Source organism: Lynx canadensis, chromosome X (assembly GCF_007474595.2).
Source record: "Lynx canadensis isolate LIC74 chromosome X, mLynCan4.pri.v2, whole genome shotgun sequence".
In the NCBI taxonomy this organism is placed as follows: domain Eukaryota; kingdom Metazoa; phylum Chordata; class Mammalia; order Carnivora; family Felidae; genus Lynx; species Lynx canadensis.
Window position 1 is genome coordinate 68,638,672 of NC_044321.2, and position 288,358 is coordinate 68,927,029.

General features: G+C 36.9%; 2 protein-coding genes and 2 pseudogenes across 4 annotated transcripts; 2 read left to right on the plus strand and 2 right to left on the minus strand.

Moving 5' to 3' along the window:
• The first annotated feature begins 56,479 nt into the window (after positions 1-56,479).
• APOOL (apolipoprotein O like) lies at positions 56,480-159,458 on the plus strand. Of its 3 annotated transcripts, none has more exons than XM_032592103.1 (9): positions 56,483-56,577; positions 98,863-98,967; positions 126,225-126,344; positions 127,905-127,959; positions 129,456-129,554; positions 140,975-141,066; positions 144,195-144,308; positions 144,518-144,635; positions 150,512-150,549. In XM_032592103.1, the coding sequence occupies exons 1-9, from the start codon at positions 56,563-56,565 to the stop codon at positions 150,520-150,522; spliced, it is 729 nt and encodes a 242-aa protein (XP_032447994.1). In that variant the 5' UTR covers positions 56,483-56,562; the 3' UTR covers positions 150,523-150,549. The 3 variants fall into 3 exon arrangements, with proteins under 3 accessions (XP_032447995.1, XP_032447994.1, XP_030161230.1); XM_030305370.2 differs by lacking the exon at positions 150,512-150,549 and adding an exon at positions 158,902-159,458 and having other exon boundaries at positions 56,490-56,577; XM_032592104.1 differs by lacking the exons at positions 98,863-98,967; positions 150,512-150,549 and adding an exon at positions 158,902-159,458 and having other exon boundaries at positions 56,480-56,577.
• LOC115507164 lies at positions 106,550-107,568 on the minus strand (annotated as a pseudogene).
• LOC115507924 lies at positions 129,737-129,852 on the plus strand (annotated as a pseudogene).
• Positions 159,459-162,486: 3,028 nt separating the features above from the next.
• Positions 162,487-186,820, minus strand: SATL1 (spermidine/spermine N1-acetyl transferase like 1). The gene is made up of 6 exons (XM_030304821.1): positions 186,191-186,820; positions 183,668-183,719; positions 177,740-177,820; positions 177,235-177,336; positions 176,622-176,662; positions 162,487-162,767 (listed from the first exon to the last, which is right to left on the minus strand). The coding sequence occupies exons 1-6, from the start codon at positions 186,818-186,820 to the stop codon at positions 162,597-162,599; spliced, it is 1,077 nt and encodes a 358-aa protein (XP_030160681.1). The 3' UTR covers positions 162,487-162,596.
• Positions 186,821-288,358: the final 101,538 nt, after the last annotated feature.

Here is a 288,358-nt window from a genome sequence, read left to right on the forward strand (position 1 = left end):
ATACTATCTCTTCTTTATCTATTCATCTATCCATGGACACTTTCCTTCCATAACTTGTCTCTTGTAAATAATGTTCCTATAAACATAGGAGTGCATTTGTCCCTGAGAGTTAACATTTTTGTATTTTGGGGATAAATAGACAGTAGTGAAAGTACTGAATCATAGGATGGTTTTATTTTAAAATTTTTGAGAAACCTGCAGTCTTCCAAATGGTTGAACCAGTTTGCATTCCCACCAACAGTGAACAAGTGTTTCTTTTTCTCCACATTTTCACCAACACTTGTTGTTTGATGTGTTTCTTTTTTTTTAATTTAGCCATTCTGACAGGTGTGAGGTAATATCTCATTGTAGTTTTCATTTGAATTTCCCTGATAATGAGTGATGTTGAACATCTTTCCACGTGTCTGTTGCCATCTGTATGTCTTCTTTGGAGAAACGTCTGGTCATGTCTTCTGCTTATTTTTTAATTGGATTATTTGGTTTTTGGTGTTCAGTTGAATAAATTCTTTACATATTTTGGACACTAATGCTTTATAAGATACGTCCTTTGCAAATAACCTCTCCACTTGACTCTTAGTTTGTTGATTATTTCATTTGGTATATAGAAGGTTTTTATTTTGATGTAGTCCCAATAGTTTATTTTTGCTTTTATTTCCCTTGTCTCGGGAGACATGTCTTCTTCATTATTAAGGTATAGAAATGTAACAGATTAATTCACACTGATTTTGTATTCTGAAACTTTACTTAATTCTGGCATTTTTTCGTGGAGTCTTTTGAGTTTTCTACATATAGTATCATGTTGTCTGCAAATAATGAATGTTTTACTTCTTTCTTACCAAACTGGGTGCTTTTATTTCTGTTTGTTGTGTGATTGCTGTGGCTAGGACTTACAGTAGTACGTTGAATAAAAGTGAGAGTGGACATCTTTGTCTTTTTTGTGATCTTAGGGGAAAGTTCTTAGTTTTTTCCTCATTGGGGATGATTTTCACAGTGAGTTTTTCATATATGACCTTTATTATGTTGAGGTATGTTCCCCCAAACCTACTTTATTGAATACTTTTATCATGAGTGAATGTTGTACTTTGTCAAATGCTTTTTCAGGATCTATTGAGATGATCATGTACTTTTTATCCTTTCTCTTATTGATTTGATATTTATATTAATTGATTTGTGAATATTGAACCACACTTGCATCCTGGGAATAAATACCCCTTGATCATAGTGAATGTTTTTTTTAATATATTATCAGATTTTGTTTGACAGTACATACATAGTTAAGGATTTTTATATTTGTTTCCTACAAATATATTGGCCTATAGTTCTTTTTTGTGCTGTCTTTATCTGGTATTAGTATCAGACTAATACTGGACTCATAGAATACATTTGGAATTTTTCCTTCCTCTTCTATTTTTTGTAATAGTTTGAGAATAATAGGTACTAACTTTTTAAATGTTTGGTAGAATTGGCCTGTGAAGCCATCAGGTCCTGGACTTTTGTTCATTGGCAGATTTTCTTCCTTTCTCTCTCTCTCCCTCTCTCTCTCTCTCTCTCTCTCTCTCTCTCTTTACTGACATAGTATCCTTTATGGCAATTGGTCTATTCAAATATTCTGTTTCTTCCTGCTTCAGTTTTGGTAGGTTATATGCTCCTAGGAATTTATCAATTTCTTCCAGGCTGTCCAGTATGATGGCATAGAGTTTTTTTTATAATATTCTCTCTCAATTGTTTGATTTCTGTGTTGTTAGTTATTATTTCTCCTCTATCATTTGTAATATATTTTTAACCCTTTATTTTTATTTTTTGATGAGTCAGACTGTAGCTTTTTGAATTTTGTTTATCTTTTCAAAGAACTAGCTCTTGGTTTCATTGATGTGCTCTAGTGTATTTTTTTTTAATTTCTACATCATGTATTTCTGCACTAATCTTTATTTTCTTCCTTCTGCTGGTTTTGGATTTTGTTTGTTCTTCTTTTTCTTGCACTTTAGGTGTATGTTTAGGTTGTACATTTGAGATTTTTCTTTCTTCTTGAGGAAGGGCTGTGTTGGTATAAACATAGCTCTTAAAACTGCTTTTGCTGCATCATGAAAGTTTGGACCCTTATGTTTTCATTCATTTATTTCCATGTACTTTTGGATTTCTTTTTTTTTTTTTTTTTGATTTCTTGGTTAACCCACTCATTGTTTAGTAACATGTTATTTAACTTCCATGTATTTGTGCATTTTCCAGATTTTTTCTTGTGGTTGATTTCTACTTTCATAGCATTGTGTTAAGAGAAGATACATGGGGAGCGCCTGGGTGGCTCAATCAATTAAACATCCGACTTCAGCTCAGCTCATGATCTCACAGTCCATGAGTTTGAGCCCCACGTCAGGCTCTGCACTGACAGATCATAGCCTGGAGTCTGCTTTGGGTTGTGTCTCCTTCTCTCTCTGGCCTTCTCCTGTTTGCATTCTTTCTGTCTCTCAAAACTAAAATAAAAACATAAAAAAATTAAAAAAAGAGAGAAGATACATGGTATGACTTTGTACTTTTTAAATTTGTTGAGACTTGTTTTGTGGCTGAATATGTAATCTCTTCTGGAAAAGGATCCAGGTGCACCTGAAAAGAATGTGTATTCTGCTGTCTTAGGATGCAATGTTCTGTATATATCTCTTCAGTCCACCTGGTCCAAAGTGCCTCTAAAAGTCATTGTTTCCTTGTTGATTTTGTGATTGGATGATCTGTCCATTGATGTAAGTGGGGTGTTAACATCCCTTACTATTATTGTATCAGTATTGATTAGTTCCTTTATGTTTGTTGTTTAATGTTTCATATATTTGCCTTCATGTTGGGTGTATAAATATTTACAATGGTTAAATTTTCTTCTTGATTGTCCCCTTTATTTTTATATAATGTTCTTCTTTGTCTCTTGTTACAACCTTTGTTTTAAAGTCTATTTCGTCTGATATTAATATTTCTACTCCAGGCTTCTTGTGACATTCATTTGCATGATAGATGTTTCTCCATTTCCTCACTTTCAGTCTGCAGGTGTCTTTTGGTATAAAATAAATCTCCTGTAGACAGCATATACATGAGTGTTTTTTTTAATCCATTCTGTCAACCTATGTCTTTTGATTCATGTATTTAGTCCATTTACATTCAAAGTAATTGATAGATACATATTTATTGTCATTTTATTACTTATTTTGTGGTTGCTTCTGAAGTTTTACTCTGATATTTTTTTTCTTTCTTTCATGGTTTTCTGGTTTTCTTCCCTGATGTATTTGGATTTCTTTCTCTTTATTCTCTGCATATCTATTATTAGTTTTTAATTTTTATTTCTAATTAGGTTTGTATATAACATCTTCTGCATATAGTAGTTTATATTAAGTTGATTGTCATTTAAGTTTGAACCCATTCTCCCCATAAGAACTCATTTTTTCCCCACATTTTAGGTATATTATGTCATTATTTATAACCTTTTATTTTGTGAGCTCCTCAACTCATCTTTTACAGAAATATTCATTTGTGTTTCCTATTTTGGTACTGTCACCTTTGATCTCTCCTCTCCACTCAAACATTCCCTTTAATATTTTTTGCAGGGCTGGTTTAGTGCTCACAAACACCTTTAGTTTCTGTTTGGGTAACTCTTTATCTCTCCTATTCTAAATTATAGACTCGATGGATAGACTATTCTTGGTTGCAGATTTTTCCTGTTTAGAACTTTGAATATATCATTCCACTACCTATTTACTTAGAAAGTTTCTGCTGAAAAATCAGCTGATAGCCTTATGAGGTTTCCCTTGTATATAACTGTCTTCTTTGGCTTGCTGCTTTAAAAATGCTTAGTTTATCACTATATTTTGCCATTTTAATTAATACATGTCTTGGTATTGATCTACTTTTGTTGATTTTTAGGGTTCTCTGTGCTTCTTGGATCTACATGTATGTTTCCTTCCCAAGGTTAAGGAAGTTTTCAGCTATTATTTATTTTTTGTTATTTGCTTTTTAGTTTTTTTAATTTAAATTTTAGTTACTGTAACATACAGTGCAATATTTGTTTCAGGGGTATAATTCAGTGATTCATCACTTGCATACAACACCCAGTGCTCATCACAAGAGCTCTCCTTAGTACCCATCACTTATCTAGCTCATCCCCTACCTACCTCCCATCCAGCAACCCTCAGTTTGCTCTCTACGATTAAGAGCCTCTTGTGGTTTGTTTCCCTCCTCCCTCTCCCCCCTTCCCATGTGTTCATCTATTTTGATTCTCAACTTCCACATAGGAGTGAACTCATATGGTATTTGCCTTTCTCTGCCTGAGTTATTTCACTTTTAGCTATTATTTCTTAAAATAAATTATCTGCTTTTGTTTCTCTGTCTTCTTCTAGAGCCCCTGTACTACTACTATTGTTACAGCTGATGGACTCACTGAGTTTGCTAAATGTATTTGCATTTCACATTATTCTTTTTTCTTTCTTTTGTTCAGCTTGATTGTTTTCCATTACTCAGTGTTTTGGGTCATTTATTGATTCCTCTATTTCTTCCAGACTGTTTTTCATTCCACAAAGCATGTTTTTCATTTCATTTGCTGAATGCTTTATTTACCTCTATGTTATTCCTTATCTCTGTGTTAAGGGTCTCACTGAGGGCTTGCACTCTTTTCTCAACTCGAGTATCTTTATGACCATTATATATGTTTTTTAAAGTTTTTATTTAATTCCAGTCAGTTAACACACAGTATTATATTAGTTTCATGTGTACAACATAGTAATTTAGTATTTCCATACATCACCCCATGTTCATCACAAGTGCAGCCCTTAGTCCCTATCACCTATTTAACCCATTTCCCTACAAACCTCCCCTCTAGTAACCATTTTTTGTTTTCTGTAGTTAAGTGTCTGTTTCTTGGTTTGGTTCTCTCTCTCTTTTTTTCCCTTTCCTCATTTGTTATATTTCTTAAATTCTACATATGAATGAAATCATATGATATTATTTTTCTCTGGCTTATTTCACTTAACATAATACTCTCTAGTACTATCTATGACATTGCAAGAGGCAAGATTCCATTTTTTATGGCAGAGTAATATTCCATTGTGTGTGTGCACGTGCGTGCGCGCGCGCGTGTGTGTGTGTGTATACCACACTTTCTTTATCTATTCAACAATCAGCAGACACTTGGGAAGTTTCCATAGTTTTGCTCTTGTAGGTTATGCTGCTATAAAAATCAGGTGCATATATCCATTTGAATCTGTTTTTTTTATATATTCTTTGGGAAAATCTCTAGGAGTTTAAATGTTGGTTCATAGGGTGGTTCTATTTTTAACTTTTTGAGGAACCTCCATACTATTTTCCAGTGTGGCTGCATCTGCATTTTCATGAACAGTGCAAGAGGGCTCCGCTTTCTACACATTCTCACCAACATATGTTGTTTCTTGAGTTGTTGATTTTCTGACAGGTTGATATTTCATTGTGGTTTTGATTTGTTCTTCTGAAGATAATTGATGTTGAGTATCTTTTCCTGTGTCTGTTTGCCATCTGGATTTCTTCTTTGGAAAAATGTCTATACAAGTCTTCTGCTCATTTTTTAATTGGATTATTTGTTTTTTGGGTGTTGAGTTTTATAAGTTCTTTACATACTTTAGATATTAACCCTTTATCTAATATATCATTTACTAGTATTCTCTCCCATTCTTTAGGTTGCCTTTTAGTTTTGTTGATTGTTTCCTTCACTATGTAGAGAATTTTTATTTTGGTAACTTCCCAGTAGTTTATTTTGGGAAGGAAAACCTATCCAGAAAAAGTTGTTATGGCCAAATTCAAAGAGGTTACTGCCTGTGTTCTCCTCTAGTATTTTGATTGTCTACTGTTTCGTGTTTAGGTCTTTTATCTATTTTGAATTTATGTTTGTGTATGGTGTAAGAAAGTGGTCCAGTTTCATTCTTTTGCCTGTTTCTGTCCACTTTTCCCAACACCATTTTTTGAAGAGATTGTCTTTTTCCCATTGGATATTCTTTCCTGCCTTGTCAAAGAGTAATTGACCATATAGTTGAGGTTTCATTTCTGTGTTTGCTATTCTATTCTATTGATTTATGTGTCTATTTTTATACCAGTACTATACAGTTTTGATGACTACATCTTTGGAGTATATCTTCAAGTCTGGAATTGTGATATTTTAAACTTTGTTTTTCTTTCTCAAGATTTCAGTGACTCTTTCAGGTCTTTTGTTATTCCATACAAATTTTAGAATTATTTGGTATAGTTCTGTGAAATATGGTATTGGTGTTTTGAAAAAGGCATTAAATCTGTAAATTACTTCTAGTGGTATGGATATTTTAACAATATTAATTTTTCCAATTCATAAGTAGGGAATACCTTTCCATTTCTTTGTGCTATCTTCAGTTTCTTTCATCAGTGTTTCACACTTTTTGGAGTAGAGGTCTTTAATAACCTAGGTTAAATTTATTCCTTGAAATTTTATTCTTTTTAGTGCAAGTTTAAATGAGACTTTTACTAATTTCTCTTTCTCTGACTTTATTATTAGTGTACAGAAATACTACCAATTTCTGGGTATTAATTTTGTATCCTGCAACTTTACTGAATTCTTGTATTACTACTAGTAATTTATTGGTGAAATCTTTAGGATTTTCTATGTATACTATCATGTTATCTGCAAAGACTGACAGTTTAGCTTGTTGTATACCAATACGGACATTTATTTTTTTTATTTATTTTCTGATTGCTGCCACTAAGAATTTCAGTAATATGTTGAATAAAAGTGACAAAAGTGGACATACTTTCTTTTTTCCTGATCTTAGTGGGAAAGTTCTCATTTTTCTCCATTGGGTATGCTGTTATATGTGGGGTTTTTATATATGATCTTTATTATGTTATTGTATGCTCCCTCTCACCTTGTTTTCTTAAGAGTTTTTGTAATGAACAAATTTTAGATTTTGTCAAATGCTTTGTCAGCATCTATTGAGATGATCATATAGTTTCTATCCTTCATTTTTTGATGTACAAATCACATTGATTGATATGTGAATATTGAGCCATCTTTGCATTCCCAGAGTAAATCCCACTTGATTGTTGTATATGATTCTCTCAACTTATTGCTGAATGTGGTTTGTTAATATTTTGTTGAACATTTCTGCATCTATGTTTATCAAGGATATTGGCCTGTAGTTTTATTTTTTGTAGTGTTTTTGGTTTTTATTTTAATGTATTTTTAAATTTTATTTATGTATTTATTTGTTGAGAGAGAAAGAGATAAAGAGAGAGAGAGAACAAGTGAGGGAGGATCAGAGAGAGAGGGAGAGGGAGAATCCCAAGCAGGCTCTGCGCTGTCAACACAGAGCCCAATGCAGGGCTTGATCTCATGACTGTGAGATCTTGACCTGAGACAAAATCAAGAGTCACATGTTTAAATGATTGAGCCACCCAGGTGTCCTTGTAGTGTCTTTGGTTTTCATATCAGCATAATGTTGGTCTTATAGAATGTATTTAGGAGCTTTTCTTCCTTTTCAATTTTTTTGGAATATTTTGGAAGGGTAGGCATTAACTGTTCTTTAAACATTGGGTAGAGGGGCGCCTGGGTGGCGCAGTCGGTTAAGCGTCCGACTTCAGCCAGGTCACGATCTCGCGGTCCGGGAGTTCGAGCCCCGCGTCGGGCTCTGGGCTGATGGCTCAGAGCCTGGAGCCTGTTTCCGATTCTGTGTCTCCCTCTCTCTCTGCCCCTCCCCCGTTCATGCTCTGTCTCTCTCTGTCCCAAAAATAAATAAATGTTGAAAAAAAAAATTTAAAAAAATAAAAAATAAAATAAATAAATAAATAAACATTGGGTAGAATTCACCTGTAAATCCCACTGGTCCTGGGCTTTTATTTTTTGGTAGTTTTAGGGTTACTCATTTTAATTTGTTATTAGTAATTGGCCTGTTCAGATTTTCTATTTTTTTTCCAGACTCAGTTATGGAAGTTTGTATTTGTCTAGGAATCCATCCATTTCTTCTATGTTGTACAATTTGTTACATATAATTTTTGGTAGTAATCTCTTTTAATTTATTATATTTCTATAGGGTGAGTTGTTACTTCTCCTTTCTCATTTCTGATTTTATTGATTTTAATTCTTTCTCTTCGTTCCTTGATGAGTCCAGCTAAAGGTTTATCAATTTTGTTTACCTTTACAAATAACGAGCTCTTGATTTCCTTGATTTTTTTTCTATTGTGTTTTTAGTCCCTGATCTCTATTATTTCCTTCCTTCTACTAACTTTGGGCTTTGTGTGTTCTTTTTTTCTTCTGGTTCCTTTAGGTGTAAAGTTAGTTTGAGTTTTTTGTTTGTTTCTTGGGGTAGGCCTATATCACTGTCGTAGACTCTAAGTCTGAAGTTCTCTTTTGGCCAGCAAAAGAGTGGGATGCAGGATGAAAAGCGAGAGATGGCTAATGTCCAGGAAAAGACAAGAGCCCCAAATAAGCATCCTTGCCCCATTTTTATTAGTATCATAAGGCTTACAAACATGGTTATGGACATGCACAAAGAGACAATGAATCTTTGAACATTAACTTATGGACATGAGGGAAAGGGGGTATTGCAGATATTTCATGTTAGGGGTCTGGGTTAATACAAAGCAAAATCCTAACCCGAGTCAGTTGGGAGGAAAATTGTTTAAAGGGGACATGAGGCACCACTTCTGTTTATCTTAGCCTAGGGGATGAGACAGGTAGGGGAAATAACTTCAGAGATAACAAGGCATGTTTCTTTTGTTAATCATTTCTGCTCTGGGCTGCTTCACCTGCAATGTAGTGGTCTATAGCCCAAATACCTGTTTACCTAACTTGGTCCTTTCCTCCTGTGAAAGCAGTTTTCTGCTATAATACTAAATTGGGGGGTGCTTCCACCCTGAATATCTAATCTTGTTTATTTCATATATCTTTGTTTTGGGTGCCTTTGTACCTCCCTATTTTGCGTTGTCTTGTCTTGTTTACCCAAACTGGGATGTGAGCATCCTATGGCTTTGTACTTCTTTATGCCTTGTTAACACATTGGTGTAATTTCAGGGGATTCCTAAGCTTATTCTCCACATATCGCTACATATTTTTCTCTTAGAACTGCTTTTGTTACATCCCAAAGATGTTGGACTATTGTGTTTTTATTTTCATTTGTTTTCACATATTTTTTTTTGTTTATTCGTGGATGGTTTCATTGACTCATTCCTTGGTTCATATCACGTTGTTTAGCCTTCACATGTTTATGTATTTCCCAATTTTTTCTTCTGATTTATTTCTAGTTTTATATTTTTATGTATGGAAAATATGCACAGTATGATTTCAAACTTTTTAAATTTATTGAGACTTGTTTTGTGGCCTAACATGTCATCATCTATTCTGGAGAATGTTTCTTGTGCACTTGTAAATAACGTGTATTCTGTTGTTTTGGAATGAAATGTTATGTATATATCTGTTATGTCCATGTGGCCTAATGTGTCATTCACAGAGACTTTCTCTAGTGATTTTCTCAGATGATATGTCAATTGATTTAAGTGGGATGTTACAGCCCCTACAATTATTTATGTTTATTTTCTTTTTTTAATTTTATTTAAATTCTAGTCAGTTAACATATAGTGAAATACTGGTTTCAGGAGTAAAATTTAGTGATTTATCACTTACATAAAATACTCAGTGCTCAACACAATTGCCCTCCTTAACACCCATCATCCAATTAGCCCATCCCCCACCCACATCCCCTCCATCAACGCTCAGTTTGTTCTCTACGGTTTTTACCTTTCCATCTCTTTTTTTACCCTTCCCCTGTGTTCATATGTTTTATTTCTTAAAACTCACGTGAGTAAACCCATATAGTATTTGTTTTTCTCTGGCTGATTTATTTCACTTCATGTAATACACTCTAGCTCCATCCATGTTGGTGCAAATAACATGGCAGAGTAATATTCCATAGTATACATATACCATTTCATTTTTTATGGCAGAGTAATATTCCATAGTATACATATACCATTTCCTTTTTTATGGAGAGTAATATTCCATAGTATATATATACCATTACTTCTTTATGCATTCTTCAGTTGATGGACATTTGAGCTCTTTCCATAATTTGGCTATTCTTGATAATGCAGCTGTAAACATCAAGGTGAATGTTCCCCTTTGAATCAGTATTTTTTTATCCTTTGCATAAGTAGCTAGTAGTGTGATTATTGGGTCACAAGGTAGTTCTATTTTCAACTTTTTTAGAAACGTCCATAGTGTTTTCCAGAGTGACTCCACCAACAGTGTAAGAGAGTTCCCCTTTCTCTACATCCTTGCTAACATCTGTTGTTTCCTGTGTTGTTAATTTTAACCATTCTTACAGGTGTGAGGTGGTATCCTATTGCAGTTTTGATTTGTATTTCCCTGATGATGAGTGATGTTGAGCATTTTTTCATGTGTCTATTAACCATCTGTATGTTCTTTGGAAAATGCCCATTTCTTAACTGGATTTGTTTTTTGGTTTTGAATTTGATAAGTTCTTTTGTATACTAACCCTTTATCAGATATATCACTAGCAAATATCTTCCCCTATTCCCCCTATTCCCCTATTCAATAACTGAAAGGTTGCCTTTAAGTTATGTTGATTGTTTCATTTGCTGTGTAAAAGCTTTGTATCTTGATGAAGTCCCAATAGTTTATTTTTGCTTTTTTTTCCCTTGTCTTTGGAGACCTGTCTAGTAAGAAATTGTCACAGCCAAGGTAAAAGAAGTTGCTTCCTGTGTTCTCCTATAGCATTTTGATGGTTTCATGTCTCATATTTAGGCCTCTATTGTCAGGACCAAGACAGAAATGTTCACTCTCACATTTTTATTTAACATGGTACTGGAAGCCCTAGCCTCAGCAATCACACAACAACAAAAATATAAAAGTCATCCAAATCATCAAGGAAGAAGTCAACTTTTATTATTCACAGATGACATGATAATCTATGTAGAAAACCTGAAAGACCCAACCAAAAAATTCCTAAAATTGATACATGAATTTAGCAAAGTCACAGGATATAAAATCAATGTGCAGAAATCTGTTGCATTTCTATATACCAATAATGAAGCAGTAGAAAGAAAAATCAAGGAATTTATCCCATTTACATTTTCACTAAAAGCCCTAAGATACCTTTGAATAAACCTAACCAAAGAGGTAAAAGATCTGTACTCTGACAACTATAGAACACTTATGAAAGAAATTGAAGATGACACAAAGAAATGGAAAAACAGTCCATACTCATGGTTTGGAAGAACAAATATTGTTAAAATGTCTATACTACCTAATGCAACCCCTATCAAAATACCAACAACGTTTTTCATAGAACAATAACAAACAGTTCTAAAATGTGTATGGATCCACAAAAGACCCTGAATAGCCAAAACAATCTTGAAAAAGAAAAACAAAGCTGGAAGCATCACAATTCCAGACTTCAAGCTGTAGTACAAAGCTATAGTCATCAAGACAGTATGGTACTGGCACAAAAACAGACACCAGATCAATGGAACAGAATAGAATACTCAGAAATGGAAACACAAATCTATGGTCAACTAATTTTTGAAAAAGCAGGAAAGAATATCCAATGGACACAAGATAGTCCCTTCACCAAATTTTTTTGGGAAAACTGGACAGCAACATCTGCAAAATACAACTGGACCACTTTCTTACACACTTTCTTATTTATTTTGAAATAAATTCAAAATTGATGAAACTCCCTTACTATTATTGTATTACCATCAATTTCTCTCTTTGTCTGTTAGTATTTGCTTCATGTACTTAATTTCTCCAGTGTTGAGTGTATAGATATTTACCAAGATTAATCTCTTTATCATTATATAATTCTCTTCTTTGCCTCCTGTTGCATGCAGTCTTTGTTTTAATGTATGTTTTGTCTGATGTAAGTATTGCTACCCCAACTTCTTTTTTTGTTGTTGTTGTTTCTTTTGCATGGCATTTTTTTTATCATCCCTTCACTCTCCTTCTGTATGTGTCTTTATGTCTCATGTGGGTCTCCTGTAGGCAGTGAATAGATAGGTCTTGGTTTTTTAATCCATTCTGCCACCCTGTCTTTTGATAGGAGCACTTAGGTCATGTCTATTTAATGTAATTACTAATAAGCATGTACTTATTGCCATGTTTTGTGTGTTTTGCATATTTTTGTTGTTCTTATCTCTTCCTTTCTTCTTCTCTTGATCCCTTTCTTTGTGACTGGTTAGTTTCTGTATAATTATGTATGATTTTCTCACTCTTCATGTTTTTTGTGTATTATAGATTTTGAACTTGTGGTTACCATGAGTTTTATATATAACATCCTAAGTATATATCAATCTATATTAAGTTAATGTTCACATAAGCTCAGACATATTCTTTTTTTTTTTTTTTTTTTTTCAACGTTTATTTATTTTTGGGACAGAGAGAGACAGAGCATGAACGGGGGGAGGATCAGAGAGAGAGGGAGACACAGAATCGGAAACAAGCTCCAGGCTCTGAGCCATCAGCCCAGAGCCCGACGCGGGGCTCGAACTCCCGGACCGCGAGATCGTGACCTGGCTGAAGTCGGACGCTTAACCGACTGCGCCACCCAGGCGCCCCTCAGACATATTCTAAAAACATTTTTTACTTACTCCTCCACATTTTGTGTATATGCTGTCATATTTTACATCATTTTATTTGTAACTTTCTTATGTATAATTATGGCCATCTCTTTTTCACCTGAAGAAGTCCCTTTGAAATTTATTATATGATTGGTTTACTGATTATAAGCTCCTTTAACTTTTGTTTGTCTAGGAAATGCTATATCTTTCCTTCAAATCTGAATGATTATCTTGTTCTATGGAGTATTCTTGGTTGTATATTTTTCCTTTCAACACTTTGAATATATCATGCCATTCCTTTCATGCCTACAAAATTTCGTCTGAAAAATTGGTTGATAGTGTCATTAGTTTTCAGTTTTGTTGGTTGCAAGACCTGGCCAAGGTGCAGTGTTGTTTGGGTCGCTTGGTGCATTGTGCCCCTTTGTGTTAGCAGTCTAGAGGGAGGATTCCAAAATGGGTGGGATATGTATGGCAGAACAAGATAGCAAAAATGATTGTTGCCAGTGTCTCTATTCCTGGAGAGAGGCTTAGATGTCTCTTGCTTCTCTGGCAGATGCTCTTAGGTTAGTAAGTGGGTCTTCTTCATACACTGTCTATGTGAATTTTGATCTGGTGTTTTTGCATTGGTTTCTAAGTTGTGTGAGTCTGCATTTGAGACCTTTAAAAGTGGGTTTTCCTTTCCCTACTTTTTCATAGATTTTCTAGATATATTTCCTGTTGGTTTTCAAAGTCAGGTGTTTTAGAGGGTCTCATATTTCCTGTGAAGAATCTACAAGTTTAGGTGTCTTATGTGGAGCTCAAATTTCTCATTCCTCAAGGAAAAGTTCCATTCATTGGATATCCATTCTAACTGTGGAACATCATGCCTGGGTTGTGGTATTTATATTAGTGTAATCATATATCTACCTCTACTACCTATATCTGTGCTGTGTGTGTGTGTGTGTGTGTGTGTAAGCCATGTTCATCATATTCTAGGTCCTTCAGAGGGAATTATTTCATATGTAGTTGTATATTTGTTGTGTCTATGGAAGGTGAGCTCAGGTTCTTATGCTGCCATATTAAAACCTTTCTCAATTTATGTCTTTTGATTGGTAAATTTAATCCATTCACATGTAATGTAATTACTGATATAGAAGTATTTGCTTTTGTTATTTTGGTGTTTGTGTGTGTGTGTGTGTTACAGCTTTTTTGTCTTTCATTTATTTCATTGCTGCCTCTTGTTGTGTTCAGTTACATTTTTTAAGTTTATTCATTTATTTTGAGAGATACAGAGACAGGGTGAGTGAGGGAGGGGTAGAGAGAGAGGGAGAGAGAGAACCCCAAGCTTGTTCCATGCTGCCAGTTCAGAGCCTGACACAGGGCTCAAATTCATGAAACCATGAGATCATGATCTGAGCTGAAACCAAAAGTCAGATGCTTTAGTAATTTTTTTTGTAGTGACACATTTTATTCCTTTTTCATTTCCTTTCATGTATATTCTATAGATCATTTCCTTGAGATTACCATGGAGATTATATATAACATTTGGAAGTTATAACAATATATTTTAAGTTAATAGTAATTTAACTTCAAATGTATATAAAAATCTCTACTCCTTTACTGCTCCAGTCTTCACTTTATGTTATTGATATATACCTATTAACATAGATTCAGCATCATCACTTATGCATATGCTTTTAAATTCTATAAAAATGTAAAATGGAGTTATAAGTTGAAATTACAAAATATTGGTTTTATATTTGTCCATATGTTTACCTTCATGAGAGCTTTTTATTTTATCATGTAGCTTTTTCCCTTTCTTTTCTAATTTGGTCTCTAGAAGTTGACCATGTGAAAGGCAGCCACAGGTTTGGTTCTAAGGTCTGTAAATTCACAGATAGAAAATTTGTTATTGCTATTACTGGGAATTTTATGGGAAATAAAAAGTTAGGTGTGTACATCTATGAAAGCTTGAAAATATTCACTTTTAGACTTATAATTATTTTTTTAGTTTGTTCATATAGTAGTTTCTAGAATTCTTTCCTAAATTTAAAAATCTGTCTTTATCTTTCCACTAGATACACTGATAATAGAAATAAAAGATATGCCCAATCATGATGGCAAAATCTAAACAAATATTATCTGTACTGTCCTTCAGGTCACTTTTTTTAGTACCATGATGACTTTGAGGTCATCCTTCTACGTCTATCTATCTTCCATAGATTCAATTTATTGTATCTAGCGGCTGAAAAGTATTTACCTAAAAATTATAAAATAAAGAAATTGCAAATATACATTGAAAGAGGTTTAAAAGGTTACACAGTAAATTAGTTATTATGGGAAAGGAAAATATATTATTTACTGCTTCTATATTGTTTGAGTACTTTTGTTTAAACATGATACCATGAACCTGTGTTAGTACAGCCACTCTGGAAAACAGTATGAAAGTTCCTCAAAAAGTTAAAAATAGGGGCGCCTGGGTGGCGCAGTCGGTTAAGCGTCCGACTTCAGCCGGGTCACGATCTCGTGGTCCGGGAGTTCGAGCCCCGCGTCAGGCTGATGGCTCAGAGCCTGGAACCTGTTTCCGATTCTGTGTCTCCCTCTCTCTCTGCCCCTCCCCCATTCATGCTCTGTCTCTCTCAGCCCCAAAAATAAATAAACGTTGGAAAAAAAATTAAAAAAAAAAAGTTAAAAATAGACTACTCATCGACTGATGAATGCATAAAGAAGATGTGGTGTATATATAATGGAATATTACTCAGCCATCAGAAAGAATAAAAACTTGTAATTTGCGGTAAGGTGGATGGAGCTAGTGTGTATTATGCTAAGCAAAATAAGTCAGTCAAAAGAAAGACAAATATCACATAATTTCATTCATGTGTGGAATTTAAGAAACAAAACAGATGAACATAGAAGAAAGAACAAATGAGAGAGAAACAAACTATAAAATAGACTCTTAACTATAGAGAACAAACTGAAGGTTGCTGAATGGGAGGTGGGGGAGCAACAAGCTAAATTGATAATGGGTATTAAGGAGGACACTTATTTGATAAGCACTGGTTGTTTATATTTAAGTTATGAATCACTAAATTTTACTCCTGAAACTAATATTACACTATATGTTAACTAATAAGATTTTAAATAAAACTTGAAACAAAAAATCTGCACTTGTAGTGATGAACACTGGGTTTTATATTTAAGCTTTGGATCACTAAATTCTACTCCTGAGGCTAATATTACCCTATATATTAATTCACTGGGATTTAAATAAAAACTTGAAACCAAATGAAAAAAAAATACATTGAGTGTTTTAGCTCCTTTAGCTACCTTAGCATGTGTTTCATAAAGTCTAATAATTAGATCAATCAATTATATGTGTCTCTTATTTTTCTAAGAAGGATATTAATGTTTCATATAAATTCCCCTATGGACAAAACATGACTAGATAAATATTGATGGTTGAATTTACCTTGTTTATCTCACCCATCTCTTGGACTCATACTAGGATAGAATATTGGGAATATTTCTTACTTGCATGAATGACTCACATGTGTTCCAACAAGAAAATGTGGAACTAGAATATTCACCTGGAATGTAATAGGCAACCAGTACATATTTGTTAAATGAAAGAACAAAAGAAAAACTACCATCACCAAGATATTCAGAAATATTATACTCTATCAGAGCTTGGCAAAAATACTTCATTTTCACATTTTTTTCTATGATAATCTCATGAGAATTTCTGTTTTTTTTTTCCTATAGAGGACTGCAATTTACCTCTGGATATATCTCTGCACAGGCAGCATTTCTAATTTACTATTATTAAATTAAACATATATATCCACTAATTACTTGTTTTTACTGAGCTAAAAACAGTATTAATGACAAGACATTGTAGAAATTTGACTAGGTGAGTTTTACAAGCATACATGCCTTTAGAAATGCGCAATACAAATCCTTCCTTCCTGAACCATTCATTTTGCTATTGAATGAAGATATTCTCAATGTTAAAAAGTAAGTTATATGCAAGGTGTAGGTAATCTCTTAAAGAATGGGCATATTTTCCTTTTGACATAAACTTGAGTTATTAAATGGCAATAATTATAGAAATAATTTAAATTCAGATTACACTAATCCAATAAAACTCATAGAATTAATGTCATAACTCCAACTTTGAATGGGAATTATCTGTCCTAGAGAAAATGTTTTCCCGATATCTCACAATTAAACTTTGTCCAAAATTTTAATTAATGTCAATCTTCTCTAGCAAAGTCTGAGGGCTTGAGAGGAAAGTTGGGTGTGAGTAAAGGAGTAAGATGTGTGTCTAGTGAAAAGAAAATATAGAAATCTAAGGGTACTTAACTGACAATGTAACTACAGAAAGTAATGCTGCCCATTCAATAAGCAGATCTTCACTTTCTGTTTGACAACTAAAAGTAGTGGATCATGGAAGCTAGTTGCAGAGAAAGGAAATAGTCTTCACTCTGTTATGGGTCTCCCAGATTAAGGCTGCATTAGGAAGCAACCCTTCCCACTCTTTTCTCCATTTCAGAAGCATATGATTATAACCATGACATTACACATGTTAACATTTGAATTTTAATTCATTGCAGAACTAGGCACAGTACCATGTGTATGATCAAGCAAAATTCATTATTTCAAAAAATTTTACTGAATGAGAAATATTATGAACTAGCTTAGCTAAGAGGCAGAGAATAAAACATTGAAAACACAATGAATGTTTTAGGAAGTGGTATGAAACTGTATCAGTCAAAAGTGAGTTAAAGTGTTGAAAATTAGGTATTTAATTATTCTCTACCATATATGATAGCCTAAAAATTGAGGATGAGGTCACATAAATATAAAGAATAGAGTGCTCTACTGTTTACAGTAATTTAAACTACATAGAAATAAATTTTAAGTTTTTAAAAAGCAGCATAAATCCTTTACAGGTAAGCCTTCACTTACTTTGACGTCATTATTTGCACTAGAAGTTCAAAGCATATGAAGCCCATATGTCTCAGAACAGAGGAAATGCCCAGATCTTTCAAAGGCCATCAGGAAAAAGGAGCTCACATATATAGAAGATAAATTACCTGGGCAACCCACGAGTCTGGGTGTCCTATGTTGTGCTAGCCAAACAACACTGGTGGCTCTCAAGCTGAGCTACCAGTGTGCCAACTTTGATCTAAATGCTTATAAATAAACACATCCATAAGTAGGAACAGCATTAAAAATCACTAAATATTTGAAGAAAATAAAGACCAAAATCCAGAGATAACTCCAAAAGAAATAGAACTTATAAGGTAAAACGAAAAAGACTTCAAAGTCAATTTAATTAATATTCTCAAAGATATTTGAAATAATATTGCATCTATTAAATTCTGCCTTCTGCTGACCCCCCACATCAAGAATGCTGTGAAATAGTATTTGGAAATTAAAAATCTGATCATCAACATAAAAAGGTTTAATAGATGAGATACACAGCAAAATGTGTACACCAGAAAATCAAATAAGTGAAATGTAAGTTCAAGCCAATGAACTCTCCCAAAATATTACCAAATATCAAAGCTAAGGGAATGTGTTAAGAGACATGGATCCAAGGCACTAAATATAAAAGGAAACTGAAAAAATTCAAGCAAGTGGGAAAGGAAATAAACTTCTTCTACAGGAATTAGAATAAGATTACTATAAAACTTTCCACCTTGAACACTGGATGTTTGGAAACATGATCAGTATCTTCAAAGTTCCCCAGAAAATAATTTTGAACTTAGAATTTTATACCCAAATTTTCTTTTATGTGAAAATAAAATACAATTTTATTAGGAATGTATAACGAAGTACAATTATAATTCACAGATCTCCTCTAAACAAATTACTTATGTAGAGTTCTGTAAAAACAAAAATGAAACAAAGAAGGTAGATGTCGACCATGACAAAGCATGTTGAACAAACCCTAAACAAAACAAAACACTAAAACAGTTTGATCCAAGTAAATTGATAATATGGGCTTAAAGCTTAAGATAGTTGTTAAACAGTATTTTAAAAATTGTCTTGGGAGGCCAATATGGTGGAACAGCATGGAACTTTTTTGTGTGTCTCCCATCCATGAGATACAGCCAGACCAACACTAAACCATCCTGCACACCTAGAAAACTGATCTGAGGATTAACACAACAATCCACACAACTTGAACCAGAGAATTCAGCAGGTACATGGTGAAGAACAGGTGAACTTGGGGAGAGAGAAGCTGTGGAGGGCAGGGAGCCACTTTTGCAGGCAGAGAGCAGATGGAGACAGACAGGGGGAGGAGAATACAGGAAGAGCACCCCTCCCCAAAAGCAGCTGGAGAGAAAGTGGAAAATTGGAAGCAGCCACAGGGACTGAAGTAAAAAGGGAGAAAGGAGAAAGGAGAGAGTTTAAATTCCATTAAAACTGTAAACAGGGGGAATGCAGAGTCTGAAACTCTGCAGCTCGAGAGCTGACTGTGCTCTGGTGGGAGAAAAGGGAGAAACCCCAGGAGCAGATGGGGTCCAGGAGTTTCTTGGGCCACATAGGGAGAAGTGGTTCCACTGCTGGAAGGATATTTGGTAGAGGCTGTGAGGCCACCAGGGCCCAACAGACCCTAGAGAACGGCCACATTTGCTGGTGCTGGAACATCGTTGGGGGTGAAGCCTGGTGCCAGATGTGTGTTGTGATTTTCCATAACCCTGAGGAGCTGCTGTTACACTGTCTCGAGAACTTTTTCTGCAACGGGCTGGCACCTGGCCGCAGTCTCTGGGCATCGGCAGCAGCAAGCATTCTTGGGTGCAGCTGGCACCCGGCCATTGCTCGGTGAGACCCTCTGCAGAGGGGCAGAGTGTGTCACAGCCACAGTCCCTCAGAAATGGGGGGGGGCAGGAAACGCATCTGCATCTGAGACAAAACGTGGAAGGGAGGTGCTGCCTTGGGCTTGGTCACAGACAGTGTGAAAGTGGGGTGTGGACGGAAGCCAAAGATGAAGGACAGGTGCGCTATTGCTGGTCTGGGAGAACAGAGTTCCGATACTAGAGACTAGGTAGCTGGGTGGTGCCATTTTCACTGCTCTCGTGCATACACACCTACAAGTGCCACAATAATCCACCCCCGTAGGGTAGCAGTGCCACCTAGTGGAAAATGGAGCCATTACACTAAGCCCCTCCCAACTTGGACAACCTCGCTCTTCAAGAACACAGGTCTCAATGCCTGCTTAGTTTATGGACTATAAAGCGCTTCATAGTTTGACTTCTAGGGGAAAATGAAGTAATTTCAGTCATATTTCAGTCTGTTAGTGGGTCCAACTATTCAATTTTCTTTCTTTCTTTTTCTTTTACTCTATTTTTTTTTTCATTTTCTTGAATACAGAAAAAGAAAAACATTTTTGTTGTCATTTTTTATTAAAAATATTTTTCTTTAATTTTTTCTACTATATTTTTTATTTTGTGTAAATTTTTTCAAATTCTATTTTACTTCCATCATTTCACCTTAGTCTACTTCAGTGTATTCATTTTTTCAAATTTTCAAATGATTTCCTTTTTTTTCTTTTTTTCCCCTTTTTTCTCTAATCTATGAAGACACTTTCAAAACCCAGACCAAAATACACGTAGGATATACCATCATTTATTCAATTTTGTGTGTGTGTGTTTGTTTTCAATTTTGTAATTTTAATATTTTAATTTTATTTTTGTATTTTATTTTTTCTACCTCATTAATAACTTTTCTCCATTCAAAATGACGAAATGAAGGAATTCACCCCAAGAGAAAAAGCAGGTAGAAACAACAGCCAGGGACTTAACCAGCACAGATACAAGCAAGATGTCTGAAACAGAATTTAGAATCACAATAATAACAATACTAGCTGGAGTCAAAAATACATTAGAATCCCTTTCTAAGGAGATAAAAGAAGTAAAACTAGTCAGAAGGAAATAAAAATTGCTATGACTGAGCTGCAATCTCAAATGGCTCCCGTGACAGCAAGGATGAATGAGGCAGAACAGAGAAGCAGCAATATAGCGGACAAACTCATGGAGAATAAGAAGAAAAAAAGAGGTAGATTAAGGCAAAGGAGCACAATTTAAGAATTAGAGAAATCATTGACTCATTAAAAAGGAACATCAGAATCATAGGGGTCCCAGAAGAGGAAGAGAGAGAAATAGGGGTAGAAGAGTTATGTGAGCAAACCATAGTGGAAAACCTTCCTAACCTGGGGAAAGACAGACATCAAAATCCAGGAAGCACAGAGGACTCCCATTAGACTCAACAAAAACTGAACATCAACAAGGCATATCATAGTCAAAGTCACAAAATACTCAGGCAAGGAGAGAATCATGAAAGCAACAGGGGAAAAAAAGTCCCTAACTTACAAGGGAAGACAGATCAGGTTTGCAGCAGACCAATCCACAGAAACTTGACAGGCCAGAAAGGAGTGGCAAGATATATTCAATGTGCTGAATCAGAAAAATATGCAGCCAAGAATTCTTTACCCAGCAAGGCTGTCATTCAAAATAGAAGGAAAGATAAAAAGTTTCCCAGGGAAACAAAAATTAAAGGAGTTTGTGACCACTAAACCAGCCCTGCAAGAAATTTTAAGGGGGACTCTCTGAGGAGAGAAAAGATTAAAAAATAAATAAATAAATAAATAAATACAAAAAGCAACAAAGATTAGAAACGACCAGAACACCACCAGAAACTCCAACTCTACAACCATCATAATGGCAATAAATTAATATCTTTCAGTACTCACTCTAAACATCAATAGACTAAATGCTCCAAACAAAAGGCACAGGGTAACAGAATAGATAAGAAAACAAGATCTATCTATATGCTACTTACAAGAGACCCACTTTAGACATAAAGACACTTTCAGATTGAAAGTAAGGGGTTGGCGAATCATCTATCATGCTAATGGTCAACAAAAGAAAGCCAGAGTACCCATACTTATATCAGGTAATCTAGACTTTAAAATAAAGACTATATCAAGAGATGATAAGGGGCATTATATCATAATTAAGGGGTCTATCCACCAAAAAGACCTAACATTTCTAAACATTTATGTGTCAAATGTGACAGCACCCAAATTTATAAATCATTTCATCACAAACATAAAGAAACTCATTGATAGTAATACCATAATAGTAGGAGACTTCAACACCCCACTCACAACAATGGACAGATCATCTAATCAAAAAATCAACAAGGAAACACTGGCTTTGAATGACACACTGCACCAGATGGACTTAACAGATATATTCAGAACATTTTATCCAAAAGCAGCAGAATATACATTCTTCTCCAGTTCACGTGGAATGTTATCCAGAATAGATCACACCCTGGGACAAAAATCAGCCCTCAGCAAGTACAAAAAGATTGAGATCATACCGTGCATATTTTCAGACCACAATGCTATGAAACTCGAAATCAACCACAAGAAAAAAATTTGGAAAGGTAACAAATATTGAAGACTAAAGAATATCCTACTAAAGTATGAATGGGACAACGAAGAAGTTGAAGAGGAAATTAAAAAGTGGAAGTCAATGAAAATGATAACACCACAACCCAAAATCTCTGGGACACAGCAAAGGTGGTCATAAGAGGGAAGTATATAGCAATACAGGTATTCCAAAAGAAGGAAGAATGATCTCAGATACACAACCTAAACTTACACCTTAAGTAGCTGGAAAAATAACAGCAAATAAAACCAAAAATCAGCGAAAGACAGGAAATAATAAAGATTACAGCAGATATCAATGCTATCAAACCCCCCCCCCAAAAAAATAAAAGAGAATAGATCAATGAAAAAGGAAGCTGGTTCCTTGAAAGAATTAACAAAATTGATAAACCACTAGCCACTTTGATCAAAAAGAAAAGGAAAGGACCCAAATAAATAAAATCAAGAATGAAAGAGGAGAGATCACAACTAACACAGCAGAAATAAAAACAATAATAAGAGACTATTATGAACAATTATATGCCAATAAAATAGGCACTATGGAAGAAATGGAAAATTCTTAGAAACATATACACTACCAAAACTGAAACAGGAAGAAATAGAAAATTTGAATACACCCATAACCAGTGAAGACATCGAATTGGTAAAAAAAAAAAAAAAATCTCCTAAAATCTAGAGTCCAAGGGAAGATGGCTTTCCAGGGGAATTCCGCCAAACATTTAAGGAAGAGTTAACACCTATTATCTTGAAACTGTTCCAAAAAGTAGAAATGGAAGGAAAACTTCCAAATTCTTTCTATGAAGCCAGCATTACCTTGATTCCAAAACCAGAGACCACACTAAAAAAGAGAACTATAGACCAATTTCCCTGATGAACATGGATGCAAAAATCCTCAACAAGATATTAGCCAACAGGATCCAACAATACATTTAAAATATTATTCACCATGACCAAGTGGGATTTATACCTGGGATGTAGGGATGGTTCAATATCCACAAGATAATTAACATGATTCATCACGTTAATAAAAGAAAGGACAAGAATCATATGATCCTCTCAATAGATGCAGAGAAAGCATTTGACAAAATGCAGCATCCTTTCTTGATACAAACCCTCAAGAAAGTAGGGATAGAAGAAGCATACCTCGAGATCATAAAAGCCGTATATGAACGACCCAATGTTAATATCATCCTCAATGGGGAAAAACTGAGAGCTTTCCCCCTAAGGTCAGGAACAAGACAGGGATGTCTACTCTTGCCACTGTTATTTAACATGGTATTGGAAGTCTTAGCCTCTGCAATCAGACAAGACAAAGAAATAAAAGGCATCCAAATCAACCAGGAAGAGGTCAAACTTTCACTCTTTGCAGGGGACATGATATTCCATATGGAAAACCCAAAAATTCCACCAAAAACCTGCTAGAACTGGTCCATGAATTCAGCAAAGTCGCAGGATGTAAAAGCAGTGCACAGAAATTGGTTGCATTCCTATACACCAACAATGAAGTGACAGAAAGAGAAATCAAGGAATCGATCCCATTTACAATTGCACAAAAAAACATAAAATACCTAGGAATAAATCTAACAAAAGAGGTTAAAAATCTATATGCTGAAAACTATAGAAAATTTATGAAATAAATTGAAGAAGACACAAAAAAAATGGGAAAAGATTTTATGCTCCTGGATAGGAGGAACAAATATTGTTAAAATGTCAATACTACCTAAAGCAATCTACATACTCAATGCAATCCCTATCAAAATAACACCAGCATTCTTCATAGAGCTAGAACAGATAATCCTAAAATTTGTATGGAACCAGAAAAGACTCTGAATAGCCAAAGCGATCTTGAAAAGAAAACCAAAGCAGGAGACATCACAATCCCAGACTTCAAGCTATTCTACAAAGCTGTAATCATCAAGACAGTTTGGTACTGGCACAAGAACAACACTCAGATCAGTGGAACAAAATAAAGAACCCAGAAATGGACCCACAAATGTATGGCCAAAAAATCTTTGACAAAGCAGGAAGAATATCCAATGGAATAAAGACAGTCTCTTCAGCAAATGGTACTGGGAAAACTGGACAGCGACATGCAGAAGAATGAACCTGGACCACTTTCTTACACCATACACAAAAGTAAACACAAATGAATGAAAGAGCTAAATGTAAGACAGGAGGTGCTGGGAAAACTGGACAGCAACATGCAGAAGAACGAACCTGGAACACTTTATTACACCATACACAAAAATAAACTCAAAATGGATGAAAGACCTAAATGTAAGACAGGAAGCCATCAAAATACTTGAGGAGAAAGCAGGTAAAAACCTCTTTGATCTTGCCCAAAGCGACTTCTTACTCAATACGTCTCTGGAGGCAAGAGAAACAAAAGCAAAAATGAACTCCTGGAACCAAATCAAAATAAAAAGCTTCTGTATGGCGAAGGAAACAATCAGCAAAACAAAAAGGCAACCTACAGAATGGGAGAAGATATTTGCAAACGACATATCAGATAAAGGGTTAGTATCCAAAATGTATAAAGAACTTATCAAACCCAACATCCAAAAAACAAATAATCCAGTGAAGAAGTGGGCAAGACATGAATAGACACTTCTCCAAAGAAGACATCCAGATGGCCAACCGACATGTGAAAAAATGCTCAACATCACTCATCATCAGGGAAATACAAATCAAAACCACAATGAGATATCAACTTACACCTCTCAGAATGGCTAACATGAACAACTCAGGCAACAACAGATGTTGGCGAGGATGTGGAGAAAGAGGATCTCTTTTGCATTGTTGGTGGGAATATAAGCTGGCGCAGCCACTCTGGAAAACAGTATGGAGGTTCCTCAAGAAAATGCAAGGGATACAGGTGTGCTGTTTTGAAGGGACACATGCACCCCAATGTTTATAGCAGCACTATCAAGAATAGCCAAAGTATGGAAAGCGCCCAAATGTCCAAAGATGGATGAATGGGTAAAAAAGTGGTATATATATACAATGGAGTATTATTCGGCAATCAAAAAGAATGAAATCTTGCCATTTGCAACTACATGGAAGGAACTCGAGGGTATTATGCCAAGTGAAATTAGTCAGTCAAAGACAAATATCATATGACTTCACGCATATGAGGACTTTAAGAGACAAAACAGATGAACATAAGGGAAGGGAAACAAAAATAATATAAAAACAGGGAGGGGGACAAAACATAAGAGACTCTTAAATATGGGGAACAAAGGCTTACTGGAAGGGTTGTGGGAGGGGGGATGGGCTAAATGGGTAAGAGGCATTAAAGAATCTACTCCTGAAACCCATTGTTGCAATATATGCTAAGTAATTTGGATGTAAATTTAAAAAAAATAAATTAAAAAATAAATAAATACACATTAAAACATTTATTAAAAAATAAACAAAAAATTGTTTTATGAATGAAATAATGTAATAGTGGAAACATTTTAATAATTAATTATAAATAAAATTCTAGTGATTTAAATAAAATATACGAAGTATCTTGAGTGAAAAAGAAATTAAAAGTATATTTACTAGAAGAGAATATTGGGGTGCCTGGGTGGCTCAGTCAGTTAAGCATCAGACTTTGGCTCAGGTCATGATCCTCCAGTCCATGAGTTAGAGCCCCAGGTCCTCAGAGCCTGGAGCCTCCTTCTGATTCTGTGTGTCCCTCTGTCTCTGCCCCTTCTCCCACTCATGTTCTGTCTCTCTCTCTCTCTCAAAAATAATAAATAAACATTAAAAATGTTTTTTAAATAATAGATTATTGATTTATCTACATGTTTACAGGAAAAATATAGATTAAATATAGTCTACTTAAATTTTTAAGTTAATCATTGAAGGAATGGAAATTATTTGATACCAAACCACTAAGGAAAAATAAAACAAATTTGTTCAATACAAAAAGGGAATGACAGGAATGAAATGAAAGCATTGTAGGCAATCCAGCAAGCGAACAAAAAATAAAACAAAGTAAGATAGCATGAATAAAACAAAACATATCAGTAGTCATAATAAAGGTAAATAGGCTTTATTCTTCTATTAAAAGAAGAGGCTCAGTTCAACACAATGCTACAATATTTTATTTTGTTGTTAACTCATCACACCCTAGCTTCAAAACAACTGGTCAATTTATTCATACTGAGTTAAAAAAAATATTAAAGATAAATGTGAGAAAGTATCTGATTTTTGTGATTCATTTCTCTCAAAATGTAAAAGATATTTTTTAGTTTGAAAGAATTATTCCTCAGTTGGTATACAAACCTAAATGAAAGGAAAGAAATGTTGTCTAAATTAAGTGAAACAGAGTATTTTCTAATACCTTTTCTATGTTAATGAAGGAGCTTCTCCTAAAATCTAATATTAGGAGATAGATCATGGATGTTAGTTTTTGTTAAAAGATAATTCACAAGAAATTAGTGTGTTTGATAGGTCAAAAGTGAAACAGACATGAGTTTCAATCTAGGATCTTCCATTTGTTACCCAGTGACTGGTCATTATCCAATCTGATTCTAGTTCCTCACTCAAATAGATGAGGATAATATCTTTCAACTATTGGTACATGTTCTCTCCAATTTACGTTCTCTCTCTCTCTCTCTCTAACTGGATCTTTCTGATTTTAAACACACCAAATCTTTTTTATTCCCTCTACTTTTATGTACCCACATACCTCTCTATTTACCTAGTACATACTGATACAGCTGTACCACTTATTTAAGGCTTTTTCCAGTCTCCTGAACTGCTTTGGTCATTTCAAGTGTTTTCTCCATAAGTCAGAAACCTAGGATTAACTCACCCTTGACATCCCCTCTTCTCCCACTCCCCATATTTAACCAATAATCAAATCCAGCTATTTTTACCCCTTCTAATATCTCTTTAATCCATCAATTTCTTCCCATTTCTACTGCTATCATTGATACTCATATTAGCTTTTACATGGATTACTAGTCTTCTATTTCATCTAATCTGATCTCCCTGAACTCCATTCTTCATATGAGCTGAAGAAATATTTTTTAATTAAATATCTTAGATAGTTGTAGATTCACATACAATTGCAAAAAATAATACAGAGAGATCGTATGTACATTTTACTAAGTTTCCTCCAGTGGTACCAAATTGTACAAGTATACTACAATACATTGTACAACATAGTACAATATAATACTATATATTGTACAACTATAGTACAGTATCAAAATCAGAATACAAATATTGATATTGTCTAAATACAGATCACATATATCACCACAAGGATCCCTCTTGTCCTTTTATAGCCATACACAATTCTCTCTGACATTCTCTCCTTCCTACCACTGTTTAATATATTCTCCATTTCCATGATTTTGTTGGCTCAAGAATATTACATAAATGGAATCATACATTGGAAGTACACTTTGGGGATTGGTTTATTTCATTTAACATAATTTTCTAGATATTCATCCAAGTTGTGTGATTCAAGTGTTTATTTCTTTTTATTGCTGGTATGGATGTATCAATTATTGTTAAACTATTAACCACCCATAGGAGGAGATCTAGGTGTTTCCACATTTGGGCTATTATGAATAAAACTTCCATGAATATTTGTGTACAGGATTTTGTGTGAGAATGTTTTTATTTGTTTCTTTGTTTATGAAAAAGACCAGAGTGTAGCTGCTGGGTCATAGGGTAGTTGAATGTTTAGTCCTTAAGAGAAATCCAAAGTGTTTGCAAGAGTAGCTGAACCATTTTACATTGCCATAAGCAATGTATGAGGGGTCCAGTTTATCTGCATCATTGCTAGATTTTGGTGTTGCCACTATTTTTTGTTTTAACCATTGTAATAGGAGTGTAGTGATATTTCATTCCCTGAAGAATACTAATTATTTTCATGTGTTTATTTTCTTTTTTTAAGTCTTTATTTAAATTCTAGTCAGTTAACATACAGTGTGATATTAGTTTCAGGTGTACAATATAGTAATTCAACACTTCCTTCCATACAATATCCAGGGTTCATCACAAAAGTGCACTCCTTAATCCCCATAACCTATTTAATCCGTCCTCTCTGGTACCTACCTCCCCTCTGGTAACCATCAGTTTGTTCTCTATAGTTAATAGTCTGTTTATTGGTTAGCCTCTTTGTTTTCCACTAGTATTATTTTTATTAATTCTTAAGTTCCACTTAGAGTTCACTCATATATGAGTGAAATATATAAGTGACAAATACCCTATATGTATTTGTCTTTCTCTTACTGACTTTTTTCACTTAATGTAATACTCTCTAGTTCCATCCATGTTGTTACAAATAGCATGGTTTCATTATTTTTTTTATGGATGAGTAATATTCCATCATATATATATACTACATCTTCTTTATCCATTCATCAGTCCATGGACACTTGGGTTCTTTTCATAATTTGGCTATTGTATATAATGCTGCTATAAATGTTCAGGGGCATGTATAGCTTTGAATTCATATTTTTGTATCCATTAGGTAAATACCTAGTAGTGCAGCTGCTGGATAGTAGGGTAATTCTATTTTTAACTTTTTGAGGAACCTCCATACTGTTTTCCAGAGTTGCTGACCGAGTTTACATTCCAACCAAGAGTGCAAGAGGGTTCCCCTTTCTCCAGATCCTTTCCAACATCTGTTGTTTCTTGTGTTATTGAGTTTAGCCATTCTAGCAGGTGTGAGGTGATATCTTATTGCAGTTTTGATTTAAATTTCCCTTATAATCAGTGAAGTTCACCATCTTTTTATGTGTCTATTGGCCATCTCTATGTCTTATTTGGAAAAATGTCTATTCATGTCTTTTGCCTAGTTTTAATTGGATTATTAGATTTTCGGGTATTTACAGCAATAGCACTGCTAGGAATTTACCCAAGGGATACAGGAGTGCTGATGCATAGGGGCACTTGTACCCCAATGTTTATAGCAGCACTGTCAACAATAGCCAAATTATGGAAAGAGCCTAAATGTCCATCAACTGATGAATGGATAAAGAAATTGTGGTTTATATACACAATGGAGTACTACGTGGCAATGAGAAAGAATGAAATATGTCCTTTTGTAGCAATGTGGATGGAACTGGAGAGTGTTCTGCTAAGTGAAATAAGTCATCCAGAGAAAGATACCGTATGTTTTCACTCTTATGTGGATCCTGAGAAACTTACCAGAAGACAATGGGAGAGGGGAAGGAAAAAAAAAAGAGGTTAGAGTGGAAGAGAGCCAAAGCATAAGAGACTCTTAAAAACTGAGAACAAACTGAGGGTTGATGGGGGGTGGGAGGGAGAGGAGGGGGGGTGATGGATATTGAGGAGGGCACCTTTTGGGATGAGCACTGGGTGTTGTATGGAAACCAATTTGACAATAAACTTCATATATTGAAAAAAAGATTTTGGGGTATTTAATTTTGTAAACTCTTTAAATATTTTGGATATTAACCCATTTTCAGGTATGTCATTTGAAAATATCTTCTCCAATTCTATTTGGTGGACTTTTAGTTTTGTTGATTGCTTATTCTGCTGTGCCAAAGCTTTTATTTTGATATAGTCCCAATAGTTTATTTTTTATTTTGTTTCCCTTGCCTCAGGAGACATATCTAGAAACAAGTTGCTACAACCAATGTTGAACAAATTACTGCCTGTGTTCTCCTCCAGTGTTTTAATGGTTTCAAGTCTCACATTTAGGTCTTTAATCCATTTTGAATTTTTTTGTGTGTATGATATAAGAAAGTGGTCCAGTTTCATTGTTTCACATGTGGCTGTCCAGTTTTCCCAACACCATTTGTTGAAGAGACATTTTTCCCCCATTGGATATTGTTTGCTGCTTTGTTGAAGTTTAATTGACCATACAGTTGTAGGTTCACTTCTGTGTTTCCTATTATGTTCATTTTTATCAATGTGTCTATTTTTGTGCCATTACTATAGTGTTTTGATCACTACAGCTTTGTAATATAACTTAAGGTCCAGAATTGTGATGTCCCCAACTTTGCTTTTCCTTTTCAAGGTTGCTTTGGCACTTTTGGGTCTTTTCTGGTTCCTGTGAGAAGTAAGTGAGATGATTCATTTTGAGAAATATCAAATAAAAGCTGTGCTGTTTAGTTAACAATAGGTTTATAATCTATTGGAAATATGTATGAACCACCCTCCTCACCCACAATGGAATTCCAAACCCATAAACAATTCACTTCCTGGTTCTCCTTCCCCTCTCCATTTTGCAGGCTTATTTTTCACAGGCTTTGCAATGAGTTTGCGCCAAAGAACTGAAGTCTCTGCATCACCTCAAGGAATGTACATTTGTACCAATCAGACTACTTTTGTCCTTATATGGACATAGGCGACTTCCAGGTAAGGCTGTAACCTCTGTAGTACTCAGCCAATGAGGAATCAGAGGAGGGGCTTGCATGCAAGGAGATAAATTGTCTACTGTAACTTCCCTGATTGTACCTGTCCCTCAGACACTTGCTCTTGCAAGAACGTTGATTAAAGCCTCACTTCACTGTGCTCTGAGTCTCTGCATCCCTCCTTTGATTGGGTCAGTGGGCTTATTTCTCACATTTGGGGGCTGCCCGGGATTCACCTCAACCTGCAGGGTCCAGGTCCTCCTGCCAGAGGAGAGACACATCCCACCCCAGTTTGGGTGGCCTTTCAGTGGCAGGGCCACTGGCCCCTGCAGGATCCGTGGAGCTTGAGGCTTTTTGCCTTTGGAGACAGAAGAAGTGACACTGGGGAAAGGGTAGAAGACAGGTACCTCAGTGACCTGGTAACTCCACTTACAGACCAAGGTAGGAAAATTGTATATAAGTACTGCCTTGAGGGTCAGGAAATCCTGAGACTGTGTGTGACTAAGATATATCCTAGATACAAAGGGAATGCAGACTCTTGATCCGTGGTTCTGTTCTTTCGCAAGGGAAATGGCCAGAGACAAAGGAAGCCAGTTCTGGAGAGTGCAAGAAACCTCCATTAAAGGGGGTTGAGCCCCCAGAGAAGGTCAGGAGCAGAAACTAGTCTTTTTTAGGGATGGGGAACAAAAATTCTAGGCCTAGGGGTAAGGGAAGATATACCCACAAAGAGGCGGGGCCTCTTCAGATTCCCCCAGATAGTCTTCTGGGGCAAATGTTAAGGTACTGGAAGGAAGTTCCTTGTACAAGGAACAAGGACAAACAAAATGATTAAACTCTGCTGTTTTGTTTGGACTAAAAACCCAATTAAAAGACCATCTGTATTTTGTTTCGTTTTGCTTTGGCTCTGAGAAAGACTGGGTCTATCAGGCCCTAGTCCTTTATGTGAATGACAAAAGTTATACTACACTGGAGGAAAGGGCTTACACTCTCTGAGACTGAGGAAAGGTGGGATCTTCTTCAGTCCCCAACGACTCCCCCTTGGGATGCCTTTTAGCCCACTGGAATCAATTCAGATTGCAAGATCTAAAAAAGAGAAAAACAAACAAACAAAAAAAAAACAAAAACCTGATCTTCTTTTGTAATACTGGGCTCAATACTACTTAAGAGATGAGGAAAAATGACCCATTAAGGGGACATTAAATTTACATTTTTTCAATGTTTATTTATCTTTGAGAGAGAGACAGAGTGTGAGTGGGGGAGGTACAGAGAAGGAGACACAGAATCCGAAGCAGGCTCCAGGCTCTGAGCTGTTAGCACAGAGCTCAACACGGGGTTCAGACTCACGAACCATGAGATAATGACCTGAGCCAAAGTCGACCACTTAACCAGCTGGGCTACCCAGGTGCCCCAGGGGTACGCTAAATTTTGATACAGATCTCTTCTGTAAGAAACAGGGCAAATGGACTGAGATATCCTGTGTCCAAGCTTTCATGGCCCTAAGTTTGGATCCAGAACTGAGGGCCTTTTTCAGAATGTGATTGCCCAAATGTGTTTGGCTAGTAAACTCCCTCTTTATATATTGGATGATTGTCCAAACAGACCTCTGAATAAACACAGGTTTCTGGAGGAGCTGTATGTGGGGGCTTTTTCCCCATTTATTTCCTGGGTTAATGACAATGATAATTGGAGCCAGCTGCCTGTGGTTAGTCTACCTCAGGAGGGAGACTTTAAGGAATATTCCCAAGCAGCTGCAGAAACTCCTTCCTTTTGTTTTGGAGAAATTCCCTGTCTTCTCTGGCCTGACATAGACTTCCACTTTGATGAAAAACAAACAAACAAACAAAAACAAAGAAAAAATCACATGGTATCTGTTCCTCTGACTGAACTGATGAGGTTTAAAACTGGGAATCTTTCTCTGCCTTCTCCTAGCACCTCACCTCTTCTGCCTTCCCCTCCCCCTCCTCCTGTTTCTGCACCACCTTGGGTGCAGCCTGCATAACTGATTTCATACCCTCCTCAGTGCCTCAAGCACCATTAGCTCCTCCTCCTACCCTCAATGCCCAGCGACAAAGAGCACCCACTTGAACCACCCACTTCAGATTCCCCCACTGGTGTCCCAGGTAAAAACTGACAATGGGGAGCAAGTGATTGACTTCTAAGTGGATGCAGGTGGAACATATTCAATGTTTAAACTAATTTAAATATTTGGTTTATTTGAGATAGACATGTATTTAGAATTATCAGCATTAAATATGAAACTTATTCTCCTGGCCAGGGTGTAGAGCCAGCTTAATAAAAGTTGCCCATGGGAATGCAAGCTGGTGCAGCCACTCTGGAAAACTGTATGGAGGTTCCTCAAAAAAACTAAAAATAGAACTACCTTACGACCCAGCAATTGCACTACTAGGTATTTATCCACGGGATACAGGTGTGCTGTTTTGAAGGGACACATGCACCCCCATGTTTATAGCAGCACTATCAACAATAGCCAAAGTATGGAAAGAGCCCAAATGTCCATCGATAGATGAATGGATAAAGAAGATGTGGTATATATACACAATGGAGTATTACTCAGCAGTCAAAAAGAATGAAATCTTGCCATTTGCAACTACGTGGATGGAACTGGAGGGTATTATGCTAAGTGAAGTTAGTCAGTCAGAATAAGACAAAAATCATATGACTTCACTCATATGAGGACTTTAAGAGACAAAACAGATGAACATAAGGGAGCAATTTTAAAAATTTTAACAAATTTCAATTCATCAAACATTCATTTTATGCATTATGCCCTTGGTATCAAGTTTAAGAACTTTTTTCTTGGCCCTAGAACCAAATAACTTCCTCTTATTTTTTCCTAAAAGCTTTATAGTTTTTATTTTACATTTAAGTCCATGATCCATTTTGAGTTAATTTTTATATAAAGATTGAGGTTTCAGTCATGTTAATGTTTTTTGCTTATGGATGTTCACATGTTTCAGCACTATTTGTTCAAAGACTTTACTTCCTCCATTGAATTCCTTTTGCAACTTTGTTGAAAACTACCTGGGCATGTTTGTGTGAATCTATTTGTTAGCTTCTGCTCTGTGCCATTGGTCTCTTGGTCTATCTCTCCATCAATACCATGAAGTCTCAATTACTATAGCTATATAAGAACTCTTGAGATGGAATAAGTGCATTCTTCTCACTGTATTTTTCTTTTTCAAAATTGTTTTAGCTATTCTAGTTCCTCTGCCTTCCCATATAAATTCTATTATAATTTTATCCATATCTACAAAAATCCTTGCTGGTATTTTGATAAGTATTGCATTAAACCTGTATATTAATTGGGGAGAATTTACATAATATATTGAATCTTCCAATCCATGAACACAGTATGTCTCTTATCCATTTCTTTATATCTTGTTTGATTTCTTTCATTGGTGTTTTATAGTTTCCACCATTCAAAGTATTATGAATGCAATGTTATATTTAAACCTAGGCATTTTATTTTTTGAGTATTGTAAAAACTTTTGTACTTTTGAATTTTGATATCAATGTGTTTCATTCCAGTTTATAGAAATAAAATTGAGTTCTATAAGTTTATCTTTTTTCCTATGACATTGGTGGAAACACTAATAGGATTATGTAGATTAAGATATTTTCTGAGCATAATTATGTCATCTGCAAATATAGACATTGTTATTTCCACCTTGGAAATCTGTATGTTTTTATTCCATTTTCATACCTCGTTGTTCTGGTTAAAATGTCCAGAGTTAATTTGAATAGTGATGAGAGAGAGAACACGTTTAGCATTTTCCAAATTTCAGTGGGAAATCATTCAATCATTTGAATTCAATCATTCAATCATTCAATCATTAAGCATAATGTTTGCTGTAAATATTTTTGTACATGCTTCTTATATAATTATATAGATTTTTAGCTTCATAATATATGGACTACTTCATTGATTTTTGAATATTGAACTGGCCTTACATGTCTGGAATAAGCCCCATGGTTTATTTGCCATGGTATATAAGTTTTTAGTATATCAGAGCACTGATTCTATTTGCTAATATATTGTCCAATATTTTTGCACCTGTGTATATTAGGAATATTTGTGTGTAGTTTTATTTTTTGTACTTTCTTTGCCTAAATTGTATATCAGAGTAATATTTGCTTTATAGACTAAATTTAGAAGTGCTGCCTTACATTCTATTTTTTGAAAACATTGTGTAGAGCTGGTATTAATTCCTCTTTAAATGTTTGGTAGAATTTGCCAGTGAAACAATTTGAGACTGACATCTATTTTTGTGAATTTTTAAATTACAAATTAAAAATTTCTTAATGGGTACAGAACTATTCAAATTACCTACTTTATTTTCAGTGATCTGTGGTATTTTGTGCTTTTTCATAAATTAGTGTGCTTCATCTAAATTGTCAAGTTTATGTGTATAGAGTTGTTCATATTTCTTTCTATACTCCAGTGCCTCCAGCTGTTTTGCAGTATATCTGATTTGCCATGTTATCTCCTGCTACTGAATACATATACATGCTATTTTCTCCATCTTAAACGTTCCATTTATCCACCTACTTATCAACCCATCCATTTTCTTTACCTATTTTGCCTCTAATTTTCCTTCACCTTCAGATCCATTACTTCAAGGGTGCAGCTTCTCTGGTCTCATTACTTCTGAGAGATATATATACACAATTTTAGGTCAGGTTTACTGTTATATATTTTTATAGAACAGAGTAACTTTTCTTTACAGTGCTCATCTCAGTTTGTAATTACACAGATTTATATATATAGTTAAAAAATAAATATGTTTCACTGAGTACCTTACACAAGTAATGAAGCAATGACTATATTCTTCCAAGCCATTGTATTTCTATATTTAATGAAGTACGTATTATTAATAAAAAGTAAATGATAACTGGCTAATCATATAAAGGGAATGTAATTTAAATGAAACAGTAACCATTTTATCACTCAGATTTCTGATTATTGTGTCATGTAACATTTCACATTCCTAATCTGGCTGCATGCCTCAAATGAAAAAACACATTTTCTTTGGTAAACTTGTTTTTAGGAATTGCAAATTTTCAGTAATTTACAAAAAAGTAATTTACAAAAACAAGACAGTTCTGATTTATTTGAGTTCCTCCTGGATGTGAACTGAGTCTAGACAACTTAGCCAATGGCAACTTTGTCACTCACTAACAAAATTTCAAATGTATTTTTAGATTTGCTTACTGTTGCTAAATTCAGTTAAAATCACTGTATAATGAATATAAGTGAATGTCTCTATGTAGCCCAGATTTACAAATGTTTTCCAGCAGCTGAAAATAACCTAAATCCTACTTTTGAAAGCAAGATCAAGTTCCTTATACCTAAAAAGTAAACATATAGAGAGTTAGAAAGAGTAAACTTATAAAGGAACATTCAGGCTAGTTTCTGAATATTAATATATTTTCCTTACAATTAACTATCAATATTTATTTTTTAATCTGGCTGCTTGTCACACTGATCTTCCTAAAGAATCATTAAGAGGAAATGCCTCTATTTATGTATTAAGACTGAATCTTTTTTTTAATTTTTTTTTATTTTTTATATATATATGAAATTTATTGACAAATTGGTTTCCATACAACACCCAGTGCTCATCCCAAAAGGTGCCCTCCTCAATACCCATCACCCACCCTCCCCTCCCTCCCCCCCCCCATCAACCCTCAGTTTGTTCTCAGTTTTTAACAGTCTCTTATGCTTTGGCTCTCTCCCACTCTAACCTCTTTTTTTTCCCTTCCCCTCCCCCAGGGGTTTCTGTTACGTTTCTCAGGATCCACATAAGAGTGAAAACATATGGTATCTGTCTTTCTCTGTATGGCTTATTTCACTTAGCATCACACTCTCCAGTTCCATCCACGTTGCTACAAAGGGCCATATTTCATTCTTTCTCATTGCCACGTAGTACTCCATTGTGTATATAAACCACAATTTCTTTATCCATTCATCAGTTGATGGACATTTAGGCTCTTTCCATAATTTGGCTATGTTGAGAGTGCTGCTATAAACATTGGGGTACAAGTGCCCCTATGCATCAGTACTCCTGTATCCCTTGGGTAAATTCCTAGCAGTGCTATTGCTGGGTCATAGGGTAGGTCTATTTTTAATTTTCTGAGGAACCTCCACACTGTTTTCCAGAGTGGCTGCACCAATTTGCATTCCCACCAACAGTGCAAGAGGGTTCCCATTTCTCCACATCCTCTCCAGCATCTATAGTCTCCTGATTTGTTCATTTTGGCCACTCTGACTGGTGTGAGGTGATATCTGAGTGGTTTTGATTTGTTTTTCCCTGATGAGGAGCGATGTTGAGCATCTTTTCATGTGCCTGTTGGTCATCTGGATGTCTTCTTTAGAGAAGTGTCTATTCATGTTTTCTGCCCATTTCTTCACTGGGTTATTTGTTATTTGGGTGTGGAGTTTCGTGAGCTCTTTATAGGTTTTGGATACTAGCCCTTTGTCTGATATGTCATTTGCGAATATCTTTTCCCATTCCGTTGGTTGCCTTTTAGTTTTGTTGGTTGTTTCCTTTGCTGTGCAGAAGCTTTTTATCTTCATAAGGTCCCAGTAGTTCATTTTTGCTTTTAATTCCCTTGCCTTTGGGGATGTGCCGAGTAAGGGATTTCTATGGCTGATGTCAGAGAGGTCTTTTCCTGCTTTCTCCTCTAGGGTTGTGATGGTTTCGTGTCTCACATTCAGGTCCTTTATCCATTTTGAGTTTATTTTTGTGAATGGTGTGAAAAAGTGGTCTAGTTTCAACCTTCTGCATGTTGCTGTCCAGTTCTCCCAGCACCATTTGTTAAAGACACTGTCTTTTTTTTCCATTGGATGTTCTTTCCTGCTTTGTCAAAGATGAGTTGGCCATACGTTTGTGGGTCTAGTTCTGGGGTTTCTATTCTATTCCATTGGTCTATGTGTCTGTTTTTGTGCCAATACCATGCTGTCTTGATGATTACAGCTTTGTAGTGGAGGCTAAAGTCTGGGATTGTGATGCCTCCTGCTTTGGTCTTCTTCTTCAAAATTACTTTGGCTATTTGGGGCCTTCTGTGGTTCCATATGACTTTTAGGATTGCTTGTTCTAGTTTCGAGAAGAATGTTGGTGCAATTTTGATTGGGATTGCATTGAATGTGTAGATAGCTTTGGGTAGTATTGACATTTTGACAACATTTATTCTTCCAATCCATGAGCACGGAATGTTTTTCCATTTCTTTATATCTTCTTCAATTTCCTACATAAGCTTTCTATAGTTTTCAGCATACAGATCTTTTACATGTTTGGTTAGATTTATTCCTAGGTATTTTATGCTTGTTGGTGCAATTGTGAATGGGATCAGTTTATTTGTCTTTCTGTTGCTTCATTATCAGTGTATAAGAATGCAACTGATTTCTGTACATTGATTTTGTATCCTGAAACATTGCTAAACTCATGTATCAGTTCTGGCAGACTTTTGGTGGAGTCTGTCAGATTTTCCATGTATAATATCATGTCATCTGCAAAAAGTGAAAGCTTACCTTCATCTTTGCCAATTTTGATGCCTTTTATTTCCTTTTGTTGTCTGATTGCTGATGCTAGCACTTCCAACACTATGCTAAACAGCAGTGGTGAGAGTGGACATCCCTGTCGTGTCCCTGATCTCAGGGAAAAAGCTCTCAGTTTTTCCCGATTGAGGATGATGTTAGCTGTGGGCTTTTCATAAATGGCTTTTATGATCTTTAGGTATATTCCTTCTATCCCGATTTTCTGAAAGGTTTTTATTAAGAAAGGTTACTGAATTTTGTCAAAGGCCTTTTCTGCATCGATTGACAGGATCATATGGTTCTTATCTTTTCTCTTATTAATGTGATGTATCACGTTGATTGATTTGTGAATGTTGAAACAGCCCTGCATCCCAGGAATGAATCCCACTTGATCACGGTGAATAATTCTTTTTATATGTCATTGAATTCGATTTGCTAGTATCTTATTGAGAATTTTTGCATCCATATTCATCAGAGATATTGGCCTGTTGTTCTCTTTTTTTAATGGGTCTCTGTCTGGTTTAGAAATCAAAGTAATACTGGCTTAATAGAATGAGTCTCGAAGTTTTTCGTCCCTTTCTATTTCTTGAAATAGCTTGAGAAGGATAGGCATTATCTCTGCTTTAAACGTCTGGTAGAACTCCCTGGGAAGCCATTTGGTCCTGGACTCTTATTTGTTGGGAGATTTTTGATAACCGATTCAATTTCTTCTCTGGTTATGGGTCTGTTCAAGCTTTCTATTTCCTCCTGATTGAGTTTTGGAAGAGTTTGGGTGTTTAGGAATTTGTCCATTTCTTCCAGGTGGTCCAGTTTGTTGGCATATAATTTTTCATAGTATTCCCTGATAATTGTTTGTATCTCTGAGGGATTGGTTGTAATAATTCCATTTTCATTCATGATTTCATCTATTTGGGTCATCTCCCTTTTCTTTTTGAGAAGCCTGGCTAGAGGTTTATCAATTTTGTTTATTTTTTCAAAAAAACAACTCTTGGTTTCGTTGATCTGCTCTACAGTTTTTTTAGATTCTATATTGTTTATTTCTGCTCTGATCTTTATTATTTCTCTTCTTCTTTGCTGTTCTGCTTCTATTTCCTTTAGGTGTGCTGTTAGATTTTGTATTTGGGATTTTTCTTGTTTCTTGAGATAGGCTGGATTGCAATGTATCTTCCTCTCAGGACTGCCTTCGCTGCATCCCAAAGCGTTTGGATTGTTGTCTTTTCATTTTCGTTTCTTTCCATATATTTTTTAATTTCCTCTCTAATTGCCTGGTTGACCCACTCATTCTTTAGTAGGGTGTTCTTTAATCTCCATGCTTTTGGAGGTTTTCCAGACCTTTTCCTGTGGTTGATTTCAAGCTTCATAGCATTCTGGTCTGAAAGTATGCATGGTATGATCTCAATTTTTGTATACTTATGAAGGGCTGTTTTGTGACCCAGTATGTGATCTATCTTGGAGAATGTTCCATGTGCACTTGAGAGGAAAGTATATTCTGTTGCTTTGGGATGCAGACTTCTAAATATATCTGTCAAGTCCATCTGATCCAATGTATCTCTCAGGGCCCTTTTTTCTTTATTGACCATGTCTAGATGATCTATTCATTGTTGTAAGTGGGGTATTAAAGTCCCCTGCAATTACCACATTTTAATCAATAAGGTTGCTTATGTTTGTGAGTAATTGTTTTATATATTTGGGGGCTCCGGTATTCAGCGCATAGACATTTATAATTGTTAGCTCTTCCTGATGGATAGTCCGTGTAATTATTATATAATGCCCTTCTTCATCTCTTGTTACAGCCTTTAATTTACAGTCTAGTTTGTCTGATATAAGTATGGCTACTCAAGCTTTCTTTTGACTTCCAGTGTCATGATAAATAGTTCTCCATCCCCTAACTTTCAATCTGAAGGTGTCCTCAGGTCTAAAATGAGTCTTTTGTAGACAGCAAATAGATGGGTCTTGTTTTTTTATCCATTCTGATACCCTATGTCTTTTGGTTGGTGCATTTAGTCCATTTACATTGTGTTATAGAAAGATATGGGTTTAGAGTCATTGTGATGTCTGTAGGTTTCATGCTTGTAGTGATATCTCTGGTACTTTGTCTCACAGCATCCCCCTTAGGATCTCTTGTAGGGCTGGTTTAGTGGTGACAAATTCCTTCAGTTTTTGTTTGTTTGGGAAGACCTATATCTCTCCTTCTATTCTAAATGACAGACTTGTTGGATAAAGGATTCTCGGCTGCATATTTTTTCTGTTCATCACATGGAAGATTTCGTCCCATTCCTTTCTGGCCTGCCAAGTTTCAGTCGAGAGATCAGTCACCAGTCTTATAGGTCTCCCTTTATATGTTAGAGCACGTTTATCTCTAGCCGTTTTCAGGATTTTCTCTTTATCCTTGTATTTTGCCAGTTTCACTATGATATGTTGCAGAAGATAGATTAACGTTACGTCTGATGGGAGTTCTCTGTTCCTCTTGGATTTCAATGCCTTTTTCCTTCCCCAGATCAGGGAAGTTCTCAGCTATTATGTCTTCAAGTACACCTTCAGCACCTTTCCCTCTCTTCCTCCTCTGGAATACCAATTATGCATAGATTATTTGTCTTTAGTGCATCACTTATTTCTCTAATTTTCCCCTCATACTCCTGGATTTTTTTAACTCTTTTTTTCTCAGCTTCTTCTTTTTCCATAATTTTATCTTCTAGTTCACCTATTCTCTCCTCTGCCTCTTCAATCCGAGCCGTGGTCCTCTCCATTTTATTTTGTATCTCATTAATAGCAATTTTTAGCTCCTCCTGGCTGTTCCTTAGTCCCTTGATCTCTGTATACTGTTTTATACTGTTTTCAAGCCCAGTGATTAATTTTATGACTATTATTCCAAATTCACTTTCTGTTATAGTGTTTAAATCGTTTTTGATCAGTTCGTTAGCTGTTGTTATTTTCTGGAGGTTTTTTTGAGGGGAATTCTTCCGTTTCATCATTTTAGATAGTCCTTGGAGTGGTGCGGACCTGAGGGGCACTTTCCCTGTGCTGTCTTGAATAACTTGCGTTGGTGGGCGGGGCCACAGTCAGACCTGATGTCTGCCCCTAGCCCACCACTGGGGCCACAGTCAGACTGGTGTGTGTCTTCTCTTTCCCTCTTCTAGGGGCGGAATTCACTGTGGGGTGGCGTGGCCCTTCTGGGCTACTTGCACACTGCCAGACTTGTGGTGCTGGGGATCTGGCATATTAACTGGGGTGGATCAGCAAGGTGCACAGGGGCGGGAGGGGCAGGCTCAGCTCGCTTTTCCTTTGGAGATGTGCTTCAGGAGGGGCCCTGCAGCACCAGGAGGGAGTCTGACCCGCTGGAGGGATGGATCCGCAGAAGCAGAGCATTGGGTGTTTGTGTGGTACAAGCACGTTCCCTGGCAGGAACTGGTTCCCTTTGGGATTTTGGCTGGGGGATGGGCGAGGGAGATGGCGCTGGTGAGTGCCTTTGTTCCCCACCAAGCTGAGCTCTGTTGTCCGGGGCTCAACAACTCTCCCTCCAGTTGTCTTCCAGCCCTCCTGCTCTCTGAGCAGAGCTGTTAGCTTATAACCTTCCAGATGTTAAGTCCAGCTTGCTGTCCTAACACACTCCATCTGTCCCCTCCGCTTTTGCAAGCCAGACTTGGGGGCTCTGCTTTGCCCATGGGCTGCGCCTCAGCCCGGCTCCCTCCTGCCAGTCCATGTAGTGCGCACTGCCTCTCCGCCCTTCCTACCCTCTTCCATGGGCCTCTCGTCTGCGTTTGGCTCCGGAGGCCCCGTTCTGCTAGTCTTCTGGTGGTTTTCTGGGTTATTTAGGCAGGTGTAGGTGGAATCTAAGTGATCAGCAGGACGCTCGGTGAGCCCAGCGTCCTCCTACACCGCCATCTTCCCCAGGTCTGGTGGTTACTACTTTTAGTCTTGTATTTTTACAGAGATGAGACTCGATTAGTTTCTACCTCAGAAAGAAAAAAATGAAGAAATAATATGAGAAATTATGTATATATTTCAAATGAAAACACGAAAGAAACTACATTGAAGGAAGAATTCATCTTGTGAAATAATTCTGTAATGTGCACTATGATATGCTGATTTTAGGTAAGTGATTATGAACAATGCTTTCTGAACTCGTTGCTACAGTGGTTGTAGATCAGAGTTCTGTTTTTATATATGGTCTTATCCATATTCAGTCTCTACATATTCCACATACCTCCCCTATTGGTTTATTATACCTACCTTCTGATTTCTAATTCAAAATTTATTCCTTTTGCTTGAGATTTGTTTTTCAAGTAAATGCAAAAATACTGACTAAATGGATGATTAGATTTCTGGAAGTTATACTTAATTAAAGTAAGACTATATCATGAGTACTCTAAGAGTACATTAAGGGAGTGGGAAGATGATATTTTACCAAGCAGTAAATGTTCCAGTGTTTAAATCCTAAATATACTGTCACCAACTTCCAATTTTACCAATAAAGTGTACCTATTAGAAAAAGTTATTTTTTAAAAAAAATGTCTTTAGTAACATTTTAATTTTTACTTTGGTGATTTCTAACATTGTTTCACCAATTTTCAAATATCATCTAACAACTGACTCAAATTTTGTTTTCATTCACTTCTCTTATGAAAGAATTCTCATAAATAATTAATTAATGTTTTTGGATTCATTTAATACAAAAGACAAATATTAAACTCCATGAGTTTAGTATTAGCTGAAATCTTTAGGTAATTCACTGTGTGTGTTTTTTTTTAAGAAAGAGAGAGAAAAAGCATGAGCTGGGGAGAGGGGAGAGGGGGAGAGGGGAGAGGGGGAGAGGGAGAGAGGGAGAGAAAGAGGGAGAGAGGGAGAGAGAGAGAGAGAGAGAGAGAGAGAGAGAGAGAGAGAGAGAATCTTAAGCAGGCTCCACACCCAGCTCGAAGCCTGACACAGGGCTAAATCCCATGACCCGGGATCGTGACCTGAGCCGAAATCAAAAGTTGAGCACTCAACCCACTGAGCCACCCAGCCTTCCATTAGGTAATCCACTTTTTAAATTGAAAGAACATAGAATTAAAATAAATATAGTCACTTTCTATTCAATTGTTTTAGATGGATTTGAAGGCCCATAAATCTTTTTTTAGGTTAACCTGTTCACTTCTACATCTCAAAAATGAAGAGGCCTAGGAAGTTAGGCCAAAAAGTCTAAGGAATGATTAATTCAGTCAGCACTTAGAGCAGCATTTCAAAATCCAGCAATGAAATTATAAACTTAAACAAAGACACAAAAAAATGGTGATGAGAAAATTGGGACAGCAACAACTAAAAGAATGAACCTGGACCACTTTCTTACACCATACACAGAAATAAATTCAGAATGGATGAAATACCTAAATATAAGACAGGAAATCATTAAAATCCTAGAGGAGAACACAGGCAGTAACCTCTTTGACATTGACTGTAGCAACTTATTAGATATGTCTCCTGAGGCAAGGGGAAAAAAACAAAAATAAACTATTGGGGCTTCATCAAGATAAAAAGCTTCTGCAAGCCAAAGGAAACAACAACACTAAAAGGCAACTGACAGAATGGGAGAAGATATTTGCAAATGACAAATCTTACAAAGGGTTAATATCAAAAATATATAAAGAACTTATATAACTCAATACCAAAAAGCAAATAATGCAGTTAAAAAACAGGCAGAAGACATGAATAGACATTTTTCCAAAGAAGACATATACATGGCTAACGTAGACACGTGAAAAGATGCTCTACATCACTCATCATCAGGGAAATACAAATCAAAACTTCAATGAGATGTCACCTCACACCTGTCATAATGGCTAAAAATAGCAACACAGGAAACAACAGGTGTTGGTGAGGATGCAGAAAAAGGGAACCCTTTATTGTGGTAGTTATATGATTTTTATGCTTTGCTTTGTTGATGTGGTGTATCTCGTTGATTGATTTGTGAATATTGAACCATTCTTGCATTCTCAGGCTAAATCTCGCTTGATCATGGTGAGTGATCATTTTAATGTATTCTTGGATGCAGTTGGCTAATATTTTGTTGGGGAGTTTTACATCTATGTTCATCAGGGTTATTGGCCTGTAGCGTGTGTGTGTGTGTGTGTATGTGTGTGTGTGTGTGTGTGTGTGTGGTGTTTTTGTTTGGTTTTTGGTTTTGGTGTGAAAGTAATGTTGGCCTTGTAGTACTTGAAAGCTTTCCTTCCTCTTCTATTTTTTGGAATAGTTTGAGGACAATAGGTTTCAACTTCTTCAAATGTTTTATAGAATTCATTTGTGAATCCATCTGGTCCTGAACTTCTATTATTTGGTCATTTCTTGATTACCGATTTAATTTTGTCACTAAGTAGTAGGTGTGTTCAGATTTTCTATTTCTTCCTTATTCAGTTTTGGAAGATTGTATGCTTCTAGGAATTTATCCATTTCTTCTACTTTGTGCAAGTTGTTGGTATATAATTTTGCATCATAGTATTCTCTTATGATCCTTTGTATTTTTGTGGTGGGGGTTGTTACTTCTCTTTAGTTTCTGATTTTGCTTATCAGAGCCTTTAACCTTTTTCTTGATGAGTTTGGCTAAGGGTTTATCAATTTTGTTTATCTTTTCAAAGAACATGCTCTTAGTTTCACTGATTTGTTTCTATTTTGCCTTTATGCCATCTATTTCTGTTTAGATCTTTATTATTTTCTTCCTTCTGCTCACCTTGGGCTTTATTTCTTCTCTTGTAGTTTTTTTTTTTTTGGTATAAGGCTAAATTGTTTATTTGATCTTTTTCTTGTTCCTTGAGATAGGTCTGTATTGCAATATATTTGCCTTTTAGAAATGGTTTTGTTGCATCCTAAAGATTTTGGACCATTGTGTTTCCATTTTCATTTTTTCTATGCATTTAAAAGTTTTTTCTTTTACTGTTTTGTTGACTTATTAGTTGTTTAATATTATGTTGTTTACCCTACATGTGTTTGTGTTTTTTTCAAATTTTATTTTTCTTGTGGTAGATTTCCAGATTCATACCACTGTGGTCAGAAAAGGTGCATGGTATGATTTTAATCTTAGTTTACTGAGGCTTGTTTTGTTGCCTAGCATGTGATCTATTCTGGATAATGTGTCCATGTGCACTTGAAAAGAATTTGTATATTGTACTTTTTGATGGAATGTTCTGAATATATTTACTATATCCATCTGATTGAGTGTGCCATTCAATGACATAGTTTCTTTATTAATTTTCTGCCTGGGTGATCTATTGATTGATGTAAGTGGGATGTTAAAGTTCCCTACTATTGTATTGCCATAAATTTCTCTCTTTATGTTCTTTAATATTTGTTTTATGTAATTAAGTACTCCAGTGTTGGGTGTGTAGATATTTACAATTGTTATATCCCCTTGTTGGATTGATCCTTTTACCATTATGTACTGTCCTTTTTTGTCTTTTGTTACAGTATTTGTTTTACAGTCTATTTTGTCTGATATAAGTATTGCTACTCCAGTTTTTTTTTTTTTTGCTTCTGTTTGCATGGTAAATGTTTTTTTATCCCTTCACATTCAGTCTGTATGTGTCTTTAGGTATGAAGTGTTTTGTAGGCAGCACATAAACAGATCTCAGGGGTTTTTGTTTGTTTGTTTGTCTGTTTTGTAATCCGTTCTGTCATCCTATGTCTTTTGATTAGAGTATTTAGGCCTTTTACATTCAAAGCAATTAATGGTAGATATGCACTTATTACTATTTTGTTATCTGTTTTCTGGTTGTTTTTGTAGTTCTTGTAGTTTATAATTTTATAGTTATTTTGTGATTTTTATTCCTTTCTTCTTCTCTTGCTCTCCTTTTTTGTGAATGGTGATTTTCTGTAACATTATGTTTGGTCCTTTCTCTTTATTTTCTGGGTATCTATTATAAGTTTTGAGTTTGTGGTTATCATGAGGTTCTTAACATCCTAAGTATATAGCAGTTTATATTAAATTGATGGTCATTTAAGTTCAAGAACATTCTAAAATAAGAATTTTTTATTGTTTTTTCTCCCTCCTCCATATTTTATGTATATGCTGTCATATTTTACATCTTTATATTCATAATTTTATTATGTATAATCATGTCCATTTCTTTTTTACTGAAAGAAGTTTCTTTACTGTTTCTTGTAAGGCTGGTTTAGTGGTGATAAACTCCTTTAATTTGTTTGGGAAACTATCCTTCAAATCTGAATGATAACCTGCTGGGTAGAATATTCTTTTTTGTAGATTTTTTTTGTTTTAGTACTTTGACTATATCATGGCACTCCCTTCTGACTTGCAAGATTTCTGCTGAAAAATCAGGTGATAGCCTTATAAGTTTTCCCTTGTAGGTAACTTTTTGCTTTTCTCTTGCTGTTTAAAAAAAATGTATGTTTATTATTGAGACAGAGTGACAGACAGAGCATGAGTGGGGAAGGTGCAAAGAGAGAGGGAAACACAGAATAGAAAGCAGGCTCCAGGCTCTGAGCTGTCAGCACAGAGCCCAATGTGGGACTCAAACTCACGAACTGTGAGATCATGACCTGAGCCAAAGTCAGAGGCTTAACTGACTGAGCCACCTAGGCACCCCTCCTGCTGTTTTTAAAATTCTCTCTTTATCTTTAATCTTTGACATTTATTTATTTATTTATTTATTTATTTAAATTTTTAAATATTTATTTATTTTTTGAGAGAGAGAGAGAGAGAGACAGAACAAGAGTGGGGTAGGGGCAGGGAACTAGGGAGACACAGAATCGGAAGCAAGTTCCAGGCTCTGAGTGGTCAGCACAGAGCCTGATGCGGGGCTTCAACTCATGAACCACAAGATCATGAACTGAGCCAAAGTCGGTTGCTCAACCAACTGAGCCACCCAGATGCCCCTATTTATTTATTTTTTAAGTAGGCCTCATGGCTATCACAGGACTTGCACTCATGATCATGAAATCAAGACTTGATCTGAGATCAAGAGTTGGACACTTAACCAACTTAGCCACCCAGGTGCCTCTAATCTTTCACATTGTAAGTTTTAAGTGTCATGGTGTGGCCCTTCCAGGATTCATCTTTTTTATAACTGTCTGCCCTTCTTGGACCTGGATGTCTATTTCCTTCCCAAGACTATAGTAGTTTTTATTGATTATTTCTTTAAATTAATTTCCTACCCCTTTCTCTCTCGTCTTTTTCTGGGACCCTTCTAATGCAAATTTTTGTTCACTTGATCTTGTTCAAGAGATCCTTTAACCTATTTTCATTTTTTTTCTCTTTATGCTGTTCTGCTTAGGTGATTTCCATTATCCTGTCTTCTAGATCACTGATATGCTCTTCTGCATCTTCTAGTCTACTCTTGATTCCCTCTAGTGTGTTTTGTATTTCGGTTCTTGTACTCTTCAACTCTCTTTGGTTCTTTATTATATTTCCTGTCTCCTTATTGAAGGTTTCACTGAGTTTTTCCATTCTTCTCTTTAGCCCAGTGAGCATTTTTACAATCGTTTCATTAAATTCTTTTTTTAATGTTTATTTATTTATTTTGAGAGAGAGAGCAGAGAAGGGGCAAAGAGAGAGTGAGAGAATCTCAAGCATACTCTGTGCAGTCAGCAGAGAGCCTGATGTGGGGCTTGATCTCATGAACTGTGAGATCATGACCTGAGCTGAAATCAAGAGTCTGACATTAACCGACCGAGCCACCCTGGCACCCCTCATTACATTAAATTCTTAATCAGGCATATTGCTTATCTCCATTTCATTTAGCTGTTTTCTCAGGTTTAGTCTTGTTCTTTCTTTTAAGCGTATCCCTTTGTCTCCCCATCTTGCTTGACTTTCTGTGTTTGTTTCTGTGAATTAGGCAGAACAACTACTTCATACAAACTTCAAGGAAAGGTCTAATGTATGATTATCTATGTAGATTGTGTGTAGTTGATGACTTTTGCTAACTAACTAGAGCTGTGGCTGGTGTGGGCTGGGGTCCTGGGGTTTTCCACACAGTTGGCACACTGCCAGAATAGTTAAGCTGAGGTGGATGCACACCACTGTGTTCTTGGGGTTCTATGTGTTGAGGGCACCATGGTGGGACAGCTGAAGCTGAAATGGGTGCTAGCTGGGGTTCCCTGGGGCACTCTGCATGGGGAGTGCCTTGGTGGTACAACTTAAGCCTGAGGTATTATGCTAGCTGGAAGGTCTCTTGAGTTCTCTGTGTTGAGGGTGCCTTAGCAGGATAGCTGAAATTAAACTGGATGCAAGCCAGGGAGACCCCAGGCTCTACACACAGAGGGCACCTTGGCAGGATAGCTGAATCTGAAGGTATCCCAGGACTCTCTGCACATATGGTGCCCAGAAGAAGTGGCTGCAGGGGAGGCATGGTACAGGCCAGGAGTTCCTATGGTGTTCCATGCAGATGGTACCCTGGCAGACTATTAAAGCTATAATGGGGGTGGAGCAAGGTGGTCCCTGGTCTCTTCATGCTAAATGTACCCTATCAGGGCAGCTGAAGCTGAACTGGGTGCAAGCTTGTATGTCCCAAGGTGCTCAGTTCAGTGAGTGCTCTGGCCGGGCAACTGAAGCCAAGATTGGTGTGGGAAGGTATGTTCTGGGGTGCTGTACACAGTGGGTGCTCTATTGGGGAAGCTGAAATTGATGCAGCTTTGGGCCAGGGGTTCCCAGAATGCTCCACATAGGGGGCATCTTGGCAAGGAAGCTGGATTTGAAGCAGACATTAACCAAGTTTCCAGAGCACTTTGCACTCAGGGTTCCCTAGAAAGCCATCTGAAGACAAAGTGGTGTAGGCCTGGAGTGTTCCACAGTGCTTTGTGCCTGTGTCACCTTGGCACAAAAGGTGGAGATGTAGTGAGCACTAATCATTAGTGATCTAGTGTGCACCACCCTGTGGCCACTTTGGTGGGGACAGCTGGGGCTGGTGTGGGCTATGGGCGTGGGGCTCACTGATGTGGCAGGTCAGTTAGGGTGTGCGGACTGTACACTGGTCCGCGCTTTCAAGGTTGGGGGAAGTGCACATCATGTCCATCAGTCCATCCCACCTACAGAGCATTCCAGCTGCTCACCCAGCCATTTGGTGAAGGTATAATGCTGGCTGTTTTATATGCTAGCTGCTGTTTTAAGCTGCAGCTTTTTAAAGAAAAAAAATGGGGGAAAAAAAAGAAAATAGAAAAAAGAATAGAAAAAAAATTTTAAAAAGAAGAAAACATGCATTTTTGTGTGTGTGTGTGTGTGTGTGTGTGTGTCCTAGAGTGACCAAGGCTGGTGTGGGTTTGCAGACCCAGTGATGGAATCCAGGACCTTGCTCTGGTCTGTGCTAAGGTGGTGAGGGAACACAAACCTGCAGTTTTTCAGTCCCTATGATGCAGAGAACATTCCCATGGCTCCTCTGCCATTTGGCAGAATCCCGGTGTTGTTTCTTTTATATGCTAGTTGCTCTTTTAAACCAAGGCTCCTTTTCTATTCTCAGTCCCTCAGTACTATCCTTCCCAACTGTAGTTCACAGAATCTAGGGTGGGGGATTCATTTGTTACCATGTTTCCTTCTCTCTTCCTGTTCTCTTTTGCTGTTCTTTTGTCATGCAGGAGTTGTTTAGTCTGCCTTCAGTTCTTCAGGAGGAGCTGTTCTATAAATAAGTGTAATTTGGTGTGTTTCATGGAGGAAGTGAGTTCAGGGTCTTCCTATGTCACCATCTTGGACCAGAATTCTATACCACAGCTTTTTTATCCATTAATCTATCAATGGACACAGGTTGCTTCCTGTGTATGTAATGCTCAGTAAGCAAGAAGGTTCTTATATCTTTTTTAGTGTTTTCATTTTCTTTAGGTAAATACCCAGTAGTGGAATTATTGGATCATGTGATATTTGTATTTTTAATTTTTTGAGGAAACTCCACACTGTTTTCTACAGTGCTGCACCAGTTTGTATTCCAACCACCAGTGCATGAAAGTTTCTTTTTCTCCATATCTTCCTATCATTTGCTATTTTTGTGTTTTTGATTTTAGCCATTCTGACAGGTGTAAGGTGATCGCTCATTGTGGTATTCATTTGCATTTCTCTGATGATTAGTAATGTTGAGCATCTTCTCATGTTCCTGTTGGACATCTGTATGTCTTCTTTAGAAAAAGGTCTATCCAAGTCCTTTGCCTATTTTTTATCTGTTTCTTTTTATGGTATTGAATTATAATTATACAAGTTATTTATATATTTTGGATATTAACCCCTTATTGGATATATCATTTACAGATATCTTCTCCAATTTACTAGGTTGTATTTTTATTTTGTTGATGGTTTCCTTTGCTGTGCAAGTGCTTTGTATTTTGGTGTAGTCCCCAATAGTTTATTTTTGCTTTTGTTTCCCTTGCCTCAGGGGAGAAATATCTAGAAAAATTTTGCTAAGGCTCATATCAAAGAGAGTACTGCTTATATTTTGTATTAGGAGTTTTATAATTTTAAGTCTCGCATGCATGTCTTTAATTCATTTTGAGTTTATTTTTGTGTATAAGAAAGTGGTCCAATTTTATTCTTTTGCATGTAGCTGTCCAGTTTTCCCAGCACCATTTACTGAAGAAACTGTCTTATCCCCATTGTATATTCTTGCCTATTTTGTCATGGATTAATTGACCACATAAATCTAGATATATTTCTGGGTTTTCTATTCTGTTCTATTGATTTATGTGTCTATTTTTGTGCCAGTACCATATTATTTTTATTATTATAGATTTGTAATGAAAACTGAAATTGTAGTACCTCCAGCTTTGTTTTTCTTTCTCAAGATTTCTTTGGCTATTCAGGGACTTTTGTGGCTGCATACACATTTTAGTATTAATTTTTCTAGTTCTGTGAAAAATGCTGTTGGTATTTTGATAAGGTCTGTGTAAAATCTGTAGTTTGGTTTTGGCAGTATGGACATTTTAACAATATTAATTTTTCCAATCAATGAGCATGGAATATCTTTCCATTTGTTTGTTTTGTCTTCAATTTTTTCATCAATGTTTTATAGTTTTCAGAGTACATGTTTTTCACCTCCTTGGTTAAGTTTATTCTTAGATATTCATTATTTTTGGTGCAATTGGTTTCTTAATTTCTCTTCCTGCCACCTCATTATTAAACAACTCTGTGGAAACATATGGTTAAAAACTGAGGTTTCCTACTAACAACTATGAAAGTGAGTGAGCCATCTTGGAAGTGGATCCTTCGACCTCAAACCTTCTGATAACTGCAGTTCCAGCCGACATCTTGAGAAGAACCTCATGAGAGACCTGAAGCAGAATAACATAGATAAGCCATTTTTGAATTCCTGAGCCACAGAAACTGTGAAATAGTGTTTGTTTTTTGTACTTCTAAATTTGGTGTAAATTGTTATGTAGCCATACACAGCTAATATAGACACCAAGGCATAGAGATATTGACAAAACCAAAGAAAAGATGTGGTTCCAAGAGCTTAAAGGATACTAGTTGTTTCAATTTAAAATTTCAGAGGTAAAGTGGTTCTCCTAGTGATAACAAATTCAAGAAATGAATAGGCTTAAGTGAAATAAGATTAAAAGCCATTGGAGATGAGGGCCTCATGGGTCCAAAAGAATATCAAAGTTACCTGGGATGATCAAATAGCATTAGATAAAAGCCTGTATAGAATCTTGACATGGTGGTGCTGGAAGTGACATAGCATTTAAGACTTTTTTTTTTTAAGACCAAGATCTTATTTTCCTTCAAGCTGCTTTTCATTACACAGAGCAGCTTTTTGTGCCAAAGCAATCAGTAACAATTGGAAAATCTACAATAATAAATCAAAAAATAAACAGTATTTAAATTATTTCTTATAAAAAAGAAAATTGAAGTTTTTTACATATGATCTGGCTCCTGCCTGACTTCTACTTTCTGCCTCACTCATGATCCTCTAGTAAATTTGTTCCCACCTCATTATTTTCGCATTTATTGTTCCTTTCACCTGAATACTCACATATTCACATAAGTGAACCCTCTTGTTACTCAAGTCTCAGCTCAAGGGTCTGCTCCTTGAAGAAGTATTCTTTTCCTCCCAATATAGAGTAACTACCACCGCAACCCTCTCATCCTCTATGGTATTTATCACTACTTGAAATGATCTTGTTTCTTTTTTTGTTTTCTTGGTAAAAATTTACACTTAAGCTCCAACAGACCAAGGGTTGTGCCCTCATGTCTGTTTTGTTCATTGTTTCCTATCCAGCAAATAGAACAAAACAGGCTATGGAGCCCCAAGGGCAGGAATGGGAGTAGTCAGACCTGACTGCAGGCAATAAGGAAATAGATTATCTATAGAGAATTTAAAACCAGTAGTAATACAAAGCAAAATCATTCTTCTTTTCATTATTACCATGTTCTAGAATTTCTAAGCAATGTCACTAATAAAATACTCCTGCCCTAGAAAAAAATATTTTTTTGATCTAAGTTCTAAACAAATCTCTTGGTCACTGTTAAGTTTTAATAATATATATGTAAACTTCAAATTAGCAAATTTTGACAACTTATCCTTTAACCAACATTGTACTCTCCATGAAAGTTAATTTGGAGAATTCCCAGTTATACAGGGTCCAAAAACATGTTGACTGAACTACACAAATTCTTTTAGAGAACAGATTCACAAAGTTTCCAAACTGTTGGATCTCACTGTGCGTGTTGTATCTCTATCCCCTGTGGTACTATATATCCCTGCATTTTAATAGATTAGAAAGGAACAATGATAGCACAGAGATTGAAAAAACAGAGAAACAGAACCTGGATTACTTCAATTCTGCCATTTTAGGTGACCACCTGGTATTTGTATTTGTGTTTAAAATTTAAAACATGAAACAGAGTGCAAACTTTGTAATATTTGTTTGGAAAAGTGTAACTTTTAATTTATCATGAACTATTTTACTGAATTTGAATTTTTCTGATGTGAAACTTTAGATCAGGTTATTAATCAGACAGAAAAAAATATGTACAAAGAGACAGAATTAGCCTTGAGCACTAAAAAAACACCAAGTCTTAAACTGTTCTTTGAAAATTGGGTCACAGAAATTGAGAAGAAAGTAATTTTCTATGCAACAATAGAATGTAAGGAAATGGACATTACATAGAAAATGATAGGAGAAATGACAGAAGATGCTTATCTGACATTACCAGAAGAAACCAGAGGGCAGTATCTGAATGCCTTGATAGTTTGCAGAAAGCACTGGATACTTGTTCTAAAGCAGTGGGGATCCAATGATGTCAAAGTTCCTTCTCATTAGTACATTTTTCACTGATTTCTACAGAAGAAGAACTTCTGAAGTTTTTACCTACTAGTTAGAAATGTATAATTAATTTCCTGATGAGGATAATTTAGTTGAAACTTTCAACTGTAGAAAATTTGTATGCCTCTGGATTTGATCCTTAAGAAACAAAGACATGGGTGGCATTGTAATTCATAGAACTTTGTGAAATAGGATTATTATAATTCTCTTTCAAACTTAAAATGTTAAGACTTTTCTTTTTTAACGTTTATTTATTTTTGAGAGAGAGAGAGAGAGAGAGAGAGAGCTAGTCTGCGTGAGCACGCCAGCTGGGGAGGACGCAAGGGGGGGGGAGCACGCAAACGGAGGAGGGGCAGAGAGGGAGGGGCAGAGAGGGAGGGGCAGAGAGGGAGGGGGATACAGAATCCAAATCAGGCTCCAGGCTCTGAGCTGTCAGCACAAAGCCCACACAGGGCTCAGGGCTTGAACTCACAAACTGAAATCATGACTTGAGCTGAAGTCGGAGGCTTAACCGACTGAGCCACCCAGGCACCCCAAATTTAAGACTTTTATTATTTGTGTATATGTTGCTTAATATTAAATAAACCCTACTAATAAAAATTAGTAAAAAAGTGTTCATCTTTCAACTATTAACAAAAATAGATCAAAAGCCTACTTATATCATCTACTGAATATTTAAATTTTTTTCAATGTTTATTTATTTTTGAGAGAGAGACGGAGTGTGAGTGGGGGAGGAGCAGAGAGAGAGGGAGACACAGAATCAGAAGCAGGCTCCCGGCTCCGAGCTGTCAGCACAGAGCCTGAAGCAGGGCTCGAACTCAGGGAGTGCAAGATTATGACATGAGCTGAAGTCGGACACTTACTGACTGAGACACCCAGGCGCCCCAAGAATATTTAGAAATATTAGATTTTGATGAAGTTATTGACAAATAGGCAGATGTTAAAGCTCAAAAGTAAAAGCTGTAATATTTTTTATTTATTATGCAGCAGACCAATATCTAGGTTTAAGTTCTTTCTCCTTTAAAAAATACATTAAAAAATAAAAAAAATACATTAATGCAATTAGAAAACATTGATCCATTACTTTTTTCAGTGTCTTTTCTGGCCTTTATTACAAGTTTCATTTCATCATCATTTCTTTTTTTTAATATTTATTTATTATTGAGTACAGTTGTACACCTTTAGGTTTACAACATGGTGAGTCAATAACTCTATACATTGTTACACTCACCACAAGTATAGTACCATCTGTCACCATAAATGGTGACTACTAAATGGCTATTACAATACAATGACTATATTCCCTATGCTGTACCTTTTATTATCCTGACGTATTTATTCTATAACTGGAAGTCTGTATCTTTCACTCCCCTTCACTCATTTTGCCCACCCCCTACTCCCTCCCTTCTGGCAACCATCAATTTGTTCTCTGTATTAATAGGTCTGGTTCTGCTTTTGTTTATTCATTTGTTTTGTTATTTAAATTCCACATATCATCTATCAATGGATATTGATATCCATTGGTGTCAGGGTGCCTGGGTGGCTAAGTTGGTTGAGCGTCCAACTTTGGCTCAGGTCATGATCTCATGGTTCAGTTCATGGGTTCAGGCCCTGTGTCAGGCTGTGTGCTGATGGCTCAGAGCCTGGAGCCTGCTTTGGATTCTGTGTCTCTCTCTGTCCCTCCCCCACTTGTGCTCTGTCTCTGTCAAAAATAAATAAACGTTAAAAAATTTTTAAAACTATGATCTGCTTACAGTGTCAAATATGTTAGGTATGTTACTGATGCTAGGCATATAGTTTGCACTTAAGTATTTGTTGAATGAATAAATGAATTAATATTAGGTATGTTGATGGTCAGATTATGAGCATCTTCTCTCCTTAGAATCACTCACTGGAGGCCTAGGGAAGATCTTGCTCCTGTTGAATATGTTGCACCTATCCACAGAATATTCTCCTTATAGCACCAAAATGATCCTTTTAAAATCTAACTTAGATCATGGCACATCTTTGCTCAAAACCCTCCATTGACTTCCCCTCCTAATCAGAATCAAATCCAAAATCTGTGTGGTGGCACAAAAAGCCCGTACTTAGTGTGTTATTTCACTCCTTTTCAACTTATCACACCAGCCACACTGGCCTTTCTTCATTGTTGTTCTTTCTACATCAAACGCTCTTCCCTAAATTCCTTCAGGACTTTTCTCAAATGTCACCTTGTCGGAAAGCCTTTCCCTAACCTATTTAAACAAGTGAATTCTCTCCTTATCCCCATATTATTTTATTTTCCTTCTTAGCAGTTGGCACTTTGTAACATTTATTTGTCTTTTCCTCTTGGAAACATAAGCTGTTTTGTTCTGTATTTTGAACAAGTGCCTGGCATATAGTAGGCTCATAGTGACATAGTCTTAGAATGAAAGAACTTGATCATGTATTGCAGAGGTAACATGTTCTTTTTGTGACTGATAAAGGAAATTTTCAACTTTTCATGTGTTTGTGGGTCCTGCTGCTGGGCTCCCAGGGAAAGTATTCTGTAACGTTTACGAAGGTCAAAATGACTCTGCAAACTTCAAAGCATGGACTCTATTTCTGCCCCAAGCACATATTGTACATATGCTTCGCTAAAAAAAAAAAAAATACAAAAACAAAACCAAAAAACCAAAAAACCAAAAAGGAGCATTCCTTTTGATAAGAAAATGAAAGAAATGATAAGAAAAAGATAAGAAAAATGATAAGAAAATGATAAGAAAAAGAAAGAAAATCTCCCTGGTTCCCAAAAGATTAGTCATGCAGACTTGCACATATCAACAACATAAGATAAAGTCTTTAACCTTCTGAAATGTCTTTCCTCAGGATGATTTGTAACTCTTTATGGAAAAAAAAAAAAAAACATATATATACCTGCATCAAAAGTTCCTTCCCCGGAGCATTCTCTTCTTTGTGAAGAGTGTGTATAAGGGCAGCTGTTTTAATTTGGGCTTGAATAAAACTCTTTTCCTTTCTCCTTACATTTTTAAGAAAGGTTTGTTCGATTTGCCTGGACCTGACTTATAGATATAAAAGCACCTAGACTTGGGTTTTAGATCCTTATCTAGACAAATCACATATGCCTGAAATAACGAAAATAGTATAAACTTCTGCACCCAGCCAAATAGCTTTCAACTGGATTATGGAGGATATTCTGAAAGGCTTTATCAAGGATAGAAACAGTCAGTCACAACGATGAACGGTTTTACTGGAAGACAGCTGACCAATGGTAGCAGCTTCCTAGAGCCGCATTGGAGGGTAGAGAAAAGGCGGAACCAGTCAGTAGACGAGACGTAACCAGGCGGGGCTCGTGAGTGGAGCGGAGTTGAATTGTTTTGTCCCTCTCCGCCCACCATATGAAAACTTAGACAGAGAAGGTCACAGATATGGCGGCTGTCAGGGTAAGTTAAAAAACAAACCCTTTTGTAGTTTCTGGGTGCGGATATAGCTTGCTACTAACTATAGAAAGGATCCTCCTAACTTCAGAAGGGAGCGCCACAGCAAGAGGTGGGGTGGAGGTGGGGTTGTGAGAAATTTGGCAAGGTCAGGGAGTCTTAAACGTTAGAAACCTCAAAACAGCTACCTCTCCCCCTTGGATTTCCTCAGTCTGTGATAGTACTCTTTTCTCAAACTCCCGCGGTTAGCTGTTTATACGACGACACAGTGAAAACTGGGAAACGGGTGGGTGAAAAAGGCTGGCCTGGCCACAAGTTGCAGCAAGCTAACTTGAACAGAAAGAGAAAAGAAATTCAAGGCATTCGACTGGGCGCACAGGGCGGGGTCTCATGACCCTTTGAAAGACTTTGTTTAAACATTTGGGGGTGAAAAAGACCAGAATGGAGACGTCTCAAAGTCTTTCTGCAGTGCGCGGTGTTTGTATTCACTGTTGTCCCTCTCCAGGTTTGAATAATAAACCTGTTTCTTTTGACTTGTGTAATGGGAAAAGGTGCTTTTACTTAGGTATCTTTGTACCGGAAGTGACTCAGCTGGCTGTTAGCTGCAGTTCCCTAATTAGGTTTCAATAACAGTAGTCGACAAATGTCTACAGGTAGGTATCTGTAGCGGGTTTTAAGTGTAAAATGCACTGTTTGCAGACGATACAAATATGAATAACTCAGTTCAGCCAAAGTTTAAGGTGAGTCAGTATCCGTCTTGATTCATCTTCCATTTCAACATTTCTGGTTCTCATAATTTATCTAAATTACCACAGCATCTTTCCAACTGGACTTGCTGTCTCTAGCCAAGCTGTCATGGAATCCATTTTCCCTGAAATACCAGACTTATGCTAAAGTGCAAATCTGATTATACCCCTTTACTACTTAAAAGCCTTTATTGGCATTCAGTCATCTGTCCTCTGGAGTCAGGTTAAGACTCCTATGTCTGGAACACCCAACCCTGCCTTGGCTTTCCAGCTTCATCTTTTGTCTCTCAGGAAATCTTGTTAACATCTGTACTCCAAGCATTTTCTCCTGCTCTTTCTCTGGACCTGATGAGAACCATCTTCATCTAGTTAGTTCCTATTCATAGTCCATTCATTCATGTAACAGATATTTGTGTACTAGCTCCTCATATACTAATATGTTTTCCAAGATCCTGTTCCCGATTTTCCCAGTCTAATTTAAATAACTCGTCTTTGTGCTTCCAGAGGATCTTAGGCATACTGTTAACTTATGACTTAACTGCACTTCAAATAATATACTATTTACTTGCCTGTTCTGTCCTCCTATAAGATGCTTGAGGACAGTATTTATGATACTAATTTTTGTATCCCTAGTACTTGTAGGACTTACATTAGGTACTCAGTAAAATCTACAGGAATAAATAAATGCCAGGCAATGAAGTAGTGTACTCTGTGATTCAGAGCAAGGGAAATACCTTGCCTCAGGAGAAGTACAAAGTGATCTGAGGGTTCAAAAGACAGAGCCCAAACCTGGTTGAAAGTAATAAAGACTTCATGGAGGAGATGCAGAGACAGAGGAATGGCCAATGGTAAAAAGCAAACCAGCATAGTGTGTTATCACTGAAGCCTAGAGGAGGGAGTTGAACAGTCTTTTTGTTTGGCCATTAATAAGTCACTGGAAGCCACCATTTATTAAGTGGTTACTATAAGACCAGGCACCATGCTAAAATACTTTACGTATGTTATTTCACTTAACTCTCAGGACAACTTTATGTTGTAGTTGTGATCACCGTTTTACAAATGAAAAACTAAGGTTGAGAGAACTCAAGTAAACTGCCCCAAATCATAATGCATTATCTTTATGGGGTGTTGATTTTGGCTCAGGTCATGATCTCATGGTCCTGAGATTGAGCCCCACGTTGGGCTCCGCGCTGGGCATCACTCTGGGCATGGAGCCTGCTTAAGTTTCTTCCTCTCTTCCTCTGCCCCTCCCCCACTCGTGCCCGCTCTCTCAAAAAAAAAAAAAAAAGAATCTTTATATTCCCAGCACTTAGTGTAATGCCATATATTTTCTGACCTTTAGATCCCCATTTAAGTCACACCTCCTTCAGGCCAGTGGACTGATAACCTGTTTCCCGTGACAGTGTCAGTAGTCTCTGGCAAGTAGAATAGAAATTTGTTATGTTAGCAATAGCACTGCTAGGAATTTACCCAAGGGATACAGGAGTGCTGATGCATGGGGCACTTGTACCCCAATGTTTATAGCAGCACTTTCAACAATAGCCAAATTATGGAAAGAGCCTAAATGTCCATCAACTGATGAATAGATAAAGAAGTTGTGGTTTATATATACAATGGAATACTACTTGGCAATGAGAAAGAATGAAATATGGCCTTTTGTAGCAACGTGGATGGAACTGGAGAGTGTTCTGCTAAGTGAAATAAGTCATACAGAGAAAGACAGATACCATATGTTTTCACTCATATGTGGATCCTGAGAAACTTAACAGAAGACCATGGGGGAGGGGAAGGAAAAAAAAGAGGTTAGAAAAGAATTTTTTAAAGATGAATGTTGATCAAGAACTTTGGAAATATGGCCTTTTGTAGCAACATGGATGGAACTGGAGAGTGTTATGCTAAGTGAAGTAAGTCATACAGAGAAAGACAGGTACCATATGTTTTCACTCTTATGTGGATCCTGAGAAACTTAATAGAAGACCATGGGGGAGGGGAAGGAAAAAAAAGTTAGAGAGGGAGGGAGCCAAATCATAAGAGACTCTTAAAAACTGAGAATAAACTGAGGGTTGATGGGGGGTGGCAGGGAGGGGAAAGTGGGTGATGGGCATTGAGGAGGGCACCTGTTGGGATGAGCACTGGGTGTTGTATGGAAACCAATTTGACAATAAATCTCATATTAAAAAAAAAAAGAAATTTGTTGTGTTAACATTATCATTTTTTTAAATTGAAATGAATACTTTTATGCAGCCTTGTTTCTTTCATCTTACACTTTTGATTGTTTTAAGACCCTTGTTGCTTATTCATGATACTTTTAATAAGACAATCTTTAAAAAATATAAAATGTTGTGGTCATAAAAAATGCTTGGAATGATCTCAATCTTTTTGTATTTGTTGAGGCCTGATATGTGACCTAGTATGTGCTCTGTTGTGGAGAATGTCCCATGTGAATGTGAAGAGAATGTGTATTCTGCTATTTTGGTTGGAGTGTTTTGAATATAGCTGTTAAGTCCATCTGGTCCAGTGTGTCATTCTAAGTCATTGTTTCCTGTTGTTTTTCTGTTTAGATTTTCTGTCCATTGATGTAAGTGGGGTGTTAATATCTCCTACTATTATTGTATTATTTTCAGTCAGTTCGTTTATGTTTGTTATTGTTTTATATATTTGGGTGCTCCCATATTTGATGCATAAATAATTACATTTGTTAGATCTTCTTGTTGGATTGGCCATACAGCTGTGGGTTCCTTTCTGGGTTTTCTATTGTGTTCCATTGACCTATGTGTCTATTTTTGTGCCAGTACTATACTCTATTGATCACTACAACTTTGTACTATAACTTGAAGTCCAGAATTGTGATGCCCGCAGCTTTGCTTTTTTTTTTTTTTTTTCAAGATTGCTTTGGCTATTTGGTGTCTTTGGCGGGGGGGGGGGGGCGGTCCATACAAAGTTTAGGATTGTTTGTTCTAGCTTTGTGAAAATTGCTGTTGGTATTTTGATAGGGATTGCATTAAATGTGTAGATTGCTTTGGGTAGTATAGACATTATAACAATATTGGTTCTTCAAATCCATGAGCATGAAATGTCTTTTCATTACTTTGTTCCCTCTTTGATTTCTTTGATGAATGAAAGAAAGAGGTTTTTCACCTCTGGTTAGATTTATTTCTAGGTATCTTAATGTTTTTTGGTACAGTTGTAAATGGAATCAATTTCTAGATTTCTTTCTGCTGCTTTATTTTTGGTGTATAGAAACACAACAGATTTCTGTGCATTGATTTTGTATCCTATGACTCTATTGAATTCTTCTATCAATTTTAGCAATATTTTGGTGGAGTCTTTAGGACGTTTTTTAATATAGACTATTATGTCATCTGCAAATAATGAAAGTTTGACTTCTTCCTTGCTAATTTGGATGCCTTTTACTTCTTTTTGTTGTCTGGTTGCTGTGGCTGGTCCTGTGTTAAATAACAGTAGTAGGAATGGACATCTCTGTCTTGTTCCTGACTATAGAGGAAAAGTTCTCAGTTTTTGCCCATTGAGGATGATATTAGCTGCGAGTTTTTCATAGATAGCTTTTATTATGTTGCTGTATGTTCCCTCTAACCCTAACCCTCCTTTGTTGAAGGTTTTTATCATGAATGGAAGTACTTTATTAAATGCTTTTTCTGCATCTATTGAAAGGGTCATATGGTTTTTATCTTTTCATTGATTAATGTGGTATATCTTGTTGATTGATTTGTGAATATTGAACCACCCTTACAACCCAGGAATGTATCGCACTTGTTCATAGTGAATGATTATTTTAATGTACATTTGTATTTGGTTTACTAGTATTTTAATGAGAATTTTTCATCCCTGTTCATCAGGGATATTGGCCTGTAGTTCTCTTTTTTAGGGCTGTCTTTCTTTATCTGGTTTTGTTATCGTGGTAATGTTGGCCTCATAGAATTAATTTGGAAGTCTTCCTTCCTTTTCCATTTTTTGGAAATTTTGCGAAGAAGAGATATTAACTCTTTAAATGTTTGGTAGAAATCTCCTCTGAAGGCATTTGGCCCTGGACTTTAGATTGTTTGGAGATTTTTGAATACAGATTCAGTTTTTTGCTGGTTATCAATCTGTTAAAGTTTTCTGTTTCTTCCTGTTTCCGTTTTGGTAATATATATCTTTCTAGGAATTTATCCATTTCTTCTAGGTTGTCCAATTTGTTGGCACATAGTTTTTCATAATATTCTCTTATAATTATTTGTATTTCTGTGGTGTTGCTTGTTATTTCTCTTCTCTTGTTTATGATTTTATTTAAATGGGCCCTTTTGCCTTTCTTTTTAATAAACATGGCTAAGGATTTATCAATTTTATTAATTTTTTCAAAGAACCAGCTCCTGGTTTCATTGATTTATTCTATTGGTTTTTTTTTTAACTTCTGTATCACTTTTTGTCTGCTCTAATCTTTATTATTTCCTTCCTTGTACTAGTTTTAAGCTTTGTTTTGTTTCTAGCTCCTTTAGGTATAAAGTTGGGTTGAGATTTTTCTTGCTTCTTGAAGTAGATCTGTATTGCCATATACTTCCCTTTTAGGACCACTTTTGCTGCATTTGAAAGGTTTTGGACCATTGTGTTTTCTTTTCATTTCTTTCCATGTATTTTTAAATTTCTTCTTTGATTTCCTAGTTGACCCATTCATTGTTTTATAGAATGTTGTTTAACCTCCATATATTTGTGGTCTTTCCTAATATTTTCTTGTGGTTGACTTCAAGTTTCATAGTGTTGTGGTCGGAAAAAATGCTTGAAATGATCTCAATCTTTTTGTATTTGTTGAGGCCTGATATGTGACCTAGTATGTGCTCTGTTGTGGAGAATGTCCCATGTGAATGTGAAGAGAATGTGTATTCTGCTATTTTGGTTGGAGTGTTTTGAATATAGCTGTTAAATCCATCTGGTCCAGTGTGTCATTCTAAGCCATTGTTTCCTGTTGTTTTTCTGTTTAGATTATCTGTCCATTGATGTAAGTGGGGTGTTAATGTCTCCTACTATTATTGTATTATTTTCAATGAGTTCATTTATGTTTGTTATTGTTTTATATATTTGTGTTATTGTTTTATATATTTGGGTGCTCCCATATTTGATGCATAAATAATTACATTTGTTAGATCTTCTTGTTGGATTGGCCCCTTTATTATGATGTAGTGCCCTTTTTCATCTCTTATTGCAGTCTTTGGTTTAAAATCTAGTTTTTCCATATAAGTATTGCTACTCCAGCTTTCATTTGACATCCATTTGTATGATGTTTGTCCTTCCCCTCACTTTCAATGTGTAGGTGTCTCTAGGTCTAAAATAAATCTTTAAAAAAATTTTTTTAATGTTTATTTTTGAGAGAGAGAGGCCAAGAGTGAGAGTGGAGGAGGGACAGAGAGAGAGGGAGACACAGAATTTGAAGCAGGCTCCAAAGCAGCACAACAGGCTCTGTGCTGACAGAGTCCGATGAGGGGCTCAAACTCATTAGCCATGAGATCATGACCTGAGACAAAGTCAGATGCTCAACCAACTGAGCCACCCAGGTGCCCCTAAAATAAATCTCTTGTAGGTAGTGTATAGATGAGTCTTGTTTTTTAATACATTTATGCAAAAGACACCCTATGTCTTTTGATTTAGTCCAGTTACATTAAGAGTAATTATTGATAGGTATGTATTTAGTGCCATTTTATTACTTGTTGCGTCATTGTTTCTGGAGATTTTTCCACTCAAGGAGTCCCCTTTAATATTTGTAATATTAGTGGTCACAAACTCCTTTGGTTTTTGTTTGGGGAATTCTTTATGTCTCCTTCTATTGTGAATGATGGCCTTGCTGGATAGAGTACTCTTGGCTGCAGATTTTTTCCAGTCAGCACATTGAATGTATCAAGCCACTCTCTTCTGGCTTGCCAAGTGTCTGTTAAGAAATCTGTAGTTCCCCTTATGAGGCTAACCTTGTAAGTTAGGGGCTTCTTTTGTATTGCTGCTTTTATGATTTTTTCTTTATCCACATGTTTTGCAAATTTAATTACAATATGTCTTGATGTGGGCCTGCTTTTGTTGATTTTGGTGGGAGTTCTCTGTGCCTCCTGGATCTGGATGTCTGTTTCCTTCCCCAGATTAGGGATGTTTTTAGCTATTATCTCTTCAAAAAATGTTTCTGCCCTCTTTTCTATCTTTTCTTCTTCTGAGACTCCTATAGTATGAATGTTATTACATTTGATGGAGTCACTGTGTTCCCTTAGTCTATTTTCGTGTTGCATAGTTCTTTCTCTCTTTTGTTCAACTTCAGTAATTTCCATTACTTTGTCTTCTGTATCACTTATTCATTTCTCTCCTCTTCCAGGCTTGTGTTCATTGCATTAAGCCTGTGTCCAATATCAGTTATTGCATTTTTCATTTCTGATTTTTAACTCTTTTATCTCTGTGGCAAGGGCCTCTCTGATGTCTTCCATTCTCTTCTCAACCCCAGAGATTATCTTTATGATTGTTGCTTTAGATTCTCCATCAGGCATGTTAACTTATATTGGTTTGTTTAGATCTCTGGCTTTGCCCTTATATTGTTGTTTTATTTGGGATGAATTCCTCCAACTTGGCATTGTGTCTAAGTCTTAGCTTTCTTCTGTGTTCTATGTTTTAGAAAAGCCAGTTATGTTTCTTGCTTCTGAAATTAATGGCTTTATGAAGATGTTATGTATTGTCCAGGGCATCCTACTTCAGGGAGTGTGCTTGGTGTGTGCAGTGTGTGCTGTGCTCTTCTGTTATGTTTAGGCTGCTCTGTCCTTCAGGCTAGTCAACTGCAGAGACTCTCCTTGTCTTCAGTGGGCAGTGTTTGGTTCTAGACCAGAATGTAGAAAGTTTTAACTAGGTGTTCTCCAGTCTGCTCTTTAAGTAAGACCTGATAGTATTTCCACTAGAACTCAAGCCCTGCAGAGCTCTCTGGGCAGGAGATGTGTGTGGGCAGGGGGTTTCTGCTGGTCTTCTGGGGAAGGAGTCTGCTGTGCTGGGACTGAGGCATGTTTGACTAAGAAGGTCAGTACCTCTAGTGTGCAGGGGTGTGGGACTTGGTATAAGCAGGTTATGCAGACACTGTAGGTAATGTGCTGTTTACTGCAGGTGGCTCTGTGTTTATGCTGAGGGGTGGGGCAGGGAAATGGTACTAGCCAGCTCCTTTGTCTCTGGAGAGGGGTCTCAGTGCTTGCTACTCTCAGGGAAACACTCAGAAGAGCAAATAATAACCCTCTTGTATGTCCAAGACTTTTTTCAAATCTCTGTTTCTACACTGTTTGCTTTTGGGTTGTTTGCCTGCTCTATCTCCAGGAGCAGGGCAGTGCTGTCTGAGATCTGTCCCAGCCAAAAGTCTATTGCCTTTTAAACTCCAGGCCTTAGCATGTGGTGTGGGCAGGGGCCTACACTGGTCTGGGGGAGGGTTTCAACATGCTGGGACTGAGGAAGGCTGACTGAGAACGACAGTTGCACCAGAGCTCAGAGATGTGGGACTTGGTGTAAGCAGAATAGGCAGCTAGGGTTGGGGCTCAGCTGCTTTCTGCAGGTGGCTTTTTGGTTTATGCTGAAGGGCAGGGGAGGGAAAGGGCATCAACCAGCTCCTTTGTCCTGGGAGGGGCATAGGTGAATGCTACCTCTCAGGGATATGTTCCAAGTACAGTGAATAATCTCCTCACTGTATGCCCCAGACATTCTTCAAATCCATATTTCCATGTTGTCTGCCCCAAGGTTGTTTGCCTGCCTCCTCTAGGAGCAGGGCAGTGCCTTCAGGGCTCTATCTCAGTCGAGTCTGCCTACCTTTAGAACGCCAGGCATTAAATCCTGCTGGTTGCAAGAACTCCTGAAAATCAGCCCCTCTTGTTTTTCCCATGCAGTGGCCTTGGATAAATGTTCTGTGTGTTCCCTTGTGTGCTCTACTCTCTCTCACCCTTCTCTGTGACCACAGCTCCCTCTCTTCTGCAGCACCCACAGTCTCTTTCTGCCCTGAATAACGTGTCCACACTTCCTACCTTCCTCAGAGTGCCTTCTTCTCTCCCTTTAGTTGTGGAGTTAATTCTGTCAGTCTTCAGGTAGGTTTCTGAGGTACTTAGAATAATTTGATAGTTATCTAGTTGTATTTTGGGACAAGACGAGCCTAGTGTCCTCCTACTCCACCACCATCTTCTCTCTCAATTAGCATGTCAGTCCTTTGAAATAGAATATTTGATATGTAATCATAGAAGGACCAAATTATATAGGTATGTTTTTGTAGTTTGTTCATTTGTTCTTCAGTGCCGCTATATTTTTCAAGGATTTTGTGAGAAAATATAGACAGAGTTTTAAGGTTTTCTATTTCAGCAAAGTATCTTCTTTCCATATAGCAGTATAATGAATAATGACATAGCTGGTAGACTACTGTTTTCTGTAGATTTATTGATAATGCAGATTTAATGTAGATTTAATGTAGTTTATTCTCTTAGAGATTACTCACCCACTCATTTTCTAAAGAAAATAAGCTCTATGATATAAACAAATCTTTTGTTAGTGACTCAGTAGTGATTACTCTAAAACTGCATCTTTGTGTAAGACTTTTATGTTGGTGTCGAGAAATAGCTCTTAGGCTGTGGCTACAAAATGAAGCATTAACATCTTTTCTTGCTTTACTTTTAGAAAAAAATACAGTAGTATCTGTGTTAAAGCAGAGGATGAGTTCAGTAGCACTTGGTCATTGTCAGAAACTTTCTTACTCTTGAAAAAGAGTGTGGGAGACACGAGTGCATTTAAGAAATCACTAAAAGGGAATTAAAATGTTTTCATGGGCAAATATGGCTGGGCCTGTCCTGAATGACCCAAAGGAGTGAAACCAGGACCAGTGGAAATTATATGGACATGTGTTTCAGTTTATCTATGGAAGAACTTTCTCATAGAGCTATAAAAAGATGAAATGATTTATCAGTGGAATTACCCCTTACCAAAAGGGGCCATACATAAACTGGAGGGTCACTTGGTAGTGTGTTATAGGAGGGATTCAAAATGAGAGAAATGGTTGGACCAGAAGACCTTTAAGGTCCCTTTGCATTCCTAGACTGAAGCTTTAGTACAAAGAAGGTGATATGCCTGAAACACAGCCCCATATTTTGAAACCAGTCTCTCTTTTGCCAGTTTATGTTGGATTCAATAATCATTAGTTTATTCAGGAGAAGTGCTTGATTTTTCAGGCCAATTTGTGATGCTACCTGATACTTCAGAAGAGACTAAACTTCCTCAGTTGTAGAGTTAAGTTTCTGTTTATCTCAAGAGTATTTGTACATTAGGTCTGTGGATAACCAAAATCACCCAGAAAGAATAGTACTAGTGTAGTCAGTCACAGTCCCCCCTCCCCTGCTGATGAGGCAAGCTATTAGCACTTCAGGTCTACTAAAGGAAAGAAAGGGAGAAAGAAGAAAAAAATAGGAAGGTAAAATAAAACTTTAAAATCAGTTGGAGCAAATAGTTGCCGAAAAAAATAAAGGGGTAGAGTAAAGAGGTGAAGAGCAGAAAGAGCAAAAAGTAGGAGTGATTAGAGATGGGTAATCTACTTTTTTCTTTCCCAAGGATAGCAGACTGTAACTTCCCTCTCTTCCCCACTCAAGTCTTGTGATCTACAGTTATAAACAGCCATGTGGTGTTGAGAGTTTTCTTTTGAACAGCTCCTAGAAAACTGGTCCCACACTGAAAGGGGATCTTTTCATATGTTCCCAACTCTTTCTATTTCTAGAACTTTTGACCTCCACAAAATGAAGCTTTTTAAAAATATATATTTAAGCAATACAGTATATAGAAATATTTTTCGGTAAGGGGTTCCTTAATCAAGGTGTTATTGACCATTCTAGGTAAAAAAATATATCAATTTAAATAGAAATTATTCTTTTTTTAATTTTATTTTTAATTTTTTTAAATTTACATCCAAATTAGCATATAGTGCAACAATGATTTCAGGAGTAGATTCCTTAGTGCCCCTTACCCATTTATCCCATCCCCCCTCCCACAACCCCTCCCGTAACCCTCAGTTTGTTCTCCATATTTATGACTCTCTTCTGTTTTGTCCCCCTTCCTGTTTTTATATTATTTTTGTTTCCCTTCCCTTATGTTCATCTGTTTTGTCTCTTAAAGTCCTCATATGCATGAAGTCATATGATTTTTGTCTTTCTCTGACTAATTTCACTTAGCATAATACCCTCCAGTTCCATCCACGTCCTTGCAAATGGCAAGATTTCATTCTTTTTGATTGCCGAGTAATACTCCATTGTATATATATATACCACATCTTCTTTATCCATTCATCCATCAATGGACATTTGGGCCCTTTCCATACTTTGGCTATTGTAGATAGTGCTGCTATAAACATGGGGGTGCATGTGTCCCTTCGAAACAGCACACCTGTATCCCTTGGATAAATGCCTAGTAGTGCAATTGCTGGGTCGTAGGGTAGTTCTATTTTTAGTTTTTTGAGGAACCTCCATACTGCTTTCAAGAGTGGCTGTACCAGCTTGCATTCCCACCAACAATGCAAAAGAGATCCTCTTTCTCTGCATCCTCACCAACATCTGTTGTTGCCTGAGTTGTTAATGTTAGCCATTCTGACAGGTGTAAGGTGGTATCTTATTGTGGTTTTGATTTGTATTTCCCTGATGATGAGTGATGTTGAGCATTTTTTCATGTGTCAGTTGGCCATCTGGATGTCTTCTTTGGAGAAGTGTCTACTCATGTCTTTTGCCCATTTCTTCACTGGATTATTTGTTTTTTGGGTGTTGACTTTGGTAAGTTCTTTGTAGATTTTGGATCCTAACCCTTTATCTGATATGTCATTTGCAAATATCTTCTCCCATTCTGTCAGTTGCCTTTTAGTTTTGCTGATTGTTTCCTTTGCTGTACAGAAGAAGCTTTTTATTTAGATTTGGTCCCAGGAGTTCATTTTTGCTTTTGTTTCCCTTGCCCCTGGAGATGTGTTCAGTAAAAAGTTGCTGCAGCCAAGATCAAAGAGGTTTTTGCCTGCTTTCTCCTCAAGGATTTTGATGGCTTCCTGTCTCACATTGAGGTCTTTCATCCATTTGAGTTTATTTTTGTGTATGGTGTAAGAAAGTGGTCCAGGTTCATTCTTCTGCATGTCGCTGTCCAGTACCACTTGCTGAAGAGACTGTCTTTATTCCATTGAATATTCTTTCCTGCTTTGTCAGAGATTAGTTGACCATACATTTGTGGGTCCATTTCTGGGTTCTCTATTCTGTTCCATTGATCTGAGTGTCTGTTCTTGTGCCAGTACCATACTGTCTTGATGATTACAGCTTTGTAGTATAGCTTGAAGTCTGGGATTGTGATGCCTCCTGCTTTGGTTTTCTTTTTCAAGATCACTTTGGCTATTCAGGGTCTTTTCTGGTTCCATACAAATTTTAGGATTATTTGTTCTAGCTCTGTGAAGAATGCTGGTATTATTTTGATAGGGATTGAATTGAATATGTAGATTGCTTTCAGTAGTATTGACATTTTAACAATATTTGTTCCTCCTATCCAGGAGCACAGAATCTTTTTCCATATTTTTGTGTCTTCAATTTCTTTCATAAGCTTTCTATAGTTTTCAGCGTATAGAGTTTTCACCTCTTTGGTTAGATTTATTCTTTTTTTTTTTTATATATATATGAAATTTATTGACAAATTGGTTTCCATACAACACCCAGTGCTCATCCCAAAAGGTGCCCTCCTCAATACCCATCACCCACCCTCCCCTCCCTCCCACCCCCCATCAACCCTCAGTTTGTTCTCAGTTTTTAACAGTCTCTTATGCTTTGGCTCTCTCCCACTCTAACCTCTTTTTTTTTTTTCCTTCCCCTCCCCCATGGGTTCCTGTTAAGTTTCTCAGGATCCACATAAGAGTGAAACCATGTGGTATCTGTCTTTCTCTGTATGGCTTATTTCACTTAGCATTACACTCTCCAGTTCCATCCACGTTGCTACAAAAGGCCATATTTCATTTTTTCTCATTGCCACATAGTACTCCATTGTGTGTATATACCACAATGTCTTTATCCATTCATCAGTTGATGGACATTTAGGCTCTTTCCATAATTTGGCTATTGTTGAGAGTGCTGCTATGAACATTGGGGTACAAGTGCCCCTATGCATCAGGACTCCTGTATCCCTTGGATAAATTCCTAGCAGTGCTCTTGCTGGGTCATAGGGTAGGTCTATTTTTAATTTTCTGAGGAACCTCCACACTGCTTTCCAGAGCGGCTGCACCAATTTGCATTCCCACCAACAGTGCAAGAGGGTTCCCGTTTCTCCACATCCTCTCCAGCATCTATAGTCTCCTGATTCGTTCATTTTGGCCACTCTGACTGGCGTGAGGTGATACCTGAGTGTGGTTTTGATTTGTATTTCCCTGATAAGGAGCGACGCTGAACATCTTTTCATGTGCCTGTTGGCCATCTGGATGTCTTCTTTAGAGAAGTGTCTATTCATGTTTTCTGCCCATTTCTTCACTGGGTTATTTGTTTTTCGGGTGTGGAGTTTGGTGAGCTCTTTATAGATTTTAGATACTAGCCCTTTGTCCGATATGTCATTTGCAAATATCTTTTCCCATTCCGTTGGTTGCCTTTTAGTTTTGTTGGTTGTTTCCTTTGCTGTGCAGAAGCTTTTTATCTTCATAAGGTCCCAGTAATTCACTTTTGCTTTTAATTCCCTTGCCTTTGGGGATGTGTCGAGTAAGAGATTGCTACGGCTGAGGTCAGAGAGGTCTTTTCCTGCTTTCTCCTCTAAGGTTTTGATGGTTTCCTGTCTCACATTTAGGTCCTTTATCCATTTTGAGTTTATTTTTGTAAATGGTGTGAGAAAGTGGTCTAGTTTCAACCTTCTGCATGTTGCTGTCCAGTTCTCCCAGCATCATTTGTTAAAGAGGCTGTCTTTTTTCCATTGGATGTTCTTTCCTGCTTTGTCAAAGATGAGTTGGCCGTACGTTTGTGGGTCTAGTTCTGGGGTTTCTATTCTATTCCATTGGTCTGTGTGTCTGTTTTTGTGCCAATACCATGCTGTCTTGATGATGACAGCTTTGTAGTAGAGGCTAAAGTCTGGGATTGTGATGCCTCCTGCTTTGGTCTTCTTCTTCAAAATTCCTTTGGCTATTCGGGGCCTTTTGTGGTTCCATATGAATTTTAGGATTGCTTGTTCTAATTTCGAGAAGAATGCTGGTGCAATTTTGATTGGGATTGCATTGAATGTGTAGATAGCTTTGGGTAGTATTGACATTTTGACAATATTTATTTTTCCAATCCATGAGCAGGGAATGTCTTTCCATTTCTTTAAATCTTCTTCAATTACCTTCATAAGCTTTCTATAGTTTTCAGCATACAGATCCTTTACATCTTTGGTTAGATTTATTCCTAGGTATTTTATGCTTCTTGGTGCAATTGTGAATGGGATCATTTTCTTTATTTGTCTTTCTGTTGCTTCATTGTTAGTGTATAAGAATTCAACTGATTTCTGTACATTGATTTTGTATCCTGCAACTTTGCTGAATTCATGTATCAGTTCTAGCAGACTTTTGGTGGAGTCTATTGGATTTTCCATGTATAATATCATGTCATCTGCAAAAAGCGAAAGCTTGACTTCATCTTTGCCAATTTTGATGCCTTTGATTTCCTTTTGTTGTCTGATTGCTGATGCTAGAACTTCCAGCACTATGTTAAACAACAGCGGTGAGAGTGGGCATCCCTGTCGTGTTCCTGATCTCAGGGAAAAAGCTCTCAGTTTTTCCCCGTTGAGGATGATGTTAGCTGTGGGCTTTTCATAAATGGCTTTTATGATCTTTAAGTATGTTCCTTCTATCCCGACTTTCTCAAGGGTTTTTATTAAGAAAGGGTGCTGGATTTTGTCAAAGGCCTTTTCTGCATCGATTGACAGGATCATATGGTTCTTCTCTTTTTTTTTGTTAATGTGATGTATCACGTTGATTGATTTGCGAATGTTGAACCAGCCCTGCATCCCAGGAATGAATCCCACTTGATCATGGTGAATAATTCTTTTTATATGCTGTTGAATTCGATTTGCTAGTATCTTATTGAGGATTTTTGCATCCATATTCATCAGGGATATTGGCCTGTAGTTCTCTTTTTTTACTGGGTCTCTGTCTGGTTTAGGAATCAAAGTAATACTGGCTTCATAGAATGAGTCTGGAAGTTTTCCTTCCCTTTCTATTTCTTGGAATAGCTTGAGAAGGATAGGTATTATCTCTGCTTTAAATGTCTGGTAGAACTCCCCTGGGAAGCCATCTGGTCCTGGACTCTTATTTGTTGGGAGATTTTTGATAACCGATTCAATTTCTTCTCTGGTTATGGGTCTGTTCAAGCTTTCTATTTCCTCCTGATTGAGTTTTGGAAGAGTGTGGGTGTTCAGGAATGTGTCCATTTCTTCCAGGTTGTCCAATTTGTTGGCATATAATTTTTCATAGTATTCCCTGATAATTGTTTGTATCTCTGAGGGATTGGTTGTAATAATTCCATTTTCATTCATGATTTTATCTATTTGGGTCATCTCCCTTTTCTTTTTGAGAAGCCTGGCTAGAGGTTTGTCAATTTTGTTTATTTTTTCAAAAAAACAACTCTTGGTTTCGTTGATCTGCTCTACAGTTTTTTTAGATTCTATATTGTTTATTTCTGCTCTGATCTTTATTCTTTCTCTTCTTCTGCTGGGTTTAGGCTGCCTTTGCTGTTCTGCTTCTATTTCCTTTAGGTGTGCTGTTAGATTTTGTATTTGGGATTTTTCTTGTTTCTTGAGATAGGCCTGGATTGCAATGTATTTTCCTCTCAGGACTGCCTTCGCTGCGTCCCAAAGCGTTTGGATTGTTGTATTTTCATTTTCGTTTGTTTCCATATATTTTTTGATTTCTTCTCTAATTGCCTGGTTGACCCACTCATTCGTTAGTAGGGTGTTCTTTAACCTCCATGCTTTTGGAGGTTTTCCAGACTTTTTCCTGTGGTTGATTTCAAGCTTCATAGCATTGTGGTCTGAAAGTATGCATGGTATAATTTCAATTCTTGTAAACTTATGAAGGGCTGTTTTGTGACCCAGTATATGATCTATCTTGGAGAATGTTCCATGTGCACTCGAGAAGAAAGTATATTCTGTTGCTTTGGGATGCAGAGTTCTAAATGTATCTGTCAAGTTCATCTGATCCAATGTCTCATTCAGGGCCCTTGTTTCTTTATTAACCGTGTGTCTAGATGATCTATCCTTTGCTGCCAGTGGGGTGTTAAAGTCCCCTGCAATTACCACATTCTTATCAATAAGGTTGCTTATGTTTATGAGTAATTGTTTTATATATTTGGGGGCTCCGGTATTCAGCGCATAGACATTTATAATTGTTAGCTCTTCCTGATGGATAGACCCTGTAACTATTATATAATGTCCTTCTTCATCTCTTGTTACAGCCTTTAATTTACAGTCTAGTTTGTCTGATATAAGTATGGCTACTCCAGCTTTCTTTTGACTTCCAGTAGCATGATAAATAGTTCTCCATCCCCTCACTCTGAATCTAAAGGTGTCCTCAGGTCTAAAATGAGTCTCTTGTAGACAGCAAATAGATGGGTCTTGTTTTTTTATCCATTCTGATACCCTATGTCTTTTGGTTGGCGCATTTAATCCATTTACATTCAGTGTTATTATAGAAAGATAGGGGTTTAGAGTCATTGTGATGTCTGTATGTTTTATGCTTGTAGTGATGTCTCTGGTACTTTGTCTCACAGGGTCCCCCTTAGGATCTCTTGTAGGGCTGGTTTAGTGGTGACAAATTCCTTCAGTTTTTGTTTGTTTGGGAAGACCTTTATCTCTCCTTCTATTCTAAATGACAGACTTGCTGGATAAAGGATTCTCGGCTGCATATTTTTTCTGTCTAGCACACTGAAAATCTCGTGCCAATTCTTTCTGGCCTGCCAAGTTTCAAAAGAGAGATCAGTCCCGAGTCTTATAGGTCTCCCTTTATATGTGAGGGCACGTTTACCCCTTGCTGCTTTCAGAATTTTGTCTTTATCCTTGTATTTTGCCAGTTTCACTAGGATATGTCGTGCAGAAGATCGATTCAAGTTCCGTCTGAAGGGAGTTCTCTGTGCCTCTTGGATTTCAATGCCTTTTTCCTTCCCCAGTTCAGGGAAGTTCTCAGCTATGATTTCTTCAAGTACCCCTTCAGCACCTTTCCCTCTCTCTTCCTCCTCTGGGATACCAGTTATGCGTATATTATTTCTTTTTAGTGTATCACTTAGTTCTCTAATTTTCCCCTCATACTCCTGGATTGTTTTATCTCTCTTTTTCTCGGCTTCCTCTTTTTCCATAACTTTATCTTCTAGTTCACCTATTCTCTCCTCTGCCTCTTCCATCCGAGCCGTGGTGGTTTGCATTTTGTTTTGCATTTCATTTAAAGCGTTTTTCAGCTCCTCGTGACTGTTCCTTAGTCCCTTGATCTCTGTAGGAAGAGATTCTCTGCTGTCCTGTATACTGTTTTCCAGCCCAGCGATTAATTTTATGACTATTATTCTAAATTCACTTTCTGTTATATTATTTTAATCCTTTTTGATCAGCTCATTAGCTGTTGTTATTTCCTGGAGATTCTTCTGAGGGGAATTCTTCCGCTTGGTCATTTTGGATAGTCCCTGGTGTGGTGAGGACCTGCAGGGCACTTCCCCTGTGCTGTGGTGTATAACTGGAGTTGGTGGGCGGGGCCGCAGTCTGTCCTGATGTCTGCCCCCAGCCCACCGCTGGGGCCACAGTCAGACTGGTGTGTGCCTTCTCTTCCCCTCTCCTAGGGGCGGGATTCCCTGTGGGGTGGCGTGGCCCGTCTGGGCTACTTGCACACTGCCAGGCTTGTGATGCTGGGGATCTGGCGTATTAGCTGGGGTGGGAAGGCAGGGTGCACAGCGGCAGGGGGGGCAGGCTTAGCTCGCTTCTCCTTAGGTGATCCACTTCAGGAGGGGCCCTGTGGCAGCCGGAGGGAGTCAGATCCGCTGCCGGAGGTTTGGCTCCGCAGAAGCACAGAGTTGGGTGTTTGCGCGGAGCGAGCAATTTCCCTGGCCGGAACCGGTTCCCTTTGGGATTTTGGCTGGGGGGTGGGCGGGGGAGATGGCGCTGGCGAGCGCCTTTGTTCCCCGCCAAACTGAGCTCTGTCATCCGGGGGCTCCGCAGCTCACCCTCCCTTTGTCCTCCAGCCTTCCCGCTTTCCGAGCAGAGCTGTTAACTTATGACCTCCCAGACGCTAAGTCGCGCTTGCTGTCGGAACACAGTCAGTCAGGCCCCTCCGCTTTTGCAAGCCGGACTCGGGGGCTCTGCTTGGCTGGCGAGCCGCCCCTCCGCCCCGGCTCCCTCCCGCCAGTCCGTGGAGCGCGCACCGCCTCGCCGCCCTTCCTACCCTCTTCCGTGGGCCTCTCGTCTGCACTTGGGTCCGGTGACTCCGTTCTGCTAATCCTCTGGGGGTTTTCTGGGTTATTTAGGCAGGTGTAGGTGGAATCTAAGTGATCAGCAGGACGCGCGGTGAGCCCAGCGTCCTCCTACGCCGCCATCTTCCCCTCCCCCTGGTTAGATTTATTCTTAGGTATTTTATGTTTTTTTGTGCAACTGTAAATGGGATTGATTCCTTGATTTCTCTTTTTGTTGCTTCATTGTTGGTGTATAGGAATGCAACCGATTTCTGTGCATTGATTTTATATCCTGCAAGTTTGCTGAATTCATGAATCAATTCTAGCAGTTTTTTGGTGGAATCTTTTGGGTTTTCCATATAGAGTATCATGTCATCTGCGAAGAGTGAAAGTTTGACCTCTTCCTGGCCGATTTGGATGCCTTTATTTCTTTGTGTTGTCTGATTGCAGAGGCTAAGACTTCCAATACTATGTTGAATAACAGTGGTGAGGGTGGACATCCCTGTGTTTTTGCTGACCTTAGGGGAAAGCTCTCAGTTTTTCCCCATTGATGATGATATTAGCATTAGGTAATTCATATATGGCTTTTATGATCTCGAGGTATGCTCCTTCTATCCCTACTTTCTTGAGGGTTTGTATCAAGAAAGGATCCTGTATTTTGTCAAATGCTTTCTCTGCATCTGTTGAGAGGATCATATGGTTCTTGTCCTTTCTTTTATTGATGTGATGAATCACGTTAATTGTTTTGCAGATATTGAACCAGCAACCCTGCATCCCAGGTATAAATCCCACTTGGTCATGGTGAATAATTTTTTAATGTATTGTTGGAGCCGGTTGGTTAATATCTTGTTGAGGATTTTTGCATCCATGTTCAGCAGGGAAATTGATCTATAGTTCTCCTTGAGTAGAAATTATTCTATTTTAAAACACTTATTTGATACAGTATAATAATCATTGCGTTAATTTGATAAAGAAATTTTGTCATGGCACATGCGAAGTAGAATGCTGTTTCCAGTAAGAAAGAATCACTCTTGCTGTATTTATTCAGGGACAATATTCAGAAGGTAAAAATTTAGTCAGAAGAATACTGCCTTCCATTTATTTAGCAGTAAACAGTTTATAAATTCCATCTATTATAGTATTTGATCTTAGAACATTCCTACAAGATTTTGAAGAAGGAGGGAAATATTCTGTAAGGTATCCATATTTTATGTAAAAGTACTTGTGATAAATGTTATTTGCAGTGGGGCTAGATTAATTAGGTCTTCAAATGGTTCTGAGAGGCATTTAAATATGCCTATAAGCATATTTAAAAATTTGAGAATAACTACATTTGGGGGGGGCTGTAGTTCACAATTCTCATTAGATTCTCAAAAAGTTAATACTACTCAATCAGTCTTACAATGTCAGATTAGCTTTAGGATCTTTGGTTATCATTTACCTCCATAATTGTTTGGCACATAGGCATTCAATAAAACATGAAAGAATTTGCTAAGCTACCTATGTGCACTGCCTTATTTAAACCTGTGAATTATTACTTAGTTTTGAGATCCAAAGCCCTTTGGGCACAAAGCGGCATAAGAGTATAAATAAGGAGCCTACCTTTTAGCAGAAAAATAGGCTGCATACATTTTAAAAGGTAAATTATAACAGATTCGTTTAACACTAAATTAGTGCTTCACACAGGTAAGAGCTATATGAATTTATAGGGATGGCTACGAGTGAGCTAATGGAACTTGAGCTAGGCCTTCAATGAAGTGTTTAAGTAAACATACTCATTCAACAAATGTTTTTTGAGTACCTGCTATGTGCCAGGCACTGTTAGGCGCAGGAGATGGGAAGACATTTTAGCAGGGAAAAGAAGTGAGTGAAAGTACTGAGGGAGTAATGTGCTTGACATGTTTGGGCCTAAGAAGATTAATTTGGCTAAGGTCAGAGGGTATATAGAGAGGGATAGAGTAAAATCATCTCTTGTTGGAGTGTACTGTCTTTTCAAGTAAATACAGTGCTCTCAGTATTCTTTTCTCACATCCCCACAAGGTAGATATAGCCTAATTTTTTTCTTATATATAGCATATGCACGAGTATATATGTGTGTGTAAAACGGAGCTGTTAGGTGTTTTCTTTTAAATTCAGTTGCTGATTTTGACAATTGTTATATTTATCAGATCTTGATTAGCATAAACTGCCTAGAGTTGAATTTTGCTAGTCTTGTATCATTTCTGAAGGATTTTTTAAACTGTAAATTTGTGTAACTCCTATATTCCCTATATATGTTTTTATTTTAAATTTTCCCACTTCTTAAGTTTTTATTTATCTAAGATAAACTTTTGACATATTCAGGTGTTATTCAGTAATAATTATATCATAATTATTGAGTATTTAGAAATTCCAAAATAGTTTTGTTCTTTCATACAATATCATAATTAAAACGCTCTGTGCTTTATTCATGTTTTAACATTAATATTCTATAATTTAATAATACATTAAGAACCATATTTATTCAAGCCACACTGAGCTCAGCAGTTATTCTGGCTAACTTAAGATGGGCTTTGTAAGTGCTAGAGCTTTAATTTTGATGAAGACTATAATTGACAGGTACTGCGTAATTCCCTTCCATCTTAAACCTGAGAGTTTAACCCATTTTCATCATTCACTGTCTTTATTTAACTTTGCCAGTTGTAATATGTTGTATGCTATAACTTATTAATGAAAATGCGAATATACTGAACCTGAATGAGTACTGAACACAGAAATAACCTTAGAATTATGCTATCTTAAAAAGGTTTCTGGTGTCATTTGCTTTTGTCTCATAAACATGAAATAAAGTGTGTGTGTGTGTGTGTGTGTGTGTGTGGTATGTATAATTTATTTATAATTATGTATGTATAATATGTATATTATATATATATATATATATATATATATATATATATATAATTTCTTACCTTTGTGGCAATGTAACATGCTCAATAAATCAAAAGCAAAAGCAATGTTTTTCTAAATATTTTTCTGTCCTCCAAAGTTCACTGCTGGTATTTGTGTCCTTTAGTTGTCCTTTTACATTGAAAATATTAGTATGCGTTCTCTACCATTAACATAAAATACTTTCTGATGCATAGTTGGCATTCAAAAATATTATTTGCTCCTTTCCTCTTACTAACATATTAGAGCACTAGTATTATTTTATAAGCACATTCATCTTCAGATTACTTCATTTTGTAGATGTGCCACTACTTTCTCTTAGTGTTCCTTAATATTTGATTTCCAAGAAAAGACCAGATCTTATGTACCATTTAAAATGACATTTTTTTATTATTTATTTATTTATTTACTTATTTATTTATTAAATATGAAATTTGTTGTCAAATTGGTTTCCATAAAACACCCAGTGCTCATCCCAACAGGTGCCCTCTTCAATACCCATCATCCACCCTCCCCTCCCTCCCAGCCCCCATCAACCCTCAGTTTGTTCTCAGTTTTTGAGTCTCTTATGGTTTGGCTCCCTCCCTCTCTAACCTTTTTTTTTTTTTCTTTCCCCTCTCCCATGGTCTTCTGGTAAGTTTCTCAGGATCCACATAAGAGTGAAAACATATGGTATCTTTCTCTGGATGACTTATTTCACTTAGCAGAACACTCTCCAGTTTCATCCACGTTGCTACAAAAGGCCCTATTTCATTCTTTCCTATTGCCACGTAGTATTCCATTGTGTATATAAACCACAATTTCTTTATCCATTCATCAGTTGATGGACATTTAGGCTCTTTCCATAATTTGGCTATTGTTGAAAGTGCTGCTGTAAACATTGTGGTACAAGTGTCCCTATGCATCAGCACTCCTGTATCCCTTAGGTAAATTCCTAGCAGTGCTATTGTTAGGCATAGGGTCGATCTATTTTTAATTTTTTGAGGAACCCCCACTCTGTTTTCCAGAGTGGCTGCACCAGTTTACATTCCCACCAACAGTGCAAGAGGGTTCCCGTTTCTCCCAATTCTCGCCAGCATCTGTGGTCTCCTGATTTGTTCATTTTAGCCACTCTGACTGGCGTGAGGTGGTGTCTGAGTGTGGTTTTGATTTGTATTTCCCTGATGAGGTGTGACATTGAGCATCTTTTCATGTGCCTGTTGGCCATCTGGATGTCTTCTTTAGAGAAGTGTCTATTCATGTTTTCTGCCCATTTCTTCACTGGATTATTTGTTTTTTGGGTGTGGAGTTTGGTGAGCTCTTTATAGGTTTTGGATACTAGCCCTTTGTCCGATATGTCATTTGCAAATTATCTTTTCCCATTCCATTGGTTGCCTTTTAGTTTTGTTGATTGTTTCCTTTGCAGTGCAGAAGCTTTTTATCTTCATGCGGTCCCAATAGTTCATTTTTGCTTTTAATTCCCTTGCCTTTGGGGATATGTCAAGTAAGAAATTGTTGCGGCTGAGGTCAGAGAGGTTTTTTTTCCTGCTTTGTCCTCTAGGGTTTGGATGGTTTCCTGTCTCACATTCCTGTCCTTTATCCATAAAATGACATTTTTTTTAAAGAAAAGAGAGAAACCAAAAAACAGACTCTTAACTGTAGAGAACAAACAGAGGGTTACTAGAGAGGAGGTAGGTAGGTGGATGGGTGAAATAGTGAAGGAGATTAAGAGTACACTTTTGAGAAGTGAGAAATGGAATTGTTGAATCACTATTCTGTACACTTGAGACTAATACAACACTGTTAACTACACTGGAGTTAAAATAGCATTTTTTTTTAAATTTTTATTTTCTAAGTAAGGTCTACACCAAGGTGGGGCTTGAACTCACCACGCCAAGATCAAGAGTCATGGGGCACCTGGGTGGCTCAGTCAGTTAAATATCTGATTTCAGCTCAGGTCATGATCTCATGGTTCTTGGGTTTGAGCCCCACATTGGGCTCTGTGCTGACAGCTCGGAGCCTGGAGCCTGCTTCAGATTTTGTGTTTTCCTCTCTCTATGCCCCACCCCTGCTTGTGCTCTGTCTCTTAAAAATAAATAATCGTTAAAAATTTAAAAAAAGATCAAGAGTTGCATGCTGTACCAACTGAGCTAGCCAGGCACCCCCTAAAATAACTTATTTAAATACAAAAATAAAATGGCATTTTTATCATTTTCAAATATCTTCTCCCATTCAGTAGGTTGCCTTTTTGTTTTGTTGATAGTTTCCTTCCCTCTGCAAAAACTATTTATTTTGTTGTAGTCCCAATAGTTTAAATTTGCTTTTGTTTTCCTTGCCTAAGGAGGCATCTAGAAAAATGTTTCTATGGCCAGTGTCAAAGAAATTATCACCTATGTTTTCTTCTAGGACTTTTATGGTTTCCAGTCTCACATTTAGATCTTTTATCCATTTTAGTTTGTGTATTGTGAAAGAAACTGGTCCAGTTTTGTTGGTTTGCATGTTGCTGTCCAGTTTTCCCAGCACCTTTTGTTGAAGACACAGTCTTTTTCCCCTTGTATATTCTTGTTTCCTTTGTCATAAATTAACTGACCATTAAAGTGTGGGTTTATTTCTGGACTCTGTTCCATTGTTCTGTTCCATTGATCTATGTGTCCTTTTTTTGTGCCAGTACCCTAGTGACTTCTTCTAAACCTAATTACCTGTCAAAGACCCCACCTTATAATGCCATCACATTAGGGGGTTGAGGCTTGGGGGATACGATCCATAATACCTTGTCTATTTTTAAATTAAAAAAATCTTAACATTGGTCAAGTTTGACATCATTGGTAAAAAATATATTTTCTTGCAGAATGTCCCCAACCCACTTATTTCACTTTGGGATTATGCTTGATCATCATGTGTCCCCATAGTGTTGTTAGACTAGAGCTAATAAAACTGCTGGACAAGTATTTTGTATATCATTTTAGATAAATGCTGGATGATAGTGGGTAACTATCATAGAAAGCAGCCTTATATTTATAGTACAAGTAGAAGGCTTCATTATTTTTTCCCAGGTGGTACTTTTTTGTTTTTAACAAAAATGTCAGTTCAGGGCTGGAGGAAAAATAAGCACATTCATGATTTGACAGTTTTCCTGTCAAATAGCCAACATATAGTGTCTAATAGATTTTGTATTTATCTGTAGACTTTTGATGACCATTAACACATTAAGCCATGTTAGTATTTCATCAGCATTCTGTTTCATAGTGTAACAAATTTTAGATTAAAGACCTGTTTGATACATAAAGCTGGCTTATTCTAACTTTAAAGCTATGGAATAATACATAATAATGTGTAAACAGAGAGGTCATCTTTAGCATGCTACTTGTTATCCATTGTTCTAAGTTTTACCATTTCAGAAATGCGGTGATGATTTGTAGGCCAAATGAAAATCTAAATGGATACAGATGATATGATTACTTCATATTCTAGTCCTTGGATCTTACATTTTTCCAAATATAGGTTATTTTGACCTAATGTTCTACTATCATTGAATTATACTAAAAAGTGTAGTTTGTACAAGGCTGGGGAAAAGTAGCTACAGCACTGCTAAGATTTAATCATTGTCTTCAACTAAGATGCAGTCTGTGGAGTTCAAAATAGAGTGACAAAACAGATATAATTAAAGGGTAGGAAAGACTGCATGAAGAGTGTCATAACAAGTAGTTTTTCAGAATGGCCAGGATTTTAGTAGAGAGGGTATTACTGGGGGTAACGACATGGAGACTGGCACCAGTTGAGTTTAGCTGCATCAAAGAATTCTTGAAGTAGAGTAGTGAACAAACACAAGGTATTCCTAGTACCTAGCATTGTTTTGAGTAATCTTAGTTTAAAGAATGGGGAAAATGTAAATAAAATATATATAAAAGGTTTGTTTTTATCATTTTGTGAAACTATTCTCTGATTTATAGATGTAGATCGTCTTTCAGAACCATTCCTATATAAGGATAAAATCACTCATTTTCAAATTTTCCTCTTACTTTCTTGAACATGTAATGCCATTATATTTTTCTGCAGTAGCATAAACAACATCCAGTTCTTTATTCTGCTGTCTTTAGGTCAGCATAAATTGATGGATATAGAGTTAAGAATGGTATGTTGAGGGGCGCCTGGGTGGCGCAGTCGGTTAAGCGTCCGACTTCAGCCAGGTCACGATCTCGCGGTCCGTGAGTTCGAGCCCCGCGTCGGGCTCTGGGCTGATGGCTCAGAGCCTGGAGCCTGTTTCCGATTCTGTGTCTCCCTCTCTCTCTGCCCCTCCCCCGTTCATGCTCTGTCTCTCTCTGTCCCAAAAAAATAAATAAACGTTGAAAAAAAAAAAAAAAAAGAATGGTATGTTGAAAAGCAGAAACCATGTAAATAATTTAATTTATTGTCAAATAAATTTGACACTTAACATTGTGTAAGTTTAAGGTGTACAGCGTGTTACTTTGATATGTTTATATATTGTAATATGATTGTCATTGTAGTGATATTTATCATATTACATGATTATAGTACAATATTATCTGTGTTCATTGTACTGTGCATTCAATGTGTCACTACTTATTACAAGCTTGTAATACCCATCAATCTTATCTACCCCCATCCCCTGGTTACTGCCATTTTATTCTGTTTTTTTACAGGTTTGACTTTTTAGATTTCATATATAAGTGATTTCATACAGTATTTGTCTTTCTCTGACTTACTTCATTTAGCATAATGTACTCAAGGTCCATCAGTGTTGTTAACGAATAGTTGGATATCATTCTTTTTCAGGGCTGAGTAATATTCTGTTGTGTATATGTACCACATCCTTTTTCATATGTTCATTTGTTGATGAAAATTTCAGTTGTTTCCATATGTTGGCAATTGTGAATAATGCTGCAGTGAACACGGGAGTGCATATATCTCATTGAAATCATAGTCTCTTCTTTTTGATAGAATCATAAGACAAATCGAATGTTGGAGCTCTAAGGCAGTGCTGTCTAATAAACTTTCCTTGATGATGGAAATGTTCTATTTCTGTGCAGTCCAGTATGGTAGTCACTAGAGTCCTGTGTATCTTTTGAGGCCTTGAAATGTGGCTAGGGGGATGGAGGAACTGACTTCTCAACTTTATTTAATTTTAATTAATGGAAATATAAATTTAAATAGCATACGTGGATAGTGGCTACCATATTGGACAGTACCGTTTTAAGGGTCCTAAGATTTTCTGCTTAAGGTCTATCATTTTACACATAAGGAGACTTTGAGAGTTAGCATGACTAACCAGAGATTATGTAGTTGTTTAAGAACAGAGCTGGGATTAAACACAGGTATCCTGATGCCAAAGTTGGTGGTATTACTAGATATGGAAAACTTTTTTTGAACATTGAAAGTTTTCAGTTGTTAATCAAATGGTATTACTTTTACTCCCTTTATTGTGTTTAGTTACAATTACCCATTTCTCTTTTCTGCTTCCTCTCCTTCACATATACCTACACTAGCTCCATCAAAAAAAAATGTCTTAGGATGAAGTTTTCAAATTAATTTATTTAACTAGGAAATAAGTTTTCGTTGTATGTGATTTTAAATGACTTCTGCTTCTAAATTTTTGAAATTCCCTTTGTGGTCTCCATACTCAAGATGTTCAGTGTGGGTAAAGTGATTCTGGTCATATAATCTAGAGTATCATTTTAATATAAGGTAATTATTTGTTCATAACTTTCCTTGTGTTTTTAAGAGAAACAAAGTGGCAATATCTTATCTGTAGCATATTATACACTTGGATATTATCACTGAACTTAAGAGTTTTGCATTGTCAAAATTAGGAGGAACTTTGGATGTTTTATAGTGCAGCCTCCTGTCACACGTGGGCAATCTGACACACAGTGAAGGGCAATTTACTTGTAAAAGATGTCATGGTGAGTTATTAGTAGAGCCCAGACTAGAAGCTAGCTTTTCCAATTCAAAGCCTGGTGTTCTTTCCACTAAATTACTGTTGCCTCTCAGATCTTCATAAGTGAACAAATTAAACAGCACTGCAGTGTACAAAGTTCTATTAAGCTGCTAATGGCTGTCCTAAATTTTGATGACTAATCTCAGCTTTTCCCAGCTCGTGAAATGCTGGAAGTAGACACACCAAGTTCTTGAGCCAGATATTTAAAAGCATTTTACATTTGCAATATTACAAGCACATTGAATTTTTTTACAAGTGTTGATTTGAACATCTGTCTTTCTGGCGGTTTGCATGGGTTACTTGTTGCATAGTTATATTCTAATATGCCATTGTTTCCTGAGGATTGTACCCACCCCCACAGTTGTCAAAAATATGGTTATTTTTTCTTTTGAGTGAAGTGGAAACGCATAGTCATTTTTTGAACTGTATTGGTCAAAGGCCAAATGTTGCAGGTTGGAATGTTGTGAGGCTGAGATATAATGCAGGCCAGACTGGTGACTGGAGGAATGAAAGGTAGTATTTTATTTCAGTTTCCTGCAGTAGTGCAACTCTTCTAGCTTGCCACAGCATTTGTTGACATGATTAGACTGACATTTAAAATGTACTGGTGATGCTTCAAAGGTGACAGATGCACAGCCATAAACTTATGAATTTCCCAGACCCATGTGTTTGATGTTTAAATTTGCATGTGTAACAGAGGGATCACCAATATCAGGAAACTAATCTCAGCAACAAGTATATACTGTTCCTCTGTTCCCAAGGAGTAAAACAGTCTACTTGGGGAGAATGTACTAACACCAGTGACTAATAAGAAGCTAAGGAAAATTGTTGGGAATAATGGGAAATAAGACTACCTATATAGATTACAGATAGATTATGGAGAGCCTGGAAAATACAGAATGGTTTTAAACAGTATGCTAGGAAAAAGGGGGACAGCTTATTTTCTTGAGCAGAGTAGTAGTCTGACTGACAAAATAATGATTTTAGTTTGACAGTGGTAATTACAGTTGGTTGAAATTAGATGAGAATGGAGTGGTGACCATTGGCCAGGAGATTGGTGGTGATGATGATGATGATGATAATAATTAATATATATGAGTGCTTTTCCTTTGCTTGTCCCTGTGTGATACATAGTATTACAATGTGTTAAAGTTGACACCCAGTCAAATCACTTCCCCAACGCCACACCACTAGTAAGTAGTAGAGCTCGAATTCGAATCTATGTCTAATTCTGAAGTCTGTCCTCTCTCCACTATTTTACCAACTAGGCAATAAAGGCCTGGTCTAGGTTGGTGGACCCTATAGCACTTTCTACCTACCTGTATTATAACACTCATCACTATGGGGTCTTTTTGTATTATATACTTGTTTTCTCTATTAGACTATGATTCTTTGAGGACATGGATCATATCTTTATCATTTAGTAACCCAGCACCTAAGTTGTACAGTAGGTACTTGCAAATATTTGTTGAATGAAAGAATAAAGAGTAAAGAGTAAGAAAGAGATATAAACAAATTATTTTTGTAATTGAGTAACAGTAGAATATTAAAGTTGGTAATACTAGAATGCTTCCTTCTGTTCTTGCCTTTTACCAGTATTAGTAAACTCCCCTCATTTCAACTAAAAAACACTGTTGACAAATTATGAGATGTATCCTAAGTTTCATAGGAGTCTTTAAATTTTTTTTTATTATGGAAAATTTCAAACATTTACAAAAGTATAGAGAATAATGTGAAATATAATAATATGATATAGTATAATATAACATAACATAATACTTAATAATACATATTTAATATATGACTGTCACCCAGCTTCAATAATTATCAAGTCCTGGCAAATGTGGTTTCATGTATACCCCACCCCTGGATTATTTTGAAGCAGATCCCAGGCATATTTCATCTGTTAAAACAGTATATATCTTAAAAAACTGGAAATCTTTAAAAAATTATTACACATAAAAATGCCCTAATGCCATATATCTGGTCAATGTCAAAATGTCCCTGAATATGAGGTCAGCTGTGAAGATGATGTAGTAGGAGGACCCTAAGCTTGCCTTGATCAACAGATACCACTAGATGACATATCAGCATAAGTAACCTAGAAAATGGTATGACAATTGGCAGAACAAACTTCAGAGATACAGTTTAGAAGCAGCAGTTTGAAAAACACCAGGGGCATATGGGAGGTAGAGTTATTTCCTCACCTTAGAGCATGTCCCAGACAAGGATCATGGGGAGACCCCTCCAGGAACAAAGAAGATGTTAGGCACCATTTCCCTCTCATTGCCCCCAGCCATAAACAACAACCACCAGCAGGAATCAGAGCACCACTGACACTCCTTTCTTAACATCTTACACCAAGCCCAGCCACCCCCCACCTCCATGCTTCTGTGAATCCTCATTTCCCAGTCATATTTCCCTTAGTCACAGGGCTGCAAACCCCTCCCCCAGAAGATAGGGGCAAACCCTGCCAGTACCACATCTCCCGACCTGTGTGTTTGTAGGACCTGAGTTCTAGGGGTGCAGGGGGCAGGTCTCATTTCAAAGCAGACCACTGCACACCATGTTAAAAAATGCCCAAACCTGCTGGGAACCTAACACTGCTCACAGTAGGCAGAGAGAACCTCTGCAGACAGCTAGACTGAAAGAAAAAGAGGCCAAGACTCAACAGCAGGGCACACACAACATGCCTAGGACACAATCCCTGAAATGCTATGCCCTTGGGAACTGGGAACACTGCACTGCAGGGCACTACAGGATATCTTTTTCATAAGGCCATTACCTTCAAAAGCAAGAGACATAGCTGACTTTCCTAACATACAGAAACAGACAAAATGAGGAGACAGAGAAATATGTCCCAAATGAAAGAACAGAAAAAAACCATAGCAAGAGACCAGAGTGAAACGGATGTAAGTAATACGCTTGAGAGAGAATTTAAAGTAATGATTGTAAAGATATGCACTGGACTTGAGAAAAGAGTAGACAACATCAGTGAGGACTATAACAAAGAGATAAAAAAAAAAGGAACCAATCAGAGATAAAGAACACAATAAAATTAAAAATACACCTGATGGAATAAATAGTAGGATAGAGGAAACAGAGGAATGAGTTGATCTGGAAGACAAAGTAAAGGAAATTAATCAAGGTGACCAAAATAGAAGAAAAAAGAATTATTCAAAATGAGAATAAATTTGGGGAACTTTGTGACCCCATCAAACGTAATAACATCTGCATTATAGGGATCTCAGAAGAAGAGTGAGAAAAGGGGGCAGAAAATTGTTTTGAAGAAATAAGAGCTATAAACTTCCCTAATGTGTAGAAGGAACAGATACTTAGATCCAGGAGGCACAGAGATTCCCCCAACATAATCAGATGAAGGAAGGCCACAACAAGACACATAGTAATTAAAATGCCAAAAAGTAGTGATAAAGAGAAGACAAGAAAACAGCAGCAGAGTAGGAGGACTCTAGGCTCCTCTTAACCCATGAACACAACTAGATAACTGTCAAATATCCTAAATACCCCAGAAACCAACTTGAGGACTGGCAGAAGAAACTTCACAACTAAAGGGAGAGAAGAGGCCACATCCAAGATGGTAGGAAGTGCAGAGACATGGTTTAGGGGAGAAACAGATCCTGGCTGCTGCAGAGGGGAGGGAGCTGAGGTGGAGAAGGGTGAAAGAGAGAGGAGCATATAGGGGGATGCACAAGGAGAGTGTTTCCCCATAGCCACTGGCTTGAAAAATGAGAGGTGCTAATTTAATGAGTTTATGCAACCAGCAGAGCTTAAAGTCTGGATTTTTTTTTAAAAGCCTGGATTTTTTAAAGGTCAGTGAGCTTGGTTGGGATAGAGCCTAGAGGACACTGTGCTGCTCCTGGAGAGAAGATAGGCAAACAACCCCAGGGACAGACAGCTTGGAAACAGTGATCTGCTGAAGAGTGCCTGGGGTACATATTGGGGATATTATTAACTCTTCACAGAGATGCCTCTCCTGGAACAAAGGAGCTAGCTGGCACCATTTCCCTCCCCTGCCCCTCAGCATAAATAAAGACCAACCTGCAAACAGCACAGCACATACCCAGGCTGCCTAACTTGAACACACCAAGCCCTCCCCCCCCCCCCCCGCCACAGTGCTCTGGTGGGTTTTCCCTTTTCAGTCACATTTTCTTCAGTCCTAATGCAGCAGGCCTCTCCCTGCTAAGACCAGCACCAGCCCCTGCCCACACTGTGTATCCAACCAGAGATTTCTTCAGGATTTCAGTTCTGGTGGAGGTGTTGACAAGTCTTATTTCACAAGCAGGCCAGAACACATCTAGTTAAAACTCACCGCATTTAGGCCAGGGACCAAACACTGCCAAAAGCAGGCAAGGAGAGCCTCTGCAGATGAAGGGCCTGAAGGATAGAGCAGCCAGAATAGAACAGCAAAGTGCATGCAGCACACACTGGACACTTCCTGAAGTGCCAGGCCCTGGATACTGCATGATCTCTTTATAAAGGCATTAATCTAAGGAGCAGGATATAACTGGTTTTCTAACACAGAGAAGAAGGCAGAAACTTAGACAAAATGTAGACTTTATACCAAATGAAAGAATGGGATAAGGTCACAGGCAGAGATCTAAGCGAAACAGATATAAGTAACATGCTTAATGGAGAACTTAAAGCAATGATCATAAGTATATATACTGGACTTGAGAAAAGAATGTAAGCATTATGGAGACCATTACCACAGAGATAAAAGTTAAAAAAGAATCAGAGATGAAGAATGCAATAAACCGGATTAGAACTATACTTCATGCAATGAACAGTAGGCTGGAAGAAGCAGAGGAATGAATTAATGACCTAGAAGGCAACAAAATGGAAAGCAATGAGCCTGAACAAAAGAAAGGAATTTTGCAAAACAAGAATAGATGAAGGGAACTCAGTGACTTTACCAAACATAATAATATTTGTATTATAGGCATCTCAGAAGAAGAAGAAGAAAAGGGAGCAAATTTTTTGAAGAGATAATACCTGAAAACTTTCCTAATCTTGGGATGGAAACACACATCCAGACTTAAGAGGCACAGATAATTCCCAACAAAATCAACAAAAACAGGCTCACACAAAGACGTATTGTAATGAAATTTGCAAAATATAGTGATAAGGAAAATATCTGAAGGGGTGCCTGGGTGGCTCAGTCAGTTAAGTGTCTGACTCTTGGTTTCAGCTCAGGTCATGATCTCATGGTTTGTGAGACTAAGCCCCTTGTTGGGCTTCCCACTAACAGCATGGAGCCGGCTTGGGTTTCCCTCTCTTTCTGCCCCTCCCCACCTTCTCTTGAAATAAACTTTTTTATTTTTTATTTTATTTTTTAAAAATTTTTTAACATTTATTACTGTGACACAGAGAGACAGAACATGAGCATGGTAGGGGTGGAGAGACGGGGAGACACATAATCTGAAGTAGGCTCCAGGCTTTGAGCTGTCAGCACACAGCCTCACGCTGGGCTCTAACTCACAAACTGTGAGATCATGACCTGAGCCGAAGTCAGACGCTTAACCATCTGAGGCACCCAGGTGCCCCAAATAAATAAACATTTTGAAAAAAGAAAAAAAATTGTAAAAGCAGCAAGGCAAAAGAAATCCTAATTTTACAAGGGGAAATCCACAACGCTAGCTGAAGATTTCTTAACAGAAACATGGCAAACCAGAAGGGAGTGGCATGAGGTATTGAAAGTGCTGAATGGGAAACATCTGCAGCAGAGAATACTTTAGACAGGAAGGCTATCATTCAGAATAGAAGGAGCAAAAAATAGTTTTCCAGACAAAACTAAAAGAGTTTGTGATCACTGAACCAGTGTTGTAACAGATATTAAGGGGGACTCTTTGAGTGGAAAGGAGAGACCGAAAGTGACAGTATTAGGGCAGGAAACACAAAAGCAGTAAAAATGAATATTTCTGTAAAAATCCAGTCAAGGAACTCAGAAGAAAGACATAAAATGTAATAACATATCTAAAACATGATGAGGAGAGGAAGAAAGAATGGATTGATACTTGATTTGCAGAAGAGGTTATATACAAACTTAATGGTAACCATATATTAAAAACCATTAATAAACATGCAAAGTATAAAGAGAAATCCTATTATATTACTGAAGAAAATCAGCAAAACATGAGAGAAATGCAAGAAAGGATCAGAGAAAATCTCCAGAAGCAAACACAAAACACGGAATAAAATTGCAATATAAATCTATCAATAAGTACTTTGAATGTACATGGACTGAATGCTCCAATCAAAAGACATAGTGTGTCAGTATGTATAAAAAAACAAGGTCATCATTATTCTGCCTACAAGAGACTCATTATAGACCTAAAGCTACTTTCAGATTGGAAGTCAGGGGATGGAGAAATATTTATCATGCAAATGGATGTCAAAAGAAAGCCACAATTGTAATATTTATATAGGACAAACTCGACTTTAAGCAAAGATTATAACAAGACACAATAACAAGACACATAATAATGGGGACAGTCCAACAGGAATATAGAACAATTGTAAATATGTATGCATCCAAGATGGGAGCACTTAAATACATACAGCGGTTAATAACAAAAGTTAAGGAACTAATTGATAGTAATATAATAACAGATAATGTGGGACTTTAACACCCCACTTACAACAATGGACAGGTCCTACAAATAGAAAATCAACAAGGAAACTATGGCTTTGAGTATCGTACTGCACCAGATGGACTAGACAGACATATTCAGAACTTCCATCTTAAGATAGTGGAATGCACATTCTTTTCTAGTGCATATGGAACATTTTCCAGAATATACCACATATTATGTCACAAAAATGGACTCAACAAATACAGGAAGATTGAAGTCATGCCATGTACCTTTTCTGACCACAATGTTATGAAACTAGAAGTCAACAACAAGAAATAACTTGGAAAGAACACAAATATTTGGAGGTTAAAGAACATACTACTAAAGAATGAATGAGTCAACCAGGAAATAAAAGAAGAAATAAAAAAATATATGGGAACAAATGAAAATGAAAACACAACTACCAAAATGTTTAGGATGCAGCAACAAGTGGTGCTAAGGGAAGTATCAGTAATATAGGCCAATGTCAAGAAACAGGAACAATCTCAGGTAAAGAAACTTACCTACACCTAAAGGAACTTGTAGAAGAACAACAAATAAAGCCTAAAGCCAGTAGAAGAAGGGAAATAATAAAGATTAGAGCAGAAATAAATGATACAGAAACTGAGAAAACAATAGAACAAGTCAATGAAACCAGGAACCCATTCTTTGAAAAAATTAATTAAATTGATAACCCCCTAGCCAGATTTATCAAAAAGTAAAGGTAAAGGATCCAGATAAATAAAATCGTGAATGAAAGTGGAGAAATAACAACCAACAACATAGAAATACAAATAATAAGAGAATACTATGAAAAACTATATGGCAAAAAATTGGACAACCTAGAAGAAATGGATAAATTCCTAGAAGCATATCAACTACCAAAATTGAAACAGAACAAATAGAAAATTTGAGCAGACACAGCACCAACAAGAAATTGAATTAGTAATGAAGAATCTCCCAACAAACAATAGTCCAGGAGCAGATGGCTTCACAGGTAAATTCTACTAAACATGTAAAGAAGAGTTAATACTTATTCTCAAAATATTCCAAAAAATAGGAAAAAAAGGGAAAAATTACAAATTCATTCTATGAGGACAGCATTTCCCTGATAAGAAAATCAGATAAGTACACCACTGAAAAAGACAACTGCAGGTCAGTATCTCTGACAAACATGGATTAAAAATGCCTCAACAAAGTACTAGCAATTGATTCCTACCTGCATTAAAAAAATCATTCAGCACAATAAAGTGGGGTTTATTCTTGGATTGCAAGGGTGATTTAATGTTTGCAAATCAATCAGTGTGATACACCATATTAATAAAGGATAAGAACCATGTGATCATTTCAATACATGCAGAAAAATCATTTGACAAAGTACATCCATACATAATAAAAACCATAAACAAAGTAGGTTTACAGGAATATACCTCAACATAATAAAGGCCATGTACTAAAAACCCACAGCTAATATCATTCTCAGTGGGGAGAATACTGAGAGCATTTCCCCAAGGATCAGGAACAAGACAGCAATGTACACTCTCACCACTGTTATTGAATATAGTACTGGGAGTGCTAGTCATAGCAATCAGACAGCAAAAAGAAATAAAAGGCATTCAGATCAGCAAGGAAGAAGTAAAAGCTTTACTATTTGCAGGTGACATAGTATTATTATGCAAATAACCTGATAGACTCCACCAAAAATCTGCTAAATCTGATGAAAGAATCCATTAAGTTTGCAAGATATAAAATCAAAGTATAGAAATCTGTTCCATTTCTATACACCAATAATGAAGTAGCAGAAAGAGATATCAAGGAATGAATCCCATTTACAATTGCATCAAAAACAATAAGATACTTTAGAGTAAATTTAATTAAAGAGGTGAAAGACCTATTCTCTGAAACTATGAAACACTGAAGAAAGAAATTGAAGGACACGGAGAAATGGGAAGACATTCCATGCTCATGGACTGAAAGAACAAATATTGTTAAAATGTCTATACTAGCCAAAGCAATCTGTACACTTAATGCAATCCCTATCAAAGTACCACCAGCATTTTTCACAAACCTAGAACAAATAATCCTAAAATTTGTTTGAACTCACAAAAGACACTGAATAGCCAAAGCAGTCTTGAAAAAGAGAAGCAAAGTTGGAAGCATCACACTTGTAGTCTTCAGGATATATTACAGTGTTTTAATGGTCAAAATAGTATGGTACTGGCATAAAAATAGACACAGACAATGGAATAGAAAGGAAATCCAGAAATGAACCCACAAATACATGGTTAATTAATCTTTGACAAAGCAGGAAGGAATATCCAATTGGAAAAAGACATTCTCTTCAACAAATGTATTGGGAAAACTGGATGGCAACATGCACAAGTATTGGACCACTTTCTTATATCATACACAAAAACAAATTAAAAATGGATTAACAACCTAAATGTAAGATCTGAAACTATAAAAATCCTAGAAGAGAACACAGGCTTTGACATTGGCTAGAGCAACTTCTTTCTAGGTTTGTCTCTTGAGGCAAGGGAAACAAAAGCAAAAATAAACTTTTGTGACTTCATCAAAATAAAAATCTTTTGCACAGTGAAGGAAACAGCAAAACTGAAAGGCAGCTTATGGAATAGAAGATATTTGCAAATGATATATTGGATAAAGAGTATCCAAAATACATAAAGAGCTCAACACCCTAAAAACAAAAAATCCAATTAAAATGGGCAGAAGACATTCATAGACATTTTTCCAAAGAAGACATACAGAGGGCCAAAGATAAAATGAACACATAAAAGATGTTCATTATCACTGATGTTCAGAGAAACCTGAATGAAAACTACAATGAGTTATCACCTCACACTTGTCAGAAGGGGTAAAATCCAAGACATAAGAAAGGTTAGTGAGGGTGTGGAGATAAAGGAACCCTCTTGCACTGTTTGTGGGAATTCAAACTGGTGCAGCCACTGTGCAAAATGGTATGGATGTTTTTCAGCTCATTAAAAATAGAAGTAACTCTATGATCCAGTAATTGCATTACTGGGTATTCACACAAAAAATACAAAAACACTAATTCAAGGGGTTACATGCACTTCTCTGTTTATTTGCAGCATTATTACAATACGCAAACTATGGAAGCAGCCCATGTCCATCAGTAGATGAATGGATAAAGAAAATATGTCTATATATAAATGTATACATGTAAATGTGTATATATATGTTTATATACACATATATATACAATGTAAACATATATATATATATACACACATACACAGTGGAATATTTTTCAGCCATGGAAAATAATGGAACCTTGCCATTTGCAAGAACATGAACAGAGCTAAAGTGTATAATGCTAAGCGAGATAAGTCAGTCAGAGAAAGAAAGACAAGTACCATTTGATGTTACTCATATGAGGAATTTAAGAAATAAAACAAATGAATGAAGGAAAAATAGACCCAGAAACAGACCATTAACTAAGAACAAACTGGTGGTTACCAGATGGGAGGTGGATGGGCAATGGGTGAACTTCACAGTGGTTATTAAAGAGTACATTTAAGAGGTGTCGGGGTGGCTCAGCCAAGTTAAGCATCTGACTTCAGCTCAAGTCATGATCTTGCAGTTTGTGAGTTCAAGCCCTGCATTGGGCTCTCTGTCAGTGCAGAGCCCACTTCAGATCCTCTGTCTCCCTCTCCCTGTGTCCTTCCCTCACTTGTGCACTCTCTCTCAAAAATAAATAAACATTACAGAAAAGAGTACATTAAAAAAAGCCCTGAATTTGTCATAAGTTTTTGAAGTTCATTTTTTAATTCTCATTCCAAATAGTATCCACATATTGGAATTTATTATTTTTAAGTTTCTCAAGTCTTTCACTCCATTTTGCTTTGTTTATTTATTGAGGAAATCAGGTTATGTCATTTGACCTATAGAGTTTCTGAATTCTTGAAAAATTTTTAATGAATTCCTAGGGTGTCTGTTTCACTGTCTTTATCTTATGTATCAAGGTAGTATAGGGCAGCTAACTGATAATTCGTATTTAAATTGAGAGCTGGAAGATTTTGCTTTAACTTCATTAATCTTTATCCCCTACTAAAAATCTCAGTCTTTCAAATACCAGCATACTCTAATTGTGTTATTCTACAAAACACACCTAGCAGTTTCATAATAAAATGACATCACTACTACCAACAATATGATTAGAAACATTATGAAACACATTACTAAGAAGTTTTAAATTTTTTGTTGTTTTTACATTTGTATTTTTTGCTGTTCTCTCTGTCCTTTGGGTATATTGCCCATTAGGAATGGACAATCAGGGGTGCCTGGGTGGCTCAGTTGGTTGGGTGGACAACTTCGGGTCAGGTCATGATCTCATGGCTCATGAGTTCGAGCCCCACGTAGGGCTCTATGCTGACCTCTTGGAGCCTGGAGCCTGCTTCGGATTCTGTGTCTCCCTGTCTCTCTGCCCCTCCCCTGCTCACATTCTTGTCTCTCTCTGTCCCAAAGGTAAATAAACATTAAAAAAAAAAGGAATGAACAATTAATTGCATGGTTGTAGGTACACTATGAATTGTTCTTCTCTGTGCTCATTGCCTCTAAATGGTTTATTTCATTTTCCTTTTAATTTTTAAGGCTTACCTTTTTAACTTTACATTTTTAAATTGAAAAAATTTTATACTTTTCACAGGACTCTTTAGTAAAAAAAAGTCCTTTGCCACATGGTGATACATTTCTAAAGCAGAACTAATAATTAGGGACTGTTTTTATGTTAGACTATAATTAATGCTGTTTATTACAAAATAGCTAGCACAATTTCTTATAGAAGAGAGCTTTAAATTTTAATTCTATTAGTAAAGAAGAGGAAACCCCTATGTTTATGTTCCCAGTGAAGTTGGATAAGGCACTATTTTACCATATTATTTCAGCTGTCATATTGTGACCTGGTTGGTGTCCCTTCTGTGATCCAATTGGTCTTATATTTTTTTCACATTTTTTGGTGATGCTGGTATTTAAAATAGTTCTCATGTATAGTGCACAAGTTTATCTTGTGTTTTTAAGTGCAAGAAATATGATATTCCTTATAGAGAAAATATGTGTGTTCAATATACTTTAAGAATGAGTTATAGTGCTGTTGGCCATAAGTTTAATGCTAATGAGTTAACAATGTGTATTAAATAAGGTGTTTTTATTTTTTTAAATCCTTTTTTAGAACTAAGGTGTTTTTAAATGGAAACACGTATATCAGGGCACCTGGGTGGCTCAGTTGGTTGAGTGTCCAACTTCAGCTCAGGTCATGATCTCACAGCTCATGAGTTCAAGCCCAGCATCAGGCTCTGTGCTGACAGCTTGGAGCCTGGAGCCTGCTTTGGATTCTGTGCCTCCCTCTCTCTCTGCCCCAACCCACTCGCATTCTGTCTCTGTCTCTCAAAATAAATAAACATTAAACAAAATTTAAATGGAAACACATATAAATCAAGGTTACATATTGGTCAGCTGATGAAAACATAACCAGAGGCTTGCAAGAAATTAAGTGTTTATTTTCCCTAGGAGCAGTGTTTCAGTATTCCTTAAATAAATTTTCACAGCTACTTTGTGAATTGCAACTACTGCAAATAATGACAGTCAACTATAGTTTGATTACAGAAGTGTTTGGAAGGTTTGTGTCTTATATGGGAGTTATCCTGATGCTCATCTTCAGTCTTGGTTTTTGTAAATCTCTTTTACAATAGAATTTTGTCCTAAAACCTGTTAACTTCTGGAGGAAGCCAGTTTTTATCTCTCATTAATTTTAAACAAGTCATTTATAATTTTGAATCGACAAATCATTATTTTGAAGTTACAAATAATTTTAAGTCATTATTTTGAAGTTACAAATAATTTTAATGCAAGGTCTTACCTTGTGAAAAGTACGATTGGCTTTGTTCAATTTTAATGCTCTTTAACAGCTTTATTAGCTTGTATGTTTGCATACTACCCCCAAACTCTAATACTTTTTGAATATCTTGTTTAATTTTCTAAATCAGGAATTGACATTTTTTTTCTATAAAGGATTAGTAAGTTTTTAGACTGTACAGAACATAAGGCCACATATCCTTCTTTGTTTTTTGTTTATTTTTATTTTCATAAACCTTTACATATTAATAAAAAAATTTAGTTCAGAGACCAGGCCAGATTTAGCCAAGAGTGGTAGGTTACCAATTCCTATTCTAAAATTTTCACTGTGGTATGCAGTCAGCTGCCTCTCTTTGGGTAGGGATCCCTTCTTCATCAGTATAACCTGTTTTTGAAAAGCCTGAATATGCCAATGTGCTATTTTCTTTGGACCAAAATCTTGGCCTTTTTTGTTTAGAGACAACAAATATGCTATATTTTATTGTTATTATGTTTCTCAACCAGAGCCTGATAAACATCAAATACATGGAGGAAGAAAAATGAAGTGTAAGCACAGCCACTTAACATCTTTGTCCAGGGAGGAAAGATTGAGGAGCAAAAATTAATTGCCCATTTACCAAAGACAAATCAGTTTTACATTATACATATATTGTTTATGATTACCATAAAAAGAAAGGCATTCCCATGTTTTTCAGATATATAACCTGGGACATGAGCATAGTACTGTCCAGTAGGAATTTCTTCAATGATGGAATTACTGTGTATCTGTGTTGTACAGTACACTGTTGAGCATGTGAAATGGGGCTAATATGACTAAGGAAATAAATTTAACATTTTACTTACTTTATTTTAATTTAAATAACCACAAGCAGCTAATAGTTACCATATTGTGCAGCATAACTCTAAGAGCTTAAGTAACTTGTCCAGATTTAGACAGTTCCACAACTGGAATTCAAAACCAGGCCTGTGTAACTCCTAAGCTCATGTTTTTTCCATTATACCACACTGCCTCATAAATAAAAGGTGGATTGACCCTACCCTACTGAGTAGAAAATGTAGTAAATGCAAATTTACGTAGGCATTTTTCAAGATATGTTAACTTTTTAGGCCACTAGTTTAGTTAATCTAGACTCTGGAGCACTAGATCATAAATATCAAACAATATGAACATATTTTATAGTTTATATAAAATAGTTTTATGTTATTGTATTATGCAAAGTAAGATAAATACACCCTGAGAAGATTTGGGTATTGAAAAATATTTAGGTATTAACTTACTTCAAAAGTGGTGTTTTTTTTTTTTTTTGTATCTAAGGAATAAGGTCTAACCAGGTGTTTTAAAATAGTTTTTAAGTGTAAGAATTGACATTCTTTAATCACTTCAGATATAGTAACAAGATTTCTCAGGTGCATGGGAGAGAGTATCATTGATTACATCAGCTTTAATATTTTTTTGCTGAAAAATGACACAGATATGATGTAGAAATCTTATTTCATTAGTGGATACCAAGTGTAAAAAATCAAAAGTAATGTCTTTTGGGAAGGCAGGCCTAGATAAATTATTCTGTGATGCTGGCATATGTACCAAAGGGAAGCTTGAAGGAAAAAAACAGTGAACAAATCTTCATCAGTTTTGAGTCTTCATTTTACCCTGTGTTTCTGGAGTCTCAATCTAAATCAGAGTTATGCCTGGCTCAAACAAGAAATTGCCTAACTAGTTTCAGTAGCTTCCCTTATTCTGCTCAGAAAATATTGAAAACTGTGTTAGAAATGAAGTTTAGACACTATCACTGTTATCAGAGAACGTGTAAAATTCTTTGGCTAGTATTTGTTCCAGTTCTTGTACAATTTCACTTGTGTGTAATCAAGAGACCTCTTTCCTCTGGATGTCCTTTGTCAATTTCATCAAACCTCCTTTCCTATGTAAAACTTTAACAGTATTTGTTCCCTGGAAAGCTTTTCATTTGGCCTTGAACACATAATCTTTAGGAATTATTTTGGTACCTGAATGAACACTGGAGCACTTTGTTCTAAGAGCCAGTGATTTTCCTGCATTCTTATTTCAAATCAAGCTATATCTGAAACAGAGGTCACTTTTGGCTTTAGATTAAGCACGAGACAGAGAAAGAGCAATGTGTTGAGAAGTTAGGAAAAAGGATTTGTAATGGTAAGAAATAACTTTTATAAATAATATAAGTTGTATTTCAAGATACAGCTTGAATCACCTAGTACTCCTTATCACCCTAGTCTTTTACTTTCTCCATTTATCATTTTGTAATATGTCATTTATTTATTGTGTTTATTGCCTGTTTGTGCTCCACTAGAATGTCAGCTCCATAAGAGCAAGAATCTTTGTTTTTTTTACTGATAATATCCTAGGCATGGAGGGTGTGGTCTGATAGTATTTCCTGAGCATGGTCTGACACTTATTTGTAGACTGATGAATACCATGATCTTTTCTACTTCATCACTCAGATTTTGTATTCACTTCTTAATAATTATTTTATTGATATATTCTACATGAAGTACACAGTTAAAAAATTAATAAAAATAATATTTTACCATCTAGTATGGTAAGAGAATTTTAGGAATTATATTCTAAAAATGTATGAAGCAATTTGGAGTGCTTGAGTTTTTACTACTTCAAATGAAACCCATTAGTGTTCTAGGATACCAAATTTATCAGGAAATGGAAGATGAGGAGCTTTTCAATTAAAAATATTTTTTTGATATATCTTTCTCAGATGGGAAAACTGATAACCATACCTGCAGGTCTGATGTGTGCATCTATAAGTGTACATGCAGCCAAAGAAGAAGAATTGAAAAAGCAGCTCGTAAAACCAGAGCAGGTAATTTGCCTACAAAAGTTTGTGAATTTTGTATAACATAAATATGCAAAAGCCATGAGTGTTTTTTTTGAGTTATATCCATTCATCAAAAATATATCTTTAATGAAAATGTTAAGCACGTTTTAGAAGTTGAAAGAGGGGCACATAGGTGGCTTAGTCAGTTAAGCATCTGACTTTGGCTCAGGTCATGATTTTGCAGTTCATGAGTTCAAGCCCCACATCGGGCTCTGTGCTGACAGCTTGGAGTCTGGAGCCTGCTTCAGATTCTGTGTCTCCCTCGCTCTCTTCCCCTTGCCTGCTGACACACTCTCTCTCTCTCTCTCTCTCTCTCTCTTTCTCTCTCAAAAATAAATATACATTAAAAAATAAAAAAGGAAGTTGAAAGAAATAGTTATAGGGTGTATCAAAATAAATACTGTATTTATTATATTTAAATCAAACATCTAGGAGGAGATTCAGATAGTGGAGGAGTAGGGTGACCCAGGCTTGCCTTGTCCCTTGAAAACAGCTAGATAAATATCAAATCATTCTGATCACCCAAGAAATAGATCGGAGGCCTGAGCGAACAAACTGCACAACTAGAGATAAGAAAAACTGCCACATTATGGAAGGTAGGAATTGCAGAGAGTTGATTTGGAGGATAAAAGAGCTGTGGGCATTGAGGAGGGGAGGGAGCCCTGATCATGACAGAGGAGTGAGAATGAGAGAGAATGTGAGGAGAGAGAGCGACAGAGAGAGAAAGAGTGAAAACACGCACAAATGATTGCATGACAAAAACCTCTTGCCGAAACCCACTGACTTGGAAAAGGAGAGAGGCTAAATACCATAAGTTTTTGTAAGCAATGGAGTGCAGAGTCTGAAGTTTTGGAGGTCTGTCCCGTTGCCAGTGTCCTCTGGTGGGCTTAGCAGTGCTCTGATGGGGAAGGAGGGCAAAAAACCAGGAGCAGGAAGGGTGGCCTGAGGATCCCCAGGGTTGCACGAGGAGAAGTACTTCCCTTTCTTGTAGTGCATTTGGGAGAGGTGGCATGGTCTTTCCAGGGACAAAAGACATGGCAGGCACCATTGAGTGTCCCCGTTCACTAACATAGAAACAGGGATGCCAGGTGAGTGTGGCAAGCCTTTGTGTGGGCTTCTTGCTTCTCTTTACTATAAACTCAGAGCCGCTATGCAGTCATGTAACTGTTTTCTGGGACAAGCTGATGTCCTGCCACAGTGCAGTGAGACCCTCCCCCAGAGGATCTGCACAGGTCTGTGCCACTAGGATCTCTTGGATTTGGAGTTTTGAAAAACCAGCTGCATGCCTGAGATAAAACACAGGAGTGCTGTGCCAGCTTGCAGGCAGACAGCTCAGATGCAGGCAGGGTGAAGGCAGTGATCTGAGAGAAGCCTGGGATACAGGAGTGGTCATCATTTCCTCTTCTCTGAAGGCTTCCTCAGAGGTAAGGAAAAAGTGCAGGTAAATCTCTCCTAGGACAAGTCTGCCTGAGAATCCGGGCCCCATCCCCATCCCCAGACAACCAGCACAAACCCCCTTGTGTGTACCAAATCTAGTGATCATAAAGTGCTACAAAGCTTAAGCCCTAGGGGAAATAGGATCTAACTTCCTTTGTTTTTATTAATCTTTTTGTATGGGATACAGAATAATTTATTTTATTTATTTAAAAAAAATTAATTTAATTTTATTATTTTACCTTTTTTGGATCTAGCTTCTTTTAACAAGCAGACCAAAACACACCTAGGACGTAGCTTCTTTTATAAAAAATTTTTTAAGGTTTTAATTTATTTTTGAGAGACGTAGACAGAGCATGAGTGGGGGAGGGGCAGAGAGAGAGGGAGGCATGGAACCCGAAGCATGCTCCAGGCTCTGAGCCGTCAGCACAGAGCCCAATGATGGGGCTCGAACACAAGAACCATGAGACCATGACCTGAGCTGAAGTCGGATGTTTAACCAACTGAGCCACTCAGGTGTCCCAATAATAGGCTTTTTAAACAATCATACAAAAAAGCAGTGATCCGGACAAAAATGACAGGATGGAGGAATTCACCCCAAGAGAAAGAACAGGATGTCACAGCCAGGTATTTAATCAATATAGATACAAGTAAGATGTCTGAACCAAACTTTAAAACAATAATCATAAGGACACTAGCTGGGATTGAAAAAATAATAGAAGACACTAGTGAATTCCTTACTGTAGAGATAAAAGAACTAAAAACTACTCAGGCTGAAATAAAAAAATGCTGTAACCAAGATGCAAAACCAAATATATGCAGACATTGAGGATGGATGAAGCAGAGGAACCAATCAGTGATATAGAAGATAAAATTATGGGAAGAAACTGAAGCCAAAGTAAAGAGGGAAAGAAAGGTATTGGATTACAAATATATATAGAACTCAATACCTCCTTAAACAGAATAATATTTGTATCATAGGCATCTCAGAAGAAGAGAAAGAGAAAGGGGCAGAAGCTTTATATGAGCAAATTTTGGCTGAAAACATCCCTAATCTGAGGAAGTAAATAGGCATCAAAATCCAAGATGCACAGAGAACTCTGATTAATTCAACAAAGCTGACTATAACCAAGATATATCATAGTCAAATTCACAAAATACATAGATAAGGAAAGGAAAGAATCCTGAAAGTAGCAAGGGGAAAAAGTCCTTAACCTACAAAGAAAGACATCAGGTTCCCAACATATCTTTGTAGAGAAACTTGGCAGGCCAGAAGGGAGTAGTATGATATATTCAATGTGTTGAATGGGAAAAATATGCAGCCAAGAATACTTTATCCGGCAGGCTGTCATTCAGAATAGAAGCAGAGATAGAGTTTCCCAGACAAAACAAAAGGAGTTTGTGACCACTAAAAAAGTCCTATAAGAAATATTAAAGGGGCTCTTTTGGTGGGGGGGATAAACCAAAAGCAGCAACCACTACAAAAGAACAGAGAACATCGTCAGAAACACCAATTTCAAGTAACACAATGGCACTAAATTCATATCTATCAATAATTACTCTGAATATAAATGGACTAAATGCTCTTATCAAAACACATAGAGTATCAGAACAGATATAAAAAAAACAAAACGCAGGGGTGCCTGGGTGGCTTGGTAGGTTAAGCGTTTGACTCTTGATTTCAGCTCAGGTCATGATCTCATGGTTTTGAGTTCGAGCCCTGTGTTTGGCTTTTTGATGATTCCAAATGAGACAGAGTCCCTGCTGAAAAGGAGATTTACAGGCTAATATCCCTGATGAACATGGATGCAGCATTTCTCAACAAGATACTATCAAATTGAATCCCAACAGTACGTTAGAAGAATCATTCACCACGATCATCTGGGATTTATTCCTGGGCTACACAAACAGTGTGATATACTGTATTAATAAAATAAAGGGTAAGAACCATATGATTCAATAAATGCAGAAAAAGCATTTGACAAAATACAGCATCCATTCTTGATAAAAACCCTCAACCAAGTAGATACAGATTGAACCTAACTCATCATCATAAAAGTTATATATGAAAGACCCACAGCTAATATCATCCCCAATGGGGAAAAACAGAGCTTTTCCTCTAAGGTCAAGAACAAGACATGGATGTCCACTCATTATTATTTAATATAGTACTGGAACTCTTAGCCTCAGCAATCAGACAACAAAAAGAAATTACATCCAAATCAGCAAGGAAGAAGTCAAACTTTCACTGTTTGCAAATGATATGAAACTCTATGTAGAAAACCTGAAATACTCCAAAAAATTGCCATCACTAACACATGAATTTAGCAAAGTTGCAGGAAAAGAAATCAACATACAGAAATATGGTGCATTTCTATTTACCAATAATGAAGCAGCAGAAAAAGAAATGAAGGAATAACCCCATTGACAGTTGCAGTAAAAACAATAATAGACCTAGGAAAAAACATACTCAAAGTGGTAAAAGATCTGTACTCCGAAAACTATAGAATGGTTATGAAGGAAATTGAAGAGGACACATAGAAATGGCATACTTTCCATGCTCATGGATTAGAAGAATAAACATTGTTAAAATGTCTATAATAACCAAAAAAACTTAAACATTTACTGCAACCCCTATCAAAATACACCAGAATTATTCTCAGAGCTAGAACAATCTTAAAATTTTCATGGAACCATAAAAGACTCTGAATAACCAAAGCAATCCTGAAAAAAAAGCAAAGCTGGAGACACCACAATTTCAGACATCAAGCTGAATTACAGAGCTGTAGTCATCAAGACAGAATGGTAGTGGCACAAAACTAGATATGTAGATCAATGGAACAGAATGGAAAACCCAGAAATGGACCCACATTTATATGGTCAACTAATCTTCGATAAAGCAGGAATGAATATCTGATGGAAAAGACAGTTTCTTCAACAAATGGTGTTGGGAAAACTGGGCATTGACACGCAGAGAATGACCACTTTCTTACACCATATACAAACATAAATTCTAAATGGATGAAAGACCTAAATGTGAGACAGGAAACCATCAAACTCCAATGAGATAACACAGGCAGCCACCTCTTTGACCTTGGCCAGAGTATCTTACTAGACATGTCAGTGGAGGAAAGGTAAACAAAAGTAGACATGAACTATTGGGATCTCATCAAGATAAAAAGCTTCTTCACAGTGAAGTAAACAATCAACAAAACTAAAAGGCAGCCCATGGAATGGGGGAAGATGTTTGCAAATGACTTATCAGGTAAAGGGTTAGTATGCAAAATCTATAAAGTACTTATCAAACTCAACACCCAAAAAAACAATCCAGTGAAGAAATGTGCAAAAGACATGAATAGACACTTCTCCAAAGAAGACTTCCAGGTGGCTAACAGTCATATGAAAAGATCGTCATCATTCATCATCAGGGAAATACCAGTCAAAACCACAATAAGATATCACCTCACACCTTTCACAATGGCTAAAATTGACAACACAGGAAACGAGATGTTGGCAAGATTGTGGCAAATGGGGAACCCTCTTATACTGTGGTAGGAATTCATATTGGTTCAGCCACAGTATGGAATTTCCTCAAAAAGTTAAAACTACCCTATGACCCAGAAATTGCACTACTAGGTATTTATCCAAAAGATACAAAAATACTAATTCATGGCAACATGCACCCTGATTTTAATAACATTATCAACAATAGCTAAACTATTGAAAAAGCCTAAGTGTCCATCGACTGATGACTGGATAAAGAAATTTTATATATATGATGGAATACTACTTAGCCATCAAAAGGAATGAAATTTTGCTATTTGCAAGTATATGGATAGAGCTAGAATGTATTATGCTGAGCATTAATAAGTCAATCAGAGAAAGACAAATACCATATGATGTCACTCATATGTGGAATTTAGGAAACAAAATAGATCAATATGTAGCATGGGGGGAAAAGGGAGGGAAACAAACCATTTGATTGTTAATGATAGAGAACCAACTGAGGGTTGATGGAGATAGGTGGGTGGGGTATGGGCTAAATGGGTGATGGGTATTAAGGAGGGCACTTTTTATGAAGAGCACTATGTGTTATATGTATGTTACAAATAACTAAATTCTACTCCTGCAACCAGTATTACACTGTATGTAACTAAGATTTAAATAAAAGTTGGATTAAAAATAAAGCATCTAAAATCCTAACTTCAATGGAAAAAAAGTTACTAATTTTTCTTAGTGAATAACAATGTACAGGGGCTTAGTAATTATAAGCAGTTTGATTTTTTTCTCAACAAATTTATGTGAGCATACCTGATATTTGCAAACCTTTGTTTAAGAAATTCATTAAGACCTCAGTTTTGAAAGTGACCTTGGATATTTTCTAGTTTAGTCTTCTGTATGGTTCTGTAATCCCCTCTATGATAGGCACACAGAGTGGCCATTTATCTTTTACATAATGAAACTCTGGATAAAAGAACCTAAGGCAGTCCATCCATTTTCTGGCAGCTCTCATTTTACCTAAGGTCTTTCCTTATGTCAAACACAAACCTGTCTCATAATAAGTTCTATCCATTTGCTTTGCTGCTCTTCGGTTGGTGCTATACAGAAAAAATTTCATCCCTCTTCCATAAAACAACACTGCATATTTCAGTTATACTTTAACTAATTTTGCATACTGGATAAGTATATTATTAATTTTAATCCTCATATACCATAAATTGGAGTTCTTATGTATAATGATCATTCTTTGCCAAAAATATGTAGCATAGTGTTTTCTAACAGATGTATTTTGACAACTATAGAATAGAGTCAGATTCTGACTTCTCTTGTTCTAGGTAATATATTTCTATTTATACTATCTAAGAACACATTCATTTTTATATTTATATTTAAGTGTCCTTACAGTCAACCTTGCTTATAATTTACCTTTAACCATGACATAGTGAAGTTGGAGTTCTCTAAAATTAATTCAACCTCTTTACATGGGCTACTGATAAGCTATGTCTTTTTCCAATCTGTACTTATGCATGTAGACTAGGGACAATTATGCCTGTTTAACTTAAATCTTACTGATCCAGTCTATCATATCTAATTGTGGTTATTGATTTCTCCTTGCCATTGTACTTTTTTTAGGGGGATCTTTCTCTTTTATTAGATTAAAAAACACAAATAAAACTGTCGTAGACTATGGGTCTAGAGTTCTCTCTTGTCTAGCAAAAGAGCAGGACTCAGGATTGAAAGTGAGAGATGGCTAATGTCCGGGAAAAGACAAGAGCCCCGAATAAGGGTCCTTGTCCCGTTTTTATTAGAATCAGAAGGCTTACAAACATGGCGATGGGCATGCACAAAGGGACAATGAATCTGTGAACATTAACTTGTGGACGTGAGGGAAAGGGGTTCTTGAAGATATTCATGGTTAGGGGTTTGGGTTAATACAAAACAAAATCCGGGCACCAGGCAGTTGGGAGGAAGGTTCTTTACAGCGGATATGAGGCAGCATCTCTGTTTATCTTAGCTAGCCTAGGGGATGAGACAGATAGGGGAAATAACATCAGGGTTAATAAGGCACCTTTTCTTTTGTTAACCATCTCTGCTCTGGGCTGCTTCGCCTGCAGTGCAGGGGTCCATAGTCTAATTACCAGTTTACCTAACCTGGCCCTATCTTCTTGTGAAAGCAGCTTTTCTGCTACAGTACTAAATGGGGGTGCTTCCACCCTGAATATCTAATCTTGTTTATTTTATATACCTATATATTGGGCACCTTTGCGCCCGTTCCTATTTTAGGCCTTTGCCTCTCCCTCTCTATTCTGGGGGCTCTGCACCCAGTCTCTATTTTGGGGTGCCTTTGCACCGCCCTGTTCCTCGTGCCTTTGTGCCTCCCTATTCTCAGGTTGCCTTTGCACCCTCCTATTCTTGGGGTGCCAATCTGGTGTACCCAAACTTGTGTGTGAACATGTTATGACTTTGTACTTCTTTATGCCTTGTTAACCCATTGGTGTAAGTCCGGGGGATTCCTAAGCTTATCCCCCACATAAAACCAGGAGAACTTTGGGAAAAGCTCAGAGATGACAAAGGGGAGAAGCAGGGAGAGGAGGGGGAACGTTAAAAGCCCCAAGTCAGGGCAGGAAAGAAGTTTCTAAGGACTAAACATCTCTTTATTTGACTATAATTTTGTGGTGGTAGGCTTGCGTCCCAGAGCCAGCCAGGGGCTTGGGATCTGGTGGGCCAGGGCCCAGTACTGAGGCAGTGGGTAGCAGCCTCTAGGCAGTGCTCTACTACTTGATGATCTTGAAGGCTCAAGCAGTGGCACAGCTGATGTCTGTGACATGGTCCCGGTACAGGGTTGGGTCATGGGTCACAGGGCAGACCTCCGGAACAGGGACCTTTGGGAGCTACCCTAGAGGACATCATTCCTTGAATGTATAATCACTAAAAGTGGTAAAGGTATGGGAGCAGCAAGCAGGAGGCATGATGGGTTCAGGACTGTCATGGGTAGTCAGTGCAGAAGCAATGGGAGCAGTATCCAGTCCTTCCACGTTCACATTCTCTTCTTTAGGACCTGGCTCCCCAACAAGTGGCACTGTCACCAAATGATAGGTGTTTATGGGCCTAGGGCACTTCCACTTCTTCTGTACTTGCTTTTTGTCAGCCTCGAGCTGTACATATGTCTCCAGTGAACATAAGTTGAACTCCTCTGATCTTGTTCTCCCCTGTACCCAAAGGAATGTCTGGAATGTATGCTCACCTGTAGACTGATGCATGGAATTCTGTCAGAGCCATGTTCCTCTAGTTCTAGTGGCAGTAGTGCCTTGTCTTCTCAGGCCTTCTGAGAGCTACCAGCTGGAGTGCTGACATTTCGAGTCCTCAGGCTCTTGAGAGGCTCCTTATTGCTTTGGTAACTATTCAGAGCTTCCTTCTTGGCTCTTCTGCTTCTCTATCCCTGAATGGTTCATCCCCTTCATTGATGTCAGAGTCCTAGTCCACCTAATCCTCTGTGTTTGACTGGTGCCCTTGATACTCATCATCTCCTAATTCCTCTGTGAAACCCCCATAAGTCGTCTGATAGAACTCCTCTTCCTCTCTTGTCTCTAGGATCCCAGAAAGCTGGTTCCCTGCTGTCTTCCTGGGGACCTGGCCCTTAGCCAAACTCATACTGCCTACTGAGACTGTGCTACTAATAGCAACCCCTCACCCAGTGCCCTGTTCACCATTGTACTTTTTATCTTTTCTAGTCTTAAGTCACCTCAGATTTATCTACATTCTTAGAGAAATATATGTAAGTTTGAATCTGAATTCTGACTCCACCACTGACTAGTTGGATGACATTGGAGAGAATTCTTAATGGTGGCATAAATATATGAATGTACCATTATCAAACTACAGTTTACATAATTTTTTGGAAACTTAGCATATTTCCAGTTATTATGCTATTATAATCAGTACTTTGATAAAATACCTTGTACACAAATCTTTATGTTCATCTATCAATATTTACTTAAAATAAATTTCTAGAAATGGAATTGTAGGCCAGAAAGCATAAAAATTATCAATATAGGGAGGTGCCTGGGTGGCTCAGTTGGTTAAGTGTCTGATTCTGGCTCAGATCATGATCTCATGGCTTGTGAGTCTGAGCCCCTCATCAGGCTCTGTGCTGTCAGCTCAGAGCCTGGAGCCTGTTTCAGATTCTTTGTCTCCCTCTCTCTCCACCCCTCCCCAACTCGTGCTCTGTCTCTTTCTCTCAAAAATGAATAAATGTTAAAAGAAATTAAAAATATATATATATCAATACAGTGCCAAATCGAAATGCATAAAGGTAGTACTCATTTAACCAAAAATATTTCCTGAATTCCTCTTGTATGTGTGTGAGGCACTGTTATAAGAGGCACTGTTATAAGCACTGGGTAATGTTTTATTAATTTTCATTAGCAGTCTGGGATAGATCCACTTCCCTACATACTTGTTAACTATTAGTGTTCTTTCTCTTTTTTATTAATCTTAGAGAGATGATGATTTTTTTTAGCTTACTTTGACACTCATCTTGGAAAGCTGAAAATCTAGGTAGGAGGGTAAGTAGCATTTGTCCCACATAGTTGAATTTACATATTACTTAATTTTCAAGTAACTTTGTGCTCTTTATTATAGAATACACAGAATTCCTTGGTATTTATTGTATTTCACAATACATTTAAAATAGAATTTAATTGAATTACTTATCTAAGTTGGTTGCCAGCTAGGTACTAGAAAATATTCCCAAAGATGGGATCCAGTATTTGAAGAACTTAGAATTATGAAGGAATGAAAATGTGATTTGCATGCAATATTTCCAGGTAAAGTGAGTTTTGCCTCTTTTTAAATTTATTTACAATAAAGCCTCTACTAAACCAAAACATGATTGAGGTGTCCTGGTTAATTGTGAATCTTCTGGTAAATTTGTGGTTAACTCGAAAATCCTTTTATAGTTCAATTCTTGTTGGTTAAACATCTTTTTAAAAAGTTTCAGTATACTCCTATCTTATTAAGTACCATCTGGTGAATATAATTAAATTTGTCTATTAGGAAACTGCAGAGCCAGGGGGTAATCATTTCTTTAAACCATGAAATTTGCATTATTCAGATCTGTAAAATAATGCAACTGTGCTGTGTGTATACAATCAGCCATAGATATCATTGCATGTTACTTTTTTAAATATTTCTGTGATATGAGTTTGACTTACTGTCATTGGCTTGTTTTTACCAAAAAAATAACAGAGAAGAAATATTGATTTGAGGGTTCTAGTTACTTTGGTTCAATTTAATTTAAATGTGTTTTTTTGTGACTTTATAGCTTACTTAATCTAATTAGAATTTCTGAGAGTACAAACAAGTTGTATTTATATAGTAAGTCCCATTTAAGCCCTATAGTAATCTATAGTAAGGCTTCTAATCTATAGTAAGAATGTTCTTCCTTCAGTGGAAACAGAATTCTCACAGTAGAGTTGAAATCTTTTTTCTCAACTTTATATCTGACAAATAGGAATTATATGTATGTATGTGTACATATATATGTATATACACATATATATGTATATATATTATATGTATCTATACATATATATGTGTATATATGTATACATGGTATAAAACTTGATGTTTTGACATGTATATATTATGAAATGATTATCACAATGAAGCTGATTAACAGATCTGTCACCTCAAATACTTAACATTTTCTTTTGTGTATGTTTGGAAAGGAAAACACTTGAGATCTACCCTCTTAACAAATTTCAAGTATACAATATGAATCTCAAGTATACAATACAATATAGTTAACTATAGTCACCGTACACTAACTATATTTCTAGAACTTATTCTTTAATAACTGAAACTTTACTCTTTGGCCACCTCCACATTTCCTCCTCCACCCACCTCTGGTGACCACTATTCTGCTCTGTGCTTCTGAGACTTTGTATTTTTTTGCTTGTTTGCATTTCAGTTCTAAGTGAGATTGATCTTGCTTTAGTTGGATTATTGGCATTTGTAATTTTTTTAATTCAAGTATAATTAACATACAGTATTATAGTTTTAGGTTTACAATATAGTGATTGAACAATTGTATACATTTCTCTGTACTCATCAAGATAAGTGTATGCTTAACTCCCTTTATCTATTTCACCCATTACCCACCCTCGTTAATTTCCCTGGCAACTACCAGTTTCTTCTCTGTATTTAAGAGTCTGGGTTACTTTTTTTGTTTTGTTTTTAATTTAAATTTTAATTAATGTACAGTACAATATTGGTGTATTGGTTTCAGGAGTAGAATTCAGTGATTGATCACTTACATACAAAACCCAGGGCTCATCACAAGTGCTCTCCTTAATACCCATCACCCATCTAGTCCATCTCCCACTCACCTCCTGCCATCAACCCTCAGTTTATTCTCTATCCTTAATAGGCTTTTTTGGTTTGTTTCCTTCTCTTTCTCACCCTTTTCCCCACATGTTCGTCTGTTTTGTTTCTTAAATTCCACATATCAGTGAAGTCATATGATATTTGTCTTTCTCTGATTGACTTATTTCACTTAGCATAATACATTCTAGATCCATCCATGACATTGCAAATGGCAAGAATTCATTCTTTTTGATGGCTGAGAAATATTCCATTCCTTATATATATACCAGATCTGATTTATGCATTCACCAGATGGACATTTGGACTTTCTCCATAGTATGGCTATTGTTGATAATGCTGCCAATAAACATTGGGGTGCATGTACCTCTTCATATCTGTATTTTGTATCCTTTGGGTAAATACCTAATAATGCCATTGCTGGATCGTAGGGAAGTTCTGTTGTTAGGTTTCTGAGGAAACTCCATACTGTTATTTTGTTCTAGTACCACACCATTTTGATCACCACAGCTTTGCAATATAGTTTCACATCCAGAATCGTGATGCCTCCAGCTTTTCTTTTTCAAGATTGCTTTGACTATTTATTTGCAGTCTTGTGGTTCCATATCAATTTTTGGATTGTTTCTTCTAGTTCTGTGAAAATGCTGGTGGTATTGTGATAGGGTTTGCATTAAACGTGTAGATTGCTTTGGCTAGTATAGACATTTTAACAACATTTTTTCTTTAAAATAGGAGCATGGAATTTTTTCCAATTTCTTTCTGTCTTCTTCAGTTTCTTTCATAAGTTTTCTGAGTACAGATGTTTTACCTCTTTGGATAGGTTTATTCCTAGGTCTGTTAATTGATTTTGGTACAATTGTAAATTGAAACATTCCTTTTTCTTCTGCTTTGTTACTGGTGTACAGAATTGCCACACGTTTCTGTATGTTGATATTATATCCCATGTCTTTGCTGAATTCATGCATCCTAGCAATTTTTTGGCAGAGTTTTTCAGGTTTTCTGCATACAGTATAATGTCATCTGCAAGCAGTGGAAGTTTGACATGTTTCTTACTGATTTGGATGCTTTTTCTTTCTTTTTTTTTTAAATTCCTGAGGCTAAGCCTTCCTGTACTATGTTAAATAGTAATGGTGAGAGTAGACATCCCTTTCTTGTTCCTGACTGTAGAGGCAATGCTATGTTTTTCCCAATGACAATAATATTAGTTGTGGGTCTGTAGTATATGACTTTTATGATGCCGAGTTATGTTCCATCTACACCTACTTGGTTGAGGGTTTTTATCAAGAATGGATGCTGTATTTTGTCAAATGCTTTTTCTGCACCTATTGAGAGGATCATATGGTTCTTACCCTTCCTTTTATTAATGTAGTGTATTATGTTGTTTGATTTGCAAAAACTGAAACTGCCCTGCAGCCCAGATATAAATCCCATTTGATTGTGGTGAATATAAATTTTTTTTTAATTTTTTTTCAACGTTTTTTATTTATTTTTGGGACAGAGAGAGACAGAGCATGAACGGGGGAGGGGCAGAAAGAGAGGGAGACACAGAATTGGAAACAGGCTCCAGGCTCCGAGCCATCAGCCCAGAGCCCGACGCGGGGCTCGAACTCACGGACCACGAGATCGTGACCTGGCTGCAGTCGGACGCTTAACTGACTGCGCCACCCAGGCGCCCCTAAATTTTTTTTAATGTACTATTGGATTCAATTTACTGGAATCTTGTTGAGAATTTTTGCATTCATGTTCATCAGGGATATTGGCCTTTAAGTCTCGTTTTTAGTGAGGTCTTTGTCTCATTTTGGAATCAAGGTAATGCTGACTTGATAGAATGAGTTTGGACTTTTCCTTCCATTTCTATTTTTGGAACACTTTGAGAAGAATAAGTTTTAACTCTTCTTTTAATATCTGGTAGAATTCCCCTCAAAGCCATCTGGCCCTGGGCTTTTGTTTGTTGTGAGATTTTTGATTACTGACTCAGTTTCTTTGCTGCTTATGTTTTTGTTCAGGTTTTCTATTTCTTGTTTCAATTTTGGTAGTTTGTATGTTTCTAGGAATTTATCCATTTCTTACGGATTGCCTGGATTCCCTTACAATTTTTCATAATACTGTCTTTTAATTGTTTGCATTTCTGTTGTGTTGGCTGTGATAACTCCTATTTCATTTGTAATTTTATTTATTTGGGTCCTTTCTCTTTTCTTTTTGATAAGTTTGTCTAGGGGTTTATCAATTTTATTAATTCTTTCAGAGAACCACCTCTTAGTTTTGATGGTTTGTTGTAGGTTTTTTTTCTATTTGTTTCTATACTGTTTACTTGTGCTCTCTAATCTTTATTATTTACCTTCTTGTGATGGCTTTAGGCTTTATTTGCTTATCTTTTTCTAGCTCGTTTAGGTATAAGTTTAGGTTGTGAATTTGAATGTTATTTTCTTGATGTAGGCCTATATTGTTATATACTTCCCTCTTATGACCACATTTACTGCATCCCGAAGGTTCCAGCCGGTTATGTTTTCATTCTCATTTGTCTCTAAGTTTTTTTTATATCGTCTTTGATTTCCTGGTTAACCCATTCATTCTTTACAAGAATTTCTTTTATCTCCATGTATGTATGGTCTTTTCTACATTTTTTCTTGTGGTTGACTTCAAGTGTCATAGCATTGTGGTCTGAAAACATACATGGTATTATTTCAATCTTTTTTACTTGTTGAAGGCTGATTTGTGACCCAGTATAAGATGTATTCTGGAGACTGTTACATGTGCACTTGAAGAGAATGTGTGTTCTACTGCTTTAGGATGAAATGTTCTGATTGTATATGTTAAATCCATCTAGTCCAGTGTGTCATTTGAAGCCACGGTTTCCTTGTTGGTTTTCTGCCTAGATGAGCTGTCCATTGCTCTAAGTGGGGTGTTGAAATCCACTACTATGATTGTGTTATTATCAATGAGTTTCTTTATGTTTGTTATTTTTTTAATGTTTATTTACTGTGAGAGAGAGAGCGTGAGGGAGGGGCAGAGAGAGAGGGAGAGAGATTATTCCAAGTAGGCTCGTCGCTGTCAGTGCAGAGCCCAATGTGGGGCTTGATCTCATGAACTGTGAGATCATGCCCTGAGCCGAAATCAAGAGTTGGACGCTTAACTGACTGAGCCACCCAGGTGTCCCAGTTTATATTTGTTATTAATTTATATATATAGATATATGGGTGCTTTCAAGTTTGGGGCAGAAATATTTATGATTGTTTGATCTTCCTGTTGTATAATTCCCTTTATTGTGACATAGTTCCATTATTTATCTCTTGTTATAGTCTTTGGTTTAAAATGTAGTTTTAAGTGTGGCTAGTTTGGCTATATTTTGATGTTTGTTAGCATGAGAGATGGTTTTTCATCCTATCACTTTTAATCTGTAAGTTTGTTTAGGTCTAAAATGAGTCTCTTACAGACAGCATATACATGTTTTTTTTTTTTTAATCCATTTTGATATCCTATATCTTTTGATTGGAGCATTTAGTTCATTTAGATTCAGAGTGATTATGGATAGATATGAATATAATGCTATTGTATTATTTGAGAAGTGGTTGGGGGGCGCCTGGGTGGCTCAGTCGGTTAAGCGCCAGACTTCGACTCAGGTCATGATCTCACGGTTTGTGGGTTCGAGCCCCATGTCAGGCTCTGTGCTGACAGCTCAGAGCCTGGAGCCTGCTTCAGATTCTGTGTCTCCCTCTCTCTTTGCCCCTCCCCTGCTTGTGCTCTATCTCTCTCTCAAAAAAAATAAACGTTAAAAAAAAAAAAGAGAGAAGTGGTTGGTTCTGGAAATTTTCTCTGTTCCTTTCTAGTCTTTGTTATTTTTGGTCTTTCTTTACCACTCAAAAGATTTCTTTCAGTATTTCCTGTAGGGCTGGTATAGTGGTCATGAATTCTTTTAGTTTTTGTTTGTCTGGGTAACTCTTTATGTCTCCTATTCTGAATGACAACCTTTCTGGTTATATTATTCTTGGCTGCATATTTTTCCCCTTCAGCAGCACAATATATATATTATGCCACTGCCTTCTGGCCTGCCAGGTTTCTGTGGGGAGATCTGCTGCTAACCTGATGTGTCTTTCCTTGTAGGTTAGGGATTTCTTTTCCCTTGCTGCTTTCATGATTCTTTCCTTATCTCTGTATTTTACAAATTTTACCTACAGTGTGTCTTGGTGTTGGCCAGCTTTTATTTTGATGGGAGTTCTTGTGCCTCCTGGATTCAGAGTTATGTTTCTTTCCCCTGATTAGGAAAGTTTTCAGGTATAATTTGGTCAAATAAACTTTCTGCCCTTTTTTCTCTCTCTTCTTCTTGTGGGACTCTTATAATGTGAACGTTATTATGCTTTATGGAGTCACTGATTTTCTTAAGTCTATTCATGATCCAATATTTTTCTTCCCCTCTTTTCAGCTTCGTTTTTTCCATAATTTCATTCTGTGTGTCACTTATTCCTCCCTGTACTTCTTCCATCCTTGTTGTCATTATTCTCAGTTGGTTTTGCATCTCAGTGACAGCATTTTTTATTTTGGCCTGGCTAGTTTTTAGGTCTGTCATCTTTTAGGTAATGGTCTCTATTACTATGCTTTTTTCAGGACCAGCCAGTATTCTTATGTTGTTTTAAATTCTGGTTTAAGCATATTACTTATATCTATTTTGATTACCACCAGGACCTCAACCTCTTCTTGTTCTTTCTTTTGGGATGAATTCCTCTGTCTTGGAATTTTGTCTAAGACTCTGTTTTTTGTGTGGTAGGAAAGTGTTTCTGGTCCTATTTGCATTAGAACTGAACTTTGCAGCACTCTGTGGTCAGTGTATCTGTTGTGTGTGGGGGTTTTGTGCTGGTCTTCTGGAAGAGATACCTGCTACTGCTCTGGCTCTCAATCACACTTTCCCCAGTAAAAAGGCACCTGCACAGCACAGTGGTGTGGAACTTGTTTTAAGAGGCTCAAACCTCCTCTGTGTGCTCTGTGCTGCTTGATGAAGTCTGTCCATGCTGATGGGAAGTTTGAAAAATGGTGTCAGCCTGCCCTCTTACCTGGATAAGGGAGTTCACGTCTGCCACTGTGCAGGAATCCCTCACAGAAGAGTGAACAGTCTCATCTTGTGTCCCAGGTTTCTGTCAGATTACTACCTTTATCCTGTCCATGTCGAAGTTGTCTTGATTCCTAGCAGCCCAGTTCTCCTGTTTTATCTCAGGTGTGCAACTGTGTTTCAGAACTGCAAATTTTAGGGACCTGGCATGGCAGAGATCCATGCTGATCCTCTGGGGGAGGCTCTTGCTGTGCTTTGGCTGGTACCGGTTTGTCCTAGAAAAGTAGTTGCATGACCATGCATGGGCTTGGATTGTATGGTAAAGCAAACATTTGGCATCCAGGTAGCTGTTCTCAGCAGGTGTGTCTCTGAATGCTAATTAATCAGGCAGCTCATTGGCACCCACTGGCTCTTTTGTTCCTTGAGAGGCAGTGTCACCTCTTCCAAATGCACTGGGTGCAGGAAGTCTCTCCCAGTGTGATCCAGGGGATCCTCAGAACGAGTGATCATGAAGACTTCTAAAATTTTAGACTTTGAGCTCAGCTGCTTGTAAAAACTTGCAATAATCAGCCCTTCTCATTTCTCCAGTCAATGTTTTGGGGGAGGTGTTTTTCTTGTGCAGTCTCCTCAGTGCTACTTTATCTCTCTCTCTTCTCTGTCTCTCTCTCTCTTCCTGTCTCTCTCTTCCTGTCTCTCTCTTCTCTCTGTGATCAGGGCTCCCTCCCTTCTGTACTATCCATGATTGTTTTCTCCCTCACATCATGTCTCCACACCTCCTGCCTTCCACAGTGTTTTCTCTTTTCTTCCTCTAGATGTGCAGTTTGTTCCCTCAGTACTCAGATAGTTTTCCTGGGTGTTCAGAATGACTTGATAATTATTTAGCTGTGTTTGAGGGACAAAGCACTGATAAGATCCTCCTACAACTCTGCCTTCTTTACTCTTTCCCTGAATTTTTTTAAGCAAAATCTTCAGTAGAGAATCCAAAACATGCAAAATTAACATTGTGATACATGACAAAATCTGTATGGCTCCAAAGGTTCTATTTTCCCACCATTTCAGTTTTTTCTGTGTAGCTGTCAAATTTTCCCAGCACCATTTACTGAAGAGACTTTCCTTTCCATATTGTATGTTCTTGCATCCTTTGACAGAAATTGACCATAAATGGATAGTTTTATTACTTGACTCTTTGCTGTTCTGTTGATCTGTGTGTCTGTTTTTTTTTTTTTAATGTTTATTTATTTTTGAGAGAGATAGAGACAGAGTGTGAGCAGGGGAGGAACAGAGAGAGAGAAAGATGGAGACACAGAATCTGAAGTAGGCTCCAGGCTCTGAGCTGTCAGCACAGAGCCTGACATGGGGCTTGAACCCACGAACCACGAGATCATGACCTGAGCCAAAGTCGGTTGTTTAACTGACTAAGCCACTCAGGCTCCCCTGTATGTCTGTTTTTATGCCAATATCATAATCTTTTCATTACTATAGCTTTGTAGTATAGTTTTAAATCAGGTATAGTGTGATACCTCAGGCTTTTTTCTTTGTCAAGATTGTTTTAGCTTCAGAATCTTTGTCATTCCATATATATTTCAGGATTATTTCTTCTGTTTCTGTGGAAAATGCCACAGAATTAATGCCATGGAATTTTTATAGGGATTGCATTGAATCTGTTAATTGCCTTGGGTTTTATAGTCATTTTTAACATTAACTCTTCCAGTCCAAGAGCATGAAATATATTTCCATTTTTTGTGTCTTCACTTTCTTTAATTAATGTCTTATAGTTTTCATTCTACTGATCTTTCACCTCCCTGGAAGAATTCATTCCTTGTCATTTTCCTTTTTTCATGCAATTGTGAATGGGACTGTTTCCTTGATTTCTCTTTCTGATAGTTATTAGTGTTTAGAAACACAATAGATTCCTGTATGTTAATTTTGTATTCTTCAATTTTATCTAATTCATGCATTAGTTCTAACAAATTATTTTTTGTGGGTTCTTCAGGGTTTTCCATGCATAATATGCTGTGTGTATACGGCAGTTGTACTTCTTCCTTTCCAATTTGGTTGCCTTCTATTTCTTTTTCCTACCTAATTGATGTGACTAAGCGTACAATACTATGTTGAATAAAAGCAGAGAGAGTGGGCATCCTCGTCTTATTCATTGTCTTAGGGGAAAAACTTTTCAGTTCTTCATCATTGAATAGCCCTGGGTTTGTCATATATGACTTTTGATATGTTGAAGTATGTTCCTCCTTACCCACATTGTTTACAGTTTTTGTCATAAATGGTTTTTTAATTTTGTCAAATGTTTCTCTACCTATTGAGATGATCATGTGGTTTTTATCTTTCATTTTGTTACCATGGTGTATCATGTTTGATTTGCAGATGTTGAATATCCTTGTGTCCCTGAAATAAATCACTTGATCATAATGTATGATCTTTTTAGTTTACTGTTGAACTCAGTTTGCTAATATTTTGTTGAGGATTTTTGCATCTGTGTTCATCAGGGATGTTGGCCTGTATTTATTTTCCAGCGTCCTTGTCTAGTTTGATAGCAGAGTAATACTGGCCTCATACAATGAGTTTGGAAGAGTTTCCTCATCTTCAATTCTTTGGAAGATTCTGAGGATGCATATTAAATCCTTTTTGAAGGTTTGGTAGTATTCATCAATGAAGCCGTCTGGTGCTGGACTTTTGTGTTTTGGGAGTTTTTTGATTACTGACTCAATTATGTGTATTCATATTTCCTATTTCTTCATGATTCAGTCTTGGAAAATTGCATGTTTCTATAAGTCTATTTATAGTTTCCAGTTTGTTGGCATATAACTGTTCCCTGTAGTCTTATTTGATGCTTCATGTTTCTGTAGTACCGGTTGCAACTACTCCTTTATTTCTGATTTAATTTTGAAGCCCCTCCTCTTTTGTGTGTGTGTGTGTGTGTGTGTGTGCATGCACGCATGTGTGTGTATGTGAGTCTAACTAAATGTTTACTGATTTTGTTTATCTTCTCAAGAAACTGGTTCCTAGTTTGATCTTTACTATTGTCTTTCTTGTCTCTTCATTTATTTCCACTTTGATCTTTATTATTTCCTTCCTTCTACTAACTTCAGGCTTTGTTCTTCTTTTTTATAGTTACTTTGTGAAAAGTTATATTGTTTATTTGAGATTTTTCTTGTTTCTTGAGATAGGCCATAAACTTATGACATGCAGCTTTTGCTGCATCCCATAGCTTTTGGTATGTCATGTTTCTATTTTCATTTGTCTCTATGTATTATTTTATTTATCTCATGATTTCTTCTATTACCCAGAAAATGTGTCCCAGTAGTTTTTCAGTAACATGCTGTTTCATCTCTATGTGTTTATAGTTTTTATAGTTTTCTTATAGTTGATTTCTAGTTTCATACCATTGAGGTTTGAAAACAAGCTTGATAGGATTTCATTCTTGCATTTTTGAGACTTGTTTTGTGGCCTAACATGTGATCTATCCTTGAGAATATTCCATGTACACTTGAAAAGAGCGTGTATTCTGCAGCTATGGAATGAGATATTCTGTATATATCTATTAAGTCTGCCTCATCTAATGTGTCATTTAAGGCCAATGTTTCCTTGTCGATTTTCTATGTAAATGATATATTCATTGATATAAGTGTGGTATTAAAATCCCCTACTATTATTGTGTTGCTGTCCATTTCTCCTTTTAGGGCTTTTATTATTTCCTTTCTATATTTTGGTGTTTTATGGCTCATGCATATATATTTATAAATGTTACATCTTTCTGCTGGATTGACCCCTTTATTTTATGTAGCACCCTTCTTTGTTTTTTTTTTTTTACAGTCTTTGTTTTAAAGTAATATTTTGTCTAATATGAGTGTAGCTACACCATCTTTTTTTTTTTTTTTTTCTATTTGCTTGGAATACTTTTCCATCTCTTCACTATTAGTCTGTTTGTCTTTACTTCTGAAGTGTGTCTTCTGTAGGTTGTATATAAATGTGTCCTGGATATTTATTCTTTCAGCCACTTTATGTCTTTTGATTGGAGAACTTAGTCCATTTACATTTAGAGTAATTATTGATAGTTATATACTTATTGTCATTTCATTAATTGTTTTCTGGCCATTTTTGTAGTTCTTCTCTGTTCTTTTCCTCTGTCTTCACTTGTGGTTTGATGGCTTTCTTTAGTGATATGTTTGGTTTCCTTTCTCATCTTCTTTTATATGTTTACTATAACTTTTTTTGTGTGTGGTTACTGTGAGTTTCACATATATCATATATATAACTGTATTTTGAGTTGATAGCAACTTAAATTTGAACACATTCTAAAACTACATTTTTATTCCCCTTCCACATTTTATCTTTTTTATGTCATTTTATGTCTCTGAACTAATTATTATAGTTTTAGTTAATTTTACTGCTTTTGTCTTTTAACCTTTATTGCATTTTTATAAGTGACTGGTCCACTTCCTTTAATATACATTTACCTTTTCTAATGGTATTTTTGTTTTGTTTTCTTTCTATTAGTGTCATTTCTTTTCAGGTTAAAATAGTCTTTTTAAATATTTTTTTTAAGTCTGGATTAATAGTGATGAACTCCTTTAGATTTTGCTTATTTGGAACTCTCTTACTTCTGTTGTAAAGGATAATCTTGCCTCTATTCTTGGTTAGAAGTTGTTTTCCTTTCAGGACTTTGAATATGTCATATCATTCCTTTTTGGCTTGCAGTGTCTGCTGAGAAATCTTCTGGTAGCCTTAGGGATCTCCCTTGTGTGTAGCAATTTGTTTTTCTCTTATTGCTTGGAAGATTCTGTCTTTAACTTTTGACATTTTAGTTATAATGTGTCTTGATATGTCTTTCTTTGGTTTCATCTTGTTTGGAACTTTCTGCACTTCCAGGACCTATATGTCTATTTCTTTCCCCAGGTTAGGGAAGTTTTTAGCCATTATTTCATTAAATAATTTTGCTGTCCTTTTCTCTTGTTTTTTGTTATCCTATAGTGCCAACATTATTTTGCTTGGTGATGTCCCAGAGGTCCCTTAAATTCTCTCTTTTTTTTCCCAATTCTTTTTTCTTTTTCCAGCTCTGTCTGGGTGAATTCCATTGCTGTGTATTCCAGATCACTAATCCATTTTGCTTCATCCAGTCTGCTGTTGAACCCCTGTTGTGTATTTTTCAGTTCGCTCATTGTATTTTTCAGCTATGTGACTTCAGTTTGGTACCTTCTTATATTTTATGCATCTTTGTTGACATTCTCACTGTGTCTGTTCTGTTTGGTTCCTGAGTTTGGTGAACATCTTTAGGACCATTACTTTGAATTCTTTATCAGGTAGATTACTTATCTTTGTATCATTAAGGTTCCCCCCCACCCCCCCACCCTGGCTAAGGTTTTATCTTGTTTCATTTGGAACATATTACTGTTTTTTTTCCATTTTGTTTGACTCTGTTTCTGTTCATATGTATTAGGCAAAACAGTTGCCTCTCCTATCTTGAAGTGGTGGTCTTATGTAGTTGATGATACATACTTCTTATTCAACCTTGCCCTAGTGCTTGGTTGTCTCTCAAACGTTTGTGGTTGTTTAGTCTACCTGATGTTTTCATAATGTGTTCCTATTGTGAGGGTGTACCAAGACTGTCATCATTACAAGTGGAGTAATCTTACTTAGCACCTAATTTCAGACTGATATCAGGAAGCAGCTTTGAAAGCATGTAAGTATTTACATTTTTGTAGTGCCACATTTATAATTTCTGCTGTCCTCCATTTCATGAGATCTTGGTATGCCCTGGTTGATACTTGCAAAAATTAGGGTTCCAGATGAATATATAAGCTCCTTTCTGGGACATCTCAAAGTCAAAGGGGTGTACAAGGATGACATCTCCCTGTTTATGTTCCTGGGAATACCTCCTTAGCCTCTAGATATATGGGAAACCTGAAGCCTGTCCCTAGATTAAAGCTCCAGGCTAAGCATATAGGACTTTTTCATAGGAAGACTGGGGTTGTGTTTCATTCTCTTGTCTGCAGTGCCCTGGGTTGGAGACCTTCTAAAGACTATCTTTCCAATTTTTACATTTCCATGGAACTCAGGGAAGCCAGCCTCCTTGGCCTCCAGGCCTAAGTCATCAAGGTGTATCTTCTTTGGGAACTGTGTATGCCCACTGGCTTTAGCTGGAGAGTGTAAGGGGTTGGGCATACTCACTGGTTTTAGAAAGGCAGCAGGGGAAATATTTTGTCTACCCATACCTTTGGGCTTCAAGAATTCAATGAGAGAATGCCTTGTCTGTAGGAGAATGCCATGGCTACTTGCACTTGCTAGCCCTAGCCAGGGAAGGGCAGAGTGTCACAAATGTCTGTGCTTAGTGACTTTAGCCAGGGAGTGGGAGAGTGCTGTGATTGTTTGTGCTAGCTTGCCCCAGCTAGAAGCAAGGTAGTGCTGCAACCGCTCACACTCTCTGCCTTCAGCAAGGCAGCAGGATAGTGCCTCAACCTTTCTTTCACTCTACCTGTATTACCAAGTCAGTGAGAGATTGCCATGTCTGAGTGCGCCCACCTGTGCTATCAGAGTAGGTGGGGAATATAAAATTAGTGTCTGTCAGCACCTCTGTCTTTGAAGAGAATTTCAACTGTCCCCTCCCTCTCCATCGGATGCTTTTAGGTAGGCAAATAATTCTCCTTTACATATAGTGTAGGTGCTTTCAAACTGTTGTTTTTTCACTGGATCTCAGTATGAGTGAAAGAAGCCCTTTAAAAGGGTAGTCTCAGTTTCCTGTAGTGAATTGGGTCCCTTGGATGTTAATACCTTTGGTTTTCTCAGGTAGACTTTTCTGTGTGTGGCGCCATCTCTGAAGTGCAGATTCCAGGCATTGGGATGGTTGATGTGGGCCATCAATCCCTTGCTCCTCCAGAAGCAGTACTGGATTGTTAGATTCCTCCCTATTGTGTGTTGCCTTGCCGGGGAGCTGTTTTTGGTGAGACTGTATCTTTGTCTCACTTACTTGTCTCAGTGTGGTCTTTTTATGCTTTTTGTGGAGAAGTAGTTCATCTAGTTTTCAGATCTTTTTCAGAATGCCACGATGTTGCAGAAATCTTATTTATTTATTTTTTAAATCTTCTTTTGATCAACCAATTGCCGAGAGAGTAAGTTAAACCTATGATAGTGAATATGTCTGTTCTTGTTTCAGATATTTTGAGGATATGTTAATAGATGCATACAAGTTTAAGATTATAATATTTCTAGTTATTTAAGCTTTTTGTCTTGATAGAGTCACTTTATATCTAATAATGGATTTTGTCTTAAAGTCTATCTTGTCTAATATTTTTAAAAATTTTGTCTAATATTAATATAGCTTATAGTAGTTTTCTTTTGATTGCAACTTGTCCAGTATGCCCTGTTCCCCACATTTTAGATATATGGTGTCATATTTTATATCCTTTTATTTTGTGAATCCCTTGACTGCTTTTTTCAAATGTATTTGTTTTTACTGCTTTTGTATTTTTTACTTTTCATACTCTTACGATATTTCCTTTCCACTCAAAGAGTCCTCTTCAGGGGCACCTGGGCAGCTCACCTGGTTAAGCCTCCTCCAACTCTTGATTTCGGCTCAGGTCATAATCTCACCGTTTGTGAGATTGAGCCCCATGCCAGGCTCTGCACTGACAATGTGGAACCTACTTGGGATTCTCTCTCCCTCTCCCAAAATAAATAGATAAACATTAAAGAGTCCTGTTTAATATTTCTTGTGGGACTAGTTTAGTGGTCATGAAATACTTTAGTTTTTGTTTGAGAAATTCTTTCTCTCTCCCTTATTCTGAATGATAGCCTTGCTGAATGGAGTATTCTTGGCTGTGTATTTTCCCTTTCTGCTCATTTCTTATATCATGCCACTCCCTTCTGGCCTGTAAAGTTTCTGCTGAATTATCTGCTGATAGCCTTATGGTGTTTCTCTTGTATACAAGTATCTTTTTTCTCTTGCAACCTTTAAAATTCTTTTTTTATCACAATTTTTTTTGTCATTTTAATTACTGTGTGCCTTGGTGTGGACTTCCTTGGGTTGAATTTGTTGGGGGATGTCTGTGGATTGGGATATCTTGTTTCCTTCCACAAATTAGGGAAGTTTTCAGGTATTATTTTTTCAAAAAAAACTTTTCTTCCCCCTTTTCTCTCTCTTATTCTGGAATCCAATTAATGTGAATGTTATTACTCTTGATGGAGTGACTGAGTTTCCTGTCTATTCTCATTTTGCACATTTTTTTCCTCACCTGCCCAGTTTGATTACTTTTCATTACTCTGTCTTCCAGGTCATTAATTCATTTTCCTGCCTTCTCTAGCATGCTATTAATTCCATCAAGTTTATTTTTAATTTCATTCATCGTGTTCTACAACTATTATTGGTTCATTTTTATCTCTTTCTTAAGGGTCTCACTGATGTCCTCTACTTTTTCTCAAGTCCAGTGCATATCTTTATGATCATTATTTCAAATTCTATATCTAGCATATTACTTATATTCATTTCAGTTAGTTCTCTTGCTGTGGTTTGAGCCTGTTCTTTCATTTGGGACATGTTTCTCTGTCTCTTCATTTGGTCTAACTCTCTGTGTCTATTTCTGTGCATTAGGAAACTCAGCTAGGTCTTATGCTCTTGAAAGTAGTGGGAGGGGTGCACACTTTTAACAAGGTGGCACTGGTCCTCTTCCACAGGGGGCACGTAGTTTGTTTGGATACTGGGGATGTCCAGGGCTGGTTCAAAAAGCACACGTGGGTAGGGGGTGTGAGGTTTTTTTCCTTTAATGTTTGTTTATTTATTTATTTTGAGAAAGAGAGCATGGGAGGGGGCCAGAGAGAGTGAGGGAGAGAAGGAGAATCCCAAGTAAACTCTGCGCTATCAGCATAGAGCCTGATGTGGGGCTCAAATCTCACAATCATGAGATCATGACCTGAGCTGAAAACAAGAGTTGGATGCTTAACCGACTGAGCCAGGTGACCTACCCCCTCCCCAGTTTTTGTATGTGAGGGGCTTAGTTTTAACAAGGTGTGCACATAGTCTCTGGGAGGTGATCAGTCATTGCCCCCTGGGATTGAGGCTTGGAAAATGTGTGGATCAGGAGATGCGTTGTTGGTGAGGTTAATGCTGGTCTTCTGGATAGGGAACCCAAAGCGTATGACTGGAATGGATGGATCTGCCAAATCACAGGGTGTGGGGCTTGGTATAAGAAAGTTACTTAGTGTCAGTGCTGCACTGGTTCCTTCAGGTGGCCTTGTGTTTATGCTGAGGGACAGGGGAGGGAAATGTCACTTGCCAGCTCCTTTATTCCTGGAAAGGCCTCCCTGGGATCCCAGACTATCTGGGACTGCTCTGAGGTGAGTAAATAATTCTCCTTGTTTGCCCCAGGTGTGTTTCAAACTGCTGCTTCTACTCTAGATCTCATCAGACTGCTTATAGTGTTATCTCTTTAAGGGTGGGACTGAGCTTCCTAATGCCCTCTGGGGTCTTCCAGAGCTAAGACTGCTGATTTTTAAAATTCCAAGTTTTAAGTCCCTCTGGCTTTAAGAACTCACAAAATTTGACCCTTCTTGCTTTCAAAGCCAAATATTTTGGGGATTCTTCCCCCTGCCATCCCTGTGTGGGCTCCCCACTGTGATTGTTTCTTGCCAGAATTCTCTGCCCCTAGGTTCCCTCCTGACTCTGGATTCCCAGGGCTCTTTTAGCTCCCCACCAGGTCTCTGCTCTTCCTGTACTTTTTGTTGTGGTCTCTTCTCCACCTTTTGTCATGGAATTTGTTTTGCCAGTCTTTGCATTGTTTTCTGGGTTATTTACACTGATGTGTTACTTAGTTGTATCCACAGGGCCAGGTGAGCTTAGGGTCCCCTTACTCTGCCATCTCCCTTGCCTGCCAGTTGAGTTCTTTATTTTTTTAATTTCCAGTTCCAGAAGTTCTCTGTTTACATTAGCTTTGGTAATTTTTGTACTCTCTTCCTCTGAACCCATATTTCCTTCTTTTATTTCTTTAAAAACAACAATAAATGTGCTTGATATTACATGTTCCATTTATACATTCTTTGTGGATCTGAGTCTGTTCTTTGTTGTTTCTGCTAGCTCTTGTCCAGATACTTCCTTGTGTTTTCTAACTTTATTTACCTTCTTTGTTTTTTTCTTCTTCTTCTTTTTCTTTTTCTTCTTCTTCTTCTTCTTAACATTATGGGCTCATATTTCTTGGAACTTTATCTGTTGAAATTCTTTCAAGTCTTGGTAGCTTCCTCCAGAGGGGAGAGATTTGTTTCTGCCAAGCATATGTGAGGGCTACCAGCTTAGAAGTACTTTAAATGTATTATTGGTTTAAGATTTCTCCAATTACCCAGTTAGTTTAAAATGCTGCAGGTTATATGAGCTCTCACTTGTGTTTGCCAGTTCTTAGGAAATATTTTTTTTCCTCTGTACTTGGTGCCCAGACTTTGATACAGTCAATTTTCCTAACAGTTATTTGCAGTGAACTGTTTATTCTTAATTCACTTTTAAGTTGATGATATTATAACTTTGAGATGCCAGCTTTATAGGGTCCCCACTAAGATTGCCCACCTCAAGCTTTTTCTGGGTTTTGTTTCTTGATTCCATACTCCATGAACCATCTGTTTTACAGCAAATGACAACAAGGTAAAAGCTGACTCTATTGTTTATCTCTGAATTTCAGCTGTTTTTTTTTTTAATTCTGGGTTTCTGAACAGTCTTTATAAACAGCTTACAGGATCATTCCTCCCATTTAAGATGGTTTTTAAGAATATTTTGTCAGCATTTTTAGTTGCTTTTATAGGAGGAAGGTTCATGAGGATTTCTCTTCTGCCTTACTCCTGGAAAAGGATGTCCATCATTTTATATTTTTAACATGAACTTTTTTTTTGTCTCTAGCTCCCCATATATACCACACCACCTCTGCAGTCTAAATATGTTGAAGAGCAGCCTGGTCATTTACAAATGGGCTTTGCATCCATCCGCAAAACAACTGGTCATTATATTGGCTGGTGTAAGGTAAGTTAAGTTATAATAGTGGTTTAATGTTGGAGGTTTTTGATTTGTTCGGACACGTGATTCTCATGTTGCATTTGGTATTGTCAGAAGTTCTTCAGTGTTATTCATCAGGTGAATGGGCTAATGTAGAGGATCTAAGACTGCTTCATTCACATCTGTAGCGCTTTGTCACAGATGGCTAGAAGGCTGGACTCAGCTAGGAATGTTGACTGAAGCACCCATGTTTGCAGTCGTCTGGTCAATAGATATTATAACTTTGAAGGTGTAGTGTTCTCAAGAGACAGTCCTTTTTTTTTTTTTAAGCTTATTTACTTATTTTGAGAGAGAGAGAAAGGACACAAGTTGGGGAGGGGCAGAGAGAGAGGGAGAGAGAATCCCAAGCAGGTACCATGCTCAGCGTGGAGCCTGAAATGGGTCTCAATCTCACAACTATGAGATCATTATGTGAGCTAAAATCAAGAGTTGGACGTTCAACAGACTGAGCCACCCAGGCGCCCCAAGAGACAGTCTTTAAAGAGAAGTAATTCAGTGGCATTTATGATCTGTGTTGGTTTGTACAGCTTGAAACCATGATGAACAGGATGAACCTCTGCATGAAAATCTCTAAGACAAAGTTACTAATACCAAGATAACACAATAACAATGACTTATTTCTTTCTTGTCTAATGTAATTATTTCTGTGTTCTTTGCTTTGAAAATCTTTTTTGTTGTTTTTATTCCATGGTTTCATAGCAGCTAGTTTAGAGATGGAGACCATATATTTCAGTTGCGTTTCTGGTTTCTTCAATAGAGTAAAGCATGACTGTGGATGATTACTATAGGTAAATCATTCTGTGCCTTCATTTTCCTTCTGATGTAACTGAGATAGTACCTATTGCTCAGTAAATGAATATAACTATATTTGTTGCATTAAAATAGTTAGAAACAGGTAAAAGGAAAAAATGAAGACTTTAATCCCTTCAGTGGATTTATATAATCTTGATTTGTAGAGAATTTATGTTCCTCTATAAAAACAAACACCAGTCTATGTAGGATGATTTGTATCTTAAGATAAATGTCTAGGTTTTTTTCCCATTCTAATGCACACTAAAAAAAGGAGAAGACGAAGCACTTTAGGCTTGTTGTTATTACTTTCTTCACAAACATTATGTTGTTGCTGCCATATCTTTATTAGTCAGATATTGCTAAGCTGAAATATACCTCTATCCCTGCTTTATTTAAATTTCATTCATTTTTTAAGCCTTTATAAAATAAGATGATAAACCTTTGTGTTTCTGCAATAAATTATCTGTGAGATGCTCTGACTGTAGGCATTACTTCACCTGTTTATATGAGGAAAATAGTAAATAAGTATTATTCGTGTTAAATAGAATGAAAAGCAAGAAATGAAAAGAAGCTAAGTAAAACAAGTATTCTCATAGTGAATAAATGGGAAAGTTAGACTTAGATTTGGGTGCAGTGGTAACTCAACACTTGGTCTCATGAGATGTGGACTGTTTAATTGTCAACATCTTGAAAAATTCAGCTGTCCTTTTTTTTTTTTTTTTTCTTTGTGCTTAGGGTGTTTATGTCTTTGTGAAAAATGGGATAATGGATACAGTACAATTTGGAAAAGGTAGGTGAGTGAACCATCCATAATTAGAAATGTTCTGTTGTCTTTTTAACTTGACAGATTTAAATGTGAGAAAAATAAACATGTTATGTTATTCATTATCATGTTTTATGAACTGAGAAAATACTCTGTATAGCACTTTATGATAACAGTAACAAAGTAATAGTACCGATCACTTATTAAGCAATTATTATATGCAAAGACACTATGATAAACATTGTACATAATTTATCTAATTTAATTTTTATAATAATTCTATGAGTGTTGGTATTATAATTATTCCCTTTTTACAGATAAGGAAACTGAGGTTTAGAAAGGTTAAGTTGGTTACCAAGGTCACATAGCTAGTAAATGGCAGTACCTGGACTCAAACTGAGGTCTGTTTTAGCTGCAAAGCCCATATTATATACTCAAACCACAAATTAGCAATATGTCTCCATTGTTATCAGTTAGTTTAAATAAGTGCTATTTGCTGTTAAAATATGTAGAATTTTGCTATCTATTCCTAGGAAACAGTATACCCACTAGTCACTCTAGAATGTTTGAGCTAATGTTGGATAGCACTTGTATTTGACTCTTTAGTTTGATAATGGTATTTGGCAGTAGACATATCTTCCTAATATTCTTGGCCTCAGCCAGTTGTCAACATAAATGTGTACGGGAGACAGAAAGATCATTTTTAAATGTTTCCATTTAATGTGTTATCATTACTTAAGTAATGTGTTATCATTACTTAAGTATGTGTTATCATTACTTAAGGTATGTTGGAATTCCAAACTATATTCCTCATTTGTCTTGAAGAATACGATTAAATAAGTGATTGGCATTAAATAATTGTGATAGAAGAATGTATTTTCTTGAGTTATATGGAAACAAATAATTTATGTATATAAAAAGCCAGGAAATCTAGACTTGTGTCCACTCTTCATCTACTTTTGGTCTAGGGTCACTTCTAATCCTGATCATTGGTTTTAACCAAGAACAGTGGCTCCTCTGGGTATTGGGGAGTAGTGGCATGCAGGGTCTAGAAGTTACATGTATCCCTAGTTAGTTATTCAAAGTTCTCTAATAAAGTATTTCCATTCTTACTGGATCCTGCCACAGTTTGAACACATAATGCCAGAAGCATTTTGAATCAATGATAGGGATATAGTATATACACAATCAGGCATTTAGTTTACAGTAATTCACATTAAAGTGTATACTCGTGCATCATATTTAATTAAAGAGTAATAATTGCCTGTATTAAGAAAACAATTATCAAATCAGCTGTGGAAGGAAGATTTTATTTTGTAACAAGGACTATTTTAAACACCTTTTTAAATTACTATTCAAATCATTCTTTTGTGTAGCTTTTCTGAAGTGTTTACACCATCTGCTACTATGATAACAAATTTCTTTAGCTTTTCTGCATCATATATACAGTGCCTAGTTATAATAAGTCATTTATATTAATTTTTAACTTATTTCTTAAAAGATGCTTATGTCTTTCTTAAAAGATGCTTATGTCTATCTGAAGAATCCACCTAGAGATTTTCTTCCAAAAATTGGAGTGATTACAGTTTCAGGATTAGCAGGCTTGTTTTCAGCAAGAAAAGGTAGGGTTTAAAAAAATACATTTTCTCTTTTAATACCAATATATTGTGAATTTTACTGTCATGGGAAAACCTCTTATGTTTTATTGAATATTGTTAGGATAGGCTACTGTGAAAAAAATTTGTCTATTTTACAGCATGTTTACTTTTATAAAGAATGTGTTTTTAAAAATATAGCTATTCCAGTGCTTGCTTCAGCAACACATATGCTAAAATTGGAACGATACAGAGAAGACGGAGAAGACGAGCATGGCCCCTGCTCAAGGACGACATGCAAATTGGTGAAGCATTCCATATTAAAAAAAAAACAAAACTGGAAATCAGTTTGAAAATTTCTCTTGTAAACTTAAACATGTACTTACCATGAGACCAAGTAATCCCACTGCTGGGTATTTACCCTGGAAAAATGAAAAATCTGTACATAAATGTTTATAGTAACTCTATGATTACCAAAAGCTGGAAACAACCTCAATATCTTTCAGGAGTAAACTATATTTTGGCATTTCTAAACAAAGAAATTGTATTCACCAGTAAAAGGAGTAAACCATTGACACATGCAACAGTCTTGATGAATCTGACAATAAGAAGCCAGTCTAAAAAAGTTAACATATTGTATAATTCCATTTATATGACTTTCTCAAAAAGACAAAACTATAGTAACAACAACAAAAAAAAAGGGTCAGTGGTTCCTAGGAGTTAGGAGTGGAAAGGTGTGACTATAATGTGATAGCATGAGATTTTCTTAAGAGTGAAAATAACTGTTCCATATCCTGATTATACTGGTGGTTATGTGACTATACATGTATTAAAATTGATAGAACTGTAGACGAAAAGTGTTGACTTTTCTGTATGATCATATCAAATACAATTTAAAAAATATAGCTATTCCTATTAAAATTGTAATTATAATTACAAATACAATTAATTATGATTATACTTTGTTTCTCATCTTTTTAAATATTTTTTAAATTTAAATAAGTTACCATACAGTGTAATAATTAGTTTCAGGTGTACAATATAGTGATTCAACTCTTCCATACAACACCCAGTGTTCATCACAAGTATACTCCTTAAACCCTATTCTGTTTAACCCATCCCTCTACTCACCTTCCCTCTGGTAACCATCAGTTTGTTCTCTATAATAGTTAAGAGTCTGTTTCTTGGTTTGCCTCTCTCTCTCTCTTTTTTTCCCTTTGCTCATTTGTTTTGATCCTTAAGTTCCACATATGAGTGAAATCATATGGTATTTGTCTTTCTGTGATTACTTCAGTTAGCATAATACTCTCTAGTTCCATCCATGTCCTTTCAAATGGCAAGATTTCATGTTTTTTTATGGCTGAGTAATACTCCATTGTAAATATATACCATATCTTCTTTATCCATTCATCAGTTGATGGACACTTGGGCTGTTTCCATATTTTGGCTATTGTAGATAATACTGTTATAACATTGGGATGCATGTAAACCTATGAATTAGTATTTTTGTATTCCTTGGGTAAATTCCTAAAAGTGGAAATGCTGGACTTTGCATAGTTCTATTTTTAACTATTTGGGAAATTCCAAACTATTTTCCAAAAAGCTGCACCAATTTCCATTACTACCAACAGTGCAGGAGGGTTTCTCTTTCTGCACATCCTCACCAACACATCTTGGTTCTTATCTGTTAATTTTAGCAATTCTGACAGGTATTATAGTTTTGATTTGTATTTCCCTGACGATGAGTGATGTTGAGAATCTATTCAAGTGTCTCTTGGCCATCTGTATGTCTTCATTGGAAAAATGTCTATTCATGTCTTTTGCTCACTTTTTAATCAGATTGTTTTTTGAGTGTTGAGTTTTAGAAGTTCTTTATATAGTTTGGATACCAACCTTTTATCAGATAGGTCATTTGCAGATATTTTCTCCCATTCCATAGGTTGCCTTTTAGTTTTGTTGATTTTTTCTTTTGATGTGCAGAAGCTTTTTATTTTGATGAAGTCCCAATAGTTTATTTTTGCCTTTGTTTCCCTTGCCTCAGGAGACATATTGAGAAAGAAGTAGCTATGGTCAGTGTCAAAGAAGTTACAGCCTGTGTTTGTCTGTCTTCTGTGATTTTTGTGGTTTCCTATCTCACATTTAGGTCTTTCATCCACTTAGAGGTTATTTTTGTATATGGTGTAAGAAAGTGGTCGAATTTCTTTTGCATTTGGCTGTCCAGTTTTCCCAACACCATTTGTTGAAGAGACAGTCTTTTTTCTTGTAGGTATTCTTTCCTTTTATGTCAAATATTAATTGATTATATAGTTGTAGGTTCATTTCTAGGTTTTCTGTTCTGTTCCATTGATCTATGTCCCTGTTTTTGTGCCAGTGCCACACTGTGTTGATCACTACAGCTTTGTAATATAACTTGATGTTTGGAATTGTGAGTCTTCAGGTTCGCTTTTTTTTTTTTTTTTCAAGACTGCTTTGGCTATTCAAAGTCTCTTGTAGTTCCATGCAAATTTTTGGGTTTTTTGTTCTAGCTCTGTGAAAAATGCTGTTGGAATTTTGTCTTGTTTATTTTTTTGAGAGAGACAGAGACAGCATGAGCAGAGGAAAGGCAGAGAGAGAGGGAGAGAGACAATCCCAAGCAGGCTCCAAACAATCAGTGCAGAGCCCAACGTGGGGCTCAAACTCATGAACCATGAGATCATGACCTGAGTTGACACCGAGAGTCGGATGCTTAACCGACTGAGCCAAGATTGCTTTGGATAGTATAGACAATTTAACAATATTTGTTTTTTGAGTCCATGAGCATGGGATATCTTTCCCTTTCCTCTGTCATCTTTAATTTCTTTTATCAGTGTTTTATAGTTTTCAGAGTATAGTTCTTTCACCTCTTGGTTAGATTTATTCCTAGGTATCTTGTTTTTGGTGCAATTGTAAATAGGACTGATTCCTTAATTTCTCTTTCTGCTGCATCATCATTGGTGTATAGAAATGCATTTCTATACATTGATTTTGTGTCTGCCATTTTACTGAAGTTATTACTCCGGTTTTTTGGTGGAGTCTTTCACGTTTTCTGTATATAGTATCATGTCATCTGTGAATAGTGAAAGTTTCACTTCTTCATTGCCGATTCAGATGGCTTTTTTTATTTTTGTCATCTCGTTGTGGCTAGGACTTCCAGTAAAATGTTCAATAACAGTGGTGAGAGTGGACATCCCCATCTCTTTCCTGACTGTCAAGGATAAGTTGTCAGTTTTTCTCATTTAGCATGTATTAGTCATGGGTTTTTAGTATATGGCCTTCATTATGTTGAGGTATGTTTCCTCTAACCCTACTTTGTTTAAGGTTTTTATTATGAATGGTTGTACTTTGTCAAATGTTTTTCTCTGCATCTATTGAAAGGATCATATGGTTCTTATCTTTTCTTTTATTAATTTGGTATATCACATTGATTGATTTGTGAATATTGATTCACCCTGTAGCCAAGGAATAAATATCACTTGATCATAGTGAATGATTTATTTAATATATTTTTGGATTTGGTTTGCTGGTTTTTTATTGAGAATTTTTGCATCCATGTTTATCAGGAATTTTGGCCTATAGTTCTCTTTTTTAGGAGGTCTTTATCTGGTTTTGGTATTGGGGTGAAACTGTCCTGATAAAATGAATTTGGAAGTTTTCTTTCCTTTGCTATTTTTTGGAATAGTTTGTGAAGTATAGTTATTAACTCTTCTTTAAATGTTTGGCAGAATTGCCTGTGAAGCCATCTGGCCCTGGACTTGTGTTTTTTCAGAGATTTTTGATTATTGATTCAATTTCTTTGGTGCTTTTTGGTCTGTTCAAGTTTTCTCCACCTTTCTTTTTCAGTTTTGTTAGTTCTAGGAATTCATCCATTTCTTCCCAGTTGCCAAATTTGTTGGCATAGAGTTTTTCATAATATTCTCAAGATTTTTTGTATTTCTGTGGTGTTGGTTGTGATTTCTCCTCTCATTTGTAATGTTATTTATTTGGATCTTTTTAGATAAGTTTAGCTAGAGTTTTATAAATTTTGTTAGTTATTTCAAAGAACCAGCTCCTGGTTTCATTGATCTGTTTTATTGTTTGTTTGTTTGTTTTATTTAGTTTCTATATCATTTTTTTCTGCTCTAGTCTTTATAATTTCCTTCCTTATCCTAGCTTTAGGCTTTGCTTCTTGTTCTTTTTCTAGCTCCTTTAGGTGTAAGGTTAGGTTGCATATTTGAGATTTTTCTTCTTGAGGTAGGCCTGTGTTGCTATATATTTTCTGTTAGGACTGCTTTTGCTGTGTCCCAAAGGTTTGGGACCGTTATGTTTTCATTTATTTTTTAATTTCTTCTCTGATTTCTTGGTTGACTCATTCATTGTTTAGCAGCATGTTTAGCTTCCAGGTATTTGTGGTTGTTCCAAATTTTTTTCTTGTGGTTGATTTCTAACTTCTTAGTGTTGTGGTCAGAAGAGGTGCATGGAATGGTATCAGTCTTTTTGATATTCTTGAGGCCTGTTTAGTAACCTAACATGTGATCTATTCTGGACAGTGTCCCATGTGCACTTGAAAACAGTGTATTCTGTTGCTTTAGGATGGAATATTCTGAATATATCTGTCAAGTCCATCTCTGTCATTCACAGTCATTGTTTCCTTATTGTTTTTCTGTTTAGATGATCTGTCCATTGATGTAATTGGGGTATCAAAGCCCCTACCTAATATTATCATGTTATAGTCAATTCTTTTATGTTACTACTTTGTATATTTGGTTGCTTCCATGTTGACTGCATAATTTGCAATTATTATATCTCCTTGTTGGATTGTGCATTTATTATCATATAGTATCTTTCCTTGTCTCTTTTTACAGTCTTTGTTTTAAAGTCTCTTTTGTCCAATATAAATGTTGCTACTCTGGCTTTCTTTTGGCATCCTTTTGCATGGCAAAGTTTTCTCCATCTACTCATTTTCAATCTGCACGTGTCTTTAGGTCTAAGGTGAGACTGTTGTAGGCAGCAGATAGATGGGTCTTCTTTTCTAATCCATTCTGATACCCTATGTCTTTTGATTGGAGTGTTTATTCCATTTACATTCAAAGTAATTATTGATAGATATGTATTTATTGCCATTTTATTACTTGTTTTGCCCTTGTTTCTGTAGATTTTCTCTTATCCTTTCTTGCCTTTGTCACTTTTGGCCTCCTTTACTATTTCAAAGAGTCCCCTTTACTGTTTCTTGCAGGGCTGGTTTAGTGGTCATTAACTCCTTTAGTTTTTGTTTGTGTGGGAGACTTTTTATCTCTCCTTCTATTCTGAGTGATAACCTTGCTGGATAGAGTGTTTTTGGATACAGATTTTTCCCATTCAGTACTTTGAATATGTTATGTTATTCCCTTTTGGCTTGCAAAGTGTCTTTGAAAAATCTCCAGCTAGCCTTGTGAGTTTTTCCTGATAAGTTAAGAACTTCTTTTGCCTTGCTGCTTTTAAGATTCTTTTCCTTATCACCATATTTCACAAATTTAATTACAATAAGTCTTGGTATTGGCCTGCTTTTGTCAATTTTGATGGGAGTTCTCTGTTCCTGGATCTGGATGTATGCTTCCTTTCCCAGATTAGGTAAGTTTTAAGCTATTATTTCTTCAAAGAAATTTTCTGTCCCCTTTTCTCTCTTGTCATTTTTTGGTATTCATATAATACAAATGTTATTACATTTGATGGAGTCGCTAAGTTCCTTAAGTGTATTTTCGTGTTCCATAATTATTCTTTCTCTCTTTTGTTTAACTTCATTAATTTCCATTATTTCGTCTTCCAGGTCAGTAATTCGTTCCTCTACTTCTTCCAGCCTCTTGTTCATTGCATCAAGCCTGTTTCTTATCTCTTTTATTGCACTGTTTGTCTCCAGTTGGTTCCTTTTTAACTCTCTTATCTCTGTGATAAGGCTCTTACCTATGTGTTCTATTCTTATCTCAAGCCCATGAGTCTCCTTATGATCATTGCTTTAAATTCTCCATCAGACATGTTGCTGACATCTGTTTCTCTTAGATCTCTGGCCCTTGCCCTATCTCGTTCTTGCATTTGGGATCAATTACTCCATCTTTGCATTTTGTCTAAGTCTCTACCTTTATCTCTGTGTTAGAAAAGCCAGTCACATCTCCTGCTCCTGAGAAGTGGCTTTATGAAGAAGAGGTGCTGTAGTACCCAGGACCTGGCCCTTCAGGGGGTGTCTCTGGTATGTGCTGCATACACTCTGCTGTTGTGTTTTGGCTGCTGTATCCTTCCGGCCAGTCATCTACAAAGGCTCTCTTTGTCTGCTATGGGCAGTTTCCATCCCTGGCCTGAATATGGTGAGTTTAAATTAGGTGTGCTCTGGTCCGCTTGTGAAATGAGACCTAGCACCACCTACACCAGAACTGAAGCCCTGTAGAACTCTCTTGTTGGTAGATACAGTGTTGGTAGGGTTTCATGCTGGTCTTCTGGGTGAGGGTCCCACCATGGTGAGAATGAGGCAAGTGTGACTGAGAAGGACAGCCTTACCAGAATGCAGAGGGTAGGGCTTGGTGTATATAAATTAGGCAGGCAGTGTTGGCACTTCACTACTTCCTGTCAGTAGCTCTATGTTTGTGCTGAGGGGCAGGAGAGGGAAATGGTGCCAGACAGCTCTTTTGTTCCCAGAGTAGTATCTTTGTGAATGTTGCCTCTCAAGGATGCACTCCATTAAGAGCAAACAAGCTCCCCACTGTGTGCCCCAGGCGCACTTCCTATCACTGTTTCCACACTTTCTGCCCCTAGGTTATTTGCCCCCCTTCTCTCCAGGAGCAGGGCAGTGCCTGCCTTGCTGTATCACAGCCAAGTCCACTGACTTATAAAACTCCATGTTTTAATTCCTACAGGTTGCAGAAACTCAAAAAATTAGCACTTCTCAATCTCCAAGCCAATGGCTTTGGCGAAGTCTCTTTTTCCATTTCCCTGTGTGTTTCCCTCTGTCTCGCCCTTCTCTATACCATGGCTCCCTCTTTTCTGCAGCAGCTAGGATCCGTTGCTCCCCTAAACCACATCTCTGCACTTCCTACCTTCTTTGATTTGGCCTCTTCTCTCCTTTTAATTGTAGAGGTTGTTCTGCCAGTCTTCATATCTATTTCTGGTTTATCTAGGATGATTTGATAGTTCTCTAGTTGTGTTTCTGGGATGAGGTGAGCCTAAAGTCCTCTTACTCTGCCACCATCATCCTCTACTCCCTTTCTACAAAAAATTTTAGAGTCTCTGGCTATTAAACAAAAAAAGACCTTGGGAATTTTATGTTAATGTAAAAATGTATACAAACCACTCAAACTTGTTTTCTCTGCTTTGTCATAACTATCCATATTCTGGGGGTATATTAAGTTTTGGAGACAGAGATGCTGGTACCAGAAAAATATTTTTTTCTCTTATCTTCTCATCCTGACCAAGGTTGCTAGAACTGACATCAGCCACCTCAGAATGGAGTTTGTGAAACTAGACAACTCATCACTCTCATTCAGCACATGAGTCTTGATATGCTTAATATCTTTTGTCCCTCTTTTTACCATGTGTCTCTGTCAACCTTGCCATTCCTTCTCACTCTACCACTTTTATCGAGGGTCCCCAAGACCACCCATGGGTTTGATGAATAAGTAGGAAGACTTAGAGGACTCAGTCTGTAATAATAGGCTTTATTACAGTGAGAAGTTATAAAGTAAAGTAAGCAGAGGGAAAAGACACATGGGGCAAAGCTTGTAAGAAACCAGGAACAACCTTCCAGGAATCTTCTCCCTGTGGAGTCATATAAGATGTACTTAATTCTTCAACTAATGAATTGTGACAATATGTGTTAGATGTTGTCAGCCAAGGAAGCTCAGTAGAGAATGAGCAGTCAAGGTTATTACTAGTGGCTGATCACATAAGCACTATCTCTCTAGTATGTCCAGAACTCCAGACTCCCAGAAGGAAAGTAGTTTTTCAGCATAAACCATATTATTTCAACAAGCAGTTTAGGCACAGTGCATCATTCTTATCATTCAGAGAATATTTTCAAGTCCCCAGATGCCAGCGAAGGGCCAGCTTTGCAAGCAGACCTTTCTAACAATGGCAGTCTCAAGATACTATGTTAACTCTTTTCTGCACATTATTAAATAACTACCTTTCATAAGCATATGGTGAATTTCATATTTTCCCATCTTCAACCTTTGGGTATGGAAATTCCTCTAAGTAGGCATTACTGCTTTTCCTCCTCATGCAAGCCCCGACTAAGCTATTATGGTTCTCTGGTCAATAGCCATTTTGGTCACCTTCCATTTATGTACCTCCACAACTCATTTGCCAGTGATTGTCCCCATACTAAATTACATGTGGTTTGAAGTCACAGCTCTGAACCAGTCTGAAATCTAATATCAGACACCTTATGGTTGGTTTGCCCAACTTTGGTCCCTAAAGTAGTCTCAACTCATGGTACCTGGGTGGCTCAGTCAGTTAAGTGTCTGACTTTTCATTTTGGCTCAGGTTATGATCTCAAGGTTGTGAGATTGAGCCCCGTGTTGGGCTCTGCAATGGACATGGAGCCTGCTTGAGATGCTCTCTCTCTTTCCTTCTACCATTTGTGCTGTCTCTGTCTCTAAAAAAAAAAAGGTAGTCTCAAGTATACCTAATCAGATACAAAACGTTTGTGAATTGAAAGAACATTCCAGCATTCTAACTTCAGCCCATATATCGCATCTCAGTAGACCTAACACTCTCCCTTATAGCTAATATTAATGGTTCCTGTTATCTCATTTTTAATTCTAACACTGTTGAGCAGCTTTTGCTTGGATACATATTATAAATTATTTATTAGGAAAAAAAATTGAAAACTCAGATCACTCTATATAGCAGTAAAACTCAAAGAAAAACATACTACTTAATTCTCAGTATGAAACTCATAATCCACTTGCAAAAGAATATGTTCCTTAGGTCATTCACATTGTTGCTAAATGTTAGAACTAGAATAATCTAACCCAATGTTTTTCAAATTGCAGATCTCAACCTATTATTAGTGAAGTAAACATAGTGAATCTCAAGAGACATTTTATTAAAAAATTAGGGGAGAACAGCAAATATCAGTGTTCTGTACTTAGTATGGTAAATATTGTGAAATTTTTGTTTCCATGGAGTGTGTGTGTGTGTGTGTGTGTGTGTAAGATAGGTCATAGGTCAGGGAGTCTGGGTGGCTCAGTCAGTTAAGTGTCCCAACTCTTGTTCTCAACTCAGGTCTTGACCTCAGGGTTATGAGTTCAAGCCCCGTGTTGGGCTCGATGCTGGGCCTGGAGCGTACTTTAAGAAAAAAAAAAGATAGGTCATAGCTCATAATGTAAAATTTATTCTTTAATATGAGACGTGGTCAAAAAATATATGAAAGCTGTTGATTAGTCTAATCCCATTAGCTACAGATAGAAGTCCAGAGAAGGAAAATCACTCAGTGATTTCATAGTACATAACTTGTTTAGTGGCTGTGTCTAGAGCCTTTCCTACTTATTGGAGTAGGGCTATTTAATTCAAATGAAATTTATGTTCTGGTAGACTGGCCTTTCTTATCAAGTAAAGAGAAGTTTTTTTAATGTTTAAAATGATACATCAAGGAAAAAATGTCACTTTCCAAGGTTAGGAGCAGCATAATTAGGGGGATTTGGCTAAGTCAAGGAAACCTGCATTAAGAGATGTTAGGTCAGTAAAATCAAAAACCAAACTATGGATATTAGAATAATAGTGAGCAGGACGAGAGTAAAGGAGCAAGTTAAGACAGATTTTCTTCTAACTTAAGATATGTTTTAGCAGATCTAGACCCTCTTTCACATTATCAGACAAAACAGTTTAAAACCAAAAGAAAGCTAAATTAGAGGTTGAAGTAGCCTACTTACCCACCTTTCCCAAGCTCAGTCTTATTTTTTTAAGCTTATTTATTTATTTTGAGAGAGAGAGTGAGCAGGGGAGGGGCAGAGTCAGAGAGGGAGAGAGAGAATCTCAAGAAGGCTCCATGCTGTCAGTGCAGAGCCCGATGTAGGGCTCAGTCTCATGAACTGTGAGATCATGACCTGAGCTAAAATCAAGAGTTGGACCCTTAACTGACTGAGCCACCCAGCAGCCCTTCCCTAGCTCAGTCTTTTTTTTTTTTTTTTTTTTTTTAATTTTGTTTTCAACGTTTATTTATTTTTGGGAGAGAGAGAGACAGAGCATGAATGGGGGAGGGGCAGAGAGAGAGGGAGACACAGAATCGGAAACAGGCTCCAGGCTCTGAGCCATCAGCCCAGATCCCGACGCGGGGCTCGAACTCACGGACCGCGAGATCGTGACCTAGCTGAAGTCGGACGCTTAACCGACTGCGCCACCCAGGCGCTCCCCTAGCTCAGTCTTATAGACATGGCTGTAGAAGGCTTTCTTACTATTGGGTAAGCCAGATGCAAAAATAGCTCATTTTTATTTGCAAACACTGCCAGTTATTTTTTTCTTTAGTCTTTACTGATATGCCAAATAGGCTGTTTCATTTTTAAAGTAAGGGTTGTAAGAGCTGTTTCAGAGAATAAAAGTACTTACCCAATTAGAAATCCCATCATCTAATTGCCCAAATCATATTTAAAGAGTCCAAGGTACCCATTCAAGCATTTAAGATACATATTGTTTTGAACCAATTGTCTGTTGGAACTAAGCTATGGTTTAGAGTGGTGGGTTTCAAACTATTCTACAGAATTTAGGGTTCCTTGAAAGTGTTTACAGTTGTTAGGGAGATAAGGGAAGAGCATGCAGGTAGGGCTTAATACTAAGCTTCCCTCCCCCAGGCTAACCAGAGTAGCTTCAACTTTGTAAGTTTTATATATGAAGTTTGTAGTGAGATTGTATTTTGAAGATATTTTAAAGGATTTTGCTGTTAAAAAAAAGTTTGAAAATGTCTCCTGGATGCTTAGATTAGGAACTTTTTTGAAATGAGTTCAAAGTCCTTAGCTGATTAGTTAGTTGCATCTTTCGTCTTCTTAAGGACATAATCAAAACAGGATATGTAAAGAGAGCCCATTTCACTTTAACATGGTGTCACAAGCATGATAGTTGTTCAGTTCTCCATATTATCATGCTTTATGAGATACTTGAAACAAATGTGTTTACAACTTTGGGTTTCTTGGGATATGAAAAAAATACCTAGTTTTTAAAAAGAAGAAAATCATTAACCCCCTATGTGTAGTTAATTAACAATTTTAAATTGAGAACACTTTTCTAAACTTGGGCATGACAACTAAGAGGTTTTATTTGATTTGTGATCCTTAAGGATATTTTAGCTACCATTTAATTGATATAATTATCTAAAGAGTAAATTAACATAGGATAATGACTTAAAGGGGAACAAAGAGAATATTAAAGTTATAAAAGCATCAAGTCTCTGCTAGCATCTGTTTGGAATATAACAGTTTATTTGAAATTCATAGGTTCCAGGTTTAAGAAAATTGCTTATCCCTTGGGACTGGCCACTTTAGGAGCAACTGTTTGCTACCCAGTTCAGTCAATAATAATTGCAAAGGTAAGTTCTTTTTCTTTTTTTCCTTTTTTTTTTTGGCTTGTTGTTTTATTTTTTTTATTTTTTTATTGTTTAATTTATATCCAAGGTAGTTAGCATATAGTGCAGCATTGATTTCAGGAGTAGATTCCTTAATGTTCCTTACCCATTTAGACCATCCCCGCTCCCACAACCCCTCCAGCAACCCTCTGTTTGTTCTCTATATTTAAGAGTCTTTTATGTTTTGTCCCCCTCCCTGTTTTTATATTATTTTTGCTTCCCTTCCCCTTATGATCATCTGTTTTATATCTAAAAGTCCTCATATGAGTGAAGTCATACGGTATTTCTTCTTAAGTGATACCTACATTTCAGTATTTGTTTAAACTCTTAATGTGACAGTATTTAAATGTCATAAGTATCTGCAACATTCAATTTTCAGAGAAATATGGTTGGTATCAACTCTTATCTTGGCAAAATCACATTCACATTTGAGCATGGTAAATGCTATTCCTAATTATTTAGTCTCACAAATAAATAGGATGAATTTGTTTAAATATAATTCAACAATATAAATGCCACTTTGGGATTAAGTCCAGATACAGTGAATTCTGAATTATAATTTATGGGGAGAAATACTGCTCTGTTGTTGGGCTCTGTGAAATTCAATTTTTAATTAGAAAATTATACCTGCTGGCTGCTGTCAGTTCATCAGATTAACATGATGCAAGGAACAGTGAATTGATAGATAACAGAGGCTTCTGAAGGTAAAAAAAAAATTTATATACACAAACTCAATTTTGATACCACCTGGAACTAAGTAACACTTGCCCTGAGTCCATATTATAGATGCTTTGTCATTTTCTTTTCAGCTTACCTACAAATCCAAACATTCTCTCAATGATTTGAACAGTTTGTGTCAGTATTTTACTTTTAATATATATTTAGATTCAGAAGGAGAGTTTTGGGTTATGCAGTTTTTTCTTTTGTTTCTTTCAATTAGCAACATTTAACATTTCCCCCTTGCACTTGAAGTAGTATGTAGTGTTGCCAGAAGGACTTTCTGTACTTGTATTCTTGTTACTACATTTCTTTAATTATTGATGTAGGTGAAACTGTCTACTCAGTATTTTAGGAATGACAAAGATATAGTGCCCTTTGTAGTTTGTTATGTGATCAAGCTATACTCTGGAAAACAGTGTGGAGGTTCCTCAAAAAATTAAAAATAGATCTACGCTATGACCCAGCAATAGCACTACTAGAAATTACCTAAGGGATACAGGAGTGCTGATGTATAGGGGCACTTGTACCCCAATGTTTATAGCAGCATTCTCAACAATAGCCAAACTATGGAAAGAGCCTAAATGTCCATCAACTGATGAATGGATAAAGAAATTGTGGTTTATATACACAATGGAATACTACATGGCAATAAGAAAGAATGAAATAGGGCCTTTTGTAGCAACGTGGATGGAACTGGAGAGTGTTCTGCTAAGTGAAATAAGCCATACAGAGAAAGACAGATACCATATGGTTTCACTCTTATGTGGATCCTGAGAAACTTAACAGGAACCCATGGGGGAGGGGAAGGAAAAAAAAAAAAAAAGAGGTTAGAGTGGGAGAGAGCCAAAGCATAAGAGACTGTTAAAAACTGAGAACAAACTGAGGGTTGATGGGGGGTGGGAGGGAGGGGAGGGTGGGTGATGGGTATTGAGGAGGGCACCTTTTGGGATGAGCACTGGGTGTTGTATGGAAACCAATTTGTCAATAAATTTCATAAAAAAAAAAAAAAACTGAGAACAATCTGAGGGTTGATGGGGGTTGGCAGGAGGGGAGGGTGGGTGATGGACATTGAGGAGGGCACCTGTTGGGATGAGCACTGGGTGTTGTATGGAAACCAATTTAACAATACATTTCATATTAAAAAAATAAATTAATTAAATAAAACATAATTGAGATTGTAGTGTATATCTGTTCTCTCATCTCTTCACTACAGTGATTCATCATGGAAACCCATGTCAGTGCATATAAATCTCATCTTTTTTGGTAGATCTATCTATATGTCTCAACATTCCATTTGTCTTAAAATTGTGTTTGTATCTAATGCACATATAAGAGGAAAAACTCAGGAAGAATATGCACACAACTGTGAACAAATGTTACATTGGGGGGAGGAAGAGGATTTTCTTTATATTAGTTGACTGATTTATTTTTCTTAAGTGTAGGTAATAGTTAGCAAAAAAAATCTAAGCAATAAAGTCACAGTTCTAAAAAGTTTTATAAGTTTATGTTTATATAAAGTGTAATCCTGGAAATCTCCCAAAACCTCTTTAAATCTTTAAAAATCAATAGCTATTGAAATTACTTTAACCATAAGGAACAAAAGGGTGGGGAAATAATAGAAAGAAGGAATCAGAACATTTTTAAAGGGAAAAAGATATGAAGGAAAGTATCAGCAGCCTTTTCTTCAGTGTGTTTGTAGTTCATTTTTAACTTTATGTTTCTACCAGAAGAGTATTATTCTCTGGAGAAATACATTAGTGCTTTTTATTTATGACAGGAGAAAGCACCATAAACATTTGAACAAAAACACTAATTTCATAGCATCTTAAAATCTTATTTTCTCAGTCAACTGTTTATTATCTCAAAACTATCTTTCCTGCTTCTATTAAAAAGACATAGTTTTAAATTCACATGTTACAGTGTGAATGCAAACTACACATTTTTAAGTATTTTTCTAAGAGCAGTTTTAGGTTCATAACAAAATTAAGGGGGAGGTAAGAGATTTCCTATACACACCCTGTTCCCACACATGCTTGGTATCTTCCATTATCAGCATACCCCACTAGAGTGGTACATTTTTTGCAGTTGATAAGCCTACATTGACACATATCACCCAAAGTCCACAGTTTACATTAGGATTCACTCTTGGTGATGTAGTAACTATATATTTTTTAGATTTTTACATGAAGCAAATAATTTTTCATGTAAGATTTAGAAAATGGGGCTTTGTGTTGTATGATCTAGAGATTTAAATCTGTGATATTGATTCTGTCCTGAGTATTCACATAAAATACCTGACATAATTTTTTTAATACTTGTTATTTTACCTTTTAAAAATATAACTTATTTGACTCACTTCTTGTTTTAATTAGGTAACTGGGAAAAAGGCATATACTACAAGCCAGCAAATTTATGAAGCAGTTAAATCATTGTGGACAAAAAACAACAAAAAAGAGTCACTCCTTAAACCTAAAGAAAGAACTAAGGTAGAGTTTAAATGAATCAAAAAGGTAGACACTGAGTTTTCTTGGTTGGGGTGGAGATTGGCTTATAATGGGAGTCCTGGACAAAGTTCAAGGGTAGAATGAAAGGAGATGAAGAAACATAATATCATTGCATGCTGTACATTTTTAGTATGTTTTATTGTTTTAGCAATATGATTTACTTATGAAGGAAAAATCTTTTTGTTAAACAGATAGAAAACTCTGGTGAAATAGAAATATCTGCAAAAACAACTCACAACCTGAAATTTTCAGTGCCTTTGTCAACAGAACTCATCTTTGAAACAAAGACAGAATCGGAATCTACCTCAGGTTTGTTGGAAATAATTCAGTTTTGTTTTCCTTCTTTTCTTAAATAATTTTATAGTATTGTTAGTAGTAGTTTGAACTTATTTTTGTGCTTTCTTCATAAATGTTTTTTCCTATAACAGGAAAAACATAGTAGTCCTATATATAGGACTACTATATATATATATATATATATATATATATATATATACATACATATACATATATGTATACATGTATATATATATATACATGTATATATATATGTATGTAGTCCTATATATGTATATATGTAGTCCTAGGACTACATAGTCATATATATATGTAGTCCTATATATAGGACTACTATGTAGTCCTAGGACTACATATATATATATATATATATATAGTCCTATATATATGTTTCCTATACCATAGTAGTCTATATATCTTTTTAGATAATGAGATACTTGGGTACTTGGGACTCTAATTGCCACATAGTTCATAATACCAATCTTTGCATATGGGAATATAGAGTAGCACTGGTGGGTTGGATGAGTGAAGCATTTAAATCACTCTATAAATGTGAGCTTTGTGATGAGGTGGAGGAAAATGCGCCTCCTAATTACATATGCACCTAATGTAGAAGATTCCAATTTATAGACTATGAGTCAAATCTACATAAAAGAAATATTAGCTTTCCATTTCTTATGCTGTATACCCTTATCATTCTTAGTTTCCACCATCACTTTTATTTAGTTTAGATACCAGGAGAACATTCAGCATGAAATAGTGAAATAACACCAATTATAATACTAAGAACGTTTTAATATTAGATGCTGGCAATTAATACTTTGTAGGGCCACATAGTGACAATTATACTTTCTAGGCAAATACTACCATGGTTTTATTGCAATCATTAAAAAGGCAGCAGAGTGTTTAGTACCATTTGAGGGGTGTATTCACATAAACTCAGTATTTCCTGGGTTGCACAGGATTGTCTCTCTGTACAATGTGAATGCTCATTGTTTTATTGCAAAGGAAGCAGGACCAACTCAGAGATAAGGAAGTAGGAAGTAATGATAATATGTGCCGTATACTGATCACCTACTGTGGTGTAAAGAGCTATAAATATAATATGTTATTCTCACCCAAAAGCAAAACAAAACAAAAAACTCTTGTGTACATGTAATTATGACCTTTTCATGATGAACATATTCAGACTTAGGAAGCTTAAGTAACTTCTCCAAAATCCTATAGCTTATGAGTAGTAGAGTTGTATTTATAGCCTGGATCTTCCTAACACCAAAGTCCAAACTCTTTCTATTGTGTATAGATTATCTCATTTAAAACCAGAGTTTAGTCTCTGATTTCAACTGTCTTCTCTATGTTAATCTTTATAAAAGCTGTCACTGAGTAACAAGCCTGATAAGAGTTTTACTGTTTTATTATGTCACCTCTCAATTCCAATCTGATGATTTACAGTATTTATTTTTGTTATTATTTAATTTCAATTTCAATATAGTTAACAAACACTGTATTAGTGTCAGGTGTACAATATATTGATTCAACACTTCTATACAACACCTTATGCTCATCACAAGTGTGCTCCTTAATCCCCATAAACTATTCATGCATCCCCCCCACCTAGCTCCCCTTTGGTAACCATCAGTTTGTTCTCAGTAGTTAAAAGTCTGTTAGTTGGCGTATCCCTCTTTCTCTCTCTTCTTTTTTCTCTTGGTTATTTGTTTTGTTTTCAATTTCTATATATTGAAATCATATGATACTTGTTTCTTAACTTCTACATATGAGTGAAATCATATGGTATTTGTCTTTCTCTGATTGACTTATTTTGCTTAGCATTATACTTTTTATCCATGTTGTCGCAAATTGCAGGATTTCATTCTTTCTCATGGCTAAATAATACTCCCATTGTATGCACACATACACCACATCTTTCTCCATTCATCCATCAATGGACACATGGGCTGCTTCCATATCTTGGCTATTGTAAATAATGCTGCTAGAAACATAAGGGTGCATGTATCACTTTGAATTAGTGTTTTTGTATCCTTTGGATAAATACCCACTAGCACAATTGCTGAATCATAGGGTAATTCTATTTTTAACTTTTTGAAGAACCTCTATACTGTTTTCCAGAGTTGCTGACCCAGTTTGCATTCCCACCAAGAGTGTAAGAGGGTTCCCTTTTCTCCACATCCCTGCCAACACCTATTGTTTCTTGTGTTGTTGAATTTAGCCATTCTGACAGGTGTGAGGTAATATCTTATTGTAGTCTTGATTTACATTTCCCTAATAATCAGTGAAGTTTACCATCTTTTCATGTGTCTGTTGGCCATCTCTATGTCTTCTTTGGAAAAATGTCTATTCATGTCTTCTGCCTAGTTTTTATTGGATTATTAGATTTTGGGGCATTGCATTTTAAACTCTTTAAATATTTTGTATACTAACCCGTTTTCAGATATGTCATTTGCAAATATCGTCTCCCATTCCATACATGGCCTTTTGGTTTTGTTGATTGTTTCCTTTGCTGTGCAGAAGCTTTTATTTTGATATAGTCCCTATAGTTTATTTTTTTTACTTTGTTTCCGCTGCCTCGGGAGACATATCTAGAAAGAAGTTGCTACAGGCAATGTTGAAGTTATTGCCTGTGTTCTCCCCCAGGATTTTGATGGTTTCAGGTCTAACATTTAGGTCTTTTAATCCATTTTGAATTTATTTTTTGTGTATGATGTAAGAAAGTGGTCCAGTTTCATTGTTTTGTATGTGGCTGTCCAATTTTCCCAACACCATTTGTTGAAGAGACATTCTTTTCCCATTGGATTTTCTTTGCTGCTTTGTCAAAGTTTAATTGACCATACAGTTGTCAGTTCACTTCTGTGTTTTCTATTCTGTTCATTTTTTTATCAATGTGTCTATTTTTGTGCCAGTACCATGCTGTTTTGATCACTACAGTGTTGCAATGTAACTTAAAGTCAGGAATTGTAATGCCTACAACTTTGCTTTTCGTTTTCAAGGTTGCTTTGGCACTTTGGGGTCTTTTGTGGTTCCATAGAAATTTTAGAACTGGTCTAGCTTTGTGAAACTGGTCTAGCTTTGGTCTAGACCAAAGCTTTGTGAAACTGGTCTAGCTTTGGTCTAGCTTTGTGAAAAGTGCTGGTGGTATTTTGATAGGGATTGCATTAAATGTGTAGATTGCTTTACGTAGATATTTTAAGAATATTTGTTCTTCTGATCCATGGCATGGAGTGTCTTTCCATTTCTTGGAGTCCTCTTCAATTTCTTTCATCAGTGTTTATAGTTTTCTGAGTAAAGGTCTTTCACCTCTGGTTAGGTTTATTCCTAAGTATCTTATTGTTTATGGTTCAGTTGTAAATGGTATTGATTCCATAATTTCTCTTTCTCCTGCTTCAGTCTTTTTTAAAAGTTTTTTTTTAATGTTTATTTTTGAGAGAGAGAGACAGAGCATGAGCAGGGGAAGGGTAGAAAGAGGGGGAGACACAGAATCCAAAGCAGGATACAGTCTCCGTGCTGTCAGCACAAAACTCGACTTGGGGCTTGAACTCGGGAATGGAGAGATCATGACCTGAGCTGAAGTTGGACGCTTAACTGACTGAGCCACCCAGGCACCCCTCTTCTGCTTTATTCTTGGTGTATAGAAATGCAACAGATTTCTGCATGTTGATTTTGTATCCTGAAACTTTAATGAATTCATTAATCAGTTCTAGCATTTTTTTGGTCGAGTCTTCAGGGTTTTTTTTTTTTTTAATTTTATGTTTTATTTATTTTTGAGAGCAAGAGAGACAGAGCACGAGCAGGGAGGGGCAGAGAGAGAGAGGGAGACACAGAATCCGTAGCAGGCTCCAGGCTCTGAGCTGTCAGCACAGAGCCCGACATGGGGCTCAAACTCAAAGACTGCAAGATCATGACGTGAGCCGAAATCAGATGCTTAACTGACTGAGCCACCCAGGCTCCCCTTTAGGGTTTTATATATATAGTATCATGTCATCTGCAGAGATTGCAAGTTTTACTTATTTCATGCCAATTTGGATGCCTTTTATTTCTTTTTGTTGTCTGATTGCTATAGCTAAGACTTCCAGTACTATGTTGAATAAAACTGAGGGTTGACATCCTTGTGTTATTTCTGCCCATAGGGGAACAGCTCTGTTTTTTCCCCATGGAATATGGTATTATTAGCTATGGGTTTTTCATATATGGCCTTTATTATGTTGACGTATGTTCCCTCAAAATCTACTTTGTTAAGGGTTTTCATCATGAATGGAAGTACTTTGTCAAATGCTTTTTCTGCATCTATTCAGTTAGTTCAAAATTTCTATTTCTTCCTGTTTCATCTTTGGTAGTTTATATATTTCTAGGAATTTATCCATTTCCTCTAGGTTGTCCAATTTGTTGGCATATAATTTTTCATAATATTCTCTTATAATTGTATTTCTGTAGTGTTGGTTTTATTTCTCCTCTCTCATTTATGATTTGATTTATTGGACTCCTTTCTCTTTTTTTCTTGATAAGTCTGGCTGTACATTCATCAAGTTTATCAGGTTTTTCAAAGTACCAGCTCCTGGTTTCATTGACCTGTTGTATTTTTAATTTCCATATCATTTTTTCTGCTTTAATCTTTATTATTTCCTCCTTTTTGTTATTTTTAGGTTTGTTTTTTCATTCTTTTTCTAGTTCCTTTAGGTGTAAGGTTAGGCTGGTCATTTGATATTTTTCTTGCTTCTAGAGATAGCCTGTATTGCTCTATACTTCCGTCTTAGAACCACTTTTGCTGAGTCCCAAAGGTTTTGAATTGTTGTGTTTTTATTTTAATGTGTTCCCATGTATTTTTTTCTATCTTCTTTTATTTCCTGGTGAACCATTTATTGTTTAGTAACATGTTCTTTAACTAAACTCCATGTGTTTGTGGTCTTTCCAGATTTTTTCTTGTGGTTGACTTCTAGTTTCATAGCATTGTGGTCAGAGGAGATGTATGGTATGCTTTAATCTTGTTCAGTTTATTGAAGCTTGTTTTGTGACTTCATATGTGATCTCTTCTGGGGAATGGTGCATGTGCACTTGAAAAGAATGTGTTTTCTGCTACTTTAGGATGAAATGTTTTGAATATATCTGTTAAATTCATCTGGTCCAGTGTGTCATTCAAAGCAATTGTTTCCTTGTTGATTTTCTGTTTTAGATGCTCTACTGATGTAAGTGGGGTGTGTTAACATCCCCTATTATAATTGTATTATTATCTTTTAGTTTCCTTTATGTTTGTTATTAACTGTTTTATCTATTTGGGTGCTTTCATGTTGGGTGCATAAATATTTAAAATTGTTCTGTCTTCTTGTTGCAATGTCCCCTTTATGGTTATATAGTACCCTTCTTTGACTTTTGTTACAGTCTTTGTTTTAAAGTCTGTTGTGTCCAATATAAATTTGTTTGACATCCATTTGCATGATAGATGTTTCTTCATCCCCTCACTTTCAATCTGCAGGTGTCTTCAGGTCCAAAATGAGTCTCTTCTAGGCAGTACATAGATGGATCTTGTTACTTTTTTTGTTTTGTTTTTTAATCCTTTGACACCCCATGTCTCTTAATTGGAACTTTTATAGCATTTACATCCAAAGTAATTATTGATAAATATGTATTTATTGCCAATATATTATCTGTTTTTGTGGTTGTTTTGGGAGATTTCTTCTGATCTTTTCTTTTCCTTCTCTCTTCCATGGTTTGCTGGTTTTCCTTAGTGATATATTTGGATTTCTCTTTTTTCATTGTGTATCTGTTACTGGTTTTTGATATATCATTACATTAAATTTGTATATAACATCTTTGGCTTAAGATGTCTATAGTAACTGATGGTCATTTAAGTTTGTACCCATTCTTTTTTTTTTTTTTAGAGAGAGGATGACTGAGCAGGGGAGGGGTATAGAGAGAGTCTCAAGCAGGCTCCACACTCAGCATGGAACCCAATGCGGGGCTTGATCCCACAACCCTGGGATCATGACTTGAGCCAAAATCAAGAGTCGGACACTCAACCAACTGAGCTACCCAGGTGCCCCTGAACCCATTCTAAATTCCTCTCTTCTCTATGTTTTAGGTATATGGTTTCATATTTTATATCCTTACATTTTGTGAGTTCCTTGACCGATTTTTACAGAAATAATCATTGTTCCTGCTTTTGTGTTTCCTACTTGTATACTGTCAATTTTGGTATTTCCTTTCCACTCTAAGAGCTCCCTTTAGTATTTCTTTCAGGGCTGGTTTAGTGGACACAAACTCGTTAAGTTTTTGTTTATCTGGTAAACTCTTTATCTCTTTTTGTATTCTTAAAGCCTTGCTGAGTAGAGTATTATTGGCTGCAGATTTTTCCCATTAAGCGCTTTGAATATATCATGCCACTCCCTTCTGGCTTGCAAAGTTCATGCTGAAAAATCTCTAGGTAGCCTTATGGGGTTTCCCTTGTATGTAACTGTCTACTTTTGTCTTTCCACTTTAAAATTTTTTTCTTTACCACTATATTTTGTCATTTAATTATAGTATGTCTTAGTGTGGGTCTGTTTTTATTTATTTTGTTGCAGGTTCTCTGTGCCTATTAGATCTCTATCCTCCCCAGATTAAGGAACTTTTTAGCTATTATCTCTTCAAATACATCTTCTGTTCCCCTTTTTCTCTCTTCTTCCTCTGGTATTCCTATAATGTGAATAATATTACTGTTGATGGAGTCACTGAGTGCTCTAAGTCTACTCTCATTTTGTATAATTCTTTTTTCTTTCTTTTTTTCAAGTTGATTACTTTCCATTATTCTGTCTTCTAGGTCATTAATTCATTCTTTTTACAGCATAGTGTTAATTCCATCAAGTGTGTTTCTCATTTTGTTTATTGAACCATATATCTATACTCTATTATTCCTGTTTTAAGGAATCTCTGTTTTAAGAGTCTCATTGATGCCTTCCACTCTTCTCAATTCCAATGAGTGTCTTTATGATCATTTATTTCAATTCTCTATTAGACATGTTACTTATATCTGTTTCACTTAGCTCTCTGGTTGTCATCTTGTATTGTTCTTTCATTGAAGACAAAACCCCCTGTCTTCTCATTTTGTCTAAGGTTCTGTGCCTGCTTCTGTGTGTTAGAAAAGTCAGCTACATCTTCTGTTCTTGGGGGTAATGGCCTTATGAAGATATCTTGTAGTGCCCTCTAGTATTGTGTTCCCTGTTCTCCGGGGCCTGGTGTTTCCAGGAGTGTCCTGCCTGTGCTCTATTACTATGTCCTGGCCACTTTATCCTTTAGGACAGTTGTCTGCAGAGGCTCTATTTGCCTCTTGTGGGCAGTGTTTGGTCCCTGGTCTGAATGTGGCGAGTTTTAACTAGGTGTGCTCTGGTGTACTTGTGAAATGAGACCTATCACCACCACTGCCAGAACTGAGGACCTGCAAATCTCCCAGGTTGGGAGACTTAGTTGGGTAGGAGTTGGGGCTGGTCTTCTGGGGGAGAGGGCCCTCTGCTCTGGGACTGAGGCAAGTATGCCTAGGAGGGGTACTTCCACCAGGTGTGGGGGCATGGCTTGTTATAAGTAAGTTAGGTAGTGAGTGTGGGGGATGTGCTGGTTTCTGCATTTGGCTCTGTGCATGTTGAGGGGCCAGGGTTTGGGGAGTTGGTGTCTGTCAGTTCCTTTGTTTCTGGAGGAGACTTTCTGTGAATGCTGCCTCTCTTGAACGGGCTCTGAGATGAGCAAGTAACCACTGCCCTGTGTGCCCCAGGTATTCTTCAGATTGTTGTTTCCACACTGTATGTCCACAAGCTGTTTGCTTTGCCTTCTCTCCAAGAACAGCTCCAATGCTTCCAGGCTCTCCTTGAGCCAAGCCCACTGACCTTTAGGACTCAGGCTTTAAACCACACTCATTGGAAGCACTCCTAAAATTTGGGCCCTCTCACTTTCCAAGACAGTTTGCTATGGGGATTCATTTTCCCTGTGCACTCCTCTGTGTGTTTGTCTGTCACCCTTCTCTGAGACTGCAACAACCTGCCCACTGTAGTGGTCACCATCTATTTTTCTTCTAAACCTCGTCTCCACACTATTTACTTTCTTTAGTGTGGTCTTCTCTCTACCTTTCGTTGTGGAGTTTGTTCTTCCAGTCTTCTTGTCAATTTCTGTGGTATTTAGGATTATTTGACAGTTATCTAGTTGTATTTATGGGTTAAGGTAGGCCTAGAATCCTTCTACTCTGCCACCATCTTCTCTGTTTCAGGATGGTTTGCAGTTTTATACTCTTTTTTTTTTAATTTTTTTTAACATTTATTTATTTTTGAGACAGAGAGAGACAGAGCATGAACAGGGGAGGGGCAGAGAGAGAGGGAGACACAGAATCTGAAACAGGCTCCAGGCTCTGAACTGTCAGCACAGAGCCCTATGCGGGGCTCGAACTCACGGACCATGAGATCATGACCTGAGCCGAAGTCGTACGCTCAACCGACCAAGCCACCCAGGTGCCCCTAGACTCTTTCTGATAATCCACAGTTGATCATATTCCCACAAGTATATAATATATCCCGTCAGCTTTCTAAACACCTGTCAACTTCAGAGTATCTTTGTAGAGATGAAACATATTACACCTTAACAGTGGCACCGAACCGTCCCTAGTCAATGTTTTTTCTTCACACATCTGGATTCTGGAACATTTTACCCACTTGTAATGGGTAATGTATATGAAAATCATTCAAAGTTCACATGTAGAGGAGCAAGATTTGCCAGTACTATTCATCCTTATTCCTTATCATATATCATTCAGAGTTGATTATACAGAATACTTTTTGGGTTCACCATTTTGACATTTCACATGCAATCCTAAAGGTCCAAGACATGGAATACAGTAGTAATTAGGAGCACAGATTTAAGAATAAGACCTGGATATGAATCCTAGATCCAACATTTGCTAGTTCTGTTACCTGTGGCAAATTATCAAATATCTCAAGCCTGTCCCTTCATCCATAAATGGGAGATAATAATAGTGTTTTTCTCACATAGTTGTGAGGATTAAATGAGATGTTGCATGTAAAGCACAAAGTACAATGTCAACCACATGCTAAGGTCTCAATGTGTTAGAAAATATCATTATCATTTGCCTAGAGTAATTAGCCATTTTGCTGATAAACAAGATTATTTCCATTGAGCAAAGTTTGGGAGCACATTATTTAGCTAGAGAGCCTAGTCATAGCTACTACTTACCACCGTACAGACTATGTTGGGTATACTATCCAATTATATGTTGTGGCTCTGAATATGAGTTCATTTGTTCTCTGTCATCCATATACATTTATAATAAAAATTATGTTATTTTAGGCATAACAAATTAGGAAATTTGGTTACATGGACCTCTGAAATCTGATGAAAGCAGAATGAAATCTCTCTCATTCTCACAAGATTAATGTCCCTCTAAACCAGAGGTTGGCTGACTATGGCCTTTGTGCTAAATCTGGCTCACCATCTATTTTTGTACCTTCCACAAGCCAAGAATAGTTTCTACATGGTTTAAATGGTTGAAAAAAAAAAAACATTCTAAATAAATAAAAAATACATTTTTTGAAAAGAGAACATATGAAATGTAAGTCTTAGTGTCTGTAAATAAAGTTTTATTGGAATACAGGTCCACTCGTTCATTTATATATTGACTGTGGCTGCTTTCATACTATAGTTGCAGAATTGAGCAAAGGAGACCTTACGGTTTACAAAATCAAAATATTTACTCCAGCCCATTGCAGAAAAAGATTGCTGATACTACTTGTAGAAGGATGAGGTGTGCCATAAATACACGACTCATCTCCCCCTCATAATATTTGCCAGATTTTCTATGGGACAAGAGACTAAATAGCTAAGCTCCAAACATCTGAAGGGCAAAACCAAATTTCCTAGTCTTTTATAGCAAGGGAGACAGAAACTCATCAGGCTCTCAATCAGCACCTTTGGAGTGCTATACCTGAAGAAAAGAGAGGAACCAGAGGTTGAGTGACTCTTATTAACACTGCAACTCAGCTCAGTGTCTGGATTAAGATGATAAGTACCTTACCCTTCCTTAAGAGGATAAGGGTCACTTCTCTGGTAGAAGATACCATGCTTTCTATGTCCACCATATAAACAAACAAAATATTAGTCATGCAAAGAAGTAGGAAGATGTGACTGACAAACAAAATAACAGCAAACCTACAGGTGATCTAAATATTGAAGTTAGCAGAAAAGGACTTTAACTGTGATTAATATGTTAAATAGAAAACAAGAACAAAATAGATGAAAAAATGGAGATTTTCACAGGAATTGGAATCTATTTAAAAAATCAAGCAGATATTCTAGAAGTGAAAAATATAGTACCTGAAGCTAAGGACTCATTGGATGGATTTAAGAGCCAACTGTGTAAAAGAGGACAGAAGTAATGAACTCAGATACAATTCAATAGAATATAGCTAAAGTGAAGCAAAGAGAGAAAAAAAGAATGAAAGGAATAGAACAAAGGGTGAGAAAGTAACTTGCAGTGACTAGTATATTTAAGTATTTCAATTACTGATGAGCTGAATGCTGAATATGATCTCAAATTTATACAAAAGAAACAAAAATTGAATTTTTAACTATCTTAACTTCACTCAGGAATTTATTAGTGATCTGTGCCACTTTTTGGTACCTAACTGCTGAAATATAAATGAGATAATATGTGAACTAAATTATCAGTGAATAGATAACACCTAAGGGCTTTTTAAGGCACTAATTTATTTTTATTTTATAACTTTAAATATCTTTATTTTTTCCTGTTTGTTGTAATGTCAGCTCTTTTTTTAAAATGTTATCTTATTATTTGAGAAAGAGAGACTATGAGCAGGAGAGGGGCAGAGAGGGGGGTGAGTAGAGAATCCTGAGCAGTCTCTGCAGGGTGAGCCCACAGAGCCTGATGTGGGGCTCGAACCCACAAAATTGTGAGATCATGACCTAAGCTGAAATCGAGAGTGTGACACTCAACCGACTGAGCCACCCAGGTGCCCCACACCAGCTCTTTTTTTTAAAGTTTTATTTAAATTCCAGTTAGTTAACATGCAATGTAATAGTAGTTTCAGGTGTACCGTATAGTAATTCGATACTTCCATATAACACCTGTGCTCATCACAACATGATACCACCAGCTTTTTAAAAAGTCTTCTAAACAACTTTATGTATAAAAACAACTTTTTATGAAGGATTAAAAATATGATAGATTGCAAACAAAAGGGTTAGGGGATTGAGATTCAAGAAGAGTTTTATGACTGCTAATCCTTTGGGAAGACAGGGAGCCCTTGATCAGCTCAAGGGGTGAAGAAATTTCTAAGAGCAAAAGATGTAATCCTTAATTATTCAGAAAAGCAGATGAATCTTTTTTAAAAGGCAGAAAACAAGTGACCTACATTAAGTGGTTCTAAACCAGAGGGATCCATGTTACAATTACTGAAGTTGTTTTTTTGTTTGTTTGTTTTTCCTAAAATTCACTCTGCCTAAGAATTATAAATTAGAATCTCCAGAGGTTAGGCAGGTGGATTGTAGGAAAAGCTCCAAAGGCATTTCTCTATGCATATTTCTTGCCTGACATAAGGTATGGATAAATTAAAATTTTGAAACTTTTCAACAGATTTTGAGAGAGAGAGATCCAAATGCAAAGGGGCCTTTCAAACTTGGGTGAGCTGAAGCTTTGGCTAGACTGTAGACAAGAATATATATTAAGGAAGTAAGTAGAAGTGTTAGAGAACTTAGTCAACTGATGGGCATTGTTAAGCAAATTAGGCACATTCAGACTTATATAAAATAATTATTTGTCATATGCTTACTATATTATATCTGATAAGAAGAAAACTCTCTTAGTACACTTTTCACTCATACTGAGCAAAGGCGGCGGTTAAAGATACAATGAGAAGGGAGCAGGCAGAACCAGTTTTTTAACCTTTTTTGTGTGTTATGGACCCCTTCGCAGAATAATGCTTTCAAATGGATAAAACAAAATACATGGTAATATATGAGCTCCCTTAAAGTTATTTAACAACAGTATCTAACATATATAATAAAAGCCATAGTTTTAAAGTTGTGCTAAGTACAAATATTTCAAGATATTTGCAACTGCAGCATGATATGAAAATATTTATGATTTCTATTAGTGACAGAATCTAAGGTCATGCTAATACTGTTGTGGTTTGTTGCCTTCATTCATTATTGAAGAAAATGTTCATTTTCAGTCGGAGGTTAATGAAAATAAAGACAAATTTCCTACATTTAAATTCATAGGTAACATGAACTTTATCCACAGACCGCCAAAGGGACCCCATGTTAAGAATTTCTATCCAAAAAAAAAAAAAAAATTACTATCCTATGGAGAACTGTATTAGTGTATGGATAGTGATTACTTATGATCTTTTTAATATATGTGGTGAAGTTATATATAGATATATCACACTTTATGAAATAGAAAAAGTTTCTTAAGAGATAGGCATAAATGATTGTATGTAAATCTATTTCTCCCCTTTGTTTTTATCATAAAACTATAAATTAAATTCCTCTATGGGAAAAAGATATGTTTCCCAAATGTAACAAAATTATTTTAAAATAAATCATTTTGAAAAACATTTAAAATAAAAACAAGTTTCTGAAAAAAATTAAAATCTTATAAAGTAAATATAAAAATAGTTGTTTCTTGTCTACTTGCCATGCCCAGGTTGTTATATGCAGAACTTTGTATGTATTATTATACTGAATATTAAAAATAATTGTGTGACATTGTTACTGCTCTAGCCCCCTTTTTACAGGAGCCAGGGTTGTTGTGTTAGAGAGTCAAACTAACTTGGATTCAGTCTTGGCTCCTCTTATCAACTAAGTGAGATTAGTCAATTTTCTTGACCTCTCTAAATTAAAATGTCCTTATCTGTAAAACAAGGATAATATAAAAATATCATCTGTCTCATGGTGGTAATATGAGATAATGAATGAAAATAATGTAGTATCTTGTCTGGCACAATATCCGCTTATCAAGATCATCATTGGTCCACATATTGCCAACTCTGGTACATTTTCAATCTCCATCTTTTGCAGTCCATCAGTAATTTTTAACACAGAAGATTACTCCCTCCTCGTGGAAAGAATCTCTTCACTTGGCTTGTCGGATACCACTTGCTCTTGAGTCTCTCACTTCACTTGACTGGCTGTTCCTTCTCAGCCTTCTCTCATACATTCTCCTAATTTTATTTAACTAAAAAAATTGGAGTATCCACAGGGCGCATTCATCAAAGGACCTCTTCCCTGATGCTCTAGATGATCTCATAGTCCTGTAATTTGAATGTCGCATATAAATTAGTACTATAAAATTTATAAAGCAGCCAAGGCCTCTCCTGAGCTGTAGAGACTCACATTTCCAACAGATTACTCAACATTTGTACTCAGATATCTAGTAAGCAATACAAATTTAACACATCCAAAACTTGGCACTTCACTTGCCTTTCCCATGCTTCTCCCACATTTTTCCCTATCTCTGTAAATGTCAACTCCATCCTTCTAGTTTCTCAAGTTAGAGTCTCTCTCACATAGCATGTTCAAACCACTTAGGAAATTCTGTCCATTCTACCTTTAGAAGTTACCCAGAATCCAATCCCTTTTCACCACCTCCACAGCTACTGGTCTGCCCGCTTCCACCCTTATTTCCCTATAGTCTCTTCTCCCCACAGACAAGAGTGATCTTTTAAAAAATACAACATCATGTCACTGCTCTGCTCAAAATTGTCCATCTAGCATTAAAATAAAAGAGATACACTATAGCTCTGTGTGGCTTTGCTTTCTTTTGTTTTCTGATCATATCTTCTATCATTCTCACTGTACCCACAATCACCACATCTTACCTAGTCTGTTCCAGCCATATTGACCATGTTGTGTTTCCTCAGACATGCATCAGGTCCATTATACTTGCAAGGTATTTTCCTCCAATATCTACAGGGCTCACACCCTCACTCACCTCCTTCAGTTCTTTGCTCAGTTATCACCTAACTAGAAGGCCACCCTGTTTAAAATTGCAAATCACTCAAGCACTCTATATGCCCCTCCCTGTTTTATTCTTTTGCGTAGCACTTACTATCATCTGATATATCTTTTACTTAATTTATTATCTCTCTTGCCCAACTTAAATGTTAGGTCGATGTTGACAGAGATTTTTCTTTTATTCATTGCTGCATTCCCAGTACCAACAATAAATTTGTGAAATGAATGACTAATTTTTTTTTTCATTTTAATACTTTATCAGGTGCTACACAGTTTATGCCTGACCCCAAGCTCATGGATCACGGGCAGTCCCATCCAGAAGATATAGATATGTACAGCACTAGAAGCTGAAATAGTCTGCATACAGAACTACAAGATGTGTGAAGTCGAAAATAATGATGAAAAAATCATGTAAAGGGTAACTGTGATACATAGAATATAACCTAAACCAAGTTTTTCCCGTACATCTTCTAATGTAATGTACAGTTTGACTAATCACATAAGTGATTAAAACACAAACTGAATTCAATTCAAACAATATTAAATGATTGACAAAGAGGCAGAAGTAGAAGTATTGGGATGCATTTAATGATTTTTAGCAGTGTTTACAAAAATAGACTAAATATATAAACACTGATGAGACTAAAATCTGAGCAAATATGTATGTGGGCACATAAATATTTATACAGATACACATATATATTTGTTTTACCTTTTTGAAACTAATGTCAGCTAAATTAGAATATTGTGTGGAAGGATGTGTTCCCCATTTTTTCATTTCCCAGAGCTGGAATAAAATATTCATATTTTATGACGCTTGGACTTGGCTTCGTCTCTTTGTTTTATTAATGTTAACTCCTCTTAAATGTACAAAAACACCTCTATTTAAGAGGACCATATTCTACAAGAGACCCCAGTGCTGCTTAGCAATCTTACTGGCTCCTTAGGTGGTTTTCTATTCTGTTCTTCAGGAGAGGTACTACAAACCTTTTATTCTCAAATCTCCTGTACCCACCAAAGATGACTGTCTCCTATTACATACAGGGAAAAAAATTAGCTATTAGACATGACCATTTTCAACTTCTTCTCCACTGCCTTCAAGACTTACCTTTTTTTCAGCCATATACCCCCCTCATTAAGGCTAATATTTATTTGTGTTTCTGATCTCATTCTTTCCCATGTTTTCCAGTACCATATTCCATCCTGTTTAATCTTCAGTCTTTGGTTTCTCTTTTCATTTGTTTCTTTTCCTCAGTCTCTAAATAGCTTCAGATAGTCTTTGTCCAAAAACAACAGTAAAAGTAAAAGTTTATTTATTTTGGGAAAGAGCATGCGGGTTGGGGCAGAGAGGGAGAAAGGGAAAGAGAATCCCAAGCAGGTTCCACACTTTTAGCGTGGAACTCAGTGAGGGACTCGAACTTAGAAACCATGAGATCATGATGTGAGCTGAAATCAAGAATCAGACATCCAACCAACTGAGCTACCCAAGCACTCCAACAAAAACCTTTCTTTGACCCTGCCTCTACTTCTCAAGCTATCTTTCCTTTCTCTTTTCTATGATTTTCATACTTCATAAAAAAATAATTAGTGTCACTTTCTTACTTCTTCAGTTTTGATTCCATACTAACTTGTGGTCCCTGGCCTCTATACCTATTTGAATTTTCTGGAATTATTGACTCTTGAACACTCCCTCCTTGAAACTCACTCCTCCCTTTTCTCTCTGTTATTCCTGCTTATCTTGTCATTCTTCATCATTCTCTTGCTCTGAATCCCGTAAATGCTGTGGTTCTTCAGGTTGCATTCCTAGTCATCTTTTCTCATTTTATGTGATCTCTCATTTTCATTTAACATACTTCACTGGCTTCAGCCACCATTTATATTTCCAGCTCCCATATTTCTCTAGAGCCATAGACCTATTTTCTAGTTATTTATTATTGCATCTACCTTACATTCCATATATATCCCCAATGTGAATATGCTTAAAACTAAATTGTCTCTACATCTCTCTTATTTATATGTTTTTCAAATCCACTCTACATTCTCTACTCTTCTCTAATCCTTGCTCCCGTTCAAGTTTTCATCATCACCTTCCTGGATTGTTACAATAGCCCTCCATCTGCCCTTCATCAGTCTTGCTTTCTGTCACTTCAGAATGTGTTCTGTTTGCAGGTAGCAGTAAACCAGTTAACAGTAACTTAAATAAGAGTCTATTTCAAGTATGGAATTAGACAGTACAGGGTTAGTTCAGTAGCTTATTAGTGACATCAAGAACCTAAACATTTTCTCTTTCCACTCTGCTCTTTAGTATGTTGATTTGTCACCTTATATTCATAAAATGGCTGTTGTTTCTCTGGGGAGCACCTACACATTCAAAATAGGAAGAAAAATTAGGATAAATTTACTAGATGATTCTGACCCTCTATTATCAGAAAAGTAAATGCTTTCTTTGAACTCCTCTCAGAATTCTTGTCTGTATCTTGACCAAAACTCGTCATGTGGCCACACTTAGCTCAAGGAAAATTGGCAAATCATACTTTTTTTCTGTGGTGAGGAAGGCAAGGAGTAAGAGATATGGAATGGGTGTTGAGTTTCAGTTAACATATAGTGTCTGCTACCCTATTCTTCTAACTCATCAGTCATAATATTATGACATAGTTGTCTTCCTAACAACCATTAGGGTTAGTTGTCTCTAAAATTTTCAGAAACTCATTATTGCCTATACACTCAAATCAAGACCCCTAAGCATGACCTACAAGGCCCTTCATTTATGATCCCAGTTCAACTTTAATCCTATCTTCCCTTTCCTCTCCCACCTTACTGCTAATCTATATTTTATCTATAATGCTATATTGCTTGCTTCTTGAACATGCTTTGTTATTTTAAGTTTTTTTTTTTCTGCCTATGCTGGTGTTTCCTCTTAGAATTTTTTTTTTTTGTCTCATCTTGTTCCATATTCCAACTTCGTATTCATCCTTCAGACCTTGTTCCAGTGTCACCTTTCTCAATCCTCCAAGGTAGGATTTAAATGCTCTCTATTCTACATACCTTTATAGAAATGGTGTTTACAGCTGTGCCAACCCATCCAATTTATTATAAAACTAAAACTAGTTTAGTATTTTTTCACAGACAAGATACCTTATAGGTAGGACTGACTTATCATTGTGTAACTTTTATGCCCATGAAATAGCTAGTACATAGTAAGAAGTCACATGTTTTATGCTGATTGCAATACAGGATGCGAAAGTAATTATAATTCTATCAAAATGCTTATATTCTACTAGAAAGGAAAGAAACGTATGTATATACAGTGTTATATGTAGTTTTTTCCCTAAGATAAATACAACCAAAGAGCTATAAATGCTCAGAGATAAAATGTTGTTCTGAGATGATGTTAAGGAGGCAGTGGTACTTGAGCTGCTCAAGGTGGGGAAATAGTTCACTTACAAGTTTTCATAAGTAAGCTCCTCAAAATTTAGCTTCAGTATTTTAAATGAGTTTTTTGTACCTTAGATCGTTTTATAATCAAACGAATCCATATTTCATCAAATCTAAGACACAGTATTTACCTTTTTTCTTAAAATGATGCAAGTTCATCATTATACTTATCCCAATTTCAGCTGTGTTAAAGATGTGAAAATACAAGCATCTTAAATTTAGTGAGATATGGTAAGTAAAAAATATCCTAATGCTAAGTATAAAGTGATTTTTTTTAAGTGATTCTTGATTTATCTGCTCTTTTGGATCATCAGCTCTGCTACTAGTCATTAGTATATTAGTTTGGATAAAGAAAGGAAAGTTGACTGTATCTGCCAAATCTGTTTCAAAGTAAAAGATCTGCTCAAACCAGAGTTTGATCACTTGCTGTATTGTATAACACTCAAAGTCAAACTGCTGTTGGACTCAGGTGACATTCAACTGTTGGAGCACATGTTGGGACTAGTTGAAATGAGTCATCTTTCACTCTTCTTTTGCAATATCCATGAGTTCTTGTCTGTTAAACCTGAACAGATGCCACCCCTCCTCAGAGGAAAGATCTAAAGCCCCTCGATGAGTGTAGTAGTCAATAGAAGCCTGGTTCCAAATGACAACAAGAAAGTGCATGCAGTTACATTGGCTTCTGATGGCTATCTGTTTAAAAACAAATAGAGGTTGAAAAACAAATAGAGATTATTTTTACTTGAAAGCATAATCTTCATTAACACATTTATTTAAGGTCAATTTGCAAGTTACTGTGTCTGTATAATACTTCCAAATAATAATACAATAGTTACCCTTGAAATTCTCTAAAGCTATAAGAATAAAAAAGCCCTGTTGAGTTTTAAAAAGTCCAGAAGTAATTTGCAAAGTCTACTCATTGTTTTTTCTATAAATCCTATTCAGTTTTTTTTATTTATTCTATAGAAAAAGTTTCTAAAAGTTTCATATGCATTTCCAAAGAACAAAAGGACCTTGTTTTTATACTATGCTTTTTTTTTTATTAAAGTGTAATTAACATACAATATTATATTAGTTTCAGGTTTACCATATAATGAGTCAAGAATTCTGTTTCTCAGTGCTCATCAAGTGTACTCTTAAATCCTCTTTTATTTCACACATCCTTCCCACCCACCTCCCCTCTGACAACCACCAGTTTGTTCTCTGTATTTAAGAGTGTTGTTTTGTTTGACTTTTTTCTTTATTCGTTAGTTTTGTTTCTTAAATTACACATATGAGTGAAGTTATAAAGTATTTCTCTTTCTCTGACTTATTTCACTCAGTTATATCCTCTAGGTACATTCATGTTGCAAATCATCCTTTGTGGCTCAGTAATATTTCATTGTGTGTTTATGTATATGTATGTGTATATACATACCACACTTTCTTATCCATTCATATGTTGTTGGACATATAGGTTGCTTCCACAGGTTGGCTACTGTAAATAATGCTACAGTAGACATAGGGGTGCATATGTCTTTTTGAATCAATATTTTCATTTTCCTTGGATAAATACTCAGTAGAGGAATTATGGTATCATATGGTAATTTCTTTTTTAAATTTTTTGTGTAGAGTTCATTTGATTTTTTATTTTATTTTTCTAATATGAGATTTATTTTACTTTAATAATCATATTTTTATTTTTTTATTTTATTTTTTTAAAATATGAAATTTATTGTCAAATTGGTTTCCATACAACACACAGTGCTCATCCTAACAGGTGCCCTCCTCAATACCCATCACTCACCCTCCCCTCCTTCCCACCCCCCATCAACCCTCAGGTTGTTCTGTTTTTAAGAGTCTCTTATGTTTTGGCTCCCTCCCTCTCTAACCTCTTTTTTTTTTCCCCTTCCCCTCTCACATGGTCTTCTGGTAAGTTTCTCAGGTTCCACATAAGAGTGAAAACATATGGTATCTGTCTTTCTCTGTATGAGTTATTTCACTTAGCAGAACACTCTCCAGTTCCATCCATGTTGCTGCAAAATGCCCTATTTCATTCTTTCTCATTGCCACATAGTATTCCATTGTCTATATAAACCACAACTTCTTTATCCATTCATCAGTTGATGGACATTAAGCTCTTTCCATAATTTGGCTATTGAAAGTGCTGCTATAAACATTGGGGTACAAGTGCCCCTATGCATCAGCACTCCTGTATCCCTTGGGCAAGTTCCTAGCAGTGCTATTGCTGTGTCATAGGGTAGGTCTATTTTTAATTTTTTGAGGGACCTCCACACTGTTTTCCAGAGCGGCTGCACAAGTTTGCATTCCCACCAGCAGTGCAAGAGTGTTGCCCTTTCTCCACATCCTCTCCAGCAGGGATAGTCTCCTGATTTGTTCATTTTAGCCACTCTGAGTGGCGTGAGGTGGTATCTGAGTGTGGTTTTGATTTGTATTTCTCTGATGAGGGGGGATGTTCAGCATCTTTTCATGTGCCTGTTGCCCATCTGGAAGTCTCCTTTAGAGAAGTGTCTATTCGTGTCTTCTCACCTTTTCTTCACTGGATTATTTGTTTTTCGGGTGTGGAGTTTGGTGAGTTCTTTATAGATTTTGGATACTAGCCCTTTGTCCGATATGTCATTTGCAAATATCTTTTCCCATCCCGTTGGTTGCCTTTTAGTTTTATTGATTGTTTCCTTTGCAGTGCAGAAGCTTTTTATCTTCATGATGTCCCAATAGTTCATTTTTGCTTTTAATTCCCTTGCCTTTGGGGATGTGTCAAGTAAGAAATTGCTGCGGCTGAGGTCAGAGAGGTCTTTTCCTGCTTTCTCCTCTAGGATTGTGATGGTTTCCTGTCTCACATTCAGGTGCGTCATCCATTTTGAGTTTATTTTTGTGAATGGTGTAAGAAAGTAGTCTAGTTTCAGTCTTCTGCATGTTGCTGTCCAGTTCTCCCGGCACCATTTGTTAAAGAGACTGTCTTTTTTCCATTGGGTATGCTTTCCTACTTTGTCAAAGATTAGTTGGCCATACTTTTGTGGGTCCAATTCTGGAGTCTCTATTCTATTCCATTGGTCTATGTGTCTGTTTTTGTGCCAATACCATGCTGTCTTGATGATTATAGCCTTGTAGTACAGGCTAAAGTCTGGGATTGTGATGCCTCCCGCTTTGGTCTTCTTTTTCAATATTTACACAAATATTTGGGGTCTTTTTGGTTCCACACAAATTTTAGGATTGCTTGTTCTAGCTTCGAGAAGAATGCTGGTGCAATTGTGATTGGGATTGTATTGAATGTGTAGATAGCTTTGGGTAGTATTATCATTTTAACAATATTTATTCCTCCAATCCATGAGCATGGAATGTTTTTCCATTTCTTTTTATCTTCTTCAGTTTCCTTCATAACCTTTCTATAGTTTTCAGCATACAGAACTTTTACATCTTTGGTTAGGTTTATTCGTAGGTATTTTATGATTCCTGGTGCAGTTTTGAATGGGATAAGTTTCTTTATTTGTCTGTTGCTTCATTATTAGTGTATAAGAATACAAATGATATGTGTACATTAATTTTGTATCCTGCAACTTTGTTGAATTCATGTATCAGTTCTAGCAGACTTTTGGTGGAGTTTATCGGGTTTTCTATGTATAGTATCATGTCATCAGCAAAAAGTGAAAGCTTGACTTCATCTTTGCCAATTTTGATGCCTTTGGTTTCCTTTTGTTTTCTGATTTCTGATGCCAGAACTTCCAACTCTGTGTTAAACAACAGCGGTGAGAGTGGACATCCCTGTCGTGTTCCTGATCTCAGGGGGAAAGCTCTCAGTTTTAACCCATTGAGGATGATATTAGTTGTGGGCTTTTCATAAATGGATTTTATGATGTTTATGTTCCTTCTATACCGACTTTCTTGAGGATTTTCATCAAGAAAGGAGTTGAATTTTGTCAAATGCGTTTTCTGCATCAATTGACAGGGTCATATGATTCTTATCTTTTCCTTTATTAATGTGATGTATCACATTGATTGATTTGCAAATGGTGAACAAACCCTGCGGCCCAGGAATGAATCCCACTTGTTCAAGGTGAATAATTCTTTTTATATGCTGTTGAATTCAATTTGTTAGTATCTTATTGAGAATTTTTGCATCCATATTCATCAGGGATATTGGACTGTAGTTCTCTTTTTTTACTGGGTCTCTGTCTGATTTAGGAATCAAAGTAATGCTGGCTTCATAGAATGAATCTGGAAGTTTTCCTTCCCTTTCTATTTTTTGGAACAGCTTGAGAAGGATATGTATTATCTCTGCTTTAAATGTCTGGTAGAATTCCCCAGGGAAGCTATCTGGTCCTGGACTCTTATTTGTTGGGAGATTTTTGATAACCGATTCAATTTCTTTGCTGGTTATGGGTCTGTTCAAGCTTTCTATTTCCTCCTGATTGAGTCTTGGAAGTGTGTGGGTGCTTAGGAATTTGTCCATTTCTTCCATGTTGTCCAGTTTGTTGGCATATAATTTTTCATAGTATTCCCTGATAATTGCTATATTTCTGAGGGATTGGTTGTAATTCCATTTTCATTCATGATTTTATCTATTTGTGTCATCTTCCTTTTCTTTTTGAGAAGCTTGTCTAGAGGTTTATCAATTTTGTTTACTTTTTTTAAAAAAACAACTCTTGGCTTCATTGATCCACTGTAATTTTTTTTTTTTTAGATTCTATATTGTTTGTTTCTGCTCTGTTCTTTATTATTTCTCTTCTTCTGTTGGGTATGGGGTGTCTTTGCTGTTCTGCATCACTTTCCTTTAGGTGTGCTGTTAGATTTTGTATTTGGGATTTTTGTTTCTTGAGATAGGCCTGGATTGCAATGTATTTTCCTCTCAGGACTGCCTTCGCTGCATCCCAAAGCATTTGGATTGTTGTATTTTCATTTTCATTTGTTTCCATATATTTTTCAATTTCATCTCTAATTGCCTGGTTGACTGATTCATTCTTCAGTAGGGTGTTCTTTAACCTCCATGCTTTTGGAGGTTTTCCAGACTTCTTCCTGTGGTTGATTTAAGTTTCATATTATTGTGGTCTGAAAGTGTGCATGGATCTCAATTCTTGTATACTTATGAAGGGCTGTTTTGTGACCCGGTATGTAATTTATCTTGGAGAATGTTCCATGTGCACTTGAGAAGAACGTATATACTGTTGCTTTGGGATGCAGAGTTCTAAATATATCTGTCAAGTCCATCTGATCCAATGTATCATTCAGGGCCCTTCTTTTTTTTATTGACCCTGTGTCTAGGTGATGTATCCATTGTTGTAAGTGGGGTATTAAAGTCCCCTGCAATTACCACATTCTTATCAATAAGGTTGCTTATGTTTGTGATTAATTGTTTTATATATTTGGGGGCTCCCGTATTTGGTGCATAGACATTTATAATTGTTATTTCTTCCTGATGGATAGACCTGTAATTATTATTTAATGTTCTTCTTCATCTCTTGTTACAGCCTTTATTTTTTTTTTTAACGTTTATTTATTTTTGAGACAGAGAGAGACAGATCATGAACGGGGGAGGGTCAGAGAGAGGGAGACACAGAATCTGAAACAGGCTCCAGGCTCTGAGCTGTCAGCACAGAGCCTGACGCAGGGCTTGAACTCATGGACTGCGAGATCATGACCTGAGCCGAAGTCGGCCGCTTAACTGAGTGAGCCACCCAGCGCCCCATTGTTACAGCCTTTAAATTAAAGTCTAGTTTGTCTGATATAAGTATGGCTACTCCAGCTTTCTTTTGACTTCCAGTAGCATGACAAATAGTTCTCCATCCCCTCACTTTAAATCTGAAGGTGTCCTCAGGTCTAAAATGAGTCTCTTGTAGACAGCAAATAGATGGGTCTTGTTTTGTTTGTTTGTTTGTTTTTATCCATTCTGATACCCTATGTCTTTTGGTTGGAGCATTTAGTTCATTTACATTGTGTTTTTATTGAAAGATATGGGTTTAGAGTCATTCTGATGTCTGTAGCTTTCATGGTTGTAGTGATGTCTCTGGTACTTTGTGGTCCTTGCAACATTTCACTCACAGAATGCCCCTTAGGATCTCTTGTAGGGCTGGTTTAATGGTGATTGTTTCAGTTTTTGTTTGTTTGGGAAAACCTTTATCTCTTCTATTCTGAATGACAGACTTGCCAGAGAAAGGATTCTTGGCTGCATATTTTCCCTATTCATCACATTGAAGATTTCGTGCCATTCCTTTCTGGCCTGCCAAGTTTCAGTGGATACGTCTGCTACCATTCTTATATGTCTACCTTTGTAAGTTAGAGCCTGTTTATCCCTAGCTGCTTTCATAATTTTCTCTTTATCCTTGTATTTTGCCAGTTTCACTATGATATGTCATGCAGATCGATTCAAGTTACGTTTGAAGGGAGTTCTCTGTGCCTCTTGGATTTCAATGCCTTTTTCCTTCCCCAGGTCAGGGAAGTTCTCAGCTATGATTTGTTCAAGTACACCTTCAGCCCCTTTCTCTCTCTCTTTGTGTTTTGAATTCCTATGATATGGATATTGTTCCATTTGATTGCATTACTTAGCTCTCTAATTCTCCCCTCATACTCCTGGATTTTTTTTTTATGTCTCCTTTTCTCAGCTTCCTCTTTTTCCATAAATTTATCTTCTACTTCAACCTATTCTCTCCTCTGTCTCTTCAATCTGTTCTATGGCTGTCTCCATTTTATTTTGCACCTCATTTATAGCATTTTTTAGTTCCTCATGACTATTTCTTAGTCCCTTGGTCTCTGTAGCGATAGATTCTCTGCTCTCCTCTATGCTTTTTTTCAAGCCCAGCGATTAATTTTATGACTATTATTCTAAATTCTTGTTCTGTTATATTGCTTAAATCGTTCTTTTTTTTTCACATTGAGTAGATGGTCTTTATTTTATTTTATTTTATTGTATTTTATTTTTTAATATGAAATTTATTGTCAAATTGGTTTCCATACAACACCCAGTGCTCATCCCTAAAGGTGCCCTCCTCAATACCTATCACCCACCCTCCCCTCCCTCCCACCCCCTATGTACCCTCAGTTTGTTCTCAGTTTTTAAGAATCTCTTATGCTTTGGATCTCTCCCTCTCTAACCTTTTTTTTTTTTTTTCCTATTCAATTTTTTAGCTGTCGCTACTTCCTGGAGTTTCTTTTGAGGAAAATTCTTCCATTTCGTCACTCGGGTAGTTCATGTGGTGGCTCCAAACTGCAGGGCACTTCCACTGTGCTGTGTGGAATAACTTTCGTTGGTGGGCGGGGCGCAGTCAGGTTGGATGTCTGCCCCCAGCCCACCGCTGGGGCCACAATCAGACTGCTGTGTACCATATCTTGCCCTCTCCCAGGGGCAGGACTCACTGTGGAGTTGTGTGGCCCCTATATGGGCTACTTGCACCCTGCCAGGCTTGTGCTGCTTCAATGGGATCTGGCATATTAGCAGGGGTGCACAGGGGCGGGAGGGGCAGGCTTAGCTTGATTTGCCGTTGGAGGGGCCCTGCAGCACCGGGAGAGATGTATCCATAGAAGCACAGCATTGGGCGTTTGCAGGGTGCAAGCAAGTTCGGTGAGTGGAACTGGTTCCCTTTGGAATTTCGGCTGGAGGATGGGAGAGGGAGATCACGCTTCACACCACCTTTGCTCCCCCTCAGAGCTGAGCTCTCTCTTCCGGGGCTCAACAACTCTCCCCTCCCTGCGTCCTCTCACCCTCCCCGCTCTGAGTGCAGAGCTGTTGACCTTTAACATTCCAGATATTAAGTCCCGTTGGCTGTCAGAACTCACGGAGTCCGGCCCCTCCGCTTTTGCAAGCCAGACTTCGGAGGCTTTGCCTTGCCTGTTGGGCTGCCCCTCCGCTGCCCGGCTCCCTCCCGCCCGTCCATATAGCACACATTGCCTCTCCACCCTTCCTACCCTGTTCAGTGGGCCTCTTGTCTATGCTTGGCTCTGGAGAGTCTGTTCTGCTAGTCTTCAGGTGGTTTCCTGGGTTATTTAGGCAAATATGGGTGGAATCTAAGTGATCAGCAGTACAAGGTGAGCCCAGTATCCTCCTACGCCACCATCTTCTTTTTTAAATTTTTTGAGGAACCTCCATAATGTTTTCCACAGTGGCTGTACCACCTCTGTTCTCAACAACAGTAAATGAGAGTTCCTGTTTTGTTTTTTACATCCTCACCTTGTATGTTTGATATTAGACATTCTGACAGGTATAAAGTGATATGTCATTGTGGTTTTAATTTGCATTTCCCTGATAGTGATGTTGAGCATCTCTTCTTTTGTCTGTTGGCCATCTGTATGTTTTCTTTGGGAAAATATCTATTCAGGTCCCCTGTCCACTTTTTAATTAGATTATTTGTTTTGGTGTTAAGTTGTATAAGTTGTTTACATTATTTTAGATGTTATCCTGATATTAGATATGACATTTGCAAATATCTTCTCCTATTCAGTAGATACACTTTTTGTTTTGCTGATGGTTTCCTTTCCTGTCTAAAAGGTTTTTATTTTGCTATAGTCCCAATAGTATAATTTTACTTTTGTTTCCTTTGCTAGACAAGACATCTAAAAAATATTTTTATGGTTGATGTTAAATAAATTACTGCCTATGTTTTCTTCTAGGAATTTTATGGTTTGAGGTCTTACACTTAGATATTTAATCCATTTCGAGTTTATTTTTGTGTATGATGTAAGAAAATGGTCAAGTTTCATTATTTTCATGTAGCTGTGCATTTTTCCAACACCATTTGTTGAAGAGACTGTCTTTTTCTCATTGGATATTCTTGCCTCCTTTATCATAGATTAATTGGCCATAAAAGCATGGATTTATTTCTGAACTCTGTTTAGTTCCATTGATATATGTGTCTATTTTTGTGTCAGTAAAATGCTGTTTTGATTATTCTGTAGTATATCTTTAAACCTGGGATTGTGATGTCTCCAGTTTTGTTCATTTTTGAGATTGCTTTCGGGCATTCAGGGTCTTCTGTGGTTCCATAGATATTTTAAGATTGTTTTTTTCTAATTCTGTGAAAACAAATTGGTATTTTGATAAAGACTGCATTCAATTTGTAGACTGCTTTGGGTAGTATGGACATTTCAACAATACTGGTTCTTCCACCTCATGAGCATGGAATCCCTTTTCGTTTGTTTGTGTCATCTTCAATTTCTTGCATCAGTGGTTTGTAGTTTTTGGAGTAGATTGCTCACCTCCTTGGTTAAGTTTATTCCTAGGCATTTTACTCTTTTTTGTCCAATGGTCAGTGGACTTGTTTTATTTATTTTTCTGATATTTCTTTATAAGTATTATAGAAATGCAACAGATTTTGGTATATTAATTTTGTATTCCGTGACTTTACTGAATTCATTTATCAGTTCTACTAGTTTTTGGTTGAAATGTTTAGGGTTTTCTCTATATATTATGTCATCTGCTGATACTGAAAGTTTTACTTTTTCCTTACCAAGTTGGATGCCTTTTCTTTTTCTTGTCTGGTTTCTGTGGCTAGGACTTTAGTTCTCTGTTGAATAACAATAGTAAGAGTAGACATCCTTGTCTTGTTTATGATCTTAGAGGAAAAGCTCTCAGTTTTTCACCATTGAGGATGCTGTTAACTGTGGGTTTTCCATATATGGCCTTAATTGTGTTGAGGTATATTTCCTCTAGACCTCCTTTGTGGAGAGTTTTTCTCATGAATGAATGATGTACTTTGTCAAATGTTTTTGCTACGTCTACTGAGATGATCATATAGTTTTATCCTTTTGCTTGTTAATGTGATGTATCATATTGAGTTGTGAATATTGACTCACCCTTACATCCATGGAATAAATCCCATCTGATCATAGGGAATAATTGTCTTAAAATGAATGGTTGCATTTGGTTTGCTAATATTACGTGATAATTTTTGCATCCATGTCTATCAGAGATATTGGCCTTTAGTATTCTTGTTTTGTAGTGTATGTGGCTTTGGTTTCAGGGTAATACTGGAAAATGAGTTTGGAAACTTTCCTTCTTTTTCAGTTTTTGGATTAACTGAAGAATAAAAGGTATTAACTCCTCTTTAAATGTCTAATAGAATTCATCTGTGATGCCATCTGATCCTAGACTTTCATTTGTTTGGAGTTTTTGATTGCTGATTCAACTTCATTGCTAGTAATCAGTCTATTCAAATTTTCTATTTCTTCCTGATTCAGTTTTGGAAGGTCATATATTTCTAGAAATTTATGCATTTGTTATAGGTTGTCTAATTTGTTGCATACAATTTTTCATAATATTCTCTTATTCTTAGTATTTCTGAGGTATTGGTTGTTATTTCTCCTTCATTTCTAATTTTGTGAGTCTTCTCTCTTCTTTTTTTAATGAGTCTGTCTAAAGGTTTATCAATTTTGTTGATCTTTTCAAAGAACTAGCCCCTGGTTTCATTTATCTGTTCTATTGCTTTTCTTTTTTTAGTTTCTATTTCATTGATTTCTGCTGTAATCTTCATTATTCCCTTCCTTCTACTGGCTTTCGGCTTTGTTCTTTTTGTAGCTCCTTTATGTGTAGGGTTAGGTTTTTTACTTGAGCTTTTTTTTAGTTCTTCCAGTAGACCTATATTGCTCTAATCTTTCCTCTTAAATCAGCTTTTGCTGGATCCCAAAGATTTTGGATCATTGTGTTTTCATTTTCATTTGTCTCCATGTACTTTTTTCCCCCCTCTTTGATTTCTTGTTTGACCCACTCATTGTTTAATAGCATGTTATTTAACATCCATGTATTTGTGTTCTTTCCAGTTTTTTCTTGTGTTTGATTTCTAGTTTTCATGTAATTGTGGTTAGAAAAAGATGCATGATAGATTTTAATCTTTTTATTTATGGAGACTTGTTTTGTGGCCTAACATGTGGTCTGTTCTGGAGAATGTTCCTTATACAGTATTTGTGTAAAGTTTATTTTGTCTGATATAAGTATTGGTACCCCAGCTTTCTTTTCAGTTCCATTTGCATGGTAAATGTTTTTCCATCCCTTCACTAGCAATCTGCATGTAACTTTTAGTTCTGAAGGGAGACTTTTGTAGGTAGCATATCAATGGGGCTTGCTTTTATATCCACTCAGTCACCCTCTGTCTTTTGATTGCAGCATTTTGTTCATTTACATTTAAAATAATTATTGATAGGTATTATTGTCATTTGTTAGTTGTTTTACAGGTATCTTTTTAGTTCTTCTCAATTATCTTTTTCTCTTGTTCTCTTCCCTTGTCTTTGATAGCTTTCCATATTGATATGCTTGGGTTCCTTTCTCTTAATTTTTTGTGTATCTATTAGACATTTTTTTAAGAGAGTGTAAGTGGGGGAGGAGGCAGAGGGAAGGGAGAGAGAGAGACAGAGAAAGAAAGAATCTCAAGGAGGCTCCACACTCAGTGCAGAGCCCAATGTGGGGCTCAAACCCACAACCCTGGGGTCATGACCTAAGCCAAAATCAAGAGTCAGAAGCTCAACCAACTGAGCCACCCTGGAGCCCCATTAGACATTTTGGATTTGTGGTTTTTCATTAGGCTCATATATAGCATGCATACAGTGTAGCAGTCTATATTAAGTTAATGGTTGATTACATTTGAACCCATTCTAAGAGAAGTAAGTTTTTATACTCCCCCCACATTTTATGTATAATATGTCCTACTTTACATCTTTTCATTTTGTGAATCCTTTGACTGATATATCTAGATACACTTGATCTTACGGCTTTTGTGTTTTAACCTTCATATTGGTTTTATAAGTGATTTATCTATGGCTTTTAATTTGTTTGTATTCAATGAAAATTTTTTCTCTCATAATTTCTTACTCCTGATTATCACGTTTTCTTCCCACTCAGAGAATTCCCTTTAATGTTTCTTGTAAGGCTGGTTTAGTGGTGATGAACTTTAATTTTTGTTTGGTTGGGAAGCTCTTTATCTCTACTTCTATACTGAATGATAACCTTGCTGGATAGCCATGAAATGAGTATTCTTGGTTGCAGGTTTTTTTTTCCTTTCATCATTTTGAATATATTATACCACTCCTTTCTGGCCTGCCATTTCTGCTGAAAAATCAGCTGATAGCTTTATGGTGTTTCCCTTGTATGCACCTTTTCTTTTCTCTTCTTTTCAAATTCTCTATCACTACTTTTTTTTGCCATTTTATTTATTATGTGTGTTGGTGTGAATTTCCTTGGGTTGATTTTGTGGAGACTCTGTGCCTTCTGGATCTGGGTGTATGTTTCTTTCCCCAGATTTAGGGAAGTTTTCAGCTATTATTTCTTCAAATAAATTTTCTACCTCCTTTTTCTTTTTCCTGTTCACCTTTGTTACTTTCTGTTACTCTTGTCTTCCAGTTCACTGATCTGTTCTGCTTCCTCTAATCTATTGATTCTCTCTAGTCTAATTTTCATTTCAGTTATTAAATTAGTCATCTGATCGGTTCTTTTTATGTTTTCTATCTCTTGTTGAAGGTGTCCCTGAGATTTTCCACTTTTCTCAAGTCCAATATCTTTATGACCATTAATTTGGTTTCATTATCAAGTATCTTACCTCCATTTCATTTAGCTCTTTTGCTGTGGTTTTGTCTTGTTCTTTCATTTTGGATATATTCCTGTGTCTTATTTTGTCTAACTCTCTGTTTGTTTATATTTATTAGGAAAGTCAGTTATGACTCCTGATCTTGAATGTAGTGGCCTTACAAAGAAGAGGTCCTGTGGTGCCCTGTAGCACAATGTCCTCTCTTCACCAGAACCAGATGCTTCATGGATATCTTCTATGTGGTTTGCGTGTACCCTACTGTTGTGGTTAAGCCTTATTTGCTTTCATTCCAGTTGGTTGTACTTGCCTCCTGTACTTGACTATTATGGGCCATGTTTGGTCCTGTGCTGTTAAGGGTCAATTCTGTGGCTACAGTGCACTTATAGTTGGGCATTGTCAGAAGTCAGATCAAATGCCTTCCCTATACCTGGTTTGCTGGGGCTGAGGTCATGCCAAACTGCAGTGTTGTCCTTGTGTTGTCTCCTGAGAGGTTTATTTTGGTGGGCAGAGGCTGCAGACAAATCAGATGCCTGTCACCATTTTGTCTCTTAGGGCTGTGGTAGCACCAACCTGCAAGGTGTTCTCCCTGCCTTATACCCTGAGAGGCTTTTGTTAGTGGGCAGGGCTGGCAGACCAGATGCCTGCCCCCAAACTGCTATAGCTACAGTAACCCCAAGCTGCAGGACTCTCTCCCTGTGCTACCCCTGAGAGATTTTGGTTGGTGGACAGGGCTAGTTTTCAGATCACATCCCTAACCCCAGTCCATCTTCTAGTGTTCCAGATGCACTGATCAGCTTGGTACTCTCTTTGCACCGCCAGTTATAAGGTTTGGCTGCTTAAGGCTACAGTCGAACTGATGTGTGTGGTTATCTTTCCCTGTCTCCAGGGCAGGAGTCATTTTGGACTGGTGCAGGTCACTGCCAGAGCTGCTTGAATAAGACATGGCAGGAGCTGCTTTGGGACTCCTGCTGAATGAAGCAGGTTTGACAGAGTGGATCCACAGTGGAATGTTGGGTGGGATGCATGGTATTTGTAAGGTAGATGCAATCTACCCCCTATTACCTGCAAGTCTCCAGCTATCTAGGGTGGGAGGTAAGCGGTGGGGGGGGAGCACAAGGAGAGAAATTGTTCCCAGCACCTCTTTTATTCTTTGAGTAGTCTCCCAAAGATCTCTGCCCCTCTAGCACGTATTCTGAGATTTGTAAATAAATCTTCTGGGATACCCCAGGCACTTTTCACACTGCTGCTTCTATGTTGTATCTGGTGAGGTTGTTTGTTATACTGTCTCTTTAAGGTTGGGGACTCAGTTTCCTATTTCCCTTTTGCTCTCAGTACTAATCCCACTGATTACTAAAGTTCTTAGAGTTAAGCCCAGCTGGTTGTAAAAACTCAGGAAGTTAAGTCCCATGGTTTTCAAAGCCAAATGTTAGGGGGATTTGTCTTCAGGGAAGATTCCCCCATGCCTGGGCTCCCTTCTGTGTGCTTATGGTGTCCCTCTCACTTGTGTTTAGTCTCCCCAGAATTTGGTTCCTGACCTTATCTCTGCCTGTCTCATCCTTTTAAATGTGGCCTTCTCTCTTTGAATAACTGTGGAAAGTCTGTTCTGCTAGTCTTTGGGTCATTTTCTGGGTTGGTTGCACTGAAGTAGCTGGTATCTAGGTGTGTTCCTGGGCCAAAGTGAGCTTAGGAGGCTCCTACTCCTCCAACTTCTATAAGTCGTTTTTATGTTATTCTTATATTCATACCATAGACCTATTTAATGGGTAGAATTGCCTTCTAATCTCCCTTTTGCTTACTTCTGCTTTATAGCAGAGGTATGTAGTATGGTTGTGGATTATATAGAAATCAATTTTTGGTTACATATAATTCAAATATAATTTATATGAGTATCTGATTTGAAGATCTAGTTTAGTTGAAACAAAAAGTAAGTACATTTTGAGGTTATGTTCAGAATGTGAGAAAAATTATCCAATTTATACCCAATTAAATAATATTTAATGAAGAAAAAGATAGTATATAGAATACCAATACTAAATGTAATACGTACCTGACTTAACCTTTTCAGCATTTCTGCTCCAATACCTAGACCTTTTAAATAGGTAATAGGAAATGAACCATGAGTTGAAAAAATCCACTTAACACATTTATTTACTTTAATCTTAAAGAAGTAAAATTTAAAACCTGTATCTGGCCATTATATATTCTTAATAGCTTGTGTTGAAACTCAACTCATTAATGTATTATTTTTTTTCCTAATTTTAATGAGGTTCCAAAGGTAATAGAAAAGATTTTGGATTTATTTTAAAGATTGGTGAAGCAGAAATGAGACCCTGTCACTATCATAATATAGTATATTTCTTATTCACTTTTAGACAAAACAACCCAAAATATAAAAGCATGCTTTTTAAAGATTAAAGGGTAGCTATGATAATTTGGCTTATTCAAGCCTTGATGGGAACTAATAAGAGAGTATTTTTCTAACCTGTGATTGAGTTTTCACCATATGCGGGGATAACTAGAATAGTGATCAGGTTCATGAAATAGAAGTGAGTTACATAAACTAACTTAAACACCATATTTGTACTGAAACCCTATCTCTACTCTTTAAAATATACCATTTTAATTTTTAAACTATAAGTAATATATAAGTGTAGCTTGACCTTGGTAAGCTTGTATGACATAAAAGTCCTCTAGGTAAACTAACTTGCCAATCCAGGGGTCATACGTAAAGTAGTACATGGCAAATCCAATAGTCATTTTGCCTAGAAAAGGGAAGAGAGGGTACAACGAAGTTAATGCTTTAAATCTTACAGTGTTCTTTCTTCTAAAATTGAATATCTTAGTGTTTTCTTTAGCTATTAAACTAATAAAAGCTTACTGGACAAAATTTCAATACAAAAATATATAATGTAGGCTTAAGCCCCTTATAACACAATCTTTAAAAGATAAGCCATCTTTTAACAATGTAGAGTATATTCTTCCAATTTTTTTCTATGCATATACAAACATAAATATATACCACACATTTTCTTTAAAAAAAAACACCTGAGTTTATGTACTTATATTCTTCTCTGTTTAATAGTAATCATATGCTATCAAACTGTTCTTCATTTTCAGGGTAGAGAAAGTATACTACAGATTAAATTGGAGAAGGATTTCTTTTACCTGATGGTTTTTGTTGGTTGTGTACTTCTGCAATCAGGCAATAGAAAAGGGGATTGTTCCCAAAGCCATCCCCGAGTAAATCTGAAATATTAATTCATATACAATATGTTAGAAAGTTTATAGTAGAGGAAAGGAAGATGGTAGAGTAGACAGCATCAAGAATTCATCTCTTCACCTATACAACTGTACTGGCAGAACCTGAAGTAAATATTTTGGAACTCTAGAGTTTATTTGAATACTTGAAGCTTCCAGAGGGCAGCTTGGCTGGTAAATTGCAGTTAATTTTGGTCAAATACAGCCATCATCCCACTGGTGGCTTCCAAGCTTCCCCTGCCCTGCTTGCCTCATGGCAGCAGCTGTAGGGATAGCAACTTGAATTGCTGAGTGGTTTGCTAGAGCCAGGGTAGGCATTAGGGAACTTATCCTCCAAATATTGGAGTTCTGTGTTCTTACCATGAATTGCTATTCTGAAGGCTGAGGTTAGAGCTTTGAAGTTAGCCATCATTCTTCCAATCTCCACCAAATAAAGCAGCTTCCAGATGTAAAAGGAGCCACACCTGTTTTGTTTAGCATTCAAAACCAACCACATATACAGAGAATCTAGAAAGCTACCATGCATGACAAGGGAAAGATACAGAAAAAAACCTCAGAACACCGTAAACATTCAGAACACCATAAACATTTAACTCAGGCTGATCTCTGACACAGAGACACCAAAAACAATTAAAAAGCAAAACAAAACAAAACAAAAAAACATCCATCCCTGGGAAGGGGGAGAATTTGTTTCCAGAGTTAACATATTAGAAGACTCAAATGTCCAGTTTTCAAGAAAAATCACAAGGCATACAAAGAAATTGGAAAGTATGCCCCATTCAAAAGAATGAAGTAAATCAATGGAAAACATACCTGAGGAAGGCCCAGATATACTATTAGACAAAGACAAAAACAAATGTCTTAAAGATGCCCAAAGGGCTAAAGGAAAAACATGCACAAAAACAGGAAACAAAAGTATGAACAAAATAAGAATATCAATGACAAAATACAAATTGAAAAAAAGAACCCCCAAACAAGAAATTCTAAAGCTGATAAGTATAATAATTGAAATGAGTTATGCACTGTAGAGGTTAAAAATCAGACCTCTGCTAGCAGAAGAAAAAAGTCAGTGAATATGAATATAGGATAATTGAAATTATCAAGTCAGGAAAAGAAAAATAATGAAGAAAAGTAAACCAGAGCCTAAGGGCTTTGTGGAACACTATCAAGTTGGCCAGCATACACAGTATAAGACAGATTCTCAGAAGGATAAAAGAGAGAAAAAGAGTAAAAAAGAATATTTGAAGAAATGATGGCTGAAAACTTCCCAAATTTGAATCAAGAAATGAATCTACAAATCCAAGAAGCTCAATAAACTCCAAGTAGTATAAATCCAAAAAAATCAACACCAAGACACATTATAATGAAACTGCTGAAAGACAAAGAGAAAAATCTTGAAGACAGCAAGAAAGAAATAACTTGTCACATACAATGGATCATCAATGGGATCATCTTTTTTGTTTTAAATTTTTTAATGTTTGTTTATCTTTGAGAGAGAGACGCACACAGAGTGTGAGTGGGGGAGGTGCAGAGAGAGAGAGGGAGACAAAGAATCCAAAGCAGGCTCTACGCTGTCAGTACAGAGCCTGATGCGGGGCTTGAACTCACAAACCTCAAGATCATGACCCGAGCTGAAGTCAGATGCTTAACTGACTGAGCCACCCAGGCACCCTAATAGGATCATCTTCTGATTTCTCATCTGAAACCTTGGAGACCAGAAGGCAGGGGATTGATCTTTAAAAATGCTGGAGGGAACCTGTCAACTGAGAATTTTGTCTCCACCAAAACTGTGCTTCAAAAATGAAGGAGAAATTGAGACATCCCCAGATCACCACCAAAGCAAACAAACAAACCTGAGGGATTTCATTATCACTAGACCTTCCCTGGATACAATGCTAAAAGGAGTCCTTTAGGTTGACATGAAAGAAAGCTAGATAGTAACTCAAAACCACATGAAGAAATAAAAATAAAGGCACCTAGTTAAAGGTAAATGCAAGAGCAATTATAAGGAAAGGACTAGAGTTATTTTAATTTTGTTTGTAACTCCACTTTTATTTTCTATATGATTTAAGGATAACTGCATAAAATTAGTTATTAATATATGTTATTGGGCCCACAGTCTGTGAAGATGTAATCTCTAACATCAATAACATACAAAGGGGGGGAATGGAAATTTATTATTTTGTATGCCATTGGAATTAGACTAGTATAAATTCAAATTAGATTGTTATAATTTTAGGATGTTAAATCTAGTCCCAGTAATAACCACAAAGAAAATAGTTATAAAATATACACATAAGGAACTGAGAAGGGAATCAAAACATTTCAACACAAAAATCAACAAAACACAAAAGAAGGTGGAAATAAGGAACAAAAATACTGTATGGCATATAGAAAACAGCAAAATGGCAGAAGTCACTCCTCAGTGATTACTTTAAATGTAAATGGATTAAATGGTCTAATCAAAAGACAGAGTTTAGCAGAATGGATTAAAAAAAATAATCTAACTCTATGCTGTCTATAGGAGACTCATTTTAGATTTAAAAACACACATAGAAAAGTTGACAGTGAAATAATGGAAAAAGATATTTCATGCAAATAGTAACCAAGAGAAAGCTGAGGTGGTTGTACTAATAACAGACCCAATAGACTCTAAGTTAAAAAACTATTACAAGAAACAAAGAACGAGGTTATATAATAATAATAAAAGGGTCAATTCACCAAGAAGATACAGCATTTATAAACATTTATGTACCAATCAGGGCTCCAAAATACATGAGGCAAATATTGACAGAATTGAAGATAGAAAAAGATAGCTCTACAATAATAGTAGAACACTTCAATACTTCAATTTCAGTAATGTACTGAACAACCAGACAGACGAAAATTAACTTACTAGATCATTTGAACAATACCGATCAAATGGACCTAAAAGAAATATACAGTACACTCCATCCAACAACAACATAATGCACATTTTTCTCAAGTGCACATGGAAGTTTCTCTAGGATAGACTATATGTTAGGCCACAAAACAATAAATTTTGGAAGATTTAAATCATACAAAGTATCTTTTCAATGAAACTAGAAATCAACAGCAGAAGCAAACTATAAATATCACATATTTAGAAATTAATGCACTCTTAACCAATAGGTCAAAGAAGAAATCACAAGGGAAATTAGAAAACAGAGATGAATGAAAATGAAAATACAACATATGAAAGTTGTGGAATGCAGTGAAAGCAGTGCTTAGAAACTTACAGCTATAAATGCCCACATTTAAAAAAGAAAAGATCTCAAACAATAACCTAAAAACGTATGCCTTAAGAAACTAGAAAAAAGGGAGAAAACTACGCCCAAAGCTAGCAGAAGGGAAGTAATAATAAAGTTTAGAACAGATATAAACAACATAAAGGATAGAAATACAATAGAGAAAAATCAATAAAACCAAAAGTTGGTTCTTCGACAATGTCAACAAATTGACAATTGGACTGACAAAAAGAAGATGCAAGTAATTAAAATCAGAAATAAAACACTACTACTGACCTTAAAGAGATAAAAAAAAGATTATAAGTAAATACTATGAATTGTATACCAACAAATTAGATAACCTAGAAGAAATGAACAAATTCCTTGAAAATTACAAATGACCTAAACTTATTCAAGAAAAGAAAAATCTGAGAAGACCTATAACAAGAGTTTGAATTAGTAATTAAAAATTTCAGCAAAGAAAAGTCAGGGACTTTGAGATGGTTTCACTGGTGAATTCTATCAAACGTTTAAAGGAGAATTAACACAATCCTCAAACTCTTCAAAAAAGTTTGAAGAGGAAGAAATATGTTTTAACTCATTCTATGAGGTCAGTATTACTTTGATATCAAAGGCAGATAAAGACATCACAGGAGAACAAAAATACAGACCAGTATCCATCATTAGTATATATGCAAAGATGGGACGCCTGGGTAGCTCAACCAGTTAAGTGTCTGACTCTTGGTTTCAGCTCAGGTCATGATCTCATGGTTTGTGAGTTTGAGCCCTGCATTGGGCTCCTCTCTGACAGTGCAGAGCCTGCTTGGGATTCTCTCTTTCCCTCTCTGCCCCTCCCCTTATTGTGTGTTCTCTCTCAAAATAAATAAATAAACTGTATATATGTAGATGCAACGATCCTCAACAAAGTATAAGCAAACTAAATCCAACACCATAGTAAAAGAATCATTCACCATGACCCATGACCAAGTGTGATTTATCCTAGGAATGAAAGGATTGTTCAACATAAGAAAATCAATTAATATAATATGTAACATTAACATAACAAAAGAAAAACCATGAACATCTCAATGCAGAAAAGGCATTTGACAAAATACAATACCCTTTCATGACAAAATCCCTCAGAAATCTAGGAATAGAGGAAAATTCCTCAACATAATAAAGGATACTCATTTAAAAAAATAGTTAACTTCATGCTCAATGGTGAATGGCTTAAAGCATCCCCCTAAGATTAAGAACAAGATAAAGATACTCACTTTAACTGCTGCTGTTCAACATTGTACTGGAAGTTATACCCAGAACTATTAGAAAAAGAAATAAAAGCTATCTAAATTAGAAAAAAAAAAGAAGGGAAAAGAGTGGAGAGGGAAACAAACCACAAGAGACTCTTAATGATAGAGAACAAACTATGGGTTGAAGGAGGTGGGTGGGAGATGAGATAGATGGGTGATGGGTACTAAGGAGGGCACTTGCTGTGATGAGCACTGGGTGTTGTATGTAAGTGATGAATCACTGATTCTACTCCTGAAACCAATATTGCGCTGTATGTTAACTAAAATTTAAATTTTTTAAAAAAATGAGAAAAAAAAACAATAAATTAGGAAGAGGTAAAATGTTCTCTGCAGATGACAAAATCCTACTGGTAAAAAAAAATCCCAGAGGATCCAAAAGAAAGCTACTATGGCTAATAAAGGAATTCAATGAAGTTTCAGGCTGTAAGATCAACAAATAAAATTGTTTCTATACACCAAAGAACAAACTAAAAAGTAAACTAAGAAAGCAATTCCCTTTACAATAGCCCCTAAAATAAATACCTAGGAATAAATATAACCAAAAGGTGAAATATTTGTGTGCTGAAAACTACAAAAACATTACTGAAAGAAAAGAAGAACTAAATAAATTAAAAAATATCTGTGTTCATAGATAAGTCTTAACGTTAAGATGCCAGTACTACCCAAAGTAATCTAAAGATTTGATGGAATCCCTATCAAAATTCCAAAATTCCAGTCCCTATCCCTTTTCACAGACATGGTAAAACCAGTCCTCAAATTCATTTGGAATTCCAAGTGTATAATTTCATATGCTTTAATCATCTTTAAGTGTTTATATTTCCTTCCAAAACGGTTCTTATTTGTTGCAAAACACTAGCCTATCTGTTTAATATTGCTGGCTATCAAAATGTAGTAAATATGTTGAAAATAGTTTGTCATTTTGTGTTTATCCATTTCATCCTATCAGGCTACTACCAACATATTGGGCATCAAGTTTACTTTTTTTGACCAGTTACATTTCTAATTCTACATTTTGAACATTACTTGAAGACTGTTGCAGCCATAAAGATGCAAAAGCTTTTAAATATCAATTTAATACTTAAAAAATGGGGAAAATAAAAAATAGTGGATCATTGACAAAGCTATCAAACAAATGTCCTGCATATGTAGATACTATTAATGGCACCATCTTTGTGTAACAAGGACAGCAGCTTCTGCATATCTAGGTACAAGTACTATGTGTGCATACATTTTGCCATATATTTTTTAATCTCTGAAAACATTATATAACATCTTACTCATTACTGTTAACTTCACTGCATCCAGCATGTTCTCACAGGAAACCAATTCCTGTCAAAGTAGGGGAAATTTTCAGTTTATAGTTTAGTAACAAATTCTCTTTATATAAAAATTTTTTAAGTTTATTTATTTTGAGAGACAGAACTAGCAGAGGAGCAATGGAGAGAGGGAGACAGAATCCCAAGCAGGCTCCGCACTGTCAGAATGGAACCTGATATGGGACTCAAACTCACAAACCTGTGAGATCATGACTTGAATTGAAACCAAGAGTTGGATGCCTAACTGACTGAGCCACCCAGGCGCCCCAACAAATTCCTAAGATGATAATCATGATGGAGCACCTGAGTGGCTCAGTTGGTTAAGCATCCAACTCTTGATTTCAGCTCAGGTCATGATCTCATGGTCGTGAGACTGAGCCCAGCATCGGGCTTTGTGCTGGGTGTGGAGCCTGCCTGCTTAAGATTCTCTCTCTCCCTCTCCTGTCCTTCCCCATCCATGTTTTCTCTCTCTCTCTCTCTCAAAAAAAAAAGATGGTAATCATGAAGTTTTTATAAGTATTTATTTTTTATTTAGCATTTATTAACATAGGATGTCCCATGTAGTATTAATAAGTGAGTCAGAATTAGCTGCAGTCATCTAGAAACTTAAAATCTAAAACGGCACATTCAATAAAAGCACATATATAGAGAGATCAACTAAGTTGATACCTCACTTGTATGAATTTTGGTTGTCCAGGTAACTAGTCTTGAATACAACCAGAAATGTGGAAGTGGAAATTCCAAAAGGAATATTCAAGGTAGATGTCATAAAGTCTATATACAATAAAGCTAGTAGACTTTACAGAAAAGTCTATCATGTTTGCCTGTGAGGTGTTATACTCAGTTTAACTTTAGACTTTGTCAATGTAGCTTTTCACTATATCATTTTTTTACACATTCACATTAATTCATAGTTTGGATTATATGCTTGAAAAGGCATTCCCCATGTTCAGATTATTAGATAACAACATAAAGCTCAAAGGTAATTAATCATTACATTTCTGTCTATGATGCATAGTAAGTAATTTTGCTTTTCTATTATTTTTCAACAGTGAATACTCATTAAAATTATTCCCAAGAAAATTCTAGTGTATATTCAGGTATATGAGGCAAATTTAAAAGCAAATGTGGTCAGGGACTCCACAGATACAGGTTGAAGTGGGAGAGTCCAGTGATCTGTTTCTTCCTTAGTGATGTTTGGAAAGATAAAGAACATAAGTTTTCTGGATAGAGAGATTCACTCCCATTGAATAATAAATTTATTAATTGCCAACTGGGTCCCTGATACTAAGCTACAAAAAACTTAATTTTTTTTCTGCCTGGAAAAATGTGCTTCCAGTACATAGTACTGTGCATAGTACCAGTATTGTGCATAGTACTTTGATCAATGATCTAATCATGTGATTAATGCCAGTTAGAGAAATGATATGGGGAGTAGAATAGAATCGAAGACATGGAAGGATAACCACATTCTTACAGATCTGTAATAGGACCTAGCATCATTTCAACAGATGTATTTCACTAGAAAACATTTTTGCCATTAAAACACATTCTTTTAAAAAAGGGAACAGAAACTTGGCCTGATTTAAGGATATATCATATATAGATATAGATATAGGTATATACCTTTTCATTGTAAAAAGTTTCCCTTATCTGTAACCTGTGCCTTATTCCAGTCTCATATTTACTCCATTGAAAATCTAGGCTGCCACATTTATATGGAATTGTTTAGGTTGTGCATCACATAACTGATTCTTTTGAGTGCCACAGAACTTAACAGTAACTATAGCTATTAGTGTTTCCCCTTTACTATACTGGGATGATTTCCATAAAAACCATTAAAATGGACTTTTAAATAAGAAATTTTTATCCCAGCTCCATGGACTCCTAGAAGTTGTCTGTGGATGGCTGCAGATGTGTGTCAGGGGTCAAAAAACTGTCTGAGTTGTATGGAATATTTTTTCTGAATGAATATTGTTTTGTATGGAAAATTTGTTCTGGATGAATATTGTTTTCTGCACAATCATGAGCTTCTACAAGTAGGTGTGGTCTTAAAAGCAACAAGACTCCCTACCCTAAAATATTACCCATTAATACCTGAAATTCTGTGACTAATAGATCATTCATTTAAGTGAAGCATTTTTCTCTAAGATCTTTTTTTAAAGTTAAAATTTCCCCAAGAGAGACAACATATTAGGTCCCTGAAATGTCCATGAATTCATTCCCCCCACTTTGAGTCCCCTACTATAAGTCAAGAAATTTATGTGTAATTATATTATTACAACAATCTTTAATATAGATAGTACTACAATATTGATTATAGATGTAAAAATTGAAGCCTAGAGAGGTTAAGTAATTTCCAGAAGGTTGTGTACATGGGTCATAATTAGCAAAACTAGGAATCAAACCCAACCTATGCCTTCCTTACCCTCAGCCCTGAACTAATGCCATGAAACTCCACAGAATAAGAAGAAAGATGCTTACTTTAATTAGGTGCATGATTTCTGGGCAATCATGAACCTCTGCAGGTCTTACTCGGAAAGAATTCATTCTTGGTTGCCTCATGCCTGATTGGCTCCTTCCTGGTTGGCTTATGCCTGGTTGGCTTGGGCCTGGTTTGTTCATGCCTGCTTTGCTTGTTCCTGCTTGACTTGTACCTGATTGACTCCAGCCTGGTTGCCTCATTCCTGGTTGATTCATTCTGAATTGTCTAAGGCCTGGTTGCCTCATGCCTGTTTGACTTGGGCCTGATTGCCTCAGGCTTAGTTGACTTGTGCTGAATTGGCTTGAGCATGGTAGCTTCATGCCTGGTTGGCTTGGGCCTGGTTGACTTATGCTGAATTGGCTCAGATCTGTTTGCCTCATACCTGATTGACTTGTGCCTGACTGGCTTGGGCCTGGTTTTCTCAGGCCTAGGTGGCATGTGCCTCCTTGCCTCACCCCTGATTGGCTCATACCTGGTTGTTTCATGCTCAGTTGGTTCATGTCAAGTAAACTTGTGTTCGGTTGGCTTATGTCCAGTTGGTACATACCAAATAAGCTCATTCCTGACTGGCTCATGCCTGGTTGATTCATGTCTGGTAAGCTTGATTGGTTCGTGCCTGATTGGTTCATGCCTAGTTGACTGAGGACTGGCTGGCAGATGATTGGTTGGCAGATGACTGTTTGGCCAATGACTAAGTGTCTTGATGGAACATAAGTTCTTGACTACAGTGCTGTGGTGGAAGGCAGTAGGAGGTTTCTGTTTTTTCTTAATTTGATTGGTACTTTTAGATACCCCTCTATCAAGATGAGAATGGGAAAAATAATGGAGGACTACCCAAAAAAGATTATTGATGCCTCCGATTTGCTGGAGTTGACCTCACCAGCGACCACAGCTGTAGGCTTGGCTAGGTTTCAGGTTGTCATCTGGCCCTTCTCTGCCAACAGGCCGTAAGTGAGGGGAAGAAGAAAATGACCCTCGGGGAGTATTTCTGCTTTACCCCCTTGCACAGTCACTGCGTCATAGTAATGAAGTCACAATGCTCATATTTATGAGCTTAAGTGCTCCCCCGTGTGGTGAGGGAGTGGTGAGACAAGGCCTGCTTGACAACCATTTTATTTCCCCCTTTCGAGGAGCTTAAGAGGGTGGATGAGCAAGAACTGGGAAGGAATCTGAGAGCTTATGCTTGGCATTCTCTCTAAAAGTGCCTGCTATTTTAACAACTCAATTCAAAGATAGTTCCTTTAATTCTTTCTGTTTTCTCCATGTCGGAGCCATGAAATAATTCACTTCCTATTTCTGTCCTGGCTTCCACTTACCACCTCTCTCCCATAGGCATAGAAACTAGAATGCTTAAAAAAAGTTGTCCTAATGGGATGCTGAAGTCTCTAATGCAGAAAATATTTCTTTACAAATAATTAAAAATGACTGTCATTAGGGGCACCTGGGTGGCTCAGTCGCGTAAGTGTCCGACTTTGGCCCAGGTCATGATCTCACGGCTCATGGGTTTGAGCCCCGCATCAGGCTCTGTGCTGACACCTCAGAGCCTGGAGCCTGCTTCAGATTCTGTGTCTCCCTCTCTCTCTTTCTGCCCCTCCCCCGTTCACACTCTGTCTCTCTCTCCCTCTCTCAAAAATGAATAAACATTAAAAAATTGTTTAAATAAATAAAAACGACTGTGGTTACTATTTATTGACTTCTTTTATGACCTAGGCTCAGTGGGAAGCACTTTACATTTTCTCATTGAATCCCATAGCAATCTTATCCCCAGTTCTGAGGAAAATAGTTAAAAAGATTAGTAAACTAACCAAGGTCTCAACAGTTGGAGAAGAGCCTGAATTCAGGCACAGGTCTATCCAACTCTATTTTCAGACATTTTACCATCACACTATCCTGTCTCTTACCACACACTTTCACATATCTGTTAAATGAGGTATATTTTCCTTTAACCCCATCCTCCCTCACAGAAACGCTCTCCCGGGGCGCCTGGGTGGCGCAGTCGGTTGAGCGTCCGACTTCAGCCAGGTCACGATCTCGCGGTCCGTGAGTTCGAGCCCCGCGTCGGGCTCTGGGCTGATGGCTCAGAGCCTGGAGCCTGCTTCCGATTCTGTGTCTCCCTCTCTCTCTGCGCCTCCCCCGTTCATGCTCTGTCTCTCTCTGTCCCAAAAATAAATAAACGTTGAAAAAAAAATTAAAAAATAAATAAATAAATAAAATAAAAAAAAAAGAAACGCTCTCCCATCATTTTATTTGTTAGCTCGCTTCCACAACAATGTATATTATGTAAGTGATACTAAAATTGTTATAGATGGAGTGACTTTTATTTTTTAAATATACCAGAGAACCTTGGTTGAGGGTATTCTAAGTCTCACACTATGTTAAGGGCCTTATATGAATTACTTGAGGCTATTCTAAGTCTCACACTATGTTAAGGGCCTTATATGCATTACTTCATTTCATCATCAAAGCAAGTTTGTGAGATATATACTATTGTTCCCCACTTTATTAATAATAAAGTGGAATTTAAGTTAACTAGTTTTACCAAGTCTAGTAAATGAGAGAATGAAGACAGAGACCAAAGGCCATCCCATTGACAGAACAATTCAAATAGAACTATGGGGCACAATCACCGTTTGGCCTAAACTGGCTATAAATGTAACCTAGAGAGCCCATTTTCATATTATGACAGGCAAATCAAGTCACATCACAGAATTATGCTAAACCTAACACACATTAGATGTAGGTACATTTGATCTAAACCCATTTGTAATAATAATGAGGGCTAAAATTTTACGAATGCTTCCTGTGGTGTCAGGCATCATTTTAAGGAATAATTTACTTGTATTAATTCATTTAATCCTCACAACAATCCAGTGAGGTAGATGATATTATTATGACCATTTTTCAGGAAGAAAAACTGAGATTCAGAGAAGTTAGGTAACCTGACTTAAGTCACACAATAAAAAGTTCAGACAAAATTAGGAAAACCTAGGTACCATTTTGTTTTTTTCTGAAATGCCATGAAAGTGGTGAAGGAATTTTGCTGTTTGCTTTACAAACTCGAACCATTTCTATGATTTATTATGGGGATGGGTGACATTTGTTTTTGCTTTTTTAGAGGAGGCATATGTTAGGTTGATGTTAGGTTGATGCCTTAAAGCAGTAAAATTAGAAATTATATTTTAGTGACCTAGATCTAAAATTAAGTTTCTTTTGTATTTTGACTTATAAAACTTTACATCACTTGAAAGGCATTTAGGTTTTTTTTAAAGAATGTTGGGTTTGAATATTATGCAATTTGGGGGCGCCTGGGTGACTCAAACATTCGACTCGTGGTTTTGGCTCAGGTCATGACCTTATGATTTGTGAGTTTGAGCCCTGCATCTGGCTCATGCTGACACAATGGAGCCTGTTTGGGATTCTCTCTCTCTCCCTCTCTCTCTGTCCCTCCCCTGCTTGCGCTCTCTCTCTCAAAATAAGTAAACTTAAAAAAAAGAATAGTATGCAATTTTGAATTTAAGAGAACATACCAAAAATACATATTTTTGCTCAGTTACTTATTAACACAAATTGTCCAATCTTAGAAATATAGAATGAGACTGCTTCCATCAGCCATGCAAACATCTTCACACTGTAGCTGTAATACCATCAGGGAAAAAATAGTTTTGTTTGTTTGTTTGTTTGTTTAATATTTCAACAATATTTCAAAACCTTCAGTAATCAGTTCTTGCCAGAAGGTGGCAGTGTTGTGCAGTTTAGGAACCCAAAATCTGGTAAATATTGTGTTTGTTTATATTTAATAAAAGTATACATATTCTTTGAATGAGGGTTTTTTTTCATTTCCAGATATTATAAGAAAATTTCTAAAAATGTTATTATTAGTCTTAACATACTATTTTATTACAAACCTGGTCTAGGTAGTGAATTGTATAAGCCAAGACCTGCCAAATTCTAAGAGTTCAAACTGTGCATGCATTATCTGCTCTACCAAAATGTTTTTAATTTAATATAATGTATAAACCCATGACAAATAGATCTAAAAATATGGATATGTTTATGCATTAAAATGACTCCCAACTCATAAAATCGCCTTTTCTGAAGATGCTAAGTAAAATCCTGTATTCTAAATTCTGATCCCAGCATTGTTTCATCTGAATGAATACTCATAATTGAGAAAGGTATTTGTATGACTTTAATCTATAACAAATGGAATTTAAATTTGTTGGAATCTCCATATATTTCAGAGCTAACATTTTTTCCTGTCTCTTTTGATTTCACAGGCCTTTTGTTTCTACTCTGGTAGAATGCAAACAAAAAGAAATAAAAAGAAAAGGCAAAAGATTGGGTAGATTGGGGGGTTGGGGTAGGTGGGAGGGTTGGAGCTTAAGGCAGGAGCAATACTAGAACAGAACTAACATATGGGGTATTTTCTGAAATAAAAACTTCAAGTACTTTTGAGGCATATATCAATAAGGATGACAATATTTTTATAATATTTGCTGTATTTTATTTTATTAAAGATACATGCTTATTGTAAAACACTTGGAAAATATCTAACACAAAAAAATTACCTCACCACTTTACTCTGATTGGAAATGAGCACACTCAAGAATTTGAAGTTTCTTTCCAAATATCAGCAGCAAATTTCCAATTAAGGGAAAATCATCACTTTGCTTTTCCTGCCTCTGCTTAGCTGAGGATACAGATCTGGAATACATGGCTATTTTGTTTATTTTTCTTAAGTTCTTATTTGAATTCCAGTTCATTAACATACAATGTAATATTGGTTTCAGGTGTACAATATAGTGATTTAGCACTTCATACAGTACCCAGTGCTCATCCCAACAAGTGGACTCCTTCATCCCCATCAATTCTTTCACCCATACTCCCCACTCAGCTCCCTTTTAGTACCTATCAGTTTGTTCTCGGTAGTTAAGAGTCTGTTTCTTGGTTTGCCTCTCTATTTTTTTCTCTACTCCTTTGTTTTGTTTCTTAAATTCCACATATGAATGAAATCATATGGTAATTGTCTTTCTTTAACCAACTTATTTCACTTAGTATAATACTCTAGCTCCATTCACGTCCATGCAAACAGCAAGATTTTGTTGCAGGAAGTATGGCCGGAGTCACAAAAGATGAGTCCGCAAACAAAATGCAGTTAAGTGAAGGTCTTCTTACTCGAGTCAGAATGAGGCCCCAACTCCAGAATGAAGCTTCTTTTTATTAGGATAATTGCTAAAGACTACGTGCATAAAATCAGCTAAGCAAGTGTGTTAATCAATCTAATGGTTTAGCTTTTCAAGGTTGAATTTCGAGTTAATTGGTTTTTATATCACTAGGATGGGTCAGGTGTGAAGGAACATCTGGCCCTGGACAATATTAATGGCTCTAGACATTCCTTATGAGCCACAGCCATGTTCAGCTGTGGAAACATGTCCTAAGGCCTTACACCTCCTCCAGCCCTTCCCTTTTGAAGTCTTTTCCTTTGATGTTTCTCTCCTGCATCTCCCACAAGATTTCATTCTTTTTTATGGCTAATATTCCATTATATATATACACCACATCTTCTTTATCCATTCATCTATCAGTGGAAACTTGGGCTGTTTCCAGGATTTGCCTATTGTATGTAAGGCTGCCTTAAACATTGGCATGTAGGTATCCCTTTGAATCAATATTTTTGTATTCTTTGGGTAAATACCTAGTAGTGCAATTGCTGGATTGTAGGATAGTTCTATTTTGAACTTTTTGAGGAGCCTCCATACTGTTTTCCACAGTGGCTGCACCAGTTTACATTCCTACCATCAGTGCAAGAGTATTTCCCTTTCACTAAATCTTCGCCAACTTCTGTTGGTTTTTCGATTGTTGATTTTAGCAATTCTGAGAGGTATGAGGTGAAATCTCATTGTAGGTTTTTTGTTTCTGTTTCTGTTTTTGTTTTTTGTATTTCTCTGATGAGAGTAATGTTGAGCATCTTTTCATGTGTCTGATGACCATCTGGATGTCTTCTTTGAAAAAATGTCTATTCATGTATTCTGTCCATTTTTAATTAGATCATTCATTTTGTGAGTGTTGAGTTTTGTAAGTTCTTTATGTATTTTGGATACTAACCCTTTATCAGATATGTCATTTGCAAATATCTTTATCCATTCCATAGGTTGCCTTTACATTTTGGTGATTGTTTCCTGTGCTGTGCAGAAGCATTTTATTTTGATGAAATCCAAATAGATCATTTTTGTTTTTGATTCCCTTACCTCAGGAGACATATCTAAAAATAAGTTGCTACAGCCTATGTCAAAAAGGTAACTGCCTGTGTTCTCCTCTGAGACCTTAATAGATTCTTGTCTCACATTTAGGTGTTTAACTTATTTGAGTTTATTTTTGTGTTTCTTGTAAGAAAGTGGTCTGGTTTCATTCTTTTGCATATTGGTATCCAGTGTTCCCAACACCATTTGTTGAAGAGACATTCTTTTTCCCATTGGATATTCTTTCCTGGTTTGTTGAAAATTAATTGACCTTATAGTTGTGAGTTCATTTCTAGGTTTTCTATTCTGTTCTGTTGATCTATGTGTCTATTTATGTGCCAGTAACATACTGGTTTGATTCCTACAGCTTTGTAATATAATTTGAAGTCTGGAATTGTGATGCCTCCAGCTTTGCTTTTTTTTTTTTTCAAGGTTGCTTTGGCTATTTGGGATCTTTTGCATTTCCATAAGTTTTAGGATTGTTTGTTTTAGCTCTGTGAAAAAAGGCTGGTGGTATTTTGATAGAGATTACATTAAATGTGTAGATTGCTTTGGGTAGTAGAGACATTTTAAGAATATTTGTTCTTCCAATCCATGAGCATGAAATGTTTTTTTTTTCCATTTCTATGTGTCATCTTCAATTTCTTTCATAAGTATTCTATTGTTTTCACAATACAGATCTTTCACCTCTTTGATTAGGTTTATTCCTAGGTATATTGTGGGTTTTGGTGCAGTTTTAAAGGGGATTGATTACTGGTTTCTCTTTGTGTTGCTTCATTATTGGTGTATATAAATGCAACAGATTTCTTTATGTTGATTTTATATCCTGTGACTTCACCGATTTTCTGTATCAGTTCTAGCAGTTTGTGTGTGTGTGTGTGTGTGTGTGTGTGTGTGTGTAGTCCTTTGCTTTTTCTACATAGTATCATATCATCTGAAATAATAAAATTTTTACTTCTTTCTTGCCAATTTGGATGCTTTTCTTTTTGTTGTCTGATTGTTGTGGATGACACTATATTAAATAACAGTGGTGAGAATGGACATTCCTGTCTTCTTCTTGACTGTCAAGGAAAAGCTCCCAGTTTTTCCCCAATTTAGGATAATATTAGCTGTAGGTTTTTCATATATGGCCTTTATTATGTTGATTTATGTTCCCTCCAAACCTACTCTCTTGAAGGTTTTTGTCATGGATGAATGTTGTACATTGTCAAATGCTTTTTCTTCATCTATTGAAATGATCATGTGGTTCTTAGCATTTCTTTTATTAATGTGATGTATCACATTGATTGATTTACAAATAATGACCCACTATTGCATCCCGAGAATAAATCCCACTTGATCAAGGTGTATAATTTTTTTAATGTATTGTTGTATTTCACTTGCTGGCATTTGGTTGAGGATTTTTGCATATATGTTCATCAGAGATACTGCAGTTCTCTTTTTTATGGTGCCTTTATCCAATTTTGATATCAGGGTAAACTGGCCATATAGAATGGATTTTGAAGTATTCTTTCCTTTTCTATTTTTTTTGGAATAGTTTGTGAAGTATAGTTATTAACTGTTCTTTAAATGTTTGGTAGAGGGGCGCCTGGGTGGCTCAGTCGGTTGGGCGTCCGACTTAGCTCAGGTCATGATCTCGCGGTCTGTGAGTTCGAGCCCCGCATCAGGCTCTGTGCTGACACCTCAGAGCCTGGAGCCTGTTTCAGATTCTGTGTATCCCTCTCTCTCTGACCTTCCCCCATTCATGCTCTGTCTCTCTCTGTCTCAAAAATGAATAAACGTTAAAAAAAATTTAAATGTTTGGTAGAATTTCCTGTGAAGCCATCTGGCCCTGGACTTTTGTTTGCTTGGAGATTTTTTGATTACTGATTCAATTTCTTTGGTGGATATTGGTCTGTTCAAATTTTCTATTTCTGGGGTGCCTGGGTGGCTCAGGCCAGTGAGCATCTGACTTCAGCGCAAGTCACAATCTCACAATTTGTGGGTTCAAGCCCTGCAACAGGCTCTGTGCTGACAGCTCAGAGCCTAGAGCCTGCTTTGGATTCTGTGTCTCCCTCTCTCTGTCCCCCACTTATGCTCTGTCTCTCTCTGTCTCTCAAAAATAAATAAACATTAAAAAATTTTAAGTGTTCTACTTCTTCCTTTTCCAGTTTTGTTAGTTTATGTTTCTAGGAATTTATTTCTTCCAGGTTGTCCAATTTGTTGGCATAGAGTTTTTCATAATATTCACTTAATTTTTTTTTGTATTTCTATAGTGTTGGTTATTATTTCTTGCCTCTCATTTGTGATTTTATTTACTTGGATCCTTTTCTTTAAAATAAGTTTTGCTAGAGTTTTATAAATTTTATTAATTATTTTCAAAGAACCAGCTCCTGATTTCTTTGATCTGTTCTATTCTCTTTTATAGTTTCTATATCATTTTTTTTTGTACACTAATCTTTATTATCTCTTTTCTTAATCTGGCTTTGAGGTTTGTTTGCTGCTCTTTTTGTAGCTCCTTTAGGTATAACGTTGGATTGTGTGTTTGAGATTTTTCTTGCTTCTGAGGTAGGCCTGTATTGCTGTATACTTCCCTCTTAGGACCGCTTTTGCTGCATCCCAAATGTTTTGAACCACTGTGTTTTCATTTTCATTTGTTTCCATGTATGTTTTTATATTTTCTTTGATTTCATAGTTGACCCATTCGTTGTTCAGTAGTATGTTCTTTAACCTCTGTGTATTTGTTGTCTTCCCAGAAATTTTCTTGTGGTTCACTTCAAGTTTCATAGTGCTGGTCAGAAAAGGTGCATGGTATGACCTCAGTCTTTTTGTATTTGTTGTGGCCTGTTTTGTGACCTAATATGTGATCTGTTCTGGAGAATGTCCCATGTACACTTGAAAAGAATTTGTAATCAGTTGTTTTAGGTTGAAATGTTTCAAATGTACCTGTTAAGTCCATCTGATCCAGTATGTCTTTCAAAGTAATTGTTTCCTTATTTATTTTCTGTTTAGATGTTCTGTCCATTGATGTAAGTGGGGGGTTAAAGTCTCCTACTATTGTTGTTTTATTATCGATTAGTTCCTTTATGTTTGTTATTAACTGTTTTATGTGTGTGGGTTTTCCCACGTTGGGTACATAAATATTTTCAAGTGTTCTTTTTGGATTGTCCCTTTTATGATTATATAGTACCCTTATTGGTGTCTTGTTACAGTCTTGGTTTTAAAGTCTAGTTTGTCCAATATAACTATTGTCTCTACCTTTCTTTTGACATCCTTTTGCATGATAAATGTTCCCCCATCCACGTGCTTTCAATATGCAGGTGACTTTAAGTCTAAAATGAGTCCTTTGGGTCCCTGGGTGGCTCAGTCAGTTAAGCGTCTGACTCTTGATTTTGATTCAGGTTCTGATCCCACAGTTTGTGAGATCTAGACCTGCATCAGGTTCTGCACTGACAGCACAGAACCTACTTGGGATACTCTATTTCCCTCTCTGTCTCTCTGCCCCTACCCTGCTTGTGTGCTCTGTTCTCTCTCTCTCAAAATAAATAAATAAATAATTGGCATGATGAGTATCACTGAGCATCTTTTACTGTGTCTGCTGACCATCTGGATATATTCTTTGGAAAACTGTCTATTCATGTCTTCTGCCAATTTCTTCACTGGATTATTTGTTTTTCAGGTGTGGAGTTTGGTGAGTTCTTTATAGATTTTGGATACTAGCCCTTTATCTGATATGTCATTTGCAAGTATCTTTTCCCACTCTGTCACATTCCCATTGCCTTTTAGTTTTGTTGACTATCTCCTTTGCAGTGCAGAAGGTTTTTATCTTCATGAGGTCCCAATAGTTCATTTTTGCTTTTAATTACCTTGCCATTGGAGATGTATCAAGTAAGAAATTGCTGTGGCTGAGGTCAAAGAGGTTGTTGCCTGCTTTCTCCTCTAGGGTTTTGATGGTTTCCTGTCTCACATTTAGGTCTTTCACCCATTTTGAGTTTATTTTTGTGTATGGTGTAAGAAACTGGTCTAGTTTCATTCTTCTACATGTTTCTGTGCAGTTCTCCCAGCACCATTTATTAAAGAGACTGTTTTTTTTTCCATTGGATACTCTTTCCTGCTTTGTCAAAGATTAGTTGGCCATACATTTGTGGGTCCAGTTCTGGGGTCTCTATTCTATTCTGTTAGTCTATGTGTATGTTTTTGTTCTGGTAACATACTCTCTTGATGATTACAGCTTTGTAGTAGAGGTTAAAGTCTGGGATTGTGAGTCCTCCCACTTTGGTTTTCTTCTTCGATAGTACTTTGGCTACATGAGCACTTTGTGGTTCCATACAAATTTTAGGATTGTTTGTTGTAGCTTTGAGAAGAATCCTGGTGCAGTTTTGATTGGGATTGGATTAAATGTGTAGATTGCTTTGGGTAGTATTGACATTTTAACAATATTTATTCTTCCAATCCATGAGTATGGAATGTTTTTCCATTTCCTTATGTCTTCTTCAATTTCCTTCATAAGCTTTCTATAGTTTTCAGCATACACATATTTTACATCTTTGGTTAGGTTTATCCTTAGGTATTTTATAGCTCTTGGTGCAATTGTAAATGGATCAATTTCTTGATTTCTCTTGCTTCATTATTGGTGTATAGAAATGCAACTGATTTCTGTACATTGATTATGTACCCTGTGAATTTGCTGAATTCATGTATCAGTTCTAGCAGACTTTAGTTGAAGTCTTTTGAGTTTTCCATGTAAGTATCATATTATCTGTGAAAAGTCAAAGTTTGACTTCTTCTTTGCCAATTTTGATGCCTTTTATTTCATTTTGTTTACTGAGTAATGATGCTAGGACTTCTAACATTATGTGAAACAACAGTGGTGAGAGTGGACATCCCTGTCATGTTCCTTATCTCAAGGGAAAAGCTCTCAGTTTTTCCTCATTGAGGATGATATATGGCTTTCATGATGTTTAGGTATGTTCCTTCTATCTTGACTTTCTTCGGGGTTTTTTGTTAAGAAAGGATGTTGTATTTTCTCAAATTCTTTTTCTGCATCTATGGACAGGATCATATGGTTCTTACCATTTCTTTTATTAATGTGATATATCACAATGATTTGTTTGTGAATATTGAAACAGCCCTTCAGTGCAGGAATGAATCCCACTTTATTGTGGTGAATAATACTTTTTATATGCTGTTGAATTTGATTCGCTAGTATCTTGTTGAGAATTTTTGCATCCATGTTCATCAGGAATATTGGCCTGTATTTCTCCTTTTTTGTGGTTTCTCTGTCTTATTTAGGAATCAAGGTAATGCTGGCTTCATAGAATATGTCCGGATGTTTTCCTTCCCTTTCTATTTTTTGGAACAGCTTGAGAAGGATAGGTATTATCTCTGCTTTAAATGTCTGGTAGAATTCCCCATGGAAGCCATCTGGTCAAGGACTCTTATTTGTTGGTATATTTTTGGTAACTGATTCAATTTCTTCACTCATTATGGGTCTATTCAAGTTTTCTATTTCTTCCCATTTGAGTTTTGGTAGGTGTGGGTGTCTAGGAAATTGTTCATTTGTTCCAGGTTGTCCTGTTTTTTGGCATATTTTTTCATAGTATTCTCTGATAATAGCTTGTGTTTCTGAGGGATTGGTTGTGATAAATCCATTTTCATTCATTATTTTATCTACTTGGGTCCTCTCTCCTTCCTTTTTGAGAAGTCTGGCTAGGGTTTTATCAATTTTGTTTATTAAAAAAAAAAACAACTCTTGGTTTCATTGATCTGTTCTACTAGGGTTTTTTTGGATTCTATATTGTTTATTTCTGCTCTGATTTTTATTATTTCTCTTCTTCTGCTGGGTTTGGGGTGTTTTTGCTGTTCTGCTTCTAGTTCCTGTAGGTGTGCTGTCAGACTTTATATTGGGGATTTTTCTTGTTTCTTGAGATAGGCCTGGATTGCAATGTATTTTCCTCTTAGGACTGCCTTTGCTGCATCCCAAATGGTTTGGATTGTTGTGTTTTCATTTTCATTTGTTTCCATATATTTTTTAATTTCTTCTTTAATTGCCTAGTTGACCCATTCATTCTCAGAATGTATATTCTGCTGCTTTAGGATGAAAAGTTCTAAATATATCTGTCAAACTTATCTGGACCAGTGTATCATTTAGGGCCCTTGTTTCTTTATGGATTTTCTGCCTAGATGGTCTGTCCATTGTTGTAATTGGAGTATTCAAGTCCCCTGCAATTACCACATTCTTTCCAATAAGGTTGCTTATGTTTGTGATTAATTGCTTTTATATTTGGTTGCTTCCATATTTGGTACATAAACATTTATAATTGTTAGCTCTTCTTGATAGATAGACCCCATAATTATTATATAATGCCCTTCTTCATCTCTTTTTACAGCCTATAGTTTAAAATCTAGTTTGTCTGATATAAGTATGGCTAATCCAGCTTTCTTTTGAATTCCAGTAGCATGACAGGTTGGTCTCCACCCCCTCACTTTCAATCTGAAGGTGTTTTCAGATCCAAAATGGGTCTCTTGTAGACTGCAATTAAATGGGTCTTGTTTTTTTTTTTATCCCTTCTGATACCCTATGTTTTGATTGGATATTTTAGTACATTTAAATTCAGTGTTACTATTGAAAGTTATGGGTATAGTGTCATTATGTTATCTGTAGGTTTCACACTTGTAGTGATGTCTCTGGTACTTTGCGCTCTTTGCAACACTCACAGAGTCCTCCTTAGGATCTTTTGTAGGACTGGTTTAGTGGTGATTAACTCCTTCAGTTTTTGTTTGTTTGGGAAGACCTTTATCTCTCCTTCTTTTCTGAATGACAGGCTTGCTGGATAAAGGATTCTTGGCTGCATATTTTTCCTATTCATCATATTGAAAATTTCCTACCACTCCTTTCTGTCCTGCCAAGTTTCAATAGATAGGTCTGCTACTACCATTATGTGTCTACCCTTGTAGGATAAGGCCTGTTGGTCCCTAGCTGCTTTCAGAATTCTCCCTTTATCTTTGTTTTTGCTAGTTTCACTATGATATGTCATGCAGAAGATCAATTCAAGTTATGTCTTGAAGTGAGTTCTCTGTGCCTCCTGGATTTCAATGTCTGTTTCCTTCCTCAGATTGGGGGAAGTTCTCAGCTATTATTTCTTCAAATACATCTTCAGCCCCCTTCTCTCTCTTCTTCTTCTGGAATTCCTATGATACGGATATTGTTCCATTTGATTGCATCACTTAGTTCTTTAATTCTCCCCTCATGATCCTGGATTTTTAAATCTTTTTCTCAGGTTCTTCTTTTTCCATAATTTAATCTTCTAATTCACCTATCCCCCCCCCCCCCCCGTCTCTTCAATCCATGCTGTGGCTGCCTCCATTTTATTTTGCACCTCATTTAGAGCATTTTTTTAAATTCATCATGACTATTTTTTAGTTCCTTGATCTCTGCAGTAATAGACTTTCTGCTGTCTTCTATGCCTTTTTCAAGCCCAGCAATTAATCTTATGACTATTATTCTAAATTTTTGTTCAGTTATATTGCTTATATCTGTTTTGATCAATTCTTTAGGTGTCACTTTTTCCTGAAATTTCTTTTGAGGGGAATTCTTCCGTTTCATCATTTTGGCTAGTTTTCTGTCCCTTATGAGTTTTAAAAGCTTTTTATGTGCTCTGCTCATGAGAGCACTGCTGTATTAAAGGGCAGGGGTGTCATACATTGTCCAGGGCCTGGCCCTCAGGAGGTGTTTTTTTGAGAGTTACTTGCTCTCTGTTGTTGTGACTGGTTATTTTATTTCTCTATTTGTAGTGATGTTTTGGACCCTCTTTGAGGTGTGCTTTGATTTGTTTCTTGAAGTATCTCTGAAAAGGAAAACAAACAGACAAATAGGAAACCGAGACATGTAAACACAGAGACAAATAAAACAAACGGACACACACACCAGTCCAAAAGCAACACAAAACAAAACAAAAACAAAAACAAGAGACAAAAAACAAAAACCAAAAAAACCACAAACACCAGCTATAAGTAAAGAACAGGGTGGAGGCAGTGCTGATGGAAGAGCACATATAAAGAGAGAAATTATAGGGGCAGGGATTTGTCTTCAGTCCTCCACAAAAATAGCCCATGATGGCTTTAAATTTTGTTTATGTCACATCCTCCCCATCCTACATCACTTTAGCCTGGATTAGTATAGCATATTCTCATTTGGTCTCCTAGCTTCAGGCTTTACCCCTCTAGTCTACCCTTTCCCATGTATCCATATTATTCATTATTTTATTTTATTTTTTAATTTAATTTAATTTTTTAAATGTTTATTTTTGAGAGAGAGAGAGAGGGTGGGGGAGAGAGAAGAGAGAGAAAATCCCATGCAGGCTTTGCACTATGTGGAGCTCAACATGGGGCTTGAATGCAGGAACCATGAGATCATAACCTCAGTGAAATCAAGAGTCAGACACTCAACTGACCGAGCACCCAGGAACCCCACATTATTTTATTTTTTATTCACACATACAGCATTAAGTACTTGGAATTGTTTTGAACATTATGAACATATTAATTTACTTAATACTCCCAATAATCCTATTATGTATGTAATATTGTTATCCTCATTTTACAGGTGAAGATCCTGAGGGTACAGAAGAGGTTAAGTAACTTGCCCAACCAAGGTCACACATTTAGTAAGTGGTACACTGAGAGTTAAATTTAGGTAGCCTAGTGCCAAAGTCTATGTTTTTAACCACTATTCTATACTGCTACTCTCAGTATGATGGTGAGACACTCTCCTGCTACTCCAGCCTTACTGATCTTTTCTGTGAATTCCTTCAGCACTTATAAACTATACTTCTTTATACTTTACACTTGCTTTTTATGTGATTGCTTTATGCTTACTAATTAGACTACTTAACCAGGGTGTAAAATTCTCTCAAGGAGCTGCAGCTACATTGTATCTGAGTTCTGTAGCCCTCAGGACACCTAGAACAGGGCGAGGTACCTAATAAGTGGCCCAAGACTTAATCAAACCTCAACAGGCTGATACTCCAATGACAAACTCCCTTTAATGATGTTTTACCCTGCTGTTTTGATTAAACCAGTATATACTATTATAGGTAACTTATTCACCATAGTTAAAATGACTCATGAATCAAGTTTCAAAGTTATTTTGAAACATTGGAAAATTAACTCAGTGAGTATTTTAATTTATCAATTCAACTTCCCCAAAGTCTGCCATTTTAAAATTCTTTAGTATTTTACAAAATGGAGAGGATAACCTTTTTTTAAAAAAAGCTAATTAATCTTTGTAAGTAACTGACTAATTCAGATTCCTATATAGTTTAGTATGATTTAGTGTGTGATTTAGAGCCAAAAGACTTGAATCCTAGTCCCAGCTCTAAGTCGTTACTAATTATATAATTTTGAGAGGTTGTTTAATATCTCTCTGAGTCCTGCCCCCCCCCCCGACCTTACCCCATCCCTGCTTTCTGATCTATAAATTTGGGATATTATTTGCCTTACTTCAAAGATGATTTTGAGGATCAAAGAAGACAATGCATCTGAAAGTATTTTTTTAATGTTTATTTTTTGAGAGAGAGAGAGAGTATGGGAGGGTCAGAGAGAGACAGAGACACAGAATCTTAGACTCCAGGTTCTGAGCTGTCAGCCCAGAGTCTGACATGGGGCTCAAACCCAGAGACCGTGAGATCATGACCTCAGCTGAAGTCAGACGCTTAACCAACTGAGCCACCAGGCGCCCCTGAAAGTATTTTTTTTAACCTCTAATGCAGTATAAAAATGTAGATTTTGTTATTATTCATAGTATAACATCTGAGAATGAAGAAATATTAGTTTAGAATTTAGATTAGCCCCTAATCTAAACTGTGTGATCTGGGTGAAGGCATTAACCTCTCTGAACCTCATCTTCTCCATTTATAAAATGAACAATGATTTTAATTTCCTCCATATCCTGTTGGCAAATAACAAAAAATCTCATACTTAAAAAAATATGAACTGTTACTGAATTTTTTCAACCCAAATGATTACCATGGCATGAAGTAAGTTATTTCATATAATTGCCTTGTATGGGCACTTAGTAGTTATATAATTCTTTTGCCTGAATAAAGTATTTTAATTCCTCCTGCTTTCTATAATTATGAATTATGATAGAGCAAATGCTATATGTATATTATATTATATAGAAAAGAGTAAATTACTCTTTTTGCATTATTAAAATAATAAACTGAAAGAAAAACATATTTTAGGGAGCTCTTGAAGTAATGAAGCAATTTTGCACGAAGAGCAGAATATTTCTTCTGTGCTCAGAATTAAAGCTCCAAAAGTATATGACTCCAATTAATGAGTATTCTAATCCAGTAATAGTAACATAAAAATTCTACAAATATATATGTTATCTGTACACACATACATACATACTTCTAAGTTTCCTACTGTTGGGAGACTTCAAAACAGAAGTCTTGAAGAAACACTAAAAGAAAGAAAAAGACAGAGAAAGAAAGAAAGAAAGAAAGAAAGAAAGAAAGAAAGAAAGAAAAAGTAAAGAGGGAAGGAAGGAAGGAAGGAAGGAAGAAAAAGACGGAAGGAAAATGTTTGGCTCATGAAAAATGGAAGATAATGTAGAAGTTTGGAGATTAGATTGAAGAAAGGAGAAAAACATTCATTCAGTTAAGCATTCATTCATAAAATATTTTTCCATCACCTACTATGTGCCAAGCAGATATGTCAGTCTCTGAGAAGATAATAGATGAATAAGATAAATCTCTGCTCTCAAAGGTATTGGTATTATTGGAAAGACAGACCTATAGATAAATGATGTAGGCAGATGAAGAAGAAGAAGAAGAAGAAGAAGAAGAAGAAGAAGAAGAAGAAGGAAGGGGAGGAGAGGAGGAGGAGATAGATGATAGATGATAGATAGATAGATGTATATAGATAGATAATATAAATAAAATCAATGTAAGTACTATGCAGAGAAACCCAAAGGAGCAGCCAAAAGAACATGTCTCAAATTGAGGAATCAAGTAAAGTTTTTTGGAAGGAGGTGACAGCCTGAGCTGAGTTATAAGTGAGAAATAAGAGTTATTTATAATAAAGGAGGGTGGGGTATATTTCAGGTAGTGCAAAAACTTTTATGAAAGTCTAGAGATAACAAAAAGCAAGTAAGATTCCATAGAATTGCAACTTGTTCAATGTGAGTGTGAGGGAATAGTAATAGATGAAGATGAAGTGGTAGGCAGGAACCAGATCTTTATAAAAACCTTGGTATTACTTTGATAAGGACTTTGACTTTATCCTGAAGGGATTGAGAGCCATCAAAGGCTCTTAAGCAGATCAGTGTTATGAGTTTTATGTTTCAGAGATAAAACTAATGAAAGGGGCAAGGAACCAAAACCAGTGGAGAGACTGTTACTTTAATCTACACTTGAAAAAAAATGAAGTTCTGGAATAAAGCTGTGGATATACAGAAGAAAAGGGACACATTCAATAAGTATTTAGGGGTACAAGTGAGAGGACTTTATTACTGACTACATGTGAGGATGGGGGAGATAGTAGGATATAGGAAGATACCGAGGTTTGGAGCTTTAGTGAGTAGATGGATGAGAATGCAGTTTAATGAAACACAGCATACAGAGGTTGGAAGGAGCAGGCAAAGAGGCAAAATTATGACTTCAGTTTTGTCAAATTTGAGGTATCTTTGAAATTTCCAAGCAGAGATATTCAGTTACCAGTTGGACATGTGGGCTGGAAATAGATTTAGGCCTACTTTCAGAGAGTTGGTAATTGGGGACAGTGAGGTTAATCAACAGAGTACAAAAAGTGAGAAGATCAGAGCCCCATTGATAGAGTACTAAGAAGCACCAATGTATATGGACTAAATAGAAGAGCAGCACCTGAAGACTGAAAATAATTGTCTATAGAGATATGAAAAAAGAGAGATAATGATGTCACAGAAGCCAAGGGAGCAGAGAATTTCCAGTGTCAAATGCTGAACAGGAGGTAAAGACTGAAAAGTACCCACTGGGTTTAGCAACAAGTAGGTTATATATAATTGTATTGAGTACAGTTTCAATTTCAGTGAAATGAAATCAAATTGTATTAGGCTGAGAAGTGGAAAAGAAGTGAAGGAGTAAAAGCAATGAATGAATATTACTCTTCCAACTAGCTGTGCTATGAAGAAGAGACAAATGGTGATAACTGAAGTCACAATGAGCTTGATGGAGGTCTCTCTCTCCCTTTCTCTTTCTCTCCCTCCTTCTTCCTTCCCACTCCCACTCCCTCCCCTCACCCTCCTTCCCTCCCTCCCTCTGTCTCTCAAAATACTTAACTATGTTTACATGCTAAGAAGGAGCCAACATAAAAGAAGAGGCTTAAGATTCAGGAGAATGGAGGGGCACCTGGGTGGCTCAGTCGGTTAGGCGTCTCACTTTGGCTCAGGTCATGATTTCACAGTTTGTGAGTTCGAGCCCCACATCGGGCTCTGTGCTAACAGCTCAGAGCCTGTAGCCTGCTTCAGATTCTGTGTCTCCCTCTCTGTCTGTTCTTCCCCTGCTCGTGCTCTGTCTCTCTCTCTCCTTCAAAAATAAATAAAAACATTAAAAAAAAAGATTCAGGAGAAAGGGGATAATCAAAGAAGAGGGACTGTAAGGAAGCTGAAGAGGAGGGGAGGATGGGATTTGTTAAGAATAGTAAATACCTCTTCTGAGATGGGAATGAAGGAGTTAATGATGGAAGCTAATGTTGAGAAGTTTATATGTGAAGGTTCAATGACAAGAATCAGGAGACTAAAGAGTTATCAGATCATAACCTCAATTTTACCCTGTGAACATTGTATTTAGGGTGATGAAAGCCTAGAATAGTAGCTGAAGGTAATGTCTAAAGGAGATGATTAGGGTTAAGAAGAATTCCTGGTTTGTCTGATGTTAAAGGCCATGAACTTGTCATACTCTTCACTTCTACTTATTCTTATATCCCATTTCCAATCCATCAGGAAATTCTGTCAGCTTCATCTTCAATATATATCCTAAATCCAACCAATTTTCTCTATCTCCACTGCCACCACCCTAATGTGAGCCATCAGCATCTCTGTCTTTGATTATTGTAATAGCGTTCTCTCCTCCTCCCCAACCCTGGCTTCTTTCAAAGATTCTCTTTGTCTTTGATTTTCTGCGGTTTCAATCTGATATACCTAGGTGTTGAGTTTTGGTATTCATCTTGCTTAGTGTTCTCTGAGATTCCCAATCTGTGCCTTGGTGTCTCTCATTAATTTTGGAAAATTCTTAGCCATTATTACTTCAACTATTTCTTGTGCTCCTTTATTTCTTCTCCTTCTGGTATTTCCATTACAAGTATGTTATACCTTTTGTAATTGTTCCATAGTTCTTGGGTATTATATTGATTGGGGTTTTTTTTTTTTTTCATTCTTTTTTCTCTTTGCATTTCAGTTTGGGAAGTTTCTACTGACATTTTCCAGCTTAGATTTTTTTCCTCAACCAGTCTGCTAGTAAGCCCATTAAAGGTATTCTTCATTTCTGTTATAGTGTTTTGGTATGTAACATTTCACTTTGACACTGTCTTGGGGTGTCCATCTTTCTGCTTGCATTACCCATCTATTCTGGCATGTTGTCTACTTTTTCCATTCGAAGCTTTAGCATATTCATCATGATTATTTTAAATTCTCAATCTGATAAGTCCAAAATTTCTTCCCTATCTGATTCTGGCTTTGATGCTTGGTTTGTCTTTTCAGACTTCCCTCCCATCCCTGCCTTTTAGCATGCCTTATACAGTACTTGTTTTCTTTTTTTATTTGTTTTTTACAGTACTTGTTTTAAACCAAACATGATGTGTCAGGTAGAAGGAACCAAGATAGATAGACATTTTAGTGTGAGTTATTATCTTTATCTAGAGCTGAGCTGTATTTACTGTTTACTGGAGTTGTGTCAGTGGCTAAAATGTTCTCTAGTCTCCTTGTCCACCCCAGCCCCATTGTGCTTGGATTTTCCTAGAGATCCTTAAATAGAGTCTTTGTCTAAGAGCTCTCTTTATTATAATCCACTGTTGCTATATCACTGTCTTGTTGATATGGCAGTAAGGTACTGGAAATAGAAGCATTCTATAATCTTCTAAGTAATCTCATTGATAGTGGGCCTGAGTCCTTGGGCTGTAAACTTCAGAAGCATTTGTTAGCCTCCTTTTTTACACCTTATATCTAGAAAAGGAAGACTGGAAGAGGATGGAGTTGTCTAACTGAGCCTCCTGTAAGTTAGGTAAGGCTTTGATAAAGTAGTTTCCCTTGAGGGCGGGTCTTTGTTATTGAGAACAGAAACTCTGGGCATGTCAAAGTGGTTGTTGTCTTCTGATAATATTTCAGTATGGTTACTTTTCTCTCTTCCTACCCAAAACATGTGGGATTTTCTTCTGATCCTCACCAGGAGAACCTGATTGGGGCTCCTAAAGATAAAATTAATGAAAGTATGCCACACCCTCAATACTGGGCCCCAGAAGTTTTAAACTCTCAAGCTGTTTCATGTTCAGCCTCCAGCAATTCTTCAATTGCCATTTAAGTGTTCCTACCAGTTACTGGCTCCAGTAACTTCTGTTTCAGGTAAGCTAATCTGGACCATTATTCTCTATGTTCACCTGTCTCCATTTTTGGGGGTGGTGACTTGCTCTGTAACCTCAGTTCTCTGATGTGTCTAAGAAATATCACTGATCTTCAGTTTGTGTGGCTTTTCCTTGCTGCAAGGATGAGAGTGATGACTTTCAAGCTCTTCACATGTTGGTGTTGAAATCAGAAGACTGTAATAATGTTCTACTATCCTTCTGCTTCTACTTTTCCCCTTGCAGCATTTTCTCCACACAGTAGCCAGTGTGATCCTTTTAAAACATAAGTCAGTATAATGTCACCTGTTCCCCTTGCCCAGAATTCCCTTCAGCTAGAAATCCATGAAACTCCCTCCCTCAATTCCCTCAAGTCTTTGCCCTGCCCAAATATCACTTGCTTTCATGAAGCTTACCTTCCAATTGAGGGAGACAAAAATAACCAACAAAAAAAAGTGTAAAGAATGTCACATGGTTTTAAATGTTATGCAGAAAAATAAAGCAGGGCAGGATATTTGGGATTGTGAAGGTGATGCAAATTTAAAATAGGGTGGCCAGGGAAGATCTCACTTAAAAGTTGACATTTTCTCAGAAACTGGAAAGAGGGAAAGAGTAAGACATTTGAATATCTGGAATTGGAGCATTCCTGACTGAGGAAGGAACAAGTACATAGTCCCAGAGAATGAGAGTGCCTAACATTCTGGAATAACACTAAGGAGGTTAGTGTCATGGTTTAAAGTTCAATAAGCAGGGAGACAATTAGGGGATATGGTTAGATTATGTAGTGTCTTTAGGCTATAATAAGACTGGAAGGAACTGATTAAAGGGGAAATATCAGAAGGTGGTTTGGGAAATAAGTCTGGGACATCTATTATATACAACCAAGTTGAAATGTCAGGTAGGTTATTGGATATATGAGTCTGGAGTTTAAAGTAGTTTGGAGTGGAGATAGACATGTCAAAATCATTAGTCTGGGACGAGATGAGATCAACAAAATGTAACAGAGAAGATAAGAGGTTTAGATTTAAGCCATGGCACTCCATGGCTTAGAAATTAAACAGGGAAGCAGAGATGTCTGTGAAAGAGTGGCCAGTAAGAGGAAAAGAGAGAACTATCCCAGAACCCAAGTGAAGAGAGTGTTTCAAGAAATAGAGAGTGAGCAACTCTGCCAAAAAGCTAATTTCAGGTGATCAGGTAATTTGTATTCCAAAATGGAACACTTCTGAGAGTGAAAGAGAATGCTGTTAATAATCATGTACAGAGAACAGGAAAAAGCTAAGACTATCGTGGGCAACCTAGGACACATGGTCGTCAAGATAGGTCATGTATGACGAGGACTGAGAATTAGCCATTGGATTTAGCATCATAGTGATCATTGTTGAGCATGACAAGAGCAGTTTTAGTGGAACGCTGAAAAGAAAGTTTGAAATGGATTCAAGACTGAATGTGGAAGAATTGGAGATAATAAGCCTAGACATCTCCTTTGAGAAGTTTTGCTATTAATGGGAGTAAAAGAAAATAGGTGGAGGAAGATGTGGGGTCAAGGAATTTTTCATTCATTTTGGAGATGCATAACATGAAAGCGTGTTTGTTAATGGGAATGATCCAATGGAGAACCAAAAATTCTAATGCAAAAGAGAGAAGGAAGAAATATTGAGCAAAATGCTTAAATAGGCAAGAAGAGGTAAGAACCAACGTACAAGTTATTATCATTAAAAGTGTTATTGTTATTCATTTTTATTTTTCAATACACGATGCTCTTTGGGTTGCATGATTCACATGAATCTGTTTCTACTGTTCCATGCAGAATTCTTTAACCCTTTGCTAACCACCATTATAACCAGTCTTGCCCTTTGATAAATCATAATTTGGAAATCAGAACTGAGACTTAATTCTACCAAAGAATAAGAGTCCTCAGTGCATGGGATGATTTTTTTTTAAAAATTTTTTTTTTCAACGTTTATTTATTTTTGGGACAGAGAGAGACAGAGCATGAACGGGGGAGGGGCAGAGAGAGAGGGAGACACAGAATCGGAAACAGGCTCCAGGCTCTGAGCCATCAGCCCAGAGCCCGACGCGGGGCTCGAACTCACGGACCGCGAGATCGTGACCTGGCTGAAGTCGGACGCTTAACCGACTGCGCCACCCAGGCGCCCCGGGATGATTTTTTTTTAAAAGAGGAACCTAGCATTTGTGATAATATCTAATACTTTAATAGCATCTGCTATGTGCCAAGCACTGTTCCAAATACTTTCCATATATCAACTCATTTCATTATCACAATAACCCAATGAGGTAGATGCCACTGTTACTCCCATTTTACATGAGGAAGCTGAAATACACGGTGAATAAATGGGGGGAGCCAAGTCATGCACCCCAACTGTTGGGCTCTGGAGTCTGTGCACTTAACCCCCCCACCACAATATTTTCCCTGTCTTCTGAATAAGAATTCATTCAAGGCCTTGGTGATTACCTCAAAGTTTATTGAGATTAGTTTAGTCTCCAAAGAAAAGTAAGCAAGCTAAATTCCTTATTACAGTGTCTTGGCCCATCCTCATAAATCTCACAAATGCTTATCAGATTAATCTCACTTTCTTATGGCTCATTTTTTATAGATTTGCCTTTGTCGATAAACATGTAAAGAAAAGTCAAATATGCCTTTCTGAAAGTTAAAGGATCTGACTTTAATTTACATTAAACTTATTATATTATTTCTATGAGAAACACCAACTCCCCTTTATAAAATAATTTTTATTGAAGTATTGTATTCACAAAAATACATAAATCATAAGTGAATAGGTAGGTAAACTTCTGCAAAGTGAGCACACCCATGTAACTAGTACCTACATCAAGAACCAGAACATTATCTGCACCCCAAGATTCCCCTATTGCCAACTCTTAGTCATTACTCTTCCAAAGGTACCTACTATTAAGTTTATATGTCTTTTTAATGTTTTATTTATTTTTAAGAGAAAGAGATACAGAGCACAAGTGGGGTGGGGGTGCAGAGAGAGAGGGAGACAGAATCCGAAGCAGGCTCCAGGCTCTGAGCTGTTAGCACAGAGCCTGACATGGGGCTCAAACTCTCGCACTGTGAGATCATGACCTGAGCTGAAGTCAGTCATTCAACCAACTGAGCCACCCAGGTGCCTCAGGTTTATATGTTTTTGAACATAATCCAACCCAGTTTAAAAATACAAGCATACTCCCATTAATCTATTTCTTGCCTGATTTTGATGTTCTTTCCACTTATTCAAAGATGTAAGCTAAATTACATCCTATTCACCTAAATGGCCATGATTTTGTTCTTCTAATTTGTTATTTGAATTGCATTTGTCATAAAATTATAATTACAATAATAGTTCTCACTTATCAAGTACTTCTTACATGCCAAATAAGTGTTGTGTTACTTTTTTGATCCTCATAACCTTGAACTATTATTATCATCCTTTCTTTCCAAAAGAGGAAACTAAGGCTCAAAAGGTTAGTTAACTTTCCCAAGATCACACAGTTAGCAAGTGGTAGAACTGAGGTAAATTTTTTGTTCTTTTGAAATAGTATATTTGACCATATCTAGCTCAATTTGATATACCCCAATTATATAGATGAGCTCTTGTTATTGTAAGATTTCCTTTACTGAATTATTTATGCATACTTTACTAAAATCTGATTATACTTTTATTGCACTTCACACTAAATTCCCCTTATACAATTATTTCAAAATTTAGGATCCATTGTTAGCCTTCTTGGATTTAATTGCATCCTGTTTCATGCATCAGATTAACAGGTTTGTAAGCATTACATAATATTTACCTTATGTCCCCAGAATTCTTTAAAAAAGTCACTGTAGTTGATCCACAGTATTGTTTGTTTTCATTAACATGGTGTATCAGAATACTTTTGGCTACAACTAATAGAACATCCAACTAAACGTCATTTAAACAGTAGAGGTTTTTTAAACTCCTATAATAAGAAGTTGGAGGTTAGGCAAACATAGGCTTGATTCAGTAGTTCAGTGAGGTCATTAAGGATCTAGGATTTTTTCCATGTTTTCACTCTGTAGCCTCCATTGTGTTAGGATAGCTCTACTCATGGTTACAAGATGATTGGAACCATTCTAAGCCTCACATCCTGATACAGCCATATGCAAAGCAGGGAGAAAGAAGACTACAAAGGAAAGCAACCTTTTTTCTTTTTACCAGGGAGAAAATTTTTCTGAAAAGCTCCACAGACTTCTCTTTATGTCCCATTGGTTAGAATTGTGCCACATGGCCATACCTAGTTGTAAGGTTGTCTGAGATAGCAATAACTGGCCATTTCAGCCTCTTTTGGGGGGGAGAAAGGCCTTTGGATACATAGAAGAAGGTATTTGTTGGTCTGGGGGGGAACAATTTGTTGTTGGAATTGCAACTATCATTGCGTGCCTCACATAGATAATTTATAACTTAATGTCTTCAAAAAGATAGAGATGAAGAAGGGAGGTACATATTAACTACACCCACAGTAAATTGGTTATGTTAGCTGAAATGTTCCCTTCTCACAAGTTGTCTTCCACTGTGCTTCTGCAGTCTCACCATACGGCAGGACTTTCTAGATGGTCCGCAGTGAATTTGTTCCATATTGGCTAAAAGTGTCAGGAAAATAGATTTTGATTTAATAGAAGAAAGAATATTTATAATAGAGCTGGCTGCTTCCAGAGCACCTCAGTTAACCTGTTACCAGACTGTTCAAGCAGAGCATTTTAGTGACAATATTAATCTATAAATTCCAAACAAACAAACAAAAACAACTGAGATTCATTGCTTTAATTGCCAGGAAGAAGGAGTGGAGGATAAATAATGGGTAAAAACCAAGCAGGTAATAGTACATAAAATGCACTTGCCAATAGGTAGGGAAAATAGTAAATTTTGAGATATACAGCAGATACGAGGTTAACAACTTATCAAAATGACCTAGATGGAAAATATATAGTATGTAATATTAGCGGAATATGAACTGACATCCTGACAAAGTGGGCTTGAAGGGAGAGGAAGAGAAAGAGACAAAGAGAAAATATGAAGATGAAACAATCCTAATGAATGCCTGATGTCTCAGCTGCATTACATCTGTGTCTTTTGCTCTGCCTAATACTTCCTTGTCTTTTCTTTATTTTCTCTTCCTGGAAGCTCTCCTTACTTCTGTTTCTCTCTTTCTGCCCTCTTTCACTTCCTTTTTTTTCTTACTCTTTCTTTATTTTTTCTCTTTGTCAGTGATACCCAGTGATTATTGCTTAGCAATCTTAGTGGCTCTAAGGTCAGAGATCTCTGATTTTGACAAAGTTGAAAACTACATTTGTAGCAATATATTAACATAAAGTGGGTTTTTTGGGTAGATAATAAAACATTATGGATCCCAGTACAAAGATGAATAAATAGTTCTTGTAAGTAACAAATAACTAACTAAACTCAAACAGCATACAATTGATAGATAAGTCATGTGTGTTCTATATAGACTGTAGATATGGGAAACCAACAAGTGTACAACCAAAAAATTAACTAGTAACTTACACAGGCTGGAAAAAAGTTTAAAATCCATGCTCATTTATCTCCCATTATAAACTATTCACAATCTCTGTTTACTGATCACTTCTCATAATTACAGTAGTCTCTAAGTGCAGATGTTAGGACTGCTTCTGTTTCTGACTTACTTTCACAATTGTGGATAGCATGTTTATATTGGCTAGAATTATGTTCATCTCCCACTGTTTTATGACTGTACATTGTGCACAATGCAAGAAAATTTTAAATAGCTTTATTTCTATTGGTTGAACATGTGAAGAATTAGATTTTAACTAGAGAGGAAATCAAGGCTGCAGTATGTAGCCTAAGAGTTTATACAATATTCCAAGCAAAGGTTGTGTTGTTAAAAATTCACAAACCTGAAAGTATCTGGTATTTTAAAAAAATGTTTATTTTTAAAAGGAATAAATAATTGTTTTCACCTGAAGTTAACATGTGTGTCTCTGATCTTTGAAATAAATATAAAAAATTCTGTGGACTACCAACAAAAATCTTGTGTCAATGTTAGAGATTGCTTTAGGCTACTTATATTTAACACTTTGTCATAATACATAAAGGTTGTACTTTATTTTTCAGGAAAATTTTTACTCTGCAATATGTTCAATACCAATGTACTTAATGTGATAAAAAACACGTGAACCCCCATAAAAGGAAATAGATATCCAAATAAATATATAACCATATCTGTCTATAAAACATAGCCTAAAATCTTTGGCAAGCCAAGAAGTACAATTCTTTTTCAGAACATCTGTTGAAAGCAGATATGACTTAAATTTCTCTTTAAGTAGCACCATTTGATCCACTAATTCTGGTGAAGGATTTTTGCTCTGTTGGATAGTTAGATGGTCAGTGGAGCATTTTGGTCAAGTGAAGTTGTTTCCATAATCAGATATTAGGGTGGAACTGTTTTAAAGCACTGTATTGTGTTTTCACTAAAAATTCCATTATATTTTCTGATGTCACTCTTTTGTTTTAGAAATACATTTAAGTAGCAAAATCAGTGTTTCATATTTTATGTTAGGAAAAAATATGCTCTCCAAAGGGCAGTTTTCCTTTCAATTCTCTCAGCCTGATCTTATCAGAGACATTTTCTTTTCTTACCTACCACTTCTAAAATATTCAGAGGTCTGGAACTCAGGAAACTTTAAATTTCACTCTATAGAATCTCTTCTTTATGTTTACACTGGCAGATGGTCAAAACAGTTATTCATTTCTTGGAATTACATTTTCTTTTTTTTTATTTTATTTTATTTTATTTTTTTTTAAAAATCTAATTTCTCTAGGTTTATTTTTTTTTTATATGAAATTTATTGACAAATTGGTTTCCATTCAACACCCAGTGCTCATCCCAAAAGGTGCCCTCCTCAATACCCATCACCCACCCTCCCCTCCCTCCCACCCCCCATCAACCCTCAGTTTGTTCTCAGTTTTTAACAGTCTCTTATGCTTTGGCTCTCTCCCACTCTAACGTCCTTTTTTTTTTTTTTTTCCTTCCCCTCCCCCATGGGTTCCTGTAAAGTTTCTCAGGATCCACATAAGAGTGAAACCATATGGTATCTGTCTTTCTCTGTATGGCTTATTTCACTTAGCATCACACTCTCCAGTTCCATCCACGTTGCTACAAAAGGCCATATTTCATTTTTTCTCATTGCCACGTAGTATTCCATTGTGTATATAAACCACAATTTCTTTATCCATTCATCAGTTGATGGACATTTAGGCTCTTTCCATAATTTGGCTATTGTTGAGAGTGCTGCTATGAACATTGGGGTACAAGTGCCCCTATGCATCAGTACTCCTGTATCCCTTGGATAAATTCCTAGCAGTGCTACTGCTGGGTCATAGGGTAGTTCTATTTTTAATTTTCTGAGGAACCTCCACACTGCTTTCCAGAGCGGCTGCACCAATTTGCATTCCCACCAACAGTGCAAGAGGGTTCCCGTTTCTCCACATCCTCTCCAGCATCTATAGTCTCCTGATTGGTTCATTTTGGCCACTCTGACTGGCGTGAGGTGATACCTGAGTGTGGTTTTGATTTGTATTTCCCTGATAAGGAGCGACGCTGAACATCTTTTCATGTGCCTGTTGGCCATCTGGATGTCTTCTTTTTTTTTTTTTTTTTTTTTTTACTTTATACAATTTTTTTTTTATGAAATTTGTTGACAAATTGGTTTCCATACAACACCCAGTGCTCATCCCAAAAGGTGCCCTCCTCAATACCCATCACCCACCCTCCCCTCCCTCCCACCCCCCATCAACCCTCAGTTTGTTCTCAGTTTTTAACAGTCTCTTATGCTTTGGCTCTCTCCCACTCTAACCTCTTTTTTTTTTTTTCCTTCCCCTACCCCATGGGTTCCTGTTAAGTTTCTCAGGATCCACATAAGAGTGAAACCATATGGTATCTGTCTTTCTCTGTATGGCTTATTTCACTTAGCATTACACTCTCCAGTTCCATCCACGTTGCTACAAAGGGCCATATTTCATTTTTTCTCATTGCCACATAGTATTCCATTGTGTATATAAACCACAATTTCTTTATCCATTCATCAGTTGATGGACATTTAGGCTCTTTCCATAATTTGGCTATTGTTGAGAGTGCTGCTATGAACATTGGGGTACAAGTGCCCCTATGCATCAGTACTCCTGTATCCCTTGGATAAATTCCTAGCAGTGCTATTGCTGGGTCATAGGGTAGGTCTATTTTTAATTTTCTGAGGAACCTCCACACTGCTTTCCAGAGCGGCTGCACCAATTTGCATTCCCACCAACAGTGCAAGAGGGTTCCCGTTTCTCCACATCCTCTCCAGCATCTATACTCTCCTGATTTGTTCATTTTGGCCACTCTGACTGGCGTGAGGTGATACCTGAGTGTGGTTTTGATTTGTATTTCCCTGATAAGGAGCGACGCTGAACATCTTTTCATGTGCCTGTTGGCCATCCGGATGTCTTCTTTAGAGAAGTGTCTATTCATGTTTTCTGCCCATTTCTTCACTGGGTTGTTTGTTTTTCAGGTGTGGAGTTTGGTGAGCTCTTTATAGATTTTAGATACTAGCCCTTTGTCCGATATGTCATTTGCAAATATCTTTTCCCATTCCGTTGGTTGCCTTTTAGTTTTGTTGGTTGTTTCCTTTGCTGTGCAGAAGCTTTTTATCTTCATAAGGTCCCAGTAATTCACTTTTGCTTTTAATTCCCTTGCCTTTGGGGATGTGTCGAGTAAGAGATTGCTACGACTGAGGTCAGAGAGGTCTTTTCCTGCTTTCTCCTCTAAGGTTTTGATGGTTTCCTGTCTCACATTTAGGTCCTTTATCCATTTTGAGTTTATTTTTGTAAATGGTGTGAGAAAGTGGTCTAGTTTCAACCTTCTGCATGTTGCTGTCCAGTTCTCCCAGCACCATTTGTTAAAGAGACTGTCTTTTTTCCATTGGATGTTCTTTCCTGCTTTGTCAAAGATGAGTTGGCCATACGTTTGTGGGTCTAGTTCTGGGGTTTCTATTCTATTCCATTGGTCTGTGTGTCTGTTTTTGTGCCAATACCATGCTGTCTTGATGATGACAGCTTTGTAGTAGAGGCTAAAGTCTGGGATTGTGATGCCTCCTGCTTTGGTCTTCTTCTTCAAAATTCCTTTGGCTATTCGGGGCCTTTTGTGGTTCCATATGAATTTTAGGATTGCTTGTTCTAATTTCGAGAAGAATGCTGGTGCAATTTTGATTGGGATTGCATTGAATGTGTAGATAGCTTTGGGTAGTATTGACATTTTGACAATATTTATTTTTCCAATCCATGAGCAGGGAATGTCTTTCCATTTCTTTAAGTCTTCTTCAATTACCTTCATAAGCTTTCTATAGTTTTCAGCATACAGATCCTTTACATCTTTGGTTAGATTTATTCCTAGGTATTTTATGCTTCTTGGTGCAATTGTGAATGGGATCATTTTCTTTATTTGTCTTTCTGTTGCTTCATTGTTAGTGTATAAGAATGCAACTGATTTCTGGACATTGATTTTGTATCCTGCAACTTTGCTGAATTCATGTATCAGTTCTAGCAGACTTTTGGTGGAGTCTATCGGATTTTCCATGTATAATATCATGTCATCTGCAAAAAGCGAAAGCTTGACTTCATCTTTGCCAATTTGGATGCCTTTGATTTCCTTTTGTTGTCTGATTGCTGATGCTAGAACTTCCAGCACTATGTTAAACAACAGCGGTGAGAGTGGGCATCCCTGTCGTGTTCCTGATCTCAGGGAAAAAGCTCTCAGTTTTTCCCCGTTGAGGATGATGTTAGCTGTGGGCTTTTCATAAATGGCTTTTATGATCTTTAAGTATGTTCCTTCTATCCCGACTTTCTCAAGGGTTTTATTAAGAAAGGGTGCTGGATTTTGTCAAAGGCCTTTTCTGCATCGATTGACAGGATCATATGGTTCTTCTCTTTTTTTTTGTTAATGTGATGTATCACGTTGATTGATTTGCGAATGTTGAACCAGCCCTGCATCCCAGGAATGAATCCCACTTGATCATGGTGAATCATTCTTTTTATATGCTGTTGAATTCGATTTGCTAGTATCTTATTGAGAATTTTTGCATCCATATTCATCAGGGATATTGGCCTGTAGTTCTCTTTTTTTACTGGGTCTCTGTCTGGTTTAGGAATCAAAGTAATACTGGCTTCATAGAATGAGTCTGGAAGTTTTCCTTCCCTTTCTATTTCTTGGAATAGCTTGAGAAGGATAGGTATTATCTCTGCTTTAAATGTCTGGTAGAACTCCCCTGGGAAGCCATCTGGTCCTGGACTCTTATTTGTTGGGAGATTTTTGATAACCGATTCAATTTCTTCGCTGGTTATGGGTCTGTTCAAGCTTTCTATTTCCTCCTGATTGAGTTTTGGAAGAGTGTGGGTGTTCAGGAATGTGTCCATTTCTTCCAGGTTGTCCAATTTGTTGGCATATAATTTTTCATAGTATTCCCTGATAATTGTTTGTATCTCTGAGGGATTGGTTGTAATCATTCCATTTTCATTCATGATTTTATCTATTTGGTCATCTCCCTTTTCTTTTTGAGAAGCCTGGCTAGAGGTTTGTCAATTTTGTTTATTTTTTCAAAAAACCAACTCTTGGTTTCGTTGATCTGCTCTACAGTTTTTTTAGATTCTATATTGTTTATTTCTGCTCTGATCTTTATTATTTCTCTTCTTCTGCTGGGTTTAGGCTGCCTTTGCTGTTCTGCTTCTAGTTCCTTTAGGTGTGCTGTTAGATTTTGTATTTGGGATTTTTCTTGTTTCTTGAGATAGGCCTGGATTGCAATGTATTTTCCTCTCAGGACTGCCTTCGCTGCGTCCCAAAGCGTTTGGATTGTTGTATTTTCATTTTCGTTTGTTTCCATATATTTTTTGATTTCTTCTCTAATTGCCTGGTTGACCCACTCATTCGTTAGTAGGGTGTTCTTTAACCTCCACGCTTTTGGAGGTTTTCCAGACTTTTTCCTGTGGTTGATTTCAAGCTTCATAGCATTGTGGTCTGAAAGTATGCATGGTATAATTTCAATTCTTGTAAACTTATGAAGGGCTGTTTTGTGACCCAGTATATGATCTATCTTGGAGAATGTTCCATGTGCACTCGAGAAGAAAGTATATTCTGTTGCTTTGGGATGCAGAGTTCTAAATAGATCTGTCAAGTCCATCTGATCCAATGTCTCATTCAGGGCCCTTGTTTCTTTATTGACTGTGTGTCTAGATGATCTATCCATTTCTGTAAGTGGGGTGTTAAAGTCCCCAGCAATTACCACATTCTTATCAATAAGGTTGCTTCTGTTTATGAGTAATTGTTTTATATACTTGGGGGCTCCGGTATTCGGCGCATAGACATTTATAATTGTTAGCTCTTCCTGATGGATAGACCCTGTAACTATTATATAATGTCCTTCTTCATCTCTTGTTACAGCCTTTAATTTAAAGTCTAGTTTGTCTGATATAAGTATGGCTACTCCAGCTTTCTTTTGGCTTCCAGTAGCATGATAAATAGTTCTCCATCCCCTCACTCTCAATCTAAAGGTGTCCTCAGGTCTAAAATGAGTCTCTTGTAGACAGCAAATAGATGGGTCTTGTTTTTTTATCCATTCTGATACCCTATGTCTTTTGGTTGGCGCATTTAATCCGTTTACATTCAGTGTTATTATAGAAAGATACGGGTTTAGAGTCATTGTGATGTCTGTATGTTTTATGCTTGTAGTGATGTCTCTGGTACTTTGTCTCACAGGGTCCCCCTTAGGATCTCTTGTAGGGCTGGTTTAGTGGTGACAAATTCCTTCAGTTTTTGTTTGTTTGGGAAGACCTTTATCTCTCCTTCTATTCTAAATGACAGACTTGCTGGATAAAGGATTCTCGGCTGCATATTTTTGCTGTCTAGCACCCTGAAAATCTCGTGCCAATTCTTTCTGGCCTGCCAAGTTTCAAAAGAGAGATCAGTCACGAGTCTTATAGGTCTCCCTTTATATGTGAGGGCACGTTTACCCCTTGCTGCTTTCAGAATTTTCTCTTTATCCTTGTATTTTGCCAGTTTCACTATGATATGTCGTGCAGAAGATCGATTCAAGTTCCGTCTGAAGGGAGTTCTCTGTGCCTCTTGGATTTCAATGCCTTTTTCCTTCCCCAGTTCAGGGAAGTTCTCAGCTATTATTTCTTCAAGTACCCCTTCAGCACCTTTCCCTCTCTCTTCCTCCTCTGGAATACCAATTATGCGTATATTATTTCTTTTTAGTGTATCACTTAGTTCTCTAATTTTCCCCTCATACTCCTGGATTTTTTTATCTCTCTTTTTCTCAGCTTCCTCTTTTTCCATAACTTTATCTTCTAGTTCACCTATTCTCTCCTCTGCCTCTTCCATCCGAGCTGTGGTGGTTTGCATTTTGTTTTGCATTTCATTTAAAGCGTTTTTCAGCTCCTCGTGACTGTTCCTTAGTCCCTTGATCTCTGTAGCAAGAGATTCTCTGCTGTCCTGTATACTGTTTTCCAGCCCAGCGATTAATTTTATGACTATTATTCTAAATTCACTTTCTGTTATATTATTTAAATCCTTTTTGATCAGCTCATTAGCTGTTGTTATTTCCTGGAGATTCTTCTGAGGGGAATTCTTCCGCTTGGTCATTTTGGATAGTCCCTGGTGTGGTGAGGACCTGCAGGGTACTTCCCCTGTGCTGTGGTGTATAACTGGAGTTGGTGGGCGGGGCCGCAGTCAGTCCTGATGTCTGCCCCCAGCCCACCGCTGGGGCCACAGTCAGACTGGTGTGTGCCTTCTCTTCCCCTCTCTTAGCGGCGGGATTCACTGTGGGGTGGCGTGGCCCGTCTGGGCTACTTGCACACTGCCAGGCTTGTGATGCTGGGGATCTGGCGTATTAGCTGGGGTGGGAAGGCAAGGTGCACGGCGGGAGGGGGGGCAGGCTTAGCTCTCTTCTCCTTAGGTGATCCACTTCAGGAGGGGCCCTGTGGCAGCCGGAGGGAGTCAGATCCGCTGCCGGAGGTTTGGCTCCGCAGAAGCACAGAGTTGGGTGTTTGCGCGGAGCGAGCAATTTCCCTGGCCGGAACCGGTTCCCTTTGGGATTTTGGCTGGGGGATGGGCGGGGGAGATGGCGCTGGCGAGCGCCTTTGTTCCCCGCCAAACTGAGCTCTGTCGTCCGGGGGCTCCGCAGCTCACCCTCCCTTTGTCTTCCAGCCTTCCCGCTTTCCGAGCAGAGCTGTTAATTTATGACCTCCCAGACGCTAAGTTGCGCTTGCTGTCGGAACACAGTCCGTCAGGCCCCTCCGCTTTTGCAAGCCGGACTCGGGGGCTCTGCTTGGCCGGCGAGCCACCCCTCCACCCCGGCTCCCTCCCGCCAGTCCGTGGAGCGCGCACCGCCTCGCCGCCCTTCCTACCCTCTTCCGTGGGCCTCTCGTCGGCACTTGTGTCCGGTGACTCTGTTCTGCTAATCCTCTGGCGGTTTTCTCTGGATGTCTTCTTTAGAGAAGTGTCTATTCATGTTTTCTGCCCATTTTCTATGCATGTTTATGGGTCCTGTGACTCCTAATATTTTCCTACTCATTACTTTTCAAACTGTAGAAAGCCTTTTCTCAGTCCAGATTGCTGGAAGGAATAATGCAATTATACCATTGGCAGAATGATTCTCCCGGGTAGTCTTAGAAATATCAAAAAATCATTGTTAGGGCTGTGTCTGCTACCTTCAGTAGCCCACTGGTACTAATCTCTTTCTCAATCAGAGCACTTTGAGAGTGAAAAAAAGAAATATTAATAATTATTCAAAGACAACAGACATAAACTGGAACTGTCTTAGCAAACCAGAACATATGTTGGCCCTATCTTTGGATATATTGTTTTGTCTTCCCTTAGCTGGGGATGATACTCAAATTTAGTCCAAAATAACTTTATTTTAAATGTTTGATCTTCTTTGGGTCATAATGCTGCATACTGTCAATTTTAAGTCATGTTATGAAAATCATCAGGTACAAAATAATAGGATGATATCATGTCTGTTGCTTATCTTGATTTTAGAGACTAGTACTTGAAAACATGATATTTGAACATTCAAAGTTATTTTCACTTTCATATTTTAAGATTCCTTAACATAGTTTTTCTAACATGTAAAACTTTTCACATATGTATTAACCAAAGTTGAAATATTTTGTTTTATACTGTTGAGGGATTTTGAATGTGGTTATTTGCAACCAATTGTACATCTGTTACTGACTTTTATGATTGTCTAGGAACTATAACAAATTTCTGTCCAGAGCATATTGTTTATGCATGCAAAGATGGAGAGCCTTTTTGCAAATAAGTAGTTATACATGGTGTAAAAATAGAGTAAGCACAATATACTGTAAGTAATAATTCACTTTGTTTTTATTGTTTGCTATACTCAATGATGAAATATTTTTTTTAAATAATATTTTAATTAGAAATGGCTCCTAACATATAAAGTGATTATTGTAGACTCCCTAAAACATTTTAATCTATTTCAAAAACAATATAATTTAAAACATTAACTAAGCCAATTTATATTAACTTAGATTAGCATCATTTAAAACTGCTTTCCTCAGACACAAATTTTACAGATAAGTTACATAATTCATAAATAAACTGTTTTACTGTTCTAATGGAGAAGAAAAATTTCAGGTGTGCTTCATGTTATGCAATAACAATATTCCTGATATGTGAATAAAGATGCTTTACAAGTCAAGAAGTATTTGAAATGCACTGTAACTTCCCTTTTTTGTTTCCAAGTTTTTTTTTATAAAAGAGTGTGTTCTTTGATTAATAGTTAATATTTTTCTTTTAAAAGTTATGTATTTTTCTTACTTTGTTCTGACCATAAAAGTGAGAGTAGTTGGGTCAAAAGTGTGAAGATCTAGGAAAACAGATAACATAAGAATAAGAAAAAGTGCATATGTGAGAGAAAGAGAAGATAGGTAAGGAGGGAGAAATACTGAAAGGTTTTCCAGGACCCATGCTGAACTTTGAAAACTGACAGTAAGAAAACCAGGTGTAGGGAGAGGGACCTGTATGGGCAAAGGCATTGAGGTTTCAGAGAATTTTGTGATTGTAGAAATGGGAATGTTTGCACAAAACACTCTGGACATTCCAAATGACAGTATTTATACTTCCTCAAGGGCGCTATTTTCTCTGTCACCTTTGGATATTCATATATACTACAACTTTTCTCTATTCTTTTTTTTCCCACCTCCCATCCTTTCACCATGGCTCTTCTTCCCTTGACAAATTCCTACTTAACCTTCAAGACTAAGCTCCATCATATTGCTAACATAGCAGTTACACCACTATACTGAAATTTCTTTGAAGGTAGGGTATATATTTCCTTTTTAATAGCACCACAAAACAATAATTTAGTCTCATTTATCTCCAGCACCTAGCACAAATGCTGTCATATGGCAAGTGTGCTGCAATGATTTGTTGAATAAATCAGTCATTCAACGGGAGTGGTTAATAGTGCAAAGTACTGGAAGAATATTGAAGAAGAAAAGTGGTTTTAAAAAGCAATTGAATTTAGTTAGCATTTATTGATGATAACCTTTGAAATAGTATTCAAACATTGAGATGCTAATATAAGCCAGATTGCAAAATTGTACCCAAAGAATGAAAAGTAAATATAATACAGCAATAAAGAAACAGAGATGTCATTTGATAATTTTAATGTTGTTTGTAAACTCATAGTTGGAAGAATTCTTGAGGCATCTAATCAACATTTTGGCTAAAAGCTAATTACCCTTTCTTTATTTTCCTAATCCTTATAATTATTTGATTAGTTTGTTTTACGAGTCTTTACAAATTTTAACTGCCACATGGCACTGACATTATGCCTATTTTGAAATATTTTTTCCATCAGGTTGATTAAAGCAAGTTATTTCAATTTATTTTACTTGTGGATTTCAATGTGGATCAATAACTGCTCCGGATTTTGTGTGCCTTTCTAGTCATTCACAGCAACTCCATCCATCTATCTATCTATCCTGTATCTAATCTATATCTATATATCTGTGCAATTCTTTGAATGTCTACCTGATGAGAAGAGATCATTTTTACTACTAAATATAGTTATCATCACAAAATTTGGAACAGTTATTTTGACACTGTTAATCAGAGGTAGGGACTAACAAATCAGAAGTGAACATACCAAACTAATTGATGTAATCATTATTTTTAAGTTATTAAAATATTTTAATAGCATTGCTGAAATTATCTGATTCACATACTTCCATTCACATACTACAGGCAGATCACACACACACACACACACACACATTCCAAATGTTTCATTCAAATAATGAACCAAAGCCAAATTAAAAATATGTTTAAAGATAATAAAATTGGTGAAAGTAAGAACACATAACTGATATATACCTCTAAAAATTTTCACTTATGTTTTATTTCAAATATTTTACATTATTACAAATAGAATAAAGGTTACTTAAAATAATTTCAGATTTTTATAAAAATTCAAGTGAATTGGACCCCTTACCTCCATCATTATTATCAAAATGAGCAACAGGAACTAGCTAAGAAGGTGGAATGGTATGAAGACCCTAGACTTGCCTCATCCCTCAAACACAGCTAGATAAATATTAAATCATTCTGAATACCAAATAAATCAATTTGAGGACTGACAGAACTAACTGTATAACTAGAAGGAGAGGAGGCCACATCGTGGAAGGTAGGAGGTACAGAGATATGGTTTGGGGGAGAAACAGATCCCAGGCGCTGTGGAAGGGAAGGATCCCTGGTCTCAGAGTGAGGTAAGAGAGAGAGAGAGAAGAGAGATAAGTGCACAGGGTATTACACAAGGAAAACACTTCCCAAAAGCCATTGACTGGGAAAATGAGAGGGGATGATTTTTGTGAGTTTTTACAATCAGCAGGACTCAAAGATGGGAGTTTTAGAGGTCTGTGGTATGACTGGTGTGGAGACCTGAGGAGGTCTGTGGAGGAGGCCAGATAGCCTGGGGGCAAATGGCACTGAGGATCCTCTGGGATGCACTGGGAGAGATAGTTCCCCCTTCTTGGAGCACATTGGGAGAGGTGACATTTCTTCTCAGGGTACAAAGGAGCCGGCCAACACCATTTCCCTCCCCTGCCCCTCAGCATAGGAACAGAGACATCTGCTGAGGGTGGCTAACCTGGACACTGGTTGCTGTGCTTTACTCCAAATGCCACTCCTCTGTACTTTGGTTTGACTGCCCTTTTGGGTCAAATCTACATCAGTCCCAGCATGACGAGACCCAACCCAGAGTTGCAGTGCAGGCCCCTGCCATGCTAGGCCTTTAAATTTTGGAGATTTAAAATTCAGCTGACTTCCCTGAGATAGAGCCCAAGGTTCACTGCACTGCCAGGTGGGAAGATTTCCCAGAAACAGACAGGAAGAAGACAGTGACCTGAGGGATGCCTGGGACACAGGAGGAAGATTATTTGCTCTTCTGGCAAGGCTTCCCACATAGCAGCAGTCATGAACTCCATCTCTGAGGACTAGGGAACTGGCTGGCACCATTTCCTTTCCCCACCCCTGAACAAAAACTAAATTAAGCAGCACAGGGCCAACAGTTGTGGCCTAAACCACTTACACCAAGCCCCACACCTCTGCACTGTGCTGGTGCTGCTTTTCTAGGTCAAGTGTGCCTGAGAACCAGTGAAACAGGCCCTTCCCTCAGAAGACCAGCACCAACCCCCCACATGCACCACATCTACTTACCATAGAGTTCTGCAAACTTCAGATCTAGTGGAAATAGCATCAGTTCTCTTTTAACAAGCAGGCCAGAATACACCTAGTTAAAATGAACCAAATTCTGGCCAAGGTTCAAACAATCCCCACCACAGGAAAGGAGAAACTTGGCAGAGGATTGACCTGAGGGAAACAGCAGCCAAAATAGAGCAACAGAGTGCACACAGCATACACCAAAGACACTTCCTAAAGCACCAGGCCCTGGACAGTATATGACTTCTTCTCCATAAAGCCATTACATTCAAGAGAAGGAAACACAACAGACTTTCCTAACACAAAGAAGACAGAAACCTAGGGACAAAGATACCAAGATGGAGGAATTCATCCCAAAAGAAAGAACAAGAAAAAGTCACAGCCAGAGATCTAATTGAAGCAAATTTAAGTAATAGCAACATTCAAGAGGATATTTGCTGGACTTGAGAAAAGTATGGAAGATATCAGGAGACTCTTTTATTTTTTTTAATTTTTTTTTCAACGTTTATTTATTTTTGGGACAGAGAGAGACAGAGCATGAACGGGGGAGGGGCAGAGAGAGAGGGAGACACAGAATCGGAAACAGGCTCCAGGCTATGAGCCATCAGCCCAGAGCCTGACGCAGGGCTCACGGACCGCGAGATCGTGACCTGGCTGAAGTCGGACGCTTAACCGACTGTGCCACCCAGGCGCCCCAAGGGAGACTCTTAATGCATCAATACAAGAGTTAAAAAACAGAAACGACTAATGCAACAAAGGAGAATTGAAACAGATTAACCATAAGGAAGGAAGAATCAGGGGAACAAAAAGTGATACAGAAGATAAAATCATGGGAAATAATGAAACTGAAGAGGGAAAGAAAAATATTAGATCATAATGTAGACTTACAAAACTCATTGACTTCATAAAACATAATAACATTCATTTCAGAGGAGTCCCAGAAGAAGAGGAGAAGAAGGGGGTAGAAGGTTTATTTGAGGACATAAATAAAGCAGGAGAAGGAAAATAATAAAGACTAGACCAGAAATAAATGATATAGAAACCAACATTAAAAAAAAACAGTAGAGCAGATCAACGAAACTAAGGGCTGATTCTTCAAAATAATAAAATTGATAAACCCATAACCAAACTTATCAAAAAAAGAGAAAGGATCCAAATAAATAACTAAATAAAATCACAATAAAAGGGGATATATCACAATCAACACCTCAGAAATACAATTATAAAAGAATATTATGAAAAATTATATACCCAAAGCTGGGCAATCTGGAAGAAATGGATAAATTCCTAGAAACATGCAAGCTACCAAAACTTAAACAGGAAGAAATAGAACATTTGAACATACACATAGCCAGCAAAGAAATTAAAATAATAATAAAAATCTCCCAAAAACAAAAGTCCAGGGGTTCCCAGGGGAATTCCACCAGACATTTAAAGAAGAATTAATATCTATTCTGAAACTGTTCCAAAAAAAGGAAATGGAATGGAAACTTCCAAACTCATTCTATGAGGCCAGCATCATCTTGATTCCAAAACCAAAGACTCCACTAAAAAGGAGACTTACAGGCCAATATCCCTTTAAACGTGGATGCAGTAATTCTCAACAAGATACTAGCAAATCGATCCAACAGTATATTAAAAGAATCACTCACCACAATCAAATGGGATATGTCCTGGGCTGCAGGGTGGTTCCAAATCAATCAACATGATACACCACATTAATAAAAAAAGGATTAGAGCCATTGATCCTATCAATAGATGTAGAAAAAGCATTAGACAAAAAACAGCATCGTTTCATGATAAAAACCCTCAAGAAAGTAGGAATAGAAGGAATATACCTCAACATCATAAAGGCCGTATAAGAATGACACACAGTTAATATCATCCTCAATGAGGAAAAACAGAACTTTTCCTCTATGATCAGGATCAAGACAGAGATGTCCACTCACAACACTGTTATTTAACATACTACGGTAAGTCCTAGCCTCAGGAATTAGCCAATAAAAACAAATAAAATGCATCCAAGTAGCAAGGAAGAAGTCACATTTTCACTATTCACAGACTACATGATACTATAGGTAGAAAATCTGAAAGGCTACACCAAAAAAATTGGTAGAACTGATACATAAATTCAACAATGCCACAGGATACAAAATCTATATACAGAAATTTGTTGCATTTCTTTGTTGTTGTTGTTGTTGCAATTCTACATTTCTTTGTTGTTATTGTTGTTGCAATTCTATTTACAATAATGGTGCAACAGAAAGAGAAATCAAGGAATTGATCCAATTTACAGTTGCACCAAAAGCCCATATGGTACCTAGGAATAAACTTAACCAAAGAGGTAAAATTATTTGTACTCTGAAAACTATAGAACACTTATGAAAGAAATTGAAGATGACACACAAAATAACATTCCATACTCAAGGATTGGATGAACAAAATATTCTTAAAATGTGTATACTACCCAGTGCAGTCTACATGTTTAATACAATCCCTATGAAAATTCCACCAGCATTTTTCACAAAGTTAGAAAAAAACAATACTAAAAATTGTATGGAGCCACAAAAGACTCCAAATAGTTAAAGCAATCTTGAAAAACAACAAAAAAAGCAAACCTGCAGGCATCACAATTCTGGACTTCAAGTGATAAACAAAGGTGGAGTGATTAAGACAGTTTGGTACTGGCACAAAAACAGAAAATAAATCAGTGGAACAGAATGGGGAACCCAGAAATGGACACACAAATGTATGGCCATCTAATCTTCAACAAAACAGGAAAGAATATCCAATGGGCAAAAGACAGTCTTTTCAAAAAACGGTGTTAGGAAAATTGGTCAGCAACATACAAACGAATGAAAGTGTACCATTTTCTTACACCATACCCCCAGATAAATTCAAAATGAATGAAAGACCTAAATGTGAGACAGGAAATCATGAAAATCCTATAGGATAGCACAGGTAGTAACCTCTTTTGACATCAGCCATAGAACTTCTTACTAGTTACATTCCCTGAGGAAATGGGAACAAAACCAAAAATAAACTATTGGGAATTCATCAAGATAAAAAGCTGCACAGTGAAGGAAACAATCACCAAAATTAAAAGGCAACCTATGGTATGGGGGAAGATATTTGCAAATGATATATCTGATAAAGGGTTAGTATCCAAATCCATAAAGAACTTATCAAACTCAACAATGAAAACCAAATAATCCAGTTAAGAAATGGACATAAGACATAAACAGACATTTACCAAAGACATCCAGATGGCTAACGGGCACATGAAAAGATGTTCAACATCACTTGTCATCAGGGAAATGCAAATCAAAACCACAATGAGATACCACCTCATATCTGTCAGAATGGCTAAAATGGAGAACACAGGAAACAATGGATGTTGGTGTGCATGTGGAGACAGTGGAACCTTATTACACTGTTGGTGGGAATGCAAACTGGTGCAACCACTCTAGAAAACAATATGGAATTTTCTCGAAAAGTTCAAAATAGAGCTATCCTACAACCCAGGATTTTCACTACTAGGTATTTACCCAAAGGATAAAAAAATTCTTATCTGAAGGGGCAAATGCACCCCAATGTTTATAACAGTACTATCAACAATAGCCAAATTATGGAAAGAGCTCAAATGTCCATCGACTGATGAATGGATAAAGATGTGGTATATATATGCAATGGAATATTTCTTGATGTTCAAAAAGAATGAAATCTTGCCATTTGATACAATATGGGTGGAGCTAGAGTGCATTATGCTAAGCAAAATAAGTTAGTCAGAGAAAGACAAATATATGGTTTTATTCATATGTGGAATTTAAGAAACAAAACACATGAACATAGGGGAAGGGAAGAAAAAAAATAAGATAAAACAGAGAGGGAGACAAACCATAAGAGATTCTTAAATACAGAGAACAAACTGAGGGTTGCTGGAGGGGAGGTGGGGGGTGGGCTAAATGGGTGAGGGACATTAAAGAGGGAACCATATGGGATGAGCACTGGGTGTTACATGTAAGGGATGAACCACTGGGTTTTACTCCTGAAACCAATACTAAACTTTATGTTAACTAATTTGAATTTAAATAGATTTTTAAAAATAAATAATAAAAAGTACACATAGAAAAATATGAATTTGAAGGGTTACATGCACCCCAATGTTTATAGAAAATATTATCAACAACATGCATGTTATGGAAAGAGCCCAAATGTCCAGTGACTGATGAATAGACAAAGAAGAAGGGGTATATATGTACAATGGAATATCACTCAGCCATAAAAAAGAATGAAACCTTGCCATTTGCAATGACATGAATGGAGCTAGAGTGTGTTATGCTAAGTGAAACAGATCAGTAGGAGAAAGAGAATTACCATATGATTTCACTTATATGTGGAATTTTAGACGTGAAACAGGGTACTTCCCATGTCTCTCAAACAAAGAAAGGCTGAAGCCAAAGGACCTTGAACCCCAAGAACCTGGGAAGAAAAGAGACTGAATCTACCAGGAAGAAAATGAGACAACTTGAGAAATGATTGGGGGGTGATGGTGAACTAGGGGAGATAAAACGGGCTAAGTAGTCTCTCCTGTGGAGAGACAAAAGGAAGAGAAAAAGCAGCTGGGTAAGTGTAGGACTGTATCTGGACAACAGAAAAACTTTGGACTGGGACGGAGAGGGATCCTATCTCTGTGGGGCTTTCTTCAGACTGGGGCCAGTTCCCTGTTTGCACACCTGGAGAGGATAGGATCCAGCCCTGGTTTTGGTGGTAGATCAGGATCCCAGTCCACAGTAGAAGAAAGTGGTCCCCTTCCTGGGGGGCTGCGCGATAGTGCAAAGCCTGCCTGTGTTCGCTACCCCTGGGCTCAGTGGCTGGGTCGAGGGTGCAGGCCACAGTAGGAGAAAGTGGCCTCTTCCCTGGAGTGTTGTAGGACAGAACACTGCATCTGCCACCCCGTGGCTCAGTGGCTGGTTTGAGGAGGCAGTCCACAGTAGGAGACCGCGGTCCTCTCCTTGGAGTGCAGTGGGACAGAACAAAGCCTGCCTGTGTCTGCCACCCCTGGGCTAGGCAGTGAGGTCAGTGGCGCAGTCTGCAGAAGAAAGAGGTGGTCCTCCCTGAAGTGCATGGGCACAGAGAAAGCCAGCTGGGACCACATATTGAGCTTCACAGAGAGGCACTTCCCCAATACCAGAGCACCCAGAGTGGGACTTTGAATCCTAGTCAAGGGCTGGGCCAGGGGAGTCAATGGAGCAAGAAGGACCGCCCCATCTGCACCCATGGCACAGTGAGGACAACTCAAAAGGACTCCACCAGGTTGTGGAGAAGAGACTGGGGAGTCACCATTTCCCCCACCACCACCAAGGCGGGGCCTCAGGGATCAGTCCCAGGGGCCCATAGTGGAGGTGGGACCAGCCTACAACAAACCATGCCACTCTGTGCCGGGTAACTGTTTCTGCTGAAGCCAGATAGATGCTGTGCAACCTGACACCTCCATCATCCAGAGCGTGATAGCCTGGATTTATTCCAGGAAAAGTTTTGTTATTTAGATATATCTTCCCTTCCTATCTCTTCCATCCTCTAGGCTGAATACTCTGGTTGTTGGTTTGCCTAAGCAGACATATTTAATCCATTCCCTTGATACAGGTTCTACCTTACTTCTGTACTTTCCTTTCTCTCTCTCTCTGGAATAATCAAGCCATATAGTTTCTTGGTCTGTATAACTTTATCTTCATTTTTTCCCCTCTTTCCTTTGTTATTTTCCTTTCTTTCTCTGGATTAACCCATTTAGCCTCTCTGCCCAGTCAATGTTTATTTTCTCTTTGTCCTTGCCCCTGTAATTTCTCTCTTTATATGTGCTCTTCCATCAGCTCCACCTCCACCCTGTTGTTTACTTATAGCCGGTGTTTCTGTTGTTTTTTGTTGGTTAGTTTTTTGTTTTTTTGTTTTTTGCTTTTGCTTTCAGACTGTTTGTGTGTGTGTATGTGTTTGTCCGTTTGTTTCTTTGTGTGTTCGCATGTTTCCCATTTGTTTGTCTGTTTTCCTTTCCAGGGCTACTTCAATGAACAAATCAAAGCACGCCTTGTGGAGGGTCCAAAACATCACTATGAGTAGAGAAATAAAATAACCAAAGTCACAACAACAGACAGCAAGTAACACTCTCCAAAATACACCTCCTGAGGGCCAGGCCCTGGACAGTGTATGAACCCCTTTATTGTAGCAGTGCTTGCAGGTGCAGAGCACATAACAAGCTTTATAATTCATAAGGGACAGAAAATAGAGCCAAAATGATGAAATGGAAGAATTCCCCTCAAAAGAAACTCCAGGAAAAAGTGACAGCTAAGGAATTGATCAAAACAGATATAAGCAATATAACTGACCAAGAATTTAGAATAATAGTCATAAGATTAATCTCTGGACTTGAAAAAGGCATAGAAAACAGCAGGGACTCTATTACTGCAGAGATCAAGGAACTAAGAAATAGTCGTGATGAATTAAAAAATGAGGTGCAAAATAAAATGGAGGTGGCCACAATGTGGATTGAAGAGGCAGAGGGGAGAATAGGTGAATTAGAAGATTACATTATGGAAAAAGAGGAAGCTGAGAAAAAGATAAAAAAATCCAGGAGTATGAGGGGAGAATTAGAGAACTAAGTGATGCAACCAAATGGAACAGTATCCGTATCATAGGAATTCCAGAAGAAGAGAGAGAAAGGTGCTAAAGGTGTACTTGAACAAAACATAGCTGGGAACTTCCCCAATCTGGGGAAGGAAAATGACATTGAAATACAAGAGGCACAGAGAACTCCCTTCAGACGTAACTTGAATCAATCTTCTGCACAACATATCATAGTGAAACTGGCAAAATACAAGGATAAAGATAATTCTGAAAGCAGCTAAGGATAAATGGGCCTTAACACACAAAGGTAGAAGCATAAGGATAGTAGCAGACATATCTACTAAAACTTGGCAGGAGAGAAAGGAATGGCAAGAATTCTTCAATGTGACGAATAGGAAAAATATGTAGCCAAGAATCCTTTGTCCGACAAGCCTGTCATTCAGAATAGGAGAGATAAAGGTTTTCCCAAACAAACAAAAACTGAAGGAATCCATCACCATTAAACGAGCCCTACAAGAGATCCTAAGGGGGATTCTGGGAGTGAACTGTTGCAAGGACCACAAAGTACCAGAGACGTCACTACAAGCATGAAACCTACAGACATCACAATGACTCTAAACCCATATCTTTCTATAATAACACTGAATGTAAATGGACTAAATGCTCCAACCAAAAGACATAGGGTATCAGAATGGATAAAAAATCAAGACCCATTATTTGCTGTCTACAAGAGACTCATTTTAGACCTGAGGACACCTTCAGATTGAAAGTGAGGGGATGGAGAACTATCTGTCATGCTACTGGAAGTCAAAAGAAAGCGGGAGTAGACATACTTATATCAGACAAACTAGACTTTAAATTAAGGCTGTAACAAGAGATGAAGAAGGGCATTATATAATAATTACAGGGTCTATCCTTCAGGAAGAGCTAACAATTATAAATGTCTATGCACCGAATACGAGAGCCCCCAAATATATAAAACAATCACAAACATAAGCCACCTTATTGATAAGAATGTGGTAATTGCAAGGAACTTTAATAGTTCACTTACAACAATAGACAGATAATCTAGACCAGAATCAAAAAAAAAAAAAAAAAAAACAATGGTCTTGAATGATACATTTGACCAGATGGACATGACATCTGAGTATACATGGACTATTCTCCAAGATAGATCACATACTGGGTCACAAAACAACCCTTAATAAATATAAAAGAATTGAGATCCTATCATGCACACTTTCAGACCACAATGCTATGAAACTTGAAATCAACCACAGGAAAAGATCTGGAAAACCTCCAAAAGCATGGAGGTTAAAGAAGATCTTACTAAGGAACGATTGGGTCAACCAGGCAATTAGAGAAAAATTAAAAGATACATGGAAAAAAATGAAAATGAAAACACAACAATCCAAATCCTTTGGGATGCAGCAAAGGCAGTCCTAAGAGGAAAACACATAGTAATCCAGGCCTATCTCAAGAAACAAGAAAAATCCCAAACACAAAATCTAACAGCACACCTAAAGGAAATAGAAGCAGAACAGCAAAGACACCCCAAACCCAGCAGAAGAAGAGAAATAATAAAGATCAAAGCAGAAATAAACAGCATAGAATCCAAAAAAGACTCACTACAACAGATCAAGGAAACCAAGAGTTGTTTTTTTTTTTTTGAGAAAATAAACAAAATTGACAAACCCCTAGCCAGACTTCTCAAAAAGAAAAGGGAGAGGACCCAAATAGACAAAATCATGAATGAAAATGGATTTATTACAATCAATCCCTCAGAAATACAGCAATTATCAGGGAATAGTATGAAAAATTATATGCCAACAAACTGGACAACATGGAAGAAATGGACAAATTCCTAAGTACCCACACACTATCAGAACTCAAATGGGAAGAAATAAAAAAGTTGAGCATACCCATAAATAGTGAAGAAATTGAATCAGTCATCAAAAATCTCCCAACAAATAAGAGCCCTGGGCCAGATGGCTTCCCTGGGAAATTGTACCAGACATTTAGGGCAGAGTTAATACCTATCCTTCTCAAGCTGTTCCAAAAAATAGAAAGCGAAGGAAAACGTCCAGACTCATTCTATGAAGCCAGCATTACTTTGATTCCCAAACCAGACAGAGACCCAGCAAAAAAAGAGAACTACAGGCCAATATCCCTGATGAATATGGATGCAAAAATTCTCAAAAAGATAATAGCGAATCGAATTCAACAGCATATAAAAGGTAATATTCATCATGATCAAGTGGGATTCATTCCTGGGCTGCAGGGCTGGTTCAATATTCGCAAATCAATCAATGTGATACATCACATTAATAAAAAAAAAAAAAGAACCATATGATCCTGTCAATCGAAGCAGAAAAAGCATATGACAGAACACAGCATCCTTTCTTGATGAAAACCCTCAAGAAAGTCAGGATACAAGGAACATACTTAAACTTCATAGAAGCAATTTATGAAAATCCCACAGCTAATATCACCCTCAATGGGGAGAAACTAAGAGCTTCCCCCCTGAGATCAGGAACATGACCTGGATGTCCACTCTCACCACTGTTGTTTAACATAGTATTGGAAATCCTAGCATCAGCAATCAAACAACAAAATGAAATAAAAACATCAAAATTGGCAAAGAAGAAGTCAAACTTCCATTTTTTGCAGATGACATGATAATCTAAATGGAACACCCAACAGACTCCACCAAAGTCTGCTAGCACTGATACATGAATTCAGCAAAGTCACAGGGTGCAAAATTAATGTACAGAAATCGGTTGCATTTTTTATCACAAATAATGAAGCAACAGAAAGAGAAATAAAGAAACTGATCCTATTCACAATTGCACCAAGAAACATAAAATACCTAGGAATAAACCTAACCAAAGATGTAAAAGATCTGTAAGCTGAAAACTATAGAAAGCTTATGAAGGAAATTGAAGAAGATACAAAGAAATGGAAGAACATTCCATGCTCATGGATCGGAAGAATAAATATTGTTAAAATGTCAATATTATCCAAAGTAATCTACACATTCAATGCAATCCCAATCAAAATTGCACCAGCATTCTTCTCAAAGCTAGAACAAGCAATCCTAAAATTTGTATGGAACCACAAGAGACCCCGAATAGCTAAAGTAATATTGAAAGAGAAGGCCAAAGCAGGAGACATCACAATCCCAGACTTAAGCCTCTACTACAAAGCTGTAATCATCAAGAGAGTATGTTATTGGCACAAAAACATATGCATAGACCAACAGAATAGAATAGACCCCAGCATTGGACCCACAAATGTATGGCCAACTAATCTTTGACAAAGCAGGAAAAAATATCCAATGGAAAAAAAGACAGTCTCTTTAACAAATGGTGCTGGGAGAATTGGACAGCAACATGCAGAAAAATGAAACTAGGCCACTTTCTCACACCATTCACGAAAATAAACTCAAAATGAATGAAGGACCTGAAGCAGGAAACCATCAAAACCCTAGAAGAGAAAGCTGACAACAACCTGTCTGACCTCAGCCGCAGCAATTTCTTACTTGACACATCTCCAAAGGCGAGGGAATTAAAAGCAAAAATGAACTATTAGGACCTCATGAAGATAAAAAGCTTATGCACTGCAAAGGAAACAATCAACAAAACTAAAAGGCAACTGATGGAATGGGGAAAGATATTTGCAAATGACATGTTGGATAAAGGGCCAGTATCTAAAATCTATAAAGAACTCATCAAACTCCACACCCAAAAAACAAATAATACAGTGAAGAAATGGGCAGCAAACATGAATAGACACTTTTCCAAAGAAGACATCCAGATGGCCAACAGACACATGAAAAGATGCTCAATGTCACTCATTACCAGGGAAATACATATCAAAACTACAATGAGATATCACCTCACACTAGTCAGAGCGGCTGAAATGAACAAATGCTGGCAAGGATTTAGAGAAACGGGAACCCTCTTGCACTGTCGGTGGGAATGCAAACTGGTGCAGCCGCTCTGGAAAACAGTGTGGAGGTTCCTCAAAAAATTAAAAAAAAAATCTACCCTATGACCCAGCAATAGCACTGCTAGGAATTTACCCAAGGGATACAAGAGTACGGATGCATAGGGGCACTTGTACCCCAATGTTTATAGCAGCACTTTCAACAATAGCCAAACTATGGGAAGAGCCTAAATGTCTATAAACTGATGAATGGATTAACAAGATGTGGTTTATATATACAATGGAATACTACTTGGCAATGAGAAAGAATGAAATCTGGCCATTTGCAGCAACATGGATGGAACTGGAGGGTATTATGCTAAGTGAAATAAGCCAGGCAGAGTAAGACAGATACCATATGTTTTCACTCATATGTGGATCTTGAGAAACTTAACAGAAGACCATGGGGGAGGGGAAGGGGGGAAATAAGTTACAAATAGGGAGGGAGGCAAACCATAGGAGAGTCTCAGGGACTGAGGAGAACAAACTAAAGGTAGATGGAGTGTTGGGTAGAGGGGAAATTGGGTGATGGGCAGGGAGGAGGGCACTTGTTGGGATGAGCACTGGGTGTTGTATGGAAACCAATTTGACAATAAATTATATTTAAAAAATAAATAAAGTTCTGCTTGATTAGGAAAAGAAAAAAGAAATGAAACAGATGAATATAGGGGACAAAAAAAGAGACAGAGATAAACCTTAAAACAGACTCTTAATTATAGAGAACAAACAGGTTTACTACAGGTGAGGTGGGAGGGGGGGATGGGTTAAATTAGTGATGTGTATTATGGAGGGCACTTGTGATGAACGCTGGGTGTTGTATGTAAGTCATGAATTACTAAATTCTCATCCTGAAACTAATATTGCACTCTATTTTAACTAAATACAATTTAAATAAAATCTTGGAACTACAAATAAAAATGAGCATCAGTACTACAATAGATCTAATACAGGAATCAAATCTTTTTTGTGTTGTTTTACTGTATTGAAGTGTACCTGATATACAAATATTGTACACATTGTACATATTTAATGTGTACATCTTGATGAGTCTGAACATTTGAATACATCAGTTTTATGCATAACCATCACCAGTGATGCCATCATCATAACCAATGCACTAAACATATCCATTACCTCCAAAATTTTCTTTGTGGTATTTTTATTTCCTTTATTTATTTTTATTTTTGTTTTTTTTTAAATTTTTCAACATTTAATTTTTTTTTTGAGGCAGAGAGAAACTGAGCATGAACAGGGGAGGGTCAGAGAGAAAGAGAGACACAGAATCCGAAACAGGCTCCAGGCTCTGAGCTGTCAGCACAGAGCCCAACGTAGGGCTCAAACTCACAGAGTGCAAGATCATGACCTGAGCCAAAGTCGGACACCTTGAGCCACCCAGGCTCCCCTCCTTTATTTATTTTTTAAATTAAAAATATTTTATACATTTATTTATTTTTGAGAGACAGAGTGAGAGTGCGAACGGGGGTGGGGCAGAGAGAGAAGAAGACACAGAATCCGAAACAGGCTCCAGGCTGTGATCAATCATTCAGCACAGAGCCTGACATTGGGCTCGAACCCATGAACGGTGAGATCATGACCTAAGCTGAAGTCGGACACTTAACAAACTGAGCCTCCCAGGCGTCCCTGTTTTTTTTTTTTTTAACATTAGATCTGTCCTCTTGATATATTTTTAAGCTCACAATTTTGTATTGTTAAAAATTTTTTAACGTTTATTTATTTTTGAGAGAGAGAAATACAGACAGAGTATGAGCAGGGGAGAGGCAGGGAGAGGGAGACACAGAACTCGAACCAGGTTCCAGGCTTTGAGCTGTCAGCACAGAGCCTGACGCCGGGCTCAAACTCACAAACCACGAGATCATGACCTGAGCTGAAGTTGGAGGCTTAACTGACTGAGCCACCCAGGTGTTCCACAATTTTGTATTTTTAACTATAGGTACTGTTTACAACCTATGCATTTGTGTGTGTGTGTGTGTGTGTGTGTGTGAGAGAGAGAGAGAGAGAGAGAGAGAGAGAGAGAGAGAGAGAGATCTGCCTGCAGGGTATATAAAATTAATTATGCATAACAAAAACTTTATACCCATTGAAAAACAATTTCCCATTTCTTCCTTCCCTCCAGCTCTTGACAACCTTCATTCTATACTCTGCTTCTGTAAGTTTGACTATTTTTATTTGAAGAAGTTAATGTGTCTCTCAACAATGTTCACATTTCTCACATACTTACTAGTTATTAAGGAAAAATGTAAACTATATTTTAAATGTATTGTTATATAAAGGTTTTATTTCCCATTGATAAAGGGAAAAAATTACATACTTCCCTAGATGAGAATGAAATAAGATAAAATATTTAAAATTCCTCACATAGTAACTGGCTCAGAGAGGTGCTCCAAAAAGTTAGTTAATTTCTTTTCCTTAACTTCTATGATGTTAAACCCAGTGGTCAACTCTTGGTCTTCATTTTACTTAACCCATCAGCAACATTTAACACAGTTGATCACTCTCTCTCTCCTCCCTGAATTTTCACTTGGCTTTCAGGATATCCCTATCTCCTGTTTTTATTTTTTTCTTCTGCCTCACTGTTCACTTCTCAATTACCTTTGTTATTTTGTCTCTTATCCCTGCCTACTTAATATTGGAGTGTTCTACAGCTTACATAGTCCTTTATATTCCTTATCTATACCTCTCTCTTTGGTGATCTCATCTAGTCTCATGTCTTTAAATATCATACAAGCCAGAAAAAAATCATACCTCCAGACTCTGAGACATACTCAACACCTCCACTTGAATGTCTAATACCATTTAAAAATCAGCAGATACAAAAGTGAACCCTTCAACTCCCATCACCACCACCCCAAACAAGTTCTTTCTACAGTCTTTCCCATATCAGTTCATGGAAACTCCACCCTTTCATTTGTTTAGGCCAAAAACCTTAAAGTTATCCTTCAGTCCTCATTTTCTTGAACATTCTACTTCCTGTCCACCATGAAATTCTGTTTCTGTCACCTGCTAGACCCCAAGACCTGGCCTTTACCTGCTTGTATTCATTGACCTTTTTCTTACATTTTCCCCTAAGCTCTTCTTTCTGGCTTTCTTCTTAACTCAGCCAAATGAAACCTGAAACCGTCCCGCAGGTGGTGTTGACTACCCTGACAAAATCCCCCACCAGGGCAGACCACCCAGACCATTTGAGCTAAACCTAACTCATGCCTACACGGATGGACCATGGAGTGACTTCTGGAATGACACACAATTACCTTTACTTCGTTTTAATATTAACATCACTGCCCAAGGAGGAGCTTCAGCCTCATTTACATAACACATAATGTATGTATAGGCATGTTTCCTTAAGTCCCTTATGCCACCTATGCCTGCCTCTACATAGGATGACAAGACTTCCTTATCTAGATATTTATCCTAACCATAAACAAAAGGAACTCATTCACCCTCTCTTGGGAAGTCACAACTTTGAAAGCCTTTCCCTGTGTTCTCCTTATTTGCTGCAAATAAAAGTTTTCCTTATGTGACAACTCAATCTGGTGAAGTTTCTGATTCACCAAGGAGTGAATTCACATTGGTTTGGTTACAGTTCTGCTTTTAAAAAGATAAACAGAAATCAACCGGTTTTTTTTTCCCCTCACCTTCATTGTTATTCTGCTTTAAACTATTCTGGTCATCTCTTGCCTAGATTACTGAACAGCTTTGTGATCTTTTCCCCTGCTTCTACCTTTGTCCCCTACAGTCTACTTTCAATACAGTGGAAAGCAGAATGATACTTTTCAAACAACCTAGATCATGTCACTCTTCTTCTCCAAACCCTATAATTGTTCCTTATTTCACTCAGTGTAAAAGTCGAAGTTTTTATGATGACCTATAAGGTCTTTTGTGATCTCCTTCTCTTTTTGGCCTTACCTTCTACCATAATACTCCAACTCACTGGATCCATTACACTGATTTCTTTATGTTCCTCAAACATGCAGGTGCGCCCCCTCTTGCTTTAGAGCCTTTATGCTTGCTGTTCCTACAGCTTAGAATGCTCTTTTCCCAAAATATACTATGGTTAACTCTCTCGGCCTCCTTCAACCTTTCTTCAGATTTTACCTTCTCAATAAGGCCTACTCTTTACAACCCTATTATATCGCTGCAATCTGTCCCACTATCCTGCCACCTATGTTGCTTGTTAATCCCTCTTACCCTCCTCTACTTTTTATTTTTTTCCTCAGCACTTATAATTTTAATAATTTTAGATAACTTACTAATTATGTTTATTTTGTTGTCTTTCTCTGTTACATTTTTACCTACTTGAGGATGTGGATCTTTGTTTTATTTACTGGTCTATCTCAAATGCCTGGAACAGTACCTGATGCATAGTAGGTACCCAACGTTATTGAATAAATGAATGAAGTGTTACTGTTTAATAGATACTTTCTTTTTTTTCTTGGGTTTATTTATTTTGAGAACAAGAGAGAAGGGAGAGCAGGGGAAGGTCATAGAGAGAATCCCAAGCAGGCTCCATGCTGTCAGCACAGAGCCTGACACAGGGCTCTATCCCATGAACTGTGAGATCATTACCTGAGCCAAAATCAAGAGTTGGACACTTAACCAACTGAGCCCCCAGGCACCCCAATATACTTCCTTTTTGATTCATTCCTAAGGTAAACAATAAAGTCTTGCAAAAGTCTTTTTTCCACGAAGAAATCCACGAGGAGTGAAAAGACATATTTTTCAAATATATTTTGACCTTAAAGAATGACATTGCTACATATTATAAACCATGTCTTATTGAGTAGATTACTACCTATTTGAAGCTGGTAATTCATTTTCTTATAGAATCATAGACTATAAGAAATATAAAATATTATAGTAACAATGTAATCAATTCCTTCATGTCATGCATGACAGGACTCTTTAATATGTTGGAACAATGAAAATCAAGAATAACTTACTTAGGATCTGAAATTTACTTTTCAACTGGGTAATCCTTTATCAATTCTACAGAAAATAATGAAACAGTCTCTAAAACACTACATGAACTAACCTCACCATTAGTCACTCCCATGGAGGTTGGTGAGAAGTGATTATTCCTCTCCACAAAGCCATAGACATTTCTATGCGGGTGTATGCTATGCCAGTATAGTCTATGCACCAGAGAACCACATATAGGTTATTTGGCAGAGTGTGAAGGCTCTATGAAAACACTAGAAGTTCATATATGAGTCATTTACTTCTATAAAATAGAGAGAAATCTGTAGTCATGGGAAAGATAGGGCAGGCAGATTTTGCTGGCAGTTGATTCTCACCTTGTCATGTTTCTTCTTGTATTTGATGCAAAGTGGCAGAGTCAGTCTATTAACCTGTATTCGTCACTGTAGGAGTGGGTGGGGAGACATTCCCAGCCTACAATTACAGTCAGGACCTGTTAACTAGCCTGCTTCAAACTTTTTTTTTTTTATATAGCACTGATAGAACTAAAGTAGTCAGAGTGAATAAGTGTGTGAATGGTGCTTAAAGTGTGAACAATTTTAAAAGCAGGCCTAAGACAGACATTCTAGATGAACTTTTTTTGATTCTAACTAAATGCCACATCTTTATTAGCTAATAGTTGGGAAATCTTGACAGCCTTTTGCGTGCTGACCCAATGTTAAAATCTGTAGATTTTAGAGTTTAGAGTTTTTTCTCAAGTGGAAAATGGGATAACATAAAACTTTTCAGGGTCTTAACAGGAAAATTCATGGTTTAGTAACAAGCAAAGGTTTGATTCATTCAGGAGAGAATTTTTTTTTTAATTTGTGAGATTTTTTTATTTCTTTTTTTAAATTATTTTTAGAAACAGAGCACGTGAGCAGGCTGGGAAGAAGAGCAGAGAGAGAGAGAGAGAATCTTAAGTTCCATGTTCAGTGCAGAGTGCGATGCAGTGCAGAGTGCGATCCCACGACCCTGAGATCATGACCTGAGCCAAAATCAAGAGTCAGACACTTAACTGACTGAACCACCCAGGCACCTCAGAAAATCAGATAATGTTAAGTAAAACAATTTTAACATGGAAAGCATAAAAGAAATGGTAATTATTATTGCTTTCTCTCAGGTACATATGACAATAGAGTCTTAAGATGGGAGCACTCATTTATATTGTTGAAAAAGTGATTTCAGAACAATTAAACAAATGCTCTATTCTATGTTTTGTTTGTTTTTTTTTTTATTTAATGTGCCATAGAACAGAGGAGTTTATCCGGACTCTCACCTAAGCCTAATTCTGTATATGCTTTTGATTCTACTATGAGAACTTCTCAATCTGATCAAGGCCAGGTAAACACTGAAACTCATTTGTCAGATAAACTAAGTTTACATAAGACACCGAAGAGATAAATACCTTGGAGAAACAAAAGGAATCTTGGGATATTAAAGAAGTAGTCAGAAACAACAAAATGAAGTGTTATCAGAAGATCAAATTGCACAAATATGGGATGGTTGATGACAGGTTATTTGTCAGTAGAGTACAGGCCAGGCCTGGGGCAAATTACACTTGGAATGTTCTCTGCTTCTCGCCATCATTTGTTTCCAGGTAAAATCAAGTTGAAACACATATCAAAGGCAGCTTTAACAAAAATTAAAATACATACAAAAGGGGAAAGAAGTCACTAAAAAGGGCCAGAAACATATGATAAGAGGACAAGGATTCGAGCCATGTAGTGGTTTTTTTTTTGTTTGTTTTTTGTTTGTTTGTACTGGATGAAACTATCCTGTCATCTAATAATATGATCTCAGTAACAAAGATCCTATAAAACAGAAGACTTGTGGGGATCTCTTCAATTCACTGTACTTTAGGAAGCTCTGAATACAGAATAAGGTGTGGGTGTCATACCTGAACACAAGTATCAGAAGCAGCAGCAATACTTTTATTGTTTTAAATCAAACAAATTATTAGTAAGATACCACAAAGTCATTTTTATGTTTTGGTATATTAAGTCCTAGAATATGCCTAGTTATTATCTCTATATTTTATGGAAGACCTACCCTGAGATTAAAGAGCTCCAGGCTCAGCATAATTTTACTTATGTTTCTGATATGGTACATTATCAATAATATCAAGGCCAGTTAAAACAAACTCATAAAAGGATTAAGATAAAAAGCTGATTAAGGGTTTATGAATGAAAGATAGTGGTCAGATATTTTCTACCTGAAGTCAGAACAATTAAATATTGGGACTTATTACAATATGAAGGGTTTATGTGTATGTGTGTGTGATATTTATATATATCTATATTTTATATTACATATGTATATATAATATTTTTCAAAAAAAGAAAATTAAGGTACTCTGCATAAATATACTATGGTGAATAATGTTGATGTTTCCAAAAGGCTAACTCTAAGGCTGTCATATCACCTTAGTTGTCAGTTTTTCCCTTGAAGTTACCAATTGTTTTGTAGATGAATTCCTAAGCTTAGAGAACCAAGCAGGGAGGAAGTGCTTGTTCTTTTCTAAAGATTCACTTATTCTTAGGGGCACCTGGAAGCCTCAGTCCCTTAAATGCCAACTTCGACTCAGGTCATGATCTTGCTGTTCGTGAGTTCAAGCCCTCTGTCTGGCTCTGTGCTGACAGCTCAGAGCCTGGAGCCTGCTTCAGATTCTGTGTCTCCCTCTCTCTCTACCCCTTTCTTGCTTGTTCTCTCTTTCTCAAAAATAAAAAAAATGAACATTAAAAAAATTAAATATTCACTTATTCTTAGCCTCCCCTAGTTATTTCTGCCACCGACTTACTTTTCAAATCTACTCGAACTTCTCATCCTCTCTCCTCTCATCATCCCTTTCTTAATGCTATACAAGCTCTAATCATGGATACAATTCGGAAGGAAAATCAACTATAATACCCAACATTTAGACTATGTTTAATAAATGTTATTCTTCCTTTCCCTAGTCCTAATCTTCCTATGGCTAAATGTCTGTTTTAGTTCCTGTTACATCTTTCTTAATACTTCTACTGCAGACACTTTCTCTTCAGTGTTGTGACCATTTCCTAAACTTCCCTTTACTTGGAGACACCACAAGTGAGCCACCATGTCTGATATTCCTGATTATTTTTCAAAGTCTGGGGGAATTAGGAAGCATAAATGGATTATAGGTTAACAATTTAATAGAGGACTGGGAAATTTTCCAGCTGAGTTAAACTATTTAGAAAGGTGTCCAGATTCATTGTGCTCTGAATGTACATTTAAAATATTGACTTTGACATGTGATTACTTCTTAGAAGCTAAGGCCCTGGTCAAGTTTCCACAGAATTGAATAATGTTTTTCTGTGCAGATTCATCACTGTTTTCTTTATTTAGCTAGTTCACACACTGAACCAGGAATTAATAAGCGGAGCCTGAGTTCATTCTTGAATTGTCAACACTAGTTTTTTCTAATTGACTTAACAATTAGATTAGATTTGAACAAGTAGATGTAAGACTACATATTGGCTACCTCTTCTTCACCCTACCCCCACCCTTACTTTTACATTTAGCAAAGTAGCTTGTGACTTTCAAAGTTGTTACAATTCTATCATGAGGATATAATCGGAAATCTCAATATATTCTATGAATCTCTGTCAGGAAGGTGTATTACATAGTGTAGCCCTGTGAGAAGAATTCACCATTACCTTTGTTGTTTATTTTTGATTGTTGTTCTGTTCATAAATATGTTTTTAAAATTTACCTGCCTCGAAAAACAAGCTTATATGACATCATTTGGCTCTTTCCACAGGATATAGCATGGTTGAATTACTTTCACCTGGTGAAAATTTGCAACAACTATATCAGGGGGAAAGACACCTTACATTTGTTAGAGACCCAGGTAATGGACATAATTTGAAGAGCATATAAATGAATACTTATATGGCTTAAAGAGCATATAATAAACCATATAATAGGGGCAATAAATACTGATAAATGGTCACTGAAAAAGAAGGATACTGGTTGTTTTTTTTTAAATTACAGTATAGTTAATATACAGTGTTATGTTAGTTTCAGATGTACAATATAGTGATTCAACAATTCCATATATTACCCAGTATTCATCATGAGAAGTACATTCCTTAATACCCATCACCTATTTAACCCATCCCTCCACCCACCTCCCCTCTGATAATCATCAGTTTGTTCTGTTTCTTGGCTTGTCTCTCTCTCTTTTTTCCTTTGCTCATTTGTTTTGTTTCTTAAATTCCACATATGAGTGAAATCATATGGTGTTTCTTTCTCTGACTTATTTCACTTATCATTATACTCTAGCTCCATCCATGTCGTTGCAAATGGCAAGATTTTATTCTTTTTTATGGCTGAATAATATTCCTGTGTGCATATGTGTGTGTGTGTGTGTGTGTGTGTGTGTGTTTATATCAAATCTTTATTTATTTTTTTTTTGGATTGGGTTTAGGTCCAGAATAAGGGTTAGAGTTAAGGCCAGGGTGAGGGTATATGTCTATTATCCAGTAGTTCAGAGACCTCTGCAGTGTGATAAGTTTAGGGTTATGGTTGGGGTTAGGGTTTCATGGTTAGTAGTGAGGGCTTAGGGTTAGGGTTTGGGTTAGGTTTAGGTTTTTGTTTTAGGTTGATGTCCACAACCTACAGAATTCAGGAAATAACGATTAGCCAAGTTATGAATTATCCTTCTGTGTCCACTTTCATTTCAAAGTTTTTATTTTGGTTTGTATATAGCCAGGTTTCATGCCATGAGGAAATCAGAAATTTCCGTATGAAAATGTTAACTGAGTTTGTATTCTAGTTTAAAATACAAAACTTATGTTATTGAAACATTTATGAAATGCAAATGCAGTTAAATCATAGTAGTCTTTGATCAAGAAAAATATATGTGATAAAAGGAAAGAAGGTTTCATTTTTGTTAGAAGTCTATGCAGAGTATGATTTGTGAATTTGTTATTTTTCATCCTATTGTCAACATTATTAAAGCACTGGGCATACCATAGAAACTAAATGAGTGTAGACTACATGAATGAAATCATGAGTGAGCAACTGGATACTGTCCATTATTTCATTCTACTACACATATAAATTGTCATATATTATGATGTGCCATGTGTTGATGATCTGGTCACCAAAAAAGGGACTTGTGAAGCCAAGAAAATTTTGCTTATTTGGTGATTTAAAACTATGAAGTACTGATAGAATAATAGTTTTTCGTGGTTACAAACTATAAATGCATACTTCTGGCTACAAGGAGACCAAACATGAGAGTTGGCATAAATCAGGGTAAGTAATTTCCATTCCTATGCTATGGTCACAAGACAAAAGGCAGGACACCATTTAAGGTAAATTAGTAATCTAGTTAGAGCTAAAGGATTCTTTTATTGTTTGTTGTTTATTGTTTAATATCATAAAATTAAATCCACAGACAACATTAAAGCTTAACTGAATATTTATTTCTACAATACAGCAGCACATAATTTAACTCCTTTAATTTCTTGGTATCTTTATTCTAAGGATGTTATTAAATACAGTTTATGGATATATAATTGTAATCTAGAATATCATTCAAATATTTTCATCTTTAGAAAATCTTGCCCTTCCAAGAACTTCATCATTAAAGAGTCCTTAATCAAGAGAATTGTTGGAAAATATATTAATCTTTTATTTTTTATTTATTTAAATTCCAGTTAGTTAACATACAATGTAATAGTCGTTTCAGGTGTACAATATAATAATTCAAAACTTCCATACAATACCAGGTACTCATCTTAACAAGTGTATTCCTTAATACTGATAACCTATTTACCAATCCCCCCATCCACCTCCCCTCTGGTAACCATCAGTTTGTTCTCTATAGTTAAGAGTCTGTTTCTTGACTTGCCTCTCTCTCTAGTTTCTTTTTTTTTTTTTTTTTGCATTTGCTCCTTTGTTTTGTTTTTTAAATTCCACACATGAATGAATGAAATCATATGGTGTTTGTCTTTCTCTGGCTGACGTATTTCACTTAGCATAATACTGTCTAGCTCCTCCATCCATGTCATTGCAAATGGCAAGACTTCATTCTTTTTTATGGCTAAGTAACATTCTACTGTGTATATATACCACTCCTTTATACATTCATCACTTGATGTACACTTGGGTGGTTTCCATAATTTGGATATTGCAGATAATGCTGCTATAAACATTGGGGTGCATGTATCCCTTTGAATTACTATTTTTGTATTCATTGGGTAAATACCTAGTAGTGCAATGGCTGGAACATAGGGTAGTTCTATTTTAACTTTTTAAAAAACTTTATCTATTTATTTTGAGAGACAGAGAGAGAGAGTGAGAGCAAGAGGTAGAGGGGTAAAGGGAGAGGGAGAGACAGAATCCCAATCAGGCTCTATGCTGTCACCACAGAACTGGATGCAGGGCTCAAAGTCACAAACTGTGAGATCATGACCTGAACCAAAATCAAGAGTTGGAAATTTAACCAATTGAGCCACCCAGGTACCCCAATTTTAACTTTCTGAGGAACCTCCATACTGTTTTCCACAGTGGCTGCACCAGTTCGTATTCCCACCAGCAGTGCAGGAGGGTTCCTCTTTCTCCATATCCTCACCAATACCTGTTGTTTCCTTTTTTGTGCATTTTAACCTTTCTGACAAGTGTGTGAATGTCTCATTGTACTTTTTGTTTGTATTTCCCTAATGTTGGGTGGTGTTGAGTATCTTTTCATTGTCTGTTAGCCATCTGTATATCTTCTGTTAGCCATATGGATGTGTTCAGTACTCACAAATCAATGTGATAAATCACATTAATAAAAGAAAGGATAAGAACCATATGATCCTGTCAATAGATGCAGAAAAATCATTTGAAAAAATACAGCATCCATTATTGATAAAAAAAAAAAAAACCTCCAGTAAGTAGGGATAGGGGAACATACCTCAACCTCATAAAGGTCATATACAAAAGACCCACAGCTAATATCATCCTCAATGGTGAGGAAAAGTACTTGAAGTCTTAGCCTCAGCAATAAGACAACGAAAAGAAATAAAGGGCATACAAATAGGCAAGGAAGATGTCAAACTGTCATTATTTGCAGATGACATAATACTCTATGTAAAAAACCCAAAAGACTCCAAGGGTGCCTGGGTGGCTGTGTCAGTTAAGTGCCCAACTCTTGATCTCAGCTCAGGTCATGCTCTCATGGTTCATTAGTCTGAGCCCCATGTGGGGTTCTGCACTGATGGTGCAAAGCCTGCTTGGGATTCTCTCTCTCTCTCTGCCCCTCCCTCCTCTCTCTTGCCCTCTGTCTCAAAATAAATAAATAAACTTTAAAAAAGAACACCCAAAAGACTCCTGCAATAAAAAATTCTAGAAAAATACACGAATTCAGTAAAGTTGCAGCATATGAAATCAATGTACAGAAACCTGTTGCATTTCTATACACCAATAATAGAACAGAAAAAAAAATCAAAGAATCAACCCCATTTACAATTGCACCAAAAACAATAGGACACCTAGGAATAAACCTAACTAAAGAAGTTAAAGATCTGTACTCTTAAAACTATAGAAGACTTATGAAAGAAGTTTAAGAGGACACAAAGAAATGAAAACGCATTCCACGCTCATGGATTAGAAGAACAAATATTCTTAAAATCTCTACTACCCAAAGCAATATATACATTTAATGAAATCCCTATGAAAATACCACAAGGATTCTTCACAAAGCTATATGAAACAATCCTAAAATCAGTATTTAATTACAAAAGACCCTGAATAGACAAAGAAATCCTGAAAAAAAAACAACTGGAGGCATCGTGATTCCAGATTTCAAGCTATATTACATTGCTATGGAATGGAAGAAGATATTTGAAAATGACATATCTGATAAAAGGTTAGTATCCAAAAATCTATAAAGAACTTATCAAACTCGACACCCAAAATCCATATGACTCAGTTAAGAAATAGGCAGAAGATATGTGTAAAACCCTTTTATTTGTATGTACTCTCAATAGCTTATTTTTGCTTTATTTCCCTTGACAGGAAATGTATCTAGAAAGAAGTTGCTACAGCTGATGCAAAAGAAGTTACCGCCTGTTTTCTCCTCTAGGATTTTTGTGGGTTCAGGTCTCACATTTAGGTCTTTAATCCATTTTGAATTTATTTTTTTGTATGATTTAAGAAAGTGATCCAAGGGGTGACTCTTCAGCTCAGGACATGATCTGACAGTTTGGGAGTTCAAGCCCTGCATCAGGCTCTGTGTTGTGAGCACAGAGCCCACTTTGGATCATCTGTTCCCCTGTCTCTCTTCCCTTCCCCATTTTACCCCTCTCTCTTTCTCAAAAATAAACATTAAAAGTTTTTTTTTATATATATATGAAATTTATTGACAAATTGGTTTCCATACAACACCCAGTGCTCATCCCAAAAGGTGCCCTCCTCAATACCCATCACCCACCCTCCCCTCCCTCCCACCCCCCATCAACCCTCAGTTTGTTCTCAGTTTTTAACAGTCTCTTATGTTTTGGCTCTCTCCCACTCTAACCTCTTTTCTTTTTTTTTTTTCCTTCCCCTCCCCCGTGGGTTCCTGTTAAGTTTCTCAGGATCCACATAAGAGTGAAACCATATGGTATCTGTCTTTCTCTGTATGGCTTATTTCACTTAGCATTACACTCTCCAGTTCCATCCACGTTGCTACAAAAGGCCATATTTCATTTTTTCTCATTGCCACGTAGTATTCCATTGTGTATATAAACCACAATTTCTTTATCCATTCATCAGTTGATGGACATTTAGGCTCTTTCCATAATTTGGCTATTGTTGAGAGTGCTGCTATGAACATTGGGTATGCAAAAAGTTTTTTTTTACATAAAAAAAGAAAATAGTCCAGTTTCGTTCTTCTGTATGTCGCTGTCCAGTTTTCCCAACACCTTTTGTTGAAGAGACTCTCTTTTTCCCATGGGATATTATTTCCTGCTTGTTAGAAGATTAGTTGGTCATATATGTGTGGGTTTCTTTCTGGGTTTCTATTTTTTTTCTTTCCAAATTTTAATTTAAATTCTAGTTAACATACAGTGCAATATTTGTTTCAGAAGAATTCAGTGATTCATCAGTTACATACAACACTCGGTTCTCATCATAAAAAGTGCCTTCTTTAATACCCATAACCAACCTAGCCCATCCCCCACTCACCTCCCACAATCAACCCTCAGTTTCTTCTCTGTCTTTAAGAGTCTCTTATGGTTTGTTTCACTCTCTCTTTTTCCCTCTCCCCTCCCATATGTTCATCTGTTTTGTTTCTTAAGTTCCACATATGAGTGAAATCATATTGTGTTTGTCTTTATCTTCCTGACTTATTTCACTTTGCACAATACACTCCAGCTCCATCCATGTCATTGCAAATGGCAAGATTTAATTCTTTTTGATGGCTAAGTAATATTCTATTGTATATATATACCACATCTTTTTTATCCATTCATCAATTGATGGACGTTTGGGTTGTTTCCATAATTTTGCTATTGTTGATAATGCTGCTATAAACATTGTGGTGCATGTACCCCTTCGAATCTGTATTTTTGTATCCTTTGCATAAATACCTACTATGTCAATTGCTGGTTGTAGGGTAGTTCTATTTTTAACTTTTTGAAGAACCTTTATATTGTTCTCCAGAGTGGCTGCACCAGTTTGCATTCTTTGGGTTTCTATTCTGTTCTATTGGTCTGTGTGTCTATCTTTGTGCCATTCTTTTTTATGGCTCAGTAATACTACATTGTATATATTACCACATCTTCTTTATTCATTCATCAGTCTATGGATATTTGAGCTCTTTCTGTAATTTAGCTATTGTTGATACTACTGCTATAAACATCAGGGGGCATGTGCCCCTTCAGGTCAATATTTTTGTATCCTATGGATAAATACATAGTAGTGCAATTGCTGGGTTGTAGGGTAGTTCTATTTTTAACTGTTTTAGGAAGCTATATACTGCTTTCCAGGCTGGCTGCACCAACAGCATAAGAGGGTTCCCTTTCTCTGCATGTTTGTCAACATCTGTTGTTTCCTGAGTTGTTAATTTTAGCCATTAAGACACTTAATTTTAGCCATTAAGACAGGGATGAGGTGGTATCTCATTCTGGCTTTGATTTGTATTTCCCTAATAATGAGTGATGTTGAGCATTTTTCCTGTGTCTGTTGGCCATTTGTATGTTTTCTTTGGAAAATTGTCTGTTCATGTCTTCTGCCCAGTTCTTAACTGGATTATTTATTTATTGGTGTTGAGGTTGGTAAATTCTTTATAGATTTTGGAGACTAACCCTTTATCCCATATGTCATTTGCAAATATAGTCTTCCATTCCCTAGGCTTCCTTTTAGTTTTTGTTGATTATTTCTTTTGCTGTGCAGGTTTTTTTATCTTGATCAAGTCCCAATAATTCAGGTTTTATTTTGTTTCCCTTTCCTCCATTAATATTTCTAGTAAGAAGTTGCTATGGCCGAGGTCAAAGAGGTTACTGCTTGTGTTCTTCTCTAGAATTTTGATAGTTTCCTGTCTCACGTTTAGATTTTTCATTCATCTTGAATTTATTTTTTGTGTACTATGTAAGAACATGGTCCAGTTTCATTCTGCATGCTGCTGTCTAGTTTTCCCAACACCATTTATTGAAGAGACTGTCTTTTTTCCACTGGATATTCTTTCCTGCTTTTTCGAAGATGAGCTGACTATATAGTTTTGGGGCCATATCTGGGATGTCTATTTTGTTCCATTGATCTATATGTATGTTTTTGTGACAGTACCATACTGTTTTGATGATTACATACTTTGTAATACAGCTTGAAGTCAGGAATTTTGATGCCTCCCACTCTGTTTCCTCTTTCAAAATACTTTGGCTATTCCGGGTCTTTCTGGTTTCATAAAAATTTTAGAATTGTTTGTTTTAGCTCACTGAAAAATGCTTCGTGATATTTTGATAGGGATTGCATTGAATGTGTAGATTTTAACAGTATTTGTTCTTCCAATCCATGAGCATGGAATGTTTTCCCATTTTTTTGGTGTCATCTTTAATATATTTCATAAATGTTCTATAGTTGTCAAGAGTACAGTTCTGTTATCACATGGGTTAGGTTTATTCCTAGGTATCTTATTGTTTTTGGTGCAAAGAATGCCACTGATTCTTTAATTTCACTTTCTGCTTCTTCATTATCGGTGTATAGAAATGCAACTGATTTCTGTGCATTGATTTTGTATCCTTTGATTTTGCTGAATTCATGTATCAGTTCTAGCAATTTTTTGGTGGAGTCTTTAGGGTTTTCTACATAGAGTATCATGTTGTCTATGAAGAGTGTTAAGTTTGACCTCTTCCTTGCCAATTTGGATGTCTTTTTTTTTTCCTTTTATCGTTGTTTGATTGTTGATGCTAAGACTTCCAGTACTATGTTGAACAATAGTGGTGACAGTGGACATACCTGTCTTGTTCCTCACCTTAGCAGAAAAGCTCTTTGTTTTTTCCCATTGAGGATCATATTACTGTGGGTGTTTTGTATATGGCCTTTATGATATTGAGGTATGTTCCTTCTAGCCCTACTTTCTTAAGGGTTTTTTTTTATCAAGGGAAGTTGCTGTATTTTTCTGCATCTATTGAGAGGATCACATGCTTCTTCCTTTCTTTTATTAATGTGGTGTATCATGTTGATTGATTTGTGGATATTGAACTTTTCCTACAGCCCGGAAATAAATTCCACTTGATCGTGATGAATGATACTTTTTTTTTTAATTTTATTTATTATGAGAGAGAGAGAGCGAGAGAGAGCAGGGGAGGGGCACAGAGAGGGAGAGTAGAGAGAGAGAGAATCCCAAATAAGCTCCACACTGTCAACATGGAGCCCCATGTGGGACTCAAATTCACAAATCGTGAGATCATGACCTGATCAAAAACCAAGAGTCAGATGCTGAGCTGACTGAGCTGCCCAGGTACCCCAGTGATACTGGATTCTATTTGCTAGTATCTTGTTGAAAATTTTTGCATCCATGGTCATCAGGGATATTGGCCTGTACTTCTCCTTTCTAGTGGGGTCTTTGGTTTTAGAATCAAGGTAATGCTGGCCTCATAGAATGAGTTTGGAAATTTTCCTTCCATTTCTATTTTTTTGGAATAGTGTCTGAAGAATAGGTATTAACTCTTTAAATGTTTGGTAGTATTCCCTTGTAAAGCCAACCAGACTTGGAGTCTTATTTGTTGGGAGATTTTTGATTACTGATGCAATTTCTTTGCTGCTTCTGGTTCTGTTCATAATTTCTATTTCTTCTTGCTTCAGTTTCAGTAGTTTATATTTTTCTAGGAATTTATTCATTTCTTCCAGATTTCCCAAATTCTTGACATATACTTGCTCATAATATTCAATTATAATTGTTTATATGTTTGTGGTGTTGGTTGTAACCTCTCTTCTTTCATTAGTGATTTTATTTATTAGAATCCTTTGTCTTTTCTTTTTGATAAGTCCAGCTAGGTTTTATCAATTTTATTAATTCTTTCAAAGAACCAGTTCTTAGTTTTATTGATCTGTGTTACTGTTTTTTTTAATTTATATATTATTTATTTCCGCTCTAATCTTTATATTTCCCTACCTTTGCTGGTTTTAGGCTTTATTTGCTGTTCTTTTTTTTCAGCTCCATTAGGTCTAAGTTTAGGTTGTGTGTTTGAGACTGATTTTGCTTCTTAGAGAAGACCTGTATTGCTATATACTTTCCTCTTATGACCCAATGGTTTGGACTTTGCTTCGCTGCATCCCAATGGTTTTGGACTGTCATGTTTTATGTTAATTTGATTTCATTTACTTTCTACTTCATCTTTTTTTTTCCTTAGCATTATTTAATCCAGTGTTCTTTAGATTAGTCAACTCATAAAAATGTCTGTGACATACATAACATATATATACATATGCATTTATACATTATAAACATGTAGTACTATCCTAATATGTCACAGATAATATTAAACATACACATTTCTTCACTGGGTTATTTGTTTTTCGGGTGTGGAGTTTGGTGAGCTCTTTATAGATTTTAGATACTAGCCCTTTGTCCGATATGTCATTTGCAAATATCTTTTCCCATTCCGTTGGTTGCCTTTTAGTTTTGTTGGTTGTTTCCTTTGCTGTGCAGAAGCTTTTTATCTTCATAAGGTCCCAGTAATTCACTTTTGCTTTTAATTCCCTTGCCTTTGGGGATGTGTCGAGTAAGAGATTGCTACGGCTGAGGTCAGAGAGGTCTTTTCCTGCTTTCTCCTCTAAGGTTTTGATGGTTTCCTGTCTCACATTTAGGTCCTTTATCCATTTTGAGTTTATTTTTGTAAATGGTGTGAGAAAGTGGTCCAGTTTCAACCTTCTGCATGTTGCTGTCCAGTTCTCCCAGCACCATTTGTTAAAGAGGCTGTCTTTTTTCCATTGGATGTTCTTTCCTGCTTTGTCAAAGATGAGTTGGCCATACGTTTGTGGGTCTAGTTCTGGGGTTTCTATTCTATTCCATTGGTCTGTGTGTCTGTTTTTGTGACAATACCATGCTGTCTTGATGATGACAGCTTTGTAGTAGAGGCTGAAGTCTGGGATTGTAATGCCTCCTGCTTTGGTCTTCTTCAAAATTCCTATGGCTATTCGGGGCCTTTTGTGGTTCCATATGAATTTTAGGATTGCTTGTTCTAGTTTCGAGAAGAATGCTGGTGCAATTTTGATTGGGATTGCATGGAATGTGTAGATAGCTTTGGGTAGTATTGACATTTTGACAATATTTATTTTTCCAATCCATGAGCAGGGAATGTCTTTCCATTTCTTTAAGTCTTCTTCAATTACCTTCATAAGCTTTCTATAGTTTTCAGCATACAGATCCTTTACATCTTTGGTTAGATTTATTCCTAGGTATTTTATGCTTCTTGGTGCAATTGTGAATGGGATCATTTTCTTTATTTGTCTTTCTGTCACTTCGTTGTTAGTGTATAAGAATGCAACTGATTTCTGTACATTGATTTTGTATCCTGCAACTTTGCTGAATTCATGTATCAGTTCTAGCAGACTTTTGGTGGAGTCTATCGGATTTTCCATGTATAATATCATGTCATCTGCAAAAAGCGAAAGCTTGACTTCATCTTTGCCAATTTGGATGCCTTTGATTTCCTTTTGTTGTCTGATTGCTGATGCTAGAACTTCCAGCACTATGTTAAACAACAGCGGTGAGAGTGGGCATCCCTGTCGTGTTCCTGATCTCAGGGAAAAAGCTCTCAGTTTTTCCCCATTGAGGATAATGTTAGCTGTGGGCTTTTCATAAATGGCTTTTTTGATGTTTAAGTATGTTCCTTCTATCCCGACTTTCTCAAGGGTTTTTATTAAGAAAGGGTGCTGGATTTTGTCAAAGGCCTTTTCTGCATCGATTGACAAGATCATATGGTTCTTCTCTTTTTTTTTTTGTTAATGTAATGTATCACGTTGATTGATTTGCAAATGTTGAACCAGCCCTGCACCCCAGGAATGAATCCCACTTGATCATGGTGAATCATTCTTTTTATATGCTGTTGAATTCGATTTGCTAGTATCTTATTGAGAATTTTTGCATCCATATTCATCAGGGATATTGGCCTGTAGTTCTCTTTTTTTACTGGGTCTCTGTCTGGTTTAGGAATCAAAGTAGTACTGGCTTCATAAAATGAGTCTGGAAGTTTTCCTTCCCTTTCTATTTCTTGGAATAGCTAGAGAAGGATAGGTATTATCTCTGCTTTAAACGTCTGGTAGAACTCCCCTGGGAAGCCATCTGGTCCAGGACTCTTATTTGTTGGGAGATTTTTGATAACCGATTCAATTTCTTTGCTGGTTATGGGTCTGTTCAAACTTTCTATTTCCTCCTGATTGAGTTTTGGAAGAGTGTGGGTGTTCAGGAATTTGTCCATTTCTTCCAGGTTGTCCAATTTGTTGGCATATAATTTTTCATAGTATTCCCTGATAATTGTTTGTATCTCTGAGGGATTGGTTGTAATAATTCCATTTTCATTCATGATTTTATCTATTTGGGTCATCTCCCTTTTCTTTTTGAGAAACCTGGCTAGCGGTTTGTCAATTTTGTTTATTTTTTCAAAAAAACCAACTCTTGGTTTCGATGATCTGCTCTACAGTTTTTTTAGATTCTATATTGTTTATTTCTGCTCTGATCTTTATTATTTCTCTTCTTCTGCTGGGTTTAGGCTGCCTTTGCTGTTCTGCTTCTATTTCCTTTAGGTGTGCTGTTAGATTTTGTATTTGGGATTTTTCTTGTTTCTTGAGATAGGCCTGGATTGCAATGTATTTTCCTCTCAGGACTGCCTTCGCTGCGTCCCAAAGCGTTTGGATTGTTGTATTTTCATTTTCGTTTGTTTCCATATATTTTTTAATTTCTTCTCTAATTGCCTGGTTGACCCACTCATTCGTTAGTAGGGTGTTCTTTAACCTCCATGCTTTTGGAGGTTTTCCAGACTTTTTCCTGTGGTTGATTTCGAGCTTCATAGCATTGTGGTCTGAAAGTATGCATGGTATAATTTCAATTCTTGTAAACTTATGAAGGGCTGTTTTGTGACCCAGTATATGATCTATCTTGGAGAATGTTCCATGTGCACTCGAGAAGAAAGTATATTCTGTTGCTTTGGGATGCAGAGTTCTAAATATATCTGTCAAGTCCATCTGATCCAATGTCTCATTCAGGGCCCTTGTTTCTTTATTGACCGTGTGTCTAGATGATCTATCCATTTCTGTAAGTGGGGTGTTAAAGTCCCCTGCAATTACCACATTCTTCTCAATAAGGTTGCTTATGTTTATGAGTAATTGTTTTATATATTTGGGGGCTCCGGTATTCGGTGCATAGACATTTATAATTGTTAGCTCTTCCTGATGGATAGACCCTGTAACTATTATATAATGTCCTTCTTCATCTCTTGTTACAGCCTTTAATTTAAAGTCTAGTTTGTCTGATATAAGTATGGCTACTCCAGCTTTCGTTTGGTTTCCAGTAGCATGATAAATAGTTCTCCATCCCCTCACTCTCAATCTAAAGGTGTCCTCAGGTCTAAAATGAGTCTCTTGTAGACAGCAAATAGATGGGTCTTGTTTTTTTATCCATTCTGATACCCTATGTCTTTTGGTTGACGCATTTAATCCATTTACATTCAGTGTTATTATAGAAAGATACGGGTTTAGAGTCATTGTGATGTCTGTATGTTTTATGCTTGTAGTGATGTCTCTGGTACTTTGTCTCACAGGGTCCCCCTTAGGATCTCTTGTAGGGCTGGTTTAGTGGTGACAAATTCCTTCAGTTTTTGTTTGTTTGGGAAGACCTTTATCTCTCCTTCTATTCTAAATGACAGACTTGCTGGATAAAGGATTCTCGGCTGCATATTTTTGCTGTCTAGCACACTGAAAATCTCGTGCCAATTCTTTCTGGCCTGCCAAGTTTCAAAAGAGAGATCAGTCACGAGTCTTATAGGTCTCCCTTTATATGTGAGGGCACGTTTACCCCTTGCTGCTTTCAAATTTTCTCTTTATCCTTGTATTTTGCCAGTTTCACTCTGATATGTCGTGCAGAAGATCGATTCAAGTTCCGTCTGAAGGGAGTTCTCTGTGCCTCTTGGATTTCAATGCCTTTTTCCTTCCCCAGTTCAGGGAAGTTCTCAGCTATTATTTCTTCAAGTACCCCTTCAGCACTTTTCCCTCTCTCTTCCTCCTCTGGGATACCAATTATGCGTATATTATTTCTTTTTAGTGTATCACTTAGTTCTCTAATTTTCCCCTCATACTCCTGGATTTTTTTATCTCTCTTTTTCTCAGCTTCCTCTTTTTCCATAACTTTATCTTCTAGTTCACCTATTCTCTCCTCTGCCTCTTCCATCCGAGCCGTGGTGGTTTCCATTTTGTTTTGCATTTCATTTAAAGCGTTTTTCAGCTCCTCGTGACTGTTCCTTAGTCCCTTGATCTCTGTAGCAAGAGATTCTCTGCTGTCCTGTATACTGTTTTCAAGCCCAGCGATTAATTTTATGACTATTATTCTAAATTCACTTTCTGTTATATTATTTAAATCCTTTTTGACCAGCTCATTAGCTGTTGTTATTTCCTGGAGATTCTTCTGAGGGGAATTCTTCCGCTTGGTCATTTTGGATAGTCCCTGGTGTGGTGAGGACCTGCAGGGCACTTCCCTTGTGCTGTGGTGTATAACTGGAGTTGGTGGGTGGGGCCGCAGTCAGTCCTGATGTCTGCCCCCAGCCCACCGCTGGGGCCACAGTCAGACTGGTGTGTGCCTTCTCTTCCCCTCTCCTAGGGGCGGGATTCACTGTGGGGTGGCGTGGCCTGTCTGGGCTACTTGCACACTGCCACGCTTGTGATGCTGGGGATCTGGCGTATTAGCTGGGGTGGGAAGGCAAGGTGCACGGCGGCAGGGGGGGCAGGCTTAGCTCGCTTGTCCTTAGGTGATCCACTTCAGGAGGGGCCCTGTGGCAGCCGGAGGGAGTCAGATCCGCTGCCGGAGGTTTGGCTCCGCAGAAGCACAGAGTTGGGTGTTTGCGCGGAGCGAGCAATTTCCCTGGCCGGAACCGGTTCCCTTTGGGATTTTGGCTGGGGGATGGGTAGGGGAGATGGCGCTGGTGAGCGCCTTTGTTCCCCACCAAACTGAGCTCTGTCTTCCGGGAGCTCCGCAGCTCTCCCTCCCTTTGTCCTCCAGCCTTCCCGCTTTCGGAGCAGAGCTGTTAACTTATGACCTCCCAGACGCTAAGTCGCGCTTGCTGTTGGAACAGAGTCTGTCAGGCCCCTCCGCTTTTGCAAGCCAGACTCGGGGGCTCTGCTTGGCTGGCGAGCCGCCCCTCCGCCCCGGCTCCCTCCCGCCAGTCCGTGGAGTGCGCACCACCTCGCCGCCCTTCCTACCCTCTTCCGTGGGCCTCTCGTCTGCGCTTGTGTCTGGTGACTCCGTTCTGCTAATCCTCTGGCGGTTTTCTGGGTTATTTAGGCAGGTGTAGGTGGAATCTAAGTGATCAGCAGGACGCGCGGTGAGCCCAGCGTCCTCCTACGCTGCCATCTTCCCTTCACCTCCCTGGGCTTCCTCTACTTCATCTTTACTTTCCTGGTGGATCCATTCATTCATCAATAGGATGTTTGTTAACCTACTAAGGTCTTTCTAAATTTTTTTCTTATGATTCACTTCAAGTTTCATAGAATTGTGGTCTGAAAATATGCATGGTATGATCTCAATCTTTTTGTACTTGTTGAGGTCTGATTTGTGCTGCAGTATGTAATCTATTCAGGAGAATGTTCCATGTGCACTCAAAAAGAATTTGTATTCTGCTACTTTTAAGATGAAATGTTCTGAATATATTTGTTAAGACCATCTGGTCATTCAAACCATTGTTTCCCTGTTGATCTTCTGATTAGATGATCTGTTTATTTCTGTAAGTGGGGTGTTAAAGTCCCATACTATTATTTTATTGTTATCAATGAATTCCTTTAAGTTTATTATTAATTGTTATATATTTGTATGCTTCCAAGTTTAGGGCATAAGTATTTACAATTGTTAGATCTTCTGGTTGGATAGACCCCTTTATTATGATATAGTGACCTTCTTTATCTCCTATTACAGTCTTTGGTTTAATGTCTAGTTTCTCTGATATAAGTATGGCTACTCCAACTTTCTTTTTATGTCCAATAGTATGATAAATGGCTCTCCATCCCCTCATGCTCAATCTGGAGGTGTCTTTCAGCCTAAAATTAGTCTCTTGTAGGCAGCATTTTGATAGACCTTGTTTTTTTATCCCATGTTTTTCTTTGTTTTTCCCGTTTCTTTTGACCAGATCATTTAGTCCATTTACATTCAGAGTAATTATTGGTAGATATAAGTTTAGTTCCATTGTATTACCTGTAAAGTCGCTATTCCTGTAGAGTGTTTCTATTCTTTTCTAATCTTTTTTGATTTTGTCTCTCTTTCCTGCTTATAGGGTCCCCTTTAATATTTCTTGCAGAACTGATTTACTTTTTACAAACTCCTTTACTTTTTGCTTGTATTAGAAACTATTTATCCTTCTATTCTGAATGACAGCTTTGCTGGAGAAAGCATTCTTGACTGCATAGTTATCACATTTAGTACGTTGACTATATCATGCCACTCCTTTCTGGCCTGCCATACTTCTGTGGACAGGTATGCTACTGCCCTTATGTGTCTACCCTTGTTGTTTAAGGACCTTTTGTCCCCATCTGCTTTCAGAATTCTCTCTTTATCCTGTCCTTTGAAAGATCCACTATGATATATTTTGGTGTTGACCTGTTTTTGTTGATTTTGAGGGGAGTTCTCTGTGACCCTTGGACTTGATCGCCTGTTTCCTTTTCCAGATTAGGGAAGTTCTCAGCTATAATTTGTTCAAATAAACCTTCATCCCCCTTGTCCCAATCTTCTTCTTCTGGGACACCTATAACTCAGATATTATTGTGCTGTATGCAATCACTGAGTTACTTAAGTCTATTTTCATGATCTAATAGTTTTTATTCCCTCTTTTCAGTTTCATTATTTTCCATAATTTTATCTTTTATATCACCTATTCATTCCTCTGCTTCTTCCATCCTCATTGTGATTGCATTCAGTCAGTTTTGCATCTTAGTTATAGCATGTTTTTAATTTTTGCCTTACTAGTTTTTAGGTCTTTTATCTCTGTAGCAAGGGTTTCTCTGGTGTCTTCTATGCTTCTTTCAAGCATAGCTATTATTCTTATGACTGTTGTTCTAAATCCTTGTTCACATATATTGATTACCTCTGCTTTGAGTAAATCTCTGTGATTTCTTCTTGATCTTTATTTTGGGGAGTATTCTTCTGTGTTGTCATTTTATCTAGGTTTCTATCTTTTCTGTGTTATGAAAGGCTGTTATGTTTCCTGTTCCTGAGATTAATGCTATATTAAGAAGGGGTCATATACTGTCCAGGGCCTGGTGCTTCAGTAAGTGTTTCTGGTATATGTGGTGTGCACTCTGCTGTTCTGTTTTGGCTGCTCTTCCGTACAGGTCAGTCCTATGCAGAGTTTCTCCTTATTTGCAGTGGGGAGTGTTTGGACCTTTAATAGCTGTGCTTTGATTTGTTTGTTAAAATATCCCCCTAGAAAAGCCTTATCCAAAAAAAAAGGAAAAGGAACAAAAGAAGCAAACAGACAAATAAAATACTATAAGCCAGATTCCAAAGAAAAAGAAAAAAGAAGACTTGGTCCTATTTCCACCTGAACTGAAGCTGATGCTTTGGAGCACTCTATGATCAGTAGACTTGGTACATGTGGAAAGCCTGTGCTGGTCCTCTGTGGGAGAGGCCCACTGTCCTGGCTCACAATCTGACATGCCCTAGCAACAAAGCACCTGCAAGGTGCAGGCAGTGGGGTTTGGTGTAAGCAGCTCCAACCTCCATTGGTGGTGCTGTGTTGCTTGCTGAAGTCCAACTGTGCTGGTGGGTGAGGAGAAGAAACTGGCATCATCCTGCTTCCTCATTCATGGAGAGGGTATACCCCACCCACTATTGTTCACGAAGCCCTCAAAGAAAAGCAAATGGTCTCCCCTCCTGTATCCCAGGCTTTGGTCAGATTCCTGCCCTCACCCTGTCTGTGCCTGAGCCATCATCATACCTGGCACCACAGTTCTCCTGTGTTTTATCTCTGGTATGCAGTTGGGATTCAAAACTTCAAATCTTAAACTACCCAGCATGGTGCAGACCTGCTTCCTTCCTCTAGAGGAGAGCCTTGCCATATTGTGTCTGGTGCTGTTTTGTCCCAGTAAAGCAGTCACATGGTCACACAGGTCCTTGGAGTTTATGATAAAACACAATGAAAAGCAGCAACTGGTTTATCTGTCCTCTGTGCACACTTCTGTCTTTTACTGATGAAAGGATGCTCAATGGCACTTACCAGGTCTTTTGTCTTTAGAGAGGCAATATCCCTTCTTCAGGATGTATTCCAGGGAGGTGAATGTTCTCTCCCACTGCAACCCAGGGGATCCCTATACCACACTGTGTGCTCCCGGGCACCTGCCTTCCTTCTCCCCAGGAGTGCTGCTGCCCACATGGCTTGACTCTGTTGAATGGCATGGACTTACAAAGTTCAGAATTTGAGCTTCAATGTTTGTAAAAACTTGCAATAGTCAGTTCCTCTTGATTTCCCAGTCAATGGTTTTTAATCCCTATTGCAGAGGTGTTTTTCTTGTGCAAACCCATTGCGCTATCTCTCCCCATCTCTCTTTCTCTTTCTCTCCTCTCTCTATATAAAAGGCTCCTCTCCTCCATGGAACCACAAGTTTTCTTTCCCCAATTCACTTTTCTGCACGTCATAGCTGCTGTGTTCTTTCCCTCTAATTGTGCAGATTTTTCTCTTAATCTCCAGATCAATTTTCTAGGTGTTCAAAATGATTTGATGTTAATCTAGCTGTGTCTGAAGGATGAGGCAAGCCCAGGGTGTCCCTACTACTCTACCATCTTAACTCCAATTTTCTCAAAAAGAAGTAACTTTTTGATATCGGTGTGATATATTTGAAAGCTAATTGTACTATATCCAATATATTCCCCCTCAGCTGCAAAGATAAGGGGTTTATTTCCTACATCTTCTTTCTCTGAAAAAGAAGGTGGCACATATTTAATTTCAGGTCCAAGTCATGACAGACCTGGGAATAGAAGGCAGCCTTGTGGACCAATAACTGGCTTGGCATGCCCCATAGCTTATCTCACCCAAATGTGAATCAAAATTATTGCTGATTAATTACTCCCTCTAGGAAAATATTTATTAATTGAACTATATTTAGGGAGCTATGTAGAGAGGCTAATAATATTCATCATCTACTTAGTCTTCAACCCCTTTAGATAGGTGATTTATGACCCCATCATTTTCCATCTTCAAGAAAAACCATTCATGAAACTGAAACTTTAGGATACCTATAATGACAAAAAACTGACATATGTAAAAAAAGCTTTCCAAATATGTCTCAATTTGAGTACATGGTGATTTTTTATAACCTATGAAATAAGCCTACTGTTTCTCAATGATTACTTAATAAGATTCCAAGTAACTTTCTAAACCAAAGGGTTTTTCATCTATCTAATGATATCTTAATCTAATCATTGTAATTGACCTCTATAACCTTTAAGTTAAGTGGTCTTAGATTGTCCACCTTTGGCCAAAACTTTTAAACTTGCATTGTATTGAAGTGCCTGGAAATGGAATTCCTGTACCATACTTGTTCAAACAAGGAATTCCCATAATGCCAAAGAAGATATTGGTGGTGCTGGGGTCAATGCCTCTAAGGCCAAAAAGCAGGCAATCTTGTCACAGGAGAAGCTTATCTCCACATTTACCTCTATAGGAGGTATTTCCATACTGGGTTAGTGTTGGCTATCAACACTTCACTGAAGCTTGAAGGACTTCATTAAAGGGGCTTGGTACCATGTCGTAGTGCTTCCAAACACCGTACATAACTTAAAGCAACCCTTGCCAAACAAGTAAAACCACTATCTTCAAATGGCTAGCCTTCATCATGTTCATATTCGGCAGCTAAAAACACTAATCAAGCTCTATGTCTTGTCAGCCAGAATTTTTAAAAAGTAATAAAGGCTGTCCTATCATGAGAAATTCTCTGGCCTGAAAACTTTGTAGCAGATAATAAAACTTGAGCAGTATTGCAATATCCTAATTTTCAGAAATAGTAGGATATATGACTGGCCGGCATCCTACCACATTTGCAGGATATTTCTATAACAGGTCAGTGATAGAGCTCTGGTCTAGTGATAATGGGTAATGATCAGACAGAAAAACTGTAAATCACTGGCATATAAGTGAGAATAAATAAGATTGTCTAGGGAGAGAGTATAGAGTGAGCAGAGAGGAGGATCTAGAATAAGGAACTCCAACATTTACCACTGTGTGAGCTTGGGCAAGTCACTTAAACTCACCAAACATGTTTCAGTACATAAAAATGAGGAAAAAAACACACACCATGGGTTAACTATGTACAACAATAAATCATTCAATAAATGAGGAATCTAGCTAACATTCCCTTGCTGAAATGGAAAAGTGTTTTCATTTATTCTATGCCTCAAATATTTTACAATTCTTTCTTTTCTCCTTTAGTTCTTTGTGCTTTTAGACTGACTGTCTTAATTTAGGGCTTATATAAGCATTTCTTAAATAAAATAAATATACAAATACATGAATCAACAATGAAAAGCTAAATAAAATAAAACTTTCAATCTCTGCTTTATGTATTGCGTAGATTTTATGGTAACATAGATAATGGCAAATGTAAAAAACCTGGCTAGAGAGTTATTAGCTTGTTCAGAAGCAGTATGATTAGGTTTGTTTTGTACATCTATAACATGATCATCTATATTGAAAAGAAAAGCCAAGAGAAAGAACACTAATATTTAATTTTGACTAAACTCCTAAGCTTCCTCAATTTCTGTTCCTATTTTTCTTGCCATTTTATTTAAGATTATCACTTCCCTCAAATTTTCTGGAATTATTTTTTAAAATATGTTTTCATAAACAATAAAATATCCATGCCATGAGGAAAAGTCACTGGATGAAATTTTCCATTATTGCCAGTAGGGGGTAGCAATGAAACATAATGTTTTGTTCTGGTTTTGGAGAGGAACAGCCTCCTCTGTAAAAATTCAAAAGCAAGAAATCTGTAGTTAAGGGCTAAGGGCCAAATTATACAGAGGTTATGCCATCAGTTCAAATTAAAGAGATTCTTATAAAATTTTAGCTGATGTGTGTAATACAGCATTGTAAGCAAGAACCAATCAAGAAAAAAATTAACTGTAGATACTGAAGAATCACAACTGTTTTTTGTAAAGTATACATAAATGATGGAAATACATTTACTAAAATGTTAACCATACTTTTCCTTAGGTGGGAGACTATAGGAGCTTTTACCTCCCTTATCTCAATTTTTCCATGTCTTTCAAAATTCTGAATTAAAAATAATTTGCTTTTTTAAAATATACAAAATAAATGATGAAGAGAGAAGAATCCTCCAAAACAGAAGAAATGAAAAGTATCATGGCAACTTTGTCCAACCTTATTTAGATATATGTAAAAAGATTAGATATTTTTCTAGGAAAATGTAATTATTTTCAGAGAAGATAATAAACAGAATAATTTCCATAGAATTAATAGAGAAGGCCTTCACCCCCATATACACACACACAAAGCACTAGATCCAGCAGGGTCATGGAGGATTTCCAATGATATTTAAACTATTTCAGAGGATAAAAAAGGAGGAAAACTTCTACATTTTTAATGAAATGAGTATAAAATTGATATAAAAGTCTGAAAAAGATTGTATTTAAAAAGAAAATCATAGACCAATCCCTTTAATAAATATAAATGCTAAAATCCTGAACAAAATATTAGCAAACAGTATTTAGTGGCACATTAAAAAAATAACCCATCATGATTAAGTGGAATTATTCCAGGAATGCAAGGATTTGTAGTTAATCATATTAATACATCAAAGGGAAAAATTTTATGATCATCTCCACAAATATTGAAAAGACAATTGACAAAAATTAATATTCCTTCATGAGAAAACACTTAATAAAAAAGGAAATAGATGAATATTTCCTTAACCTAATAAAGTATATCTCTCTGAAACCAAACATCAGCATTAGTCATAAGAAACACAGATTCAATCTCTGTAAAGTAAGGAAGAAGATTAGTATGCTGACTATTACCACTATTATTTAATACTATTTGAGATGCCAGACAATATAATTGGACAAACACAGAAGCTAGAGTTATAAAAATTAGAAAAGAGGAGTAGAAACTGTCATAATTTATGTACAGTAAAATCACATATATATAGAAAACAGAATTTTGCATAGAATAAAGTCACATCCATTTTTTCAAATAATGAGTTTAAAAGACATAACAAAAGAAGCTAGTCCATTTACAATAGCAACAAAAAGGATAAAATATTTACAAATTAAAAATTGAAACCGTAGGGGAGGAGCCAAGATGGCACAACAGCATGGAAGTTTTTTGTGTGTCTCGCGTCCATGAAATACAGCCAGACCAACACTAAACGATCCTACATACCTAGAAAACTGATTGGAGGATTAACACAACAATCTGCACAACCTGAACCACAGATTTCAGCAGGTACATGGCATGAAGAGGTGAACGTGGGGAGAGAGAAGCCAGTGGCAGGCAGGGAGCCACCTTTGCAGGCAGAGAGAGGACTGAGACTGAGGTGGGGGAGAATATGGGAAAAGCACCCCTCCCCAAAAGCAGCTGGAGAGAAAGTGGAAAATTGGAAACATCTACAGGGACTAAACTAAAAAGGGAGAAAGGAGAAAGGAAAGGGTTTAAATTCCATTAAGACTGTAAACAAGAGGAGTGCAAAGTCTGCAACTCGGCAGCTCAATACCTGGCGGTGCTCTGGTGGGAAGAGTGAATCCCCAGAAACAGAATGAGGTCTGGGACGTTCTCGAGCCACACGGGGAAAAGCGGTTCCCCTGCTGGAAGGACATTTGGTAGAGACTGTTGAAGACACCTGGTCCCAGCAGACCCCAGAAAATGGCCACATTACTGGTGCTGGAACAAGGTCGTTAAGAGTGAAGCCTGGTGCCATATATGTGTTGTGATTTTCCATAATCCCTGAAGAGCTGAGCTACACTACCTCGTGAACCTTTTCTGGTGTGGACTGGCACCTGGCCACAGTCTCGGGGCACCAGCAGCAGCAGGGTCCAGCAGGCGTTCCTGGGTGCAGCTGGCATTCGGCCATTGCTCATTCAGCCATTGCTTGGTGAGACCCTACCGCAGAGGGGTGGAACAGGTCAAAGCCGCAGTCTTTCAGAAGTAAGGGGCTGGGGAAAACAGCCACATCTGAGACAAAAAATGGGAGAGAGGTACTGCCTGGTTCTTGGTAACAGACAGTGAAGAAGCGGGGAGTGGATGAAAGCTGAAGACAGAGGACGGATGTGTGATTGCTGATCAGAGAGAAAAGTTCCCATTCTAGAGACTGGGTAGCTGGGTGACTCCATTTTCACCACTCCCGGGCATGCGCATAAGCACCTATGAGCCCTGCAACAATCCACCCCAGTAGGCTAGCAGTGCCATCTAGTGCAGAACAGCGCTGTTACACTGGGCTGCGCCCAATTGGGCCAACCTCCCTCTTCAAGAACACAAGTCTCACCACCTACTTAGTTTATGGACTATAAAGAGCTACATAATCTGACTTCCAGGGGAAAACAAAGTAATTTCAGTCCTATTTAAATGTGTTAGCAGGTCCATCTATTAAGGTTTTTTTTTTCTTTTTTTCATTTTTCTTTTTATTTCTCTTTTACACTATTCTTTTTCTTGAATACAGAAAGAGAAAAACTTCGTTTTTACTTTCAATTTTTATTAAAAATATTTTCTTTAATTATTTTTACTGTATTTTTTACTTTTAGTAATTTTTTTCAAATTCTATCTTACTTCCATCATTCTATTTTAGTCTACTTCAATGTATTCACCTTTTCAAATTTTCAAACGATTTTCTTGTTTTGTTTTTATTTTTCTTTTTTCTCTTTTTTATTTCTTTTCTTTTTCTTGAAAGCAGAAAGTGAAAAAACTTCATTTTCACTTTCAATTTCTTTTATTTTTTTCAACGTTTTATTTTATTTTTGGGACAGAGAGAGACAGAGCATGAACGGGGGAGGGGCAGAGAGAGAGGGAGACACAGAATCGGAAACAGGCTCCAGGCTCTGAGCCATCAGCCCAGAGCCTGACGCGGGGCTCAAACTCCCAGACCGCGAGATCGTGACCTGGCTGAAGTCGGACGCTTAACCGACTGCGCCACCCAGGTGCCCCATTCACTTTCAATTTCTATTAAAAATATTTTTCTTTAATTTTTTTACTATATTTTTTGCTCTTATGTAAATTTTTTCAAACTCTATTTTACTTCCATCATTTTATTTTAATCTACTACATGTATTCACTTTTTCAAATTTTCAAACAATTTCTTTATTCCCTTTTTTCTCTTCTTTGTTTCTTTTCTTTTTACTGAATATAGAAAGAAAAAATGTCATTTTTATTTTTAATTTTTATTAAAAATATTTTTCTTTAATTTTTTCCTACTAGATTCTTTACTTTTGTGTAAATTTTTTCAAATTCTATTTTACTCCCATCGTCTCATTTTCATCTCCTTCATGGTATTCCTTTTTTCAAATTCCCAAACGATTTCCTTTCCCCCTCCCCTTTTTCTTCTCTAATCTGTTAAACCACTTTCAACACCCAGACCAAAACACACCTAGGATCTAGCATCATCTATTCGATTTTTTTCATGTGTGTTCTTAATTTTTTAATTTTAATTTTTTTTAATTTAAATTTAAATTTTTCTACCTCATTAATTCCTTTTCTTCCTTCAAAATGACAAAATGAAGGAATTCACCCCAAAAGAAAGAGCATGAAGAAACGACAGACAGGGATTTAACCAACAAAGATAATGCAAGATGTCTGAACCAGAATTTAGAATCATGATAATAAGAATACTAGATGGAGTCAAAAATATATTAGAATCCCTTTCTGCAGAGATAAAAGAAGTAAAAAACAGAATGAAATAAAAAATGCTATAACTGATCTGCAATCATGGATGGATGCAGTGGCGGCAAGGATGGACGAGGCAAAACAGAGAATCAGTGATATACAGGACAAATTTATAGAGATTAATGAAGCAGAAAAAAAGGAGATTAAGGCAAAAGGGCACGATTTAAGAATTAGAGAAACCAGTGACTCATTAAACAGGAACAACATCAGAATCATAGGGGGTCCCAGAAGATAAAGAGAGAGAAATAGGGGTAGAAGGATTATGTGAGCAAATCATAGTGGAAAACTTTCCTAACCTTGGAAAAGACACAGACATCAAAATCCAAGAAGCCCAGAGGACCCCCATTAGATTCAACAAAAAACGATCATCAACAAGGCATAGCATAGTCAAATTCACAAAATACTCAGGCAAAGAGAGAATCATGAAAGCAGCAAAAGAAAAAAAGTCCCTAACCAATAAGGGAAGACAGATCAGGTTTGCAGCAGACCTATCCACAGAAAATTGGCAGGCCAGAAAGGAGTGGCAGGATATATTTAATGTGTGGAATCAGAAAATATGCATCCAAGAATTCTTTATCCAGCAAGGCTGTCATTCAAAATAGAAGGAGAGACAAAAAGTTTCCCAAACAAAAATTAAAGGAGTTTGTGACCACTAAGCCAGCCCTGCAAGAAATTTTAAGGGGGACTTTTTGAGGGGAGAAAAGATGAAAAAATATATGTATAAATAAATAAATACCAAAAGCAACAAAGATTAGAAAGGACCAGAGAACACCACCAGAAACTCCAACTCTACAAGCATCATAATGGCAATAAAGTCATATCTTTCAGTACACACTCTAAACGTCAATGGACCCCATGCTCCAATCAAAAGACATAGGGTAACAGAATGGATAAGAAAAAAAGATCCATCTATATGCTGTTTACAAGAGACCCACTTTAGACCTAAACACAACTTCAGATGGAAATAAGGGGATGGAGACCCATGTAACACGCTAATGGTCAACAAAAGAACGCTGGAGTAGCCATACTTATATCAGACAATCTAGACTTTAAAGACTGTATCAAGAGATGCAGAAGGGCAATATATCATAATCAAGGGGTCTATCCACCAAGAAGACCTAACAATTGTAAACATTTATGCACCAAAGTGGTAGCACCCAAATATATAAATCGATTAATCACAAACATTGTGATAAATCAATTAATCACAAACTCATTGATGGTAATACCATAATAGTAGGAGACATCCACACCCCACTCACAGCAATGGACAGATCACCTAATCAAAAAATCAACAAGGAAACAATGTCTTTGAATGACACACTGGACCAGATGGACTTCACAGATATATTCAGAACATTACATCATAAAGCAGCAGAATATACATTCTTCTACAGTGCACATGGAACGTTCTCCAGAATAGACCATATACTGGGACACAAATCAGCCCTAAGGAAGTACAAAAAGATCGAGATCACACCATGCATATTTCCAGACCACAACGCTATGACACTCGAAATCAACCACAAGAAAAAATTTGGAAAGGTAACAGATACTTGGAGAATGAATAACATCCTACTAAAGAACGAATGAGCTAACCAAGCAGTTAAATAGGAAATTAAAAAGTATATAGAAGTCAATGAAAATGATAACACCACAACCCAAAACCTCTGGGACGCAGCAAAGGCGGTCATAAGAGGGGAGTATATAGCAATCCAGGCCTTCCTAAAGAAGGAAGAAGGATATCAGATACACAACCTCACCTTATGCCTTAAGGAACTGGAAAAAGAACAGAAAATAAAACCCAAAACCAGCAGAAGACAGGAAATAACAAAGATTAGAGCTGAAATTAGTGCTATTGAAACACACACACACACACACACACACACACACACACAAAATCAGTAGACCAGATCAATGAAGCCAGAAGCTGGTTCTTTGAAAGAATTAACAAAATTGATAAACCACTAGCCAGTTTGATCAAAAAGAAAAAGGAAAGGACCAAATAAATAAAATCCAGAATGAAAGAGGAGAGATCACAACCAACACAGCAGAAATAAAAACATAAGAAGAGAATATTATGAGCAATTATATGCCAATAAAATGGGCAATCTGGAAGAAATGGACAAATTCCTAGAAACATATACATTACCAAAACTGAAACAGGAAGAAATAGAAAATTTGAACAGACCCATAATCAGTAAGGAAATTGAATTAGTAATCAAAAATATGCCAAAACACAAGAGTCCAGGCCAGAAGGCTTTCAAGGGGAATTCTACCAAACATTTAAGGAAGAGTTAACACCTATTCTCTTGAAGCTATTCCAAAAAATATAAATGGAAGGAAAGCTTCCAAACTCTTCCTATGAAGCCAGCATTACCTTTATTCCAAACCCAGACAGAGACCCCACTAAAAAGGAGAACTATAGACCAATTTCCCTGATGAACATGGATGCAAAATCCTCAACAAGATATTAGGCAACTGGATCCAACAATACATTAAAAAAAATTATTCACAACGACCAAGTGGGATTTATACCTGGGATGCAGGGCTGGTTAAATATCCACAAAACAATTAACGTGATTCATCACATGAATAAAAGAAATGACAAGAACCATATGATCCTCTCAATAGATGCAGAGAAAGTATTTGACAAAATACAGCATTCTTTGTTGATAAAAACCATCAAGAAAGTAGGGATAGAAGGAGCATACTTCGAGATCATAAAAGCCATATATGAACGACCCAACGCTGGTATCATCCTCAATGGGGAAAAACTGAGAGCTTTCCCCCTTAGGTCAGGAGCAAGACAAGAATGTCCACTCTCGCCAGTGTTCTTCAACACAGTTTTAGAAGTCTTAGCCTTCGCAATCAGATAACAAACAAATAAAAGGCATACGAATCGGTCAGGAGGAGGTCAAACTTTCACTCATCACAGATGATATGATACTCTATATGGAAAACCCAAAAGATTCCACCAAAAAACTGCTAGCATTGATTCATGAATTCAGCAAACTTGTAGGATATAAAATCAATGCATAGAAATCGGTTGCATTCTTATACACTAACAATGAAGCGACAGAAAGAGAAATCAAGGAATTGATCCCATTTCGAGTTGCACAAAAAACCATAAAATACCAAGGGATAAATCTAACCAAAGAGGTGAAAAATCTATACACTGAAAACTATAGAAAGCTTATGAAAGAAATTGAAGAAGACACAATAAAAATGGAAAAATATCCCATGCTCCTGGAGAGGTAGAACAAATATTGTTAAAATGTCAATACTACCCAAAGCAATCTACATATTCAATGCAATCCCTATCAAAATAACACCAGTATTCTTCACAGACCTAGAACAAATAATCCTAAAATTTGTATGGAACCAGAAAAGACCCCGAATAGCCAAAGCAATCTCGAAAAAGAAAACCAAAGCGGGCGACATCACAATCCCAGACTTCAAGCTATACTACAAAGCTGTAATCATCAAGACAGTATGGTACTGGCACAAGAACAGACACTCAGATCTATGGAACAGAATACAGAACCCAGAAATGGACCCACAAACGTATGGCCAACTAATCTTTGACAAATCAGGGAAGAATATCCAATGGAATAAAGACAGTCTGTTTAGCAAGTGGTGCTGGGAAAACTGGATAGCGACATGCAGAAGAATGAAACTGGACCACTTTCTTACACCATACACAAAAATAAACTCAAAATGTATGAAAGATATCAAGGCAAGACAGGAAGCCATCAAAATCCTTGAGGAGAAAGCAGGCAAAAACCTCTTTGATCTTGGCCGCAGCAACTTCTTACTGAACACGTCTCTGGAGGCAAGGGAAACAAAAGCAAAAATGAACTCCTGGGACCAAATCAAAATAAAAACTTCTGCACAGTGAAGGAAACAATCAGCAAAACTAAAAGGCAACTGACAGAATGGGAGAAGATATTTGCAAATGACATATCAGATAAAGGGTTTGTATCCAAAATCTATAAAGAACTTATCAAACTCAACATCCAAAAACCAAATAATCCAGTGAAGAAATGGGCAAAAGACATGAATAGACATTTCTCCAAAGAAGGTAAGCAGATGGCCAACTGACACATGAAACAATGCTCAACATCACTCATCATCAGGAAAATACAAATCAAAACCACAATGAGAGACCACCTGACACCTGTCAGAATGGCTAACATTAACAACTCAGGCAACAACAGATGTTGGTGAGGATGTGGAGAAAGAGGATCTCTTTTGCATTGTTTGTGGGAATGCAAGCTGGTACAACCACTCTGGAAAACAGTATGGAGGGTCCTCAAAAAACTAAAAATAGAACTACCCTATGACCCAGCAATTGCACTACTAGGCATTTATCCAAGGGATACAGGTGTGTTATTTTGAAGGGACACACACACCCCCATGTTTATAGCGGCACTATCAAGAATAGCCAAAGTATGGAAAGAGCCCATATGTCCATCGATGGATGAATGGATAAATAAGATGTGGTATATCTATACACAGTATCACTTGGCAATAAAAAATAATGAAATCATGCCACTTGCAACTACGTGGATGGATCTGGAGTGTATTATGCTAAGTGAAATTAGTCAGTCAGAGAAAGACAAAAATCACTCATATGAGGACTTTAAGATACAAAACAGATGAACATATGGGAAGGGAAACAGAAATAATATAAAAACAGGGAGGGGGACAAAACAGGAGAGACTCATAAATATGGAGAACAAACTGATGGTTACAGGAGGGGTTGTGGGAGGGGGATGGGCTAAATGGGTAAGGGGCACTAAGGAATCTACTCCTGAAATCATTGTTTCACTATATGCTAACTAAATTGGATGTAAATTAAAAAAAAATAAATGAAACAAGTTAATAAAAAAAATGAATTAAAAAAAAAACAACTCATGAACTGTGAGATCATAACCTGAATCAAAGTCAGACGCTTAACTGACTGTGCCACCCAGGCACCCCAGACAGTTAATTCAGATTTGTATAAATGCTTTGTTGTTGTTTTTAAATACAATAACACATAGTAAAAAAATTGAAATTATATAATTAATAGAAGAATATAATTATTAGAAGAAAACATTAGAGAAATACAAGTTTGAAATGGGGGATTTTGTTTCTACAATCTAAATATATAAGCCATAAGTGACAAAGGAAATTTCACTGCATTAAAAACAATACAAACAAAACAGAAAAACTTCTATGTAGTCAACTCGCCATGAACAAAGATAAGTGACAAAGCTAAGAAAACGTATTTGCAAATCATACTGTACTAATCAGGGTCCCAGGAGCAAACAGTTGATCCAAGGAGAGTTTGTTTGTTTTATGACTCATATTCATTTTATCTGGGAAAATAGCATCTTTTTGGCTACTTCTTTACACCATGTAAAGCAGAAATGCCTCCTCCAATTTCAGCTCCACAAATACTTCCAGCTCTTTTTTATTAAGTTTTTAAAATTTTAATTCCAGTAGAGTTTGTGGGGAATAAGCTTAGGAATCCCCCAGGCTTACAACAATGGGTTAACAAGGCATAAAGAAGTACAAAGCCATAGGATGTTCACACCTGAGTTTGGGTAAACAAGATTAGGTGCATAAGGATAGAGAAGGGGGTATTAGGCCCCCAGAATAAAGGGGGACTGGGGCCCCCAGAATAAAGTAGAGAGGTGCTTAGGCACCCAGACTAGGGAGGGCCAAAGGCCCCAATATAGAACATAGGTATAAACAAGATCAGGTGTTCAGGGCGGAAGCACCACTCAATTTAGTACTATAGCAGTAATCTGCTTTCACAGGAAGGAAGGACCAAGTTAGGTAAACAGGTACATTGGGCTATAGACCACTGCTCTGCACTGCAGGGCAAAGTTACCCAGAGCTGAGATGATTAACAAAAGAAAGGTGCATTGTCAACTCTGAGGTCACATGTCCTACCTGTCTCATCCCCTAGGCTAGCTAAGATAAACAGAGGTGGTACCTCATCTCTTCTGTAAACAACCTTCTGCCTGACCACCCAGTGCCAGGATTTTGTTTTGTATTAACCCAAACCCCTAACCCCAAATATCTTCAAGAATCCCTTTTCCTCACATACCCAAGTTAATGTTCACGGTTTCATTGTCTCTTTGTGCACGTCCATCACCATGTATGTAAGCCTCCTGATCCTAATAAATGGGGCAAAGACCCTTATGCAAGGCTCTTGTCTTTTCCTGGACATTAGCCATCTCTCGCATTTTAATCCTGTGTCCCGCTCTCTTGCTAGACAAGAGAGAACATTAGACCCAGAGTCTATGACAAGAGTTAACATCCAGTGTGATATTAGTTTCAAGTGTAAAATAGAGATTCAACAATTCTATACATCACTCAGCACTCATCATGATAAGTGTACTCTTTAATCCTCATCACCTATTTCATTCATCACTCCACCCACCTCCCCTCTTGTAACCATCAGTTTCTTCTCTATGGTTAAGAGTCTGTTTCTTGGTTTCTCTCTCTCTCTCTTTTATCTTCATTCCATTCTTTTCTTTCTTAAATTCCAGATATGAGTGAAATCATATGGTATTTGTTTTCCTCTGACTGACTTATTTTACTTATAATTATACTCTCTAACTCTGCCCATGTTCTTGCAAATGGCAAGATTTCATTCTTTTTTATGACTGAATTATATATATATAAATATAAATATAAATATAAATATATATATTCCATTCATCTGTTGATCCATATATTCTTTATCCATTCATTTGTTGATGGACACATGGGCTCCTTCCATAAATTGGCTATTGTGAATAATGCTACAATAAACAGGGGTGCATGTATCCCTTTGAATTAGTATTTTTGCATTTTTTGGGTAAATATCCAGCAGTGCAATTACCAGATCACAAAGATTTCTATTTTTAACTTTTTGAGGAACCTCCATACTGTTTTCCAGAGTGGCTGCACCAGTTTCCATTCCTGTCAACAGTGCACAAGTGTTCTTTTTTCTCTGCATTTTCGTCAACACTTGTTGTTTCTTGTGTTTTTTTTTTTTAGCCATGCTAACAAGTGTGAAGTGATATTTCATTGTAGTTTAGATTTACATTTCCCTTGTGATGAGTGATGTTGAGCATTTTTTAATGTGCCTGTTGGCTATCGCATGTCTTCTTTGGAAAATTTTCTGTTCATGTTGCCTGACCAGTTTTAATTAGATTTATTCGTTTTAGGGGGTGTTAAGTTGTATCAGTTCTTTATATATTTTGGGTATTACCCTTTATCAGATATGTCATTTGCAAATACCTTCTCCCATTTTATAATTTTCCTTTTTTTTATTGTTTCCTTCACTATACAAAAGCTTTTAATTTTGATGTACTCCCAACAGTTTATTTTTGCTTTTATGTCCCTTGCCTCAGGAGATATATCTAGAAAAATGTTGCTATGGCTGATGTCAGAGAAGTTACTGTCTATGCTCTCTTCCAAGTTTTTTATGACTTCAAGTCCTACATATAGGTCTTTAACCCATTTTGAGTATATTTTTGTGCATGGTGTAAGAAAGTGGTCCAGTTTCATTCTTTTCATATACCTGTTCAGCTTTCCCAATACCATTTGTTGAAGACTTTATTTCTCCATTAGATATTCTTCTTCCTCTGTCAAAGATTAATTGGCTATGAAATTGTGCATTTATTTCTGTATTTTTTATTCTGTTACATTAATATATGTGTTGATTTTTATACGAGTACCACACACTTTTGATTATTACAGCATTGTAATTTAACTTTAGGTCTGGAATTGTGATCCCATCAGTTTCATTTTTATTTAAAAAATGTATATGTATTATTTATATTATATATATAATAAATTATATATTATTTATATATATTATATATAATATATATTATAATATATAATTATATAATTATATATATATTATATAATATATTATATTATATATAATTATATATTATTATATATAAATATATAAATATATATATTATATATTATATATAATATATATAAATAATATATATTTATTATATATATTATAATATATGTAATAGGGTGGATCAACCTACTGAGCCACCCAGGCACCCTAGTTTTGTTTTGCTTTTTCAAGACTGTTTAGGCTATTTTGGGTACTTCGTGATTTCATACATATTTTAGGATTGTTTGTTCTAGTTCTGTGAAAAATGTTGTTGGTTGGTGTTTTGATAGGGATTGCATTAAATATGTAGAATACTTTGAGCAGTATAGGCATTTTTTTAACGTTTTATTTATTTTTGAGACCGAGAGAGACAGAGCATGAACGGGGAAGGGGCAGAGAGAGAGGGAGACACAGAATCGGAAGCAGGCTCCAGGCTCTGAGCCGTCAGCCCAGAGCCTGACACGGGGCTCGAACTGATGGACCGCGAGATCATGACCAGAGCTGAAGTCGGACGCTTAACCGACTGAGCCACCCAGGCGCCCCGAGCAGTATAGGCATTTTAACAATATTTGTTCTCCTAATCCATGATCATGGAATGTCTTTCCATTTTTTTGTGCTACCTTAAATTTCTGTCATCAATGTTTGATAGATTTCAGACTATAGTTCTTGCACTTCCTTGGTTAGGTTTATTCCTATGTATCTTATTGTTTTTGGTGCAGTTGTAAATGGGATTCTTTTCTTAATTTTTCTGCTGTTTTATTATAAACGTGTAGAAATGCAACAGATTTCTGTATATTGATTTTTGTATCTTGCAACTTTGCTGACTTTGTTTATCAGTTGTAGTAGTTTTTGGTGGAGTCTTTAGGGTTTTCTGTAGTATAATGTCATCTGCAAATAGTGAAGATTTTACTTCTGCCTACCAATTTGGATGCCTTTTTTTTCTCTTTGTTGTCTGATTGCCATGGCTAGGGCTTCTAGTACTATGTTGATAATAGTGGACATCCTTGTCTTGTTCATGATCTTAGGGGGAAAGTTCAGTTTTTTCCCCATTCAGTATGATGTTCTCTGTGGGTTTTTCATATATGGCCTTTATTATCTTGAGGTATGTTCCCCCTAGTACTACTTTATTGAGGGCTTATATCATGGATGCATGTTTTAATTTGTCAAATGATTTTTATGCATCTATTTAAATGATCATATGGTTTTTATCCTTTCTCTTATTGATGTGATGTATTGTGTTGATTGATTTGTGAATATTGAACCACGCTTGCATCCTGGAAATAAATTCCACTTGATCGTGGTGAATGATTTTTAAATGTATTGTTGTATTTGATTTGTTAGAATTTTATTTAAGATATTGGCCTGCAGTTCTCTTTTTTGTGGAGTTTTTATCTGGTTTTGGTATCCAGGTAATACTGGCCTTATGGAATGAAATTGGGTGTTTTCATTCCTCTTCTATTTTATGGAATAATTTGAGAGGAATAGGTTAACCCTTCTTTAAATATTTGGTAGAATTCTCCTGTGAAGCCATCTGGTCCTGGACCTTTGTTTGTTGGAGGTTTTTTGATTACTGATTCAATTTGATTGCTGGTAATCAGTTCAAAATTTCTGTTTCTTCCTTCTTCAGTTTTGGTAGGTTACATGTTTCTAGGAATGTATCCATTTCTTCTAGTTTTCCCAATTTGTTGGCATATAATGTTTTCATATTTTTTCCTTACAATTGTATTTCTGAGTGTTGGTTGTTATTTCTCCTCTTTCATTTCTGATTTTGTTTATTTGAGTTCTATCATCTATCAATCATCTATCGATCTATCTATCATCTATCTCTATCTCTCTCTTTTTAATGAGTCTGGATAGAGGTTTATCAAATTTGTTGCTCTTTTTGAAGAACCACCTCCTGGTTTCATTGATCTTTTCCATGTTTTTTTAAATTTCTATACAATTTATTTCTTCTCTAATCTTTATTATTCACTTCCTTCTTCAGGTTTTGGGTTTACTTGTTTTTCTATCTTTAGCTTCTTTAAGTGTAAATCTAAGTTGTTTGTTTTAGATGTTTCTTGCTTCTTGAGGTAGGCTTGTATTTCTATAAACTTCACTCTTAGAGCCACTTTTACTGCATCCCAAAGATTTAGGACTGTTGTGTTTTCATTTTAATTTATCTTCATGTAATTTTTTATTTCTTCTTTGATTTCTTGATTCACACATTTATTGTTTAGTAGCATGTTACTTAACCTCCATGTATTTGTGATTTTTCCAGATTTTTTTATTATGGTTGATTTCTAGTTTCATACAGACATGGTTAGAAAAGATGCATGTTATGGCTTTGATCTTTTCAAATTTGTTGAGACTTGATGTGATCTCTCCTGGAGAAAGTTCCATGTGCAATTGAAAAGAATTTGTATTCTCATGTTTTAAGATGGAATATTCTGAATATATCTGTGAAACACTTTTGGTTCAGTGTGTCATTCAAAGCCACTGTTTCTTTTTTTTTTTTTATGTAAAGGGGCAAGATTTTATTTTTTTTTCTCCATCCCTGTCATTTATTTTTTTTTTAATGAAATTTATTGACAAATTGGTTTCCATACAACACCCAGTGCTCATCCCAAAAGGTGCCCTCCTCAATACCCATCACCCACCCTCCCCTCCCTCCCACCCCCCATCAACCCTCAGTTTGTTCTCAGTTTTTAACAGTCTCTTATGCTTTGGCTCTCTCCCACTCTAACCTCTTTTTTTTTTTTCCTTCCCCTCCCCCATGGGTTCCTGTTAAGTTTCTCAGGATCCACATAAGAGTGAAACCATATGGTATCTGTCTTTCTCTGTATGGCTTATTTCACTTAGCATTACACTCTCCAGTTCCATCCACGTTGCTACAAAGGGCCATATTTCATTTTTTCTCATTGCCACATAGTACTCCATTGTGTATATATACCACAATTTCTTTATCCATTCATCAGTTGATGGACATTTAGGCTCTTTCCATAATTTGGCTATTGTTGAGAGTGCTGCTATGAACATTGGGGTACAAGTGCCCCTATGCATCAGTACTCCTGTATCCCTTGGATAAATTCCTAGCAGTGCTATTGCTGGGTCATAGGGTAGGTCTATTTTTAATTTTCTGAGGAACCTCCACACTGCTTTCCAGAGCGGCTGCACCAATTTGCATTCCCACCAACAGTGCAAGAGGGTTCCCGTTTCTCCACATCCTCTCCAGCATCTATAGTCTCCTGATTTGTTCATTTTGGCCACTCTGACTGGCGTGAGGTGATACCTGAGTGTGGTTTTGATTTGTATTTCCCTGATAAGGAGCGACGCTGAACATCTTTTCATGTGACTGTTGGCCATCTGGATGTCTTCTTTAGAGAAGTGTCTATTCATGTTTTCTGCCCATTTCTTCACTGGGTTATTTGTTTTTTGGGTGTGGAGTTTGGTGAGCTCTTTATAGATTTTAGATACTAGCCCTTTGTCCGATATGTCATTTGCAAATATCTTTTCCCATTCCGTTGGTTGCCTTTTAGTTTTGTTGGTTGTTTCCTTTGCTGTGCAGAAGCTTTTTATCTTCATAAGGTCCCAGTAATTCACTTTTGCTTTTAATTCCCTTGCCTTTGGGGATGTGTCGAGTAAGAGATTGCTACGGCTGAGGTCAGAGAGATCTTTTCCTGCTTTCTCCTCTAAGGTTCTGATGGTTTCCTGTCTCACATTTAGGTCCTTTATCCATTTTGAGTTTATTTTTGTAAATGGTGTGAGAAAGTGGTCTAGTTTCAACCTTCTGCATGTTGCTGTCCAGTTCTCCCAGCACCATTTGTTAAAGAGGCTGTCTTTTTTCCATTGGATGTTCTTTCCTGCTTTGTCAAAGATGAGTTGGCCATACGTTTGTGGGTCTAGTTCTGGGGTTTCTATTCTATTCCATTGGTCTGTGTGTCTGTTTTTGTGCCAATACCATGCTGTCTTGATGATTACAGCTTTGTAGTAGAGGCTAAAGTCTGGGATTGTGATGCCTCCTGCTTTGGTCTTCTTCTTCAAAATTCCTTTGGCTATTCGGGGCCTTTTGTGGTTCCATATGAATTTTAGGATTGCTTGTTCTAATTTCGAGAAGAATGCTGGTGCAATTTTGATTGGGATTGCATAGAATGTGTAGATAGCTTTGGGTAGTATTGACATTTTGACAATATTTATTTTTCCAATCCATGAGCAGGGAATGTCTTTCCATTTCTTTAAGTCTTCTTCAATTACCTTCATAAGCTTTCTATAGTTTTCAGCATACAGATCCTTTACATCTTTGGTTAGATTTATTCCTAGGTATTTGATGCTTCTTGGTGCAATTGTGAATGGGATCATTTTCTTTATTTGTCTTTCTGTCACTTCGTTGTTAGTGTATAAGAATGCAACTGATTTCTGTACATTGATTTTGTATCCTGCAACTTTGCTGAATTCATGTATCAGTTCTAGCAGACTTTTGGTGGAGTCTATCGGATTTTCCATGTATAATATCATGTCATCTGCAAAAAGCGAAAGCTTGACTTCATCTTTGCCAATTTGGATGCCTTTGATTTCCTTTTGTTGTCTGATTGCTGATGCTAGAACTTCCAGCACTATGTTAAACAACAGCGGTGAGAGTGGGCATCCCTGTCGTGTTCCTGATCTCAGGGAAAAAGCTCTCAGTTTTTCCCCGTTGAGGATGATGTTAGCTGTGGGCTTTTCATAAATGGCTTTTTTGATGTTTAAGTATGTTCCTTCTATCCCGACTTTCTCAAGGGTTTTTATTAAGAAAGGGTGCTGGATTTTGTCAAAGGCCTTTTCTGCATCGATTGACAAGATCATATGGTTCTTCTCTTTTTTTTTTGTTAATGTAATGTATCACGTTGATTGATTTGCAAATGTTGAACCAGCCCTGCACCCCAGGAATGAATCCCACTTGATCATGGTGAATCATTCTTTTTATATGCTGTTGAATTCGATTTGCTAGTATCTTATTGAGAATTTTTGCATCCATATTCATCAGGGATATTGGCCTGTAGTTCTCTTTTTTTACTGGGTCTCTGTCTGGTTTAGGAATCAAAGTAATACTGGCTTCATAGAATGAGTCTGGAAGTTTGCCTTCCCTTTCTATTTCTTGGAATAGCTTGAGAAGGATAGGTATTATCTCTGCTTTAAATGTCTGGTAGAACTCCCCTGGGAAGCCATCTGGTCCTGGACTCTTATTTGTTGGGAGATTTTTGATAACCGATTCAATTTCTTCGCTGGTCATGAGTCTGTTCAAGCTTTCTATTTCCTCCTGATTGAGTTTTGGAAGAGTGTGGGTGTTCAGGAATGTGTCCATTTCTTCCAGGTTGTCCAATTTGTTGGCATATAATTTTTCATAGTATTCCCTGATAATTGTTTGTATCTCTGAGGGATTGGTTGTAATCATTCCATTTTCATTCATGATTTTATCTATTTGGGTCATCTCCCTTTTCTTTTTGAGAAGCCTGGCTAGAGGTTTGTCAATTTTGTTTATTTTTTCAAAAAACCAACTCTTGGTTTCGTTGATCTGCTCTACAGTTTTTTTAGATTCTATATTGTTTATTTCTGCTCTGATCTTTATTATTTCTCTTCTTCTGCTGGGTTTAGGCTGCCTTTGCTGTTCTGCTTCTATTTCCTTTAGGTGTGCTGTTAGATTTTGTATTTGGGATTTTTCTTATTTCTTGAGATAGGCCTGGATTGCAATGTATTTTCCTCTCAGGACTGCCTTCGCTGCGTCCCAAAGCGTTTGGATTGTTGTATTTTCATTTTCGTTTGTTTCCATATATTTTTTTATTTCTTCTCTAATTGCCTGGTTGACCCACTCATTCGTTAGTAGGGTGTTCTTTAACCTCCACGCTTTTGGAGGTTTTCCAGACTTTTTCCTGTGGTTGATTTCAAGCTTCATAGCATTGTGGTCTGAAAGTATGCATGGTATAATTTCAATTCTTGTAAACTTATGAAGGGCTGTTTTGTGACCCAGTATATGATCTATCTTGGAGAATGTTCCATGTGCACTCGAGAAGAAAGTATATTCTGTTGCTTTGGGATGCAGAGTTCTAAATAGATCTGTCAAGTCCATCTGATCCAATGTCTCATTCAGGGCCCTTGTTTCTTTATTGACCGTGTGTCTAGATGATCTATCCATTTCTGTAAGTGGGGTGTTAAAGTCCCCAGCAATTACCACATTCTTCTCAATAAGGTTGCTTATGTTTATGAGTAATTGTTTTATATATTTGGGGGCTCCGGTATTCGGCGCATAGACATTTATAATTGTTAGCTCTTCCTGATGGATAGACCCTGTAACTATTATATAATGTCCTTCTTCATCTCTTGTTACAGCCTTTAATTTAAAGTCTAGTTTGTCTGATATAAGTATGGCTACTCCAGCTTTCTTTTGGCTTCCAGTAGCATGATAAATAGTTCTCCATCCCCTCACTCTGAATCTAAAGGTGTCCTCAGGTCTAAAATGAGTCTCTTGTAGACAGCAAATAGATGGGTCTTGTTTTTTTATCCATTCTGATACCCTATGTCTTTTGGTTGGCGCATTTAATCCGTTTACATTCAGTGTTATTATAGAAAGATACGGGTTTAGAGTCATTGTGATGTCTGTATGTTTTATGCTTGTAGTGATGTCTCTGGTACTTTGTCTCACAGGGTCCCCCTTAGGATCTCTTGTAGGGCTGGTTTAGTGGTGACAAATTCCTTCAGTTTTTGTTTGTTTGGGAAGACCTTTATCTCTCCTTCTATTCTAAATGACAGACTTGCTGGATAAAGGATTCTCGGCTGCATATTTTTGCTGTCTAGCACACTGAAAATCTCGTGCCAATTCTTTCTGGCCTGCCAAGTTTCAAAAGAGAGATCAGTCACGAGTCTTATAGGTCTCCCTTTATATGTGAGGGCACGTTTACCCCTTGCTGCTTTCAGAATTTTGTCTTTATCCTTGTATTTTGCCAGTTTCACTATGATATGTCGTGCAGAAGATCGATTCAAGTTACGTCTGAAGGGAGTTCTCTGTGCCTCTTGGATTTCAATGCCTTTTTCCTTCCCCAGTTCAGGGAAGTTCTCAGCTATGATTTCTTCAAGTACCCCTTCAGCACCTTTCCCTCTCTCTTCCTCCTCTGGGATACCAATTATGCGTATGTTATTTCTTTTTAGTGTATCACTTAGTTCTCTAATTTTCCCCTCATACTCCTGGATTTTTTTATCTCTCTTTTTCTCAGCTTCCTCTTTTTCCATAACTTTATCTTCTAGTTCACCTATTCTCTCCTCTGCCTCTTCCATCCGAGCCGTGGTGGTTTGCATTTTGTTTTGCATTTCCTTTAAAGCGTTTTTCAGCTCCTCGTGACTGTTCCTTAGTCCCTTGATCTTTGTAGCAAGAGATTCTCTGCTGTCCTGTATACTGTTTTCCAGCCCAGCGATTAATTTTATGACTATTATTCTAAATTCACTTTCTGTTATATTATTTAAATCCTTTTTGATCAGCTCATTAGCTGTTGTTATTTCCTGGAGATTCTTCTGAGGGGAATTCTTCCGCTTGGTCATTTTGGATAGTCCCTGGTGTGGTGAGGACCTGCAGGGCACTTCCCCTGTGCTGTGGTGTATAACTGGAGTTGGTGGGCGGGGCCGCAGTCAGTCCTGATGTCTGCCCCCAGCCCACCGCTGGGGCCACAGTCAGACTGGTGTGTGCCTTCTCTTCCCCTCTCCTAGGGGCGGGATTCACTGTGGGGTGGCGTGGCCCGTCTGGGCTACTTGCACACTGCCAGGCTTGTGGTGCTGGGGATCTGGCGTATTAGCTGGGGTGGGAAGGCAAGGTGCATGGCGGGAGGGGGGGCAGGCTTAGCTCGCTTCTCCTTAGGTGATCCACTTCAGGAGGGGCCCTGTGGCAGCCGGAGGGAGTCAGATCCGCTGCCGGAGGTTTGGCTCCGCAGAAGCACAGAGTTGGGTGTTTGTGCGGAGCGAGCAATTTCCCTGGCCGGAACCGGTTCCCTTTGGGATTTTGGCTGGGGGATGGGCGGGGGAGATGGCGCTGGCGAGTGCCTTTGTTCCCCGCCAAACTGAGCTCTGTCGTCCGGGGGCTCCGCAGCTCACCCTCCCTTTGTCCTCTAGCCTTCCCGCTTTCGGAGCAGAGCTGTTAACTTATGACCTCCCAGACGCTAAGTCGCGCTTGCTGTTGGAACACAGTCCGTCAGGCCCCTCCGCTTTTGCAAGCCGGACTCGGACTCGGGGGCTCTGCTTGGCCGGCGAGCCGCCCCTCCGCCCCGGCTCCCTCCCGCCAGTCCGTGGAGCACACACCGCCTCGCCGCCCTTCCTACCCTCTTCCGTGGGCCTCTCGTCTGCACTTGGGTCCGGTGACTCCGTTCTGCTAATCCTCTGGCGGTTTTCTGGGTTATTTAGGCAGGTGTAGGTGGAATCTAAGTGATCAGCAGGACGCGCGGTGATCCCAGCGTCCTCCTACGCCGCCATCTTCCTGCGCCTCTCTCAAAGCCACTGTTTCTTTATCGATTTTCTGTTTAGATGATCTGTCCATTCATGTAAGTGGGATGTTAAAGTTCCCTACTATTATTGCATTACTGTTAGTTCCTTTATGTTTCTTATTAACTCTTGTGTATTTGGGTGTTTACATGTTGGGTGCATACATATTTATAATTGTTCTATCTTCTTGTTAGATTGCCCCCTGAATGATTATGTAGTGTACTTCTTTGTCTCTTGTTACTGTCTTTGTTTTACCGTCTATTTTGTCCAATATAAGTATTGCTACTCCAGCTTTCTTTGACATTCATTTGCATGATAAATGTTTCTCCATTCCCTCACTTTAAATCTACAGGTGTCTTTCAGTCTGAAATGAGTCTCTTATAGGAAACGTATAGCTTTCTGTCACCCTGTCTTTTGATTAGAGCGTTTAGTTCATTTACATTCAAAGCAATTATTGACAAGTATGTATTTACTGCTACTTTGGTACTTGGTTTTTGGCTGTTTTTTAAAAATTTTTTATGTGTATTTATTTTTGAGAGTGAGAGTGAGAGAGAGCATGAGCAGGGGAGGAGCAGAGAGAGGTTCACACAGAATCTGAAGCAGCCTCCAGGCTCTGAGATGTCAATGCAGAGCCTGATGCAGGGCTCAAACCCACGAACCATGAGATCATGACCTGAGCTGAAGTCGAATGCTTAACCAACTAAGCCACCCAGGCACCCCACTTTTGGCTGGTTTTGTAGATTTTTTCTGATTTTTTCTTCCATTGCTGTCTTTCCTCATTTGTTGGCTTTCTTTATTGATATACTTGGATTCCTTTCTCTTTATTCTTTGCATATATATTACTGGTTTGTGATTTGTGGTTACCATTAAGTGTGTATATAACATCTATATATAGCAGTGTATATTAAGTTGATGGTTGCTTAAATTTGAACCTCTTATTTACTCTCTGCTCCCCCCCCACTACGTTTTAAGTATATGGTGTCATATTTTACCTCCTTTTTATTTTGTGAATCCCTTGACTGATGTTTACAAATGTATTTATTTTTATTGCTTTTGTGTTTTTTACTCTTCATACTCTTATGGTCTTTCTTTTCCACTCAAAGAATCCCCTTTAATATTTCTTGCAGGGCTGGTTTAGAGGTCACAAACTCCTTCAGTTTTTGTTTATTTGAGAAATTCTTTATCTTTCCTTCTATTCTGAATGATAGCCTTTCTGGTTAGAGTATTCTTGGCTGCGTATTTTTAGCTTTTAGCACTTTAAATATATCAAGTCACTCTCTTCTGGCCTGCAAAGTTTCTGCTGAAAAGTCTGTTGCAGTTTCCTTTATATATAACTTTCCTTTCTTGTTGCTTTACTTTTTTTTCCATTTTAGTTACTATGTGTCTCGGAGTGGACTTCATTGAGTTGGATTTTTGGAGGGATCTTTGTGCCTCCTGGATTTGGATATCAGTTTGCTTCCCCACATTATGAAACCTTTCAGCTATTATTTCTTCAAATAAATTTTCTACCCCCTTTTCTCTCTCATCTTCTTCAGAGATCCCTATAAGGTGAATGTTATTATTCTTGATGGAGTCACTGAGTTCCCTATGTGTATTCTCATTTTGCATAACTTTTTCTTTCATTTGTTCAGCATGATTACTTTCTATTACTCTGTCTTCCAGATCAGTTTGTTCCTCTGGTTTCTCTAGATTGCAATTTATTCCATCAGCTGTATTTTTAATTTCATTTATTGGGTTCTTCATCTCTGATTGGTTCTTTTTTATCTTTTTGTTAAAGGTCTTACTGATGTCCTTCACTCTTTTTTTTTCAAGTCCACGAAGTATCTTTGTGATCATTACTTCAAATTCTCTATCAGGTATATTACTTATGTCTACTTCACTTAGGTCTATTGTTGTGCTTTTGTCCTGTTCGTTCATTTGTGACATACTTCTCTGTCTCCTCATTTTGTCTAACTCTCTGTGTCTGTTTCTGTGTTTTAGGAATGTCAGCTATGTCTCCTCCTCCTGAAGGTGATGGCCTTATGATGAAGAGGTCCTATAATGCCCTGCAGTTCAGTTTCTCCTGTTCCCCAGGACCTGGTGCTTCAAGAAGTGTCTTCTATGTGTATTGCATATGCCATGCCTTTGAGTTCTGGCCACTTACCCCTCAGTCTAGTCATCTGCAGAAGCTCTCTTTGCTTGTTATGGACTGTGTTTGGTCCCTGCCAAGTAGAGTACATTTTAACAAGGTGTGGGATAGTCTGCTTGTGAAATAAGAACTGTTGCCACTGCTGCCAAAACTGAGGTTCCCCAAAATGTGCAGGTCAGGGGATAAAGTATTGGTGGGGTTTGCACTGGTCATCTGGGTTATGGGGTTCACAGCACCAGGACTTAAGAAAGACTGGGGGGGAAGATCTATTGATGTGTGGGGGAGGGTCAGGAATTGGTGTAAGTTAGATAGTGAGTGTGGGAGCCATGCTGGTTCCCACAGGTGGCTGTGTGTTTATGCTGGGGTTTTTTTTCTTCTTTTTTTTCTGGAGGTGTCTTCCAATAATCCCTGACTCTCCATGCCATGCTCTGAGATGAGTAAACAACTCTTCCTCCGTCTTCCTCTGGTGTTTTTCAAACTACTGCTTCCAAGCTGTGTGTTCACTGGCTGTTTGTCTTGTTGTCTCTTTAAAGGCGGTAACTCCATTTCCTAATGTCCTCCTGTCTTTCCCAGAGATGAGCCTACCCAATTTAAAAATTCCAGGCTCTAAGTCCCTCATAAAATTCAGCTGCTCTTTCAAAGCCAAATGTTGTAGGGTTCATCTTCCTCATGTGGGCTTCCTAATGTTATCATCTTTTTTTTCCCTTCCTTGCCACCTTCTGCCTCCCAACTATGGATGAGAACCATCTATTTTGCTCCCAAACCGTGTCTTCACCCTTTCTACCTTCTTTGATGTGGCCTTTTCACTACCTTTCATTGTGGCGTTTGTTCTGCCAGTCTTTGGTTTGTTTTCTGTGTTATTTATCCTAATGTTAGTATCATCTAGTTGTATTCAAGGAAAGTTTAATAAAGGAACTATTTACAAAGGTGTGGACAGCAATAATAAGGGAGTCACAAAGATAATGCTATACCTCAGAGCTAGTAACATCAAAGCTTTTACCACTGTAGGCCTGAAGGAGTGAGGAAAGGAATGATTACTGGAACCTGGAAGAAAAAGAGTTACATGGAGAGGATCACCTTGATTGAGGTATGTAGTCATCTCAAGTCAACCCTGTAGGGAGAGCACTTCATTCTCACTTTCCTCCTTCCCTCTTATCTCCTAATGAGAATTTCCATTAACCAAGCACATTACAGGCCAAGGAGCCCATTGATATGATATAGGTCAGTATTCTGGGGCACAGAACAGGGAGGAGAAAGATGAATAGTAGATCTAAAGGAACAAGCAAAAATATCCAGCCCTAAATATAACAAAGAGAAAATTTTCCTTCATATGTAAAACCTCTTCATAATCGTGAAGTAAAAGATCAATAATTCAATTAAAAAATGGGAATATTAACCTTCTGTGGAGAGACAACGGGAAGAGAAAGAGAGGCTGTGAAAGCGTATCTGGACAAGAGAAGAACCACGGACCAGGGACAAAGATCCAATCTCTAACTGCGGGGCTTTCTCTGGACTGGGGCTGGCTGCCCTGTTCACGCACCTGGGGAGGAGGGGAGCCAGCCCCAGGCTCGGTAAGTAGTTCAGAGACACAGTCAACAGTGGGAGAAAGAAATCCTCTGTTGGGAGGGCTGTGGGAAGAAGGTATATAACCATTCAAAGGACAAAGACTGCGCCCTCCAGCCAGAGGCCATATCAGTGGTGGGGAGCGGCACTTCGCCAGAACTGGGGCACATGGAGCAGGACCCTTTAAGACACCAGAGTTTAAATCCAAACCAAGTGCCAGGGAGAAGTGGGAGTTGGTGGAGTGGGACAATCCGCCTCCTTCATACCCACAGCACTATGAGGACACTGTGAGGAGCAGAGTGGTTTGAGACACCTGGTCCATGGAAAAGAAA

Excerpts from the sequence above, each read along its gene's own strand:
- APOOL (XM_030305370.2), top strand. Across the intron at positions 98,968-126,224 it reads AGCTCGTAAAACCAGAGCAG|CTCCCCATATATACCACACC; the intron begins GTAATTTGCCTA and ends TTTTGTCTCTAG. Across the intron at positions 129,555-140,974 it reads CTTGTTTTCAGCAAGAAAAG|GTTCCAGGTTTAAGAAAATT; the intron begins GTAGGGTTTAAA and ends TGAAATTCATAG.
- SATL1 (XM_030304821.1), bottom strand. The coding sequence starts at position 186,820 with ATGAACCAATCAGGCACGAACCAATCAAGCTTACCAGACATGAATCAA. Across the intron at positions 183,720-186,190 it reads AAATCATGCACCTAATTAAA|GAATTGGTTTCCTGTGAGAA; the intron begins GTAAGCATCTTT and ends CTACTTTGACAG. Across the intron at positions 177,337-177,739 it reads CAACCAACAAAAACCATCAG|GCAAAATGACTATTGGATTT; the intron begins GTAAAAGAAATC and ends TCCCTTTTCTAG.